Source organism: Petaurus breviceps, unplaced genomic scaffold, assembly GCF_028583685.1.
Source record: "Petaurus breviceps papuanus isolate PSGF00001 unplaced genomic scaffold, PetGlider_PUasm1.0 64, whole genome shotgun sequence".
Classification (NCBI taxonomy): domain Eukaryota; kingdom Metazoa; phylum Chordata; class Mammalia; order Diprotodontia; family Petauridae; genus Petaurus; species Petaurus breviceps.
The window spans coordinates 7,183,660-7,472,017 of NW_027186428.1; the positions used below are offsets into that span (position 1 = coordinate 7,183,660).

The 288,358-nt window shown below is 38.6% G+C and overlaps 2 protein-coding genes, 1 long non-coding RNA gene and 1 pseudogene across 6 annotated transcripts in view; 2 read left to right on the forward strand and 2 right to left on the reverse strand.

Annotated features, from left to right (window-relative positions):
- Nucleotides 1–53,273, reverse strand: part of RAD50 (RAD50 double strand break repair protein) — an 81,969-nt gene extending 28,696 nt beyond the window's left edge. The window contains exons 1-20 of one of the 4 annotated variants that reach the window (XM_069103859.1): nucleotides 53,122–53,273; nucleotides 52,314–52,486; nucleotides 49,012–49,095; nucleotides 45,312–45,463; nucleotides 38,551–38,736; nucleotides 38,167–38,371; nucleotides 31,834–31,962; nucleotides 31,404–31,569; nucleotides 29,566–29,759; nucleotides 29,064–29,270; nucleotides 26,157–26,339; nucleotides 25,583–25,740; nucleotides 21,260–21,435; nucleotides 20,594–20,831; nucleotides 17,492–17,681; nucleotides 11,120–11,246; nucleotides 5,623–5,816; nucleotides 4,526–4,636; nucleotides 3,263–3,355; nucleotides 3,067–3,180 (exon numbers count right to left, since the gene is read on the reverse strand). In XM_069103859.1, the coding sequence (XP_068959960.1) occupies nucleotides 3,067–3,180; nucleotides 3,263–3,355; nucleotides 4,526–4,636; nucleotides 5,623–5,816; nucleotides 11,120–11,246; nucleotides 17,492–17,681; nucleotides 20,594–20,831; nucleotides 21,260–21,435; nucleotides 25,583–25,740; nucleotides 26,157–26,339; nucleotides 29,064–29,270; nucleotides 29,566–29,759; nucleotides 31,404–31,569; nucleotides 31,834–31,962; nucleotides 38,167–38,371; nucleotides 38,551–38,736; nucleotides 45,312–45,463; nucleotides 49,012–49,095; nucleotides 52,314–52,442 (3,036 nt within the window). In that variant the 5' untranslated portion in view covers nucleotides 52,443–52,486; nucleotides 53,122–53,273. Of the gene's footprint in view, nucleotides 1–3,066; nucleotides 3,181–3,262; nucleotides 3,356–4,525; nucleotides 4,637–5,622; nucleotides 5,817–11,119; nucleotides 11,247–17,491; nucleotides 17,682–20,593; nucleotides 20,832–21,259; nucleotides 21,436–25,582; nucleotides 25,741–26,156; nucleotides 26,340–29,063; nucleotides 29,271–29,565; nucleotides 29,760–31,403; nucleotides 31,570–31,833; nucleotides 31,963–38,166; nucleotides 38,372–38,550; nucleotides 38,737–45,311; nucleotides 45,464–49,011; nucleotides 49,096–52,313; nucleotides 52,487–53,107 lie in introns of all 4 variants that reach the window. The other 3 variants (XM_069103861.1, XM_069103863.1, XM_069103860.1) reach the window with 3 other exon arrangements.
- A 10,185-nt stretch (nucleotides 53,274–63,458) lies between these two features.
- Nucleotides 63,459–66,339, forward strand: IL5 (interleukin 5). The gene is made up of 4 exons (XM_069103719.1): nucleotides 63,459–63,605; nucleotides 63,828–63,860; nucleotides 64,625–64,753; nucleotides 64,839–66,339. Exons 1-4 carry the CDS (start codon nucleotides 63,459–63,461, stop codon nucleotides 64,941–64,943), a joined length of 414 nt encoding a protein of 137 aa, XP_068959820.1. The 3' UTR covers nucleotides 64,944–66,339.
- A 33,305-nt stretch (nucleotides 66,340–99,644) lies between these two features.
- Nucleotides 99,645–106,579, reverse strand: LOC138173773 (uncharacterized). The gene is made up of 3 exons (XR_011171516.1): nucleotides 106,317–106,579; nucleotides 105,570–105,719; nucleotides 99,645–104,724 (listed from the first exon to the last, which is right to left on the reverse strand). It is a non-coding gene; the product is annotated as an uncharacterized lncRNA (long non-coding RNA).
- A 3,994-nt stretch (nucleotides 106,580–110,573) lies between these two features.
- LOC138173775 (solute carrier family 25 member 3 pseudogene) lies at nucleotides 110,574–226,021 on the forward strand (annotated as a pseudogene).
- The last annotated feature ends 62,337 nt before the right edge of the window (nucleotides 226,022–288,358 follow it).

Below are 288,358 nucleotides of genomic sequence, written 5' to 3' on the forward strand. Positions count from 1 at the left end.
TCAGAGAAGTGGGAGGAGGACCTGTATGTACAAAAATATTTATAGCAGCTCTTTTTGTGGGGGCAAAGAATTGGAAATCAAGGAGATGCCCATCTATTAGGGAATGGCTGAACAAGTTGTGGGATATGAGTGTAATGGAATACTACTATGCTATAAGAAATGAGGAGCAGACAGACTTCATAATAACCTGGAGAGACTTACATAAACTGATGCTGAGAGAGAAGAGCAGAACCAGGAGAAATTTGTACACAATCACAGACACAACATACGTGTGACAACTAACTTCAATAGATTGGGCTTCTCTCAGCAATGTAAGGTTATAAGACAACTCCAAAAGACTCATGGTAGAAAGAGATATCCACATCCAGAGAGAGAGATGCAGAGTCTGAATGTAGACTGAAACAAACTGCTTGCTGTGTTTCTTTTCTCTTTCCTACTGATCATCCCATCAGTTATAATCCTTCTTTACAACCTGACTAATGATTAATGTGAAGATATTTGTAGATCCTATATTTGAGTAAATGCTGCCATAACGCAGGGGGAAGGGCAGGGAGGGGGAGAAAATCTGAAACTCAAGGGACTGTAGAGCTGAATGTTGTAAACTAAAAGTAAATAAGCAAATCAATTTAATAAAGAAAAAAATAAAAAGTTGTCTACACTTGCTGCTTCCATGTCCTCATGTCAGCCTTTTATAACCTGGCTCCCTAGAACACTATGCTATTGAAATTGCTCTCTCCCAAGTTATTTATATTTTAACTGCTAATATAATGGCTTTTCTTAGTCCTCATTCTGCTTTATCTCTTTGCAGTCTCCACAGTCAAACATCCTTCCCTCGTGGTTACTTCTTTGGTTTCTGTGATACTGCTTCCTCTTGGTGTTCTCCCTTTACTAGATCATTTACTATCTTCAACTCACTAAGGCAGTCGAGCAACAAGGTTATGTTTGGGGACTATTTTCTCTTTACACTTACTCTCCTGGTGATCTCAGCTCTCAAGGGTCCAGTTATCATCTCAACACAGATGACTCCCTCTATCCTAAATTACATCTTGTCTTCACCAAGTGGGCATCTCCACTTGAATGTCCCTCAGCTAGGTGACACAGTAGGTATCACTTGTTTCCCTGCTCTCTCAATTGTAAAATAGGGATAATAACAGCACCTACCTCACAGGGCTGTTGTGAAGATCAAATACAGTAACACTTGTAAACTGCCTAGATCTATTATAATCATCGTCATCATCATTTCAAACTTAACATAACCAGATATCACATTCCAAACATATCTACTTTTGCTGAGGTATAAGGTATCACTTCACTATCTTTCCAGTTACCTGACCAGTTACCAGTTGACTGTGTAACCTCAGAGTAATTTTTGATTCTTCCCTCTCTTTCACTTCCCATACCCAAGCAGCTGCCAGATTTTTATCTATTCCACCTCTACAACACCTCTCACATTTATTTCCTCTCCGTTCACATGATCACTCCCCTAGTGCAGATTCCCATCATCTTTCACTTGGACTTTTATAATAGCCTCTTAATAGATCTCCTTCAAATCTTCCCTCTTTCCACATCAAACAGCTACTCATCAAATCTGTGCTCCAAAACCTTAAGTGGGTCCCTGTTCCCTTTAAATACAATACATATATACATACATGCATATGTATAAACATGTATACATATACATATATTCATACATATATATAGAGAGAGAGAAAATTGAGCAGCCTGGTATTTAAGGCTCTCCACGATCTGGCCCCTACGTCCATTCTCAGACTTAGTTTATATTATTCCCCTTCATGCACTACATGTTCTAGACAAACTGGCCGACTAGTTTTTCCCCCTAAGTTAACATTCCATCTCTTATTTCTGTACCTTTGCAAGACTGTTCTCCACACCTGAAATGCCCTCTTCATATCTGCCTCCTAAAATGATTAGCTTCCTTCAAGGTTTTTAGTTCAGGTGTCTCTTTTTGGATCAATCAAGCATTTAGTAAACATCTTTCTGTCAGGCACTGTTTTTCACAAAAACTGAAATGGTCCCTACTCTCGTGAAGACAGAAGTTTTGTCACCCAGCCACTGCTTAAAACCAGATTTAAACTCAGGTCTTCCTGCCTCTAGATGTTTTCTAAGGTCTCTTCCAGTTCCAAGATTTGGTGGGTCTAGCTATTGTCCAATTGTACCAATATCCTACCCAATTTTATATAATTTAGGGACCAACTCATAAAAGGTCAATGATTTGCAAATCGCACTGAGTTTCATATTTAGGTAAGCTAAAAAGGTAAGCAAAAGTTGTAAATATTTTTATACTTTTCATTGAAACCTATAATAATTAGGCATTCTGTTATACAGTTGACTTGATTAACCTTGAGCAAGTTACTTAACCCCAATTGCTTTAAAAAATAAAATAAATAAAATAAAAATAAAAATTACAGCAAGGATACTCTGTAAATTTGACATTTCATTCATATTCATAGAAATTCCTAGACTTACAGCAAAGGAAGGTGTAGACAAGCTTACTGGGACAGCTTTTATAGATATACTTACTTGTAGAAGCATTTCCAAAAGAAAGGATGATTTTAACAACTAATTAGCCAAATCAAGCATTAAAACATGATAAAACAACAAATTCAGAGTAGAAACAATAGAAGCAAGAGGCTAATGGTTGTGCACAAAAACTAGGCAGTTTTATTTAAAGAACACTAGCTCTGGAAACACTGGAGTTGGGCTCAAATCCTGGCTCTGACAGTATCTGTGTGGTCTTGGGAAGTCGTAACTTCCTTTGGTCCCAGTTTTCTCATCTATAAAGTAAGGGGGTTGGACTAGATAGCTTCCAGAACCCCTTCTATTTCTAGATCTATGATCCTATTTTCTGAGATTAGCCTTTTGTTCCTGTACTTTATTAACTGTAAATAAATGTCAACAGAAAAATGATTTGGCATAAAGAAATATTTACTTTACAGTAATTTTTAAGAACATATTTAATGTAGAGGGCTAGTTCAAACCTTCCCATCATTTAAATCACATGGCATATGCCTTACCATTAAGCCACAGGCAACAAAGAATACCTACCTTTTGCATATCAATGTCTTGTCTCATTGTCTCCCTTTCCTTACTTATCTTGTCTTTTTGTTTTTCACATTCATTTAATTGACTTATTACTTTATCGAGCTCAGCTTCTTTTTGCTACAAAAAAAGGGACAAATTTGTAAGTATACAAAAAATGTCATAAGCTTAATCAAATTAATTATTTTAGGCTTTAAATTACCATTTTGTAGCTGTCTTTTCCATCTTGAATATAGTTCTCAATGTCTTTCATACAACTAGAGATATTTTTAACCTTCTCTTTGATATCATTTAACTGTAGAAAGACATTAATTCGTTAGTTTAAACCATTTCTTAGCATTACATACAGACATGTACAAAGTATTTTAAAAAAGATTTTTTTTTTCTCACGAAATGCTTAACAGCATGTCTGGGTAAACAGAGCATCAAACTGTAGCCAAGCTAGGACTAGAAGCTAGGCTTCAACTTGCTGTATTGCTTTGCATTGGGTATGCCCCCACTCCCCAATCCCTCACCTCATAAAATGGAGGAATTCAACAAGTGATTTGAAGTCCTGTCAACTTTAGCATCTCACACTTCTATAAACTGCAAAATCTAATACAATGGGACTATGAGATAATGATTAAAACTGACATTATAACTTTGATCAACTTACAAGAAAATATTTTTTCTATGTTAAACATCAATTCTTCTCTGCTTTTGGGGACAATGCAGCACAAAATCATACATCAACTTTTTTAATGAGATTTTTATGAACAAGTTCATAGCCTAACTTGATGTTGTCTTTGTCAATAATTTTTCCATTTCTAGTTAAGTCAGATATTTGCTTGCTAGAAGCTTTATAGGTTCTTTTGAATATAAGTCCTTTAGGCCACCAGCAAACTGGGTAGATCCCCTGTGACAAACTTTAGAGGGACCATAGGTGAATTATATAGGATAGGCAGGCAAGATGGGTTGCCATCTGCATCAATGGAGGGAACTGAATCAATAAGATCAGATATCCATTACAGAATATGTATAAACAAGACCATTTTGTGATACACTGAAAGATCCATTATTTTAATAGTATGGCTACTCCTAGCCAACCTTTTGTGATGAGTCTAGTCTTTCCTAATCTTTTTACCCAGGCTGAACCTTAAACAATATACTTTTGACTTGTTTCCAGGGCTACGTTCAAAGCGTCTCTGCCTTGGGTGAGTTAGATCCAACAGAAACTGTTTGGCTGCAAAGGTCTTTTAAGAATCCAGGGCCACAAGAGTAGGACTCAGATAAAGAATGAAAGCCCTCAGGAAAAAAAAAATCTAAACATAACTACTAGAATCACAGAATGTTAAGTACCAAAAGCACGTCAGAGACCATCTAGCTCAAGACAGTCATTTGAAAGGGAAGAAACTGTTCATGAGTGTTCTAAAGTAAAAAGCAATTTCATGAAAAACATATACAATCTTTACAAGTGAAGTCTTACTTTTTCCTGTACTGCACTGTTACTTGTATTCTTTTTGTTAATTAATTCTTCTTTTTCTTGCTGCAATTTTACCAGAGTGGCTTCCAAAGGACACAGCTGCTCTTTTGAATCCTAAAATTAAAAAAAAGAAATGCATACACATTAAGGAAGAATGGCTTCATATTATCCCATGATCTGTACTATGACATGTCTCTAGGACAATTCTTAGGGCTATTTTAACATAGATTTTACAGGCAAAGCAGTTTGTGGGTGAGGTGGTGTTTTTATTTATGTTTTTTAAATTTATGTTTATTATTTATGTTTTTATTTATGTTTCTGCCTTGTTCTTGTTAATCTACGTATATAGAACTATAACGATATTCTGTCATACATTTATCAGGACTTAAGGAATATAAAAAATAACTCTGATAGTAAATCTAAAAGTTTAATTAAAATGGCTCCATTTCTCAAGTTGTAATACAACCCTAGAAGCTTAAGAGCTGGAAACAACCTTAGTCTGAGGGTTCTTAATTTGAGGTGCATGATACTATTTTATGAAATATTTTGATAAGTATATTGCAATGTAAGTGGTTTTCTTTGTAATCCTATGAATTTGTTTTATACATTTAAAAACATCATTCTAAGAAGAGGCCCAATAGACTTTACCAGATTGCCAAAGGCTGTTACATATCACATATAAAATCACACATAAAAATAGTTAAGGACCCTTGGTTCTAATCCAACCCAAGCAGGAATTCCTATCCCTAATAGGTAGTCATCCAGTCTTTACTTAAATAATGGGAATCTTACTGTCTAATAAAGAACCTGACCTCATTTTCAATAATTTAATTGTTAGGAAGTAATTCTTCATATTTAGCTAAAATTTGCCTCTCTTAAGTCACAGATACCGATCCTACTCCCAAATTCTCAAAACAAAATACACTTCTACCTTCTTTCCCATAATAGGCCTTCAAATATTGGAAGACATTTATGATGTCTCCCCCTAAATAATTTTGTTAACTGAAAGGATAAAACAGGGGGAAATCAAATAATAATAATCCCTTGTTATTTTCCAAACTGTTTTCACATATGGTGTATGTCAATTTATATATTCTTACTTTTATTTCTCGATGTAAAGACTGCACTTCTGTAGACAATTCTACTGTCTGTTCCTCCAGCTGCTGTCGACGTTGCAGATTACTAGATATCTGAAGTTTTTCTGATTTAAGTTCATTTACTGTACTTTTTAGGTGTTGGATTCTTTCTTGCTGGTCTTGTATAAGCTTACGATTCAACTCAATTTTACTGGAAACTACAATGAAAACACATGCCATCAAAGATGAAAATATTGTATCACTCAACATCTACCACTGTAAAACAAGAAAAAGTATTAGAAGTCCATTTTCAAGCAAAAAGTACTGTCAGACTGTACATTAATTAATCAATTTACAAGCATTTATTAATCAGTTAATATATGCTACGTATCCCTAGTATGACAGTCCCTATCCTCCAGAAACTTACATTTTATCAAGGATAGCTTGGTGTAGTGGAGAAGCAATGGGCCTGGAGTCAGAGAGACCTGAGTTCAAATCCAGTGATCCTGGACAAAACAATTAACCTCTGTTGTGAGGATCAAATGACATCATTTTTTAAAATGCTGGGAACATAGTAGGCACTATATAATTGTATGCTATTATTATTATTATTATTATTGTGAGAGACATCATGTATACATGATGAGAGGAGTAAATACATTCCAAGGAATGTTGCTATGTATGAGGCACATCAAGAAACCCAGTCAGTCTATTTACTCAACAGTGTGTGAAAGGGAGTCATATATAATGAACCCGAAACTGGAAATTGGAGTCAGATTGTAAGTGCAAAAAAGAAAAGTCTGTATTTGATCCTAAAGGTCCCCAAAGACAACCAGTGGAGTTTACTGAGCAGGGAAGAGTCGTGATTTGGAATGTCACTTTGGCATCCATAAAGGATGGACTGAAACAGTTCAGGTGAGAAGTAATGAGGATGTGAATTAGGGTGGTCATTATGTGAGGGGACTGATATGGAGGTCGATATAAGATTTAATAAGTCAGGGCAGCTAGGTGGTGCAGTGGGCAGAGCAGTCAGTAGGACCTGAGTTCAAATTCAGCCTCAGATACTTGGTACTTACTAGCTGTGTGACCCTGGGCATGTCACTTAACCTCAATTGTTTCACACACACACAAAAGACTTCATAAGTCTTTTATAAGTCGAATTTGGGGAATGAAGGTAAAGTGAGGAGTCAAAGATTCTCTCTTCTTTTACTCTAGTCTCTGAGAACATGTGTACCTTTCTCCTCATACCTAATCCTTCCACTTATATCCTTAATTCCCTCCCCTCCGGCAGAGTATCCCTACAATCTTTGCCTCTCTCTGTCAACCTCTCCCTATAAATTGGCTCATTTCCTGCTGCCTACAAATACATCCAGGTCTCTCCCATACTTAAAAGCCCTCATTTAACTAGACTGTCCTCAAGCTATCATCTTCTGTTTCTCCTCCCTTTCACAGCTAAATTCTTAGAGAAAGCAGTCTTCTTTTGTTGCCTTTACTTCCTCTCCTTCACTCACTTCTCAAATCCATGCACCCAACCATATCATTCACCTAAAAATGCTCTCTCAAAAGTTACTCATGATCTCTTAACTTCCCACTCAAATGGCTTTTTAAAAATTGACCTCTGTAGCATCTGACAATATTAACTGCTTTCTCCTCCTGGATACTTTCTTCTGTCTGGTTTTTGGACACATTCAGTCAGTCAATAAACAGTCATTAAGCACGGCTTTGTGCCAGGCACTGTGTCACATGCTGGGGATATAATATCTCTATATATATCTCTATTCTGTCTCAGCTACTTTGCTGGTTAGTCATCTATGTCATTTTCCCAACTGTGCATTGTACCCTAAGGCTTTGTCCTTGATGTCTTTTTTTCTTCTCCCCTCTATAATATCTTGCTTGGTGATATCACTTGATATTAGGGGTTCAATCACCATCCCTATGCAAATGATTCCCAAATAAACATATCTAACCCTAGTCTGTCATGAGCTCCATCACCAACCGCCTGTTAAGACACTGCAAATTAGATGTCCCACAGGCATTCTGAATGCCAATGTGCCTGAGACAGAACTCATTGTATTTTCCCTAGACGTTCTTCTCCCTGAAAACTTCCCTATTAATTTCAAGGGTATTTTCTTCCTTCCAATCATCATGTCCAACTTTAATATGTCTAAAGATGTTACAACTGCTATCTTCAAAAATAGCTGAGCCCACACTGAACAAGAGAACTAGAAGTCATCCACTGATAGTCACATTAACATTAATCAGTAAATAGAGACAGCTCCTTCCAAAAATTATCCTTGCCATTCAATCTAAAAGCATGACAATCAATGGACATTTCTAGTCCTCTACCCTTCCCATTTGCCATTCAGTATTACTATTAAGGCACAGACTCAGGACTATAAGGAAAAAGGTTTTAATTTAGAAGACACTTGGAAAAGATGGGAGATATGTTAAGATTAACTGTAGAGTAAGAAATACAGAACAACCCATAAAATCACTGGCCTTTTTCTATATTACCAATAAAACCCAGAAAGATGTTTCCCTATTAAAAACAGCAGAAAGATATTCCACTCAAAGAAGAATTCTTTGAGAACTGAGAAAAGATATTCTATTCAAAATTATGACAGAAATATGAGTAATGACCAATGGCCATTTCCCAAAAGACAAGTGGTTAAAGAATATTAACAAACATTTCTCAAAAGAAGAATTACAAAATATTCATAAGAAAGAATGCTCCAAATCACTAATAATAAGAGAAATGCAAATCAAAACAACTCTTGAGGTTTTACCTCACATGCTACAAATGGGCAAAATAACAAAAAATGGCAACACTCAATGTTGGAGGGATTATGGAATGATTGGCACACTAACATATTGTTGGTGGAGCTGTGAAATGGCACAACCATTCTGGAAAACAATTTGGAATTATACAAACAAAGTGACTAAGATATCTGTAATACCATTTGAACCAGAAATTTCATTATTAGGCTAAGGAATCCATCAATAAAAAGAAAGTTTCCATATACACCAATTATAGCAGCATTTTTTGTTTTTGTGAGAGCAAAAAACTAGAAACAAAGAAGATGCCCATTGACTGGGGAATGGTTCAACAAGTTCTGGTAAATGAATGTAATTGTATACTACTGTACTCTAAGAAATTATGTATGTAGTGAATATAGAGAAGCATGGGAAGATTTACATGAATATATGCAGAGTACAGTAAGAAGAGCCAACACAATAAACAGAAAGAAAATCATACACCAAAAAATTAAAAATGAATGTAACAAAATTATAAAGATGAAGTATAACTCAAATGATGAAATATGAGACAGACTTGATCCATGCCTTCATGGGGTGAGAAATACATAGGAATTACACACTGCACATGATTTTGGCCTTTTTTTAGCATATCAATCAATTTTGCTGATTTTTTTTTCCCCATTAAAAAAAATATGCTGTTTGTCATACAGGATGATTTTCTGGGCGAGGGAGGAAGAAGGATACTGGGGACAGCTGTGATGATGTAAGTTTAAAAAGGCAGAATATATAAAATATCTGAGAGTCCAGCTGCCAAGACACATACGGGGGAGACAAATTTGTCATGTGAAAGATTGAAAGCAGAAGGAGAAGAGAACGGCAGAGAAAGAGATGGATCGTGTCATGGACATAATGAACATGAGTATGAACAAACTTCGGGAGAAAGTGGAGAATGAAAGGGCCTGGTGTGCTATGGGGTCATGAAGAGTCGAAAGAGACTGAATGACTGAACAACAACAAAGCTTGTCACGCAGCCAAAGTGAGGGACGGACAACCTGACTATTGCTAGGCGTATGATGTTAAGAGAGCAAGAAGGCACTTAGAACACTTATAGAAGATTTATGAGAACGTGCGCAAGAGTCATCGAGAACAAGTGGGCATGGATGAGCAGCAATCTGCACCACTGTAGTAAACACTCCCTGCAATACATAAGAAACAATCCAGCAACTAACATCATTACCCCTCCCCCGAGTGTACACTGTCGTTGATTATTAATTTGATATATTTTATGTCTTATACACATTTTATGAAAATAGCCTGGCAATTAAGGCTTTCCACATGTAAGATCTAAGCTGCTTTTCTAGAATTACTGGCACGCCTCATTTCATAGCACTTCACAGATGCTGCACTTTTTACAAACTGAAGGCCTGTGTAAATCCTGTATTGAGGAAGTCTATCAGTGCCATTTTTTGAATAGCATGTGTTTACATCTTGTCTCTGTCACATTTTGGTAATTCTAGCAATATTTCAAACTTTTTCATTATTATTATATCTGTTATGGTGATCTGTGATTAATGATCTTTGATTTTACTATTTCGTAATTCTTCTGGAATGCCACAAACCACACCCACATAAGACCGCAGACTTAATAAATGTTGCATATGTTCTGACTGCTCCATCAACTGGACATTCCCTATCTCTCTCCCTCTCCTCTGGCCTCTCTATTCTCTGAGACAATACTGAAATTAGCCCAATTAATAACGCTACAATGGCCTCTAAGTGTTCAAGTGAAAAGAAGAGTCAATGTGGCAAATTTTGTTGCATTATTTTAAGAAACTGCCACAGTCACCCCCAACCTTTAGCAACTCACACCCTAATCAGTCAGCAGCCATCAGCACTGAAGCAAGACCTACCAGCAGATTACAACTTACTGAAGGTTCAAATATTGGTAGCATTTTTTAGAAATAAAGTCTTTTTAATTAAGGTATGTACTTTTTTTAGACAAAATACTACTGCACACTTCAAAAGACTACAATATAGTATAAATATAACTTTTAAATGCACTGGGAAACAAAAAAATTTGTGATTTGCTTTATTGTGATATTCACTTTGTTGCTGTGGTCTGGAACCAAGACCTATAGTATCTCCAAGATATGTCTATATTTTACTCTATTCCCCTTCATATGTATTCTACATTCTGGCCAAAAAGGATTACCAGCTGTTCTGTTTTCCTCCCTTTTCCATGAATTTGCACAGACCATCCCACATCCTTAGAACATATTATTTCCTTAACTTCACCTATTAAAATCCCATTCTTCCTTCAAGATTCAACTTGGGTACCATATCCTTTTTGAAGATTTGACAACTTCAGCTAAAGATAATCTCTTCCTTCTCATGTAGTTACATTCATACCTATCTGTCTATATAAATATATAAGAATACATCTGAAAGACTAATAAAAGTAATTATTTTAGACACCCATTCCTTTGCCCAGCTTATATCTTTTTATCATTCATTTGGGTGACATAAGGTAGAGTTTGATGTTATTTTTCATATTAGTATCCCATACATCTACCATAATGTAGGGGTATTTATCTAACCCCTACATTACCTCATTTAACTGAATGGCTGTTTAAGTTGATCTATCATTATCAATCTGAAGAAAGGTGACAAAAATTTCTATTGGGGCAACAAGGAAGAAGGGGTAAAAGAGGTGTTTTACATAATAAAAGTCATCATTTTGGAAAGATTGAATTTTCTATCTCACCTGTGTCCAATCTATGCTGTTTTTCTTGCTTTTCTTGGTTTACTTGTTGAACAGTTCGATCCAAATCTACGCCTTGTAGCTTAGCAGCTTGTTGTGCAATTTTTCGTTCAACATCTCTAAGTTCCATCTTAAAAATAAAAAAGTTATTTCATTAAAAAAATTTTGTACAATACAGTGAATGCATTCTGTTATTCAGAATCTTCAAACTGAATATAAATAGAACAGGTATTGTGCTAAGTGTAGGTACTAGAAGTAGGGTAACACTGAGAAATGCCTCTAGTAGAAGGTGGGATTTAAACTGAGTCTTGCAGAAAGCCGAGCAGCAGAGTTAGGAGAGGGAGGATTTCAGGCATGGGAGATAGAGAGTGAAAATGGATGGAGCGAGGAGACAGAGTGTCAAGTGCAAAGAATAGCAAGAAGGCCAGTGAAATTGGATGGTAAGAGTAGGAAGAAGGGAGTAATGAGTAAGACGACTAGAAAAATAGGAAGGGGCCAGGTTGTGAAAGGCTGTAAAAGTCAAGAAAAGTATTTTATAGGGAGCCACTGGAGGGTGATCTAGGGGGTGGGGAAACATGGTCAGACCTCCATTTTAGGAAAATCTAGCAGTTTAACAGAAAATGGATTAGAGTAAGGAGACACTTGAGGGAGACCAACCAGCAGGCTATTGTAATAGTCCAGCTTTGAGGAGATGATGGTCTACATCAGCGTGGCAGAGGCTGTGTGAGTAGGGAAGGGCCATAAATAAGAAATGTTGTGAAGGTAGAAATGACAAGATTTGACAGCAGACTGGATATGGGTGTTGACAGAGAATAAGGAACCTAGGATAACACTTAGGTTTCAAGCCCAGGTGACTGGGAGGATGATGGTACCCCAAAAGTAATAAAGGAATTAGGAAGAGGAGAGTGTTTGAGGAAAAAGATAATGTATTTGGATACATGAGTTTGAGATATCTACAGGATATCTGCTTCAAGATGTCCAAAAGGAAACTGATGATGTGAAATAGGAGCTCAGGAGCAAGAGCAGGCCTAAGATATAGAGATCTTAGAATCATTCACATAATAGACTGTGCTCATGGGAGCTGGTATGACTGCAAGCAAGTTGGCACTGAGGGGAGAAGACCCAGGACAGATCCTTGGGGTATCCCATATGACCATGACCTGGACAAAGACGTAGCAAAGAAGATTGAGAAGGAATAGACAGGTAGAAGAAAAACCAGGAAGAAGGAATGTCGCAAGTTGGTGGAGTAAAGGCAGGAAATTCCATGAGCTCCAGCCACAACCACCTCCAATGCCTGTAAAATATGACTCTAAACAAATTTTAGAGCTACAGAACCCACAAAGTGACAGAGAGAAACAAATCTCCCACTGAAGGCAGCCTGGAAGGTGGACAGGAAGGGTCTATCACACCAAGCTGGGAGCCAAGCACAGTCCCACATGAGTCACACAGTCCCAGACCCGGGGCGGCCCCGACCAGCAGAACAGACGGGCCAGAGCAGACTTCAGGAGAGTGAATCACCAGTAGCTGTGGAAGTTTCCAGACTTCGCAACCCATAAACACCAAAGAAAGAGTAAAAGGTCAGGGGGGAACTCTGTTTGAACTGGGTGAGAGAAGATATTGGTCCAGCCCCTGTGGCAGTGGAGGTGTGGTGGCTACAGCTGTTGCCATGTGGCTGTCTCCAGACTTCCTGGTCTTCAGACTGTAGGGGGACCAAGGGACCATTTAGAGGGCAACTGCTCTTGCTTTGACCTGCATGGATCTGGATTATGGCCTTGGGTGGTGGTCCAGGAGTGAGAAATGCCTGTGTGCCAGAGACTGTGGTGGCTATAGAGAGGGCACCCTCCTCAGACCTCTGACAGCATTTTTGAAAACCCCAGCAATTTGGGACAAAGCTCTCCCCACTCTGGAAGCAGAGTTCTACTGTGGCAAAGAGCTCACAAGTCAAACAATTGGCTGGCAAGATGAGCAGAGGAAGTGCAACCAGACCATAGAATCATTTTTTGGGGACAAAAAGGATCAAAACATGGAACCAGAAGAAGTCAATGAAGCCCAAACTCCTGCATCAAAAGCTTCCAAGAAAAATAGGAACTGGTTACCGGCCATGGAGGAGCTCAAGAAGGATTTTGAAAATCAAGTAAGAAAAGTGTTAGAAAAATTGGGAAGAGAAATGAGAATGATGCAAGAAAATCATGAAGAGCAAGTCAACAGCCTGCTAAAGGAAACCCAAAAAAATACTGAAGGAAATAACACTTTAAAAAATAGACCAACCCCAACAGCCCTCCAAAATAAAAAAAAGAAAAAAGAAAAAACAATCGGGGCAGCCAGGTGGCTCACTAAGCAGCGGCCCCAGAGTTGGGATAACCTGGGATCGAATCCAGGCTCAGATACTTACTACCACACCCAGAAATAACTGGCCGTGTAACCTTGAGCAAGTTACTTAACCCCAATTGCTTAAAATAAAAAAAATAAAAATAGACCAACTCAAAGAGCAAAAGAGGCCCAAAAAGCCAATGAGAAGAATGCCTTAAAAAGCCGAATTTTCCTGATGGAAAAAAGAATCTCAAAAGCTCACTGAAGAGAATCATTTTTTCAGAATTAGATTGGAGCAAATGGAAGCTAGTGACTTTATGAGAAATCAAGATACTGTTAAACAGATTCAAACAAATGAAAAAATAGAAGGCAATGTGAAATATCTCATGGGAAAACCACTGACCTGGAAAATAGATCCAGGAGAGATAATTTAAAAATTATTGGACTACCTGAAAGCCATGACCAAAAAAAGAAACTAGAAATCATCCTTCAAGAAATTCTCAAGGAAAATTGCCCTGATGTTTTAGAACCGGAGGACAAAATAGAGGTTGAAAGAATTCACCAATCACATCTTGAAAAAGATCCCCAAAAGAAAACTCCTAGGAATATTATAGCCAGATTCTGGACTTCCCAGATCAAGGAGAAAATATTACAAGCAGCCAAGAAGAAACAATTTGAATATTGTGGAAACACAGTCAGGATAACACAGGATCTGGCAGCTTCTACATGGAGGGACTGAAGGGCTTGGAATATGATATTCCGGAGGGCAAAGGAGCTGGGATTAAAACCAAGAATCACCTACCCAGCAAAACTGAGTATCATGTTTCAGGGGGAAATATATTCATTCAATGAAACAGAGGACTTTCAAGCATTCTTGATGAAAAAACCAGAGTTGAATAGAAAATTTGACATTTAGATACAAGAAGCAAGAGAAGCATGAAAAGGCAAACAGGGAAAAGAAATCATAAGGAACTTATCAAAGTTGAACTATTTCCATTCCTACGTGGAAAAACGATCATTGTAACTTATAAAACTTTTCTCAGTATAAGAATAGCTGAAGGGAAGATGAATGTGTGTGTGTGTGTATATATGTGTATATTTATATATATATATACATGTATACATATATATGTCTATATGGGAGGATATATGGGCATATGAATACATATGTGAGTGTGTGTATATATGTGTACAGGTATACATAGACAGAGGGCACAGGACCAATAGAATAGGAAGGGATGATACTTAAAAGGTGAAACTGACAGGTGAGAGAGGAGTATAATGAGAGGAGAAGGGGAGAGACAGAATGGGATAAATTATCTGACATAGAAGAGGCAAGGGAAAATGAGGGGAAGAAGAGGAAGGCAAAAGGGAATGGGTCAACCTTACTCTCACTGAATTGGGCTTAGGGAGGGAATGACATACACACTAAATAGGGTATCTCTCACCCTACAGGAGAGTAGGGGAGGAAGGGGATGAGAGGGAGGCTGATGGAGGGGAGGGGAGGTTGTAGGGGAGGGAAGTTAAAAGCACACACTTTTGAAAAGGGACAGGGTTAAAGTAGAGAATAGAACAAGTGGGAGGTGGGAGAGGATGGAGGGAAATATAGTCAGTCTTTCACAATATATCCACTATGGAAATGTTTTGCATAGCTACACATGTACAACCTATATTCAATTGCTTATCTTCCTAGTAAGGGTGGGTGACGAGGTAGGAAGGGAAAGAATCTGGAATTCAAAGTTATAAAATCAAATGTCTAAAAAAATAGTGTGTGTGTGTGTGTGTGTGTGTATATAAATTTTTTTTTTACATGCAACTGGGAAATAAGATATACAGGCACTGACAGAGGGCACAGGATCAGTTGAATAGGAAGGGATGATATCTAAAAAATAAAATTAAGAGGTAAGAGAGGAATATAATGAGAGAAGGAGAAAGGGAAAGATAGAATAGGGTAAATTATTTCATATAAAAGAGGCAAGAGAAAACTGTTACAATAGAGGGGAAGAGCAGGAAGGTGAAAGGGAATGGGTCAACCTTACTCTCATTGAATTCGGCTTAAGGAGAGAATAACATACACACTCATTTAGGTATCTTACCCTACAGGAAAGTAGAGGGGAAGGGGATAAGAGGGGGAATGACAGAAGGGAGGGCAGATTGGGGAAGAGGGTAGTTAGAAGTACATATTTTTGAAAAGGGACAGGGTCAAAGTAGAAAATAGAATGAGTGGGGGGCGGGACAGGATGGAGGGAAAAAGTTATTCTTTCACAATATAACTACTATGGAAACATTTTGTGTAACTACACATATACAACCTATACTGAATTGCTTATCTTCCCAGTGGGGGTAGGCAAGGAGGGAAGGGAAAGAATCCGGAAATCAAAGTTTTAAAAACAAATTTAAAAAAATTGTTTTTTACTTGCAACTGGGAAATAAGATATACAGGCACTGAGGTATAGAAATCCATGTTGCCCTACTAGAAAGTTAGAGGGGGGATGAAGGAAGATATAAAAGAAAGCAAATTGGGGGAAGGGGTGCTCAGTAGGTTAGTTATCTTGGAGTGGGGGGTAGGGGAAAGACAGGAAGAAAATTTGTAACTCAAAATCTTGTGGAAATGAATTTGGAAACTAAAAATAAATTTTAAAAATTAAAAAAAAAAGAAGGAATGTCATAAAAACCTAGAGAGGACAGAATAGATGGTGAACAATCATGTTAAAGACTGCTAGAAGGTCAAAAAGGATGAGGATTGAGAAAAGGCTATTAAATTTGGTAATTAAGAGATCACTGGAAACTACGGCAAGAGCAATTTCAGTGAATGAAAAGGCCAGAATGTAGGAGTTTTGTAGAGAGAGAGAAGAAAAAGTAAAGACACCAATGGTATATGACTTTCTCAGGGAGTGTTGCCACAAATAAGTAGAGAAACATAGGCTGGTTCTAGAATGACAGTCATGGTCAGTCTACTGCTAGGCTTTCCATGAAGCCTTTCAGTTTGGTAAAACCTGCCAGAGCGTATACTCTGATGTTATAACTCATAGACTCCTGGTTTACAAAGTTTAACTAATTTTGGGGAAATTAAGTTAATGAAACAATAAAAATGATAGTAAATATAAATGTTAGTAAATAAAAATGTAGTTAGGAAAGCAAATGACATACAAAGGAAAATACAGAAATGAAACGGAAGTTGACTAATATTTGTTAACAACTTGAAAGAATTTTCATTTTTATACAGTACAAAACGAAAGACTACAACAATGAAGTTCTCCTTTCTAATTCTGATTTTGATGTACTGCTCACCTTTCCTCTTTAATTTTAAGTTAACTCACCAAATACCCAAGTATTGTAAACCCCTTATTTTCTAGAAGATTCTTTTAAATTTGAAGATGTCATTTCTTCATCTATAACATTTCATCTTTCCTAAAAAAGATGCCTAATATCATGTGGAAACTATAAAGCAAAGGTTATGAGGATAAATAGCAAGTATTTTGCACTGTAAACCTTCTTATTGAACTCATGCTATGTGTAAGACTGTTGCAAGAAGAGGTTTCCAAGAAGACATTTTTATACAGTTATATGTAAGACTAAAAAGTCAAGAACAAGCTGCATTTAAGTATTTCCATTTAAAATCACACCATGTTGGCCACCTCTTCCTCATATAAAATCTATTTATAATCAGCTGCTGGAAAAGGTCAAAGGATTGGACAAGGGGACTGAAGAACAAAACGAAAAGTTGGTAAGAGCAAATCAAAAGGTTAACTTGAGGGACCAATGTGCCTGCAAGTTAATGGATGAAAACTGATGAGAATGATAAGGAATGATGACCAGGAAAGTAAACGATAAAAACCATGAAACTATAAAAAAATCCTTTTTTTTTTGGAGGAGGGAAGGTGGGACAATTGGGGCTAAGTGACTTGCCCAAGGTCACATGGCTAGTAACTGTTAAGTGTATGAGGCTAGATTTGAACTCAGGTCCTTCTGACTGCAGGATTGGTGCTCTATTCACTGCACCACCTAGCTGCCCCAAAAAAATTCTAAAGAAGTATTATGCCCTCCAAAAGCAACTCTACATACCTGTAACCTTTCCATGATAGTAACATCTGTTAAACATGCTTTAGCACTTTCCTCTTCAGGCATTATAGTACCTAAGAGAGTCTCTTGTTCTTCTATTTCACCCTTTAGATGCTGTATATCCCTGTTCACATTCTGTAGTTTATTCCTCAATTCTGGTATTTCTCTTTCCTTCAAATCAATTATGTTTTGTCTTGATAAAAAACAAACAAACACAAAACTCTAAGTAAAAGCTCAGTTCAACAATTATATTCAACATACACTTACTAAATTCTGTACTATATGCAAAGCATTGTGTCAAATTTCTATTTTTAATATTGAAAGTATATTTTAAGCTGTTATTGATGCCTGATTACTATGGTCATTTCCCAATATATAAAAAAGAAAATCAGTAAAGCAAAACCATCAAACACAACAACCACATCAAACCATATATGCAACATTCTTCACCTAGAGTCTCCCACCTTTCTAAAGAAAGGAGGGACAAGGTGTTCCATCATCTTTGGGACCAAGTGATCATTACAGTAAATCAGAATTTGCCTCTTTCAGCATGTGGTCACTGTGCATACTGTTCTTCTTTTCTGTTTACCTAGTTAAGATTTATTTTCAAGTAAAAGGTTTCTAATGAAGCCACGCACAGAAGACAGAGGAGTACCCCAAATGCTATATTTCAACCAAGTCAAACTTCTTTTATAATGAACAAAGTGGGATTACTCTATCACTCTCTCATGCACACTACAATAATTCATGTTTTTTGGGCATAGCCTGTTGTAACAAGCTATCTCTGCTCTCCATATGCTCCTCCATATCTATAATCTTTCATGACAGAATCTTCTATGCAGGAAACTTTTACCATGTGGGTATGAGTAGTCAAAGCCTGGTGACTCCTTGTCCATGACATCAGAGGCAGGAAACAAATCAGATGCCCTGAGCAAGCCTTCTCTCTATAAAACCCCTCGTCTTCCACTGTATAATAGCTCTGGAGATGGGAACCTAGCTGAACCACATCCATCAACTAAATTTGCTCCTTCATAACTTATACCCATGGTTCCTAATCCTACCTAAAAGAACAAATTAAAGCTTTCTTCCACATGACAGCCCTTCAAATACTTGAAACTGTGTCCTTCCTAATATGTCTTCAATCTAAACATTCTCACTTACTTCAACAAATACTAATATGGACATGATATCAAGGCCCTTTACTATCCTCATCATTACCCCCTGGACATCCTTTACTTATAAATGTCCTTCAGTAGACATTGACATAAACATAAAACATAGGAGTCAGAAAATAAAACTCTAGATGTGGTCTGACCATAGCAGAGTACAGAAGGGCTAGTCCTTGACACTGCCTCATTAAATGCAGTCTTAAGATTGAATTAGCTCTCTCTCATACTGACCTTACAGTTTTGATACTTAATACCTTCTCAACTAATCCTCAATTACCTGTCCCCTCTGAATGGAGGCCTAGAGGGCAGAGCTTAAACTTCTCCCAAAGCCTTTCTTCATAAAGGGCTTAACAAGTTTCCTGGTCACTCCATTTTCTATCAGCAGGTCTGCTTGGCTTCAACTACAGGGAGGACTATGACTCAGTGCCCAGTGTCCCAAGATGGATGTTTCCCCTACCTCCCAGCTTTTCAGCTTCTTTTTGTATGTTGTCTTCCCCCATTAGATTGTAAGGCCCTTGAAGGGAAGGACTGTCTTTTCTTATTTGTATCCCCAGCACTTAGCATAGTACCTTGCCCACAATAGATGTCTAATAAATATTTATTAAATTTAATAATAGTCTACTAAAAGTCACAAATCATTTTTAGATAAACTGCTATCTAGCCACTACTCTCCAAACTCATACTCACAAAGTTAAGTTTTTGAACCCAAGTAGAAAACTTTACATTTAAAAAGAAGCATGATTTAATAAATAGGGTGAAGGACTTGTACAAAAGACTTGGGTTGAAAGATGTGTGACCCTGGATGAGTCAAGTAACCTCTCCTAGCCTCAGGTTCCACATCTGTAACATGGAAGTCATTTTATCTGTTGCACTTATCTCTCAGAATTGTTGTGACACTAAAATGAGAAAATGTATGTAAAATGCTTCATTAAAATGCTTCATAAGTTTCCTTTCTTATTGTAATACACCAATTTAAAATTTGCCAAGTGTTATACACACAGTAGCTCATTTGAACTTTACAACAACCCTATGAGGTAGATACTATAGGTATTACAATCACAGAGCTGGAAAAAACCTCAGCAGTCATCTAGTTCAACTCACATTTGAAAAGGAACTTCTACTACAATATACCCAACCAGCCATAGCAAAATGACAATCCAGTCTCTGCCAGAAGAACTAGGTGATAAGTGACAACACTGCCTGTCCCCACTCCCTGTACAAGGCTGGAGTGCCACAGCATGGGTCTGAGACTGTTCCTTGCTCCTGAGCTCAGCCTCAGTACTCTTTCAGTCCCTGGGTTGGAATGGTCTCAGCTCAGTGACTACAGCATGCTTCTTGACAGACTCTGTTCCTAGTACCTATAAACCTCTGTCACCCCATGCTCACCTGGGTCAGAAACATGACTCTTTGTGACTTTCTCATGGACTTCCCAATCATGATTTGGTCTGGTGAACTTTCTACATTTGTTTGGAGCTTTTTGTTTCATTTTGTTTTGTGGTGGGTGCAGTCCGTGGGGGGAGACAGGAGGGGAACCTTGCTGTATTTCCTCCTGTTACTCTACCATAGTAAGCTCTTAATAAAAAGCTTGTTAACCTGACTTTCATTTTGCAAAAATGTACCCCCTAGAAACAACACTGAAGAATTCAGTATAAAAGTTTATCTGTTTCACGACTACTTTAAGAACTTTCCACTAAAAAGGGTTTACTTTTGAAAAAATAAATTTCTTTTAACAATAAAAATAACAGCATGAGGCAATCAATGCCAGTTGAATTCACTACAATACCTAATACTTTATTCTAGACCAAAAAAAAGATAATTTTTCATCTCAACTTTATTTTAGAAAGGACTAGCTAACAAACACTTGGTTTGGATGGGTGAATTTTGATACTTATAGTGCTACTATAAGAAAAATGTTTGGTTTTATTATTTTTTTTACCTTATTGGTTTAAGCCCCATCATTTCATCACGCCTTTTTTCCCTTCTCTTCAGCTCAGATTCTGTCGACTTGAGTTTGTCTGGAGCAAGGCGAAGTTTGGATTGCAAATCACTTATCACATCTTGTAGTTCAGCCTCTGTCTGAAAGACTCTTTGACATACAGGGCAACACGACTGGTTTTCATCAGTTAGCTGAGTAATAAACTGAGAGTAAACTGCGGTGGCTCCAGCAAGCATTGCTGTTTTTAAGAAAGGAAAATGAAATTTTCTAAATTTGGTATTTCATAAATCTGAAGAAGAGATATCAAAATTGTCCTCTTTTCTATAACAAGTACGATTGTTTATAATTCCTTGAATGAATACACTTAAAAGGCCTCAGTTTCCTCAACTATATAATACGGATGATAATAACTGCACTTATCTCTCATAGTTGTCATGAGGACCAAATGAAATACTTGTAAAAAAATTTAGCACAGTCCTGGAAACATACTAAGTACTATATAAATGCTTATTCCTTTCCCTTCCCCCAAAATTCACTTATTTAAATTTTTTTTATCAAAGATTCCTAAATATCATTTGTATAAATTACTTTTTTGATTTAAGGGAAAAGTATGATGAAGGGAATTCTGAGCACATTTTTAAATGGTCCAAAAATTATAAATTTAACCTCGTTGTTTAGAAGATTTTTCAATTTCATCCATTAGTTTGTCCAAATCACTTTCAAAATCTTGACTCCCACAAACATCAAATAATTTGTCTTCATATTTGGACAACTGTTCTTCCTTCTGCTTCAGTTCATTGTTGATGTGATTTTTATTTTGTTCTGCCGAAGCTAGTTCTTTACTGAAATAGAAATGGATCAGCTTTTAAAACATAAGCTGTGTTTTGTTTTGCTTTTTGGAGGGCAATTGGGGTTAAGTAACTTGCCCAAGGTCACAAGCTAGGTTTTTTTTTTTTGTATTATGTGTCTGAGGCCAGATCCCAACTCAGGTCCTCCTGACTCCAGGGCAGGCACTCTACTCACTGTACCACCTAGCTGCCCCAATGAGCTGTGTTCTTAAAACATGTAAAAGAGAAATAGAATAATTTAAGATATGTGGTTAAAAACTGAATCAAAATAATTCTCTTTCCACAAAAAATATATATACATATATCAAGGAAAATATGACAAAGAGCTAAAAGAATATAAAAATAACTAAGAGAACACTCATAGATAGCATGGAGGCTGAACAAGACAGGCAAAAATGTGTTACTAAGCATTATAAATAAAAATGAAGTGACTAAAGTTGGTACATAGCCAGGTAACTTCAACAAAGCTTGATAAGCACTTGGTCAGGTTAGCAAGAGGCATATTTAATACATAGGACAGAGCAAACAGATTTAGTGAATCAGTCAACTGACAAGCATTTATTGTCTACTACAGTGGTTTTTGTGTCATGGACCCTTCAGCGATCTGGTGAAGATTATGGACCCTTTCCCAGAATAATGTTTGTAAGCAACTGAAAGAAATGCTAGATTTTGGTTAGAGGCTAGTAAAATAAAGATGTAATTTTTTTTCCCCATCCAGGTTTAACCCTGTACTCTGTGACATGCACTGTGCTCAGTGCTAGAGATACAAAAACAAAAATGAAACGGTCCCTCTTCCTAAGGACAATATAGTCACACATAAATATATAAAGAGTAAATAACCCATCTATATCTCTTACTAGGCCTAGCTCAAGGAGACCAAAGGACAAAAAGCATCTACATGTAAAAAAAAATTGTAGCAGTTCTTTTTGTAGCAGTAAAGTGAAAATTAAGGAGGTATAATACATCTATTGGAGAATGTCGAAATAAGTTATGAGATATGAGTATAAAGGAGGATTAATACAGTGTAAGAAATTATTAAATGGATGGTTTCAGAGAAACCCCTAGGAAGACCTGTATTAACCAATACAGACTGAAGTGAGCAGAAGAGAACAATTTATACAATATCATTGTTTAAAACACTATCTTTCAAAGACTTGAGAAATCTGATCAATGCAAGGACCAACAATGAATCCAGAGGACTGATGATGAAGCTCCCTCTTAACAGATAGATTATAGATTCAAGATGTAGAATAAGACATACTTTTTCAGACACAGTGAATGTGGCGATTTGTTTTGCTTGACATGCATATTTTTCATAAGGGCTTTTTTTTTTTCCTTTTGGTTCCAAAAGAGAGGAGGGGAGGAAAGGTCACTGAGATATCTTTTTTTAAAAAACAGAGAACATAACAAAGGTCAGAAGTAAGAACAAAGATGCAAGACAACTTCAAAAGCAACAAGATAAATTTATTAAATACTTAAAAAGAAAAGTAATACATACATAATAGAGACCTGCAGTTTCCATGTACAATCCTCTTTTTCTGTCCTAGCATAGACAGAAATGCCCATTTTATTTGTTTTAGGTTTTTTTTGGGGGGGAGGGGTCAGATTAAGAGTAAAGATAAATTTTAAAAATAAATTAAAAATAAATACAAGGTGTTTCAAGAGGAAGCTATCAGCACCTTGGGGGTAAGGGATCAAGAAAGGCTTCATGTAAAAGGTAGTGCTTTAGCTGAGTTTTGAAAAGAGTAAGGGAATCAGGAGGGAGTATATTCCAGGTATACGGGGATAACCAGTGCAAAGGCACAGACAGGAGACATGGAGTACTATTTGAAAAGAAGGACGGTTTGGCTGGACTATAGAGTGTGTGCATCAGAGTAATATAAAATGAATTTGGAAAGGCAAATGGTGCAAGACTGTGAAAGGTCTTAAAAACCAAAAAAAAGAGTATATAATTTATCCTAAAAGCAATCAGAGGCCACTGGGGATGACATGGTCAGACCTACACTTAAGGAAAACACTCTGGCAGCTATGTGGAGGATGAACTGGAGTGAGTGAAATTGCAATCAGGCAGACTCATTAGCACTCAACTGCAACAGTCCAGGACAAAGGATTGAGGCACTAGCTATATGGGTAGGTAGAAATCATCAGGTACAAGAAATGTCGAGGGGGAATAAATATCAAGACTTGACAATTGATTGGATACGTAGGATGAGGAAATCTGAGGAGGCTATGAACCTGGGAGACTGGAATCATGATGATTCTTTCAATTAAAATAGGGAATTTCTGAATAGGGTCGCGTTTGCAGGTAAAGATAATTCTAATTTGGATATGTTGAGGTTAAGATGTCTATGGGACACCCAGTTTGAAATGCCCGATAAGCAACTCATGACGTGGGACTAGATGTCAGGAGAAAGACTGAGACTGAACCCACTGATCTATGAGTCATCTACACAGAGATGATAATTAAAATCATGGAAGTCAATGAGGTCAGTAAGGAAGAGAACATAGTAAGAAAGAAGTATAAAGGACAGAGCCTTGTGATATGCACACTTAGGGGATATGGTGTGGATGATTCAGAAGAGTGAGGAGAAGTCAGGTAGGAAGAGAACCAGGAGAAATGAGTTTCATGTCAAATCAGAGAGTATCCAGGAAGAAAGTATGGTCAGCAGTGTCAGACATGACAAAGATCAAGAAAGATAAGGACTGAGAAAAGACCATCAAATTAGGCAATTAGAAATCATTGTTAACCTTGGGAAAAAGCAGTTTCAGTGAAGTGACAAGACTGGAAACCAGACTGCAAAGTGTTGAGAAGTGAGAGAGAAGAAAGGAAGCAGAAGCAACATGTATAAACAGCCTTTTTCTAGGAGTGTGACTGAGAATTTGCTCAAGATACAGAATGAGAACTTGAAGGAATGGTAGCTCCAGTGAAGGTTTAACATCCTAACTTAGCCAAGTTAGGATGAGAGAAGTCAAGAAGCTGAAACAAGAAAGTGTCTGGCCCAGGGCAATTCAGGACTCTCAAGTTCAGATGCAGCAATGGGGATCTCAATTTTAAGAGGCCTAAGAGACTAGTGGAGCCTGGTTCCCCTTTTTTCCTTGACCCAGAGGTGGAATCCTCAAAGTATGAAGATGGCAGCAAGGAGGCAAGAAGTTCTATATCCTCTGCACATGGAGACTTGAAAGGGTATGAGATCCTTAGAGTTCTTGGGGCTCTTGGGTTTGCTGGAGGCCTCAGGTTAGATATAATATAAAAATAGCCTATCATAACAATGTTTTCTTAATTTACCAAAAATAAACAAATAAAACTCTTATGAGGGACCAGTCACCCATATACACCATAATATACAGCATTTATTAAAAAGTATCCCTTATTAAGGTCATAAAAGCTAATAATGAAAATATTATGAATCTGATTTTCTTGGTCTCAAACAGCTGTACAAGAATTCCTAGGGAAAATAGAACAAATCATCACTATTTGCCTATGCAACTCCATATATTCACATATATAGATATGAGTATATAGGGATAAGAACTAGACCTGTGATTTCATTGGCATAGATAACTTCCAGGTGAGGAAACTCCTTCTATCATTGCAAGTTGGCCCCCCTTTTGAAATATATAGTCTTTAAGAGACTGCCTCTAGTAGTAAGAAATTAAGGGACTTGCCCTGGGTCACACAACCAGTATGTGTCAGAGTCAGAGCCTCAAAGAAAGCCCTCTCTATCTACCTCACCTTACTGCCTGCTTCTCATTACATGAATATATACAATTTACAAAATACAAAAATATCCTATTGAATGTGTCAAAATAAGAGTCAACGTGGCGTAAGTGGGGAGATGATGCTACACTAGGAGTCAGGAAGAATTGGGTTCAAATACTGCCACAGGTACTAGCTAGCTGACTCTAGGAAAGTCACTTGACAACTCATCTCTAAAGTAGGAACAAGTACCTCACAGAGTTAGCCATAAGACGAAACAACATGATGTACCTCAAGCACTTGGCAAATCTTAAGATGCTATATGATGTCAACTATTAAAATATGCCATTTCACTGCGATAACTGATTTTAGGAACAATTTTTAAAAACTGGTCCAGTATAAAAAAGAGACTCTACAATAAGTATCAAATGAATAACTACTTACTTAAATTTGACAAGTCTGTCTCTTGTCTGATTAATTTCTTTAGATTTACTATGAAGCCAGTCTTCAAGTTGTTTTTTGTTGGGAAAATAGCCTAACAATGAAGTTAATTCATCACTGTGTCTAGATTTTATTTTTCTTATTTGTTCATCTTTGTCAGCCTATGGAAAAAAAATTAAGACTATTATTTTTAATGGAAATGCATCTGACAGTTTTGCTATGCCAATTATAACATTAAATGAAATATCATTATCTCAGTTACCAAGTGGATTAGACCTGTGATTTCACTGGTATAGGGACCTCCCAATTGAGGAAACTCAGCTCCCAACAGAGGACATCTTCTCTGCAGCTTATAGTCTCCAGAAAATTGCCTATAGTCCCCTGAGGCAGTAGTTTTGTTTTTGCCCATGGTCACAAGATCATACAGCCAGTATTTGTCAGAAGTGAGACATGAACCCAGGGATTCCTGGCTTTGATGCCATCTCTCTATCTACTACAATACACTGCCTCATCAGTTACTAATGCCAAACAAAAATTTCAATACTACATTAATATCACCAAAATTAAGATATAATACTTTGTCTCTGGTCAACATTTCCATTTGGGTTCTCGTTGTAGTGTGGAGGTTTAATTGTTCCATCTCCTGGTCTAATTTACGAAGGCTTCTGTCTAGGTCGCCTTTTTCCCGTAGCAGTGCTGGTACTTCTTCTTTCAGCGCTGCTATGTTACTGTTTTCCTCTGCCTTTCCAAGTTCAAGTTCCTAAGGAAAAAAAGCAGCATAAATGTACCTTCTGAGCAGCAGCAAATAACAAGAAGTTGGAAAATCCAATGGAAAGCTATTGAGCACCAAAAAAGAGGCAGAAACATCTAGGTTTGACCAAAAACATTCTCCATTCCAACTGAGGAGACTTTATGGACTCATAGGATGTGAACAACTGGCCAAACACATGTAAGGAACGTGCTGTATTTTGGTGACAATTTCATGAAGAATATTCCCACCAGAAAGACTACTAAGAAAAATAAACCAACAGGTCCAAAAGAGAGTGGAGAAAAAAAGAATATCCTTGACACCATCTCTCATCCTGCCCTTCTTTTGCCAGGCTCTGACAAAGAGGGACAAGGCCAGTCCTTCCTCCTGTGTCCTTGATACCACTCACTCCTATCCTCTGCAGCATACTACATCAGCAGTCTTCTCAAATTTTCATCCTCTCTCTAATTACTGGGTTTCTCACTAATCCCTTAAAACATGCCAAGATTATTAAAATAAATCTTCACTAGATGCCACCAATCCTCAAGCTATCATTTCATATCTCTCTTCCCTTTCTCAGCCAAACTCCTTTGAAAGAGTTGACTATACTTGCCTTCCTCACCTCCTTCTCTTCCTACTCACTCCTCAACCTTTTGCAATCTGGCTTCTGAGACTTCATCACTGAACTGAAACTACTTTCTCCAACAGTCTCTTAATTGCCAAAGAGGATCTTTTCTAAGCCCTCATCTTTCTCAGACTACTGGGCACATGGGATACTGTTGACCACTCTTTCCTCCTCGATGCTATCTTTTCTCAGGATTTTCAGGACACCACCCTCTCCGGGTTTTCCTCTTGCCTGTGTGACAGCTTTTCTGTCACTTTTGCCAGCTCATTATCTATACTACATCCCTTAATGGTATGTGTACACCAAGGTCTTATATAAGACCCTCTTTTCTTCTCTTTACAAGTCTCTCTCTCAGTAACTCCATCAGTTCCCATGGTTTAACTATCAACTCCATGCAGATGACTAAGAGATCTATATATCTAGTCCCAGTCTCTCCTTTGAGTTTTAGTCCCACATCACAAACTGCCTACTGGATATTTTAAACTGGAGGTCACAGAGACATTTCAAACTCAACATGTCCAGAACGGAATTCTCCATCTTTCTCCCTAAATCTTCTTCTCTCTAAAACTTCACTTTTTCTATCGAAGACATCACCATCCTTTTAGTCTTCCAGGTTTGTAACTTCAGCATTATCTTCAATTCATTATTCACCTTCACCCCATATCTAGCTAGCTGCCACAACTCTACAACATCTTTATTTCTTTCCTTCTCTCTACTCACACAGTCTCCACCTTGGTTGAGGCCCTCTTTTACCTCTCAGCTAGATTATTGCAAGAAATATTTCCTAATTGGTCTCCTTGATTCAAGTTTCTAATCACTTGAGTTTCTCCTATAAAATGCTACCAAAGGAATTCTCTTTAAGCACAGACCTGACTAATGAGACTCCCCTACTCAATCAATTCCAGGTGCTCCCTATTGCCTCCAGGATCAGCTCCTCTGTTTAGATTTTAAATCCTTCATAAATTGGTCCTAACCTATCTTTCTACCTTCACTGGCTATTACTTCCATGTCTGGGCTCACTGATCCAGGCAAACTGGCTTTCTTTCAGCACACAGCCAACACTCTACCTCCATTCTCCATGCCTTTGCACTGGCCATCCCTCATGCTTGGAATTCACTCTCTCCTCACTTCTACTGCACAGAGTCCCTCTCTTCCTTTCAAGATACAACTGAAGCACCACCTGCTGAAAATAATGTTTTCTTTTTTTTTTTTTTTTTAAACAATTGGGGTTAAGTAACTTGCTCGAGGTTACACGGCCAGTTATTATTTCTGGGTGTGGTGCTGAGCATCCGAGCCCAGATCTGATCCAGGTCATCCCGACACTGGAGCCGGTGCTCTTACTCGCTGAGCCACCTAGCCGCCCCTAAGCAATTGGGGTTAAGTAACTTGCTCAAGGTTACACGGCCAGGTGTTTCTGGGTGGGTGCTAAGTGTCTGAGCCCGGGATTCGATCTCCAGGTGTTCTCAACACTGGAGCCGGTGCTCTTACTTGCTGTGCTACCTGGCCGCCCCGAAAATAATGTTTTCTAATCTCCTTCCCACCAGCTGCTAACATGCTCCTCCCCTGAAACTATTTTGGATTTAACTACATTTATTCATTTTACATTTATTATGCATATACTCAAGTATGTATTTTTGTCTCCATCAGGATACAAGGTCACTTAGGATTGTTTCTTTTTTTGTACTGGCATACAGAACACCTATTCCCTAAAAAACAGCCTAACTGAAAACCATTTTTTAAAAAGACAAGAAATTAAAAGAAATGTGGGGGGAAAGGAGCTATGATCTCCAAACAGTCTGTCTCTATGTGCCTGTATTTTAATTTTTTGTTAAATGTTGAAAAACATTGAAAACATTTAAAAGTCCTATTACCATAGGCTGAAATTTCTATGTGTTCCTGGCAGGGGGGGTGGGGTTGGCTGAGTGGCAGGGAGGGCCTCTAGGATACTTTTCTACAAAGGTATACAAAGTAATGCTTGCTTACAATACCAGTTTGTATTGTCTACCACATTACCATGTTTGTGTGTCAATAAATATGATAAAATTTGAGTATGGAGGATGTTGAGTAAGTAATTAGGTCTATTCCTTAATTACATTAGACAAACATCTTACGGTTTTTCCAAGTTCTTGGTCCAGTTCCAGAATTCTGTCTGAAGATCCCTCTAGCTCTTGCAGTTCATATTTTACATTTTTCAGCTCAGTCTGTTTCTTATTTTGAATTTCTAATTTCAGTTCAAGTATTCGTTCCAGGCCAGTTTTCTTATCCCTTATTTCATCTATCTGTTTTTGTTTCATATTTTCTTTTCCTGCAAAGTCATTCTAAATACAAATATAAAAAAAGCATTAACAATTTTGTCATTATATACTTAGCTATATAAGGGAAATTCATTTGTGACTGTTAAAACATAAAGATTTCAATCTTTCTTTCCCTTTACAAAAAACAAGTTCCTTTAATGTATATCTCAGTAAGAGTTTTAAAATATCTTATAGCCAAGATACATATTATTTTCGAAGATCTCATATTAAATGCCACATAAAGATTAATACCTAGACTAGGCAAACCCATGCAAAAAGATGAAAAACACCACAGATCAATATATTACAAAATGTTTACCATCATTCGCCTATTAGCTTCTGTTTCTCTTTCTTCTATGTCCTTCACAAGCTTCTGAAAATTTTTAATTTGCCTTTCATTAAATGGTGCTCGCTCATAACCATCTAATTCTAAATGTGTTGCCAAAGACTGTATTAATGAATCTCTAGTTCGGATGTTCTGTTGATGGTGATCTGCTTGTAATTGTAGACGACCTTTACATAAAAAGAAGTACAAAGTCATTAACAATTCTATTTCTATAAAATTAAGACCTAAGACTTTAATTTTTTATATCTTATTCTTTCCAATTACATGTAAAAAACAATTTTTAACATTAGTTTTTCTAAAAAGTTGAGTTCTAACTTTTTAGAACTCAAAAAAAAAGTCATGTTGTACACAGACCAAAAAAACCCAAGAAATATAAAAAGTTTCAAAAAAGTAAGCTTCAATCTGCCTTCAGACTCCATCATTTCTTTCTCTGGAGGTGGATAGCATTTTTCTTCATAAGTCCTTCAGAATTGTCGAGTCACTGTCTTAGAGTAGTTAAATAAGACTAATTTTTAACATTTGATTCCAAAAATATATGATACTACGGAAAAATGCCATGGACAATTCTTTTCAAGACTGTATGTTCCAATAGTTATATTACTCAGACTTTTGGAAGATAAAAAGTATTTTACAAGCACCATCTAGAGGTAGTATATTATAATGGAGAGAGTGCTGGGCTTAGAATCTTGGACCTGGGTTCAATCAATTTCCATTCACGACATTTATTAGCTAGATGACCATGGGCAAATTACTTAACATCTCTGTGTTTCAAGCAAATTCCTATAACTTATGTTCTAAAGTCACTGAAAGGTTAGGATTTGGTTCAGTAAAAACAGTTCCCCACATCTAAGTCACAGATCTTTGGAACGTATCATCCTTTCACCTACATGCTTTAGTAGAATATTCTTAAGGAAAAGCATAGCACTTACATTACTGGTCTACATGTTCCTTAATTATTATTCATTAAACAACTTGGTAAGTGTCTTCTAGCATAGTATTTTATGAACATTCTTTTCCTATCTGTTGGCATAATTAAGAAGTTGATTTTAATGTACAGTTGTGTTGCTGTTTTTCAAATAGTCTCCTGATCTCAAATTGTCAAATAAAGTGTTTATACTCCCTTAAAATATATTTTTTAATTCCCAAGATGTGTGTTAACAGTAGATCGATTGTGATTTCATGAGTTTATTAGGGTAGGATGAGAACCCTCTCTTACCAACATAGACTGCAACCCTATATAGATTGAAATGTTTAGAAGTCTTAAGATACAGATTCTTAGCATGGGGCCTCTGAAAGTAGATTAAAATTTTTTTTGTAACCAAATTTTTTTTTTAAAGCAATTGGGGTTAAGTAACTTGCTCAAGGTTATACGGCCAGGTGTTTCTGGGTGGGTGCTAAGTGTGTGAGCCCAGATTCAATCCCAGGTCATCCCAACTCTGGGGCCGGTGCTCTTACTTGCTGTGCTACCTGGCCGCCCCTGTAACCACATTTTAATGTAATTTGTTTCCTTTCTAACCATATTTTATTTTATGCATTTAAAAGTATATTCTGAGGAGTCCCTAGGCTGTATCACACTGCCAAAGGAGTGCATGAGACAAAAAAAAAGATAAAGAACACCTGACTTAGAGAGCTGCTCAGAGAGGTTAAATGACCCACGTATGGTCACATGGCTAGGAGATATCAGAAGTATGATTTGAATCCAAGTCTTACTGGCTCCAGATCCAGTATTCTTCCCCCACAGTATCTCTCCAGTAATAACGCCTAGCCACACGGACTCTAGAAATGAATAAAGTTCAAACAGTCCATTCTACCCTGTTCCACAAGCAATTCTGATTTTTCATGATTCAGCAGCTTAGACTCTTTATCAGTTCTGTCCAGCTCTCGCTGACAGTCGTTCAGTCTCCTTTCCTTTTCTCTCACTGTTCTCTGGTGATTATGGTACAAATCATTTAGCTGTTCATCAGTCCCTTGAAATACCTAGGAAAAACCAGAATAAACAGCTTTAAAATAAAAATATGAAGGGATATTAGTATTATTTTAACTAGTAGTAACTTGTGTATATATGCCATTATTTGGGGAAGGGAAAAAACCTAAAGCTCCAAATCTCACTATTACTTACACAAAAAATATTAACATCAAAATAATGATTTTGCAAAAAGAACAGTGCAATGCCATGGTTTAACACAATAATCTCTTTTATACAACGTATATCCTAAGGTCGAATAAAATTTCAATACAAACCTTCTCCATTTTCTGCTCTAGTTCATTGTTGTCCTTTTCCATTTGCTTCTTTCTACTATCCAGAGCTTTAATGTCATTGTCAAGCCTCATTATTTTAGAAAGATTCTGTTCTATTTCCTTTAGATGAGTCTGAAAAATGAAATAAGGCTCTTCTTATATGAAACTCAAACTCAACACAGCTTAATTTGTTCATTTAAAACATTTTAAATGCTCATGGAATTTAATTTGACTGAACACACTTCATTTAAGGATAGCAGAGAGGTTTCTACGGTAGGAAATTTTTTTTTAAGGGGATCAAGGATTTTGAAGGAAATACCCCACAAAAGCAGAAACAAGCATCTCCAGCCCAGCACTAAGACTCAAGAGAAACTAAGAGAAAGAGAAATACCCTTTACAAAAACCATGAAATAAAAGTGAGCATTAACTTAACACGTAAGACATATAAGAGGTCTGTATAAAGACAGCTTCAAAATGATTCTGACAGAAATCGAGGCAGAGGAGATGAAATGAAAGGATAGGGCATAGACAAGAAGCAAGAGAAGCATGAGAAGGTAAACAGGGAAAAGAAATCCTAAGGAACTTATCAGAGTTGAACTATTCACATTCATACATGGAAAAACGATAATTGTAGCTGATGAAACTTTTCTCAGTATGAAAATAGTTGAAGGGAATAGAAATATATATATATGTCTATATATGAGGGTATGTGGGCATATGAATACAGATGTGAATGTGTGTATATATGTTTACAGGTATACAAAGATAAAGGGCACAGGACCAATTTAATAGGAAGGGATAATACTTAAAAGGTGAAATTAAGAGGTGAGAGAAGAATATAATGAAAGGAGATGGGGAGAAACAGAATGGGGTAAACTATCTCATATAGAAGAGGCAAGGGGAAATGGTTACAATTATGGAGGGGAAGAACAGGAAGGCAAAAGGGAATGGGTCAACCTTATTCTCATTGAATTTGGCTTAGGGAGGGAATGACATACACACTAAATAGGGTATCTCACCCTACAGAAGAGTAGGGGGGAAGGGGATGAGAGGGGGGATGATGGAAGGGAGGGCAGGCTGGGGAGAGGGAAGTTGGAAGCACCCACTTTTGAAAAGGGACAGGATCAAAGTAGAGAATAGAAGAAGTGGGAGGTGGGACAGGAGGGAGGGAAATAAAGTCAATCTTTTACAATATATCCACTTTAGAAATGTTTTGCATAGCTACACATATACAACCTATACTGAACTGCTTATCTTCCCAGTAAGGTTGGTTGACAAGGGAGGAAGGGAATGAATCTGGAATTCAAAGTTTTAAAATCAAATGTTAAAAAAAAAAAAAATATATATATATATATATATATATATATATAATTAATATTATTTTACATGTAACTGGGAAATAAGATACACAGGCACTGGGGCATAGACATCCACCATACCCTACTGGAAAGTTGAAGGGGGTTATGGGAGAAGAGATGGGAGAGAGCAGATTGGAGGAGGGGATATCCCGTGGGATCGCTATTTCGGGGCAGTGGGTAGGGGAAAAACGGAGAAAACTTGTAACTCAAAATCTGGTGGAAATACATGATATAAACCAGAAGTTAATAAAGCATTTGATTTTTAAAAAAAAAAGCATAGGGCAGATAGATGGTACAGTTAAGAGACCACTGGGCCTGGAGATGGGGAGACCTGAATTCAAATCCAACTTTTCAGATACTAGCTGTGTGACCCTAGGCAAGTCACTTAACATTTAGTTTGCCCCAGCTTCCTCATCTGTAAAATGGGGATAATAATATTATCTACCTCATAAGGTTGCTGTGAAGATCAAATGTGCTTAACACAGTGCCTGGCACATGGCAAGTATTATATAAATGCTAGCTATTATATTCCTATATATCATTGGTCAAGCAAATATTATACTTGTCTAACTTGTTGATTTAATGCAATACAAATCAAAATATTAACTAAGGTTATAGAATAGTGGTTTGGTTTGCAAGGATTAAGTTCCTTATGTATATCTGTCAAATAAGTAAATAAATTAACTGAATTATGGATAAGAATGATTATCAAGGTAACATTTTATCTAAAAATTCAAGGTATCTCAAAGCACTTTGCTCAGGAAATGAAGAAATATTTATTTACTGAACACTTACATATGCCAAACACTATGACAGGTACTGAGGACACAAATACAACTCCTGTCCTCAAGAAGCTTACATTCTAATGGAGGAAAGGGATATTTTGGTTTGGAAAATTACAGGGATGGGTTGAGGAAACCACAGAGGAGTTCATCTGTATAACATCATTCCAAAGTCACCCATCATCTCTTCGTTGCCAAATCTGATGTTTTTCTTTAGTCTTCATCTTCCTGGACCTCTCTATAGCATAAGAAATGGTTGACCACCCTCTACTCTTGCATATTCTCTCTTTTATGGATTACCTGTGCAATGGCTTCTTCTTAGCCTCCTTTGCTGATTCATAATCCAGATTACCCCTACTAACTGTAGGTATACTCCCAACACTCTCCCTGGTCCTCTTCTATTCTTTCTCTATAGTCTCTTGTTTATATATACCTCATTGGCTCCCATGGGTTTAATTATCATATCTGTGCAGCTGACTCCTCAAACTAGATATCACCCATCTCTAGTTTCTCTTCTGCACTCCAGTCGTGCATCTCCAACTGCCTGTTGGACAAATCAAACTGGATGTCACACACCTCAAACTCAACATGTCTAAAATGGAATTATTTTTCACTCCTAAACCATCTCTCTTTCTAAATTCTTCTGTTTATATTGGAAGTCCCCACCATAGTTCACCCAAGCTCATAATCATTCATTAAGTATTTATTAAGCACCTATGTGCCAGACACTTCAGATACAAGTACAAAGAATGAAACGATTCCTACTATCATTCTAATGGGAGAGACAAGAACGTTTAAAAGAAACATAAGATGTAAATAACAAGTTAATACTAAAACAAAATTAAATACAAGTGGTTTGGGAGGGAAGGCACTAGTTGCTGAGGGGTATAAAAAAGGTTTTGTGTAGAAGGTGGTGTCTAAACTACATCTTAAAGGAAAAGAAAACTCTATGAAGGGAAGGCAGACACAGAGTGGATTCCAGGCATGGAGGACAGCCGAAAAAGGCATAGAGACTTTAGGTAGAGAGACATAGATTATCTTGTTCAAGAAAAAAGAAAAGGCCAGTTTGGATGGATCAGAGTGAAAGAAGGGAAGTACTGTCCTATGAGATTGGGGTCAGTTTATGAAAGGCTGTAAAAGTCAAATAAATAAAGCTGGTATTTTATCCTAGAGGCAATAGGAAGCCAATGAAGTTAACTGAATAGGGGAGTCAAATGGTCAGACCTGCATTTTAGGAAAATTTTGGCAGCAAATCTGTAGGATGTACTGCAGTGCTAAAATACCTGAAGCAGAAGACCAATGCTATCACAATAATATAAGGGAGAGGTGATGAGACTCTGAACTAAGGTGCAAAATGTATAAAATGGAGAGAAGGGGTCAGATGTGAGAGATGTTGTGAAGGTAGAAATACCAAGATCAGGCAACTAACCCTTTATATGAAACAAGGGAGAGTGAAAGATAAAAGATAATGCTGACATTATAAACTTGGGAGACTTCAAGGATCTGTGGTTCCTTTGACAGAATGAAGGAGTTTAGAAGAGGGGAAGATTAGGAGAGAGACAGGGCTGGATATATAAGATCTGTGAGTTCTCTGCTTAGTCAATAGTTAAACCCATGGGAGCTTATTTGGGGGTGGGGAGGATAGCAAGAATGAGACAGAGAGAAGATATATAACAAAGAGAAGAGGACTTAGTACAGAATCCTGATGAATACTCACAGTAGTGAGGCATAATACGGTTGATGAAATAGCAAGAGACTGAGGTGCCAGCACAGGGAGAAGAACCAGGAAAAAGTAATATCACAAAACCCCACCCATAATCAGTGTCCAAGTCTTGTCATTACTATTTCCACAACATTTCCTGCATCCATCCCTTCTGATCTCTCATGCAGCCACCAGCCTAACTGAAGCTCTCATTACCTCCTGACTAAACAATCAGAAGAGCTCCTAATCAGTCTCCTACCACTCCCTACCTCCCTATCTATCTCATCCTCCACATAGCTGCCAAAGTGATTTTCATAAAATGCAGGTTTGACTATATCACTTACTTATTCACTAAACTGTTCCATTTTGCCTCTAGGATCAAATATGAACTCCTGTTTAGCTTTTGAAGTCCTTCACAGCTTGGTCCCAACCTATCTTTCCAATCTTATATAGAAAACTGTATCGTCCCCACACTCCACTGTGAAGTCAAATTGGCCTTCTTGCTCTTCCTCCCACCCAGGCCTGGGCCATGGCCTAGAATCCACTCTAGCCTCACTCTGGCTCTTGGAATCCCTGAGCAAGCCATGTCTTCCATGTGAAGCCTTGCCTAACACTTCAGCTGTTTTGGGTCCCCTCCCCCCAAAACTGCATCTTATGTATATTTTGTAGATATTCTGCATATCATCTTTACTAATGTACAAGATGTCTCCTTCATAATACATAAACTCTGCACAGCCAAAGACTTTGTCTTTGTACAACTGGCATCACACACCATGTCTGCCACATACTAAGCATTTAATAAATGCTCGCTGGTGGATTTTTAACACTGTATCCTAGTAGACAGGCAGAGTACTCAAGGATTAGGAAATGATGCAACCAACTGCAGTATACAAATATAACAATGGCATATTACTATACTATAAGGAATAATTTGAAAAATATAAAATTTGAATAAAAACAATACCCAAAACCCCTACTGTCTAAAAAGAGATTATGCTGATACTGGACTTTCAAAGCTGAAGTACATATTCTTCCTTTCCATTAATGAAATGGCTTTAGAAGACGACAGGAGTTAAGACAGAAGGAGGTCACTGTCAGCTAATGCAGTAAAAAACGGTTTCATGGAAGAGGACAGTTCAATGGATTTGGATGCCTACTGTGTTGTGATAGTAATGGCAATTAAAGATTCCCCTGTATTGGCTTGGTTTTCAAATTGATTGTGTTAAAACCCAGAGCTTGTTAATCCCACCTGTGGGATGGACTTGTTGATGTGAAAAGAAAGTCCTGAACTGGGAGGAACTGGTGACATAGATTTGGAGAGACAAGAGAGAGGCGGAGGACCTTTTTGGAAGCAGCACCCATGTGGAGGCAGAGAGAGAGAGACTAAGAGAATTGCTGGTGGCCACTTTGAATTGCCCTGGACTTTTGAGACCTGCCCCCTGAGCTGCCAAGGACTGAGGAGACATGGCTGTTTTGCTGGTACTTTGTCTGTCTGTTTTGATGTTGTTTTGCCAGATTTGTCCACTGGTGAAAGACAGTCCTGTTGTTGAAGAAGTCCTGGAACCTGGCTTTTGGCTAAGAAGCCCTGAGACTGTCCTGCAGACAGTGAATACTGTCCACTGGTGAAGGACAGTGCTGTTGTTGCAAGGGTCTGGAGACTGTCCTGCAGACAGAATGAATGCTGTCCACTGGTGAAGGACAGTGCTGTTGTTGCAGGGGTCTGGAGATTGTCCTGCAGACAGAATGAATACTGTCCACTGGTGAAGGACAGTGCTGTTGTTGCAGGGGTCTGGGAACCTTTCTGTTGGTTCAGAAGCCCTGAAGAAGGATTTTCTGGTTGTATGTTTACAGAAATCCTGGGAGAGGGTTTTGCTAATGTTTTCAGGGGTTCTAGGACTGTTCTACAGACAGAGGATGAATTGATGAAGGGACTGGCAATGTATCTTGTGGCCTTGCTGAGCCTTGTCTCCCCAGGAACTAAGATTGCTGAGAACTTGCCTGGTGTCAAGATGAAGAAAAGACCTCCATTTGGGTATTAAGTGCTGTGTTTAAACTTGATGTAACTCTGGGGTAGATTCAATTGTGATCCAGGGGTGGGGAACTTTTGACCTTTTTGTGTTCTATGGTTGAGCAAATGAAGGTATTTTACTTATGTTTGGAAACTAATCTCCATATGAGAAGAGGGGCTTTGTGGTGGACTAAATGAAGGTATAGCCTAGGGGTGGAGAAGTATTTAGACCAGGGACTTTGTAATTGATTGAATGATTGGAAGGTCCTGGGGTGGGGTAGTCCTTGGAGATTATTTAATCACATTTAGTAAATGCTGTATTTGGAATGATGTCATGTTTTGATCTTCTCTGTTCTTGGTTTGTCACTGAATAAAATGGAGAGCACCTATGCTGGTATTCTGAACCTTGGGAAGTTGCCTTTCCTTGGCATTACATTACATGTGTCCATCTACTTAGGCATTACCCTCATTCCATGAGTAGATTACCTTCAGTGGTCCAAGCTCATTGTCATAGGACTTAACAAATTCCTTAGAAGATGCTAATTGAGCTTCCTTGCTGACAATCTGATCTCGAATCTCACAAGCTTTTTCCTTATTCTGTTTCAGGTACTTTAGTTCAGTCTGACATTCTTTTACCCGAATACTTTGGTTGTGACGCACTGAACGAAGTGTCTCCAAGGCTTTAATATACCTGAAAAAAAGGAATAAAAATAGTAGTATTTTAACATTTTTCTGTTACAGTAGTTAACAGCAGCATAACTTAACTCGGATTCAAATGAAACATTTTAAAAGGGCTAACAAAATTATTTAAACAAATGCAATTTTACTAATAAACTAATTTATTTTATAGAGCTATAAAATGTTACAAACCTTGTTGCTGAAAAGATTTCATCAAATTTCTGTTTCAGGGCCTTCCCTTCACTTAAAGGCCAATTGGAATCTTCTTGATGGCAAAAAATGACATTATTGAGCACAGATTTGGAAACACCAAGGGAACTGATCATCTCTCGGTCAATTTCTGCACACTTAGAGCTGAGGCTCACCTTTTCACCATGCCTACAGATGATGATGATGATGAAGAATAACTTAGATTTGTATAATGAATTACAAATTATAATTTCACATGCATCATTTTATTTTATCCTCATAACAGCCTCATTACCTAGGTAGAGCATGTATTACTATCACCTTCATTTTACAGATGAGGAAATTGAGGCTCAATGAGGATAAGTTATCTGTCCATGATCAATAAATAAGTAAAAAGCCTGAATTTAAAAAAAAAACCCAACAACTTAAGTAAGAAGATGGAGACTGCAAACTACATACTGGTTAATTTTATTTCTACTTGTGACAAAATTTTGGACGATATTATTATGGTGATGTGAGAAAAGGAAGCGATGATCAAATATAATGAATCATGACAAGTTAATCTCATTTCCTTTTTTGACAGACTGTTAAAATAATAGAATATAGTAGACATAGTACTTAGATTTCAGCAAAGTATTAAACAAAATCCTCCAAATTATACTTACAGACAAGATGGAGGGAATGTGGATTAGATGAAAATAAAGTTAGGAATATCTAGAAATGCCTGAATTACTTGACCCAGAATGGATCAATATGAAGTGAGGTCCTCAATGAAGTACAATAGTCCTATGCTGCCTAACATTTCTATCAGTGACTTGGCTGAAGGGACAGAAGGTTTACTTATCAGATTTTCAGAAGATACAAAGCTAAGAGGCACAGATAACACAATGACATACTATGGATCCAAAAAGATCTCTACAGCTGGAACAGGGGTAGGGAACCTGTGGCCTGGAGGCTGGGCTAGAACTATGATCCAATAATATGACTTTTAATAGACAGAAAAATAAAATTCTACACTTGAGCTTAAAGAAGCAACTTCACAAATGCAAGTGGGAGAGAATAATTACCCTTACATAAAATAAATTCTAGCCAAACTTGACCACTATATGTTCCTAGAACTTAGTATGTTTCTTGCATCTGTGTACTTATACATACCGTCATCTGTATGCCTAGAATTCCTGTGTTCTTCCTCAATTCCGACTACAATTATCCCTTCCACATCACGACCTTCCACATTGCAACTTTCTTCATCACAGTTTCAATATGTTGTGGGTGGGCATAAAAAATTAAATGGGAATTTTGGGGGAGTTTTGCAGAAGCCACAGATGACACACAAAGGGCAGTAGATAACACAGAGTCTATGACCAAATACTTAACCCAAATTTAAAATAAGGTATTGTAAATACCCCATAAAAGAAAAAGAAAAAAATTCAGACTACTTCTCTGCTACAAAGGGAAGGCCAAAAAATTTTATACAGATTTTCTAGATCACAGGGGTGCTGAGCCCCTAACCCTATGATGTGGAAGGGATGACTGTAGAAGCCTTTGCTTTCTGCTTTTTTCTTCTACTATCTCCTCTATACAGCCTTCTTAATTTCCCGAAACTCAAAGTGTTCTTTTTCTTTCCATCCTCAATTTTTTCTAGGGTACTGCACCTAGATCTCTCCTGTCACCATGTCTCCCTACCTTATTTTATACTAACCTACCTACACATCTTGTAATCCCCCAAAACTTAGTTGTATGTTAGTGCCCTAAGGACAAAAACTACAACATATTTTATCTTTGTATCCTTAGGGTATACTGCATGGCTCAATGGTTACAGAGGTTAGGAAGATCTAGGTTCAAGTTGTGCCTCTAATATTGGTTGTGTGACCCTAGAAAAATAATTTCATAACCAACTCTTTAAAACTCTAAATTACACACTAATACACTGTTGGTGGAGTTGTGAACTGATCCAACCATTCTGGAGAGCAATTTGGAACTATGCCCAAAGGATTATAAAACTGTGCATTACCCTTTGACCCAGAAATACTACTTCTAGGTCTGTATCCCCAAAGAGACCACAAAAATAGGAAAAGGACCCACATGTACAAAAAATACTTATAGCAGCTCTTTTTGTGGTGGCCAAGAATTGGAAATTAAGGGGGTGCCAATCAATTGGAAAATGGCTGAACAAGTTGTGGTAATATGAATGTAATGAAATATTCTTATGCTACAAGAAATGGTGAGCATGTGGATTTCAGAGAAACCTGCAAAGACTTACATGAATTAATGCTGAGTGAAATGAGCAGAACCAGGAGGACATTGTACACAGTAATTTTAAGCCACACTGGGCAATGACTGACTTTGATAGACTTAGCTCTTCTTAGCAATGCAAGAATCTAGGGAAATGCCATCCACATCCAGAGAAAGCACTATGGAGCCTGAATGCAGACTGAAGCAGACTATCTGCTCTCTTTTTTTTTCTGCTTCTTCTTTCTTGTGGTTCCTCCTGTTGGTTCTAAGTCTTCTTACAATATAACTAACATGAAAATGTTTAATGTGAATGTATATGTAGAACCTATATCAGACTGCACACTGTCTTCGGGTGGGAGGAAAGGGAAGAAAATTCAGAACTCAAAATCTTATGGAAGTGAATACTGAAAACTAAAAATAAATAAATAAATATAATTTGTGTTTTTTTTTTAATTGAATTTGGAACTCAAAAGCTTATGGAAGTGAATGTTAAAAACTAAAAATAAATTAATTTTAAAATGTTAAAAGAAAACTGAAGATTAAAAATTGTCTTTACATGTAATTGGAAAAGAATAAAATGCTATTTTTAAAAATTAAAAAAAAAAACAACTTTAAATTACAGAGAACATGTCAACCTGTTGGGGGCCAGGAAGTAATGGTATATGGGCTAGTGCCTGCTTGCTTGATGTATGACCTTAAAAGGTAATGAATAGAGCTGTAGAAGATGATTGGCTATATGTACCTATAAGTTGCCCTGATGCGGAAGTTCAGGGCAGTCGCGATGTAGCTGAGCCTGAATAAACAACTCCTGCAAACCTCGGGTGCTCTGTCTGGTAATTCCTCCTAGGAGGCCGGTGACGACCGAAGACTTACCATGGGTAAGTAAGAGGACGGGATATCAATAGCCCCCCACATCAACCTGTTTTGAGAGAGGAATTTTCCTCATCCAGGAATTTTCTATTCAACTAAATCACAGGTCCAGTCTCTATCCATATTCTTTATCCCCAAAACTCAGTACTTTGCAAATAGTACATACTTCATGAAGATTTATAAAATCAAATTTAAGAGTGCTTTAAAAAAGCAACATAGCCTATTTTTACTTATTAATCAGCCATTTTTTTTGAGGTGAGGAAAAAATTTTCCTCCAAAATGTGTAAAACTTGCCTCTACTATCTAAAAATAATATTTTAATAAAGTCAAATAGTTATGTATGAGTTATGTGGCATAGCTTAGAATAATGCTTATACTCACTATGTTTCTTATGGTAAAGTATAAGAAGCAAGTTTTTAGACTGACCAGTGAAGTATGAGAATGTCTTCTGAAGTCAACATAAGACTTATTCTAATGGAAAGACAGAGGTTGAAATAGCTAAATTAATTTTCTCAAATGAGTGCCCATCACTCATGGCAATTACTTACTCTTCCCTAACTCCAAATTTACTCTCCAAAACTTTTCCTTTCTTCTCCAGACTCCTCCCCTACCTTTTTCCCCCATCCCTCTCAACAAAGAATCACATTTCCAACTTTACTAACAAAATGTAGACCACCCATCGATAACATAGCTGAACAAACTGTGGTACACAAATGTAACAGATTATCATTGCAACATAAGAAATGACAAATATGGAAAATTCAGAGAAACTTGAGAAGACTCGTATGACTTAAGGCAAAGTGAAGCAAGCAGAATCAGAAAAATTTACACAATGACCACAATAGGGGCAAACAACACTTAAAAACCACCAGAAAAACAATGATGAAGCATGCCTCTTGGGAGAGATAGCAGACCACATATATGTAATGATACATAATGGCCAACATGCTCATTTATTTTGCTTAACTGTACTTATTTGGTACAGGGGAGGGTTCTATTTGGGGAAAACAAAAAAAGAATCCATAAAACATTTTTTAAAAGGAAAATAGAAGTCCTCTATCGTTGACTCCCTTTGCAGATCTACTCAAACCCCTCCCTCACCTGAACCAGTGTGCTCCTCTGATGTACTCCAATCTCTTTGGAAAAAATGAACCTTTGGGGTGGCTAGGTGGTACAGTGAATAGAGCACCTGCCCTGGAGTCAGGAGGACCTGAGTTCAAATCCAGCCTCAGACACATAATACAAAAAAAGTAGCCGTGTAACCTTGGGCAAGTCACTTAACCCCAACTGCCCTACCTTCCCCCTCCAAAAAAGCAACAAGAAAAAAGTGAGGTCCAAAGCCAACCCTCGCAACTTGCACTTTGGACTCTAACCTTCTCCATCTTTCTCTAGAAGCATGTCTCTCAATTATTCCTGCTTCATACTTTATAATTTCTACTCCACTACTTGTTCCTTTCCCATCTATTGGATGTACAGCAGAAATATTAAACTCAACATATCTAAAATGGAACTCATCATTTCCCCCCCCTAAATCTTTCCTGTCCTCTAACTTCCTATTACTGTAGGATAGCACCATCCTTCCAGTCCCTCTGTCACACAACTTAAGAATCATCCTGGACTCCTCAATATCTCACCCTACCTCCACCCCCATATCCAATCTGTTGCCAAGGCCTGTCAATGCCATCTTTGCAAAATTACTCAAATACATCCCCTTCTCTCCTCTGACACTGACACTACTCTAGTGCAGCCCTCACCACCTCACACTTGGATTACTGAAATAAGCTGTCGGTGGATCTTCCTGCCTCAAGTTTCTCTCAACTCCAATCTATCTTCTATTCAGTCATTAAAGTGATTTTCCTAAAGTACAGGTCTAATCACATTACCCCCCTACTCAACAAACTCCAGTGGCTTCCTAAAGCCTCTCCCTCTCCTACCTTTCTAGGCTTCTTATACCTTACTCCCTTCCATGAACCCTCAAACCAGTGACACCAATTTCCTAGGGCCCATTCACAACTAAGTCACTCCATCTCTTGGGCCTAGGTAGTTTCTCTATCTTTCATGCCTGGAACACCCTCCCTCCCCCTCACTGTGATTACTGACCTCCCTGACTTCCTTTTAAGTCTCAACTAAAATAGCCTGTTTGTACATATTTGTTGCTTGTTGGTTCTCCCATTAGATTGTAAGCTCCTTGAGGGCAGGAACTATCTCTTGTCTCTTTTTGCATCCCCAGCACTTAGCACAGTGACCAGCACATAGTAGGTGCTTAATGAATGTTTTCTGACTGACTGATTTACTTATCTGTGTATATGTACTATTCCCCCCAGTTAAATGTAATCTCCAGGGTGGCAGAGAGAGCATTTTATGTGTGTCTTTGTATCCCTAATGCCTAAGTCAGTGTCTTACCCACAATAAAGAAAAAATAATGCTAACACAGCAGTTTAAGATTTGTAAAGCACTTTTCATACATGATCTTACTTGATCCTCATAATAATCCTGTAAGATTTTCTGATCAATCACATTTTACAGATGATGAAACCATGGTAGAAAAATTATTAGGAACTTTCCCACAGTCACACAGATGTTAAGTGACACTGTGGTATCCAAGGCAGGATTCAAACCCAGAGCCTGCTGAATCCAAGTCCAACACTGCAGGTACTACACCAGGAGGCCTAGCAGGTGCTTCAAATATCTGTTGACTTTAACTGAATTTCCTATTTGCCTTGTTTCTCACCTCAACTACTCGCACAATTCCCCAATTAATTTTTTTTTCAATTCAGCATATATTACTTTATGAATTATTTTATGAATTAAAACCTTTTAAAGGCACTATTCAGTTTACTACTGTTATATATTAAATGATGCCTGATCTGTATCCCTAAAAGATCATAAAAACAGGAAAAGGACCCACATGTACAAAAAATATTTATAGCAGCTCTTTTTGCGATGGTAAAGAATCAGAAACGGAGGGGATACCCATCAGATGAGGAATGGCTGAACAAGTTGTGGTATATGGATGTAACGGAATACTACTGTGCTGTAAGAAATGATGAGAAGGCAGACTTCAGAAAAACCTGGAAAGACTCATATGAACCAATGTTGAGTGAAATGAGCAGAGCCAGGAGGACATTGTACATAGTAATAGCCACATTGTGCAATGACCGACTTTGACAGACTTGGCTCTTCTCAGCAATGCAAGGATTTAAGACAACCCCAAAAGACTCATGATGGAAAATGCTGCGCACACCCAGAGAAAGAACTGTGGAGTCTGCACACAGACGGAAGCAGACTATTCGCTCTCCTTTTGCTGTTTTGTTTTGTTTCTTCTTTCTTGTGGCTCCTCTCATTCGTTCTAATTCTTCTTTACATCATGACTAATGTGAAAATACATTTAACATGAATGTGTAAGTAGAGCCTGAATCAGATTGCATGCCATCTTAGGGAGGGGGGAGGAGGAGGAATAAATTTAAAACTCAAAATTTTATGGAAGTAAATGTTGAAAACTAAAAGTAAATTATTAAAAAAAAAAGATACCTTAATGTCACAGAAGAATAAACTTCATTATTCATGGAAGAATAAAGTTCATGAATCTATGCAATGGAAAAATACTCTTCTTGTGAGCATAAAATGAAAAGGAAATGGAACATGAAACAATAACTTACTTTGTTCTAGTAATGACTCCTTCTAGCGTTTTAAATTCTGTCTTTTTGCTTTTCTGAGTACACACCATTGACCTCTGTACAGCTACAAGTTCCCCATTTACATCCCGAAACTGTAGACGAATCTGAGCTTTAACATCTGTTTCTTGAGCAATCTTTGATTCAAATAAAAGAAAATAATCAACTTTTCAGAAAATATCCATTTCACCCTTTATAATTTCTGTAATTATACAATATCAATTAAAAAATATGTGTACCAGGACAGACTATTTCACCTTTAGTTCCTCCCAAATCATAATTATTTAAGTACATACCCCACCTGGTGTCACTTTGCCTTTTCAGAATTTTCACACTGCTCCCTAGCACATAATTAATCTATGCTCCAGTTGAACCAAGCCCTTTCTTGTCTTTATGTATATTTGCTCCCATTGTTCCACATGCCTAGAATGTTTTTTCTTGTCTTTGTGCTGAATTTAAGCTCATCATTTAAAGTCCAATTCAAATGTCACTAACTCACCAAACCTTCCCTGTACTCTTTCCATGTACCAGTCCCCTCTCCCATTAAGTAAAGAATTTTTATCCCTTGGATTTCACAAGAGTACTTTGCCTATAACTCCCTTAGGCATTTATGAAATTTCTTGCATTATGGTTATCTATGAATAAATCATATCTACCTACTTCTAGACTCTAAGCTCTATGACAGCAGGAAACCATCTTGCCTAAAGTTTTTAGCTTCCCTAGCACTAGAATAGCTACTTGTTAAAATAGAACAAAAAGTATGACAAAAGCAAAGAGCTAGTTTCCTCTAAAGAGCATCTCCTATCCTTGAGGCCAAAGGCAGGAAATCTTTTTATCTACTTAGAGGCCACTAACCCAAAGAAACAAAAAATTTAATTGAAAGATACATAAATGAATTACAAGTTAACTTGGGCTTTCTTTTTTAAACTAGATATAAAACATCTCACTTCTTCACTTTTAAAATTAAGAACTAAGAAAAAAGTTATTACACTGACACAAAATCTTTAAGAAAAATCTAAGAGAAATGATTTCAGTGAGGACAAAGAGTCTAGACTTTTGGCAAGTCTTCTGACCTCTCTGGGCATCAGTTCTGCCACCTATAAATGAGGGAAGTAAACTAGATAAAGTCTCTTCCTGCTCTTTCTATGATGCTTTGAAAAGGGCACTTGATCTAAAGAAATCCCACAGAGACAAAGGAACTTGTCAAACAACTTAAAGTTTTAAAAAGACAAGTAGAGAAGATAGGAGCAAGGGCAGATAAAAAGGAAATCAATACAAAAGTCTGTAACTGTCCTGCAAAAGCACCAAAATTGCTAAAGCTCAGAATGAGCTGGGGTTCTCAAAGAAAAGTGAGGACAACAAAAAGAGAATTATTCCAGCTGTATTAGAGAAAGTAAAGGGCCAAGGAAGACATTCAACTACTGCTCTAAGATGGGGCAGTGTTTAAGGCAAAGACTGCTAACTTCTTATTTTCTTTTTCTTTACTTTGCTGAGGAAAATTACCTCTGGATTGAAAAGGACAGAATAAATATTTCTAAAGGGAGCTGCAACTAAGGATGAACAGGAATTAACAGGGAGCCTAACTGCTTCTGATGAGTTCAAGCCAACAAATCCAAAAAAATCACATTCATTCATTTACTTAGTAAGCATTTATTATATGCCCATTATGTGTCAAATAATAAGCTAAGTACTAAGTACACAAACATGAAACAGTTCTTGACCCAAAAAAACTTATGTTCTATTGAAAGCAATAATATATGCATAAGTTGATACAAAATAAGTACAAAGTTAATATAAGATAATTTTAGCTAAACTAGTGACTGATATGGGATAGGAGAGGGCACAGAGAAAAGGGAAAACAACTAGGAACTGAGAGTACAGAAACAAAAAATAGTCTCTGTCCTCAAGATGCTTATATCCCACGAATTAAAAGAATTGGCATAGTGACTGTTGAGCAACTAATTTGTAATCTTTAAAAAATTATGAAGCACAGAAGAGGTTCTATGAGAATGACATGCCCCAATCTGAAAGACAGAAGAGGACAGGATCTTCAAACTATAGGCCAGTGAGCTTGACTAATATTCTTGGCAAAATTCTAGACTGTATTATTAAGGTGAAAGAACATCTAGAAAAGAAGTGATGATCACAGAGTACCAGTGTGGATTCAATAACCACAGGTCCAGCCAGATTAGTATCACTTGGTTTCTGACAACGTGCCTAGGAGGGAAAGGCAGCAGACACAGTTTACCTATCTAAATTTCAGCCAAATATGCAATGAAATCTCTCATGCTATCCTTTTAGATGAGAGGCAAACAACTGTTAGGTGAATTTGGAAGTGGTTAACTAGCTAGACCCAAAGAGTTACTGATGGCTTGGTATCAGTTTGGATGGAGGTCTCCAGGGGATCGCCTGAGAAGATCCCTCCTCAACCTTGTGCTGGTTGACATTTTTATCAGACTTGAATAATGGCACAGATGACATGCTTATCAAAAATGTAGATGATATAAAGCTTGAAGGGATAGCTAACATTCTGGATGACATTCATAAACCAAAGACTAAAACTAGAAAGATGAAATTTAGCATGTTAATTTTATGCTTAACTCAAAACTCAACTTCATAATTACTACATGGTAAATAAACATAGTCTGAAAAAGATCTGAGGTTTTAGTGGACTGAAAATTCAATGAGTCAGGTGTTATGATATACAGCACCAAAAATGAATGGTCTCTGAGGATGCACTGAGCGAGGTCTAATGTTTAGGAAAAGAGAGGTGATAGTCTTATTATATTCTATCCTGGCCAGACCACAGATGGATTCTTAGGTTCAATTATGATGGAAGGACATTGTAGGACGGACACTGCTAAATAGGCAATCAGCCAAGCGAGGAACACTAAGTTAAAGGACTAGAGATCATGCCAACTGAGCAGTAGTTGAAAGAACTAGGGATGTGTAACCTAGAGAAGACAAATAAAGGAGAGTGTCATGATAGCTCTCTTTTTAGAACAAGGTCTTCCAAAAGTCTTAGTGCAATTTTAAGACTTTGGGAACACCCTGTTTATGAAGGGCTGCCACGTGGAAAAGGGAATAGATTCATCTTGCTTGTTCCCAGAAAACAGAATTAGGAATAACGGGCAGAATTTGCAAAGAATTAATACACGCGTACATACAAAAACCTAGCTGTGTGACCTTGGGCAAGTCACTTAACCCCAACTGCCCTCCAAAAAGCAAAAAAAAAAAGAATTTGCAAAGAAGCAGATTTAGGCTTGATATAAGAACAAGTTCTTAACAAGTACATCTGTCCAAAAGTGGAATGAGATATTTCAGGTTGATTTAAAGAACTCCCTTGACAAAAGTCTTCAAGCAAATGTAGGATAATTATTTGTCAAGTAAATTATGGAGGGGAGGGGGGGTTCATACACAGGTACAGGTTGAACTAAATGGTTTTAGGATCCCTGTCAACATGAAGATTTTTGTAATGGTATACCCTAGAAACATGAAGAGAGTGGCACAAGTAGTTGATTATGACATAAAAGGGATACAGTCTTACTATTTTCTTCAGAACATGTTATGTTTAAAAGCAACTCAAATTTCTCTGTTATATTACAACCTGTATTGTAAGTTTTATTATTTCTGTTAATGTTTTTTAACAAAAAAATACCAATTACCTTTGTATATATACTCTTACCTTTGGATCATAGACAAATGTATTTCCTTTGGTACCAGGAGGGAAATCTCCAGTAGAAATATACTTCAGACATTCAATAATAGTCTAAATACATTAAAATACATGAAAAATGACATATTACATAAGATGAGCTATTCAAAATTGACTTCAGTGTTTTCATCTGTAAAATGAGCATGTTGAAATAAATGACTTCTAAGATTCATTCTAGCTCTAAAGCTAATTCCATAATCAAGAGACATTTGCAAGCACTTACCATGTTTCCCCGATAATAAGACCTATCCCGAAAATAAGCCCTCCCCTTACTGTGTAAGATTCCTCTAAAATAAGCCCTCCCCCGAAAATAAGCCCTATTGAGATTGCTACTGTAGTGAAGGTGATCCCCTGCGCTACATGCTACATTATGCACTGTCCGCCCCCCCGTGAAACGCACGCCGCGCTCCGAGCTGCATCCAATCAGAGCTGCAGCAGTGAGCACGTCATCCTGTTCTTCCCCAGTGATTTGCTTATTGAATAAAGGTACATTTTTTGTTCACATTTACCTGTTTATTAAAATTGCTGTCAATGTTCATTGAAATAAGCCCTCCCCTGAAAATAAGCCCTCTGGTGTTTTTCTGTCCAAAAAAAATAATAAGGCAGTGTCTTATTATCGGGAAAACACGGTAGCACAATACCTGGAACATAGTAGGTACTTGTAAAAATGCTTGATCTCTCCCTTTTAATCCTGTGACAAAACATTACTCAAATTTGTTTATTCCAAATACTGAGAAGTCACTTAACAAATACCTACATCACAAATGTCTACTGCAAACATAACTTTGTACATGGGGCTATAAGGAATAGAAAGAATACAACATATGGTCCCTGTCACTGCATACAGAAGCCACTTAAAAGCTAAGTATTCTTTCAATTTACTTATGATTTAGTTCCTATATACAAAGTTTAATATCAAAGTTGTCTTGAAAAAGGCAATACAAGAAACATCACAAGATAGGTTAAATGTGCCAAGTGAATGGCCTAAGAAATAAATACAAGGACATAGTAATATATATTGTTTATGTTGTAGGTAGAGGATTAGTGAAAGATTGAGAAGGGAAAAAGTAGTCTGGGGTCAGTCTGTAGACAGTCTTATATGTGGTATATTTATTAATTTAAGTGTGAAAGACATGGTCTTTAATCATAATATGTAAACTATACTTTGAGTTTGGTTGATTCTATCATTATAACCTCTCAAAACCATTTCCTGTCCTTTTCACTCCCAGGTATCCAAACTCTACCTGAACTATTTTAACAACTCTTGATAGGTCTTTCTGCCTTTAGTCTCTCCCATAAAGTACCACTCTCATCATATCACTTTCCTGATCAAAGATTTGGCTCCCCACTGCCTACTTACTAGATTAAGTCCAAATTCCTTACTCTAGCATTCAAAGCCCTCTATAATCTACATCTGACCAATATTCCCAGTTTTACTTTATAATATTTCCTTTCATACATACTACATATTTCAATAAAAATTTAATTTGTATAATTACTTCTTTATGTCTTGTCTCCTCTTGTCTACCTATTAGATTATCAGCTACTTGAATTCAGGGACTATTTCTTATTCATCTCTGTATCCTGAGGGCCTAGTAGTCTTTGCAAATGGTAGGTACTTAATTTGCTGAACTAAATTGTTTGATGGAATAAGACTATTTTCAAAATCACACCAAGATTTTTCATTTAAACAAGCCCTATTCAATGCCACACAAGTTTAAAAGTTGCTAAACTGACATTTCACATTCAATTTGTCTACATTTTATTTTACTGTATGTTTTCCATATACATAAATGTATATATATGGATTTCTACTTATTTTTTTTAAACCATAAATTATATGAACCAAAAACACCAGGAGTGTGAATAAGGTAAAGAAAGAGCACAATGACTTAATATTAAATAAGCAAGTATCAGACCAAAGGAGAAACTGGTTATCTTAATAAATATTTTTCATTCATATATAATGACTTTTCTTCCTAATACCTTGTGACTCAGGTGGGATAAGATCATAGCTAGAGATGAAAGGCTCCTCAGAAGCTATCTAAATCCAATCCTTTTTACACATGAGGAAACTGAGGCCCAAGGAAGTTAAATGAGGGACTCAAGGTCATACAACTAGTTTTAGAGGCGGGATCTTAAACCAAAGTACTCTGACTAGAGTCAGTACTCTTTCCCTGTATCAAAGTACTTAGTATCTAAGTATTTAAAACTAAGATACTTAGATACTAAGTATAAAATAATCTAATCTACAAGAAAATCTTTCTAGTTTCTTAAATGAGTAGACATTATTAAGGGCCAAGAAAATACATCTTGGATGAATTTTATGTTTTAAAATAGTAAAACACTTTAAAAGGTTAATACTGCAGAATTAATTTTCATTTTGGGATGCTTTTTTCAGAATCTAAACCTTCAGCTTGGATTGAAAATATCTGAGGTGACTTATCAGGTCCTCCCCCACCCCCCCCCTTCAATAAACTCCAGTGGTTTCTTAATTGCCTACAGGAAGAAATACAAAATGATGTTTGGCCTTCAAAGCCCTTCATAATCCAGACCCCTCCTACGTTTCCAATCTTCTTATACCTTACTCCCAGACAAGTACTCTTCAATTAAGTGACACTGACCCACTGACACTACATCTGTCCACTCCCAGGAATCCTCAATGGCTGTTCCCCCATGCCTGAAACACTCTTCCTCCCTCCCCCCCCTCTGAATACTGACCTCCCTGGCTTCCTTTAAGTCCCACCCCCCTCCAAAATCCCACCCTTTACAAGAAGCCTTTCCCAATCCCTCTTAATTCTAGTGCCTTCCCTCTGTTAATTATTTCCCATTTATCCTTTATACAACTTGCTTTGTATATATATTTGCATGTTGTTGCCCTCATTAGATTTGAAGCTTCGTGACAGCAAGGATCATCTTTTGCCTCTTTTTTATCCCCAGCACTTAACACAGTCTGGCACACAGTAGGTGGTCAGTAAATGTTTTGTAAATAAATACACGAATGAATGAATAAACAAATAAATAAATAGGGGACAGCTAGGTGGCCCTGGAGTCAGAAGGGCCTGAGTCAGAAACCTGACACACTTACTAGCTGTGTGACCTTGGGCAAGTCACTTATCCCCAACTGCCCTGCCTTCCCCCCTCCAAAAATAAATAAATAAATGTTTGCTGATTTTTCAATCAATCTTGTCTGCAACATAGCACAGAACCAAAATTGTTAGGAACTTAAGTGAAAACTTGCCAGTTTCGTCCTGTAACCCGATAAGACTTACCGTCTTGCCTGCACCATTGGGTCCAACCAAAATTGTTAAAGGACTGAAGAAACTGATAACTTGCTTATCCTTGTCCTCTATTCCAAAACTCCTCACACCCATAATGCTCATCTTTTCAATCTTAGACATGTTTTCAATTTTTTTCTTTTTTCAATATCAAGAATTTTGATGACCTAAGGCAAAGAAGGTGCCGAAATGCATTAGTAGAGATAGTTTTGTTTTATTTTTGGAGCAAACTGCAGCCTCTAAGAATAATTTCTACTGTCCAACAGAGGGAACGGGTAATTAATTGTTCTGCTTTGCACTAAATTCTGCTAAGCTCCAGCACCTGTGATTTAAGGTCAAACCAATGGCAGAGGCTCCGTCTGGCCTTGGGGGTGGACACTGCTACATTTTACCACTCAGACCCAACAAGCTTACCCCTGAACCAGGAGCTCAGGCAGAGCTCACGCTGGGGATAACGGAAAGGGAATGAGGGAGAAGGGGGAGGGGATGGAGAAAGGGCGAGAAAGAACAGGCTGGGCCCAGTCTTTCAGGCTGGAGTTGAGGGTTGTGGGCCCTGGGGAGCAGAGGGGATGACGATGGGGAAGGGCTAAGGAAGGAAGGAAGGATGGATTAGGTGGTGGAGCCGAGATGGCGATGACGTAGTGGGGACATGACGGGCGCAGGGGTAAGGGGATGGAGAGAGGTGGGGAATGAGAGGTGAGGAGGGGACGTGAGGGAGCCCGGGGCCACGAAACAAGTGCCGGCGAGAGCGCAGCCCCCACAACTGAGGCCCAGCCAGGGACCCCCACCTCCTACCGGCTACCTTCTTAGGGCCTGAGGCGGGGTCGGGGTCCGAGTGGGCGCCCCCTCCACCAAGCTAACAATCCGACACCTCCACTGAGACACCCGCACTTCCCGCTCGCCTCTGCCCCACCCCTTCCGGCGCGCAGCCCGCCCTTCCGGGCTCGCGCGCGCGCTCCTTCCCCGCCTCTTCCGGGTCGTAGTCGCAGATCTGAAGTCCAAGCTTTTCCCCACCCCCCGGAGGAGGGAAGGACGCCGGAAGTGGAAGCAGCTTACTAAGCGATCTTGGGCGCCGCCTGGGCCGGAACTAGAACCGTTTGGTCGGGTGGTTTATGTGGCAGGGTCCCAGAGCTTGGCTTTAGTCGCTTTTGGGGGGATAAGGGGAGCCGGGAGGGACTTCGAGCACCGGTTTGCCCCGGAGCGGGAAGCGAAGTTGTGGGAGATAGTCAGCTGAAGCCAGATCGGAGTTTGGGGCCTGGCCTCCTCTGGAGGGGGCCGTGACCGAGCCTCGGATGACGCCTTCCCTCTCCAGGCACCGAGCTTAGGGAAGTGTACGAGACCAGGGTAAATAAACCTTGAGCCAGATTCAGAGCTGACAGGTCCCGGTGACCAACCCCCTTCTTACAGACGAGGAAACTGAGGCCGACGGCGTTGAGGTGGCTTGCCCAGAGTGTGTCTTACACTGCTAGTAAAAGCGCCGAGGCGGCCTGCGCAACCCAAATCCAGCCCTCTGCTCTCTGCAGTGAATGCTGCCTCCAGTTAAATACCCACGCTAGCGATTGATGTCTTGACATTTTGAGTAGCCAAGGAAAAGCTGCAAAATTAAACCCTCAAAAAGTTAAGAGCAAGTCGTTGATTCTCTTTTTGCTCAAGACGGATGGGACTTCATATATTGTTTTGCTTTCTACCTCTCCAAATACACCCCCCATGTGATATTAGGCATTATAATAATCTTCGTTTGTCAGTTATCTTCTAGTATCATCGTAAACAATGAGTTTCTATTTCTGTAGCATAAAACAGGTCAAATAGGCCTTTATTGTTTCTGACACAGGAAACGTCTTTGTGCATTGAGTGAGGTTATGGCCATCGTACAGAACATAAGATAAGGATAGGGGCTTTGATTTTATTGGTATAGGGAACTCCTGCTTGAGAAAACTATCTCTACTAATGCATTTTGGCACCTTCTTTGCAATTCTCTGAAGCCAGAGACTGCTCTGTCTAAACTTTGTCTCTCTCATCTTCTCTCAGGAGTTAGGTGTTTGAATGGAGTGGCAGATATTGGGGCCGATAGGTGGCGAGCACGGGCCCTGGAGTCAGGAGGACCTGCCTTCAGATCCAGCCTCAAACACTTAACACACACACACACACACACACACACACACACACAATAGCTGTGAGACTCTGGGCAAGTCAATTAACCCCAATTGCCCTCCAAAAAGAAAAAAAAAAAGAATGGCAGATATTTTTCAACTTCCCCAGGAAATTCCCAAGTCTGCCTTAACCATACAGCCTCAGTTTCCTCATCTGTAAAATAAGGTTGCTGAACTTGGTGGCCTTAGATGTCTTTTCTCATTTTAAAGTTATGATCTAAGATTACCTGAAAGATTGGACAATTGGTAAGATATCAATAATATAAGCTTTCCTACCTGTGCCAAAAACGATAGTTAATTTTTTTTTTTTTTTTACTGCTTTTGTGCCTGTTCCCAAAAGCTAATGGACAGAACGTTTAGGCTAGTTTAATTGGCATTAGTAATAATATTAGTAATGTAATTGAAAAATAATTCTTTATGTATGCTTAAAATCTGCCTTCCTTATGTTCCCATTTTAGTTTCTGCTTTATTCTGTATATGAAAGAGGCACCATGCATAGTAGATAGAGCCTTCCTCAGAACCAGGAAAACTTGGGTTCAAGTCCTGCCTCTGACAAATACCGGCCTCTCAGTGCTCTAGGTACCTCACTAAGACTCCAGTTGCTGAGAAAGTACCAACTCACATTAGTGGGGGGAGTTTTCTTATCTACAATTCTGTACACCAGTGAAATCACAGTCCTTATGCTTATCTGTATTCTCACTCAATGCATGAAAATGCTTCTTGTCAAAAGTCGTTTTGACCTGTTTTAAGATGAAGAAAAATAAATGTATTGTCAGGTGCAAAGTTAACACAACTAGCAGAACTGGTTTTCTGAGATACTTGAGGCTACTGATTTGTTCTTCCTCAGGCTGCTAAGGTAAGATGCTTCTTGTCAAAGAGATGGGACTCTCATCTACACATAGATAACTGTCTTACTGTCAGCTTCCATTGTACACACATTGTACACTTCCATTCTACACACGTACCCTTATCTTACTTAACCAGCAGGCTTATATAATTTCTATCCGAATCGATCTTTTCTTCTTCATGTTCCCTGGACTATACACCCTGATTTGAATACTAAAAGTAATTTTGGGACTTCTGTGGCTCCCTGCTCAGGATTTCACTAAAACCCCCAGCCCCTATCCCCTGGATCTGTGGATTGCATAAATGTAACCCATTATTGTTTAAAAATTCTACCCAAAGAAATGATGGGGGAGGTGGGGTGGTTTAGAAAAACATTGCAAAACCTAATCAAGTAAATTTAAAAAGTCAGGCTCCATTAGCTTTTAGAAATAAGTATTTGCTATGAAGGTATATTAGGGACAGTTGGTAAAAAACATCCCCCAAATGTTTGTTACACACTCTCCCACCAGTATATAAAGGGGAGTCCAGGGGAAGTGGGCAAAGGAAAATTGGAAATCCTTTTACTGAAGTCTTCATAGTGTTACCTTTAAGTATGGTGCAGCTTTTCTGCTGGGCTCCAAGGGATTTTTTCACTTTCTTTTGTCAACCCCACAGCACCAATTGCCTAATATACTTTTCAGACTGGATTTCCTAGAGATGCCAAAAACAGAATTATTTCTCCTTAAACCCTTCCCTTTTCCAAACTTCCCTATTTCTTTTGAAGGTACCACAATTCTTTTGAGTCTCCTAGGTTCATAAACTGCCATTATCCTCAACCCCTCACTCTCCCTTACCCCACATATCCAATCAGTGACCAAATCTTGCTGTGTCTTTGTTTATATCTCTCACATCTATCCTCTTCACACGCACACAGCCTAGGTTTCCTGTTGTACCTAGAACCAAATATAAACTCCTCTGTTAAACTTTTAAAGCCCTTCACATCCATGGCACAACCTATCTTTCTAGCATCATTGGACATTCCTGTCCCTCCCATACTCTTGTGATCCAGCCAAACTTTCCTTTCTGTTCCTTACTATCTCCTGACCCCTTTGCACGGCCATCTCTTATTCCCTCCCGTCTCTTGCATCAGATTCTTTTTCCTTAAAGTCACAGTTCAGTAATCTCATATATGAAGATTTTCTTGATCCCTTCAACTAGAAAGCTAGTACCCTACCTTTCAAATGACCTTGTATTTTAGCTAGTTTGTTTTTATTTGTATATCTATCCTTTATAAGGGCAGCTAAGTGACACAGTGGATAGAGTGCCAGCCATGGAATCAGGAGGGCTCGAGTTCAAATGTGGCCTCAGATACTTAGTAGCTGTGTGACTCTGGGCAAGTCACTTAACTCTGCCTCAGTTTCCTCTTCTTTAAAATGAGCTAGAGAAGGAAATGGCAAACCACTCTGGTATCTTTGCTAAAAAAAACCGCAAATGGCATCACAAAGGGTCAGACAGGACTAATCAATAAAAAAAATGCCTTTATATTTATTTTGTATATACTTATTTCTGTCTAACATATGTCCTTGTTGTTTCATTCCTCCTCCACCTCCCCACACCTGCATTAGAATGTCAGCTCCTTTTGAGTAAGGGATTATTTCATTTTATTTATATCTCCGTTTCTTAGAGTACCTGGCATGTATAAAATATTTAATAAATATTTGTTGATTTATTGATTGATTAGGACCAATCTCTCAAAGCATCAATCTAAGCCTTAATGTCTATATAATGGAGGCTTCTTCAGGGAACCCGTGATCAATTGAGTCCCCTCAACTCAGGCAGTGAAATTACAGATGAAAGGTACAGGCAGCTGAAACAATAAAATGTAAGGATTTACTTTTGAAGCTTGACTCTGTCTTTGAATTTGCTCCTTGTAAAGGGTTTTCCCCTTTCAGATTATAATTGACCATTAGGGGCAGCTAGGTGGCATAAAAGTCATTTTGGGGCAGCTAGGTGGCACAGTGAATAGAGCACCGGCCCTGAAGTCAGGAGGACCTGAGTTCAAATCCAGCCTCAGACACTTGACACATTTACTAGCTGTGTGACCTTGGGCAAGTCACTTAACCACAACTGCCCTGCCTTCTGCCCCCCCTATTAAAAAAATCTTTATGAGTTCAAATCTGACCTCAGATACTGACTTTGTGACCCTGGGCAGGTCACTTAAACCTGTTTGCCCCAGTTTCCTCATCTGTAAAACGAGCTGGAGAAGGAAATGGCAAACCACTCCAGAATTTTTGCCAAGAAAACCCCAAATGGGGTCATGAAGAGTCAGATGTGACTGAACAACAACACAACAAAAAAGGAAGCAAAAAGGAAAATTTCTACTTCCTTACTCTCTTTTAGAAAGTATGAAAGAAATTCATAAATCAATGTGATAAAATGCATGACTAGCTATTGGTTGATTGAAGAATCATCCACATCCCCAGTGACCTTTAAAAAACAAGTTTGAGGATGGAAAAGAGAACCATCTCTGGCTGTCAAGGAGGCGTTATAGAGAAAGAACCCAGCTCTTGAGAGGAACTCAATCCTCCACATTTTTCCTTGTACTTCACCTGGAGACTAGCAGGAAGAGGGGATTTCTCTCCTGTCTTCCCTCCTCTTGAATTGACATTGTCATCTTGCAGTAGAAATATTCCGCCAGGAGGAGATGTTGCATCCAGCAGAGAGCAGGCCTCTAGAGGGAAAGAGCAGGCTCAGAGAGCACAGTGGAGTGACCCATGCAGCCACTATACTGTGTCCAGGAATAGCAGTGTAAGGACAGCCATCAGAAAGAAAAAAAAACCTTTATAGTATTGATGCGTTGTCTTGATTACATTGTATTCCTTACATGTTTGCCTTTGTACTAGTGTACTTTGTGTGTCCATTTTTCCTACTCTGTGTGTTTGTGGGACACTGCACCCCTTGTTTATGGGAGGCATATGGTAATGACTGTTAGGAACTACAACTATGCCAATTCATCAAATGCTTTTGCTTTGAGTTAATTATGGATAACTAACTGTGTATGGCAATTGATATGCAGGAACCTTTTTAGCTATAGTTTTAGAAGTGTAGTACCATCTTTGATTCCTTTGGTATCCTGAACCTGGAGTAGTCATCCTTCAAGAGACCCATGAGTGAAAGCTGGGAGATAGATCAGAAAGGCCACTACATTTGCTTCATTAGTCCTGTTCATGATTTTTATCACTTTCATTGTGGAAGTTTAGTCACAGGACTTTTTTCCTCCAGTACTTTAAGGACTGTGTTAAAAGGCCACAGAAAGGAATTTACTCATTACAAACTTAATTTGAAAAACATACAGTCAAAATAGACTTGATTTCCAGGTACTTCATCTTCTCTCTTCCCTTTCCCCTAAGCCACCACAACACCTTCAGTCATTTCTCACCAGGAGTCATTTCTGGTAACAGTTCTTAGTAGATTGCCTTTTAAATTTTATTGTCACCCAAACAATGGAAGTTTGCCTGTAAATAAAAATGGAAGGGAGAGGAAAATGATCAGATTCTACATTAAATGTCTCTCTCTAATAGGTTATTATTTGGTTCTCAATGGGTAGCATTTTCTAAGCTCCCTTTCTCTTTATTTCATCTCTGTTGTTGTGGTACATATATTCAGTGAGCCCAGACTAAACATATATTTGAAGGATAATTAATATTTTAGGTGACAAAATCAGAATACAGAAACATCTTTATTAGCTGGAATGGTAGTCTGAAATTTATACCATGAATTTAAAAGAATAAAGTCCTCCACATTGATTTTTAAAAATCAGTTATAAAAGTACAGGATAGGAGAGGCATGTTTCATGTGTAAAATGCCTAGAAGTTTTTAGTGCATGCTTAATATGATTCAGCAATATAATATGGCAGCCAAAAAAACTAATAACTGTAATGGACAAATTTTTTTCTAATTATATGTGAAAACAGTTTTTAACATTTGTTTTTTCAAATTTTGAATTCCAAATTCTCTCCCTTTCAGGGACGAATACACTCCTCCAGACTAAGGGTGCCACCCTATAATTGACTCTTCTAAAAGAGAAATGCAAAAAGTGGTTGACAAGCTTTAGAATATGAACCCTATCTCTCTCCCAGGGACATGAACAATTCTCTAGATTTACAGTTACACTTTGTTCTTGAGACACCACCAGAAAGTAAATGTACTTGGGATTGCTAAAAAGCCAAACCCCTACATGTCATCAGATATCTCAGTGTGATGTTAATGCGTATGTCTCTACCTTCCATGGGAAATATCTTTAAAGATAAAACAAAGGTCTCATCCTGTGATTTCGTCAATTTAACCAACCTCTTTTAATCATATCCCCATAGAAGTATACTGTCTAAAGCTAGGGGAGGAGTAGTATGAAGTACAGATCCTTCATATTTTGCCAGGATGATACCACATCTGGAATATTAATATCTAATTCAAAATGGTCTATTATAGAAGAGACATTGACAAACTGGAAGGAAACCAGAGGAGGGCAACCAAGATTATGAGGGGACTCAGAAACCATCCCATGCTAAAATTAATTGAAGGTAGTCTAAAGGAGTAGGAGAGGAAGAGGAGGTATAAGAAAACTTTGAGGGGACTTCATATATTTGAAGGGCTGGCATATAGAAGAGAGATTGCCCATTGTATAATGGAAAGCATTCTGAACTTGTAGTTGTAAAAGACCTTGGTTGGATTCCCAAGTTTGACTATTAACTATGTGGCCATGGGGAAGCACAAAGGAAAGGAGCATCTTCCATCAAGTTCCCAAAGTGGGAAGGGAAAGCCCAGGTTGCTTCAGCCAATGGAACACAAATAATTGAAAGTTAGGTGATGCTTTCTCCTTGGGGTAGCTTCTTAAAACTCCAGCTGCCTAGGACTCTGAGATATTTGTGGCAGCCTACCCATCTGTCGAGGTGTGAGAATTGTGAGAATTTTGAATTTCTGAGCCCACAGGAATTATTGGCTTCCTTCTCAACTGCCCAGCACCAGACTGGGTCTTGAAGCCTCAAAATAATAACAAGCTCAATATTCACTTTGTTCCAGAACCTTTTCCTAGGCAAGAAATATGAGAACCTGAAATAGAAATCTCCCCATGGAGAAGAGAGGAATCTGAAACAAGTTAACTTCCTTTCCTAGCTAGAAGAGAAATAATCATTACTGTCACTAGCAAATACTAACTGGAGCTGGTCTGACCAAGTGGTCATTAGCAGACCCTACATGGAGAGTAAGAGCAGTTATCTAACTAATGGGGAAGGTGTATCCAGAAAAAAAGTTTGTGTGAGAAAGATCTGAGGGCTTTAGTGGGCTGCAAACTCAACATGTCAACAGGACAATATAATTCCCTTCCCACCACAAAAAAAGTTAATACTATGTATGCTAGGCCACATTGAGAGACCCAGTTTCCAGAACAAGGGATGTGATAGACCCACTGTACTCTGCCAAGATTAGACCACTAGAATATTGTAACATTTTAGGAAGGACATTGATAAATTGGGAAGTGTCCACAAGAAAGCAACCATATTAGTGAGAGGTCTTGAGACTCATAAAAAGATCCATAAAAGAATTGTAGATATTTGGCTTGGAGAACAAAAGAAATAGGGAGGCCTGCTGGCAATCTTCAAATGTTTCAAGGACTATCGAATGAAAAAAGAATTAGATTTTTTGTGCTGGGTCCCAACAGGTGGAAATTGCAGATGGGCAGATTCAGCTTCATTGTGAGGAAAAATTTTCTGACACTAAGAACTATCGAAAAGCAGAACGGGCCATCTTGGGGGATAATGGGTTCCCCCTCACAAAATGAAAATTTACAAAGGGAATCTGGGTGACCACTTGGGAATATTGTAGAGGAAATTCCTATACAAGCTATAGTAGATGGCTTCTGGGATCTCTTCCAACTCAGAGCTTCTGTAATTTTTTAATATCCTGGAGTTCAATAGGACCTTTCCTCCTTATAGGGTTATTGTGAGAACCAAATGAGATAACATTCTAAAAAGATACTATATTAATGTCATCTGTGACTATTCTGTTCGACTTCAGATGAAAGAACTAGGTCCAAGAGGTGGAGGATAAAATAGACTAACTCAAAATGAGGAAAATGTTCTAACATTTGGAGTATCTGATTGCATTGCTTGGGGTAGACAGTGAGTTCCTTGCCCCCAGAGGCCTTTCAAGCAGAGATGGGATAACTATTTTCCAGGAATGGTATAGACAAGAATCATGGTTTGAATATGAATTAGACTAGTTGTCATATGTAGAGCCTCCCATCTCTGTGGCTTCACACTATCTCCAAGCTTTCATATTCCTTCCAAACTCATTTTTTTAATGCATATAAAACCAAGCAAAACGAAAACTTGCAGGTGAAAAGTTCAGTGATACAAGATTTTGGTTCAAGATAATGCTGGCATCTTAGATAGCATCAATGCCAGTCAGTGCTAGTGTTATTACTAGTGTCATTTCTTAAATACAGAACCTAAACTAGATAAAGCAGTGGATAGTATGGTGGATTTGGAAAATCAAATTCAAAATCTGCCTGAGACATTTACTAGCTGTGTGACCCAGGGCAAGTCACTTGACCTCACCTACCTAATATAGCACCTACTTTGCAGATTTGTTGTGAGAGTAAAATGAGATCATATTTGTAAAGCATTTTAGAAACCTTAAGCCTTTTATAAGTGCTAGCTATTATTATTATTAATAACTTCAAGTTTAATAAAATTTTAAATTTAATAAAATTGCCATCTAACCAGTTTTCTCAAGTCTTGTCCTTTACTGTCTTGGTTGTACTTATCTCCCTTTTGGAATCTATTTGATTTCCTACATTGGTTGACGTTGCTTTTTGACTGTAGCACCACTTTAAGGGTGACAGAGGGCTGCAGAGAAAGTGGCTGTCTAAAAGGAACAGTCTACTCATCCTTTATCCTAAAGGAAAGGGGAAGAGCAGAAATATCTCAAGAAGCAAGACGCCAGCAAGCATTCTGAGGGGAGACTGTGAGGAACTCCAGCAGAACTCCCTTAATTGTCAGTCACCCTCAAAAAAAAAAGGTATTTAGGATACTACATTCCTAAGAGCTCACCATTCCCTTTAGACTAAAAACACAATCTCCTCTGTTGGCATGTAAAGTACTTCCTAATCTAGCTGCAGCCTACTTTGCCAAGTTGTTTACACATTTCTCCTTCTTATGTACATGGCTATAGCAACCCTTATTTGCTTGCTATTCCCCCATGTTCCATCTCCTGAGTCTTTACCTTTGCCCAGTCTCCACCTCATGCCTGGAATGCTTTCTCTCCTCCCTTCTGCCCTTGGGAACTCCAAGCTGCCTTCAAAATTCAGCCCAAATACTCAAATACTTTCCAGAGGCCTTTCCTAATTCCCTTACTTATTAATGTCAAACCACTCTTCCTCTCCCATCACTTTTTATGTTTGTTTGTTTTATCTAGGCTGTGTGTAATCTGTAAAATTTGCCTCTAGTAGATTATAAATTTCTTGAAGGGATTATCTCACTATAGTATCCTAAGGGCACAATACCCAGTCCATAGCAGATACTTCATAAAGGCTTATTGATCAGTTAGGTGGTTGAGATATTTCAAGTCATTCTAATGTGAAGGAGGCAAGCTTCTTATTTTAGGAAGCATAATCAGGGGACTAGGTGATATGAAAGAGGTGGTATGGAATAATGTACAGAGAGCTGTTCATGAAGAAGGCCTAGATTTAAGTAGTCTCCCCCCGCCCCCCATGATACATGCAGGCTATGAAGTCCTGGACAAGTTGCTCAACTTCTCAGTGTTCTAGGCAATGCTCTAAGACTGAGATACAGAGAAGGTACCAGCCTGTATTGGTAGAGGGAGTTTCCTAGATAATATTGAAATCACAGGTCTAGTCCCTTATCCCTATGAATCATTTTAGTAAAGTTAAGAAGGAGTTATAGCATTTTATGAGGAGATAAAAACAAAATAATTAGAGGAGAAATGGAAATACTAAGTTCCATTATGTGACCTATTCGAATTCCCTATCAGTAGCAAAGATCACTAGAAATTATTCATTTCCTCAAAGAGAGAGAATAAATTGGTTGGGGATATAGCCCAACAGTACACACTTTCATTGCTGGAGATTAACCTTGAGCAGTTCGGCATGATGAAAATGCTTGTGTGCCTTCCACTGCTGGCTCTCTGTGCAGGCAGTGCTTATGGGATCACAACAGGAAATCCAGTGAGCAGCCTGGTCACAGAAACTCTATCGCTAATCACAGCTCACCGAACCGTACTGATAGGCAATGGGGTAATTTTCAATTTATTTAACAGATTCTTTTTTAAACAGTGTCATGATTTTGGTATTTTACTTACCATTTATTGTTGATATTAATAATGAAGTAATGGAATATTTTAGAGAAAAGTTTTGACAATTACATCTAACAACTAATAAGTAGAGTCACTCTATTATTGTCAGGCACAAGTGCTAAAGAACTCAAAAAGTAATCCTTGTATTTGCTTTTATTTTTAGACTCTAAGGATTTCAATACCTGATCCACAAAATGTAAGTGAAAGTATGGTCATAGAATAATCATCTGTAAACAAATGTCATATTTTCTATAATGTAAAAAACAGCAATTACTATCTGGAGCTAAGTACTCTGGGCATCTTCTCTATGTTGGTTCTATGGTTTTAGGATTATGAAGAAGAACTTGCTAGGAATTCTTTGTAATTGAGAAGCAGCCGAGGTAGTGGAAAGATGGCTTCTCTTGGAGTCAGAAGGTTCAAGTTATGGTCGCAACTCTGATACCCACTAGCTGTGTGACCATGGGCGAATGACAACCTTTGAGCCTCAGTTTTCTCATGTATAAATAGAGATAATGTTTGTTTTGTCTGCCATGAGGGGTGTGTGTGTGTGTGTGTGTGTGTGTGTGTGACAGAGAAAGAGAGAGTGTTCCATGTGCATTTCTTTGTATCCTAGTGTTTGGCACAGTAGCATAAATGCTGACCAATTGACTCATATCTGGCCAAAGTACTTACCCATGTATTGATTTCTGACAGTCTTAGTGATTTAAAGCTACATGTATTATACATATATGTATGCATCTTAATGTAAATGATAACCTGATTAGATTCGCCATGTTTAAGTTTGTCATTATATAATTATATTAAAACTGTCAAACATATATTTCCATTAGGCTATGTGTTAGTTATAATGTGAGAAGTGGACCTAGCAAAACTTTGGGGAACTATAAGCACGTGGTCAGTACCAAACAAAGCGTTTATTTTAAAATAAGCCTCCCCCCCCCCTTTTTTTCTTCTTTCTAGCATCCACTGTGTGTTGAAGAAATCTTCCAGGGAATAGAAATACTGAAGAACCAAACTGCTAAAGAGAATGTGGTGGAAAAAATCTTTCAAAACTTGTCTTCTCTAAAAGAATACATAACTGCCAAAGAAGTGAGTTGTAAGGTTCAATGATATTTTATATGATTGTGGTCCGATAAGGGATAGCCTATAACAATACTGTTTGTTCTGTTTTCAGAAACAGTGTGGGGGAGAAAGAAGAAGAGTAGAGAAGTTCTTAGACTACCTGGAAGATTTTCTTCGGACAGTAAACACTGAGTGGACAGTAGAAAGTCAAGAGTGAAAAGGGAGGCCGTGATGGACTGATTTGGGGGACGTAAATGAGCCCTGCCTGGCCAGAATGGAGGGCACTTCCACAGCTCTTCCAAAACAAATGAAATCTTTTGGTTATTACAAATATTTTATGTGAAACAGAATATCTTTCCTTTTATTTTTATGATACTCTTTCTGATTTCTTCTCCATATGTTCAAATGTTAATTTTGTCCAACTAAATTTTTAGAAAATTCCAGAAATGAATTGATTCCTCTAAAAAATGCCAAGGCAAGTGGTACCCAAATGATACCTTCTGACCAGTGTGACTTACTGACTGGCAATTTTATCTGCTTCTTTTCTGCTCCCAAATGCATTTCCTATATTTCTATTTGGTGTTTTCCTCATTGCTTGTACATGCAATGACAGAAACCACCTTGGCTACAGATTTTGTGGCATTTGTGGCCTTGAGAAATTACATGGTCATACTTTATTTATTTGCTTTGATATATTTAAATGTAGGGCCACCTGGACCCTTCCTGTTTCCTTTGTGGGCTTGTTACTTTTGCTTCAGTGTCTTTATGTGTAAAAGAATGAGTTTATAATGTAAACTAACAGTAAAAAGCAATGCTATATACATAGTCACAGTGACTAATCTTCCAGATAAGAAAAGAAGAAAACTCTTCTCTTTCTTTAGAGAGACAAGGGACTGTAGGTGTGGTATTTCGAATACACTGTCAGAAGTGACCAATGTATTGGCTGTTTTTTGCTGCCCTTTATTACAAGAGAAGATTCACTTGGGGTGGCTAGGTGGCGCCGTGAATAGAGACCTGAAGTCAGAACACTTAACATTCACGAGCTGTGTGACCTTGGGCAAGTGACAACCCCAATTGCCCTGCTTTCTCCCCTCTAAAAAGAAAAAAAAAAGAGAAGATTCACTGGCCAAGTGTGAGGGTACCTGTGTGAATAAATATATCCCAGAATAAATGTGATGGAAAAAAAAACACCAATAAAACTTTTTTAAAATTAGAGGTTTAGATTAAGTAGAAACCACTAGGTAGTGGAAAGATGACTAGTCTTGGAGTCTCCGCCTTCTCCCCTGTTCTGCATATCAAAATCCCTTGATACCATCCCCTGTTTTCTCCTTCTATCTTCCAGTCTCTGATGGAGAATTGAACTTATTCCTCACCAAGGCCATCCCTTCTGCTTACTGTCTAGAGTTGAGTACTCTGAGCATCTTCTGTATTTTTCTTCTCCCTTTTTGGTTTTAGGATTATGAAGAAGCACTTACTAGTAATTCTTTTTTTTATTTATTTTTAATTTATGGAATAAAACAAGAATTTCTATGATATAGTATAATTTTTAAAAGAGGATTGCACTGAAACTGAAAAACTATTATGTACAATTTGCTATTCCTTTTAAATATATAATAAAGTTATCATGTAAATTTCTTTTTTATTTCCTTTTTTTATTCCCTCCCTCCTTGTTCTGCTTTAATTGAGAGGCCACCTGGTATAGTGGAAAGATCACTTGTCTTAGAGTGAGAAGGCTTAATCTCCAGCCCCAACTCTGGATCCTATCCTCTCTAATTTTCGATCTGTCCTTAGTTTCTGGTCTCTTCCCTCTTACCCACAAAACATATCTAAGTCCCTCTAGCTTCAAAACAAAAGCAAAACAAAAAACTGCCCTTCACCAGACCCTGTCATCCACTCTAGCTGTCATCCTGTATTTCTTCTTTCTTTCTCAGCCAGACTTCTAAAGAATCTGTCTGCGTTCTTTGCCTCCACTTTCTGTCTCTTCATTCCCTTCTTAGTCCTTTGCAATCTGTTCCTTATCACTCAAATCAAAATTACTCCCTCCAAAGTTAACAAAGATTTCTTACTGACCAAATATGATGTTTTCTCCCAGTCCTTGTCTTTCTTGACCGTCATCTCTTCTCTAAGTTTTGGTGATACTACCTTTTCCTGGGTCGCCTTCTGTCTGACTGCTCCTCTATATCATACTTGTAACTGGGCTTCGTGCATACCTAGATCACCTAAGATGAGGTTTCCATGTGAAAAGAGGCAGGAACTTGCTTCTGGGAGAGACATACTATGCTCCCCTACCACATAGGTGGAAGCAGTCTCTTTGCATTGGCTGCATAGCTGGAAGAAGGTGCATCTTTAAAACTACCAGACTGGGATAGTATCCTCTCTTTTCTGCAGTTTCCAGAGGGTAAAGGTCCTATTCACCTGAAGCTTAGGCAACGTGTATTGCACTGGGCATGGGGGAAGAATGATCTTACCCATCTCCTTTTTAGGTACTGTGACCCCAAAAATAAGACTCGGCATTCTTGTTGTTTGTCCTTTCCATTTCTAGGCTCAGGAAGTTCAAACCATGGTTGGAGGGAAGTTTTGCTCTACTGAATCAGTTCAGGATGTCCTCAATTCTCATCTTTGTTGAATATCTATCTCCTGCTGTGGTTAAGAAAATATCCTTTAGGTAACTTGTTGCCCCTAACTCTTTCTATGTGATCAGGCCATCTCTTTTTTCCCATCTCTACATTTCTTCAGTGATATTCTATACACTAATTCTGCATAATTCCTCATTTGTAATCATGTTCACACCTGTCATGTGCTTCTCTGTTGTCTTTTGGGAACTCCATTTCATCTCTGAGATAGAAGTACATGATTCAAAACCATATGATATCACTGGAAGTTCACTGGTGTTAAAAAGATGAGTCCATAATAAGTTGCTAATGTGTTATAAGAAGTGAAAAATATGGTTAATAGCATTGGAAAATTCATGAACTGATGCAAAGTGAAACAAGCAAAACCAGGAAAACAATATGCATAATTACAATTTAAATAAGGACAGCAAGAGCAAAATAATAAAACCTGAATGCTATGAGATTATAACGATCAAGCTAGACCCCATAGAAGAGATATGTATGAGAAGGCACCTTCTCCTACTCTTTTTTGCAGAGCTAAGAGAAAATGGGTATGGAATACCACAGATGACATATTTCTTTGATATGTTAATTGGTTTTAAGGTGGATTTTTCCAATTTTTTCCTCTTTGTTTTAAGTACATGGTATTTTTAGAGGGATACTGGGAAATGTAGGGGATGGAAAAACAAAATATATCAGTCAAGAATTTTTTTTTCTTTTTAAAGATAGGTCATTGTTTCATGGAGAACCTTGGAGTCTTAAAAAACAGCACAATTTTCCAGGGGCAATCTAGGCCACACTTTTCCAATTGTTGAATTCTGAGCTCAGCTTATTCTTTATCTGCAGTGTCTAAGGTACTGATTATCCAACTCTATATTTGCATGAGCAATGGACATTATTTATCCACTTTAGCCCTCACTGATGCATATCCACCTTTTTACTCTTCCCTGATTCATTCTCTATCAGTTTATTCACTGACTATGCCAAACTTTTTTCTCTTCTTTCAAGCTTCCTATACCATAATGTCCCCCTCTTATCAGAGGATCTTATAGTTCATTGAAAAGTTGAGGTTATCCTTCAAGAGCTCCCTTTCCTCACTAATTCTACACTTTGAATCATCTTATTATATCTTCCCTCACACCCCCACCCCCCATCTTCTTTTTCTTTGCTCTAGGCTTGGAGGAATATGTGGACCTTACCCTTGTGACTGCCAACTCTTCTCAAATCTTCTAGATGCTGGTCTTTGATGACTTGGGAGGAGAAAGTGAGGCTGACAGTTTTGTGCAATGCCTCATTTAAATCTAATTCATGAGTAAGTCAAGACATTACCTTTGTGATGTCACTGGTCCTCTTCTGGCAGCTTACTCCTATGATCATCTCTCTTCTCTTCCAAATATTCAACCTCTCCTTATCTACTTCCTTCATTGTAGCCTTTAAATGTGCACAGATCTTCCCTATCTTTAAAAAACCTTCAGCTAATATATCATCCTATATTTTTTCTTCCCTTTCTTAACCAAACTCCTAGGCAAAACTGTATGCTTTGACTCTATTTTTTCCTTCTTCCACTCACTTCTCTCCACCTCTTGTGATATAAATTCTGTCCCCACTACTACGTCAAAACTTTTGTTGTTCAGTGGTATCTGACTCTTCATGACCCTATCTGGTGTTTTCTTGGCAAAGATACTAGAGTGGTTTGCTGTTTCCTTCTCCAGCTCATTTGACAGATGAGGAAACTGAGGCAAACAGTGTTAAATGATTTGCCCAGGGCCACACAGCTAATAAGATCATATCTGAACTCAGGTCTTCCTGACTCCAGGCCTGGCACTCTATCCACTGCACCACCTACCTGCCAGGTTAAAACTACTCTTGGCAAAGTCACTAATTATCTGTTAATTGCTAACGTCAATGACCTTTTTAGATCTTGTCCTTCTTGATCTTTCTATAGCATTTGATACTATTGACTATCCCCTCTTAATAGAAACTCTCCTCTCTGGGCTTTTGTTACATTGCTCTGTCTCTATTCAATATTTTTCTTCCTGTATGTAAGATTGATTCTTCTCATTTTCCTTTGCAGGATTATAATTTATGTGTCCTCCACTATGTACAAGTGTAAGCCAAAGCTCTGTCCTAGTCTTATTTTCTCTAAATATACCCTCTGTCTTATTATTATAATCAATTCTCTTAGATTCGTTTATTGTTTCTATGAAGATAGTTCTCACTCTACATATCCAGGCTTTGACTCATTTCTCTCCTGAGCTCCAGCCCTATAGTTCCAACAGTCTCCTTGATATTTCCATCTGGATATGCCCATAAGCATTTCAAAATCAACATGTCCAAAACAAAAGTATTTATTCTCTTAAGTACAGCATTCCTCTTAACTTCCTTATTTCTACTAAAGAAACACTCCTCTAATCTCTCAGTTTCACAATTTAAGAACCATGTTTAACCTCTCCCTTACTCACTGTCCTCATATCCAGTTTTCTGCTTTTGTTGATCCCACTGCCTCAATATCTTTCACATGTGTCCCCTTTCCTTCACTCACACCACAACCACGCTAGTCTATTCCATCATTTCCTCTTGTTAATTCTATTGAAATAGACTCCTAATTGGTCTTCCTCCCCTAGTCCCTCCCATTCCCAATCCATTCTCATACAGACACTAAATTGACATTTCTAAAAGATAGATTTGACTGTGCAATATTTACTTGAGTGAAAAGCTTCAGTGGTTCCCCATTAGTAAGAGGACAGGAGTTCTTTTTTTTTTTTTTTTTTTTTGCTTTTGGAGGGGGGAAGGTAGGGTGACTTGCCCAATGTCACATGGCTAGTTTTTGTGTTAAGTGTCTGAGGCTGGATCTGAACTCAGGTCCTCCTGACTCCAGGGCCAGTGCTCTATTCACCACACTACCAAGACGCCCCAAGGACAGGGCAGGAGTTCTTAACTTGGAGTTTGTGAACTTTAAAAAAAAATGCTATTTCTTTCTTTTTTAATGAAAAATCATTTATTAAGCCTTTACTATGTACCAGGAGCTATGCCAACCATTGGCGATACAAATATGAACAAGGAAAATACATTTCTTTTGTATTATTACTCATTTCTAATTATTACTAATTATTGCTAATACATTACTATTTCGATATATTTAGTTTCTTTTGTAATCCTATACATTTTACATTATGTATTTAAAAACATTATTCTGAGGAGTCTATAGGCTTCACAGTCTGCCAAGAATGTCCATACACCAAAAATGGCAAAGAACCTCTGCTGTAGGATAAAATAAAAACTCTTCTATTGGGCATTTTAAGACCACATTCTGGCTCCAGTCTATCTTTCCAGGTTGTTTACATAGCACTCCTCATCTACTCTACCCTTTAGTCAAATGACCTATGATATTCTTCATAGTCTTCATTTTATTTTCTGCCTCCATATCTTTGTACAAGCTGTTCCAAACGCCTGGAATAGTCCTTTCAAGACTCAGCTCAAGTTGCATCTCCTTCAAGAGGTCTTTTCTGACTTCTCTAGTTGTAATTGCCCCACCCTAATCACTTCGTGTTACAAATACATAAATAGCCACTGCGTCACAAAAGTCCATGAAGTTATATGCTATAATAACTTCAGAAATATAAAGGCTATAAACTTAACAAAAACACTTTTAAATTGACATAGTTTCATGAATTTTGAATAATATATTTTAAATTTTAATAAAATGGGCCAACCTGTCATAATGTATTACATGAGTAAGTTTTTGGATGATACTTTCTCAGACTGGTAGACCAGTAGAGGAAGTCCTAGACTTCTGGTATATTTTTTTACTCTTGGAAGCTCAAAAGCTTATGGCTTGGTCCTTCCGGTCTCCAGTACTCCACCTAAGAGCAGGAAATAATAGAAGTGGTAAAGATAGAAAAGCTTTTTGTGTTTTGCTTACAGCGATTGGCAGGCTCATGGGGAAAGCAACCACTGGTGCTACCTCTTTCTTCCCACCCAGAGGCACTCTTCCTCTTAATTACCACTAGGAAAGAGATAGACTGATTGGACCAATTAAAGTCTTTTGTATGTGTACTCAGCTCAAGCTCAGTTGCCAATCAAAAGGCTTTTCTTCTCTAAGCAGTAAGTGCACAGAAAGTAATCATAAACCATGTTCTGAAATAGATAACACTCTCAAAACCAGGAAAGCATATTACTATTGAAGACTGGATGCATAGCGACAATTTAAGGATTCTAAGTCTCCCAGAAGAACGTAACAGTTTCAAAATTAATAAATAAATAAATGAACTGAACATCATAATGCAAGAAGTAATAAAAGAAAACTACCTGGAATTTTTCAACATCAAAAACAAAGTGTGAATCAAAAGAATCTCAAGATTTCCTCCAGGAAAACATAACAAGCTTATGCTACAATCTCTAAGACACATAGTAAAATGTAACAGTTTCAATGATGAACAACATATTCTGGAGTGACTTTGAGAGAAGATCTTCAAATATAAGGGAAAGGAAATTTGAATAACAGAAGACTATTTTTCAACTGCCAGAAGCCACAGGAGGGAAATGCACAAAATACTCAGAAGAGAAAAGAAGCTCCAAATGTAACCTGAGAAAATGTATTCTGAAAATCTGAACTTGATGACAAATGAAAAGGATTTTTGAAGCATTTTGAAAAGAAAACCAGATGTGAACAAATTATTTGCTTTGAAAACACTTCAAATAAATAAACAAGAAAACAAATACAGCAGATAACGACAACAAAATAATGAGAGATCATGATGTGATTTCTTTCTGAATGCACATGAGAAGACAGTTAAAACCACAAGTCAAATAGAAGTGTTGCTGCAGACACAGGCCTGATATGTTATAGACTAATCCTGACAACACACCACATACAAGTGAATTAAGGTTTAATGCAGGATTAAATTACAGGATAGGAAAGTGCATAAAAGATGGGGCAGGGAAGAAGAAAATAGAGAGGAATATATGATTTACCCTAATTAAGTTAAAGGCTAAAAATGAAGAGAAGATAATTTCTGTGGTCTCTCAAGAAGAAGAGAGTTTACAAGAGAATGGGAAAAGAAGCAAATAGAGGAATTGAAAAGAAGGCAGTGAAATGGGAAGATATTGTCTTAGGAAAGAGGTGCCACTGACGAATGCTCCCCTGGGACAAGAGAAATAGTCTATAAAGGGTGGCTGGGACTTTCAATGGATGTAATTTGCAAAGATTTGGTGCTTAGAAAAACCATTTATCCTATGTGAGCAGAGGGGAATCAGTGCCCCGGGAGCAGCTCAGAAAAGTAGGAGATTTGAATGGGGAAAAAATGGCCAAGAGGAGGGCAAAAGTTAATAGTGAATTGTAAAAACAGGGGCATAAGAAAATTTATACAATGAATTGCATACAATTATTTGCAGAAATTGTATTTCTAAGAGTAAAGCATAACAGAAAAAAGGTAGTGTAGGGTAATATGCACAAGGCAATAACATAAAACTGCTTTGGGGGCAGCTAGGTGGGAGTTGGGGCAGCCAGGTAGTGCAGTGAGTAGAGCATCGGTCCTAGCATCAGGAGAACCTGAGTTCAAATCCAACCCCAGACACTTGATGCTTACTTTGTGACCTTGGGCAAGTCACTTAATCCTAATTACCTTGCCTTCCCCTCTCAAAAAAAAACTGCTTAGAAGGAAGTTGATGGGAATGGGATCTTAGTAGTTTTGCTTCCATGAGAAGTATAGAGACTAAAGGACTACACGAGTATAAAGACCAGGAATCAAAGGATAAAAGCACAAAATAAAAAGAAGATAAATTATGAAAATAATGAGTAGAAGAAATACTTTTTAGAAAAAGTCACAGAAGTTCTAAAAACTAATAAGTAAAACAAGTTGAAGGGGAGTTTTACCTGGATATTTAACTGAGAGGAAAAAGAAAGGAAGAATTAATAAGATAAGAGCAAAAAAGAAAAAGGATGTAATAAGTTAAACAAAGCTCCAAAACTAGGGAAAGGGGTAACAAATAAGAGGTAGGATGCAAAGCTTGAAAGTGAGAGGGAACCAATGGGAAGAGAGTTGCCTTAAAATAGATTAAGATATCTAATACGGTGTTTACCTGAGGAGAAAAAAAAATCCTAATGTGGAAAAAAACACCACAGTGTCAGTGACATTGAGAGGAATATATAAATCTAATTCTCATGACTTAAAGTATAAATGGATTAAACAATCTAATAAAATAAAAAAGAACAACAGAATGAATAAGAAAACAAAACCCCACAATCTGTTGCTCATAAGAGACTATATATATATGTGTGTGTGTGTACATATATATATAATAAAAATGAGGGGATGTGAAATAGTACAATGTATCAGATAAATTTAAAAAAGAAGTTGCAATTATACTATTAGATGAAACAAAAACATTCAAAACAAAGAAAGAAATAAACAAGGAGACTACATTATTCTAAAAGGTGCCATAAAACTACTGCTCTTTGAAGATATGTTTACTTGAAGAATCCCAGAGAATCAACTAAAAAACTAGTTGAAATAATTAACAACTTTAGCAAAACCACAAGATATCCACATAAACTATCAGCATTTCCATATATTACTAACAAAGGCCAGCAGCATGAGATACTGACCTAAAAGATACTATACTAAAAGAAAAACTGAAAAAAATAGGAATAAAACTAAAAGTCGGTTCTTTGATGAAAGCAATAAAATCAATAAACCTTCAACCAATCTTAAAAATAAGAAGGAAAAAAATCACCAAAATATCAAAACCTGAAGAAATAAAAAGAATAATTAGAACCTATTTAACACAGCATATTAGCGAAACAGAGAACACAAAAGAAATAAATATCTTAAAAAATAAAAAATACTCAAACTGACAGATGGCCAAATAGAGATCTTAATAACCCAGTCCCAGAAAATAAAATACAAAAAAATCCTAGTCCTAATGAATTTACAAGAGAATTATATCAAACTTTACAGTTAGAGCAATACTACACAAATTATTCTCTAAAATATAGAAATAATGCACTGTCAGACTCCTTTTATGAGACAAATAAAGTTTTAATATCTAAACCAAGGAAGGATAAAGCATAGAAGGAAAACTATAGTCCAATATTATTCATGGATATGTGATGTGGATACAAATGTACCCTAAGGATTAAAAAGAATATTAAGGGTTGCTTTTTCCAGTACTTTATGAAGGCCCTCCTAAGGTGGGGGGCAGGGGTTGGGGCTCATTCTGTAGTTTATCCTGTAACTTGAGGGTATCCTAAAGTACTTTTCCTACCATAAAGCTTCTCTTTCTCTTGTAAGACCAAAAGAATTGCTTTCCCCCCCTTATCCTGTGTCTCCCTGACCTAATCTTTAATTCCCATAAAAACTTCTAAAACTACATCATATTCTGAAACTTCTATATATGCACAATTCCCCCAAATGTTGGGGTCTTAATTTGCTTTCTTGCTAAGGAGGCCTGTGCTGCTTACAGGTTAAATAAAGCTCCTAATGGATGGCTAAGAAAAAAATTCTTTTGATCTTACAAGATAAGAAGTTTTATGGCATTTCAATATAAGGGTAAAAGGACTTTAGGACACCCTCAAGTTACAGGACAAGCTACAGAATGAGCCCCAACTCCCCTCAGGAAGGGCTTCACAAAGTACTAGAAAAAGTCTTACTTAGAAAAACCTTACTATTCTTTTTAATCCTTAGGGTACCATTTGTATCCACATCACTATTATTTTTATAGTCCTAAAAATGCTAAAAATATCAATAAGACAAGAAAAATAAATTAAAGACATAAAGATAGGTCAAGAGGAAATAAAACTACTATTTGCTGATGATATGATAGCTTACATCAAAATTCTAGGAAATCAGCAAAGATACCAATTGAGTCAATTAATACAGCAAAGTTGCAGGCTACAATAGAAACCCTCAAATTTCTAAAACATTCCTGTATAATAATGACAAAATTCCGGAAGCAATAATAGAAAGGGGAATCCTATTCCAAATTAACTATAAAATATATAGAATATCTGGGGTCAATATAACAAAGCATATTCTATTCTGTTAAAAGCATTCTATTAGATTCTATTACAAAGTGTTCCTTAAAGAAAAAAAGAATAATTTCAATAGCTAGAGGAATATTTGCTCATGATGGTTGGTCTCTGCTAATTAATAAAAATGGCAATACTACCAAAGTTTTAGTGCTGTACCAATAAAATTACTAAAAGGATACTTTCCGGGACTTGATGAGGATGATGATGATGATGATGATGATGATGATGATGACAATACTTCATTTGGAAAAATAAAATGTCTAGAATATCAAGGGAAATAATGAAAAGAGGTATGGATAAAGGAGAAATAGTACTTCTAGACCTCATCTTGTATCATAAAGCATCAGTCATCAAAGCCACTTGGTACTGGTTAAAAATAGAGAGGTAGATCAATGATACAGACTAGACAAGGAAGAATCAGATACAATGGAACTCAATAATCCAGTGTTTGGTAAACCAGAAAGCATAAATTACTTGGGACAGAATTCCCTATTTGTTGGAAGCACTGAAAATTAGTGTCACAGAAATTAAGTTTAGACTAATTGTATATTACAATATTCCACAAGACATTCTAAATGAATAAGTGACCTTAATACCATTATTTTTGGCTCCTGAAAAATATTGTTTATTTTGGTCATATTTTTATTTTAGAATTGAGTTCCAAATTCTCTCCCTCCCTCCCACCATCTCCCATTCACTGAGAAAGCAAGAAAAATGATATTGATCATACAAGGGACATAATGAAAAACATATTTCCATATTAGTCACATCACCAAAAAAAGAAAGAAAATTATATTTCAATTTGCACTCTCAGAATTCATCAGCTCTTTCTGGAGTTGAATAACATTTTTTTTATCAATAGTCCCTGAGAATTGTCTTGGATCATTGTATTGATAAGAGTAGCCAAGTCTTTCATAGTTGATCATCATTACAACATTGTCCTTACTGTGCATAATAATCTCCCAGTTCTTCTCACTTCACTTTGCATCTATTCATTCAAGTCTTGTTATGTGTTTTTTTCTGAAACCGTCCCCTTATCATTTCTTATAGTACAATAGTACACTATCACAATCATTTGCTATGACTTGTTGAGTCATTCCCCAATTTGATGATCAATTTCCAATTCTTTGCCACCACAAAAAGAGCTACTATAAATATTTTTGTACACATAGGCTCTTTTCCTTTTTCTTTGATCTCTCTGGAGTACAGACATACTAGTGGTATTGCTAGGTCAAAGTGTATGCATACTTTTATTGCCTTTTGGGTATATGTCCAAATTGTTCTCCAGCATGTTTGGAAAAATTTGCAACTCCAATATCATTATTAATCTCCAGATCATTCTACAAAAAAATTAGAAAAGAAGCATATCATATAACTCTCACAAAATGGGTAAGAGATGCATTCTTAATCAAACAAAAAATAGAGGAAATTATAGAATATAAAATAAATAATTTTGATCACATGAAACTAAAAAGCTGTACAAACCAAATTAATACATCTAGGATAAGAAGGGAAGTGCTCAAATGGAAAAAAAGTATTTTTGACAAATTTCTCAGTTAAGGGTTTGGCATCCAAGATACATAAATAATTAATATATCTTATATATATGCATATATAGACACATAAGTTATATATCACACATGCATTTATATATACATATCTGCATATCCACATATATTGCATAATATATATTATATGTGTGCTTATATGTATAGGTCTGTATATACATGTCTATATACTTATGTATGTATGTGTGTGCATATAGGTAGTCAGAGAATATGAATAGTTTTAAACGAAGAATTTCAATCTATTAACTACAAGAATACTCTAAATAATTAAAGAAATGCAAATCAAAACAACTCTGAGATTTCACTTTATACCCTGAAAATTGTACAAGATAGCAACAGTCAATGTTGGAAGGGCTGTGGGGAGACAGGGACATGCATTGTTGATGGATCTATGATTTAGTACAACCATTTTGGAAAACAATTTAGAATTATGCAACTAAAGTGACTAAAATGTTCATACTCTTTGACCTGGAGATTTTGTTACAGGAATTATACCTAAGGAGGCCACTGATGAGAAGAAAGTCTTCATATATACTAAAATATTTCTATTTAACTTTTTTTTTTGGAGGGGGAAGGCAAGGCAATTGGGGTTAAGTGACTTGCCCAAGGTCGCACAGCTAGTTAATTGTAAAGTGTTTGAGGTAGGATTTGAAGTCAGGTCTTCCTGACCTCAGGGCTGGTATTCTATTCACTGAGCCACCTAGTTGCCCCAACTAAAACATTTCTAGCAGCACTTTTTGTGATAGCAAAGAATAAGAAACCAAGTCAAGGCCCATCCTTTGAAAATGGTTATGATCTATGAACATCATGGAATATTACTGTGCTAGAAGAAATGAATGATAAATGTGATGAATACAGAGAAGAGTGGAAAGATCTACATGAAATGACACAAAGTGAAGTCAACAAAGACAAGAAAACAATACACTTAACGACAACTACAATGTAAATGGAAGGAACAACCACAAAAAAATCAAAAGTGAATATTGAAAAATTATAAAGAATATGCTTAGCTTGAAAGAAGATATGAGAACATGTTCTCACCCTACCCCTTTGCAGAGGTGAGAGTTCTACAAGTGTTATATATTGTACATATTCCCATATTTTTTTCATGTACCGATCAGTTATGCTCATTTTCCTCTTTTTTTCCTTTACTTTTTTTTTTGTCTTTAAAAAATACTATTTGAGGAGTGGCTAGGCCCTGGAGTAAGGAGGACCTCAGTTCAAATCTGGCCTCAGACACTTAACACTTACTAGCCATGTGATCTTGGGCATGTCACTTAACCCCAATTGCTCAGCCTTCTGCCTCCAAAAAAAAAAAAAAAAACATTTGTTATATGGTATGGTTTTCTGAGGGAGGGAAATGGAGGGATACTGGGGAAAACTATGGTGACAAAAAAAAGAGATCAATAAAGCTTATTTTTTAAAGGAACAATTAGTTGTTTCTTTACACTGGGGTAATATTTGATGAGAAGAAAGTAGTAAATACAAAATTTTTCAGAAGAAGTTGAAAGAAGGTTTGAAAGCCAAATTTCCCAAATCTTCAAAGTATCTTGTTAGAACTGAAAGAGATCTGAGAGATTATCTAGTCCATCTTCTTGGAGCAGGAAAATGAGGTTCCAGATAGTGAACCCAAAGATTTACCCAAGGTCACAGAGAAAGGTCATTAATCTTCTATTGAGATTGAGCCTGAGCTGAAACAAAGAGAAATGGAGCACAAATCTTTGGAACTGAAAGGGACTTCAGAGACCACCTCATTCAACCTCTTCATTAAAAAGAAAAGGGAGATAGCCCCTGAGTGTTTGTCTCCTTAGCCAAACTCCTTTTAAAGACTAGTTAGGAAGGGATCTACCTAAAACTTTTTTTCCATCTGAATTTAGAGAGCTGAAGTGTTGACTGCCCTTTATTTTACTGGGACATTTCTGTTCTTTTTATTTTTCTATTTTTAACTTGGTCCTCCTACCTCCCCCCAAAAAAACATTAGCCTCTAAGGCCTCTGGAAAGTTTGGGAGGGCAAACTATTTGGAAAAGAAAAGTTTACCAGGATCTCCTCCTCCACATCATGGCCAAAGTGATTTTCCCAAAGCACAAATCTGACTATGTCACTGCCCAACTCAACAAACTACAGTGACTCCATATCACCTCTAGGATCAGGGGGTGAGAAGGGAATAAGCATTTATATAGCACCTACTATGTGTTGGCCATTGTGCTAAGCAGTTTACAAAAGTTTCATTTCATCCTCACAACAACCCTGGCAGGCAGGTGCTATTATTATCCTCATTTTACAGTTGAGAAAACTGAGGCAAACAGAGCTAAGTGACTTTCCCAGGGTCACACGGTTAGTGAGTGAGGCCAAATTTGAACTCAGGTCTTTCTGACTCTAGGCCTAGAGCTCCATTATAGCCCTAGCTGATTCTAAGTACAGACTCCTCTGTTTGGCATTTAAAGATTTTCATAATTTGGCTCCAACTACCTTTTCAAACTTATTATACATTACTTTCCTTCAACTATCCTACAGCCCCATCAAACTTGCTGTTCATTATACCTACCATTCCATCTCTCTGCTCCTTGCTTTTGCACTGGCTCTGCCCCTTACCTAGAACATATTCCTTCCTTACCTCTGCCTCCTAGAATCCTTCATTTTCTTAAAAGCTCAGTTCAAATCACCTTCTACATGAAGCTTCTCCCAATTTTCCCAAAAGCTAGTGCCTTCTCTCCCAATAAAAATTATTTTATATTTATATATACGTCATCTTCCTCACAGAATAACGTAAGCTAATTGAGGGCTGAAATCCATCCATTTCTTCTCTCTTCTTTCTCTCTCCACCCTCTACAGATTGAATGTGGGTCGGGGAATGATATGATGTGATGCCTCTGGTCTCCAGTCTTCTCCCTCTCCCCAGGTGACTGGATGTGGTATGTGAGGTGATCCCTAAAGAGCTACGCACTGTCTGCCCTAAAGGGACCAGGGTATTGGGCAACGGTTGGGCCTTTCTTTCAACCTCTAGATGGGGCCAGAGCTTAGGCCCCACCAGGCTCTGCCTTTGCCTAAGGAATACTTCTAGACAATCATTCAATCTGCTTCCCTATCAAGAAGTTCTTCCAGCCTCTGCTCTTAAGACCCCATCACTGGCTTCCTCTGGTTTCGAGGAGGCTCCTCATCTCCACTTTCCACTCTCATGCTACCATGAGGCTCTACCCCTGCCCTGCAACCAAACCAGACTCTTTTTACTTAGAGGGATATAATTGAGTATCTGTGACCCTTTCCGTTTCCCACCCTGGGGCGAATTTGAGGGGAAAGTCCCAGGGACCCACTCTAGCTCAAACCCAAGGTGACTCCTCTACTCTTCTCCCCCCCCTCCCCCCTGCTTGGTTCTGCCCCTGGATTTCCTGAACGTTCTGGAAAAGTAACCTAAATGGAGAAAGAAGCTAATTCTGTCTTGATTCACAGGAAACAATTATTTTCAATTTTTTTCCCTTCTAAGAAGTTTACTTTGCCCTCAGTTTCACCCTGGGAATCCCCACCAAAGGGAGAGAGAGAAATTTATTTTCTCCTCCTCCCTCACCCCTCCACCTCCCACCCACCTCCTTCCTCCTCTGCCCCACACCTTTTATGTCACCATCCCTTGGGGAAAATAGCCTCTGAACTGCTTCTGACTTCTGACCCAAGCATCTGATACTCCTGGAGGAAGTACAACTCCCGCATCCCTTCTAGCATCAGTTGTTCCTGTCCAGCTCACCCAAGCAGGGTGAGGGTAATTACTACAGACTTAGTGAGGCTTGAGAGGAAGTGGCCATCGTATCCCTCCTCTCTGTTCATCCTAAGCTTAGGCTGAGAGCCAAGGGAAGAACAAGGCCCAAGCCTGGGGGTTGTGCTCTGTCTATGTGATTTAGCATTTTCTACATGAAAAATCCTAATGTTTCTCTCCTTTTTTCTGAATCTGGCAAGGTTTGAAAAGGGGAAATAAAGATGTAATTTTTGTTCATAATCCCAGCTTTATCACTTGCTATCTGTGTAACTTTGGACTGGGTACTTCACCTTTCTAGGTCTAAGTTTCTTTATCTGTGAAATGAAGGGGTCAGTCTAGAATTGACATCTAGGTTGAACATCTGAGGTCAGTTTCAGCTCAAGACCTATGTATGATTCCATGCGTGAAGATTCCAGCAATTGCAGCAATCAGCTTAGCTTCTCCCAGTTGGGCCAAACAAACCACTCACAGAAGCTACTCTGAGAAACCACCCAAGATAGCCTGAGTTCAGCAGTAAAAAAAAAAAAATTGAAAATAATTGTTTCCAGTGAATCAAGGCAGAATTAGCTTCTTTCTCCATTTAGGTTACTTTTCCAGAACGTTCAGGAAATCAAGGGGCAGAACCAAGCGGGGTGTGAAGAGTAAAGGAATCACCTTGGGTTTGAGCTAGACTGGGTCCTTGGGACTTTCCCCTCAAATTCGCCCCAGGGTGGGAAATGTAAAGGGTCACAGATACTCAATTATATTCCTCTAAGTAAAAAGTAAACAAAAGGAAAACAGTAAAAAGGAAAAGCAGTAAAAAGACTCTTATCCCAGAGCACTGGTTCTCAATGTGTGGTCCCCAGACCTTTTCCGGGGGTCCATGAGGTCAAAACTATTTTTATCATAATAAGATGTTTTAATCTCTAATATGGTAAATATCCATAGACCTAGTCCACACAAACAAAAGCTCTTTGGGGAGTCCTCAATAATTTGTAAGAGTACCAAAGAGTCCTGAGACCAAACTGCTTGAGAATCTCTGCTCTGGAGTTTCTGCTGACCCAGAGAGCATTTTATCATCCCCTTTGGCCCCTGTTTATGGTTAACCTGCAAAAACCGACAGGTAAAACATAGCAACTCAACACCTGAGATCACAACCCTGGAAACACTACAGATACTTATGTGACTCTGGGCAAGTCACTTAACCCTGTTTACCTCAGTTTCCTCATCTATAAAATGAGCTGGAGAAAGAAATGACAAATCACTCCAGTATCTTTGCCAAGAAAACCCCAAATGGGGTCATGAAGAGTTGGACGTGACTCAGCAACAACAAACATGTGAGGAACAGTGTTAAGCACTGGGGATAAAATTGTTTTTTAAAAAGACATAGGTACTTGGTGTCTGAATATCAGCAGTACCAAGATGTCACTGCTGATGAACAGGGGGAATTTGAGGAGGAAGAAGGGGAGGATGAGGCTTAGGGATATCTGGATACATCATGTATCTCAAATGGACTGTACACTGTTGTGCTTACACATGGTCTTTCTACTTGTATACTACATGGAACTCAGTTTTGCCACTGTCAGAAGGTAATTACTGATGTAATAACATGGAACACTTTAAAATTATGGTAACATCTATGTTAAAATACCTGTGCTCATAAAAGGCATGTACCTAAAAAAAAAACCATCGGTACTGCCCTCAAGGAATTTATTATCTATGAGTGGACATTGGTTGCAATCACACAATTAGAACTAGAGGTGCCTTCCAAAGGCTTTATTCAGTCTCAGCCCTCTCTTTTACTTAGATCTCTACCCCTGGTTTCACTCCTTTGTTGATGGTACCTGGTAAGTGATAATGTAAGGGGAGAGACCTTCAACCCTCTCCTCTATGAGGCCAATATGTGACCCTGTTGAACATGGGCCTTGATTTTTTTGTTGTTTACATTAGTGTTAATTCTTTTGTTTTAGGTTAAGGTGAGTTGTAAATAGTCAGAAGATTTAGCTGTCCAGGCATCTAGGTATCTGGGAGTCAAGGTGTCTGGAAGTTTTGGAGCTTTGAGAGTCAAATCCATGCTGGGTTTTACAACCAGCCTATTCTCAATGCACCATGGAACAGCCTTTGGAATCCATCCCAGCAAGTAACTGAGTCAAGGATTCAGCTGGAAATGATATCACATTTAGACATGAATTTGGTAAAACTAATACTATGGAGAAACTGCGTCAAATTTCAAGGCACTCTCCCCAGAGAGCAAGGATGTACCTGGGGTGTTGGGGGGAAATGTTTCTGCTTTTGATGCTATATCTTTGAAGTAAATCTCCCTTTGTAAAAGTTAGTTAATATTAAATGGAACTAGGATTCTTGTAGTCACTGGTGGACAAAGAAGTCAGTTACCTAGAACTCTGAAGGGAAGATGTAGCATCCCGGCTCTGAGATTATGAGATATGCCAGAGCATAGTCACTACATATACAGCAATAACTGCTGGTGCCCTCCCTTCCAAACTATCTTTTAAAAATTTTATTCAGTCGTTTCAATCACGTCTAACTCTCTGTGACCCCATTTGGAATTTTCTTGGAAAAGATACTGGAATAGTTTGCCATTTCCTTCTCCAACTCATTTTATAGATTAGGGACTGAGACAAACAAGGTTAAGTGACTTGCCCAGGGTCACACAGCTACTAAAGTGTTCAGATTAAACACAGGAAGATAAGTCTTCCTGATTCCAAGCCCAGTGCTCTACCCACTTTGCCACCTACCTACTCTTTATTTAGCTACTTTTTGTAGCTAAATGTGTGTGTGTGTGTGTGTATAGAACACAGTATAGAAAGTAATGTACAATAAATCTGGAAATACAGAATAGAGTTATGTTGTGAAAGGCTTTAAAAGCTAAACAGAATTTATATTTTATCCTAGAGGAAATAGCCAACAGATTTTATTGAGAAGGGGAATAGTGTGGTTAGACCTGCACTGAAGGGAAATTGCTTTGACAGCATTTTGTGGAACTTGGACTGGAGTGTGTAGAATGCACTGGAGTGGGGAGAGACTTGACACAAGGAATCCAGCCATGAGGTTGTTGTAATATTCTAGGGGAGAAGTGATGAGATTGTGTGAGTGGAGAGAAGGGGTTGGTAGGAAGATGTCTTCAAGGTGTTGAGCCCAAGTGACCAGGAATGTAGTGGTACCATCAAGTAATAGGGGACTTGGATCTCTTACTGATTTCTATAAGGTATGGCTGCTAAATGGTGCAGAGGATAGAGCACTGGCCTTGTAGTCAGGAGGACCTGAGTTCAAATCTAGCCTCAGACACTTACTGTGTGACCTTGAGCAAATCCCTCAACTCCAATTGTCTCCCCTTTCCCCAATTGGTTTTTTTTTTGGATGAGATGAGTTCAAACTCATTTTGTTTGATAATGGGATCTGAAGCTGGTTAGATATCTAGGTTCAGGAACATGGAGACAGGGGACAAGAGTCCAGGGGAGAGCCGTTATATGATTTCTAATCAGAGCTTCACAGTCTGCTTCAATTATATAATTTCCTATCAAAATCTCTAATGACTCCCCAGTGTCTACAGAATAAGGTCCAATTATTTTAGCCTGGGTTTCAAGGATCTCCAAAGTCTGCCTACATTCTTACTTTCAAACCTGGTCCCCTATTCCATTCCTACATGTCCTCTTACTACAGTTTGGAGAGCCTCCAGGCTTCTCATCCTTTAATCTCATTCCATCTCTACATCTTTGCTCCCAATGTTCTCTTCACTTGAGAAAACTTTCATACACTTCCTACCTATTAAATCTCTATCTATCTTTCAAAATTCCCCTCCTCCTTGAAGACCTCCTCCAGATTTCATTGATCTTAATTCTCTTGTAGGGCTCACAGTTTTAACTTCAAGGTAGCATTTGTTTACATGCTATCATGCATTGTCCTTTAGCTCTTTTTTGTGTATATTAAGGTGTCTTCTCAACCATTGTGTGAGTTCCTTCAGAGCAGAAGCTGTGGCTTCTCCTTCTCTTGCAAACTTCATAACATGGAGGAAAAGATATGATTTCTTGTTGACTCATCATGGAAGGTGGTGAGTAGAGCCTCATTGCAGAAGCAGATAGAAAGAAGAGGAAAGGGGGGCAGCCAGGTGGCTCAGCGAGTAAGAGCACCGGCTCCAGTGTCGGGATGACCTGGAGATCAAATCTGGGCTCCGATACTCAGCACCACACCCAGAAAGAACTGGCCGTGTAGCCTTGAGCAAGTTACTTAACCCCGATTGCTTTAAAAAAAAAAAAAGAAGAAGAAGAGGAGAGGGAAGAGTGGCTAAAGGTTAGTCAGGGGCTAGAGCTGGGGTGGCTGACATAATAGCAGTTGAATTTCCAGTCAAGGCTGAGGGCAAAAGAAGACAACAGTTTCTGAGTTACTGACTATTTGCTTCCAAGAAGACAAATGTGAACTCAAGATCTACTTAAGAGTTATGGAAACTCAAGGAAAGAAATGTCATTGTTCAATCTCTCTTAATAACAGTCTGCTAAAAAAAAGTTGGTTTCTTCACCAACAAAGACAATTTTTTTCTGTTTTCCTCACACATTGAAACAGGGTCTAGTTCAAGGAATGATCCTCAAAAGGCAGCAAAGAACAGTTCTTCAGTCACAATTGAAATGAACTTGATAGTATATCTTATCACCTTCTACAAATCCAGTCATATATAATAGTATTTCCTGTTTCTCAGGAGCAGAAGCCTAAGCAGATATCTTTTAAAGAAAAGAACTGAGAATACTTACCCCCAGGGACCTGCCTTGTTTATCGAGGCTAACTCATAATTCCAAACCACATGAACATCCCCAGTTTCTAAGCTCCCTGGGTTGGGTCTCCCATCCAGTTTCCATACAGTGAGAAAGAGACAGGAAAACCAATAGATAGGGAATAAAGATGTAAGCTAAATAAGGTTCCTGATGGTGAGATATTGTGCAGGCTCCTACAAACACAAAGAGATACCACAGTGATAGGAAATGCAAACTCAGGCATTTTCAAAATAGGTCATTTTACTAAATAAATAAATCAGCATTGCAAAGTGAGAAAACTCAAGTTGCCGCTGTCTCACTGCTTCCTCCCCTAGCCTCTTCCTCTTGAGCTTCTCCCTGCATACTATATATAGCTTGCTCATGATGTTCATTTGTGATCAGGATCTGGTCTTTCCTTTATTCAACAACTATTCTTTTAACATCGTCTACGTACAAAACCCCTACTAGGTTCCTAGTCCCTGCCTTCAGGTGGTTTACAATCAAATAAGGAAGAATAGTTATAGGGTAGAATAAAAATAGAATGAAAGAAAGACACATAGCAGGTGCTATACGAATTCATATGAGAGAGATATAGTATCTGAGTGGGTAGGGGAGGGAATCAAGGAAGGAAGCCTTCATGGAAGAAGCATTTGAGGTGAAACTTGAAGGATGGGTGGGAATTCAATAAATAGCAATAGGGAAAAGGCCATTTTATCAGTCTGTTAATATTTACTAAGCACCTACTATGTGTCAGATGGGGTGGATGGGATGCTCAGAAAGCACTAGTATCTTTGACACGAGGACTTGCTAAGCTCTTTTCAGGGTTTCTCACCCATCTTCTCAATTCTCACCTCTGGTTCCAAAAAAACTATATAGCATGTGCAGTGGCCACACTGCAGTAAAACCCTGTCAGCAGACAGGCTAAACTAGGTTGAGGGTAACAGACAGGCCTCAAATCTGTCAATGAGTTAAGGGGATATCTACCCCAAGAATGTGATGACTTCTCTAGCAGAATGGGCAGTTGAGAACAATTTGTTCCAACCACCATAAAGGTAGCTGAAGCAGGTGCTGTGGAGTGCTCAGAGCTTGGTCAGACATCAAAGATCCCAAGGTCTTCCACTTCCTCCTGGGCTATCACCAGTCATCTTGACTTTTGTCTCGCCACTGGACTCCAATGACTCTGGAAGAGGAGTAAGGCTGATGACTTTGTGGGACTCTCCTCACTTAAATCTCATTCACAAACAAAACAAGACATCACTAATTCATGATATCACTGGTCTTTTTTAAAAGAAGGATGAGCTATATGTTGGGATGCAAATATGAAAAAGAAAAACCAACTTAAAGAGCTTATTATCTAATAGGGGACAAATAAGGCAAAAGAAAGATAAATAGGAAGGGAAAGCTTAGTGGAGGAAATGGAACCTGAACTGTACTTTGAAGTAAGACAAGATTTCTTTTTTTTTTTAATTATTTCCCCCAATTACATGTAAAAACCATTTTTAACATTTATTTTTTTTTAAATGTTGAGTTCCAAATTTTCTCCCTTCTTTCCTGTCCTTCTCTCCATTGAAAAGGGAAGCAATTTGATAGAGGATATACATGTACAGTCATGCAAAACATATTTCAGTGTTTGTTGTGAAAGAAAACACAGACCAAAAAAACCCCAAGAAAAATAATGAAAAACTATGCTTCAATGTTCATTGAGATTCCATTAGTTCTTTCTCTGGAGAAGGACAGCATTTTTCATCATTAGTCCTTCAGAATTGTCTTGGATCATTGTATTGCTGAGAATAGCTAAGTCATTCACAGCTGACCATCATACAATATTGCTATTACTATATACAATGTTCTCCTGATTCGGCTCATTTCACTTTGCATCAGCTCATGTAAGTCTTTCTAGGTTTTTCTGAGAGCATCCTGCTTGCCATTTCTTATAGCACAATAGTATTCCATTATATCCATATAATTTGTTCAGCCGTTTCCCAATTGATGGGGCATTCCCTCAATTTCCAATTCTTTGCCACGACTAAAAGAGCAGCTATAAATATTTTTCCACACATAGGTCCTTTTCCTTTTTGTTTTTTATGTATTTGGGATATAAACCTACTAGTGGTATCACGTCAAAGGGTATATATGTTTGTCTGTTTGTTTGAAGCCTTTTGGGCATAGTTTGAAATTGCTCTACATAATCAATATACCATTCTGACAATAGTGCATTAGTACTTCAATTTTCTCACATCCCCCTCAACATTTGTCATATTAACCATTCTGATAGCTGTGGGATGTTAGCTCAGCATTGTTTAATTTTTATTTCTCTAATCAATAGTGATTAAGGGCATTTTTTCATATGGCTGTAGATAGGTTTGATTACTTCATCTGAATATTGCCTATTCATATTCTTTGACTATTTACCAATTGAGGAATGGCTCTTATTTTTATAAATTTGACTCAGTAGTTCTCTATATATTTGAGAAATAATGTTTTTATCAGAAAACACTGTAAAATTTTTCACAGTTATGATTACTCTGTATTTCCCTCCATCATATTTTCCCCCTGTTTATCCTACTCTTTCTTTCTCTTTTCACTCTGTCCATTCTCAAAAGTGCTTTGCTTCTGACTTTTACCCATCCCCCAAATCTGCCCTCACTTCTATCAGCCCCTCCCCCTTTTATTCTCCTTACTCTCCTACTTTACTCTGTGGTAAGATAGATATATATACCCAACTGAATGTATATGTTATTCCCTCTTTGAGCCAATTCTGATGAGAATAAGGTTCTTGTGCTTTCCTTCCCTACCTCCCCCATCTCCTCTTACACTGTAAAAGCTCTTTTGCACCTTTTTTATGTAAGATAATTTATCCCATTCTATCTCTATCTTTCCTGTTCTCCCAGTGCATCCCTCTTTCTTACCCTTCAATTTTATTTTTTTAGATAATTGTCCCATCATTCAACTCACAACCATGTCCTCTGTCTATGTATACTACTTTTTTTTTTTTTTAAAGCAATCGGGGTTAAGTAACTTGCTCAAGGTTACACGGCCAGGTGTTTCTGGGTGGGTGTTAAGTGTCTGAGCCCAGGATTTAATCTCCAGGTCATTCTGGTGCTCTTACTCACTGTGCTACCTGGCCGCCCCTATGTATACTACTTCTAACTGCTCTAATAATGAGGAAGTTTTTAGGAGTTACAAGTATCATTTTCCCATGTAGGAATGTAAATAGTTTAGCCTTATTGAATATTCTATTTGGCTCTGGTCTTTTCATCAGGAATGCTTGAAAGTCCCCCATTTCATTGAATATCCACTTTCCCCCTAAATGATTATACTCAATTTTGCTGGGTAAATGATTCTTGCTTTAAATGCTAGTTCCTTTGCCCTCTGGAATATCATATTTCAATTTCTCTCATCCTTTAAGGTAGAAATTGCTAAATCTTGTGATATTCTGAATGTGACTTCACATAATTTCTTTTTGGCTGCTTGCAATATTTTCTCTTTGACCTGGAAGTTCTGGGATTTGACTATAATATCCTTGGGAGTTTTCATTTGGGGATCTCTTTCAAGAGATGATCAGTGGATTTTTTCAATTTCTATTGTACTCTCTGGTTCAAGAACATCAGAGAATTTTCCTTGCTAATTTCTTGGAAGATGATGTCCAGTCTCTTTTTTTTTATTGTGACTTTCAGTTAGTCCAATAATTCTTAAATTATCTCTCCTGGATCTATTTCCCAGGTTAGTTGTTTTTCCAATGAGATATTTTACATTTTCTTATATTTTTTATTAGTTTGATTTTTTTATTGTTTCTTGATGTCTCATAAAGTCATTAGCTTCCAGTTGCTCAATTCTAATTTTTAAAGAATTATTTTCTTCAATGAACTTTGGTGACTCCTTTTCCATTTGGCTGGTTCTGCTCTTTAAGTCATTCTCTTCATTGAACTATTGTACATCTTCTATTTGGCCAATTCTGCTTTTCAAGGAATTCTTTTCTTCATTGGATTCTTGTGCCTCTTTTACCATTTAGACTATTATACTTTTGAAGTTATTTTCTTCAGTATTTTTTGTGCCTCCTTAACCAAATTGTTGACTCCTTTTTCATTATTTTCTTGCATCACTCTCATATCTTTCCCCAATTTCCCCAATTCCTCTCTTACTTGATTTTCAAAATACTTTTTGAGTTCTTCCATGGCCTGAGACCAATCCATATTTTTCTTTGAGGCTTCTGATGTAGCAGTTTTGACTTCTTCTGAATTAGCAATTTGGTCTTCCCTGTCGCCATAGTAACTTTCTATAGCCAGGATCTTTTTCTACTGTTTGCTCATTTTTCCAACCTGTTCCTTAACCTTTAACTCTATGCTAAAATATGGCTCTACTTCTGGAGTGAAGGGGCACTGTTTTCAATTTTTTCAAGGTGGTATAATCTAGGGCAAGATGTATTTACTACTCTCCTGGTTTGTGCTCTGGTCTGTGAGCAACCATAAGCACTCTTTTCAACCCTGGAAATGTGACCAGGGTCCCAGCTCCCCTCTGGCGTCAAGTTCTGGTATGCTAGTGCTTCTCCTCACCTTGGAACCGAGACCCAGGACTGTGACCCGAATCCAAGTATGGGCAAAGCAACAGATTCCTACCTCTGGTGCCAGCAAAAGGACCCCTGTAATCTTCTTATTACCAGTTGTCTGATTCCCTTACTGTGGGTTGAGAGGTCTGGCAACTGTCATTGCTACCACTAATTCAGTAGCCCCTAAAGCCTACTGCTGATTTGCTAGGACACGACTTGCCCTGGACTGTATTCCACTCTCATCCTGGTACAACAGACCTTTTCTGCTGACCTTCTAAGTTGTCTTAGTTTCACCCTGTCCTTTTATGGGTTCTGCTGCTCCAGAATTTGTTTTGAGTCATTATTTTTTTTTGCTTTATTTATTTATTTCTGGAGGGGGAGAGGTAGGGCAATTGGGGTTAAGTGACTTGCCCAAGGTCACATGGTTAGTTTTTTGTGTGTGTGTTAACTGTCTGAGGTCAGATTTGAACTCAGGTCCTCCTGACTCCAGTGTTGGCACTCTATTCACTGTGCCACCTAGCCTCCCCTTGAGTCATTGTTTAAGTTGTTTGGAGGGGTTTTGGGGAGAGCTCAGATAAGCTCTTGCCTTTTCTCTGCCATCTTGGCTCTGAAGACAAGATTTTTAAGAGATAAAGATAAAGAGGGAAAGTCCAGGCATGAGAAATGGATTGTGTAAATGCATAATTGTGCAAAAGCACAATGCACAGAGGCAAGAGATAGGATATCAAATTTGGGACACAGTTCAATTTGACTGGAACATTGAGTTTGTGAAGGAGAGTAATACAAAATAAGGCTGGAAAGGCTGATGAAAGTTGTTTGTTCTTCATTTTTAAAGAAGACCAATGACATCACAGGATGATGTCATGACTAATTTAAGTGAGGCAGAGTCCCACAAAGTCATCAGCCTCACTCTCTTCCAGAGTCATTGGAGTCCAGCGGAAAGACAAAAGATGACTTGTGATGGCCCAGGATGCAGTGGATGACCTTAGATCTTCAATATTTGACCAATCTTTAAGTACTCCATAGCATCTGCTTCAGCCAGCTTCATGGTGATTGGGAATAAATTGTTCTCATCTGCCTATTCCACCAGAGAAAGTTTACAAATGCTTGAAGTAGACATCCCCTTAATTCACTGACAGATTTGAGGCCTGTCTGTTATTCTTAACCTGATTTAACCCATCTTCCCAGACAGTTTGCTGGGATGTGACTGCTGCACATGCAACAGCTTCTTGGAACCATGTTATGGGAATGGTAATCTGAAGATCTTCCCTGCCCCTTGACTAGGCTTAAGTGACTCTGAGTGCCTTCCCTGATTTGAAAATATACTCTGCCCCCTAATAGGTTGAATATTGTCACATGGAGCCTGTGGAGGGAGGCTTGTTTTTCAGGAATGCCCACACCTTGCTGCTTTGTGATTGGGCAGTGGGTCAAGAGGGTTGTTATATTCTGCGAACCAGGAGAAGGTTATATATATACCCTGATGTGAGATTTTGTTTTGGGGCTCCCTTTGAGAAGAGTTGTGTGATTTGACCAGACAAGACTCTGGGCAGACGTTGAGCCCCCTGGTTTTGAAAACCCAGATGTTGGTGCTTTCCTTTCTGGTAACTGACTAGGTATGGATGTAATGGTCAGACAGCTAGAAGCCTCTCTGCTGATCTGTTTCTCTGTGTACTTGTAACTTCTGTTTGTAACTTGTTTGTATTCTCTGAAGTTCAGGGTGCTGACCTTTTTCTCCTGAACTAGGTAAATGACATATGTTTGATTAAAGCAAGATTGTTAACCCATTTTAGTTGGTTTCCTTTAGAAAAGTAGATCTAAGAACCTGTGTTGGCAGCCATGCTGGGTATGATAGGGTGCTTGCTGTTACAAACCAGAGGTAAGAATTGAGTGAAGGTGGGCACCAAAAGTGGATGAGCATCCCTGAAAAGAGCTCAGCAAGCCCTCATCCCAGAGGTACTGGTCCTCCCTGAACACTATGGCGATGGTGGAGACCCAGTGCACTCCAGGTCAAAGAGATAGTGATGTTCTAATGTTCTAATTCCTGCTAATAGTGATGTTCTCTAGCTGTTCCTGGTTGTAGATAATATTGTATTTATTGTCTCTAGCTTCAGAACAATGCTGAGCCTTCTGGAAGAGATCTGGAATTATTCATAGGAGTGTGGTGTGTCCATCCACACAGAAGAGATTAAAAAGATGAATAATTTCTATTGCCCAGATTTCAATTTGCATCTTTTTTGTTTTCTTTTCTTTTTTTAAATTAAATTTTATGTTTATATCATTCATTTCCTCAAGTTTTTGAGTGACAAATTTTCTCCCCATCTTTCCCCTACCCACAACCCCAAAACAGTGATCCCACTGTATACCCCTTCCCCAATCTTCTCTCTCCTATATCCTCCCCAATTCCCCCTCCAAATTTCCAGTAGGGCAAGATGGATCTCTATACCCTAGCGCCTGTATGTCTTATTTCCCAATTGCCTGTAAAAATAAAATAATAATAATATATATTTAAAACATTTTATTTTAAAACTTTGAATTCTAGATTCCTTCCCTTCCTCCCTTGTCACCCACCCTTACTGGGAAGATAAGCAATTCAATATAAATTGTACAAATGTAGCTGCACAAAACATTTCCATAGTGGATATATTGTAAAAGATTGACTATATTTCCCTCCATTTTATCCTGCCCTCTACTTGTTCTATTCTGTACTTTTACCCTGTCCTTTTTCAAAAGTGGGTGCTTCCAACTTCCCTCCCCCCTCACCTGCCCTCCCCTCCATCATCCCCCCTCTCATACCCTTCTCCCCTACTTTCTTTTTTTTTTTTTATAAGCAATCGGAGTTAAGTAACTTGCTCAAGGTTACACAGCCAGGTGTTTCTGGGTGGGTGCTTCCCCTCCTTTCTTGTAGGGTGAGATACCCTATTTAGTGTGTATGTCATTCCCTTCCTAAGCCAAATTCAATGAGAGTAAGGTTGACCCATTCCCTTTTGCCTTCCTGTTCTTTCCCTCCATTGTAACAGTTTTCCCTTGCCTCTTCTATATGGGATAATTTACCCCATTCTGTTTCTCCCCATCTCCTCTCATTGTATTCCTCTCTCATCTCTCAATTTCACTTTTTAAGTATCATCCCTTCCTATTCAACTGGTCCTGTGCCCTTGGCTCCTCCCCCTCAATATGCGTCTTAATGTAGGACAGACAACTACAGATAGACTGTGATCTGGCCCACAGTTGAAAAGGAGCTGGAGAGCAGATTGGATGATCACTTCAGGAAGAAAGAAAATGCTAGGCTGTGGAGTTTGAATTTTTTCCTAAAGGGAACAGGGAGTCACTGAAGGTTTTTGAGCAGAGGAGGCTTGAATCTTAGGAAGATGATTTTGGCAGCTGTTCATGTTAAATGCAATGGGATGGACTTGAACATCTCTCACATCTATCCCTTTTCTCCACATAGCCACCAACTCAGTTCAGACCCTTGTCACACCTCACTTCCTAATTGGTCTCCCTGCTTCCAAGATCTTCCCTCTTGAATATATTATCCACAGAGCTGTGAGTGACTTGGACCAGTGATCTCAGATTTCAGCTCTAAGTCTATGATTCAGAATAGTTTAAGGAACAATGAATATTGTACCATGAAGATACAATATTTAGAGCAATCAGAAATGAGGATGTAACATTTCTGAAATGGTGATGCAGACTGGTGGAAAAATAGCATCTAATTTATAAAGAACTACCTGATCCACTCACAATTTTACAGAAATACACTAACTAGATCAAGTAAGGTGAGCTATACAGCATTATCTTTTAAAAAAAATTGTAAATTCATTTTGAACTTGAGTATAAAAAGACAAAATAAACTATTTCCATGTTAACAGCACAACATAGAGAATTCAATATAAAATCATGAATTTCCATTTCGGATTGTTTACTTTTTAAAAAAATTATGTAATAAAACTATGACTATAAGTTATATTAAAAATATAAACTATATATAACTATAATATACTATGTAACAAACTATCATATATGTACACACATATATGTAATACCATGCTATACATACTTCTGTTTATCATTCTTTTTCTGGATTTGGGTAGCATCTTCCTTCATAGGTCCTTTGCAATTGATTTGAGTACTTAGGATACTCAAGATTAATTAATTATTCAAAGTTTTTCTTAGGACAATATTTCTGTTCCTATGTACAGCATTCTCCTGGTACTTCTCATTTGACTTTTCATTATTTCGTGAAAATTTTTCTAAACTCAACCAGCTCATTATTTCTTATAGTACAGTAGTATTCCATCACAAGCATATACCACCACTTATTTAGCCATTCCCCAACTGAAAGGCATGTATCATTTTCACCAATCTGATAGGTTAAGATGATATCTCAAAGTTGTTTTAATTTGCACTTCTCTAATCAATAATGATTTAGAGAATTTTTCATATAACTATAAATAATTTTTATTTCTTAATCAGAAAACTGCCTGTTCAAATCCTTTGACCATTTATCAATTGGGAAATAACTTGTATTCTTATAAATTTGACAAAGTTCTTCATATATTTAAGATATAAGAACTTTATCTGAGACACTGTCTATAAAATTTTCCTCCAATTTTCTTCTTTCTTTCTAATATTGGCTACATTGGTTTTATTTGTGCAAAAACTTTTAAATTTAATGTAATTGAAATTATCCAATTTCCACCTCATGATGCTTTTTATCTCTTGTTTATTCACAAGTTGTTCTCCTATCCAGAAGTTTCATGGGTAATATGTTTCATGTTCTTCTAATTTTCTTATGATATCTAGGTCATATATCCATTTTGAAGTTGTCTTGGTAAATTATATAAAATATTGGTCTATATTCAATTTCTGCCAGCCTATTTTCCAGATTTCCCAACAATTTTTACCGAATAATGAATTTTTATCCCCCAAATTTAAATCTTTACATTTGTCAAATACAAGGTTACTATAATAATTTACTACTGTGTATTTTATGTTTACTCTGTTCCACTAATCTACCTTTCTATTTCTTAGTCAGTACAAGATAGTTTTGATAATCACTGCCTTATAATATAGTTTACAATCTTGAAGTGCTAAAGCTCCTTCCTTTACTTTTTTTTTTTAAAGCAATCGGGGTTAAGTAACTTGCTCAAGGTTACACGGCCAGTTATTTCTGGGTGTGGTGCTAAGTATCTGAGCCCAGATTTGATCCCCAGGTCATCCCAACACTGGAGCTGGTGCTCTTATTCGCTGTGCTACCTGGCTGCCCCTCTTTCCTTTACTTTTTAAAAATTAGTTTCTTTGAAATTCTTGACCTTTTGTTCTTCCACATGAATTTTGTCAATATTTTTTCTAATGCAATAAAATAATTTTTTGATAATTTAATTGGGATGGCATTGAATAAGTAGATTAGCTAGGTAAATTGTCATTTTTTATTATATTGGTTTTGCCTATCCATGAACAAATAATATTTCTCCAAATTTCTCTATTGTTATTTTCAATGGAGTATCCTTCACTATCTCTTCTTTTTTTTTTTTTTAAGCAATCAGGGTTAAGTAACTTGCTCAAGGTTACACGGCCAGTTATTTCTGGGTGTGGTGCTGAGTATCGGAGCCCAGATTTGATCCCCACGTCATCCTGACACTGGAGCCAGTTCTCTTACTCGCTGAGCCACCCGGCCACCCCTAAGCAATTGGGGTTAAGTAACTTGCTCAAGGTTACACAGCCAGGTGTTTCTGGGTGGGTGCTAAGTGTCTGAGCCTGGGATTTGGTCTCCAGGTCATCCCGACACTGGAGCCTGGTGCTCTTACTTGCTGTGCTACCTGGCTGCCTCACTATCTCTTCTTGTAGGATTTTGTTGGTGATATATCAAAATGCTAGTGATGTATGTGGTTTTATTTTGTATCCTACTACTTTGTTAAAATTATTACTTGTTTCAACTAACTTTTTAGTTTAATCATTAGGATTTTCCAAATATATTATCAAATTATCTGCAAAAAGTCATTACCTCATTTCCCATTCTGAATCTTTCCATTTGTTTTGTTTGTTTGTTTTTCTTTTGCAGGGGGGAAGGTAGGACAATTGGGGTTAAGTGACTTGCCCAAGGTCACACAGCTATTAAGTGTGAGGCTGAATTTGAACTCAGGTCCTCCTGACTCCAGAGCTGCTATATCTTTTTGTTCTTATTGCTATCACTAGCATTTCTTAAACAATGTTGGATAGTATTGGTGATACATAGAATAGTTTCACTGTTTATCTCTTAATTAAATCTACTTTAGCTTTAACTGAGATTATGATTGCAATCCCTGCTTTTTTTTTTGTAGGGGGGGAAAGGCAAGGCAATTGGGGTTAAATGACTTGCCCAAGGTCACACAGTTAAGTGTCAAGTATCTGAGGCTGTATTTGAACCCAGGTCCTCCTGACTCCAGGGGTAGTGCTCTATTCACTGTGCAACCTAGCTGTCCCTCCTGCTTTTTTTTTTAACATCAGCTGTGGCATAATAAATTCTATTTCAGCCCTTTATTTTAATTCTGTGTATATCTCTTATTTTTAATGTAATTGTAATCTACATTTTGTGGAATTTTTATTTTTAATCCATTCTGCTATCTGTTTCCCTTTTATGGGTGAGTTCATTCCATTCATATTTGAAGTTATAATTACTAGTTGTGTATTTCCCTCCATTCTATTTTTCCTCACTGTTCATCCTTCTTGACCTATTTAGCCTATCTCTTTTCAGACATTTAATTTGCTTTTAACCACTACCTGGACTTTCTATCCCTTAATACCCACCCCTCTAAAAATACCTCCATTATACTTTCTCCCTACCCTCCTACTTCTTGATTTACATACCCTTCTAAAAGTCCCTCCCTTTTCCTATCCTCTTGCCCTCCTTTTTCTTTATAAATTTAGAAGAATTTTATACCCTTCTAGATGTATATGTTATCCCCTTTTAAACCCAGTTCCTATATGAATAAGATTCCAGCACAACCAGCCCACCAAACACACCTGCTTCTACTATTAACAGTTCTTCCATTCATGCCTTATTTGTACAATTACTACATTTTACTTCTCCCTGAACAACTTTATTTTTAACAATCATACCATCATACTCAATCCCAAGCTTTTTATCTATGTATGATTTTTCAAATTATTCAAATAATGGTAACAATCTTATAAGTACAGATAACATTTTTCCATATAAGAAGTAAACAGTTTGGGGCAGCTAGGTGGTGCAGTGAATAGAGCACCAGCCCTGGAGTCAGGAGAACCTGAGTTCAAATGCGGCTTCAGACACTTAACACTTACTGACCTTGGGCAAGTCACTTAACCCCAATTGCCCTGCCTTCCCTCCTTCAAAAAAAAAAAAAGAAAAAAAAGAAGTAAACAGTTCAACCTATTGAATCCCTTATAATTGGTCTTTAATATATGTAGCATTCACTATCTGCAACAACCCACCTAGTCATTTGGAGAATCAGTGATCAGATCCAGTGTTATATACAACAATAGCTCCCTCTTCTGACAGACCAACGTAAGTTTAGAATTTGGTTCCTTACAACATAAGCAGTAAAGGAAACTCAAGTATTCCAGAGTTTTTTGTCCATTTTGTGGGTACTCCAGGAATTGTTCTCCCCTTTTTCTCTCTGATAGCATGTTAGTGTAGTCTTCCAAGTCACATTCAGGTTCATGGAATCTATTTGTATCCAAATTCTATTCCTCATAAACCTTCTCTTCCTCTCTGAATCTCATGACTAAAGTGATGCCCTCACAACAGGATATTTACTTAAAATAGAAATGTTCAAGGTAAATAATAATTATCATAAGCTGCAAATATAGTTGGCACTCCTACTCTGACCCCTTCAAACTTCTCTGAGGACTCTTGCTTTCTACTGAAGCTCCCACTGTTCATGCAACCTAGTGGGTACAGGATATAAGCCAGCTAACTCATGGCCCAAGTGTTATTGGTCAGTAATGGCTGCAGTCCCTCACTGAGGTATTTCCCATCTCATGTTGTGTGGCTGCGTCAGGTTGTATGGAACAGCAAGCACTAGAATTTTGTGGTATGGCAGGCTTAAAAATATTCTCTTTCTTCTGCCACACCTGGAATTCTTTCTGGTCATGCCTAAGGTCCTTTGTTTCACTTTGTCCAAAGATTGACATTTCTTTCTGTCTCCTTCATCTCTCTCCCTACTCGCTTCTGGCTTCTTTAGTCATTTCAAAATCTCTTCCCTCAGATATGGTTTCACATTGTATGTTTACACATAGCCCTCTCCGAGAGCCAGTTCAGGACTCTCCCCAATGAAAGAATCTCACTTGGACCCAAAGAATTGTGGGAATATGACCATTTTTCAGAAAGACTCCTTACATCAACAGCAATCCTGATTAGAAAGGAGGACATGCAAGGCATACTTCTTGGGGGGAGTTCTGTCACACTGGAGGAGATTAAGTAAGCTAAAGAGATTTAAGAATTATCTGCAGATCAAATTTATTTATATTTATATTATTTATTTATGTATATCCTTGTTTATATTATTTACTTACATCCATAAATACTTGTTAACTGATTATCTATTTCCTTTTCCTTCCCTTTCTAGGATAACTTAGAATCACCATAATCTTCTAGGTGTGGGGCTGTAAGACTGTTGATGTCAAGATTAATGCTATACTACATGTAGTTGGCAGTGATGATATGTGTCAATTCAGCCCTTATTTTCCTTCCCTTAAACCTCCCTAGGAGGAGCAGCTGGGAATACCATTTGGGAGAGGGACAGGTGTCTAGTACAGACTACCAGTACTGTACCATGAGAGTACAGGACATAGCCAGTGCTGGAGGACATGAATGAGAATGATGGAGAGAACTCCTGTGATCTGCTATAGCCATGAAGACTCATCAGAGGCAGGCTGAAGAGAAGTTAGAAACATTGCAACAGCCTTGGGACCCATGATTCCACTTAAAATGTAGGGACTTCATTTTTTTTTAGTTAGGGGGACTATGGATGAACCTTTCAGAGAGAGAAATGGAGCTCAGGGGGAGAGGCTTTCTACTGCTTTTATTCTGAAGGTATATCTAGTTCTTCTGTGCTCGTGACTGAGCTTAACTAAACCTGTTCTATGATTACTGCCTTTAGAGAGTCTGGAAATAGACTCTGAGGCTTCTAGGGAAGATCTCTTTGTAGCAGCATAAGCTACTGAGATTATCATTAGAGAGAAGCTCCTGGTATTGAACCCAGTCTGTTACCTCAGAAATCAAAGTAGACAACACATGGGTTACATATAGACATGGAAAGGGCACTAAATTTTATTTGTTAATTTATTAAATTATTTCCTGTTGATAGTCATCCCCCCCAAGCCCCTTTGCCCCCAATGTCATCCTCCCTCCAACCCTTTTTGCCTCTAATGTTAAGCCCTGGAGTCCTGGATTTGGAGTCAGAAGGCTTGAGTTTGAGCCTTGGTTCTGTCATTTACTAGCTATCTGTCTTCAGACAAGGCACTTTATCTTTCTGGGTCTCAATTTTCTCATCTACAGTTTGAAGGTAACACTTGCTCTACCTCCTTTACAAGTCAGTTGTGAGAATTAAATGAGTTCATGAATGTGAAATGTTTTCCAAACTGTATGTATAGACTTGGCACACATATTTTAGTATTAATATGACATTAAATGATGTTAATTACATTTTATTATAATAAATAAAATCAACAATTAACTTAATAAATTAAATAGTTAATCATTACATTAAAATCACGAGCTGAGATGAGAATCATAGAATCTTGGTGTCGGGCTTGGATTGGAAGAACTCCAAGCACTGGTTGAGCACAGATGGCTTTTGTGGTAAATATATCAAGTAAGGCAAAAAACAAGGATACCCTGTCTTCCCTGCCATTTAATCTTAAATTAAAAAAATAAACTTTTTATCATTTTTAAATTTTATATTACCTTCATTTTTTTGGAATGTACCTTCTTCCAAGTCATCCCTTATAAAAAAATAAAAGCTAATAAAAAGCAGTTCAACAAGATAGGTCACATATCAACTGTGTTTGATACTATGTATGCATATCCAATGTTTCATACACATAGCCTCCTACCTCTGAAGAGGAGGAAGGTGCATTTTCTTAATTCTTCTCTGAGGCCAAGCTTTATCATTATAATTGCATGACATTGATTTTTTTTTGGGAGGGGGTGAGTTCTTACCATTTGTGATTGTCAGTGTGTATATGGTTTCCATGGTTCTTCTTACTTTAACTTTGTATCAATTCATGTCTTAATTGTGAAAATAATTTTTTTTTTCACTTTTGATACAACCTTGGGTAAGTTACAAAACCTTCCTATTTCTTTGTAAAGGAATCTGGGCTCTAAACTAGGGGCCAGGTCATAGGTGGATCCTGAGTGGAGGAAAAAGATGAAGGGATACCTGCTTGGGAGTGTTGTTCAATGTCACATAGGTTTCTTCAAGAATGAACAGTTGATGATTTTTTGAAAGTCGGGTGGGATATACATTAGGTGTCAAATAAAGTTGTAGCAAAAGCTTCCTCCTAGGAACAAGACCTATGGGTAGAAGGAACTGGCCAATAGGGTCTCAGTCCTTGGAGCACCTGCCACAAATCCATAAAGAGGCTTCTGAGACTGCCTCCAGATACATGAATGAAGTGATTGATTCTGCCCATCATTCAGAGTATGCACAGATTATTCTGCAATCATTTTCTTTCCACTTAACTGTGTGGTGAAGAAAAATTTTTAATTCACTGCAGAGCTAGAACTGAGTGTGCCTGCAAAAGACCTGAACAAGAAAAATCACCCTTTCTTCTCTGGTGGTTTTTAAATGATGAGAAAAAACTGCCATTAAGTCTCCTGAGAGGGTGAGGGGCACTGTTTCAGAAGGTTTTATCTCTCCCCTGGGTCACCAGGTGGCCATGAATGCATGGTTCTCTCTCTTTTATCTCTTGTTTCTTCTTACCTGATCTTACCTGAATGAGTATTAGAGATATAATGGACTAGGAGCTTTGAAAGGTGGAAAGAGCCATCAGAGGTAAAAGAACTGGAGTCCATAGCAGAGTTTACCAGCAGCCAAGCCTAGTGAGGAGATGACCCTGGAAAATGCACTGCTCAACCCATTCTAACAGTGAAATGGAGTGGTAAATGAGATACTACGTGCTGCAAGTAAGGGAGTAACTTGTACAGTGGCTAGGTTGCACCTAGAAGTGAATTTGGCGAGAGGAATGCAACCTTTAAGTTTGAATCCCCTACTCCCCATGGAGGGAGATGGTAGAGGAGAGTATGCTCTGGGTTTTAGAGGTTTTTGTACTTTAATCTTGCTATTTCTGATCCTCTCTACTGCTAGTATTTTTTTTTCCGAGATTATGTCCTATTTACATTGTATATATCTTGTATGTACATAGTTATTTGAATGATATCTCCTTTAGAATGTGAGTTCCCTGAGGGTAGGGACCATTGTAGGTGCTTGTTGACTGATTAAATATCCTGATAAATTTATTTTAATTGATTAATAGTGATACAGAGGAGATTGAGCAATTTGATCACTGGGGTTGATCAATCAAAATTATATTGGTGCAGTAATCACTGGTTAGATGATATCAAGGAAATACTAATTGGTTGATATTGGGGAGATATTAATTCATGATTGATATTGGCAAGGTGCGGGGTGAGCATTGGCATAGCTTATATAAGTTCTAGAGCTACTCTCATAATATCTACTTAGACTAGAAGATCAGGTCCCCAGAGAAAGAATAGGAATTCTCCCTCAGGGTTCTACTGATAACTTTGAGGAATTTGGTGTATCTTTTTCTAACACCAGACCCTTACCAAAAAGCTTACCAGCTCCTATCTGGTACATTCCCCTAAATGTCAATCACTCATTCACCTAAAATCAAGAAAGAAGAAACACAATTAAGACAGAAAAAAACAGCAGTGATGCATGCATTCATAGACTTATGGTAGCCTGGGTAAGAAGATAAAGTAGGTAAGGGTCAGTGAAGCTGCTTTTGAACTCCCTACCTAGAAGCTTATAGAAGTTTTTTTTTTTCCACATTTAAAAGCCACCTGGGAAGATAATTCAATTTTGCTCATTCTTGTCTTTTATAAGTACACTAGGTTCCAACTCAGCAGCCAATTAAAAAGATTTTATTCCCACATAGTAAGTGAACAGGAAACAGTCACATATTACCTGTGTATCCTCTGAATTGAGAGCAGGGTCCCTCTGTTATACATCATCAAACATTTCCAGAAGTAAATGCAAAAGCTTCCATTTGGATCCTCACTGGTTAAAGAATACTAACTATGATAATACTAATATTAACTAACTCCAAGACCTGGGCCCCTATTTCAATACAGTTGTATAGAACTTCAAGGTTTAAAAGTGCTTTGCATATATTATCTCATTTTCATAGTTCTATATATAATTATTGTTATTATGCTGTGAGGACAGGAGAAGAAAAGTTAAAAACAAAACAGGAGTTTGAAGGACCTGGTCTAAACTTCCAAAATGCCATTTTCCTCATGATATATGGCCAAACCAGAAGGATAAGGATGTGGGAATAGGCAGAAAGCTTGACAAAACCCTACACACATCTGTGTATACTGGGTAGCCCTGGACATATGGTAACTATGTCAGATGTGTTTCAGCAGGGCTGGAAGAGACAGGTTGGAGCTCAAACAACCCAGAGTCAGAGTTTAGCCTCTATTCTCCCTTACCCCCCAAATTCCCTGGTGCTCTGAGATGCTTAGGTTTCCTGTAGAGAGAGGTCAAAGCCCATTTCTTATGATCCCTCCGGTGGCCCCTAGAGGGCAGCGTTCAATGGCTTTTCGAAAACATCAGCCATTACAATTCATACATTGTTAACGTCTATCAGATATTTGATAGGACTGATCTAGCTCTCCCTAAAATGCATTGAAATTGAATAGGAATCTGCTGGCAAAAACATCCCCCCATCTTGTGCTCCAGGGGGCATCTGAGGTGCATTCCAGGAACTGGGGTTGGCTCTGAAGTTTCTCCAACTACCTGCCTGAGCCCATGCAGACACAAGTAGATAGCAGACAGAAGTGGCAAATAGGTATAGTGAATTAGTGATTGGAATGCTCTGTGGTTGCAGCACCAACAGATTCATCACAGGCCAAAATTTAGCGACTCTCAGTGGGCCACAGTTTCCTCCCATTGTGAGGTCATAGTTTTTCCCAAATCAAAAGATTACAAATTTAGAGCTGGAAGAGACACTAGAGCCCATCGAGTTTAACCCCTTCATTTTACAGATGAGGAAACCGAGTCCCAGAAAGGTGAAGTAATTTGCCTAAGTGGCCGAGCCAAGATTTGAACCTAGGCCTGTTGACTCTCTATACTATACCACTACAGTCTGACCTGACTCAGTTCTCTGAGGTTAAGTATTGTGTGTGTGTTTGTCAACTTTCTGAACATGATAAGTACTTAATTAATAACTGCTGAATTGAATGAACTCTGCCAGTTTCAGAGCAAAACGAAATGATAGGCATTAACTTCTCGGAGGGCAGCGTGTCCCCAGGACAAGAAGTGCCGATATGATCTGACTCTGACTCCTGCTGCAGACACATTCCTGTTGGTATTTTTCAAGAAGAGATATTTAAAATAGACACCAGGTTGGAGCATCAGAATCCTTGAAAGGCTCTGGAATGAGGCAAGTACCTTGAGGGTACTATATCCCCAATATTTAGCAAAGCTCCTGGCACATGTAAGCCCTTAATATATATTTGTTGACTTAACAGATCCCATGAGGCATACCTCTGGGCCCAAGTCCAGAGACAGGATTAGGATCTTGTCTTTTTATCTCTTAGACTCAAATGCTCATAGGGGGAAGGCTATTTGCATATTGAGGAACCTCTTTTCTCTCCTTCCCCAATATCAGTCACAGAATCACAGAATAAATGGAACAAGTTACAAAGCCTGTTTTAAGAAACAAGAAAAAAGACTGAAGGGGTTGTTGAAATGCAGCTGGTCATGGGACCTACTTCCTGCTTCATTTTTATACTTGGGGTGAATCCTTATTTCAAATGCAGCCACATGGAGATTCCCAGGGTGTAAGTCACCAGCCAGCTGGGGAGGGAGCACTAGCCATGCTTTGTGATACGTGAGGAGCACCTGCTTCACTATTACCACATCTGGAGTTTCCCTGGACACTTTCCAGTCTCTCTGGGCCAAATATCAGTCATAGTTTGCCATGACATCACCCTGACCACTGGAGCTCAAGATTTCTTGGCAATCCTGGTGAAGGCTGGGTCTGGGCACATGTCTTCATGCAACTTTGCTTGGTTATTTCGCTTATTCATTTATAATGCTTCCTATTGTCATCTCTAATTTCAGTAACTTAATCACCTGGCTCCAACTTCAAGTCTAGGCAGGAGGAGACTCTTTCCAGTTATTGCTAAGAGTACCTCACCATTTAGGGATTTTTTTAAAACAAACTCTTTGTGATAGGCAACATGAAAGTCCAATGTAGCCCTAGAAAGCAGACCCCTAAGATGGCCAATATGGGATTTCCTTAAGTCAAATATTTAGGACCAGTAAATCTATTGAAAATTTCCCAAATATGATGGATGCCATCTATGTCATTATACAAGTCACTGATGAAAATTCAAGAATCCCAAGGATAAAGATAGATCCCTGAGGCATTCCTTGAAAGAGACCTTCCAAGTGGATATGGGCCCATTAATGATTGACTCAACATCTCTCTTGTTCTTTAGCATTTTCTTCTCTCTGCAGAGCCAATGGGCTTCAGTTGCCTGATTAGAACAGAGACATTAGAGGAAAAGCCATGAGATGCAGCTGCCAAAAAGGGGGAGGCAAAAACTGAGAGAGCCTGAAGGGATAAGAGCTAACTCCTGGCCATTAGAGACTCCAGCTGAAGGGCTCAGGGTCAGAGACACTAGGGTGGAATGGAGGCAGTAGACTCTCCTTGCTGCAGCCTATTATTGAGTTCTACATCTGACTTGGTCATGGACAATGAGCCATGGTAAGAAGGACATGGTAAGAAGCCATCAGCAGGCTCTGCTGGTAACAGGACACTGAATGGGGAGAAACACAGGTATACCCTTCAGAAATCATTATAAAGAAAAGGATCTGGGGGCAGCTAGGTGACTCAGTGAATAGAGTACCAGCCCTGGAGTCAGGAAGACCTGAGTTCAAATCTAGCCTTAGATACTTAACACTTAATAGCTGTGTGACATTGGGCAAGTCACTTAACCCCAATTGGCCCTGCATTACCCCTGCATTACCCTACCAAAAAGAAAAAAAAAGAATAAACTTTCATTAAGTTAAAAAAAAAAGAAAAAGATCACTTGTTCTGGGAGGAATTAATGGGTATTTCATTTCATTCATTTAACAAACACTTAGGTGATATAATGGATAGAGCACTAGGCCTGGAGCCAAGAAGACCTGAACTTAAATCCAATATTAGACAATTATTAGCTGACCCTGGATGAGTCAATTAACCTCTTTTTGCCTCTGATTCCTCATCTACAAAATGGGGACAATAATAGCACCTACACAAATGAGATAGTAATCATAAAGCACTTGGCCCATAGTAAGGGCTGTATAAATATTAGCTATTATTATAAACATACTCTACCTTGGTGTTGGAGACTACAAAAATGTCCTAGTTGCTGCCCTTCGAGAGCTCAAAATCTGTTATCCTGGTCCACATACTTCCATTGTGTGATTCACATTTTCTCTCTGTCCCTTCGCCCTTTAACAACAATTGAGTTTGATCATGAGAGACCTAAGAAAGAAAAAACCACACCTGTATGTTTCCAAGAGGCCACTAGACTAGGACGAATGAATAAATCAGTGAATGAAAAAAATGTATGAAATAATTGCTATGTGCAAAACACTAGAGATACAAATAGAAAATTAAGAGTCTGTACTCTCCAGAAACTCACATTTTAGTAGGAGAGGGACAATACATTTGGATGAAACAAGGTTCAGTTGGACGTTAGGCAATTCTGGGAAAAAATATTGTTTTACCTTGGGTTAGCCTTCTCATTTTCAAACTTGAACAGAGAACTCAGTCAAAAATCATAGTAAATGGGCATGTAGTTTACCAACAGCTTCAAGTAACATAAGAAATGAGCATTAAAAAGAATAAGGCCTCCCAATGCAGGGTGTGATGGCTGCAAGGGGAGCAGAGGTGGGGAATGAATATCTTCACACACACACACACACACACACACACACACACACTCCTTCATTAGTCAGAGGAGAAATGAGAAGTGAGGTAAACAGGGTCAGGGGTACTGGATTCTTTAGGCAGCATTCTAGGGAAGGGGGGCAGGAAAGCAAGGAGAGCTAGAGAAAAAACTCTGAGTGATATACCAACCATTCATCTGATGTTTTGATGTTTAGACCCATCTCTCATCTGTTCCTCTGGCTAGTCCCAGTCCTTCTGGTCTCTCCTGTGTCTAGTCAGTACCCCAATTCCAGTCTCCTCACCTCTGTTAATGGTCAGTAGGTGAGCGTCAGGTGCCATCAATTACTCTGCTCTCTGTGCCTGTGTCTGGGCAAGTGAGGGGAGCCTGGCCCTCTTGGAACAGGGCTCCTTCCTCCTTCTCTGTTGGTTTGCATGCCTGGCTTCTCAGAAACTGGAAGGACCTGGCTTTTCTGGTGTGACCTGTACACTGCTGGCCTTTGGTCCTCCTAGTACCAGCTGACAACATCTCTGGAGGAGGGGTTACATTTATTTAAATGGAAACCTCCCTCTGAGGTTTCTGATAAAGTAAAATCATGACTGCTGGGGCTATATCCCTGAAGAATATTTTTCTTCCTGTCGAAGAGGTGTTTCTACCTACGGTGTTTCTACATGTTAGTGGCAAGAGAACTAGATTTAGAGACAGAGAACTTGACTTCTAATTCTGGTTATTAAACTTTCACCTTGTGAAAGGTGAAAGATGTGCGGGTGACGTTCGGGGCAGCTACTACTACTCACAGGTTGTTAAAAAGGCCAGAGTTTCCCACTGCATCCAGGGCCATCTCTAGTTGTCCTCACCTATATTTTGCCGCTGGACCCAGATGGATCTGGAGGAGAAAATGAGGCTGGTGACTTTAAACAGCCCCTCTTTTCCTTGGTTAAATTTCTAGCAAACTCCAAACATGTACTTCCTTCCTTTGATCTTTCTTACAGTCTACAGTTTGGGAGAAGGTGTGCGAGGGATGATGAGTGGAAAAACTTCTTTAATTTTATTTTATTCCACCCAATAAATTGTGTGTATCATGATAACAAATACAGAGGATCATGTATGAGATACCCAGAAACTTGGATGAGGGCTTGAAAACAGAGAAGGGAGGAAGCATTGGGGTAATTTTGGAGTGTATGCTGTATTATACCCTAGAATTCAGAACCTGGGCCAATGGGGACTTTCTTCTTGCCTAGTCATTTCAAGTTAAGTTAAGGTCTTTCCCAGGCCTCAGTTTGACTGAGGCAACACCCATTTAGTGATTAAGGCTAGGTAAAAAATGATGCAAAGAACAGCCTCTTTTACCTAGTTAAAAAAAAAAAATTAATCTGAGAGGGGAAAAACCTTGGAGTTTCTGGTCAAAACAGAAACAATTGCTATTTACACTCACTCTGAGCCACCAGGGACCAAACAATGACCAAGTGAGGCTTGGGCTGGAACCTATTGTTGGCCAGAGTGATATGGGTTGAAGGCATGGTCCTTAAGAAAAAAATCTAGCCCATAAACTCCAAGATACCTTCCAAAGTTTGAGCAATCAAAATGTATATATTCCTTTGGGTAGAGCACCCGCAGTAAGGGTATGATACTCTATGTGGACAGGGTGGGGGGGAGGGAGAAAATAGAAGGGGGGGAATGAGGGAAGGAAGGAAGGAAAGAAGGAAGGAAGGAAGGAAGGAAGGAAGGAAGGAAGGAAGGAAGGAAGGAAGAAAGGAAGGAAGGAAGGAAGGAAGGAAGGAAGGAAGGAAGGAAGGAAGGAAGGGAGTTGTGTTTGCCAACTGGAATTGGCTAGCTGGGTCCCCAATGGGGCAGCTACTACTACTCACAGGTTGCTAAAAAAGCCAAAGTTTCCTACTGAATCCAGGGCCATCTCTAGTTGTCCTGATCTATATTTTGCCGCCAGACCCAGATGGCTCTGGAGGAGAAAATGAGGTGGGTGACTGCAGCGCCAATGCAATATCTACAGCACCCACGATCACAATAAAGACCATTACTATACATGTCGAATGACTTTTGATTGCAAAAAATGCCAAACTTTCCAGATGGAGGATAGCACTAAAGGATTTATTTAGATACCAGAAAACCGAATCCCCAAACCAGTAAGCCGATTCCATCATAATACCAAAGATATTCAGAAGCCATAATAATGCTGAGACCCATAGCATCCTTTAGCCTTCCCACAAACCAACACAAGATCAATATTTACTCACAAAACTCTCTATCTCCTTGCCTGAGCTCCTCTGTCCCCAGTTATCTCCAACTGTCTGGCTAGCTCTCTACCAGCTTCCTGTGGGCTCAGCTTCTCCTCAGTAAACTCCGCCCACCACCGGCTTCGTGTGACCACATTCAGCCTATCAGGGGGAAGAGTTTATCTTCACAGCAGGGGGGCGGGCCTTCAAACTCCTCCCTAGTCTATTAAGGGGCAGGGAAGATCTTCAAATTCCCATTCCCATTACAATGACTTTACATAGTCCCTGCCTCTCTTAAATCCAGTTCACTAGCAAGTCAGGCATATCATGGTCCTCTTTGAGAATGAAAACAGCAGTCATTTCAAGACAGATCTGATGGGTTTGAATAATTCACAGAGAAGATTTCCTTCACTGGTTAATTAATGTGTGCGATACCTTATAGAATTATGGGAAAGAGAAATAAGCTTGGTGAAGACTGTCGTTTCTCCAGTAGTATCTCAAGTGTCATGTTTGAGAGGGAAAATCTCCCCAAGTCACACCAAGCCTGCACCCTAACATTACTTCTATTTTGGGCAGACACTCCAAATGGACAGTAAGTTGGGCCCAGAACTGAAAAGGAAGGCTGGGTGGGATTGCTATTAGGAAATTACAAAATCTCCTCATGTTTCTTTTGGAACCAAAGGTCTGCATTTCTAATATTGATATTCTGAGGGAGGTTCTTATATGGTTGCATTTATTAGAATTGGAGATTACCTCAAAGACCTCTGTTTGGCATTGAAAACCCATCATAATCTGGTTCCAGCTTGTTTTCCTTTCTTTTTATATATGATTGTAACTTTCCAATGATGCTCCCTCCTCAGTAGAATATTCCTTTATAACAGGAAAGTACAATCCTGTAAAATGGCCATCTATGAAAATGTAAGTTTCATCATGAACATATTATCTACTACCTCTGGGCTAAGTAGTGGGAAACGTGATTTGCCTTCAAATGCTATTAAGTCTAATTTGTTACTTCATTGATGAGTTTTGATGTATATTTTTCTCTTGGTTCTGCTTACATTACCCTGCATCAATTCTTATATGTGTAAAAGGTCATGCTCAGATCACCTAATATGGAGGAACCCTTATGTCCCCACCACAGGCCATTGTGTCTTTAATACTGGCCATCCTGGGACAATCTTTCTCTTTTCTGGATCACTCTTTCCTTTGAGCTTTACCTTGGCTCCAAGAAATGGGTCTGGCATTTTTGTGATGATGTTGTCTGTCCTTCTGTTTCAGGTATTGTGGTAATACCCACCAGACCCAGGAATTGAGAGTAACCAAGGCCTTGTAGCTAGGATTACTGGTAGGATGTTGTGGCCAGCTGGCCTAGAGAAGCCAGGATGCCTGGGACTTACTTATGCCCCCAGACATGTCTCCTTTCTGGGTGAGAGCTAATAATAGCTAGCATTTATTTAACAGTTATTATGTGCCAGGTATTTTACTAAGCACTTCCCAAATATATCTCATTTGAGCCTCACAACCACTCTAGGAGGTAGGTACTATTATTATCCCCATTCTACAGATGGGGAAACTAAAACTACAGAGGTAAAGTGACTTCAGTGGCATCCAGCTTTTCTTGACCCCATTTGGGGTTTTCTTGGCAAAGATACTGGCTGGAGTAGTTTGCAATTTCCTTCTTCAGCTCATTTTACAGATAGGAAATTAGGGTAAAGAGGGTTAAGTGACTTGCCTAGGATCACACAGCTAGTCTGAGGCTGAATTTGAACTTGGGTCTTCTGTGAAACCTGGCTGCCCTCAAACTCTCCACTGGTCCAGGGCCACAGCCCTGGTCCCAGCTCAGGGTCTCAGAACCTCAGGAGAGCCAGCACTGTGCAGGGCATCCTGGAGATGAAGCTGTTCCCGCTACCCTCCACCTCCTAAGCCTCCCCACTCTGGATACTGCACCCTGCGCGCCCCAAAACTTCTCCTGGTAACTTCTGCAGTTTGCGCACTAAGTCCAGCGCAGGGCGTGAGGATACTACCCACTAAGAGACCTGGGAGGTCGCGCAGCGTTCCAAGCCCCACTCTCATGCCAGCGCCTGCCGCGGGTCCCAGGCTTAATCCCCATCCCACCCCCACACCTCCCGCCATGCGCCTGCGCAGCAAGGTGCGCGGAGGAGGGGGGGGGGCGGGGAACCCTAGCCCCAGGCTCCTCCTCCTCTCGCTTTCGCTTTCACTTTCCCAATTGCTGATGATCTTCTGGCTGGTCTGGGCATTGATGGAAAATGAAAGGGGAGGCTTTCTGCTTTCCCCTGACCGCTGCAAGCTGGATTTTAAGGGTCGCAACTGGCCGAGCCTCGCGAGGTAGCCAGGTGAGTACTTTCATCCGTGGTGGGAGGGCGGGGAGGGGTCTTGGGGAAGGGAGAGGGAGGAGAGTTTCTGGGGCGGGGAGGATGGGGGAGGGAATTGAGGGGAGACACGGCTCTGGGGGAGGGATTTTCTGCAGGGGAGGGCAAGGAATTGAATGAAGGTTGGGGTAGGTATGTGAAGGACCTTGGCTGGTGGGAGACCCCTCGCCACCCCCCAGGAGTGTGTGCTGAGGGCCAAGGAGCAGAGTTAGGGTTATGAATGTTTAGGATTTAATTAGGGTTAAGACTCTGCTGAGTGTCTGGTCCCATTGCCTCTGCATTCCGCTGCGTCTGCATTGCAGCTCTGACTTAGACCTGCAGTCAGTCCCACTCAGCCTCGTGAGGGATTTGCTTTAATAACTGACCGTTAGTGGAAAGAAAAAACAAACAAACCCTTTTCATTTGATAGCTGGTTTTGTCCTGAATTTTAAAATTACAATTGTTCTCCACTTCACCTCATTCCTGGGTTTACTGAACCTAAAAAACACAAAATGAAGAGTTTGGTGTTTTTTTGTTTTTGTTTTGTTTTTTACTGTAAGTGGAATGGACTTTTTCATCCCTAACTTTTTGACTTTTCTGGTCTCTGCCATCACTAACAACATGGACTTGTAACCCTTTCTGCTCTTTTATAGTAAAAATGAAGGAACTAAGTCTAGAAGCAAGGTTTTCCATACCCCCTCTCCCCCCTTTTTTAATTCCTTGAATATGCACACTGATAATGAAACTTATAATAAGCTTTGTTCAGATATCACTTGGTGAGATATTACATTGCTACATTGGGATAGTGCATTTCTGTGATTCCACTAGGGGAGTGGGTTTCTAACTTAGATCTTTACTGCACTAAAATATGGGAGAAAAAGGAAAAGGGGACGATGCAGTTTTCTTTTAAAAGGACTCCTTTTCCCCTTTGGAAAAAAAAAAAAGGAAATTTATTATTTAGAACTGACTGCTCACTCAAATTATTGGGAAGGGGGGATGGGGGGATGTGGGAAGAATGTATTGTTCTTTTTCAAACAAATGTATTTCTGAACAAGCTATTGATGTTAAAGACCTCTCTCTCACAGAATCTTCCTTCTGCTGACTCTCTGGAATTGCCCTTGTTGGGTTTCTTCGTTCATAATTACTCTTTGCTGAAGTCATTAGGTTCCTTGCCATAGATCTTTAAAAAACTCTTCTGTAGTTAAAATGTATTTTTCAGAGTTTTGGTGTTTATAGCATTTAAAATTGATTTAACTAAAAAAACTTTGCAGTTCGATAATGAAGTATTTGAGTGCAGAGCATGTTGCATTTCTTTCATTATACAATACTAATTTCCTATCTCTGTGATTTCAGCTGCCTGTCCCCCTTGTCTTATATGGTTTTCCTCTTCACCTCCCCCTTATGGCAGCCCTGGTTTTCTTCAGTGTTTCGCTAAGGGACCATTTTCTGCATGAAGCCTTTCTTGGTCTCTCCCTCAGGGGTGGGTGTGACCTCAAGGCCACATGTGGCCTTATTCTCTGAAGTTTGGATTCAAACAAAGAGCCTCACTTGAGGACCTAGAGGGCCACATGGGTCCTCAAGACCACAGGCTCCTCACCCCTTTTAGATATTAGTATCCTCTTTCCTAAGGTTACTCTTGTATGTGTTTTATATATTTACATGGTCTCTTCTGTGAGAAGGTAAGCTCTTTAAAGGCAGGAACTTTTTCATTTTTGTCTTTGTATCCCCCATGCCCGATACATAATAGGTGCTTATCATCTTCTTCAGCAGATAGCTAGCCCCCATTCTCCCTCTCCTCACCCCTGGCCAATTTTCACTCTCTACTGGTTCCTTCCCTGCTGCCTAAACACACATTTAGCCATTTAGGTTTTTACTTACTGCTCCTCCTTCTCAACAATATGCTGCACTTGGTACTGCTGACCATCCTCTCCTGCTGAATATTGTGTCAGCACGCATTTAATAAGCTCTTACTGTGAACCAGGCACTATGCTAAGTGTTGGCAATACAAATCCCAACAAAAAGATCATCTCTGCTCTCAAGAAACATTTTCTAATGGGGAAAAGAGGAAGCTGAAAAGGGAGGGGCCGGAGGGGAAGAATTGAAGGTACCTGGACCTGGGGCCTGGTAGAGAAAGTCCTGGAGAGTCAGGAATAGAGCCTGGAAGAGACTGAAGGCATGGTGAACTTGGGCACCCTCCTTCAAATGAAAGTGGCAGATTCTCCCATAGTGTGAACTCCAGGGCTGGAGTGAGCTTCTGAACGAAGAGGTGTCTGGGGCATGGTAGAGAAAGTTTACAAGAGTCTAGACTAGATTCTGAAGAGAAATGAATATTTTTTTTCTGGCTTTTCCAGTCACTCATCTTTTTTTGTTCTCACTGTCTTGTTTCTTTTTCCTTTCCTTTGACTGTGCTGGTGTCCCCCTGGGGGCGTGCAAAATCTGTAAAACTGGTTCTGTAAAGTTTACATTCAAAGGCCTGACTTGAGGACCTAAGGGCCACTTGCAGGTCTCTAGACTGCTGGTTCCCTACCCCTGCCAGAGACTCTGTCCCAGGCTCTCTTTTGTTTTTTCTCCACACTTTCTCAGTGACCTCATCAACTTTAATAGATTTAATTATCATCTCTAAGCAGATGAGTCACAAATCTGTTTCCAGCCTCAGGCCCTCCACTGAACTTCCGTCCCTTTACCTATAGCTTCTTGGACTTTTCAGATCAGATGTATCTGCAGCTTTCCAAATCCATCTAAAGCAGAGCTCATAATCTTTGCTTCTAAATCCATCTTTCCTCCAAAGTCCCCTATTTCTATGAAAGCTACCACTAATCTTCCAAAATCCCAAACTAGAAATCTCAGTCTCTCTCTCTTCCTCACCGCACATCTAATCAGCTTCCAAATCTTTGCTGTTTCTGCTCCTATAGTATCTTTCACCTCCAGCTCCTTCTTTCTGCTCATGCAGCCAGCCACCTTTTTGCCTAGATAATTGCAGTGGCCATTCCTGTCCATTCTCTACACTATTGCCTGCCAAAGTGATTTTCTTAAGTGCAGATCTGATCATGTCACTCCCCTAATAAACCCCCGTGATTTTCTATTACTTCTAGGATGAAATATAAATTCCTCTGTTTAGTTTTTAAAGCTCTTCACAATCTGGCCCCATCTTATCTTTCTAGACCCATTTAATATTATTTACTTCCTGTCCTGTTATCTGTGCTTCAGCCAAACTGGCCTTCTCTCTCTGTTCCTCAATCATAACATTTCATCTCACATCTCTCTGCTTTTGGATTGATTGTCCTTGTGCTTTCTTTCCTTTGAATCAGAGTCTCTCTGGTCCTTCGTGCTTCAACTCAGATATCAGCCTCATGAAAGCCTTTCCTGATCCTGCCTGCTGCTAGTGCCTCCTTCCCAAACTTTATTCTTTATATATATATTTATATTGAAATAAATAAAATAAAATAAATATATTTATATTTATTCTGCATACGCTCATCTGTTTTGTTCTCTTACCCTTAGAATGCATACTCCTTGAGAGTAGAATGTTCCATTTATTGCATTTGTATTCCCAATACAGGGCCTGGCACATAGAAAATACTTGACAAGTAAATGTTTGTTGTTTAATTGGGATCATTCACATTTTGTTCTTTATGGATGTCGTTTTCTCTGCGTTCCCCACTTCCCTACCCCCTTGTTTTGCATCTCCTATACCTTTATGGAATTAGAGCGCTGGGTCAGAGATATATTGGGAGGCGGAGAATAGAGCAAAAAGAACTCTAAAATATAACCCTTTCTGAGAAAGCAGTAGTAACATTTTTGGTTGTATTCACAACCTGTGATTTCATCCGTGTTGGGAGCTCTCTAGTGAGAAAACTCCTCCCAGCACAGAGCTGCTTCTGTTGTGCAGTTTGCTTAGAGAATTGTCTGGGGGCATCCAGTAACCTTTCCAGGTCTTGATGTAGAGGAAGTAATTATGTAACTTGCCCTGTTTTATGAAGGTGGTAGTAGTGCCAGAGGTGAGACATGAACTTGGTCTCCCTGACTGAAGCCAACTGCGAACTCTCAATGCCAGTCTTAGTAAGATTATTAAATAAAAAATTGCCTGGGAGTAGATATGATCATAACTGCATGAATTCAGGTAGCCATTGGGACAGCACCTTGTGCTAACGTAAATGTTTCCCCCCCACTTCAGTTGTTTTTACCTGCAGGTGGCACCATTTTCTAGATTTGCCTGCTCCTCTAAGGCAAGAAATGGTGCCCATTATCTTTTCGAGGATGTTTGTTTGTTATTTCCATGTAATTTGAGAATCTGATCTGAAGTTTTCTTACAATTATTTTAGTATAGGAGTTAATGTAAATCAAGGGTGTTCATATTTTCAGCACCTAATTGGTTTTTGACCTTTTCTTCATGATACAGATAAAACCAAAAAATATTACAAGGTAGGATGGTGCTGCACATGTTACTTTCCTCTTCTTTCCTCCATTTAGACCCTTGATTTAATCACCGTAGAGAGTATATTTTGTCAAAGGATATGAAAAGGCAGTTTTCTGATGAAGGAAAAAAAGTTTATGAAAAAATGCTCCAAATCATTATTGATTAGAGAAAGGCAAATTAAAACAACTTTGAGTTATCATTTTACATCTGTCAGATTGGCTAGAATGATAGAAGGGGAAAGAGACAAATGTTGGAGGGGATGTAGAAAAATTGAGACCTTAATTCATTGTTGGTGGATCTGTGAGCTGATCCAACCATTTTGAAGAGAGATTTGGAAATATTTCCAGAGTTATTAAACTACCTATACTCTTTAATCTAACAATACCACTATTATGTCTGTTTCCCAAGGTGATTAGGGAAAAAGAAAAAAACCTATGTGTTCTCAAATATTTATAGCAGCTTTTTTTTTTTTGCGGTGGTAAAGAACTGGAAATCACTGGGATGCCTGTTAGTTGGAGAATGACTAAACAAATTTTGGTATATGTTCATGATGGAATATTACTCTCCTATCAGAAATGATGAGCTCAGTGATTTTTAGAAAACATGGAGAGGCCTCCATGAAATAATGAAGAGTGAAATGAGAAGAATCAAGAGAATGTGGCATATAGTAACAACAATATGGTTTTAAGAACTTTTGAGTGACCAAGTCATTCCATTATAAATACCCAAATTAACTGCAAAAATCCTATGAAGGAAGAAGCTGTTTGTATCCACAAAAAGAACTCACATACACATATTTGTGTCTAATGGTAGCCATTTTGAAGTTTGTTGTAGATTTGAAAGGACTAGCAAGTTGTAAATAATGGATCTACAATTTCAGGTGTAATCCTCATTTTCTATTTTTCTTTTTTTAATGAAAATTCATGTTTTATTTCTTAAGTTAAGAATACAATTTAAAATTATTTTTTTAAAAAAGAAAAAAGCGAGCATATTTTGTACTCAGTGTAATTTATCAATTCAGTAAATATATATTTAATTATGCATAGCACTGTGCTAAGAAGAAAGCAAACAGGATTAATGCTGCCTCTGCTGAGCAGATTAGATATATATTCCAAACTTGAAAGTCCTTGAGTTTTGATTGAATTTGAGTCTCATTTTGGTGAACTTAAGACAGAGGACTTTCTCTCATAGCCCTAGCACAAAGATAATGTCATAATCATCTTACATACTACCTGTATCTGTTCTAGTGTATAGGAATGAGAGGCAATTGACAGTTGTTCATTGTTAGGATACTGTAAACATTAAGGTTTACTGTAAGGATACATCGGATCAGAAGATAACTATGCTAACTAAGAAGCCACTCTGGGCCCCTGTACTCATGACCCTAGGGGTATGCATAGTGGGCTGTGCCAACCTCCAGAATACTTGGTGTTGGCTTAGATCAGTGACTGAGAACTAGGGGATCCAATGGTCCTTTACTTAATGGGAGTTTTTATTCTGTATTGCGGAGAAAGGACTGAAACTCTCTAGCAAGTTGTATGGGTAATGAGCACTTCCCTATATTCTTGAACTGAGTTCTTTCTATGATCAGCTTGTTACAGATGGCCTCTAAAAAACATTGTCATTATATAATAAAAATAATAGAATCAGCTGACGACAGTTATGACGGTGTGGAGGTAATGTGTTGTCTTGAATATAGTGCTAGGCTTAGAGTCAGGAAAAGCTACTTTCATATCCTTCCCTTAGGTTGCTGGTGCAAGGAGTTTTCTACCCTGGTAGTATTCCATACTTAGAGAAATCCCCAGTCCTCCTGTATTCACATTATTATAATAGTAATAATACCTGACAAAAATGTTTTGTAGTTTATAAAGCATTTCACTTTAGTGACCTTATTTTGCAGAGGCAACAGAACAGAACAGGTTGGGTGTTTATTAGAAGAATTATAGAAATCCCAGCTTTGACACCAGTCCTATGACTGTGGGCAAGTCTACTTTTCGGAGGTCCAGGTAGCTTCCTAAGTCTGATCAGTCTGCGCGGGTGGAGTAGAGTCCTCACAGACAAGGTGACATATTGACCCTTACAGGCTCCTGGGAAAGTGGAAAAGGCAGGTATTAGAGAGACACCATGGTATATGTAGTCTGTAGGGAGCTAGTCTTGCATTCAGAAAGACCTGGATTTGAATTTCACTTCTCGTATTTATTATGTGACTGTGAGTAAGTAGTATAACCTCTCTTAGCCTCAGTTTCCTCATCTGTAAATGTGGATCCACCTCTGAAGGTTGTTCAGATAGGATAATATATGTCAAAGGCCTTGAAAAAAAAGGCCACATGTGTACATCAGACAGTCAATAGGCCTTCATGAAACACCTATTATTATGTGACAAGCACTGTGCGAGGTGCTAGGGACACAAATACAAAAACTGAAAAGAGACATACTCCCAAGGAGCTTATCCTCCAGTGAGGTGGAAAATGCATGTGTAGATATGTACGCACATACACACAAAATAAAAACAGTGTAGGGAAGATGGGCACCAAGCAGCTGAGAGAATCTGAGGAAAGATGTTGAGGAATGGCTATGTGTGGAAAGTGCTGTTGGAGCTGCATCTTAAAGGAAGAGAGCACATTTCAGACATGAGAGACAGTATAAAGACAAAGGGGTGTAAGGAAGAGAGAGAAGACCAATTTGGCGAAGACTGTAGGAAAAGGAGTGAAATGTAACGACTCTCTAAAAGTCATATAGGACCAGGTAGTGAAAGACTTTAAAAATCAAATAGAAGACTTTTATATTATCTCTTATAATAAAGTTTTTTTTTTTCCAAATGTAGATCTGTCTTATCTCTACCTTTTTCCCACCCCACAATCAGATACCAAAAAATAAATAAGGCTCCTGTTACAAACATGTGTAGCCAGGCAAAACAAATTCCTCAGTTGACTATGTTCAAAAAAATTGTCTCGATCTGCACTCTGACTTTCTTACTTCTATGTTAGGGAGTAGGTAGCCTGTTTTTTTAATGAATCCTCTGGAACTGTGGTGATGTTCAGATGCTCCCCACTATGATGATCAGGGTTCCTAAGTCTTTCCAAGTTGATTGTCTTTACAATAATGTTGTCATTGCATACTTTGTTCTCCTGGTTCTTCTGTATTTTTTATACAAAGTTTTTCTTGGATTTTCTTTGATTGTTAATTATAGAATAGTGTAGTATTCCATTACATTCATATAACTTATTCAGCCATTTCCCAATTGATAGGTACCCCCTCAGTTTCTAATTCTTTGTCACCACAAATAGAGTTTCTAGAAATATTTTGGTACCTGTGGGTTCTTTTTATCTTCCTTTGGTGTCTTTGGGGTATAGACCTAGTAGTGATTTTGCTGGGTCAAAGAGTGTGTCTTATGTGGTCCTCTCCACCTCTTGTTTGGTCATGAACTCTTCCCCAATCTGTAGATCTGAAAGGTGATTTGCTCCTTGCTCCTTTAATTTGTTTTTGGTATCACCCTTTATGTCTAAGTCATGTCCTTGTTTGGAGTTTATTTTGGTATATGGTAAATTGATATTTTATCATAGAAGGAATAGGAAGTCACTGGAGTTTATTACATAAGGGATTGACATGGTTAGGTCTTCACTTAGGAAAGTCACTTTGGCAGGCAGTGGTGTGGAAGATGTAAAGGAATAGGGAGAGATCTGAGACAAAGAGACCAAATAAGAAGCCATTTCAGTAGTCTAGGCAAGAAGTGATGAGAACCTGGATTTGGGTGGTGACTGGCTGTATAAACAAAGAGAAGGAACTAGATGAGATATTGTGGAGGTAGAAACAGCAAGATTTGGCAGCTGATTGGATATGTGGTGAGGGAGTTGGACAGACCTACTACAAGACTGGGAGACTGGAATACTGGTGGGGTCTCTGATAAAAGTAGTAAAGTTTGGAAGTAAGGTAGATTTGGGAGCAAAAATAATGCATACTCTTTTAGGCCAGATGAATTTGGGATGCCTTTGTCCAGTTTTAAATGCCCAAGAGGCAGTTGGTGTTATGAGACTAAAACACTGGATATATACATCTGTGAATCATCTGTTTAGAGATGATAAGTAAATTCATGAAAGTTAATGAGATTACTTAGAGAAAGAATATAAAGAGGGCAAAAGAGAGCTCTGGACAGAACCTTGGGGAACACCTACAGTTGGGGGTCTGATGTCCATAAAGTTGCTTTTAAGTGAGTAGGAGAACCAAGAAAGAATAATAAGACAATCTAGAAAGGAGAATATTAGGAGGAGGGGGTGCTGAACAGTGTCAGTAGATTGTTGAGAGGAATAAGTACCGATGAAAGACCATCAGATTTGGAATTGCAAGGTCATTGGTAACTTTCGAGAAAGAAGTTTCAGTTGAGTATTGAGGTTGCAAGTCAGATTTTTAAGGGTGGAAGACTGTGTGAGGGAAGGGGAAGTAATTTGTTACTGTCATTCTCATTCTCATTTCATGTCATTCTCATTCTCATTTCGTAGATAAGGAAACTGAAGTCTACAGATGTTGTGGTTTTTTTCAAGATCACTGTAGCAGTAAGGACCATAATATTACCCTAGTATTTTTTCTGACTGTATGCTGGACATATTTGTAATGGTTAAATCTTAAGCCCTGTTTAAAAAAAATGCTGGTTTCATGCTGAAGGAAATAAAAAGGGCCTGATTTCCCCCCCACCCCTTTTTCATGGCAGGGTTTTGTCTCAAGGGAGGATGCTTCCAAGATTGAGAGATTAAAACTCAGAAGGAATTAGATTTACCTCTTCCCCAGGACAGTTAGATTTTCTAAGCCATTCTTCCATTGTTTAAAAAAAAAGACATTAACTTTATGATCTACATATACTCTTCCATTGATGTCTTCCTTTTATTTTTTACTCCCTAATTGTTATGAATTTTTTTACAACTTAATTTATTAATTTTAGTTTTCAATATTCACTTCCGTAAGTTTTAAATTTTCTCTGCCTCCCCCCTCCTCTCCCCTCCCCAATACAGCATGGAATCCAATATAGGCTCTACACACACTTTCTTATTAAACACATTTTTACATTTGTCATGTTGTATAGAAGAATTAGAATGAATGAGAGGAGCCATGCATCTCTTCCTTTTAACAGTGACAATAACATTGACCAAAAGAGAAGGGGAAGTTCTTGGTCTTGAGGATCTATTATAGTGAATTTGACATAGCCTCAAATTAGGTTTTATGGAAATAGTACAAAGATTTTTCATGCCATTTCAGCAAGGTGACCCTCATGTCTGGTAGCCTGAGAAAGGAATGAGAGCTGTTATGTTCACGTATGGAACAGAGGAGACTGAAAGGATTTAGCAGAATCAGCTTCCTTTTGGAGTTATTAGGCTAAGCTGCTTTCCCAGATTACATCAAGAGACTGGGACAGACCTGTCTTATTCTGTGTTGTTTGCTCTTTCACTTTCTAAAGGTTGTGACCTGTAGTAGTCACATGCAGCAGCATTCCATTGGCTTCTATTTCACCCTGGACCTGATTCCTTGAGTGCCACTGTCATTCTTTGGGTTTTTAGCAGGTGTGGTGTAGAGCCGTTTTAAAAGAAGACTAAGCCTCTGCAGAACCTTTGAAAGATACAGTTCTAAAAAACATTTCCGGACTATTTAAAAATACCAGTTAACATTTTACAGTTAACTGTGTTTTCCTTCCTGAAATCTAGTGTGTGAAGGTAATTCTTATGATTTATTCATAGATATTTCTTCTGCTGAGTTTGACTCAGGGAAATAGAAGGTTGTTTACATGGATTACTTAGCATTAAATGGCATCTTGTTGCCATTAAGGAGTTCAAGTCACCGGGCCTGTACAAACTATATCCTAGGTTACTGAAAGAAATGTCAGGTGTGATTGTAAAACTGCTGTCAGTTATCTTTGAAAGATCTTGGACGATAGAATATGTGCTTCTGGGTTGAACAAGGGTGATTTCATCAACTCCCATTGATTTAATTACCATCTCTCTTCTGATGAGTCTTAAATTTACCTATCCTGCCCCAATTATTCTGCTGACCTGTAATCTCTCATCACCAACTGCCTTTCAGACATCTCAAACTGTATGTCATGTAGACATTTTAAATTTAACATGTCTAAAATGGCACTCATTATCTTTTTCCCCTCCCTTCCACCTTCTCTATTGCTGTAGAGGGGAATACCATCCTGTCATCTTTGACTTGTCAATATCTCTTACTCTCTCCCCACCCCATGTCCAATCTGTTGCTAAGGGCTATTCTATTGCTCCCACCTTTGCAACATCTTTTGAATATTCCCCTTTCTTTTCTGATACTGCCATCATTTTGGTGATGTGGCCTTCACTGCCTCACATCTGGTCTTTTGCAATAGCCTGCTGGTAGATCTGCCTTCCTTAAGTCTCTTTCCACTCCAGTCCATCCTCCATTCAGCCACTAAATTGATTTTCCTAAAGTGTGGGTTCAACTGTCGCCTTCTTACTCGATAAACTATCTCTTCCAGGATCAAGTGGAAAATCCTCTATTTAGCACTCAAAGTCCTTTGTAATCTAGCTCCCTTCTACCTTTTTGAATTTTTTATAGCTTATTCTTGATCATGTACTTTTCAATCTAGTGACACAGTTCTTCTGGTGACCCACAAAAAAAGACTCTCCCTCTCTTGGCTTTGGGCATTGACTCTGGCTATCTGCCCATGCCTAGAGTGTTTTCCCTCCTCATCTCTGCCGACTAGATTCCCTGGCTTCCTTTAAGTTCAAGCTGCCCCTGTAAGTTTGTGTATATATACCTACACCCACAGCCTTGTGTATATACATACATATATATACATATACATATACACATCATTTATATGTCCTATATACACATATACATATATACTGTATATTTTACATATCACATGTATAACTTATTTGTAACTATTTGTTTTCTTCCCAATTGGATTGTGAGCTCCTTGAGAGCAAACAGTCTTTTGCCCCCTGGGGATATTCCCAGTGCTCAGCACAGTACACAATGCCTGGCACATAGTAGGCACTTAATGTTTATTGATTGATTTTCAAAAAAGGGGAAAGGATTGAATCTCCCAGCTATAGGCCAATGAGCCTAACTTTTATATCTGGCAAAATTTACAATGTTTTGTGAACATTTAGAAAGTGAAGCCTTTAGTGAAAATGTTTGTGAAGCCATGATCAAATAAAAAAGCTAGTATGACTTCATCAAGACCAGGTCATACCAGATTTATTTCATTTTCTTTCTTGATATGTTATACTGCTTCATTTTGGTGTTCTTTTCATGGAGATGACCCTGGGTTCTTAAAGGCTATGTCAGAGGAGTACAGGTTCTACCATGCTGAAAAATCTCCAAATGTGATGCAGTCGTCACATTGGAGGTGTTGGGAGGGTGTGTTACTTTACTCCCCTGTGGCTTCACTTCTAGCCAAACTCATAGCCATCATCCAGGAGGGTAAACCTCCTGGAGAAGGGTATCCTCCATCCCTCCCCCACCATCACCACTACCTGCTGAATGTCTGCAGTTGGTGGGAGAGGCAAGCCACCCTAGTTGAAGAAGTAAGGTATCCTGAGGGAGAAAAAGAAAGCATAATGTGTCAGTCAAGTCAAACCACCAACACCACCTCCCTTCAAACCGCAGTGGAAACAGTTCAGGACGCAGAACCCAGGATCCTCAAGAACTGCAGTGCCTCCCAGACCACTGCTCCTGTTTCCAGTCTAGCCATTATCAGTGAAAATAATCATAATGGAGAAGGGGCCCACTCTCCCTGTTACCAGCAATACCAGCTGCTGACCAGCTGTTGACAGGTAAGTAAACCCCAGAGCCAAAGGAATAGCAGGGCCCTCAGATCACAGCCCCCACAGCCACTGTTCAGTGGAGCAGCCCTTGTGGAGAAGCTACCTGTCAGTTTATTTTATAGGTGCTATAGTAACCATGTTCTTAGCAGCTGTAGTTAACTGAAGACTTGGAAAAGTTCTCATCACCAGTGTCTTTGGCACCTTCAGATGGTTTATCCTCAGAAACAGATGAGGTTTTATCAATGGAAACGATATTAAAGGAGATACATTAGCATCTCCTTGCCACTGCATTTTAAAAAATACTAAGCTTTCCACCTGACTTGTAGCTAAAACTTCCTATATGTGTTGTCTCCAGTTACTGGAATGTGAATTTCTTAAGAACAAAGATTGTCTTGCTTTTCTGTTTGTATTCCCAGCACTTAGGACAGTGTTTCACATATGGTGAATACTTAACAATTTTTTTTTTCATTCATTCATTTGTTCACTTACAGTTCTTGTAACTTTACAGACCAAAATACCTATCTCTGGTCACCACTTCCTTCTGTGTGTTGTCTCTTCCTATTGAAATATAAGGTCCTAGAGAGCAAGGACAATTTTTGTGGTTGTTTGTATCCTTCAGTACTTTGTGTCTACTAAATGCTTAACAAATTATTTTTCATTCATAGCTTCGCTTGATATGGAGGGACTCCATCACCAGTAAGGTGGCCACATGATAGTGAATTAGTGCTTTGACCATAGCACCCCATAAAACAAAGAAAAAAGCAAGATCACTCTCAGTACTCTGTGGCTCTTAGCTTCTGGAGTGAAAGTTGCAGAGTGGTGGGAAAGGGAACATAGCTTGTTGTTGGGACCATACTTGAAGTCTTTCTAGCATGGTAGAATGTATGCTCCCTTGGTATAACCTTGTATAGCCTTGAAGAACCAGGGTTACCTCAATGCTATGAACTTACAAAGGAGCATAATTTTGTCAAATTACTCTATCAAATACTAAACTTGGAGCTTTTAAACTATCTAGGAGTGTTAATTATTGGTATTCGGAACATGACATCCTTGCCCAGTAAGCAATGGATGAACTTATTACTGGAGGAACTGAATCTTATGCATTTTGACATTATCATTACATGAATACAGAAGATAAGAGGATGTTTCAGCCAAATGGAAGGATAGTTCACAGGTTTTCTTTGAGAGGCAAATAGAGGAGTTGATGGAATTAGTTTCAGAATATCTTTCATGAGACATTTAGTCATGTTTGATTGCATTGCTCATTTGCAAAAAGACAACCACAAAGTTAATTGCAGCTTGTGTTCCAACAGCTGTTGAAAAACATGATGTGATAGAGAGTATATAGATATTTAATGTAACTCTCCAAATTAAATCAACATATACCTTGATACTCTTTTGACTTTAGTACAAGGTAGGTATAGAAGAGGACAGTGAAAAGTATTTTGGAAAACATGAGTTGGGAATGAGAAATGAGAGAGAACCCTAGTTTGTAGAACATAGAATCATAGAATTTGAGAGTAAGAATAGGCCTCAGTGGCCAGCTAGTCCAAACCATACATAAGAGAAGCACTTGCTACAGTGACTTGTGGTTATCCAGCCTGTGCTTGAGGGCCATCAAAGAGGAATCCAATACCTTTCGTGTGTGTGTGTGTGTGTGTGTGTGTGTGTGTGTGTGTGTGTAAAATCTTTGCTTCCATCTTTCGTGTATTTCTTTTTAATGTAAATCTGTTGGTAAGTTCCTTGTTTATCTACAGTAATCTCTTTAGACAAGTTCCTGACCCTGGGTCTCCCTATCTCATTCAGACTGAAAGTACAGTAGCCACTCTTGGGTCTGAACCTGATATTGCTAACACAGAAGCTCTAACCTGCCCCCCCCCCCCCTTTTTAATGACCTGGACCAGTTTACCCCTCCTTAGGCAATATGGCTATCCTTTGCTCCCAGAGGCTCACCATATTAGTACAGAACTTAGCATAGATACCCAGTGAGCTTTAGGTCAAAGCTCCCAACCTCAAGGGATCACCAGTCTTAGCCTTTCCTAGTAGCAGACATTATAGGTGCATGCAACCACACTTGACCTAGAATTTCATTCTTGAGCATCTCCCAACCCGCTTGGGCTAACTTCCTCTGAAGTATTTACTCCATGGAATCTTATCTTTCTTTTGAATCTTTTGAAATCCACTTTTCCAAAACCTGGTTTTGCTTGTCAGCTTATTTCCTAATTTGCCCTTCTCTTTCACAAACTTTAGGACAGATTGGCCACTTCCCTTCAGTTTTCCCACCTCCCTGCAAATGGTTTCTCCTTTTTAATGACAATCAGATTCAAAATAGGATTTCCCTTTATTAGTTTCTTCACCTTTTAAAGGATGAAATTCTAACTAGGGCATATTAAGAAGTTCTTAGCCTTGCTTTGGGAATAAAGAGAGCTCTAGCAAATGTTTTCATAGAAACTTCCTGTGTGTATGTATATGTGTGTGTATATATATACATATATATATATATAACCAATAACTTCACAAAAAATAGAATTGTATTTTAATAGAAAACTACTACTTCTTCAGACATGGGAGTAATTTTTTTTATCTAAGCTGCCTATGCATAGTCAGACTTTCAACTTTCTAGAAGAAATAAAATCAATATCGAATTAGAAGGAAGAACTAAAAGTGAAAAAAAATATGGTGTACAATTGAGACAACTCCAGCCTGCCCTATTTTGGCAAGCTTTTGACATTGAAAGATGGAGAAATAAAGGAATGGTCAGGAACACAGACCACTGCCATTTCCCCTGGAAGTTTGACCTGTGTAAATCCATTGTAATATTTGAGTAATGGGGGTGAAGAGGGTATAGAACGAGTTTTATAGTTACAGTTTTATAGTGCATGTATGTCAGACAAATATTGTGAAAGAACAAGGAATTGAACCAAGAATTAGATAGAAGAAAGAGAGTGAACAAATTGTCCTGGAAATTATACAGTTATTTTGATGAGTTTGGGTTTCTCCCTGAAACAAAGGCCTAATTTTTAATAGCTATATTCTTTTAGCAATACTTTATTACTGAATCATGGAATGTAATCTCCAAAGAATTGAAGTTATGGTTTACCCAAGGTTCAGTGGAAGGAGTGTTAGTAAGTAGATTGTATCTTGTTATCCACAAAGAATTGGACTTGAGAAGTGGGTCAGTATCATCAGAGGGATGTATTACCAGAAAGGGAAGTAATCTGGTTACATAGTAAGAGCAAGGGATAGCCCAGCGGATAGCTCACATACTTCACCAGTGTCCACATAATGTCAGGAACACTGAAGGATGGTCCTAGCATGTCCAATAGATCCTTTATGGGAGGATATGGACACGATTCACACAGAATGGGAAAGTCTTCACACATACACATGTGCTGCTAAACAAAGTTGAAGAAAAGCATGCAACTGTTCTGATTAGGTCCACTACAAATATGTGTTGCGCAGCCTCAGTAGGGCTCGCGCACAGGGCAATCCCACTCTGCCTGCCATATCACTTGTGATCCCACTCCCCAGAACAGATCTTCCAGACCTTTTCATCCCTCCTCAAATCTCCCATGCCTCCTCTTACCCTCATTTTCCCAGCTGAGAACCTTGTCTTGAATTTTGCTGAAAAAATTGAGGTCATTCATTGTAAGCTCTCTCTTCTTCCTTCTTCCTCATTTCCTATCACTCAGGTGCTTTCTGTCACTTTCTCCTCCTTTTAGATGTTTTTTTTTTTTCGAGGTGATACATCACCCTGTAAGTCCATCTTGAATTTTCACTAAGAGCCTCAATTCTTTTTTCACATGAACACAGATCTAGTACTCGAGAAATGCAAGGGAAGCAATAATCATGATCCTTTTTTGGAGAATGAGTATGGCACAGTGGGTAAAGTGAAGTCATGAAGACCTTGGGGGTAAATGGAAAGGCAAGTCTTGGAGACAGCAAATAGTCCAGGTTAGCCTGAATATAAAGTGTATGAAGATGAGTAATGTGACTGTGGTAAGTCATTTAACTACCACAAGCCTTAGTTTCTTCATCTGTAAAATAGGAACAACTATGATACCTAACTAAGAAAGTTATTGTGAGGATCAAATGTAAAGCACTTCCAAAAGTTATAGCTTATAAATGCCAACTGTTGTTATTTTATCTTATTTCAAAGTGGAGGTCAGTCAGCACACATCCAGGAAGCTTCAATTGTGTCCCCATCACTGTGCTGTATATTCTGGGGGTCGGAGGGAGGTAGGAGGAAAGATAAATAAAAATAAAAACTTTACCCTTAAGGAATCATCTGAGGGCTGGCTAGGTGGTGCAGTGAATAGAGCACTGGCCCTGAAGTTAGGAGGACCTGAGTTCAAATCCAGACTGAGACACTTACCACACACAAAAACTAGCCATGTGACCTTGGGCAAGTCACTTAACCCCAATTGCTCTACCTTCCCCCCTCCAAAAAAAAATTAAAAAAAAGAAATCATCTGGTGGTTATTCTGAACTAATACAAATGAAACAGATACTGATAGAAGACTTATAAACAAGTGAGAGTGTGTAATTTAGGATGTATAGTGTGGTTCAGAATATATAGCTGCTATAGGTATGCAGACAGAGAGAAAAGGTGAGGGATTCTTTCCTTGGGTATTCAGGGAAGCCTTTGTGGAGACTATTTGTGTTTGACCTGATTCTTTAAGGATGGATCGGATTTGTATATATGAGTGAGCAGCAGGGGAAAGGGGATTTTAGGGCACAGAATGGAGAATATATGCATATATTTGGGACAGGTGAGAGGCTAGCCTGGATAAAGCATATTTTTTGAAAATTAGTTTAAGTGGAATTTGGATTTATTGCCATCAGAAATGGGACTAGGCTGAGAGTGAGAAGACCTGGATTGTAGTCCTGCCTCTAGCAATAGTTTGCTCTGTACGACCTTGGCTAAGTCACTTGACTTCTCTCTGCTGTGGTATCCACATGAATGAAATGAGGGGGTTGGACTCATAATCTCTAACCTGTCGAGCTCTAAAATCTGTGATTTTGTTTTTCTGTAAAAATTATATAGCAGTGTTATTGGTCAGTAAGCAGCTGTTATTGAACATTTACTAGGTACAAGGCCCTTTGGGGTACTGGCGGGAAACCCAAAGTGAAATGAGTCAGGTCATTCAGTAAGCATTTTTTCATATTCAAGTGAGTCTCCTTTGTGCCAGGCACTGGGCCAAACACTGGAGATAAAAACAGTTTTCAAGGAACTTACAGTCCAATGGGGAAAACACCATTCAAGTAACTACCGTGTTTCCCCGATAATAAGACCTATCCTGAAAATAAGCCCTCCCCTTACTGTGTAAGATTCCTCTAAAATAAGCCCTCCCCCGAAAATAAGCCCTATTGAGATTGCTACTGTAGTGAAGGTGATCCCCTGCGCTACACGCTACATTATGGTACCCTCTGTATGCACCGTCCCCCCCCACCCCATGAAACGCACGCCGCACTCCGAGCTGCATCCAATCAGAGCTGCAGCAGTGAGCGTGTCATCCTGTTCTTTATTGAATTCATTATTGAATAAAGGTACATTTTTTTGTTCACATTTACCTGTTTATTAAAATTGCTGTCAATGTTCATTAAAATAAGCCCTCTCCTGAAAATAAGCCCTCTGGTGTTTTTCTGTCCAAAAAATATAATAAGACAGTGTCTTATTATCGGGGAAACACGATAGATACAGACCAGATAAATTTGAGATAATCTCAAAGAGAAGGCACTAAGATTAGGGGAGGACTGGGAAAGGCTTCTTGCAGAAGGTAGAACTTTAGTTGATACTTGAAGGGAGCCAGAGAAGCCAGGAGGTGGAGATGAGGAGGGAGAGTACCCCAGGCATTGGTGACAGCTAACAGAAATGCTGGGATTAGAAGATGGAATGTTGCATGGTAGAAGCAGCAAGGAGGCCAGTGTCATTCAATTGCAGAGTATATGGAGGGGTGGGGGAGTGTGGTGTGTTGGTAAGGAGTGGGATATGTGGTAAGACTGGAAAGGTGGGAAAAGGCCAGGTTATGAAGGCCTCTGAATTCTGAAAGGGACTTTATATTTGTTACAGGAGGGAGATACTGGAGTTCATTGGGCGGTGATATATGTGACAGGGTCAGACTTGCCCTTTAGGAAGGTCACTTTTACAGTTAAGGAGAAGATGGACTAGAGTGGGGAGAGACCTGAGTCAGGGAGACCAGCCAATAGGCTATTGGCAGTAGTTTAGATGTGAGGTTCTGAGGGCCTGCACCAAGGTGGTGGCAGTGTTTGGAAAAGTGAAAGGAGCCTATAGGAAAGAGGTTGTGAATATAAAAAAACGACAAGCTTTGGTCACTGACTAGATAGGAGGAGTGAGAGAGTATGAGAGGAGTCAAGATGACACCTGGGTTTCAGACTTAGGCAGCTGGGAGGATGGTGGTATCCTTGAAAGTAATAGGGAAATTGGGGTTTGGGGGAAAATGATGTGCTCCATTTTGGACGTGCTAAGTTTAAGGTGTTTACTGAACATCCAGTTTGGGATGTCTAAAAGTTGAACTGTTGGAGCTTCAAGATTGGAGTTTGAGAGAGAGAGGTTAGGGCTGGACAAATAGATGTGAAAATCATCTTCATAGGTAGAATGACTGAATTCATAGGAACTGAGACTGTAAACCCCCTGCCCTTAAGGAATTTATGGGTCAGATGGTATATTTTCAAGATTTGGCTTCTTTCTACCCTTACCCCTTTTTTAAATGGTTATTTCTTCTCTTATTGACATTTTCCTTGATCTCAATCATAGATAATCCCAGAGTTGGATGGGACCTCAGAGACCATCTAGTGCTACCCATACCTGAACAGAAATTACCGGTACAACACCCCCAGAATGTGACCTTTCAGCCTTTGATCAAAGACCTCTACGAAGAGGGAAAACACTACTCTCTGAAGAACGACATTCTACCTTGGGATACTTCTAATTATTAGAAAACAAAAAGCAGTCCATATTCTATTTCAGGGATAGGAGAGTATAAATAGAGTATATACCTATGTAGACTAGGAAAGGCTTCCTAGAGGAGTTTGTGTATGAATTGAATCTTGAAGAGAGCTCAGGATTCAGAAATAAGGAGGGATAGGTATAAGAAACTGTCTTTGCAAAAGCTTGGAGGTTGAAAATGGAATGGAAATTTTTGGGAACACCAAATAGTCCAGTTTAGCCTGAATGTAAAGTGTATTAAGATGAGTAATATACAATAAGCTTGAAAAAGTAGTCTGGAAGTCAGATAGTGAAGGGCTTTAAATATCAAGATCAAGATTTTGTATTTTATTCCAGATGCAAAAAGAAACCTGTGAAGGTTCACAAAGTGATTAGTGCTTTAGGGAGGTTATTTTTGGCAAGTGTGTTGAGTATGGTTTGAAGAGAAGAAAGACTGGAAGCAGAGAAGGCAGTTAGGAGGTGAGAGGTGATGGGGTGGTGCCTGTCAGAGAGAATGTAGAGTACTGATTATTTATGTAGGCAGAAGGGTCACAGATGATTATTCAGAAGTGGAGTGGATTGCCTCAGGAGGTAGTGAGCTCCTCCAGTCATGTCCAGCAGTTTGGGCCATCACTTTGCTGGGTACATTGATCAGAGATTCTTTTTTGGTTATTAATTGGACTAGATCACTGGTGATGTCTCCTTGAACTCCAAGACTAATTCTGGATCTGATGTGATTGGAAAGATAGTGGTACCCCCTGCAGGGTTAATATCTGCTGCCACTTAGAATGATCCTTACATTGCATGATTTTGAAGTCCTTTGCCATTCTTATCGCCGTTCTTTGGGCATTCAGCAAAAGCTGCCATTCCTAAAGTGTGGTCCCAGAAGTGAACACTGTGTTCCTGATGAAGTCTGGCTAGGGTGGAGTGAGTGGAACTACCACCCCTCTTATTCTTGATACTAGGCCTTAATGCAGCTGAAGATTGCATTACATTTGGGTTTTTTTGGTATTTTTCACATGAATTGTTGTAACACCCCATCCCCACCCTTTGTACTTTTGATGCTGATTTTTAAAAACTCAAACATAGGAGTTTACATTTAAAGGAGACAACCTGGTATAGAGGAAAGAATATAGGCCTTGGAGTTACAGAGTCCTTTGTTTTACTACTAGTAAGATCATGGACGGATTACAAAACTGCTTTGGACCTATTTTCTCCCACATACATTCAGAACATGGGACTTGATCTTGAAGGTCTTTTCTTGCTCTAATATTAGATAAGTATGATTCTTTTATGCCAGCAACTCCAGGAGGGTAAAGATGAGTAGACGAAGAAGTTTCTGTTTAGGTGTTATCTGCAACCATTGCTGGTTGGGAAAGAGCAACCGAAGCAAGCTATGACAGCATCCCAGGAGACTGCCCAAACAAGTCAAGAGGTCCTAGCTCTGTCTGTTAGATCCTTGGAGCCTGCTTCTATTTTTCCTCCCTTCTTGGGTTTTGCAAGGGGTTTGATCTTCATAAAACAGAATGACTGTATTGCTTAGAGCCATAGCACAAGTCACCTCATGTTCTTTACCAAACCTTCCAGGTTTTAGGCCAATGAACAGCGTGTGAAAATTTGGTTGAGGCTAAACCCCTATGGGTCCTGGATAAATAAACATTCTGGTCCATATTCTCCATTGTGCCATAGCTTCAGGGAGGAAAAGGAATGTTTACTGGACCTTTCTCCCTTACTGACATACTGACCTTTGTTTTAAGGGAGAGGGCAATGCATTTAAAAGTTCCAGTCAGTCCAAGTGTTTTCCTTGCAAGAAGTCAGCTTTGGGGTGGGTTATTTCACCCCCATCTTTTGATCTCTTTGTTTAGTTTGATTTTAAAGTTTTTATTGACAATCCCTTTTATACATAATTCCTGATGTTTTTATCCCCTCCCCCAGCATTTCACTGTCACAAAGAAAAAATTAATATCAGTGATACAAATAGTGAGGTTAAGGGGTGCTGGGATGCCAAAATAGCGACATGCAGGTCCTGCCCAAATGAATTCAACCCAAGCCTTCTCTGAGCCAAAGAAAAATGTTTTTTAAAGATCCACCATATTCGGTAGACATTTAAGAATCTGAACGTTTGTAACACTAATGTACGTGGGGCAGATTGAGTCTGAGCACCTTAATAGAGGCCGAGGCGGATCTTATATACAGGAAGACTGTGAGAGGGCTCTAAGATTGGCCAGGTGGTCTGGGGTAACTGGAGGAAAGGTCTAGGGAGGATCTTGATGGGAGTGGCTTAGGCTGGGGCGACTTGATGTCTGAGGCCAGGAACCAAGAGAAAGGGATTTTGATAGAATGGTGGTTGGCAAGTAGCAGAAGACAATCCAGAAATAACAAGCCATGGAGGGCTTGGCTAGGTCAAGGGTAACAGATAATTGGGCATAGCAATAATGAAAGGCTTATAACCTCAGGCGAACTCCAGATCAAGTAGAAAGATTCAAGGAAAGAGTCCAAGGGGGTTCCCAGAGCCTGTACCCTTTCACAATCACTGAGTGATTGTTCATGACAGTTATTCATATTCCTTTACTTTTCTGAAGAAATGTTTCATAAACTGCCCTTTAGAATCTTTATTAGTCATTGTTTTGAATCTAATTTGAGTTGCCTATTAGCATTGTTTTAAAAAAATTTTTTTGTCTTTTTTTTTTGGAGGGGGGGAAGACACGGCAAGTCTCAATTAAGTGACTTGCCCAAGGTCACACAGCTAGAAAGTGTTCCATGTCAGAGGTCGGATTTGAACTCAGGTCCTCCTGACTCCAGGGCAGGTGCTCTATTCACTGTGCCACCTAGCTGTCCCAACATTGCTTTTAATTTATATTTTTGTAGTCATTGTATATGTTGTTTTTCATGATTTTTCTTGCTTGCTCTGCCTCAGTTCAAAAAATCTTGCCATGTTTCTTCAAATTTCTCATTATTTTTTGTATTGTAGCATTATCCCATCATATTCATATACCTGTTTTTTCAATCTGTCCCCAATTGATGAGCATTTAGATGTGTTGTTTTGGGTTTTTGTTACTACAGAGTGCCTTGTGACTATGAGCAAGTCACTTAATCTCTCTGGGCCTTAGTTTCTTCATCTGCAAAATGGGGATAATAACATCTGTATTATTGGGCTTTTATTGGAAAGATTTGATTCAAATATTTTTTTTCCTCTTTCAGCCATTTATTCTAAACATTTTCTTTTTTTAATGTTGAATTTTTTTTAGTTTTTTAATTTTTAATTTAAGAAATAAAACAAGCATTTCCATAATATGGTAGAATAGAAAAAAAGATGATTACACATGAAACTGCAAATTTATTATGTATAACTTGCTATTCCTTTTAAATATATAATAAAGTTATCATATAACTCCTTTTCCCCCCTTCCCTCCCTTTCCCTATCTCTTATGCTAGAGATAGCTATCATTAAACAGAAGAGAGAGAGTTGTGTGTGTGTGTGTGTGTGTGTGTAAAACCATTCTGTACATACTTATATTTATCATTTCTTTCTCTGGATACAGATAGCATCATCCTTCATTAGTTCCTTTTAGTTAATTTGGATATTTATAATAGTCAAAATGACTCAGTTGCTCAAAGTTGTTCTTTTTTTAAAAAATTATTTATTTTTAGTTTTCAACATTTGCTTCCATAAGTTTTAAATTTTCTCTCCCTCCCTCCCCAAGATGGCCTGCAATATGATATGGCTCTACACATACATTCCTATTCAACACATTTTCACATTAGTCACGTTGCATAGAAGAATTATAATGAATGGGAGAGACCACGAGAAAGAAAAAAACAAAACAAAAAAAGAAAATAGTCTGCTTTGCTCTGCATTCAGACTCCATAGTTTTTTGTCTGGATGTGGATAGCATTTACCATCATGAGTGCTTTGGAATTGTTTTGGGTCCTTGCATTGCTGAGAAGGCCTAAGTTTGTCAAAATCAGTCATCACACACTGTGGCTCTTACTGTGTACAATGTTCTCCTGGTTCTACTCATGTGTGAAGTCTGCCTGTTCATCATTTCTTATAGCACAGTAGTATTCCATTACATTCATATACCACAACTTGTTCAGCCATTCTCCAGTTGATGGACATCCCCTCAATTTCCAATTCTCAACCACCACAAAAAGAGCTGCTATAAATACTTTTGTACACATGGGTCCTATTTCCATTTGTATGATCTCTTGGGGCTGGGTCAAAGGGTATGCACAGTTTTATAGCCCTTTGGGCATAGTTCCAGATTGTTCTCCAGAATGGTTGGATCAGCTCACAGCTCCACCAACAGGGAATCAGTGTTCCAACTTTCCCAGTCCTCTGCAACATTGATCACTTTCCTGTTTTGTTATGTTAACCAATCTGATAGGTGTGATGTGGTACCTCGAAGTTGTTTTGATTTGCATCTCTCTAATAAATAGTGATTTAGAGCATTTTGTCATATGACTATAGATAGCTTTAATCAAAGTTGTTCTTAAAACAGTATTGCTGTTGTTGTATATATTGTTCTCTTGGTGCTGCTCATTTTGCTCTTCATTATTTTGTACAAGTCTGTCCATGTTTTTCTAAGACCATTGAGTTCATCATTTCCTGTAGCACAATAGTATTCCATCATGATCATGCCACAACTTGTTCAGTAATTCCCCAATTGATGAGTCTCCCCACAATTTTCAATTCTTTGTCACCTTGAAGAGAGCTTTTATAAATATTTTAGAACGTATAGGTCCTTTTTTTTCCCCCCTAATCGTCTTGGGAAACAGACCTAATAGTGGTATTGCTTGACCAAAGGGTATAGATAGTTTAATAACTCTTTGGGCATAATTCAGATTGCTCTCTAAAATGTCTGGATTAGTTTACAATTCTACCAACAGTGAATTAGTGTCCCAATTTTTCCACATCCCTTCCAACATTTGTCTCTCCCCTTCTGTCATTTTAGCCAATCTGATAGGTGTAAAATGGTATCTGAAGGTTGTTTTAATTTGCATTTCTCTAACCAATAATGATTTAGAGCATTTTTTCACATGACTATAAGTTACTTTGATTTCTTCATCAAAAAACTGCCTTTTCATATCCTTTGACCATTTATTTATTGGGGAATGACTTATATTCTTTTAGATTTGACAACATTCTTTACATATTTGTGATATGATACCTTTATCCGAGAAATGCCATAAAAATTTTTTCCCTAATTTTCTTCTTTCATTCTCATCTTGGCTACATTGGTTTCATTTGTACAAACTCTTTTAAATTTAATGTAATGGAAAGTATCCATTTTACACCTCACACTGCTCTCATATCTCTTATTTATCCATAAGTTCTTTTCCTATCCATAAGTATGATAGGTAATATATTCTCTGTTCCTCAAAGTTTCTTATAATATCTCCCTTTATATCTAGGTCATGTATCCATTTTGACCTTATCTTGGTAAATGATGTAAGATAGTGGTCTATGACTAGTTTCTGATAGATTGCTTTTTAGCTTTCTGAATAATTTTTTACCAACCAATGATTCTTATCCCCAAAACTTAAGTCTTTACACTTGTCAAACAGAAGGTTATTAGAGTCATTTGCTGCTGTAAATTGTACGTCTACGCTGTTCCACTGTTCTACATTTCTTTTTCTTATTACAAGTCTTAAAAAATTCTATGTATTTGAAATCACCTGTTTTTATTTTTTTGTAATTTCTTCTCCCTTTTTTGTTATAAATGTATTAAATTATTTCCCTAAAATCCTTTAGGTACTTCCTTCCATTCTAGTTTTTAAAAATGATATGACCTTTTATATTTAGGTTGCTTATCCATTTGGAACTTATTGTGGTAGATATTATATAAGATGCAACTCTATGTGTGTACTCTGGCAGATTAGTTTACAATTTTCACATCAGTTTTTATTCAATAAAGATTCTTTCCCTAGTAGTTTGTGTTTTATTTTATTGCACTACATTTATTTGCTTCTAGAATTTGCCTGTCTCTTCTAATCTCATGATCTACTTTGCTATTTTCTGATTTAGTAGTTTTGATGACAGCTATTTTTAATATAGTTTGTGATATGGTAATACTAGGTCCCCTTCATTCTTTCACACTTTCATTATGAAACAGAATCTCTATTAAATATGTAGCTAGTTTCAAAAAGTATATATTGAATTTAACACTGATATTAGCATGCTTCTCTGTCATCCTCTGATTTTCATTCTTTCTTCTCTTCTTAGATTTCTTGTAATACTTTGACTGTACCTTCCGGTCTATTTATTTCACTGTGTATTTCTCTTTGTGTTCTTCACACCAAACCCAGCTTCACACATAGTAGTCATTTAATAACCAGTTCATTCTAGTCAGTCATTAGACATTTAAGTGCTTCATGTGTGCCAGGCACTGTGCTAAGTGGTAGAGATACAAAGAAAGTTAAAAAATAAAACAAAACAAGAAAAACAAGGTCCCTACACTCAAGGAGTTCATATTCTAATGAAAGAGATTACATGCAAAAAAATTGTACTTGGAAAGTTATCTCAGAAGGGACGGGGCCTAAGGAAGGGGAACAGGGTGTCCTGCAGTATTTGAACTGAGTCCTGAAAGGACCTAGGGAAGCCAAGATAGAGCATTCTGGGAAACCAAGGCATGTATGCAGGGCAAAGAAAAGGATCCAGTTTTCCAAATTCTATACTTCTTTCCTCTGAGTTCAGTTTGGTGTCCAGGGCACCAGTGTCTCTCTTAGCCATTTCTCTTTTCTTCTTGTAACCTGTACCTGTTGTCTTCTGCTAAAGAATGTAAGCTTCTTGGGGCTAGGGTCTTCCCTTTTTGTGTTTGTATCCTTGGCATCCAGCTAGAGACAGTGTCTGGCACTTCAGTATATGTTAGTTGATTGATTTTAGGTTGGGGAGAGCTGAAGATATGTGTCCCTAAATACTAGGGATTGGGACTTACCTGAGGGGGGAAGGGGGAAGGGCTTAGTCCATGCTTATCTTCATTTTGTCAAAATCTTCCCCCATATCTGGCCAGCTTTCATTCTTCTTTCTCCTGCACTGTGGGTATGTATGTTGGTGTTTCCCTCTCATGTATAAGTAAGATTATTAGTAGTGTTGGGTCTTGTTACTCTATAGTCTTTTTTGTAGACCTTTAAGCTGGGAAAGCTGGCCGTCACCCTTTAAGATTGTAGATGATAAGGAAGAGGGAGACAGGGCATAGAGAGCAGTGCATGTCTCCGTGCAAGTGACTGAGGTCTAGAGAGACACGAGAGGATAGAGAATTTGTCCCAGCACAAAGGCACTTTCTTCCTGTGACTGAAAAGCTGTTTCAATGACCCCTCGAGGCCATTTCTTGGAAGAACCATAACTTCTCTGCTAGATATTTTTTCTGCCACATGCTGAAGAGCAGAAGGAAATCACTTTTGCCTTGGCCTGAAATCAGTTTCCCTCCCTTGAAGCTGAGAAAGTTCTGGTTACTACATTTCCTCAGGCTGCTGCTGCTACTCCTTTTAACTGAGCATACATTTACCAGAGCAGTCCCCTTCCAGAAGCAGAGGACACTTAGGGAGACTTGGGGCTACACTTCAGGCATGTCAGTGGGTGGCCCCCCAATTTGGAAGTAAAAGGAGTCTCATATGGCATGATCCGTAGATGCTTCTGTTTTTGCTTTGGTAAAGAACTACAGAATTTTGAGCTGGAATTATGCTATTATTTAGAAGCATCTCTTAGTTATATTAGGATCTCTGCCAGTTTGTGGATCACCCAGGCTCATTTGCTTCACTTTCCTTTTTGTCACCCTTTAGGGAAAGAATGATGGAAAAGAACCAGTTTCCTGGAATCCTAGAATTAGATTTTGAAAGATCTATCTTATTGCCTGAAGAAAAGGATCTGCATGTTATATATGTATGTATTAATAGATATGTAGATAGATAGTATATTTTGATCTCTGACAGAAATTACAACATGGGAATTTAAAGTTTTGTTAACCTTTTAGGAACTTGCCTGTTTTCTAGAGTCATCTGCTAGCCTCACCCTGCTCTGTGGCTTCGTTTACCAGTTGGATTTCAGTTTCTCCATCTTCTATCCCCAGGCTTCTGTTGCAGAATCATTCTGGTCTTGGAAAGAAGTTTGGAGAAGAGAAGTTTGGAGGCCGTTGAAATCTCTGGGTGTGGAGTCAGTGATACCTGTTTGAACATACAGACTTGAGTTAGGAGATGGGCTTTCTATGAATTCCACCTCTTGGGGTGACTTTGTAGTCCCTAGTACTGATTCAGACCAGTATAGGACATAAACTTACTCTGGATATTAACAAATAGGAGTGACTGCATTCAAACTTCCCATATAACTCCAAGGCCTATGAAGTTTAGTGAAGTGAGTTCTCCCCCCATGCCCATCCCTGATGAATTCATGCCATTTAGTCTACCAAATTGTGTGTTTGTATGTGTGTGTGTTCACCCTATCTGTGTCAGAGACTGTTGCTACTAATGCCTTTAGAACTTCCTCACCTGCACATAGCAGCTCTGCAACATGGGGCCCTGAAAGTCTTTGTGGTTTGTCCAGGGCTATACTTTTAGTTTGTGGTGAGACTTCACCCCAGTCTTTCTGACTCAGAGACCAGCTCTCCATTCTTTGTGCTCATGGTGCTTCTCCCACAAAGCATTTCTTAAGAGCTTTCTGTGTGTAAGATAATAGCGGGAGGCTAGGTGGCACAGTGAATAGAGCATCGGCCCTGGAGTCAGGAGGACCTGAATTCAAATCCGGCTTCAGACATTTCACACACACACACACACACACAAATCTTAGCCGTGTGACCTTGGGCAAGACACTTAGCCCCAATTGCTCTCCAAAAAAAAAAGATACTGTCCTAGGCATTAAACATAAAAAATATGAAGGACAGTTTCTGCTCTCTATAGAAGACTTGCAGTTTAGTAACTGTGATACACCCAATTAATCAGTTCATAAACATTAAGAACCTTCTATGTTCTAGTCATTGGGTACCCAATCTATTCTACTGAATGACTACTCTCTTCCTCAGCCAGTACCAAGTAGTTTTGAGGACTGCTGCTTTATAATAGAGATTAAAATCTGGTAGAGCTAGTCCTCCTTCCCTAGCATTTCTTTTCATTAATTCCCTTGATATTCTGGGCCTTTTGTTCTTCCAAATGAATTTTGTTACTATTTTTTTCTAGCTCTATAAAGTAGTTTTTTGGTAAACTGATTGGTATGGCATTAAATATATAATTTAGGTAACATTGTCATTTTTATTATATTAGCTTGACCCGGCCACAAGCAATTGATGTTTTTCCAATTAGTTGGATCTGACTTTATTTGTGTGAAAAGTGTTTTGTAGTTGTGGTCATATAGGTCCTGGGATTTTTTGGTAGGTAGATTCCCAAATATTTTATAATGTCTACAGTAACTTTAAATGGGATTTCTCTTTCTATCTATTGCTGTTGAATTTCATTAGAAATACAGAGGAATGCCAAGGATTTACGTGGGTTTATTTTATATCCTGCAACTTTGCCAAACTTATTTATTGTCTCAAGTAGTTTTTTACTTGAGTCTCTAGAATTCTCTAAGTATGTCATCATATCATCTGCAGAGAGTGATAGCTTGGCCTCTTCTTTGCCTAATTTGATTCCTTTGATTTCTTTTTCTTCTCTAATTGCTACTGCTAACATTTCTAGTACCAGACTGAATAAGAGGGGTGATAGTAGACACCCTTGTTTCACCCCTGATCTTATGGGAAATGCTTCTAGCTTCTCCCCATTACATATAATTCTTGCTGATGGTTTTAAATAGATGCTACCTGTTATTTTAAGGAAGACTCCATTTATTCCTATACTTTCTAGAGTTTCTAATAAGAATGGATATTATATTTTGTCAAAAGCCTTTTCTGCATCTATTAAGATAATCATGTGGTTTTTGCTAGTTTTATTGTTGATATGATCAATTATACTGATGGTTTTCCTAATATTAAATCATCCTTGCATTCCTGGAATAAATCCTACCTGATCAAAGTGTATTATTCTTGTGATAAGTTGCTGTAGTCTTTTTGTTAATATTTTATTTAAAATTTTTGCATCTATATTCATGAGGGAGATTGGTCTATAATTTTCTCTGTTTTTATCTCTTCCTGATTTAGATATCAGTACCATATTTGTGTCATTAAAAGAATTTGGTAGAACTTCTTTAGTAATTTTATCAAATAGTTTGTAGAGTATTGGAATCAATTTTTCTTTAAATGTTTGATCGAATTCACTAGTAAATATATCTGGCCCTCCTGGAGGGTTTTTTTCTACGGAGTTCACTGATGACTTATTTGATTTCTTTTTCTGAGATGGGGTTATTTAAGTAATTTACTTCCTCTTCAGTTAATCTGGTCAACTTATATTTTTTAAATATTCATCCATTCACTAAGATTGTCAAATTTATGTGCATACAATTGGGCAAAATAATTCCTAATTATTGTTTTTATTTCCTCTTCATGGGAGGTAGATTCACCCTTTTCATTTTTGATACTCATAATTTGGTTTTCTTCTTTCTTTTTTTTTATCATATTGGCTAAGGGTCTATCAATTTATTGGTTTTTTCATAAAACCAGCTCTTAGTTTTATTTGTTAAATCAATAGTTTTCTTAATTTTGATCTTATTAATCTCTCCTTTGGTTTTCAGTATTTCTAATTTAGTATTTAATTGGAGATTTTCAATTTGTTCTTTTTCTAGCTTTTTCAACTGCATACCCAGTTCATTACCCTTCATTTTCTCTAATTTATTCATGTATGTACTCAGGAATATAAAACTTCCCCTAAGAACTGCCTTTGCTGCATCCCACAAATTTTGGTATGTTGTCTCACTATTGTCATTCTCTTGAATGAAGTTACTGATTGTTTCTATAATTTCTTGTTTGATCCACTCATTCTTTAGGATTAAATTGTTTAATTTCCAATTAGTTTTTAGTCTGTCTTTCCATGGCCCTTTATTGCATATGATTTTTTATTGCATCTTGATCTGAGAAGGATGCATTTAATATTTCTGCCTTTCTGCACTGAATTGTGAAGTTTTTATGCCCTAGAACATGGTCAGTTTTTGAGTATGTGCCATGAACCACTGAGAGGAAAGTATATTTCTTTTTATCCCCATTCATTTTCCTCCAGAGATCTATCATATCTAGCCTCTCTAAAATTCTATTTGCCTCCTTCATTTCTTTCTTGTTTATTTTGAGGTTAGATTTATCAAGTTCAGAGAGGGGGAGATTAAGGTCCCCCACTAGTATAGTTTTGCTGTCTATTTCTTCCTCTAATTCCCTTACCTTCTCCTCTAGGAATTTGGATGCTGTACCACTTTGTACATATATATGTTAAGTGATGATATTGCTTCATTTTTGATGGTGCCTTTTAGCAGGATATAGTTTCCTTCCTTATCTCTTTTAATTAGATCTATTTTTGCTTTTGCTTTATGTGAGATAAGGATTGCTATCCCTGCTTTTTTTACTTTAGCTGAAGCATAATATATTCTACTCCAGCCTTTTACCTTTACTCTGTGGGTATCCCTTTGTTTCAAATGTGTTTCTTGTAGAAGCATATTGTAGAATTGTGGTGTTTAGTCCATTCTGCTATCCTCCTCTGTTTTATGGGAGAATTTATCCCATTCACACTCACCGTAAGGATTACTGTCTGTCTCTTTCCCTCCATCCTGTTCCCTCCCCTGCTTATGTTTTTGTTTCTTCCTTCTCCCTTCCCCTCCTTAAGGGTTTACCTTTTGACCACTGCCTCCCTCAGTGTTCCCTCCCTGTGACCCCCACCCCTTCTTTACATACCCTCTTTCCTACTGATATTTTCCTCCTTTCTAATCCCCCTCCTTCTATCCCTTCCTTACCCTCCTACTGCCTATAGGACACAATAGATTTTTATACTTATCAGAGTATGTTATTCCCCCTTTGACCCCAAACCAATTAGGGTGAATTTCATACAGTGCTCCTCTCCCTCCCTCCTTTCCCTCTATCTAATGAGTTTTTGTGTCTTTTCATGTTAGAGTCTTACACTTAACTGATTATGTTGATCCCTCTTTGAACCAGAACCAGTGAGAATAATGTTCAAATGATGTTCCTCTCCCTTTTTCCTTCCCCTCTACTATAGTATGTTTTTATATCTCTTTGTATGGCATAATTTACCTTTTTCTGTCTAATCCTTTCCTCTTATTCCATTACAGTTCCTTTGGACCCCTTAATAAGGTTTTTTTTTTTTAATTATCAGATCAGTTCATTTATACCCACACCCTCTATCTATGTATATCCTTTTTAAAGGTCATGATAATCATATAAATTTCAATATTGGCAGTTATCAGCATCTCATATAGGGATGTAAACAGTTTGCTCTTATTGCATCCCAAGTTATGTGCATGTGTGTGTGAGCGTGCGTGTGTGCATGTGTGTATATGTGAGTATGTGTTTTCCTTGTTTACCTTTTTATGTCTTTCTCGAGTCTTGTAATTGGAGATCAGATTTTCCATTGAGCTCTGGCTTTTTCATCAGGAAAGTCTAGACATCCCTTATTTCATTAAATGACCATCTGCTTGCTTGAAAGATTATGTTCAGTTTTGCCGCGTAGTTAATCCTTGGTTGCAGTCCTAGCTCTTTTGCCTGAGGAAATATCAAATTCCAATCCCTCTAATCTTTTAATGTGGAAGCTGCTAGGTCCTGTGTAATCCTGACTGTAGTTCCACGATATTTGAATTGTTTCTTTTTGAATGCTTACAATATTTTCTCCTTAATCTTGTAATTCTGGAATTTGGCTACTCTATTTCTTGGAGTTTTCTATTTGGGATCTCTTTCAGTAGGAGACCGCTGAATTCTTTTGATAACTATTTTATCTTCTGATTCTAAGACTTCAGGACAGTTTTCTTTGACAATCTCTTGGAGAATGTTGTCCAGGCTGCTTTTTTCGTCATGGCTTTCCGGTTGACCAGTAATTCTTAAGTTATCTCTCCTGGATCTGTTCTCCAGGTCAGTTGTTTTTCCAGTGAGATATTTTACACTTTCTTCCAATTTTTCAATCTTCGTGTTTTGTTTGATTGACTCTTGGTGCAACATAGAGTCCTGATCTTCGATTTGACTGATTCTAATTTTTAATAAATTATTTTCTTCGGTTAGTTCTTGAAGGTCCTTTTTTCGGGAGATATTTTCTCCAACTAGTTCACAAATTTTACTTTTTAAGGATTTGTTTTCTTCAGTGAGAATTTTTTTCCAATTTGGTCACTGTAGATTTAAATTTATCTTCTACCTCCCTAATTTGGCTTTTAAAATCTTTCTTGAGCTCCTCCAAGAATGCTTTTTGGGCTTGAGACCAGTTCCTATTTCCATCTGTGATCTCAGGTGTGAACACAGAGTCCATGGTGTCTCCTGAAAGTGATTCTTCTCATTCAGAATAATAGGACTCTCTTGTCCTTGGTCTTGCCTTTGCAAGTTGCTTCTGGCTCATTGTAATTGCCTATTTCCTGTCCTTTAAAGTGTATTTCTGCTCCTGGGGTACAGAGGACTCTGACCCGAGCTTCTCAGACAGGGAGCTAGGTGCCTGGTTGTTGGCTTTGTGTGCTGTAGCTTCTGGGTGTCTAGATTGAGGCCAAGACTAGGACTCTCAGTGTTTCTGCTGAGTTACCCTGAGGCTCACAGAGTAATCTGTGGGGGAGGGGTGGTCTGGCCCCTTCAAATTTCTGCCTCTATATCCCTGGGCTACAGTTCAGGCAGGCTTTTGCTGTGAGGTTGTTGGGACCCCTCCTGCTCTTCTCTTCAGACTCACTGCCTCAGTTACACCCTTTCTCAGTGACTCCTAAGCCTGAGACTCTTTCTGCTATTTCAGGATTTTAAGCTGGGTGGGACATTTATCTCTGGGTTTTCTTGGTCAGAGAGGGGGAATTGGAGCAGCCAGAGTTTACTTTGCCATCTTGGCCCCTGGAAAATCAGGCAGGTGATTTTAAACTTCCAGGCTGGGGGCTGATAGCCCCAGGAGAAGCTGCTGTCTCTGCTGCAGGCCCTGAACTTTCTCTTACCCAGCTCCAATGGCTGGTGAGACAGCTTCGAATCGCCCTTGGGGTGGGTGAGTCTGCTGGCTGGGGCTCCTTCTCACTCTGCTGTAGTCCACTCTCTAGTCTGGGCTGGTGCAGCCCCCGCATGCTTCACGCTTCCCCTGCCCCGACCCATGTGGGCACATTCCTGGGCTGGATTCTGCCATGCTGTGTTTCCCAGTGGATTCTGACACTCTAAAATCCGTTCAGATTCCCTTTTTAAAGTTTGGTGATGGGATTCACTGAAAAGCTTAGAAAAGTTACTGCTTTTGGTCTGCCATATTGACTCCACCAGGGAAATCCCATTCTTAATAGCTAGAAAATTCATGAAGTGTCTGGGAATAGATCTAACAAAGCACACAAAATGCTAGTATAGATTTAATTATAAAAGTACAGATTGAAGATATTAAAAAATAACAAGTATCTAGAGAAATATTCAGTGCTCATGACTGGGCCATATTAATATAATAAAAATAATGATACTACCAAGGTTAATTTATCGTTTTCATGCTTACACCAATCAAGTTATAAAAGGCATACTTTATTGTTGCTGTTCAGTTCTTTTTCAGTTGTGTTCTTCTCTTCATGACCACATTTGTGGTTTTCTTGGCAGACACTGGAATGATTTGCCATTTCCTTCTCCTGCTCATTTTACAGGCATGGAAATGGAGGCAAGCAGAGTTAAGTGACTTGCCCAGGGTCATATATCTAGTAAACGTCAAAGGCCAGATTTGAACGGAGGATGATGAGTCTTGACTCTACACCCAGCATGCTATCTAGTGTGCCACCTAGTTACCCCTACTTTATATAATCCTTGATAATAATAAAAATTATTATAATATAATTATATTATAATTATAATATATATTTTATATAATATAAGTATGTAATTACATATAATATATAAATATAATATAAATATCTAATTATTATAAAATAATAAATATTAATTTGTTAAAAAACCAAAAGATCCAGAATATCAAGGGAAATAATGAAAAGAGGTAGGAATGAGTGGGGAATAGCACTTCCAGATGTCAAACTGTATTAAAAAAAAAAAAAGAGCAGTCACCAAAGCCAACTGGTTTTGGTCAAAAAATGAAGATGATTACCTGTAGTGTAATAGATTAGACAAGGGAGAATGGAGGCAGGCCCAGAAGGGGCCTGATCAACTCGGAGGGCAAGTCATCTGACCAACCACAAGGACCACTACCAGGCCTATCACCAAAGAGCTGGGACTGGAAAGAGCAGGGTAAGAAGCAAATACAGTGGCCCCTGTCCTGGACAGCAAATACTCCTGGGGCTACCACTTCATAGCCCAGAAATTAAAAAAAAAAAAAAAAGCCCCTATCAGGACCTCCAAAGACCAGGATGACAGAGTGAATCTCACCAACTCCAAACCCCCCCTCGGCCCCCCCCCCCAAAACATAGTAACTCTTGCCCCAGGGCAAACCCCTCTACAGAAAAGGCTTGGGAATCCCTAAAGGAAGGGCGTGGCTAGGGCCCTGCCTCAAAATGGGTAGAAAGCAGACTACAAAGACAAAGACTCTGGAGTCCTACTGCCCTTAGAGGGGGAGGAACCAAACTCAGAGGGAGACAATGTGGATTCCATACCCACAGCTGAAACATCAACAGGGAATGGGTCCCAAGCACAGAAGGCTCTCCTAGATGAGATCAAAAGGAACTTCGAATACTGAATGAGAGAGATAGAAGACAAAATGAATAATTCTCTCAAAACCAAAATAGCAGAATTAGAAAAACATTATAATGAAGAAAACATCTCTCTAAAAAGAAAAGTGTATGATATGGAAAAGGAGCTCCAAAAATTAACCAAGAAAAATGATTTGCTAAAAACTAGAATCAGCCAAATTGAAACAAATAACTCTATGAGGAACCAAGAATTAGTCAAACAGAACAACAAGAATGGAAAATTAGAAAAAGAGGTAAAATACCTCAAAAAAAAAATAACTGACCTGGAAAACAGATCCAGGAGAGATAATCTGAGAATCATAGGCCTACCAGAAAATCGTGATGAAAATATGAGCCTGGACAACATTCTCCAAGAGCTCGTTAAGGAAAACTGCCCTGAGATACTAGAACCTGAAGGTAAAATAGAAATCGAGAGAATCCACCGGAAACCTGCTGAAAGGGATCCCAAACTGAAAAGTCCTCGAAATGTTGTGGCCAAACTCCAGAACTACCAGATAAAAGAGAAAATACTTCAAGCAGCCAGAAAGAAACAATTCAAATATCAAGGGTCCACAGTGAGGAATGCACAGGATTTGGCAGCCTCTACACTGAAAGATCGGAGGCAGTGGAATACAATTTTCCGGAAGGCAAAAGCTCAGGTTACAACCAAGGATCACATACCCAGCAAGACTGAGCATATTCTTCCAGGCAAAGAGATGGTCATTCAATGATATAACAGAGTTCCAGACCTTCTTGATAAAAAAGCCAGAACTCAATGGAAAATTCAACCTCCAATTATGAGATGCAACAGTAATGTAGAAAGGTAAACAAGGAAAACACACACACACCCTGCTATTTGATAAGAGCAAACTGGTTATAGACAAGTAGAGGGTATGAGTATAAAATACACAAAATGATGATTAAAAAAAATCTTATTAAGGGCTACGAAGGGACTGCAATGGAAGAAAGGGAATGAATGAAGTGGAAAAGGGTAAGTTATGCCACACAAAGAGGCATAAAAACTGTATAGCAGAGGAAAAGAAGGGAGGGAGATGGGAATCATATGAGCTTTTCCCTCATTGGTTCTGGTGCAAGGAGGGAATAACAACCAGTTAAGCATAGGACTCTATGGAGAAGAAACGCAAAAAGTATCATTTCAGAGGGAAAGAGGGGAGGGAGAGGAGCTTCTCATGAGATTTGTTCCTGTCACTCTTGGTGCGAAGAAGAAATAACATACTTCATTAAGTATAAAAATATCCTACAGACAGTAGGAGGGGGAAAGGGCTACTAAAGAGGGGGGGGGGGTTAGTAGGGAGGGAAGAAGTAAGGGGAAAGGGAAGGAAAAGGGAGGGGGGTTGATAAGGGAATACTGAGGAAGGCGGTGGTCAAAAGGAAAACCATTAAGGGGGAGAAGGGACAAGGGGGGAAAATATGAACATTAACAGGGGAGGGAATAGGATGGAGGGAAAGAAACAGATAACAATCATAACTGTAAATGGGAATGGAATGAACTCTCCCATAAAATGGAGATGGATAGCAGAATGGATTAGAAATCATAATCCTGCAATATGCTGTTTACAAGAAACACATCTGAAACAGAGGGATACACACAGGGTAAAGGTAAAAGGCTGGAGTAAAATATATCATGCCTCAGCTAAAGTAAAAAAAATCAGGGGTAGCAATCCTTATCTCAGATAAAGTAAAAGCAAAAATTGACCTAATTAAAGGAGATAAGGAAGGAAACTATTTCCTGTTAAAAGGCACCATCTAGAATGAAGCAATATCATTACTTAACATATATGCACCAAGTGATATAGCATCCAAATTCCTAGAGGAGAAGGTAAAAGAATTAGAGGAAGAAATAGATAGCAAAACTATACTAGTGGGAGACCTTAATCTCCCTCTCTCTGAGCTTGATAAATCTAAACTCAAAATAAACAAGAAAGAAGCTAAGGAGGTGAATAGGCTTTTAGAGAGGATAGGTATGATAGATCTCTGGAGAAAACTGAATGGGGATAAAAAGGAATATACTTTCCTCTCCGCGGTTCATGGCACATACTCAAAAACTGACCGTGTCCTAGGGCATAAAAACCTCACAATTCTATGCAGTAAGGCAGAAATATTAAATGCATCCTTCTCGGATCATGCTGCAGTAAAAATTATATGCAATAAAGGGCCATCGAAAGACAGACCAAAAACTAATTGGAAATTAAACAATTTAATCCTAAAGAATGAGTGGGTCAAACAAGAAATTATAGAAACAATCAGTAACTTCATTCAAGAGAATGATAATAATGAGACAACATACCAAAATTTGTGGGATGCATTAAAGGCAGTTCTTAGGGGAAGTTTTATATCCCTGAGTGCATACATGATTAAATTAGAGAAAACGAATTGGGCATGCAATTGAAAAACCTAGAAAAAGAACAAATTCAAAATCCCCAGTTAAATACTAAATTAGAAATATTGAAAACTAAAGGAGCGATTAATAAAATTGAAATTAAGAAAACTATTGAATTAATAAATAAAACTAAGAGCTGGTTTTATGAAAAAAACAACAAAATTGATAGACCCTTAGTCAATATGATAAAAAAAAGAAAGAAGAAAACCAAATTATGAGTATCAAAAATGAAAAGGGTGAATCTACCTCCCATGAAGAGGAAATAAAAACAATAATTAGGAATTCTTTTGCCCAATTGTATGCACATAAATTCGACAATCTTAGGAAAATGGATGAATATTTACAAAAATATAACTTGCCCAAATTAACTGAAGAGGAAGTAAATTACTTAAATAACCCCATCTCAGAAAAAGAAATTGAGCAAGCCATCAGTCAACTCCCTAGGAAAAAATGTCCAGGGCCAGATGGATTTACTAATGAATTCTATCAAATATTTAAAGAACAATTGATTCTAATACTCTACAAAGTATTTGGGAAAATTAGTGAAGGAGTCCTACCAAATTCTTTTTATGACACAAATATGGTACTGATACCTAAATCAGGAAGAGGTAAAACAGAGAAAGAAAATTATAGACCAGTCTCCCTCATGAATATAGATGCAAAAATTCTAAATAAAATACTAGCAAAAAGACTACAGCTACTTATCTCAAAAATAATACACTATGATCAGGTAGGATTTATTCCAGGAATGCAAGGATGGTTTAATATTAGTAAAACCATCAGTATAATTGATCATATCAACAATAAAACTAGCAGAAACCACATGATCATCTCAATAGATGCAGAAAAGGCTTTTGACAAAATGCATCTATTAAAAACATTAGAAAGTATAGTAATAAATGGAGCCTTCCTTAGAATAATAGGTAGCATCTATTTAAAGCCATCAGCAAGAATTATATGTAATGGGGAGAAGCTAGAAGCATTTCCCATAAGATCAGGGGTGAAACAAGGGTGTCCACTATCACCCCTCTTATTCAATCTGGTACTAGAAATGTTAGCAGTAGCAATTAGAGAAGAAAAAGAAATCAAAGGAATCAAATTAGGCAAAGAAGAGACCAAGCTATCACTCTTTGCAGATAATATGATGATATACTTAGAGAATCCTAGAGAATCAAGTAAAAAACCACTTGAACAATAAATAAATTTGGCAAAGTGGCAGGATATAAAATAAACCTACATAAATCCTCAGCATTCCTATATGTTTCCAATGAAATGCAACAGCAAGAGATAGAAAGAGAAATCCCATTTAAAGTTACTGTAGACATTATAAAATATTTCAGAATCTACCTGCCAAAACAAACCCAGGACCTATATGACCACAACTACAAAACACTTTTCACACAAATAAAGTCAGATTTAACTAATTGGAAAAATATCAATTGCTCGTGGCTGTGTCGAGCTAATCTAATAAAAATGACAATTTTACCTAGATTAAATTCTATATTTAGTGCCATACCAATTAATTTACCAAAAAACTACTTTATAGAGCTAGAAAAAAATAGTAACAAAATTCATTTGGAAGAATAAACGGTCCAGAATATCAAGGGAATTAATGAAAAGAAATGCTAGGGAAGGTGGACTAGCTATACCAGATTTCAATCTGTATTATAAAGCAGCAGTCATCAAAACTACTTGGTAGTGGCTGAGAAATAGAGGAGTGGATCAATGGAATAGATTAGGCACACGAGATTCAGAAGTCAACAACTATAGTAATCTATTGTTTGATAAACCCCAAGACCCTGGTTTTTGGGATAAGAACTCACTATTTGACAAAAACTGCAGGGAAAACTGGAATATAGTATGGCAGAAACTGGGCATAGACCATTATGTAACACCATATACCAAAATCAAGTCTAAATGGGTGCATGATCTAGGTATAAAGGTTGATACTGTAAGCAGTCTCGTAAAACAAGGAATAGTTTACATGTCAGTCTTGTGGAGAGGGAAAGACTTTATGACTAAACAAGAATTAGAGAACATTATAAAATGTAAAATGGATAATTTTGACTACATGAAATTGTAAAGCTTCTGTACAAACAAAGCCAACGTAACCAAGATTAAGAGGGAGGTGGGAAATTGGGAAAGAATCTTTACAACCTATGTCTCTGACAAAGGACTCATTTCTAAAATATACAGAAAATTGAATCAAATTTATAAGAATATAAGTCATTCCCCAATTGATAAATGGTCAAAGGATATGAACAGGCAATTTTCAGAGAAAGAAATGAAAGATATCATAAGCACATGACGAAATGCTCTAAATCACTATTGATTAGAGAAATGCAAATCAAAACAACTCTGAGGTACCACATGTCACCAGTCAGATTGGCTAAGATGACAAAACAGGAAAATGACAAATACTGGACAGGATGTGGGCAAATTGGAACACAAATGCATTGCTGGTGGAGTTGTGAACTGATCCAGCCTTTCTGGAGAACAATCTGGAATTATGCCCAAAGGGCTATAAATATTTTCATATCCTTTGACCCAGTAATACCACTCCTAGGGTTATATCCCAAAGAGATCATAGAAGTGGGAGGAAGACCCATATATATATATAAATGTTTGTAGCAGCTCTTTTTGTGTTGGCAAAAAAGAAATTAAGAGGGTGCCCATCAGTTGGGGAATGGCTGAACAAGTGGTATATGCATGTTATGGAATACTATTGTGCTATAAGAAACTAGGAGCAGATGGTCTTCATATTTACCTGGAGAGGCTTACACAAACTGATGCTGAGTGAGAAGAGTAGAACCAGGAGAAATTTGTACACCATTACAGACTCAACATATGTGTGATGACCAACTTTGATAGACTGGACTCTTCTCAGCAATGCAGTGATATAAGTCAATCCCAAAAGACTCATGATGGAGAGAAATATGTGCATCCAGAGAAAAAACTAGAAAGAACTGAGTTTATATCCAGGTGGAAGCAAAATGCCTAATCTTTTTCCTTCTCTTGTTTGGTTTTATGTCCTCTTTACCATTTTTCATTCCATCTGATACAATCTGTCTTTATAACCTGAAAGAAAAATAAGAGGTGAGCAGAAAAATAAAAGTGATTATAATTAAATAGGAAAAAAAGAATATAGCAACTCTACATGGCAGCAAAAAACTGGAAACTAAAGTTGATGTTCATTAATTAAGGAATAGCTGAATAATTCATGGTATATGAATGTGATAAAATGCTATTAAGCTATAAGAAATAAGGAAATAAATTATTTCTGAAAAGTATGGAAAGATTTACATGAACTAAAGTGAAGTATAACAAGCAGGCTAAGAACATTACATAATATTCTAAAATTAAAATTACAAAAACAATTTTAAAGACTAATAAACTAAGAAAGGCTGAAAAGAGCAAAACCAAGGGAACAATCATACAATAACAACTTTGAAAGCAAGCTATATGTAGATATAGAAAGATATATGGACATAGAGAGAGATACATGCATGTATTTTGTTATTGTTTTTGTTGTTCAATTGTGCCCAACTCTTAGTGACCTCATGGACCATAAGATTTTCTTAGCAATGATACTGGAGTGGTCTGTCATTTCCTTCTCCAGTGGATTCAGGCAAACAGAGGTTAAATTACTTGCCCAGGGTCACACAGCTTATAAGTATCTGAGGTTCGATTTGGGTTCAGGTCTTCCTGAGTCTAGGCCCAGCAATCCACTGAGTCACCTAGAAGCTTTGTATGTGCATATTAACTATGTATATTTTTATAAGCAATTTGTTTTTCTTCTGTTTTCCCCCACAGTGGGTTAAGGAGTAGGATAGAGAGGAAATATGCTTCTGTCAATTAAAAAAACAAAAATAAGTTGGGGTACTTCTTAAATGCAATAGAGTCATATGGAAATGTTTCTGATATAAAAACAAAACACATCAATAAGATGTTAAAAGAGAGACAAAGTCTTTGTTACAGTAGCAAATTTAATTCTGTTTAATTCAACAAACATTTATTGAAGATTTACTCTATCCAATGAACAAAAAGCTCCTGAATGACTGGGAGAGACACATGCGTTAAAAAGAAAAGCTGACTGCTGCAGAAAGCAGACATTTTATATGCCCTGCATATACACTCACAAACAATAACTCTTTCTGGGGGCTTTCCTCTGCAGGAGCTTGGGGGTAGGGGGATGTTTGGTACTGACTGCCTCTCTTACGGGCAGAAGTCATACCATTCCCAATATTTTATTAGGGAAAATGTAAAAAGCTTTGAATAAACAACATTAAAGAAAAAAAAAAGACAAGGGAGAATCAGAAGCAGTGAAATTCAGTAACAAAGTATTTGATAAGGTGCAAAGCACAAATTACTTAGGAAAGCTCCCTATTTGATGAAGACTGATAAAACCAGAAAGCAGTCTGGTGAAAATTAGGCTTAGCTCATCTCTTTACACTATACTTAATAATACATGCTAAATGGATACATAGCCTTAATATTAAAGAAGGAACCAGTAGAGAAAATTAGAAGAGAAATAGATCATATACCTATCACAGCAATGAGTAGGAGATCTATTCTTAACCAAACAAGGTTAGAGGCAATTACAGAATATAAAATTGATAACATTCCATTCTTATACTCTTCCCATTTGACTACATTAAACTAAAAAAGTTTCTGCACAGATAAAATTAATGCATAAGACAAGGGAAGTGGTTGAATGGTAAAAAAAAATTTTTCTGTCACATTTCTGCATTTGTGGTAGAACTGTGAATTTGGAACCATTTGGAAAGCAATTTGGAGCTTTATAAATAAAATGACTAAAATGTTCATTACTTGTGACCCAGAGATTCCATTACTAGGCTTATACCCCAAGAAGATTGTTGGTAAGAAGAAAGTCCCAATATATAACAAAATATAGCAATACTTTTTTGTGATAGTAAAGAATTGAAGGGGAAAAAAAAGTAACTGCTCATCAATTTGGGAATGGCTAAATAAATTGTGGTATAGGACTGTCATGAAATATTATTGTGCTGTAAGAAATAATAAATTTGATAAGTACAGAGAACCATGGAAAGATATTTGTAAAATAATGCAAAATAAAGTAAGCATAACCAAGAAAAAAAAACTTTACACATTGACTACAACACTGTAAATAGAACCACCAAAAAATAAATCAAAAGTCAACATTGCAAAATTTTAAAGAATAAGCACAAAGAGACATCCTGATTCCACCTCTTTGCAGGTGTAGGAGGTCCACAAGCATTGTATATTGCACATATTTTCAAACTTTTTTTCATTTGTTGGTCAGTTGTGCTGACTTTCTCTTTTTCTTTTAAAAATAGTTGTTATATGAGGTGGTTGGGAAGGGGAAGGAATAATGGAGAAAATTATGGTAATGTAAAGAAAGAGACATCAATAACAAATTTTTAAAAAGAGTCTGTTAAGGAGGATTAGGAATGTCTTGATATAGTGAGGGCCCCCTTGAGATTAGAGAACATAAATTTGCAATGGCTCTAGTTGGTATGGTTTATATTTTACAGCTCCATTCAGCAGAACATGAATAGTAGGAGTAGAGGAAGAGGTTGAGAGTAATCTGGGGTTGGGGTTTGACAGGTTGTGAGCTGTGAGAGGACAGAGGTTGGCATGGAATTTTAGAGTAGAACGTAATGTAGAGTTGAACTTGTTTTCCAGGGGATGAACATGTACATGTACAGTATACATGTGTAGTATGTGATTATTCTATAGTTAAATAATTGTGAGAGGTCAGATAGTAACCCAAGAGGTTTAAGGCAAATGAGGGATTGCTTCATAAATTGGGAGGAGGTGGGAGGAAGTGGGGTAGGTAACTGGATCTTGAAGGAGAAGAATTTCAGTAGTAAGGTGGGGTGGGAGTTTGATTTAGGCACAGGGAATCTGTATGCAGATATATGAAGTTAGAAAAGGGGGTTGTGCAAAGCCTATTAAACTGATTTCTGGGATTCATTTCATGGTGTCTAGTTTTTGTGACCCTTCTCTATGATGGATATAAGAATATGTCTGCTTAGAATATTTTAACTGCAAGTTCCATCGTTCCCATCTCTGTGGAATGCAAATGAATTCATATTACTTCCTTCTACTCTTGTCTATATATATATATATATATTTTTTTTTTTTTTCTTTGCTTTTTTGGAGGGCAGAAGGTAGGGCAATTGGGGTTAAGTGACTGTGTTAAGTGTCTGAGGCCAAATTTGAACTCAGGGCCTTTTGACTCCAGTGCTGGTGCTCTATTCACTGCGCCACCTAGCTGCCCCTCTTGCCTGTATTTAAAAAAGGTCTTTTATTGACATTCTTTTCCTTTCTAAAATTGTGGGTATGGTGTTGGAAAGGAGAGAAAACAAATTTTTGTTAATTGAAAAAAAATTGTTGTAATAAAATTTGCATTTTTCTTGTTACTAATGATTTGAGGCATTTTTTTTTCATATGTTTCAGACCTTTATCAGAGAAAAATGATGCATAGGTTTTCCTGGTTAACTCACTTCTAATTCTCAGTTTCCAATCTTTAGCCATCACAGAAAGGAGCTGTAAGTATTTTTTTCTTTATTTTGCCTTCTCCTCTAAAATCAGCCCCAAAGGTCTCATCTTATTTTTCCAAAATAACTTTGTAGGTAAGTTTCTTTCTAGGCTCAAATGGCCCAATATAACTTGACATCTTTGACAGGACCTTCCATGTCACTGTCCAGAGGCATATGGTGGCACATTGCCTAGAGCACTGGACCTGGAATCAGGAAGATCTGAGTTCACATTTTATCTCTGACACTGTGTGACCTTGGATAAGTCACTTAGTGTCTCTCAGACTTAATTTTCTCATCTGTAAAATGGGGGTGTTGATAATAGCACCTACCTTGCAGGGTTGTTGTGAGGGTCAAATGAAATAATATTTGTAAAAGCACTTAGCCTTTTGCCTAACACATAGTGTGATATAAATGCTTATTCCTTTATTTCCCATCATTGCATAACTCTGGAAACATTCCATTCTTGTACTCTTCTTCCCATTAGCCTTTTACTATGCTTAAAAATCTCATTGTGAATAGATCTTGAAACAAAGGTAGCTGATAGCCTTGTTCCCCATTATTCACCATTATGGAATGTCTTTCCTCACCTGCTTTCCCAACTACTTTTGGGGGGGGGTGCATTTCTGATCCACATAAGAGATGGGACTTTTCCTGTGTAAAAGGGAAACTGAGGAAACCGTCTTTGAGGGAACTGCTACATATTTGGGGTATATGGGGTATTCAGGGAGGTATGAAGATTTGTCAGGCCCTTTTCAGAACTGCTTATCCGCCTTTGGTGTCTACTTGGCACTCAACTTTTCCCATGTGGTTCCAAGAAGCTGAAACATGTGTAACAGCCACACTCCAGTAAACTGTCTCGGCAGACAGGTGAAATCAGATTGAGGTTAACCAATGGGCCACAAACCACTTTGTGAGTTAGTGGGGGGCGTCTATCATAAGCTTGAAAAGACTTCTCTTGTAGAATGGGCAGATGAGAACAATTTGTTCCAGTGACCATGAATGAGGCTGAAGCAGGTGCTGTGGAGTGCTTAGAGCTTGGTCAGACATCGAAGATGCCAAGACATCCCCTGCATCCTGAGTCATTGGACTTAGATGCCTGGAAAAGACAGTGAAGTTGCATGTGAGTTGAGACATCACCCTATGATGTCATTGGTCCTCTTCAAAAATGAAGGAAAAACAACAATGTATTTGCCCAGATCTGGATACAGATTTGGAAGCCCATAGCATTCCACTTCCATCTTCAGCTGGCTCTACAAAATATTCTTTAAGAAATCTTTTTTTGTACACATAATTCTTGTGCTTCCTTCTCCTCTTTCTAGTACCGATGTTGGAAAACTGTGTGATCATTCATTTGGAGAGGCATTTACTCTCACCTGAAGAAATTGGAGATAGGAAAAACTGATCCAATTTCCTTCTAATTTTAAACTCCTTCAACCCAGAGATGCCTCATTACATTTGCTCTAGTGAGTGACTCTAATTCAAAGGGCATGATGAGATCTAGAAACAGTGAGTTAATTAATTTTGGCTTGAACTGTCAGTGAAGGGAAATACTGTGAAATAAGGTGGAAAGGTAGATTGAAGCCAGTTTGAGAACTTTAAGTGATAATCTGAGGAGTGTGTATTCCATTTGAAACTGGATATTTTTTTAAATAAATTTTTGTTGATAACTTAGTTTTCTATCATTTACATTTCTCTCTGTAGCCTTCCCTTCAGAATTCCATAGAGTCATTCTTTAAAATAAAGAATTTTTAAGAGAGGAAGAAAAAAAAGTTAACCAACCTATCAAAAAAAGTCTGGCATTATATGCAATATTCCATACAGATGGTCCTTCACTTCCACAGGAGAAGCAGGAGGAACTTGTCATTTCTATCCTGTGAGACTGGGCTTTGTCATTATAATTTGCTTAGTGTCTCTCGTTTTTTTCCTTCTTCTAGTTCCGTTTATATGATTTCATATTAATTCACAGAAGTCTTTGCGAACTGCTCTGTAGTCATCACATTGCTTGTTTCTTATAACACAGTATTATTCTACTACATCCATGTATTCCGATCTGACAGCCATTTTCCAGGCAATGGACATTTATTTAGTTACTAGTTGTTGGTTTTTTTTTTTTTGTCTTTTTTGGAGGGGGGAAAGTAGAGCAATTGGGGTTAAGTGACTTGCCCAAGGTTACACAGCTAGTAAGTGTTAAGTGTCTGAGGCTAAATTTGAACTCAGGTCCTCCTGACTCCAGGGCCCGGGCTCTATTGTGCTACCTAGCTGCCCCTGAGGTGTCTTTTTCTGGATATTCTTTTACAACATTTATTTTCATATTTTGTGGTGGTGGTTCTTTTCATTTGCATTGCTGTAGTCATGTGTGTGTTGTGTGCACATGCTTGCTAGCCTGTGCATATATTTTCTTGGTTCTGCTTTTCCTCAGTTCATGTATTTCTGTGCTTTTCTGTTTTTTTTTAATCATGTTGTTTTTTATAGCACAGAAAGATTACATTTTATTCATATATCATAGTTTCTTTAGCCTTTCCCCACTTGTTGGGCATCTGCTTTGTTTCTAGTTCTTTACTACCTCCAGAAGTGCTGTTCTAAATATTTTGGTGTACCATACACAGAATCTTTCTTTTATCAATGACTCATTTGACTTATATGCCTAGCTTTGAATCTCTGAGACAAGGGGTATATTTTAGTCACTTTATTTGTGTAATTCCAAATTGCTTTCCAAGATGGTTGGAAAATTGCTTTCCAAGATGGTTGGACCAATTCAAAGTTCTACCTACAGTACATTAAAAGTCATCTTTCCACATTCCCTGAAACTCTTCCTGCCTTTTGTGACCTTTTTTTCCCCCAATTTCCTGGAACCTCAGGGTTGTTACTGGTTTGCATTTATTTTGAGAACAGTTTGTTCATGTCCTTTGGGCACTTACTTATTGAGGAATAGCTTTTTGTCTTATGTATTTCTGTTAGTTGTCTTCATAAATTGACTATTGAACCTCTAGCAGAGATATTTATATTTGTTACAGGGATTTTTCTCCAGGCAACCACTTCCTTTCGTATCCTAATTGTATTAACTTAATTGATTTTGAATTTCATGGAATTTAAATGATCTATTTATCTTTTATAATTTTTTAAATTTTCTTATTTTTTTAAAGGTATGAAATAGTAAGAAAAAAATTTAAGTAGCACTGTGCTAAATGCTTAGTATATGACAGCAGACTAAACATACTCCCTATCTTCAAGGAACTTACATTCTAATGGAGGAGAAACTGTGCAAGAAATTGTATATATGTGTGTATATGTATGTATACACATAGTGGAAGAGGTGTGTGTGTGTGTGTGTGTGTGTGTGTGTGTGTGTGTGTGTGTGTGTATCTCATAATGGCAATTCCTTCCTGGCACAGGTTGGACTGCATGGTCTCTGAGGGCTCTTTTAACTCTAAGTTTCATGAGTCTGTGGATAGGAGTAAGATGTGTTTATATTTCTTTATTAGGAAATTTGTTTTAGTAGTTGTGTGAAAAGTGGATACTAATTATAACAACAGTTACATCATTTATAGAATGCTTTACTCCAGGAGTGTTATGAGACTCAAATGGGGACACACACCTACATAATACACATACATATATATATATATATCACATATATATGTTAAAATTCTATATTAATGTCAGATAATATACTTATTGAAGTGTTACAAAATATCTGTGAAGAGGTAAAATAGGTGTTATTCACATTATAGATAAAAAAACTGAGACTTGGGTTAAGTGACTTGTCCCCGTGCACATAGCTATTAAGTGTTAGAGACAGGATTTGAATCCGTGTCTAGCACTTTACCAACCAAAAAGGATGTCCCAAAAGTCTTACTGCAGTTTTAAGCTTTAATAACGTACTATACTGTCTCTCATGACAGTATAGTATGCTACTGGATTAGAAAGAATTCATTTACCAAGCATTCTTTGTGCCCAGGACTGGGGTCCTGGGGGTGGACCAGTGAGAGGAGCAGTGGTAGACTCAGTTCTAATACATTCTTTGATTCTATTCTATTGAGTAGGGCTGGACTGTGGCCACTAGAGAGCTCCAGTGTTTTCTAAGAGATCATGGACTTGGAACTCTCAAGCAGAGCTTTCCAGGTCAAGTTTACTGCTTTGTCTGATCTGCTTCCATGACAATTAGGAGATATCTGTCCCGGAGGTTAAGCGTATCTCTGGCCTGGCTTCTATTTAGGTTAATCTTGAATGACTCTAGGTACCAGGAATGTTTAAGGTTTCTAGACTGTTCATTCTATAGGTGGCAGGAAGAAGCTCAAGAATTGATGAGGGGACAGAGGCATGAGCATTAGCCCCACATACATACCTGGAGGCCCACAGGAAGCTCCATTATGCAGGCCCCCTAATCCACCCGATGAAGTGTGTGACACTAGTGCTAGAAAAGAGAAAATATGCACACATAATATTTGTGCATACAAATAGAAGAAACATATAGGTGGCCAGGAGCTGGGCTGTTACTTGAGTGCTCACAAGGAGAAGGCTCACAATCTGATGGGAAACTAAAGCAAAATATAGTACCACAGAAGAAGACGACAACATGAAAACAGCTACAATCAAAACCTCAAAGGAAAAATGCTAATCAGATAAAAGCCCACTAAGAATTCCTGGAAGCTTAAAGAGCTAAGAGTGATAGGAGAATGAAAATGATGAAAAGAGAATTAGCACCTTGGTTAAAAAAAAAGGCACAAAAAATACTGAAGAAAGTAACACTGAAAAACAGAACTGACCTAATGGCAAGAGAGACAAAAATATACTGAAGAAAAGAACTCTTTAAAAAGCAGAAAAGGTCAAATGGAAAAGGTGATGCAAAAATTCACTGAAGAAAAGAATTCCTTAAAAATTCTAATTGGGCAAATGGAAGCTAATGACTTCATGAGACATCAAGAAAATAAAATCAAAAGAATGAAAAAATAGTAGAAAATGTGAGATTTCATCAGGAAAACAAGTGACCGGGAAAATAGATCAAGGAGAGAGAACGTAAGAATGATTAGATTGCCTGAAAGCCACAATTAAAAAAAACAACTTGGATATCATTTTTCAAGACATTTATAAAAGAAAACTTCCCTGATATCTTAGATTCAGAGGGCAAAATAGAAATGTAAAGAATCCATTGCTCACCTTCCCTCTTTTCCCTTTGCATCCATCTTTCTTACCCTTTAATTTTTTGGGAGGGTGGTGGTATCATCCTATCATAATCAACTCATACCCATGCCCACTGTCTATATATATATATATATATATATATATATATATATATATATGCTAACTACCTGATGATGACAAAATTCTTAGGAGTTAACACATATCAGTTTCCCATGTAAAATGAGAACAGTTTAATCTTATCAGATACCTTATGGTTTCTCTTTCTTGTTTATACCTTTTCATGTTTGTCTTTAAAGTAGACACTGCTAAATTTTATATTATCCTGACTATGGCTGCACAGTTTTTGAATTGTTTCTTTCTGGTGGCTTACACTATTTTCTCCTTGACCTGAGAGCTCTGGAATTTAGCTATAATATTTCTGGGAGTTTTCATTTTGAAATCTCTTCTAGGCCCTTATTTTGATCATGGCTTTCAGGCAGTCTAATTCTAATTTTTGTTAAAAAAATATTATTTTCTTCTCTGAGTTTATATCTCTTCTTTTCCATTTGGCCAGTAATGCTTTTTAAGTTGTTTTCTTCAGTGAATTTTTGTATATCCCTTTCCATTTGGCCAAATATGCTTTTTAAAGAGTTATTCTTTTTAATGGATTTTTGTGCCTCTTTTACCATTTGTCATATTCTGTTTTTCAAGGTGTTATTTTCTTCTTGGATCACTCTCATGTCTTTTCCCATTTTTTCCTCTACCTCTCATTAGATTTTTAAAATCTCTTTCAAGCTCTTCCATGAATTTTTTGGGGACCTGAGGCCAATTCATTTTTCTTTGGGGAGGCTTTGCATGTAGACATTTTGACATATTGTCCTTTTCTGAGTTTGTTTTGATCTTTCCTCCCACCATAGTGACTTTCTATGGTCAGGTTATTTTTTTGTTGTTTGCTTATTTTTTCTGCCTATTTCTTGACTTCTAACTTTATGTTAAAGTTGGGCTTTGCTCCTGGGGTGGAGGAGGTGCTATTCAATATTTAAGGCTTTTTGATCTGTTGGTTTTAGAACTAGTTGGTGGGTAGGAAGGATGGGAGGTTCTGCAAATTTTCAACTCTTCCAAGGTGGTATGATCTAAGGAGAGGCATGGTTATTGCTCTCCTGGCCTGTCCACTGATCTTTCCGTGACCACAAGTACTCTTTTCTTCCCTGGAAATATTACGGGTCCCACTCTCCAGTGCTTGGGAGTGTGCTAGTGTTCCTCTTTACTCTGGACTGTGACCAGGAACAGAGTATGGGCAATGCAACAGAGACACGCACCCCGTGCCAGCAAAGGGTCCCTTATAATTTTCTTCTGAACATTTGTCTGACTCCTTTACTATCTATGGACTGAGAGCTCCAGAAGTCACTGGTGCAGATTCAGTTACGGCCAGGGCCTGCTGTTGGCTTGTGCCAGGGCTCAGGGCCTTGCTGTCGATTACTGGGCAGGACATGTATTGGACCACACTCTCTTCTTATCCCTCTGAGACAGACCTTTCCTGCTGACCTTCTAACAGTCTTGAGGTAAAATATTTTTTTCACTCTGTCCTTTTGTTGCTTTTGCCACTCGAGAATTTGTTTTGAGGTATTATTTTTTCTTTTTTTTTCACTTTTCAAATGCTTTATTAACTTCTGATTTACATCATTCATTTTCGCCAGATTTTGAGTTATAAATTTTCTCGCCATCTTTCCCCTACCCACCACCCCAAAATAGCAGTCCCACAGGATATCCCCTCCTCCAGTCTGCTCTCTCCCATATTTTCTCCCATACCCCTTTCGACTTTTCCAGTGGATCTCTATGCCCCAGTGCCTGTATATCTTATTTCCCAATTACATGTAAAATAATACTAATAATAGTATATATGTGTGTGTATATATATTTAAACATTTTTTTTAAAACTTTGAATTCCAGTTTCATTCCCTTCCTCCCTTGTCATCCACTCTTACTGGGAAGATAAGCAGTTCAGTATAGGTTGTACATGTGTAGCTAATGCAAAACATTAACAGAGTAGATATATTGTAAAAGACTGACTATATTTCCCTCCCTCCTATTCCACCTCCCACTTGTTCTATTCTCTATTTTGATCCCATCCCTTTTCAAAAGTGGGTGCTTCCAACTTCCCAGCCTGCCCTCCCTTCCATCATCCACCCTCTTATCCCCTTCCCCCCTACTCTCCTGTAGAGTGAGATACCCTATTTAGTGTGTCTTTCATTCCCTCCCCAAATCAAATTCAATGAGAATAAGATTGACCCATTCCCTTTTGCCTTCCTATTCTTCTCCTCTATTGTAACCATTTCCCCTTGCCTCTTCTATATGAGATAGTTTACCCCATTCTGTCTCTCCTCATCTCCTCATTATATTCCTCTCTCACCTCTTAATTTCACCTTTTAAGTATCATCCCTTCCTATTAAATTGGTCCTGTGCCCTTTATCTTTGTATACCTGTAAACATATATATACACTTTCACATATGTATGTAGATAAACCCACATATATATGTATATATATATATATGTATTTCTATTCCCTTCAACTATTTTCATACTGAGAAAAGTTTCATCAGTTACAATTATAGTTTTCCCATGTAGGAATGTTAATAATTAGTTCAACTTTGATAAGTTCCTTATGATTTCTTTTCCCTGTTTACCTTCTCATACTTCTCTTGCTTCTTGTATCTGAATGTCAAATTTTCTATTCAACTCTGGTTTTTTCATCAAGAATGCTTGAAAAGTCCTCTATTTCACTGAATGGCCATATTTTCCCCTGAAACATGATACTCAGTTTTGCTGGGTAGGTGACTCTTGGTTTTAATCCCAGCTCCTTTGCCCTCTGGAATATCATATTCCAAGCCCTTTGATCCCTTAGTGTAGAAGCTTCCAGATCCTGGGTTATCCTGATTGTGTTTCCACAATATTCAAATTGTTTCTTCCTGGTTGCTTTTAATTATTCTCTCCTTGATCTGGGAATTCCGGAACCTGGCTATAATATTCCTAGGAGTTTTCTTTTTGGGATCTTTTTCAGGAGGTGATCGGTGGATTCTTTCAACCTCTATTTTGGCCTCTGGTTCTAAAATATCAGGGTAGTTTTCCTTGAGAATTTCTTGGAGGATGATTTCTAGGTTCTTTCTTTGATCATGGCTTTCAGGTAGTCCAATAATTTTTAAATTATCTCTCCTGGATCTATTTTCCAGGTCAATGATTTTTCCCATGAGATATTTCACATTGCCTTCTATTATTTCATTTGTTTGGATCTGTTTAACAGCATCTTGATTTCTTATAAAGTCATTAGCTTCCATTTGCTCCAATCTAATTCTGAAGGAATGGTTTTCCTCATTGAGCTTTTGAGATTCTTTTTCCATCTGGCAAATTCAGCTTTTTAAGCCATTCTTCTCCTCATTGCCTTTTTGAGCCTCTTTTGCCATTTGAGTTAGTCTATTTTTTAAGGTATGATTTTCCTCAGTCAGGCTGTTGACTCCCATTTCATAATTTTCTTGCATAGTTCTCATTCCTCGACTTCTCTCATCTGCTTCTTAAGGTCCTCTATGGCCTGTAACCAGTTCGTATTTTTCTTGGAAGCTTTTGTTGCAGGAGTTCTGACTTCACTGTCTTCCTCCTGTTCCATGCTTTGATCCTTTTTGTCCCCAAAATAGGAGTCTAATGTTGGATTTCTTTTCTTGGTTTGCTTCCTTTGCCTGGTCATGTTGCCACTCAATTACTTGACTTTTGGGCTTTTTGCCACTGTAGGACTCTGCCACCCGACAGGGGAGTTTCGTTCCAAATGCTGGGGTTTTATCAGCTGCTGGAGGTATTAGTTGGGTGCCCTCTCTGAAGCCTCCATACACTCTGGCAAGCTGAGCACACACCCCAGGAGCTCCACCCTAGACTGCAATCCAGATCCAAGCAGGTTAAAGCAAGAGCAATTAAGCCTAAGACTGGTTGCTTGGTCCCTCTACATTCTGCAGGCCAGGAGCTGAAGCTGCCATGTGGCAGCAGCTGTGCCATAGCCCTCAGCGGCTTTTTGTGCCGGGGGCAAAAGCCAACACACTCCCAACTATTGGGTCCCAAAGTCCACACTACACTGACCTCTCACTTTGTCCTTAACATCTATGTGTTGATAATTCTGGATCACCACAGCTGCTGGTGATCTGGAGTTCCTCCAGCTGGCGGCTGGTCAGACCCTCCCTGGGGCTTAAACCTCAGGGTGGGGCTGGGCTCAACTCCCAGAACATTGTACTGGCCTATTCCTGCCGACCTGCTGGGCTGGCCTTAGTGGGAAGTTAACTTCTCTGTGTCATTTTATGGGTACTGTAGCTCCAAAGTTTGTTCAGAGTTCCCTTTTACATGAATTGGAGGTGGTGGAAGCCTGAGCGTGCAGAGGTCCTGTTTCTACTCTGCCATCTTGACTCTGCCCCCTTGAGGTATTATTTTAAAGTTGTTTGGAGGGTAGTTTGGGAGTGATCAGGTGAGTCCCTGCCTTTATTCCACCATCTTGGCTCCAGTTCTTATAGTTTCCTGAAAAGAATACCAAAATGAAAACTCCCAGGAATATTATAGGCAAATTGATGGTGGGGATGAGAGATAATAGGTATACTAATGAATTGATGGTAGAGTTGAGAACTGATTCAGCCATTCTGGAACTATGCCCAAAGGGCTATATAACTGTGCATACCTTTTGACAATACTACTACTAGGCCTGTACTCCAAAGAGATCAAAGAAAAATGAAATATGTACAAAATATTTATAACAGCTTATGTTGTGAAAGATGAAAGCTTATGATGTGAAATAATTGTAAATTGATGGAATGCCCCTCAATTGGAAAATGACTGAACAAGTTGTGGCATACGATTATAATGTAGTAGTATTATGCTATAAAAAAATGAAGGGGATGGTTTCAGAAAAACTGAAAAGACTTATGTGAACTGATGAAAAGTGAAATGAGCAGAACTGGAGATTACACTGTAATAATTAACTGTTATAATTACTGTTACACAGTGACAGAAATATTATAAGGATGATCATCTATAAAAGACTTAGCTGCTTTGATTGATGCAGTGATTCAAAACGATTCTGAAGGACTTGTGATGAAAAACACTAGAGAGAGAACTGATGAATTTTGAGTGCAAATTGAAGCATAATTTTTTCACTATTTTTCTTGCTTTTTTTGCAGTATGGCTAATGTGAAAATGGTTTTTTGATTTCACATGTATATTTGATATATTGTGAAGAGCCTTACATTTCATACCAAACATCTTGTATTTTGTCAATAGAGAACTACTGAATGTTTTAAAGCAAGGGAGTGATGGGGTTGGACATAAACATAAAGCTTGAATTGAAAGTGTGAGACACTGAAGGGCGTTAGGAATCCATGGCAATAGACCATCTAAATAGTGTTAAGGGCCTGCAAATGTGGTGATAAGGAGTACGAGTAGAGAGGAAGGGGATGAATTTGAGAGAGATTATAAAAAATAGAATGGAAAGGACTTGGAAAGTCTGGTTGTAGGGGAATAATGGAAAAGGAAAAAACTCAAAGATAAATCTCACAGTCTGAAACCAGGAATGGGCAGAGGCCTCTCCCCAGAAAGTTGTCTTGGCAGACAGGCTAAACCAGGTTGAGGGTAACTGTTGGGCCTCAAACCAGTTGGTGAATGGGGGGGGGTGTCTACACCAAGCATTAGAAGACTCCCCCTTGAAGAATGGGCATATGAGAACAGTTTGTTCCAATGGCCATGAAGGAGGCTGAAGCAGGTGCTGTGGTCATTGATAACCAAGGTCATCCACTGCATCTTGTGCCATTGCCAGTTTTCTTGACTTTTGTCTTGCCATTGGACTTTGATGACTCTGGAAGAGAGAGTGAGGCTGATAACTTTTTGCAAACTCTGTCTCACTTCAGTTCATTTCACATGTGAGTCAGGTTATTACCCATGATGCCATTGTGCTGCTTTGAAAACTAAGGGCAAACAACAACCACTGTGTCCAAGTAATATAGTGAAGTTGAAAGGTTTGAGAAAAATTTTCTTTTTATATATTTTATTTGAGATGCCAATAAAACATTCGGATGGAGATACCCAACAGGAAATTGGAAATATAGGTTTGGAGTTCTAGGGAGAGATTGGGGTTAAATACATGAATTTGGCTGTCTTTTGCATAAAGATGGTAATTGAAACCAAATGAGTAGATGAGATTACTTAGGGAAAGTATTTTAGAGGAAGAAAAGGAGGCCTAGACTAGAACTTTGAGGGACACCTACATCTAGGATGCTGTAGGAAAAAGATGAACTAGACCAAGAAGGAACTTGTACAGGTGGTAGATGAGCCAAGAGAATGATGTCATAGAAGCCAGGAAGAGACAGTGTAAAGGAAGAGGGTATGGTCAGGCTTGTCAAATGTGGCAAAGAGATCAAATAGGATGAGGACTGAGAAAGGGCCATTGGGTTTGCCACCTTAGAGAAAGATCATTGGTGACCCTGAAGATGGGAGTTTCAGTAGAGTGGAGGAGACAAATGCCTGGTTTTTAAAGTTAAGGAGAGTGAACAGAGTATAGAATGTTCTTTATAGAAGTTTAGAGTGAAAGGAGAAGAGAGATGATAATGATTTGAGGGGATTACAGGGCAAAAGGGAGGTTTTTTAGGATGTGGACGCCAGAGTATGTCAGAACACACACAGCTAGTTGGAACAGTGGTTAGTCCTGGAGTCAGAAGGACTTGAGTTCAAATTTGGCTTTAGATATTTACTAGCTCTGTGACTCCTGGCAAGTCACTTAACTGTATTTGTCTGTTTTCTGATCTGTAAAATGGGGATAATAATAGCACCTATCTTATAGAGTTGTTGTGAGGATCAAGTGAGATAATAAACAGCTTTTAGCACAATGTCTGACACATAGTAAACTCTGTATAAATGTTAGTTATTATTATTATGAAAAACTTTGACTTCCTACCCAAGGATATACAACTAGATCCCTTAGGCACCTGCCTCCAAGGACAAAGTGCACTTTTTTTTTTTTTGGAGGGGGGAAGGCAGGGCAATTGGGGTTATAAGTGACTTGCCCAAGGTCACATGGCTAGTAAGTGTTAAGTATCTGAGTTCACATTTGAACTCAGGTCCTCCTGACTCCAGGGTCAGTGCTCTATTCACTGTGCCACTTAGCCGCCCCCAAGTGCACTTTTAAAAAGCAGGAATCTATGTGTATGTGTGCATGAGTGCATGTGCACTTTATATTGTGTACTTTGCTTTATGCAATAATAGTGTTTCTGAAATACTCAATATAAAGCAGCTTTTTGGTAACTCATTCTTTGTGCACTAAAACAGTGTCACTACATAAAAAAGCATGCAATAAATCTTTCTGTAAACCAGACGATCATTTTGCAGTGTCAGTAGTGACTCCTTAATTTATCTTTATTTAATTTCATTTATTTATTTTTATTTAATTAAAAAATAAGATTTTCATATCCATATAGACAGATATATCAGTGTTATATTTTATTGTAGAGACTTTTAATCCGGCCTCAGACACTTAACACAAAAAAAACTAGTCTTATGGCCTTGGGCAAGTCACGTAACCCCAATTGCCCTCCAGAAAGCAAAAAAAAAAAAAAGAGGCTAAAGACTTTTATATTTCCCAACCTGTGATTAATTGTGGTTTTTCTGCATTCAAGTAACAGTGAGCCATGTTAACAAGTTTCTGCTGGTTGGGCTCAGCTGTATACAAAAAGGGTGGTTGTTTTTTGTTTTGTTTTGTTTTGTTTTTTAAGATTTGAACACTTAAATTTTCCCCATCTCAGCTGTTTAACTAAGGAGATTATCCCCGTTGATGACCTGGCTTTCTGACTTCTGATCTCAGGTCTCCTTAATCTGTGTGCTTTGCCCCCTTTCCCCAAAATGACAAGGATTTGATTCTTCCTTCTGGGTCCCAAATTTCTTACCCTATTTAGCATAATTCTTCCTCAGTTATTTATGTGTGGCTTATTCATGACAATTCAGGTCCCCCTTCCAAGTACTGACCAGTCGTCTCAAGGCTTCCAGCAGTAAGAATTAAGTCAAATAAGGGGTCAGAAGTTCCACACAGAAGAAAATTAGTTTTTCTCTGAGTTTATGACTTATATGTATGCAAATCCAAACGTAGGTTATCTGAAATTACCTACCCTTATGTATTAAACATAACTTGCCTTTGTAGGCATGGTTGACAGTTTAGGAAAATATAGGCTCATTCTTCAGCCTAATATTTCTCCATGTAAGTGAAGGAAGGCAAGTGTGGAATGAAAATAATAGCAGTGTTTATGTCTATAGGGCCAAAACAGAAGCAGTCCTAAAGATTCTGGTAACTAATCCCAGAGAAGAGTCTCAGTTGTCCAGAAACTGAACCCAATTGAAAGCCCCCCTTTATCCCTCTAGATTCATGTCACCAGATGTTTACTTCTTAGGCCCCTTGGCCCCGATACCTTGTCTAAGGTAGATCATGTGACTTCAGAGAATCAGACCTGCCCTTAATTATCAGGTGCAGCATCAGTAACTGCAGTGACTAGGAGGCCAGAGTCTCTTAATTCAAACCATGGGATTAAATATTAATCTTAATTATAAGAAGACTTAAGTATCCCGAAGGCAGGGGTTGTTTCTCAGTTTATTGCTTCCAGTAAGTCAGAAGTTTTCAGGAAAGAACCGGATGGCAAATCAGCTTGCAGATTCCAAGCCCAAAGCCAGGATGAGCTGGCAGAACTGGTTCACCTTTGGAAGGAGGTGAAGCTTTGAGTCATCCAACACTGAAGCCAGTTTCTTTGGAACTCTCATTTCTTGGAGCTTCGCCAATGAGCCTCAATACACCCACCCCTATGATAAAGGGAAAGAATATCCTAAATGTCTGCTGGCTACTGTGTATAGCCAGGTGTGTTCACCTTCTGGCTTATCGCCAGCCCTAGCATCTCTTTGGTACATTTCTCACATCTACCTGGGTATTTAGATTTTTCCCAAGACTTAAGGGCCAAGTGTCTGAAACTGATGTTAGGGATTGCTGAGAGAGACTGAGTCATTATTTCTCTGTATTTGCTTGAGGAACCCCAGGTTTTCCCTGCCCTTCTAGCTGAATAGTGCCAGAGATCAGTATTTAGCACAGGGCATATTGAATAGAATCAGTAGTGACAACAGGAACTCCTACCACACTTTCATCCTTAGGGTTAGTCTTTGGTGATGGTGTTCAAAGAGAAAGGATATTTTATCCAAGCTTACAAAGCAGCTCCAGTTCATATCAGATACACGTGAATAACTGCATAGCTGGTTCTGCCATGTACGTGAGTGCTAAAAGGGAGATAGATGTGTTGGAGTGAGCCAAGGGGCTCATTAGTGTAGAGGTTCAAAAGTAGGGGTTGCTTGCTCAATCCATTGGTTTATATAAAATTCATTTTTATATTTCTTTCTCTGACTGGGATCACCAAGAATAATGGTGATTCACACCTTTTCAGGTTCATTTTCCTTTGCCTTCTGCAGGAAGAGTGTGAAAGTAGAAGTAGTGTTATTTTTGTAGTTCTTTTCGACTCTGTTTCTCCCAGTTTCTAACAGAATTACCTGGGTAAGGGTCTGATCCCATATGGACTTGGTGAGATATGCTCAGCTGCAATCAGGGGAAACTTAAGTGTTGAATAATATTGTAGAAATTTGCATGAAAGATTAAAGATTTCTAGAAGTGGTTAAGCGAAAAATTCAACAAAGAGTTCAACCTCAGGACCCAAACCAGCCAGTCTTCTTGGTTGGGATTTGCCTCAGTGTCAGCACTTGGAAGATCCTGGGTTTCCCAGGGGCTTATTGAGAACAACCTCATATTCCATATTGTACCCTATCACCCCTCCTTACATCCCCACTTTACATAGGATTTCTGATGTCATCAGGTTAAATATTATAGAAAGGCTTGCATTCTTCACAATTTCTAAGTGTCTCACATGCAGAGGGTAACCATAAATGATATTAATAATAGATATCCTAAGCTCCAAGCAGTAGCTATAGCTCAAGGCAGACCTCTCTCAGTTTTACCATGTGCAAGAGAGGACCCATCAAACAGGCAGTTCTCAGACTGCCCAGTTGATTTGACCAAAGAGTCTGCAGCATCCTGGATGGAATGACATGAGGGCCAGGTTTTCCATTCATTTGAGGAGTTGTACAAACAAGTTTCACTATTTTTTCATGTTAGAATTTGATTGATTCTTAAACTACAAGGTTTCCAGTTTAGGTCAGAAAGTTTGTCTTTGTAAAACTCTAGTTAGACAAGCTGTAGTTGGAAACTTTTAACATTATTTGTTGCAGTATTACCTTTGTTATCTAGAGTCTTGTACAAAATTGTGAACCAGAGCACAATATTATGCTCATGGCATCATGGTTGTGCCTGAACACAGGTCATTTGTGAAAAGAAGAGGTCCATATGCAGTACAAAAAAAATATTCATAGAAACCCTTATAGGGTAACAAAGAACTAGAAACAAAGATATCCATTGGGAAATGGCTAAACAAATTGTGGCAAATGAGTGTCATGTTTCTTACAGGCATGGCTGCAAGAAACAATAAATGTGAATTCAGAGAAGTGTGGAAAGACTTCGATGAACTGTTGAAAAACCAAGTAAGTGAAGCCAAGGAAACAGTAAATATCATGTCCACATTATAACCACAACCCCTCAAAATTGAAAATTAATGTTACCATATTACAGAGAACAAGCTTAGTCCCCAAAAAGGAGATAAGAAGTACCTCCCTCCCTACCATCCTTTGAAGAGGTGAGGAAGTCTTGATTGTAATTTTTTTAATGTATTAGTTTTGCTGATTTTTTTTTCATCTTCCCCTTTAAAAAATATTTTTTGTTACAAGGGATGACTCTGGGGGAGGAAGAGGAAGGGAGGGAAGGTTGCAGAGGAAAATTTAGGTGATGAATAAACAAAAGATACCAATAAAAATTTATTTGGAAAAAAAAAAGAACTTGCCATTAGGGAACTGATGATCTGATGATGGCATTGATTTTGGCTAATACAGGTTACACTGGTGACTAGGAAGGGTAATAAATGAATAGAAATTCAGTTAAATAGTTGGGTCTCTGGTGCCTACTATGTGCAAGACTGTTATAGCACTGAGGCAGAAGGAGGACCGGAGAGGAAGAGATGCATAAGATGTGGTTCCTGTCCTTAAGGAGTCTGTTGCGTAGGGAAGAATAAGACATGTATACAAATGCGCAGGCACACGCACACAGACACAGAGACACACATACTACAGTGTAGTGAGAGAGGAACAAAAATGGTGACATGAGACCTCAGAAAAAAGGGATTTCTTTTAGTTTATAGAGGGGAGCCTCAAAGAATGATTCATGGAGATGGTATTTATTGGGCCTTAAAATGATGAATATATGAAGATGAGGTTGAGGGAATTCTAGGCATTGGGAACAAACGTGGAGGTGAGAGATTGTTGGATATGGTCATAGAATGGTAAGAAGTCCAGTTTGGCTAGAGTATAGAGAAGTATGATTTCTTTGTTATGGATCTGTGATTTCATCTCTGTGAGGTACTTCTGGCAAAGAAACTTCTTCCACTAATGTAGCTCCACACCTCATCTGTCACTTAAGAGTCTTACTGTTGTCTGGGGCGTTGAGAAGTTAAGTGACTTTACTTATGGTCACACACAGCCAGTATAGGTCAGAGGCAGGATTTGAAACCAGGTCTACCAGACTCCAAGGCTGACCCTCTACTCCATCATGCTGTGTTATGTATGATGTGAAGTTGGAATTGGAGCAGAATTTTAGAGGGTCTTGAGTGTGAGGTCAAGTTTGAATTTTAAGCTGTTGGCAGCAGAGAATGGCTAAGATTTTTTAAATAGGAATGTGATGTGACCAGAGCTAAACAGATTAAGAAGATCTTTATTGTAGCAGTATCAAGACTGGTGAGTAGTGTCAGAGATTTAGGTTATTTCAGCAGAGCAGGCAGGAAGCTATGAGGCCACTAAAAGTATTTTAGTTGTGGATGAAGAAGAGATATTTTGAACCCTAGGGACCATCTGGTCTAACTCATACCTAACTGAGAATACTCTCTACAATGCCCCAAAGCCTTACTTGAAGACCTCCAGTGAGACAAACGAATCCTACTTTTGGATAGCTCTAACGGTAAGGAAATATTTCTTACTTTGAACTTAATTTGCCTCTCTCTTGCTTCTTCCTGGTCCTAGTTCTGCTCTCTGGAGTGAAACAGGACAAGTTTAATCTCTCTTATCTATGACAACCATTCAAATATTTGAAGACAATTATGTTTCTCCAAGTCTTTTCTCCTAGTTACTTCAACAAGCCCTAAGTGGTATGATCTGGCCCTTTATAACCATGATTATTTTACTTTTAGCACTTATCATCATCCTTAAAATATGGTGCCAAGAACTAAACATAGCACTCTAGATATTTCCCAACCAGGGCAAAATATCACTGTCCTTCCTACTCCTGCCATGGTTTTGTTCTTTTCTTTTCACCACTCCCTCCCTCTTCTCTTCCCTCAAAATCTCACTTACTCATTCTTTCTCTTTCTCCCTATCTTAAAGGGAAATATGGCAGGTAAAAAAGCTCTGACTTCTAAAATCCTATGTATGGCCCTTAGTCATTAAATTGAATTCATCAAATGCTTGCTAAGAGCTTTTTGTTATTGTTGTTAGTCATTTTTAAATTGTGTCTGACCCTTTGTGACCTCATGTGAGGTTTTCTTGGCAAAAGATACTACTAGAGTGGTTTGCCATTTCTTTCAACTCATTTTGCAGGTGCGGAACTGAGGCAGAGTTGAGTGATTTGCCCAGGGTCACACAGCGAGTGTCTGAGACCAGAAAAACTCATAAAGATGAGTCTTCCTAATTCCAAGCCCAGTACTTATTCACTGTACCACTTAGCTATCCCCCATGTACAAAACACATGGGAGCACAACAAGAACCAGGCAGTCCCCTGGCTTCAGGGAGCTTACTGTTGAGTGTGGGGATATGATTTACAATGGGAGTACAAAATTACAAGCAAGATATACAAGGTGCTTTCTTGGACCACAGGAGATCCCAACAGAATGAGGAAAGCCTTAATGGAAAAATTGGTTTTGAAGGGTTGATAAGATACCTACACAGTGTAGATTTTGGAGAATGGCTTAATCTGAGAATTACTTTCTGGTTCAGTATGGGTAGTTTCTAACCCCACAGAAGTTGAAAGAAGAGTAAAGCAATTGAAAGATTTATTTCAGGATTGCCTAACAGAAGCCACAACCCTTTTCTTTCTGGTTTTCATAATTGACTTTAACATTTCAATCACAGGATAAGAGTTTCTTACTTTAGATCTCAAACAGCTGAGTCAGTTTTCACAACATATTTCTTGCCCCTCAAAAAAAGAAAAAGGAACTTTCGAAAACACCTAAAATTTCTTTCTAGCAACAGTTTTGTTTAGAGGATTCTTGGATACAAACTTTTTCTGCATGTCTAAGCAATTGCATAATCTGGCATAATTGTTCAGATATAGGTGGTGGGAAGACAGGAAATGCTAGAGAAACTCATTTTATCTTAGAGGGATCCATGAGACAGAAACCACCCTTCATCCCGGGGCAGCCCTTAGGTGAGTGGCTATATCAGGAGATGGAATTAAAAAGTCATCTTTCATTTAGCTGCAAGTGTATGAATATAAACTCCTTTGGATTGTTTACAGTATGACAGGGTCACCATCAGGGTCTTATCAGGCAAAGATGATGGAAGAATTTTAACAGAATGGAGACTTGAGAAGAACCCCAGGAGTCATTCATTCAGTACTGAATATTTGTTTATTGTTCTTGGTTCACATCTAAAATTAATTTTATTATGCACATTACCAAAATGAATATGAACATATATTCAGAATTTTTTATGATAAAGAATATTACTTGGGGCAGCTAGGTGGCACAGTGGATATAGAGTACCAGGCCTAGAGTCAGGAAGACCTGAGTTAAAATTTTTAGCCTCATATACTTACTAGCAGTATGACTCTGGACAACCCACTTAACCTCTTTCAACTTCAGTTTCCTCCATCTGCAAAATAAAGATTATAATAATAGTACCTACCTCCCAGGGTTGTATTTGTAAAAGTATTTAGCATAGTTCCTGGCATATAGTAGGCACTATATAAATATTAGCCATTATTATTATATAACTTAATATTAACAGCTTACAAATTATTATATATCACCTTCACATTCCTTTGTCAATTCACATTTTAACAAACACTAAGCTCTTAATGTAGGCTTCAGTTTCCTAAGTGTAGAATGAGGGTTACTAGATGACCTCCAAGGTCCCTTCCAACTCTAAATCTAAAATGTTACTATCTTTTTTCTCATTACCGTAGGAGACATAAAGATAAAGAAGACCATTTGTCTGTTTGTTTGTTTGTTTGTTTGTTTAGGAGCTCACAGTGAAAAGGTATTTAGACTGATAAATTACTGTACAAGAAATTAAAGGAAAAATGGCAAGAAAGTCCTACATGGCTATGTTGTTGTTCAGAGGGGAAATACCCTAGGCATAGGGAGTGGCATGAGCTAACATGTGAAGACAGGAGAGTAGAAGGCATGTTTAGGCAGTCCTGAGGAATCTAATTTGACTGTAATCAAGAGTGCATGTAAGGAGTAGTTTTAGATAAGACTAGAAAGGTAGGGTGGAGCCCAGCTAAGGAGTTATTCTGTAGGCAGTGGAGGATTATGGAAGATTTTTGAGTGGGGAGTGGGTGATATGATTAGAACAGTGATTCAGAATGTTTAAGATGGAAGTGATTTTTAGGATGGCGTGAAAATTACAAGACCAGAGGAAGGAAGATCAGCTAGGAGGCTGTTTTATTTTGTTAAAGATAATTTGAGTGGGGTGGGGAGCTTTGTGGTGTACATGTGAAATATGTTGTCTAGTCAGACAAATCTGTTGAGTATATTTTGCCCTAGAGAAGAAGTAAAATCATGGTTTTTAATTGTTTAACTGAGGATATCCTACATACTGGTGGATCGTGGAGGACTAGAGGACAGAAGATTCACCTATGGTGAAGTGCTTTTAACTTTTTTTTAAATAAACTTTTATTGCAATTTTTTGTTTATTTTATAAATCACAAAAATTTCTTCCAGTAGCTCTCTTCTTCTTCCCATTCCAGAGAGCCATATCACATAATAAATAATATTTTTAAAAGAAAAGGAAGAAGACGGAAAAATAATCAACAAAACTAATCAGTGAAAATTCTGAAAATATATGCAGTGTACCACACCCATGAATCACTCATTCATTGGGGGTGACTTCTCATTTCTTTAGGGCAGTTGTGCTGTTGACTTTTAAGACTTTTTTGAAACTGATGAGGGGATTTTGTGATTTTGTTTGTTTCTGGGGAATACCTGTCACTGAATGCAAAGTCATGGCTTCTTTTCAGTCTAGGAGGAGTCTGACTCTGTTTATATTTTCCTTGCCATCTTGGAAAAACCCCAGGTTTTTTTTTTTTTTTTGTAATTAAAAAAAGCTGGCCTCTGGTCAGGAGATGGGAAACTTTGGGGACTTCCCTTTCTTGACCACATCTTCATTTGCCTGGGGTTTTAGAATTCTTGCATTGCACATTTTCCTTGTGAGTATAAGAGGGATATCAAGGCTATGAGGGAAGGGAAGAGAGTAAAGCTATCCTTGGGCCTCTGAGCTAGATTCCTCAGACATTGTGTTGCAATCTGAGTTATAGGAATCTCAGTGTGGTCATTTAAAAAGAAAAAAAAACATACTGCAAAAAACCCCTACCTCTGATACAGTTCTAATTCTAGGACAAGTTCTAGTCATTATTTCATGGAACCAATTCTCAAGATCTCAAAATTGAATCATTAATTTATTTCCCTTCAAATATTTTATTTTTTCCAATTACATGTAAAAAAATTTTAACATTCGTCTAAAAAAAATTAGTTCCAAATTCTTTCCTTCCCTCCCCCCTCACTGAGAAGGCAAGCAATTTTATATAGGTTATATATGTGTAATCATCAAAACACATTAGTCATGTCACAAAAGAAAATACAGACAAAAAAAAATCAACCCAAGAAAAATAAAGTTTAAAATAGTATGTTTCAATCTCCATTTTTCATCATTAGTCCTTCAGAATTTTTTTAGATCATTGTATTGCTGAGAATAGTTGTCATTCACTGTTTATCATTATACAATCTTGCTATTACTTCATAGAATGTTTTTTGCTCACTTCACTTTGCATCAGTTCATGTAAGTCTTTCCAGGTTTTTCTGAAAGTATCCTTGTCATTTCTTATAGCACAGTAGTATTTCATCACAATCATACACCAAAACTTCTTTAGACATTCCAATGGAATCTTTCCACAGCATAACCCTCACGTCACCTCATTGGACTGCTTTTTGTCAGATTATTAGGAATCCTTCCCAAAACAAGAAAATATTGTGATGTCCCCTAAATGGGACTTTAAAAAAAAACCCAAAATGTTTAGACTTTTAAAATTATATTATAGTTGGCAAAGCACACATCATGGTAATGCTTGCTCCAGACCCTAGAAAGAAAGGAGAGATGTGTGTGTGTGTGTGTGTGTGTGTGTGTGTGTGTGTGTGTGTGTGTAGAGCAGGGGCAGAAAAGGATGCTATGAGAAACAATAAGTGTGTCAGTGTTTTTAAAGTACCTACTATGTGACTGATTTTATGCTGTTCACTAGGAATGCAAATATAAAAACAAGACAGTTCCTGCCCTATTATTGAGGGGATGGACCATCTTTACAGATAAGTAAATAAGAATAACTTACAAAATTAATGTAAAGTGGCACTTGAGCTGAAGCTTGAAAAGGAGCTAGAGGTTCCAAGAGATGAAGGAGATAGGGGATATAGCAAAGACATGGAGAAGGTCAGTGGAGTGTCATTGATAATGAACAGCAGTAGTATATGTGAAGGAGAGTGGTATGTACCATCCTGGAAAAAAATAGACTAGAACCAGACTGTGAAATGCTTTTAATGACGAGCAGAGGAGTTTGCACTTTGTCTCGGTGTTTTAGGAATATCAGTTTGTTGGCTGTGTGAAAGATGGATTAGAATGGGTGGAAACTAGATGCAGGAACTATTTCAGTAATCCAGATGAAGCATGATACTGGCTTCAGCTTTCTGGCCATTCTCAAACTGTGCCACTTACATTCTAGTCTTCCTCCTTCCTTCAGAATTCAAATTATGTCTCTGAAAACTTGGGCTCTGAGACATGAGCTTTTTTGCCTTATCTTGCCTAGAACTAGGCCCCCATTTCATGTCCCTGCCATTTCCAGAACATGCAATTGCACATACATATCCCTCCTCAGGGACTGTCTGGTTTGTACTTATATCCTCAGCAGTTAGTGTGGCACCTGGCATTTCATAAGCACTTTTCTTTCATTCTTTAGCTAAGAGGATTGTGGTGTAAGTGGAGGAGAGGTGATGAATGTGAAAGATGTTGTAGAGGTAGAGTCAGCAAGATGAATGAGAGTGAAGAATCCAGAATGACCCTTAGGTCATGAACTTGAGTGATTGGGAAAATGGTGGTGCCCTTAACAGAAAGAAGGAAATAATGATGATGGACAGGTTTGGGGGAAAGAAAATGAGTTGTGTTTTGGACACATTGAGTTTTGAGACGCCTGTGGAACACTCATCTTGATGTGTTTAACAGATATTTAGAAATGCAGAACTGAAGGTCACAGTAGAGACAGGGATGATGTGGAGATTTGGCGGGCATTTGCGTAGTGCTGGTAGTTGAATGCATAGGGGCTGATGTGTTAGTGTCAACGACCTATACTGAATCTACTGCTCGTATACCTATAAATATGTTTTTTGATTGTGTTGGCCTCTAACTGTAGACAGGCACATTGCCTATTCTCAGTTCACTCTGATCAGAATTAGCTTCAGTTACCAAAAACTTCTTTTCCCATCTAAACACAAAAGCAAGCTCACAAATTCAAGATGAGGTCATTCATAGTAAGATGCCTTCTATCATGTTTCTTTTAGACTCCAATGTTTTCTGGCCTATATTTTAGTCTCTGGTAAGAGATCAGCAAATGTGTACCATTTTCTCACTGTATTTTTGCAGAATACACTTAATCTTTTCACCATCTTGGAGACGTAGTACTAATAGTTTGGATCTGTCATATTGTTTGCTTCCTTATCCCTTTGGCACATTATGAAATCCTAAATGTACATGTGGTATCTTTCATTAGATTATAGAAAACCCTTGCATATGACATCCTTGTTAAGTAGCTCTCACATGAAATCATTCTTTTATTGTCATCATCATTATCAGCATCATTGTCATCTCCATCATCATCATCAACAAAAGTATTTTAAAAAATTAGTTTGTTTATTTTTAGTTTTCAACATTCACTAACAAGAATTTATTAAGCCTTTATTAAATGTGTCAGGCATCATTTTAAGGGCTAAGGATACAAAGAAAGGAGAAAATAGGATCTCTTCCCTCAAGGAGCTCACATTTTAATGGGAGAAACAACATGCAAGAAATTGTACAAGGTGTATACAAAGTAGATGGAAGGTAATCTCAGAGGGATGCTCTGTCAGTGGGAGGGACCAAGAAGGTTCTCTTATGGAAGGTTGGGATTTAAGTTGAGTCTTGAAGGAAGCCAGAGGAGTTAGGAAATGGAAATGAGGAGGGAGAACATTCCAGACATGGGAGACAGGAGCTGGAGTGCAGTGTGGGAGGAACAGCAAGAAGACCACTGTCATTTGATGGTGAGTACACGGAGGGGAGTAAAGTTTAAGAAACTGGAAAAGTGGGGAAGGGCCGGGTTGCGAAGGGATTTAGAAACCAAAGAGGATTTTATATTTGATCCCTGAGGTAATGGAGAGCGGCTGGAATTGAAGTAATAGGATGACATGATTAGATCTGTACTTTCAGGAGGTTACTTTTACATCTGAGCAGAGAGGTAGGGAGTCCAACCAGAAGGCTGTTGCAGTAGTCCAGAGCGAGATGACGAGAGCTTATGCCAGAGTGTTGGCAGTGTTAGAGGAGGGAAGAGAGCACACAGGTGGCAGTAGATAGGGCAGGTGTTGTAAAAGTGGAAACAGCAAGACCTGGTGAAAGAATGGATCTGTGGGTTGAATGTGAGTCACAAATTAAGTATGAGACTGAAATTGTGAGCCTGCATGACTGGGAGAATATTGGTGCCCTTGACAATAATAGGAGAGTTTGGAAGAGGGGAAGTTTTGGGGGGAAAGTTAGTAAGTTTTGTTTTGGTCGTGTTGAATTTGAGATGTCTATGGGACATCCAGGTCAAAATGTCCAAGATGTAGTTGGTGGTTGGAGATTTGGGCTCAGGAAAGATATTAGGACTGGACAAATGGATTTGAGAATCTAATGCGAAGAAATGATAGTTGCATCTATGATAGCAAATGAAATTAGCAAGCAAGATAGTAAAGAAAAGGTGAGAAATGAAAATTTTTTTATAAAAAAATTTCAGATTAGAATAAAAAAACTTAATTAAATCCCTTTGCTTTATAATTTTCCTAAAGTACAGTTGTGACTCTCACATGCTTACTCACACACACCCAGACACACACCCACTCAGTAAACTCCAGTGGTTCCTTGTTGCTTCTACTACCAAAAATAAACTCTTCATTTAAAATGTCACAACCTGGCCCCTTCCTGCTATGGCAATTTAATTTTAAGAAAAGAGTTAAGGCAGATCTCTGAGCAAGATAATATTATTAGCAGTAGCATGCTACCTATCAATAAATGGGTTGGTGGTTTGCCTCCATTAATACCAAAGACCCTGAGCAAGAGGACAGTTCCATGAAAGGTTTTGGGGAGTACAGAACAAAAAACAGCAGTGCAGATGGTATCATAGAATTAATGGCAACACGATTGGTCATAGAGTTGAGGCACAGGGAACATGATTGATTGGAAGCTTGGTAATGGGGGCTAGCAATGGACCCCCCCCCTTTTTCTCACATGAGACTAAAAAGTGCTGTTTAAGTCTGAACACCTAGGTGGCTCAGTGGATAGAGTGCTGGGCCTGAGGTCAGGAAAACTCACCTTCCTAAGTTCAAATTTAGCCTCAGACCAGCTTTTTGACCATGGGCAAGTCACTTGACTCTGTTTACCTCAATTTCCTCACATGTAAAATGACCTGGAGAAGGAAATGGCAAACTACTCCAGTATCTCTGACAAGAAAACTATGTGCCAGGTGCTGGGGATGCAAAGACAAAAGTGAAATGGTCCCTGTCTTCAAGTTTACATTCTAATGGGGGAGAGATTATTAGAGAATATTTGTCTATAGGCATCTATAATGCATTGATCATATACAAACCAACCTGAGATAAGTTTGCAGAGAAAGACACTATAAACTGGGGGTGGGGGGTGCAAACACAGTCACTGAGAGTCGGACACAACTGACAGAACAATTGTTTAATAGTGTCCCACACTTTTGGATAGCAAACCAGACATCCTGGAAGGACAGTTTGGTGGAATAAGGATATAGACCCAAACTCCTTTGATTTCTCACACATTCTCCAAGGTCAGTTAAATTCCTTGAGGCAGGAGAACTGGGTTTTTAAACTTAGCCCATTACAGGCCAATTGAACTCTGCACTAAGTTCAGAGACAAATAACCCATGACTTTAGCAGTTTATAGGGCAGAATCAATTACTTATAAATAGAATCAATAAGGAAATTATTCAGAATCAATTTTCTCACTACCTTTCCAGGCTGCTTAATACATCACTCCCTTAAACGCTCTATGTGGTCTGGTTATCTGACCTACTTGCTTCTCCTTACACATGATGCTCTACTCCCCCTCTCTGCATCTTTGACTCCTTTTCCTCCCTCCGTCCATACTGGGAATGTTCTCCCTACATGCCTCAGCCTCCTGGGATTCCTGAATCTCTTCTTAACACAGTGACACCTTGTGCACAAAGCTCCTTCTCCCTCTTCCACCCCCCAGTTTATAGTGTCTTTCTCTGCAAACTTATCTCAGGTTGGTTTGTATATGATCAATGTCTTGTAGATGCCTATACATACATATTCTCTAATAATCTCTCCCCCATTAGAATGTAAACTCCTTGAAGAAAGGGACCACTTCACTTTTGCCTTTGCATCCCCAGCACCTGGCACATAGTAATAATAAGCACTTAATTCTTGATCGATTTCATGTCTAGAACTATAACATGACAGCTTCTCAAATTTATTTATTACTTCTGACCATGTTTATAAATATGGAATCACACATTCCTGTAGCATTTGAGGAGCTGCATAAATGATTCAGTTTTTTAAAAGTTTCTTTAAGCATAGTTTCTGGAAACATAGAAGAAATCCCATTTATTTAGCTGCCTTGGTATCTGAACCAACCATGGTAGGTTCCCTGAGGAACTATGTAAAATCACTTCCTTCTGAATATGCTGTGGGAGGACAGCATCATGAGGGAACATCAAGAAGGAAGGAGCCAAGCATAGAGAATAAAAAACCTTCACCTTTCCTTTCCTGTTGGAGGCAGGAAGGTTTGGAATAGTGCATCATATAAACTGGTTAGAGGAAGTCAAATCCACAGTGCTTTGTTAGGAAAGATTCAGTTGAACAAGTACTTACCAAGTGTCTGCCACCTGAAAGAGGCATATAGATGTCTGCCAACCATTTCTTTTGTAGGAGCTAGCTCTGGTTTGGTTTTTTTTTTTTTTTTTCCCTCGGCTCTGGGCATTTTCTTTTTTTTAAAAAGTGGTATTTTATTTTTTCCCCACTACAGGTAAAGAGAATTTTTAACATTCATATGAAAAAAATTTGATTCTTAATCTTTTCCTTTCTTCTCTCACCTCTTTACTTCCTAAGATGGTAATTTGATATAGGTTATATATCTGCAATCATGTAAAAACTTTTATGTATTAGTCGTGTTGTGAATGAAGAAACAGAACCAAAAAAATGGAAAAAAATAAAGTAAGAAATAATACACTTCAGCCTGCATTTAGACTCTATCAGCTCTTTCTTTGAATGTGATTAGCTTTAGGAGCTAGTTATGTTAAGCTCTTTCTAGCAGTTTGTGCTTTCAGATGGTGACATAGCATGTTTTCTGAACTGAGTTGGGGAGACTACCTTTCATTTTGAATAGCAGTATTCTTTTGGACCAGAATCCTGCAGTAATCATCCTTTTTTCCTAAGCTCTTGGCAGCCTCTGATGGCCTCGGAACTTTTCTCAAGTACAAATGGACTTAATGGAATGTCAGAATGAGAAAAGACCCTAGAGGACTTCTATAACACATCTTACAAGTGGTTGCCCAGACTTTGCTTGAAAATCTGAAGTGATCTCTAGTAACGAAGTACCTACCGTCTTGCCCTTTGGGATAACTAATTAGTAGAGAGGTTTGTCTTAAATTGACCCTTCTGGAAATACTGCTTTTCAACATCAGCTATCCATCTTAATTTTATTTCTTGGAGTAAAGCAGAAAAAATCTAATGATGCTTCAACTTGATTGCCCTTTAAATATTTGAAGCAAACACAATCATGTGTCCCCTATATCTTCTTCCTCCGGTTAAGCATTCTGAGTTATTTCAGCTGACACTCCTATGGCATGTTTTTTTGTCCTCTCACCACCTTGGTCATTTCGTATGGACTCTGCCTACTTTGTCACTGCCCTTAATAAAATAAGGTGCTCAAGCAGAACAAAATATTTTAGATGTGGTCTCACCAGAGCAGATAATAGCAGAACATCTTCCTTTTTTCTGAACACTGCTTTTCCTTATTAAAAAAAAAACAAACATTTTTTGAAGTAGAAAATCAAAAACATGACTATTTCAAAATATATACAGAGAAGGCCAGAACATGAGGATTATATGTGAAATAGTAAATCCATTACATGCAACTTATTTTCTAAAATATATATTAAGTTCATCATTATAGTACCAGCATTGTCCTGCTTGTATGTATTCCCTTCCAGACTTCCTTCTGCACTCTCCTGTGTTATTTAAAAAATGTTTTATTGTTATTTTTTTCTTTTTGGATATCCTTATGACTACACTCCTTAACCTAATCCCCCCAACCCTCCACCCCCCTAAAAAAAAAGCCCTTCATTTTAACAAGTGTATATCTAGTTTTGGATTTACGATCCATTACTTTCCTACCAAGCGATAGGAGGCAGGCATGCTTCCTCATCTGGAGTAGTGATTGATTATTTTCTTGTATATGTTGTAGACATTGTATGAATAGTTCTTCTTAATTCATTCTGCATCAGTTTGTACAAGTCTTCTCAAATTGCTCTGAATCCTTTTCATAATTTCTTATGACATGACATTGTTTTTCATATACAGTAATTGTTCAGCCATTACCCAGATTGTTTTTTGCTGTAACAAAAAGTGGTACTATAAATGTTTTTTCATATGGGTCATTTCCCTCTTTCAAGGTATCTCCTTTCATTCTCCTGTAATTTTTTATAAAGTCTTTTATAACTGGCTCATATATCTATTTGGAGCTTTATTGTGGTACATAATTTCCCTTGACATCCTTGACCTTTTGTTTGTACAGATAATTTTATTATTATTTTCTAAGCTCAACAAAGTAATTCTTTGGTAGATTTGATGGGTATGGCACTGAATCTGCATATTAATTTAAGTAGTATTGCCATTTTTATTATATTATCATAGTACAAACCATGAGAAATTAATTTCTCTCCAATTATTTATCTTTATTTCTGTAAAAAAATGTTTTGTAGTTGTATTCATATAGCTTCTGTGTTTGTCTTGGTTAATTAATTTAGTAGTGATTTTGAATGGAATTTTCTTTTTTGTAATTTTCTGATGGATTTTTTGCATTATTTTGTGGGTTTATTTTATTTCTTGCTCCTTTATTTTTCAATTAATTTTGAGTTAAATCTTCTCTAAGTGAACCATTGTACCATTTGCAAAAGCAAACATTTTGTTTCTTTGCCTGTGCTCAATTTTAATTTTTCCTTTTGGTGTCTTACAATTATATCTAGTATTTTTAGAACTGGATCAAAACAATGGACAACCATTGCTTTACTTCTGAGCTTATTGGAAAGGCCTTCATTATGAATAATGCTTTCAGTTTTAGACAGATATTTGTTTACCATGTTAAGAAAAAATTTGTTTATTAAAGTGCTTTATAAATTGACATAGTTATTACATTTTACTAATAGCTTTTTCTGCATCTATTGATATCGAGATTTTTATTATTTTTCTTTTAATATGATCTATTTGTAATTTTTCTAATAATGAATCAACCCTGTACTCCTTGTATAAATCTAACCTATTCATAGAAGATACTTTAAAAATATTTTATGTATTCTTTGCTAATATTTTATTTGCTATTTTTACACTGATATTCATTAGAGATATGGTTCTATAGTCTTTTTTTTTTCTTTGCCTCTGGTTTAGGTATCAGAACTATATTTTTCTCATAAAAGGAGTTTGGTGGGATTTCTTTTTTCCCTGTTTTTGCAAACAGTTTATATAAAGTTTGAGTTAATTGTTCTTTGAATGTTTGAGAGAATTCAATTTTAAATTCACCTGGTCCTGAGTTTTTTATCTTTGATAGTTCATTTATGACTTGTTCAGTTTCTTTTACTGAGATGTGATTATTTAAATTCTCTATTACTTGTTCTAGGTTGTTTATTTATTTATTTTGCTTTTGGGAAGGTGGAAGACAGGGCAATTGGGGTTAAGTGGCTTGCCCAAGGTCACGCAACTAGTAAGTGTTAAGTGTCAGAGGCCGGATTTAAACTCAGGTCCTCCTGACTCCAGAGCCAGCACTCTATTTACTGCACCACCTACCCACCTGTTCTTTATATTTTTTAAACATAATTTATTTTATTTAAATTATTTTTGCTAATATATAATTTGGCAAAAGGTTTTTTTTTTAAATAATTTTCTGTGTTTCTTTTTCAACTAAATGGTTCAGTGGTTAGAGTACTAGATCTGGAGTTGGGAAAATCTGAGTTCAAATCCAGTTTTACACACTTAACTGTATGCCCTTGGGAAAGTCACTTAACCTCTGTCTGCTTTAATTTCCCTATCTGTAAAATGAGGACAATAATCGCATCTACCTCCCAAGGTTTTAAGGATAAAATGAGATAATAATTTTAAAGTGCTTTGTAAACCTTAAAGCACTATATAAATGCTAGCCAGTATGATTGTCATTGTGAGTTCTTCACTTTTGATATTGGCAGTTTTGTTTTCCACCTTTTTGATGATTAGATGATGTCTGTTTTAATTTATATTTTTTCCTTTGTCAAAACAGCTCCAGGTTTTATTTATCATTTTAATACAGTTGGTTTTTCTTCTATTTTTGTTGTCATTTTCTTTTTTAGAATTGTTATTTTTGTGTGATTGAGGTTTTTTGCTTTGTTGCTTTTTATTTTTATGCTTAATCCATTAATCTATTCTTTGTATTCTTTGTTTTTTTTTCAAATGCTTTAACTTCTGATGTACATCATTCATTTCTGCAAGATTTTGAGTTACAAATTTTCTCCCCGTTTTTCCCCTAACCACCACCCCAAAATTGCAGTCCCACAGGATATCCCCTCCTCCAATCTGCTCTCTCCCATATTTTCTCCCATACCCCTTTTGACTTTTCCAGTGGATCTCTATGCCCCAGTGCCTGTATATCTTATTTCCCAATTACGTGTAAAATAATATTAATAATAGTGTGTATATATATATACATACATACATACACATATATATTTAAACATTTGATTTTAAAACTTTGAATTCCAGATTCATTCCCTTCCTCCCTTGTCACCCACCCTTACTGGGAAGATAAGCAGTTCAGTATAGGTTGTACATGTGTGGCTAATGCAAAACAATAACATAGTAGATATATTGTAAAAGACTAACTATATTTCCCTCCCTCCTATCCCCCCTTCCACTTGTTCTATTCTCTACTTTGATCCTGTACCTTTTCAAAAGTGGGTGCTTCCAACTTCCCTCCCCCCAAGCCTGCCCTCCCTTCCATCATTCCCCCTCTCATTCCCTTCCCCCCCACTCTCCTGTAGGGTGAGATACCCTATTTAGTGTGTATTTCATTCCCTCCTCAAGCCAAATTCAATGGGAATAAGGTGGATCCATTCCCTTTTGCCTTCCTATTCTTCCCCTCCATTGTAACCATTTTCCCTTGCCTCTTCTATATGAGATCGTTTACCCCCATTCTGTCTCTCCCCATCTCCTCTCATTATATTCCTCTCTCACCTCTTTATTTCACCTTTTAAGTGTCATCCCTTCCTGTTAAATTGGTCCTGTGCCCTCTATCTATGTATACCTGTAAACATATATACACATATTCACATATGTATTCATATGCCCATATACTATCAGATATAGACATATATATATATATATATATATATATATATATATATATTTCTATTCCCTTCAACTACTGAGAAAAGTTTCATCAGTTACAATTATTGTTTTTCCATGTAGGAATGTTAATAGTTCAACTTTGATAAGTTCCTTATGATTTCTTTTCCCTGTTTACCTTCTCATGCTTCTCTTGCTTCTTGTATCTGAATGTCAAATTTTCTATTCAACTCTGGTTTTTTCAGCAAGAATGCTTGAAAGTCCTCTATTCCACTGAATGACCATACTTTCCCCTGAAACATGATATTCAGTTTTGCTGGGTAGGTGACTCTTGGTTTTAATCCCATCTCCTTTGACCTCCAGAATATCATATTCCAAGCCCTTTGATCCCTCAGTGTAGAAGCTGCCAGATCCTGGGTTATCCTGATTGTGTTTCCACAATATTCAAATTGTTTCTTCCTGGCTGCTTGTAATATTCTCTCCTTAAGCTGGGAATTCTGGAACCTGGCTATAATATTCCTAGGAGTTTTCTTTTTGGGATCTTTTTCAGGAAGTGATCCGTGGATTCTTTCAACCTCTCTTTTGCCCTCTCATTCTAAAACATCAGGGCAGTTTTCTTTGAGAACTTCCTGGAGGATGATTTCTAGGTTCTTACTTTGATCATGGCTTTCAGGTAGTCCAATAATTTTTAAATTCTCTCTCCTGGATCTATTTTCCAGGTCAGTGGTTTTTCCAATGAGATATTTCACATTGCCTTCTATTCTTTCATTTTTTCGGATCTGTTTAACAGCATCTTGATTTCTCATCAAGTCATTAGCTTCCATTTACTCCAATCTAATTTTGAAGCAATGATTCTCCTCAGTGAGCTTTTGAGATTCTTTTTCCATCTGGCAAATTCGGCTTTTTAAGGCATTCTTCTCCTCTTTGCTTTTTTGAGCCTCTTTTGCCATTTGAGTTATTCTATTTTTTAAGGTAGTGTTTTCCTCAGTCAGGCTGTTGACTCTCATTTCGTAATTTTCTTGCATTGTTCTCATTTCTCTTCCTAATTTTTCCTCCACTTCTCTTATCTGCTTCTTAAGGTCCTCTATGGCCTGTAACCAGTTCGTATTTTTCTTGGAAGCTTTTGTTGCAGGAGTTCTGACTTCACTGTATTCCTCCTGTTCCATGCTTTGCTCCTTTTTGTCCCCAAAATAGGAGTCTGATGTTGGAATCTTCTGTCTGCTTTGTTTCCTTTGCCTGGTCATGTCGCCGCTCAGTCACTTGACCTCTGGGCTTTTTGCCACAGTAGGACTCTGCCATCTATTCTTTGTTAAAGAAAATATTTAGAAATATAAATTTTTCCATACGTATTTAATTGTTTGGCTACATCCTAAAAGCTTTTAGTATGATCTTTCATTATTGTTGTTTTCTTTAGTGAAATAACCCCTGTTCTGTTCATTGACCCACCAATTTTTTAAGATTGAATTACTTAGTCTTCATTTAAGTTTGAATCATTTTTTCAGAGGCCCTTTACTAATTGTAATTTTTATTGTATTGACATTTACACTTGATTATCGTACAATATTGCTTTTACTGTGTGGAGAGTTCACTTGGTTCAGCTCACTTTACTTTACATTAGTTTTTGTAAGTCTTTCCAGGTATTTCTGAAATCATCCTGCTCATCATGTCTTATAGTACAATAATATTACATTAGAATAATATACCACAACTTATTCAGCCATTCCCCAATTTACAGACATCCCCTCCATGGAAGGATTGTTTGAGACTAGATTGTGGTTAGCTTTAATTGTCAAAGAGAGGCATTTATATCGGATTTTAGATTGTAGGTAATGAGAACCTAAACTTGGGTGGTGGTAGGTGCAAGAAATGCTGTGGAGGTAGAACTAAGAACATCTGACAACTGATTAGATGGATAGGATAAAAGAAAGGAAGAATTATAAGCTAACTCCAAGGTTGTAAATATGTGTTTGTATTTGAAAGTAAAATTTTCTATTCAGCTCTTTTCATTAGGAATGCTTGAAAGTCCTCTGTTTCATTAGTTGATTATTTTTTCACCTAAAGGATTATACTCAGCTTTGCTGGCTAAGTGATTCTTGGTTGTAATCCTAGCTTCTTAACCCTCTAGAATATTTTATTCTAAGCCCTTTGATTCTTTAATGTAGAAGATGCAAAATCTTGTGTTATCCTGAAAATGATTCTATGATATTTGAATTGTTTTCTTTGTGGATGCTTGCAATGTTTTCTCTTTGACCTGAGAACTCTGGAATTTGGTCATAATATTCCTGGGAGTTTTTATTTTGGGATTTCTTTCAGATGATCAGTGGGTTCTTTCAAATTCTCTTCTACCCTCTGGTTCTAGGACAGGGTTAGAGAACCTGTGGCCTTGAGGCCACATGTGACCCTCTAGGTACTCAAGTATAACCCTTTGACTAAATCCAAATTTGGCAGAACAAATTCCCTTAATAAGAGGATTTGTTCTGTAAAACTTGAATTTAGTCAAAAGACTGCACCTGGGGTCTTAGAGGGCCACATGTGGCCTTGAGGTCAGAGGTTCCCTATCACTGTTATAAGACATCAGGGTGATTTTCCTTGATAAAATCTTGGAAGATGTTGGCTCTTTTGTTGGTTATGGCTTTTATGGAGTCCAATAATTGTTAAATTATCTCTCCTAGATTTATTTTCCAGGTCAGTTGTTTTTCCAGTATTTCTCATTTTCTTCTTTTTAAAAATTCTCTTTATTTCGTTTGTTTTTTGATGTCTTATGGAGTTAACTTCTATCCTTCCAATTCTACTTTTTAAGGAGTTCTTTTCTTCAGTGAATTTTTGTACATATTTTACCATTTGGCCTTTCTGTTTTTTAAGGCATTATTTTCTTCTGTGTTTTTTTTTCATGATTTTCTTGCATCACTCAAATTTCCTTTCCAAATTTTTCCTCTGTCTCTCTTATTTTATTTTTAATATCCTTTTTGAGCTCTTCCAGGAAATATTTTGGGGCCTGAGACCAATTTACATGTTTCTTTGAGGCTTTACATATAGCTGCTTTGATTTTGTTGTCCTTTGAGTTTGTGCATTGATCTTCCTGGTCACCATAACAACTATCTATGTTCAGGTTCTTTTTTTGTTGTTTGCTCATTTTTTTACTTTTACCTTTATGTTAAAGTTCGATTCTGCTCCTGGGGAGGAAGGGTCACTGTCCCAAGCTTCAGGTTTTTCATGCTGCTGTTTTCAGAGCTAGTTCGTGGGTGGGAGGAGGACTGGAAAGGAATGAGTCTTTAAGTTTTCAGTTTTTCCAAGGTGGTATGATCCAAGGAGAGGTATATTCACTGTTCTCTTGGCCTATGCTCTGTTCTGTGAGTAACCACAAACACTTTTTTACATCCTGGAGCTGTGACCGGGATCACTACTTCTGCTAGTGCTTTCTGCGCCCTGACATTGAAACCTAGAACCATGTATGGGCAATGCAGCAGAGTCCTGCTTCCAGTGCCTGCAAAGAATCCACTATTCACTCCTTCTGACTCCCTTACCATCTGTGGGCTGACATGTTGTTCTGGAAAGTGCTACTATCAATTCAGTTGTCCTGCTTGTGGATCAGGGTCTGCATTTTCAACCTTTTAAGTTGCCTAGGGCTGAAAAATAGTTTTTCTCCATCCTTTTTGTTAATTCTGCCATTCCAGAATTCACTTTGAGGCATTATTTTAATGTTGTTTGGAGAAGAATTTGGTAGTGTTTGGGAGAGGCCCTGCTTTACTCTGCTATCTTGGCTCTGTCCCCCTATCCCCATCTATCCCAAGCAAAGGTCCTATGCCTTCTTTGATCTCCTTTTCTTCTTCCATGTAGCTTTTTTTAAGTCCTTATTGTACTTTACTTCTTTTGCTAATCTCAGTTCATGCTGAGCTTTAGCATTCTGGATGCTATTTTACAATGAACGTGCCATCTTTTTAACAGTCATCTTCTTTAACCTGACCTTGCTTCTATTTTCAGCATATTTCTTTTTAAAGTATAAGTTGGTTGGTTCATTCCCTATACATCCATATGGATTTCTTCAGACAAATTCCATTTTTTCTTGTTATTGGAATTATTTTCCTTTATGTCTTCAGAATTTCATCTTTGTTCATCTTCCATACCTTCAGGGTTGATTTCCCCTGAAGTATTTTATCCCAGTGAGTCCTACGCACCTTTGCTCTGAACCATTTGAAGTCTGACCTCTCAGAATCTGTAGTGCATGTCCAACTGTGCACAGATTTCCTCCCCTCTATCACAGACCACAAAGGAGTGGTCATTTCCCCCAGGATTTTCATCATTTCCACTCCAACAAACAATTCTTTGCTGTTAGTGAGAATCAGATACAGAAGAGGATTTTCTTTTTAAAGATGAAATGATCACTAAGAAAAGTGAAGAATTTACTAATTGCTCTGTTTTTGGTAGAAACAAGTAAGATTCCTATCAAATGTTTGAAAAATTTAGGTCCCCCATGCTTATTATATCACACCTCTGTGCTGTTTGTTATCTGTTTCCCACACTCCAGTAGTCAGAGCCCTCAGGTTAGAATACACTATATTACTGTGTTTGATGGCATCTGGGTTTATGTCTCTAATCTGTTCCACTGATCAGTTTTTCTGTTTTAACCAATGGTTAAATAGTTGATTGCAGCTTTCTAGCATATTTTGAATTTTAGTATTACTAGTTTGCCTTCCTCTTAAGAGAAAAACTCTTAGTCAAACAGGGGACAGTGGAGATCATAAAAAAGAAGTTTTGAATACAAAAAATTAAAAAGTTTTTGCAGGAATAAACCAGTAAAGACAGAGTGAGAAATTAAATAATAGAGTGGGAAAAACATTTGCATCAGATATTATGGAAAAAACTCCAATTGCAAAATATACATGGAGTCATCCCATGAACAGTTTTCAAAAATATTTCAAATTATAAGTCACAACATGAAAACATGTTCCAAATTACTAATAGCAATAGAAACCCAGATTAAAACAATTCTGTAGTTAACAGACAGATTGACAAAGATGACAGTGGTCACAGTTGAAGAGACAAGAGGATAGGAAGAGAGTAAAATTGTTCTACTATAAATGGAACTATTTTATAGACCAATTAATTATTCTGGACTTGAATTTGGAATTCTGTAATAAAAATGACAAATACAGCAACATCCTCTGGGCCAGATGGCCATCCTGGGCAGATACCTCAAGTAAGTCTAAGACAGAAACAAAAAAGTAAACCAAAAAATTTATAGCAGCATTCTTTTTATCAAACGTATAAACTAGGTCCCCAGTAATTGAGGAATGGCTGAAAAAAATGGCATATCAATGTAATAGAATTTATATTCCATTGTACAGTAAGAAATGACAAGTCAGGAACCCAGGGAAATATGGAAAGATTTGTATGAATTGATGCAGAGTGAAATAAGCTAAACCAAGAGAACAGTATACACGGTGACTACAACATAGTAAATTTTAAAAGATTACTAAAAGGAAATCAAACTATGCATAGCTAAAAAGCCAACAAAGATCTCAAGGAACAGATAATGAAATATACTATCTCCCTTACTGCAGAGTGGTGGAGGATTATTAGGACTGAATACTGCATTTGTCAGCTATTTGCCTCCAAGAAGCTGTAGCATGTGCAGTGGCCACATCCCCAGTAAACCATTTCAGCAAATGGACTAAACCAGGTTGAAGGTAACCAACAGGCCTTCAGCCTGGTGAATTAGGGGGGATGTCTACTCAAACATGTGAAGACTTGCCCCAGCAGAATGGGCAAAAGAGAACAATTTGTTCCAATGGCCATGAAGGTGACTGAAGCAGGCACTGTGGAGTGCTTAGAGCTTGGTCAGACATCAGAGACACCAAGGTTATCTACTGCATCCTGGGCCATTACCACCAGTTGGCCAGACTTTTGTCTTGCCACTAGACTCAGATGATTCTGAAAGAGAGAATGAGGCTACCAATTTTGCATAACTCTGCATTTAAATCCAATTCATATGCAAGTCAAGACATCACCCATGATGTTATTGTCCCTCTTTGAAAAAAAGGATAAACAGCAACAACAGTCTTTGCAAGAGGGGTAGGTTTTGTGGGAAAAAAACAACAATGAATTTTGTTTAGGGAATAAGATGCCTGTCATGTCTGAAATATCCTCTAGGCAGCTGGAGATGTACTGGAGCTCAGAAGAGACTAAGGCTGAATATATAGGTCTGGGCATCATCTTATAGAGATAATCATTAAACTTCTGGGAGTTGTTAATGTCGCCAAGGAGGACTTTAGAAACAGGAGAGAAAAGAGCCTAGGAAAGAGATTTGTGATGTACCCCTGGTCATTGGGGAGGCATGATGCAAATGACGCCTTAGCACAAGTGACTGGAAAGGGGTGGTCAGAGAGGCACAAGAACCAGAAGAGAGTGAGTGATGGCTCAGAAACCTAGAGGAGAGAGAGTATGTCGGAGAAGGCGGCTGCTGGCAGCACAGAGAAGTCAGGAAGGATGAGGAAGGAGAAACTGGCAGCACAGAGAAGTCGGGAAGGATGAGGAAGGAGAAACTGGCAGCAGGGAGAAGTCGGGAAGGATGAGGAAGGAGAAAAGGCCGTTGGATTTGTTAGTTAAAAGACCATTGGAAACTTCTCAGAGACTAGTTTGAATTGAGTGTTGAGGTGAGAAAACAAAGGACTGAGAAGTGAGAGGAAGAGGAAGTGGAGGCAAGGAGTATAGATGGGCTTTTCCAGTTTGGTTGTGAAAGGGATGAGACACATAGGACAATAATTGGAGGGTATGGTTGGGTCTGGCAAAGTTTGAAGATGGAGAGTCTTTGTGTTGTTTGTAAACATTAGAGAAAGAACTGATAGATAAGGAGAGACTGATGATTTCGGGAGAGGAATTTATTATAGAAGCAATCTTAAGGGGAAGACAGGAAGGAATGTGATCAATGTGTTAAGGAGTTGGCCTTGACAAGGAGACTGATAATAAAGGAGGAGAATGGGGAGAGATGTCAAGGGGTTTTGAGAACAGAGAAATTGATTTCCTTTTTCCTAGTCAGAGAACACAGCCCAAAACAAGGGCATTTAGTGAAGTAGCATAGTAAGAAAAAGTAGCAATAGAATATTTTTCTTTCCATGAAATTGAGCACACTCTTCCACAAAAACACACACCTTCATGGGAAGAAGGGGATCATGTGGAGGGAGACTCATAGAGAACTTCTATGTCTAGAGCAGATTTAAGGAGAGAACATGTGTGGCAGGGACTCCTACAGTCATGCCTCTGATGTTGTAGAGCTGCTGATGTCATTGTGCTGATGCCCTCTTTCGCTTTCCTACTAGCCACTTCTCTAGGTTGGACTTACACCTGACCATTGTATGTCTGGTGCGCTTTGTTGGGCATTGCTTATCGACTACTGCTTGCTTCTCTTTTTCTACTGAAATTCAACTGGAATCCTCAGCAAAGATGCTATTTCCTCCCCATAAGCCAAAGAATGAACTTTACTGTCTCTCTAGTAGTTGACTCCCCCCCCCCCCAGAGTCTTCTTTTAAAAAGTCAGGGTCCCATAAAGCCTGTCCCCTGACTAGGATGAAAGAAAACCTCAGTTTCTTCTTAAAGGAAGCTCTTAGAACGAAGCTCCTTTGGGAACAGAAACTAACCAGTCAGTTAATTTGAGCTATCAGTCATTGAGACTGTCTTTGAACTACTTGCTTCCTTTTGCTGAGGGTATCAGCAGAATTAATGTTTCTGTCTCAGGCTTCTTTCTGACTTAGAAAGTCCTGTTTAATTTCAGTTAGTTCCTGATCACCAACTTGTATCTTGTTCAAGTCATTTCCAAGTCTGCCTTCTAATTCACCACAAAGGACTTTTTAAATCAGGGCTACTAAACCCTTTGGATCCCGCCATACAAATGATTCTGAATAAGCACAAAAGCGCTAAGCTAAGAGGGTAGTGTAATTGACTGGCATTATAATACCGGCTCATATTCCTGGTTTTATTATGTACATGTGAATATAAGCCTCCCAGACTTTGAGATTCCATACAGCTGGATGCACAGGAGACTGACTACTCCTGGAGACTGGGAGGAGGGAGCCCTCAAAGCTCAATTTTTACTCTAAGATTAATTGTTTGGGTGGGATGTGAGGGGTATGTATGTTAGTTTGTTGTGTGTTCATTTAGGGTGTATATGGCTGAAATGAATGACATGTTGCTTCTTAACAGTCAGAATTTTTAAATTGGTTTCTGAACTGCAAATTTTAAACTTGAGGTGAAGCCTCTTGTATTCCTTCTGGGCCAGCATTTTTAAGAAAGCGTTTTGTGTGTGATTACCAGTGCAGAAGGGGAAACATAGGGAAAGTTTTTAGAACTAGAGTGGTTTTAAAAGCAATGTAGGGGATTTTGGAAAATGATGCAATCTTGGTTTGTTTTATTTATTGTAGCAATTGTTTTTGGGTCAGCTTCTGTTATACAAAACTCCTCTAGTTCATTTTGGTGACTCAGGTATTGGAGAATTTTTCTGTCTTGAGCCAAAATTAACAAGTAATGTTACTGTTATTCTTTAGTTTGATCTCAGAGTTTGAGCCTGGCTGCTGGGCAGTTCCATAGGGCAGCAGAGTCAGTGATTAGAATTTGATAGCAAATAAGAGAATGTGAAACAAAACACTGTATCTCCAAGTCAGCTCATGGAGACCTTTGTGAATAGTGTTTGTCTAAACCTCAAATCCTTCTTCCATTTATGTCATGGAAATGAGGCTTGTGATTCAAATGGGATCCATAAATGCAGTTACATATCAAATATACCATTTTCTAAACCTTGAAGCAGATTATTGTAATCACATTGTAATTTTGTTTTTTGGGGGTTTTTTTGGGTTTTTTTTTTTTTGGTTTTTATTAATTTGTTTACTTTTAATTTACAAGTTTCAGTTCCACAATTCCTTGAGTTTCAAATTTTTTCTCCCTTCCTCCTTACCACCCCCCCCCCCCCATGGTAGCATACAATCAAGTATAGGATCTGCAAATACTTTCACGTTAGACATTAGTCAGGTTATAAAGAAGGAATGTATCAAATGGAATGAACAATGGTAAAGAGAAAACAAAACCAAACAAGAAAAAGAAAAAGGGCAGGTAGTTTGCTTCAATCTGGAATCAAACTCAGTTCTTTCTCTGTATGTAAATATCTCTCCATCATGAGACTTTTGGGGTTGACTTATAACTCTGAATTGCCGAGAAGAGTCCAGTCTATCAAAGTTAGTCGTCACACATATGTTGAGTCTGTAACTGTGTACAAATTTCTCCTGGCTCCACTCTTCTCACTCAGCATCAGTTCATATAAGCCTCTCCAAGTAAATATGAAGTCCATCTGCTCCTCGTTTCTTATAGCACAATAGTATTCCGTTACATGCATATACCACAACTTGTTCAGCCATTCCCCAATTGATGGGCACCCCCTTAATTTCCAATTCATTGCCACTACAAAAAGAGCTGCTACAAATATTTTTGTACATATGGGTCTTCCTCCCACTTCTATGATCTCTTTGGGATACAACCCTAGAAGTGGTATTGTTGGGTCAAAGGGTATGCAATTATTTATAGCCCTTTGGGCATAATTCCAGATTGCTCTCCAGAATGGTTGGATCAGTTCACAACTCCACCAGTAATGCATTAGTGTTCCAATTTGTCCACATCCTCTCCGGTATTTGTCATTTTCCTGTTTTGTCATCTTAGCCAATCTGACTGGTGAGATGTGGTACCTCAGAGTTGTTTTGATTTGCATTTCTCTAATCAATAGTTGATTTTGAGCATTTTTTTCATAATTTCTTCCTCTGAAAACTGCCTGTTCATATCCTTTGACCATTTATCAATTGGGGAATGACTTGTATTCCTATAGATTTGACTCAATTCTCTGTATATTTTAGAAACTAGTCCTTTATCAGAGACATAGGTTATAAAAATTCTTTCCCAATTTTCCATTTCCCTCCTAATCATGGTTACATTGGCTTTGTTTGTACAGAAGCTTTTCAATTTAATGTAATCAGAATTATCCATTTTGCATTTTATAATGCTCTCTAATTCTTGTTTGGTCATAAAGTCTTCCCCTTTCCACAAATATGACAGGCAAACTATTCCTTGCTTTCCCAGTTTAATCACAATTCTTTTTTTTTTTTAAGCAATCAGGGTTAAGTAACTTGCTCAAGGTTACATGGCCAGTTATTTCTGGGTGTGGTGCTGAGTGTCTGAGCCTGGGATTCGATCTCCAGGTCATCCCAACACTGGAGCCGGTGATCTAACTCGTTGAGCCACCTGGCCGCCCCTAATCACAATTCTTATGCTACATGGAGGTAACCCTTTCATGCCACACAGGAATACTTTTCTTTTATTTCAGCCCAGCCACTCATCTGGGTCTGAAAGTCAGTCTCTGGAAGACAAGAGCTCGTTGTATTTTTGTTAGAGTGATTTGCACAGGTCAAGTGTCAACCTGGCTGATTTCCCCTGCCCCTAATAGTGCCTGTGTGTTTGAATTAGCTTTATTAAGATGCTAAAATTTTTTTTATTATTGCTTTGAACAATTATCCTGAGTTCCTGTACTCCAAGCTAAAAGACTTTCCTCCCCTTGTACCCTGCTTCAACAGGGCCAAGTCTGAGGGACGAGTGGTGTTATGCAGTTTCTTAGTACCCTTACTGCCGAATATTCTGATTTCATGCATGTTTTGGGAAGCTTTTTCAGTGCTAATGATTCATATCCAGGTGAGTGTGTTCTGCTGTGGAAAAGTAGTCACTATCCCGTGTGACCTTGGGCAAGTTGCTTAACCCTAACTGGCCTCCAAAAAGCAAAAAAAAAAAAAAAGTAGTCACTATCTTGATCTCTGAGAGATAGCCCTTATTGGTCTTTGAAGGCAGTTCTTTGTCCATGGCAGTATTTGGTTCAAAAAGTCTTGATTAATATGCCATTCTTGAAATTGTACAGATTGAATTAGACAGTTGCTCCCTTACAGAACTTGCAGAGAGTGTTAGCAAATAGATAACCATTGAATAGTGTGATATTAGCATGATATACAAGGTGTGGGGTTTTTGAGTAATGATAGGGAAAGGAAGTTGGAACCTTGGGATTTAGCCTTAAACTCAGTAAAATAAATCTCCCAGTATCTCCCAGACTAGCACCTGAACCAGATTAAGATGTAATTGGGAAATGTTTAACAAAATAAATACAATGTAGATAATATTAATTTGTGGTTTTCTAAGTCAGTATGTAGCCAGTAGAGAGCAATTCCTATTTGAGTTTGATACCATGGATTTAAATAATCTTTTTTTTGTGTCCTCTGACTTTTCTAAATCCAAGGAGACTACCTTACATCTTGCTCAGGCCTAGCTTAGTTGAAAGCACAGAGGACTGGAAACCAGATGAGCCTACCATTGTCCTGTCACTATTTTTGTGGTCTCTGAAACTCAACATGTCCAAAATAACTATCTTCTCACCTTCTGCCCTCCCTGCCCAACCCAACACTCTCTAAAACTTCCTTTTTACTGAGGATACTATAATCCTTCAGGTTTTTATATGCTCCCAACCTTGGTGTCATCCTTGACCTCTCATTCTCACCCCACATATTCAGTCAGTTGCTATACCTTCTTTCTCATATGTATCCCATCCTGTCTTCCATATAGTGAGCACCACCATACTTTAGGCTCTCCTCACTTATCTGGACTATTGCAGTAAGCCTCCTGATTGGTCTCCTTGCCTCAGGTCTCTCTCCACTTGAATCCATTCCCTTCTTATAACCATGTAAATCCTCCATTCAGTAAACTTCAGTGGCTCCCTTTTACCTCTAGGATCAAATATAAGTTCTTCTTTCTGATGTTTAAAGCTGTTTGCATCCTGGTCACCAACTCCCTTTCCAGTCATTTTACACATTAATCCCTTTCATGCATCCTGCAGTCCATCTAGGCTGGCCCTCTTGCTGTACTTTACACATGGCACTCTATTTTCCATCTTATTACCAACTGTTCCTCCTTCCTACAAAGCACTCTGTGTCTTAGATTCTCTAGTTTACTTTTAGACCCAACTCAAACACCACCTTCTACATGAAGCCTTTCTTCATCCCCAGAGCTGCTAGCAACCCCCTGCCCCCAAGAAAAAAAAACTGTCTTATCTGTTTTATATATACCTATTCCTGTTTATGTTTTCTGCCCCTTGTTAGGTTGTAAGTTTGTCAACACTAGGGGTTATTTAAATTTTGCTTTTTGTATCTTTAGTGTCTGCTACACGAGATGCAGATGCTTAGTAAATGCCTGTTGGTTGATTCTATGACTTTGGACAAATCCTTTCTTATCTCTAGGCCTCTGCTTATCTGTAAAATGAGGGGGTTATACTAGATCTCTAGTACTGACATTCTTAGATCTAGGAAGGAGACTGGCTCTGGTTCTTTCTCTTCTACTCACCAGTCCTGTGGTTGTAAGCAAGGCACTTAGATGTCTGTTAAATGGGAAATATTTCATTTACCTGCTTCACTCAGCTGTTGTTATGATCAAATGAGGTAATGTACATGGAAACCCTTTATGAAGAACCGCTAAGTTTTATTAAGTACTGCAGAAATGTGAGGTGATAGGGTGGTTAGGTGGTGCAGTGAATAAAGCACCGGCCCTGGAGTCAAGAGGACCTGAGTTCAAATCTGGCCTTAGACACTTAACACAAAACCAGCTGTGTGACCTTGGGCAAGTCACTTAACCTCAATTGCCCTGCCTTCCCCCTCCAAAAAAGAAAAAAGAAAGAAATGTGAGGTTATGATGTTTTTCTTCTCACCTGTAAATTATTCATAGGATAAATAGTAGGCATTTAATAAATGTTTATTGATAGACATAGAGTTGGAATGGACCTTAGATGTAATCTAGCTTGACTCCCTCATTTTATAGAGGAAGAAATTGAGGGCCTTAGAGATTAAATGACTTACCTGAGTTCCCTTAAATAGTAAGTAGCTGAGCTAAGGTTGGACTTCATGTCTTCTAGATCCAAGGCCAGTACTCTCTTTCTGTTTTACCACCCTTTACTTATGCTCAACAGTTCCCCTACCTCCCAACTCTGTGCTTTCTACAAACAACTTGACTCTGTTGCAAGGTGAACATCTTGTATTATGTATGTGACTGAACTGCAGAGATACCTGCTTCATACCTGCCAGGAGTTAGTATTGGCTGTCAGGTGACTGACTGTATTACCAGTTAATTTGTGATTATAAAGTCAGGGATCCTGGCTAACTGAATAATGATTCATGGAATTCATTCTTCTTTTGATGAAGTTGGGTTCCAGTGACAGTGCTTCGTTGTTATAAGCTTATTGACCCGAGTTAGAAACAATATAGGAAGCTTTCTTTATTTCATACCTACCATACCTGGTAACAAATTCCCTTCTTTCTAGGTGGTAGTTCCCAATACAGTCCCTTGGGTTTATGGAGCAGGCTGGAGCATTCTGCCTAGCTTGTAGGATTATGGCCCTCATGGCTCTTCTCCTGTTCCCAGGTGACCAGGTCATTGAAGTCCTTCTGCTGCCTTTCCTCCAACTGCCAGCACTCTGAAGCAGAAGTGACCCGGCTTCCTCCCAGAGGAGCTTTTTTTTTTTTTTTCCTGAGGATTTGTTACTGGGAAGCATCTCTGTATTTACTTAGGATTGCTCCAAGCCAAACCTCAGATCTCTGGGCCAGAGGGTGATGGGCAGGGTTGTTGTTGCATGTTGCTGGGTAACCAGAGATGAAGTGCTACCAGTGTGTTCTCTAAGGCATTCTGCTCCTGCCCTCTCCTTAGAACTTTCCTTCTTTTTTTCCTCTGCCTGCCCACCTTCCTTGGCATGTGTTTTTGAAGGGCCAGAACTTCTCATCCTCTTTGTTCCTATGTGTGAAAGTGCCTGGCAGACGCAGTCATAACTTGCATGACTATCAAGGACATAATGGTTCAAGAGGAGGTTAAGCAGCATAGCTACAGCTACTGCTTCCCTGATGGATGGAAGGAAGAAGAAAACCTAGGAGTATACCAGGGGAAGAACAGAGGGAGTTCTCTGCTAAGGACACTGAAAATGACGCTTCTTCCTTTTTGGCTAATGTGGTGAATCCTCCCCAAGCTTTCCCTGGATGAGGAGGAGTCATTCGATTTTTTCTGGTGCTGGGAAGGAAAGATCAGTCTGAGTGAATCAATAAATCAAATAAGCCTCCATGGCATTAGAATAAACCCCAGGGCACACTCTCACCTTCCATTTTTATACCAAATTTATTACTATTTTTGTTTTTTACTTGCACACAAGAGCCCTTAATTGAATTGAAACTATCTTTAGCTCTTTACTCTTCCTCTATGGTAGAGGGGAACTCCTGCCCTCTTTACCTTCAAACTGCTTTCTTTTTGCTCTGATCCACATATGGTTTAGTGAGTAGAAAGTTATCTTTGTGTAAAAGATAACTACTGTGGGAAAAGGTAGTCTAGGGCATCCTAGCATCATCTATCTTAAGAAAGTTTTAGAGCTAGAAAAGGTACTGTTCCAGTCACTGGGTTTTCCATTTCACAGAATCACAGAATTTCAGAGTTGGAAGGAACCGCAGGGGCCATCTAGTGCAACTCAAACCTAAAAGAAATCCTTACTATTACCTACACATGACCCTACAAGTTTTGCTTCAGTGAAGTTATCTTAATGAACTCATCAGCTCTCATGGGTTTAATTATCATCTCTGTAAAACACTCTCAGATCTATGTATCTACTCTTGATCTCTCTCCTGAGTTCCAGTCCCACATAACCATTTTCTTATAAGATCATCAAACTAAATGTCCTATATAGGCATTTCAAACTCAGTATGTGCAAAACAGAACTCATTATCTTTTCTTCAAAAATGTACCCCTTTGTACCCCTTTTCCAAATTTCCCTATTTTAATGGAGCTTTACCATGCTTCCAATCACCCAGGTTCTCAAATTTGATATAATAATGGTGACAATGTTGATAATGATATCTAGTACTTATATCATGCTTTAAACTTTACAAAGTACATATATATATAATCTCACTTTATCCTTCCAGCATCTCTGAGAGAAAGGTGCTATTGTTATTCTCATTTTATAGATGAGGAAACTCAGAAGTTAAGTGACCTGCCCAGGGTCACACAGTTAGTAAACATCTGAGGTCAGATTTGAATGCGAATTTTCCTGACTCTAAGTTCTTCATTTGGTCCACCATACCACCTAGCTGCCTCTGTTATTTTCAACTCCTCACTCACACTCACACTACATATTCCTTCAGTTGCTAGATCTTGTTGATTCTGTATCCACAGTACCTCATGTATACATCCCCATCTCTATATTCACACAACCATGACCCTAATTCAGGTCCTAATTCATCTGACCTAGACTATTGCAGTAGTTTATTAGTTAGTCTCCTTCCCTCAAGTCTTTTCCTGCCCCATTCTAGTCTCTACAATGTTGCCAAAGTGAGTTTCCTAAAGTATAAGTCTGACTGTCTCTTTCAATAAACTCCATATTACCTTAAGTTTTCTGGGCTTCAGTTTCCTCATCTGGAAAATGAGGAACACTAAATGTTTGCTAAGATTCCTTCTTAAACCTGTCAACCTCCAGAGGCAGGTGAATACGACTGGCGTTTAAAGTCCTTCACAGCCTTGCTACATGCTGCCTTTCCACCCATGTTACATGTTACTCTCCTTCATGCAGTCTACAGTTCAGCCAAACTATTCTCTTATCGACCTACATGACACTCTTATCTCCCATCTCCTTGCCTTTCCTCTGGCTGCCACTTAATTCTGGAATGTTACAGAAGCTTTTCTTTCCAAAACAGAAATACCTAAAAACAGCTCACCTGTGAGCAAAAAAAAAAAAAAAAAAAGGCCCGGGTAAAAGGGAAAAAAGGGAAAAGATGAAAAAGAAAAGTGGGTAAATGGGAGTGGCAGAGTATGAGCAAATATTGACCTCAAGCCGCTTGATGTCACTTCAGTAACATATCAATGAAGCCAGCAATGGGAGTGCTGGGAAAGAAAGGGAAACTAGAAAGCAGCATATTTATTGAACCATTGTTAGTCTATTATTTGAAAAGTGTGATGAAGAAATGGGAAAGCTACCACAGGTTTGGAAAAAGCAACTGTATCAATTTTGCAAAAAAGGGAGGGGAATGGTTTCTGCAAACTGTAGGCCAGTGAGTTTGACTTCAATTTTGGCAGAATTCTATATTAGATTATTAGAAAGATGGTAAGTGAATGTTTGGAAAAGAACGAGTGTTCACCAACAGCCAATGTTGAGAGCCAACATGGTTTCATCAAAAACAGGCCATGCAAAGAATTGGAAATTGTGGGGATGCCCATCAATTGGGACATGGCTGAGCAAGTTGTGGTATATGAATGTAATGGAATAGTTTTGTTCTATAAGAAATGATGAGCAGGCAGATTTCGGAAAAACCTAGAAAGACTTACATGAACTGATGTTGAGTGAAATGAGCAGAGCCAAGAGAACATTGCACATAGTAACAGCAACATTGTGCAATGATCAGCTATGATAGACTTAGCTCTTTTCAGCAATACAACGATCTAAGACAGCTCCAAAAGACTCATAATGGGAAATGCTATCCATATCCAGAGAAAGAACTATGGAGTTTGAATGCAGATCAAAGCATACTATTTTCACTTTTTTGTTTTTTCTTTTTCATGGTTTTTCCCTTTTGTTCTGATTCTTCTTTCACAATGTGACTAATTGGGAAATATGTTTAATATGATTGTACATGTGTAGCTTATATCATATTGCATGCTGTCTTGGGGAGGATTGAGGTAGGGGGAAAATCAGGGACTCAAAATCTTACAAAAATGAATTTTGAAAGCTATTTTTACATGTAACTGGAAAAAAATACTACTACATGCAAAAAAAAGACATATACTAACTTCCTCTTTTTTTTAATAGAGTTACTAAACTAGTAGATCAAGGAAGTGCTATAGATACAATGTACGTAGTTTTATTGAAGCATTTGATGAAATATCTCATGTGATTTGCTAAAATATCTGCAGCCACACTGGCCTACTTGTTTATTCCCCAAACACATGGGCATTCCATCTTGTGCTTCTGTCCTTTTGCACAGGTTCTCCTCCACACCTGAGGTACTCACGCTCCTCTCCGCCTTCAAGGCTCAGCCTGGGTACATACATGACATACATGACACTTTTTCTGGTTCTTCTAAATGTTTGTGCTCTTGCCCGACAATGTCCCCTCCCCTCAATTAATTTATAATTACTTACTTGTTTCTATGTTTTCCCTCCACTAAAATATGTTAAGCTCTTTCTGGGCGGGTTTTTTTGTATCACTAGTACTTAGCACTTAGTACTTGTTTGAATCCTGAGTCAGTTTGTTCACTGCCTTCAGGGAACCTCTAGTTGACTGGGCTGTAAAAACCAAAGCTCTGTCTGCTCTAGTCTGAGGAGGCTTTGCTTTAAAATTCTCCTTTTGAGGAGAAAATAGAGTAAATTGGGGCGGGATAGATGGAGGGAAATATAGCTAGTCTTTCACAACATGACTACTATGGAAATGTTTTGCATAACTACATATGTATAACCTACATTGAATTGCTTGTTTTCCCATTGGGGGTGGGTGAGGAAAGAAGGGAGAGAATCTGGAACTCAAAGTTTCAAAAACAAATGTTAAAAAATTGTTGTTACATGAAACCGGAAAATAAGATATAGAGGCAGTGGGGTATAGAAATCCATCTTGCCCTACAAGAAAGTAAGGGGCAAGAGGGTAAGGAAAGGGATGGGGGGAGGGAGTGATATGAGAGGTCAGACTAGGTGAAGGAGTAATCAGTATGATTGCCATCTTGGGGTGGGGAGTAGGAGAGAGATGGGGAGAATATTTGGAACTCAAAATCTTGTGGAAATGAATGTTGCAAACTAAAAATAAATAAATTCTGAAAAAAATTCTTTTTATTATTATGAATTTGACAGCATCAACAAACATGAACATTTCTGTATGCAGAGAACAACCGAAAACATAGGGCTGCATATGAAAACACAAATCACAATTTATTTAGGCAGCTTAGGTTTTTTTAATATTTAAAATTTAGCACGATAGTTCTAACACTAACTTGTCTGTGTCACCTTTTGTGAATTCACTTTTGCTTACTTTGTATTTCTTAAATAATTCATTGATGCTCTTCTGTTTTGTTTCTTTTTAGTTCACTGTCACTATCCCAACCCTTCCCCTCCTCCCAAAAGCTCTCCTTTATAAGAAATGAATATAGTCATGCAAAACAAATCTGCACATTGTTCCTGCCTCAAAATTTATGCCTCATTCTTTACCTCTGGTCAGTCACCTCTGCCAAGAAGGTGGGGTTGTTGGGGGAAACATAATTCATCATCAGTCTCTTGGTGTTTTGATCAGTTTGTGGATCATAGTTCTTAGGTCTTTCATGTTTATTTTCCTTTACAGCATTGTACTCATTGTATAAATTGTTCTGTTTCTACTTACTTCACTCTGTATCAGTTCATACAGGTCCTCCCGGAATTCTCTGAGTTCATTAATTTCCTCATTTCTTTTAGGGCATAATATACCATTACATTTATAGTAACTGCAGTAGCTTCTAATTTTTTCTTTATCCTCTCTCTCCCTTATCAAAATCATCCTTCACAGTGTGCCAAATTGATTTTTTTTTTTTTGGCTTTTTGGAGTGGAGGAAGGCAGGGCAATTGGGGTTAAGTGACTTGCCCAAGGTCACACAGCTAATAAGTATTAAGTGTCTGAGGCCGGATTTGAACTCAGGTCCTCCTGACTCCAGGGCCAATGCTCTATTCACTGTGCCACCTAGCCACCCTCCAAATTGATATTCTTAAAGCAGAGGTCTGACCATGCTATTCCCTTTACCAAGAACCTCTAAGCAACACCTTATTGCTTTGAAGATAAAATATATTTTCTTCATATTAGTGTTTAAAGCCCTTCAAAATCTGACTCCAACCTTTCTTTGAAGGCTGAGTACACATCATTCACCATCAGTCTACACCTCAGTCAACTAGCCTACTTGTATGTATTGTTTCCTTCCACCAGATATATAAACTCCTTGAAGGTAGGAACTTCTGTTTTGACTTTGCATCCACAGAGCAAAGCACTGTAGGATGGGATTTTCTCAGCTGATTTACTCTCTCAACCTGCCAACAGGTCCCTTAATTTTCAATCAGTGGTAGAGCCTTCACTCTGGGTCTCAAAGACACTTCTTACTTTATCCTAACTGCTTTAGTATGACCTAAATTTGGGCACAGCTGCAGAGACCAGGGTAATACCAGTGTAACATAGTTGAAGGCCTTTTTCAAATGACTCCTTCAGTGACGAGATTGGAATAAGTAATGTCTGAGAAGTCTTCCTAGCTCTAGATCAATCTTCCTGTAACTCAGTTGACTTATCTTATCTCCCACCCCCCTCCACCTGTATGTGCTACTGCTCCCATGGACACTTAACCCTTAAATAATTAGCGCCCTCCAAACCACAAGCCATTTGTCAGACTTATAGAACCAAGGATAGGCTCCTGAAACAAACATAATTCATTTCAGGGACAGAAGAATTGTTGCTCTAAGGGAAAGTTAGACCAGACCAGAGTAAAATAGAGCAACCCTTCATTAATCAGCATTGAAAGAAATGAGTCATTACATATAAGTGAAATCTCCAGATAACTTAAATGGATCTTTACATGCCCAAACATCTTTATTTTTAATAATTCCTCTTGGAAATCTTTTCAAAAAACAGTTGAAGAATTTCCTGCATTAATTTTTATTAGGGACTTAGACATCATTTTGAATGTACTTTGTAATCTTCTGTGATACTGTAGCTATTGAGGTAAAAATGCTAATGCCTCCAGTTCCTGTGTCTATTATAGGGTAGTGTTTCTGTATGTATAACCTCACTGTCTGCTGTCACCTATTGCCTGTTCAGTGTCTCTCCCTTGCATTTCCACCTCATTCTAAAGGGTTGCTTCTAATCCCTTGTGGTTATGAACCTAGATAAAGGAGTTTATCTAAAATAAAAGTAAAGTGATTCTGAATGAGGGCCTCGGAGGGCTCTCCTGAGTCAGGTATCTGTACACGGGTTTTGTAGCATCTCTTTTGGCTGCATAAAGGTCTTTGGGGTTTTTTCCCTGGTTCTTGGGTATATTCCAAGGGAGTGAGATGAATAGATAAGGGGTCTTTGAAGAAGTGAGGTTTTTTTTTATTAAAGTTATTCAAAGGGCAGATGTATAGATAAAAGGGAACCAGCTCTTGACAAAATTTCACCAGACATCGGTTGAAAACATCAGTAATTTCAGGAAAATAATTACTTTTTTAAAAATAACATAAACAGTAGGAAAAAGAGCACCCACTAATTCTGGAGACAAAGGATTTGAGTTCAAATGTCGACCCTGACATTTACTATAAGATCCTGGGACAAGTAACTTGACGTGTCTGAACATGGATTTCCTTAACCATATAATGAGAATAACACTTGCAGAGGTTTTGAGCAAACCTTAAAATACTATATAAACATGAGATAATAATTTTATTGTAATGGACTTTTTGGAGGAAATAACAGTGTTTTTTAAATAATGATAACAAACATGTACTTTAAAGTTTGTAAAGCTCTATTATATGTGTCATCACATAATCCTCATAAGAACCCTGGGAGGCAGGTGCTATTATTATTGTCATTTTACAGATGGGAAAACTGAGGCAAACAGGGTTAAGTGACTTGCCCACAGTCATGTAGCTAGTAAGTATCTGAGTTTGAATTTGAACTCAGGTTTTCCTGATTAAAGGCCTAGTGTTTTATTGACTCTACTACTTTGAGCATATCTCTAAATTCTGAAGTTGATATTCGGAAGGACAGTCATGACTCATAGAGTATTCCTTAGCACCTCATTAGAGGCAGAATCTGTGGTCATGTAGAGAACGTTTCTGACTCACCATAATAGTTTTAATGCTTTCATGATACCTTTTGGACTATAGTACCGGTACTGTTTTTCCCATTTAAAAAACATCTTTTAGGCATACAGAGCATCTTTTCTCTTAAGAAGGCAACGTGCTATACTATTTTCTTTTTGCCAGGCAGGTATGATTACCATCGAGTGAAGTGTCTTGCCTGAGGGTCATTCAGGTCAATGAAAGAACCAGTAATAGAGCTGGGTGCCCTGATTCCCATGCCTACTCACTCAGTGATGATTCCTGACCTTTAGCAGGTTTCTCTCCCTTACTCATCCTAGTTAGTTCTTTGCCTTTGCTTAATCTGTTGTGGCTTCAAAGTATACATGTCTTAAGGGGGAAAGATGCAAATCTTAGAAACTTCTGCTTTATTCAGCATAGCTAAGAGGTATATTATTTGCCTGGCTGTTGAGATTTCTGAAGCTATAGAAGTTAACATGATCTTGGGAAGATATTGGGAAGAGGTAATGTTATTGAACAATTTATTTGTGTAACATGATCCTTGAGCCTTTGTTTATCTCTGTGTCATTGGCCTATTGTAAAGTCCAAAAGTGAGAGTGCACTGAAAAAGGGAGGCCAAGATCAGAGAGAGAATGCACAGGCCATTGATGTTAGTGTGCATGAAGATAGTATAGCAGCAGAGTTCTGGTATCACAGTAGCTCATGTTTCCCCACAATCTGTGAACAGGAAGGGGTTTCCACACTTGTCCCACACATCACAGAAGAGAAGACTAAGAGGATGAACCAAGTACCTTTGCCCAAAACAGCTATAACCATGTAACATTTAATGCCAGAGGTGGGCCTTGATTCCCAGTCTCTCTTGTCCTAGTATTTTTGCTTCCACATCTTTCTTTGGGGAATGGAAGGCTCAAGATTTATTTTGTGTGTTTAATAATTAATGCATAGCCAAAGCTATAGATTACCTGTTTCAGTTTGTGTTGTTTCTTAAGAACTCTACCCTCATTTGCTCTGAGTTGAAGTTGACTCAAGAGGAAACAGTTTTGCAAATCAGATCAGAAGTATTTTAAACTGAAATTAATGGGTAAGGGAGAAAAACATGCCCAAATATACACAAAAAAAAATCTCTTGGAGAGGAAGAATCAGTAGAGAGGACCAGTAAGTCACTGGACACAATATACAAAAATAGAACCAGCAGTAATACTCATGGCCTCAAATGTGCCTTTACTCAGAAGCCCAAAGTTTAGATAATAAAGTGAACTAACTATCCTAATGTAAGAAATTAAATTTGAGCTCATATGATAACTTGGTGGGATTGAATTAATGACTTGGAATATGGGTATGGAAGGGTTTAACTTATTTAAGAAAAAAACAACAGGAAAGGTCAGTGTGTTTTGAGAAGATTTACTTGTGAGGAAATCTAGAAATTGAATGGAGAAGCATGATAGAGTGGTGAAGAGAAATTGAAATTATATTCTTGAGGGCATATGTTATAGACCCCTTGAATAGGAGGACAAAAATTGATGAAATGTTCAGGAAACACATTACAAACCCGATAAGGAGGCCTGGTGTAGAAAGTGTTTGAATATATGTTGTAGCTTCCTCTGTCAAAAGCAAATGAGCTAATAAATTTTTTACTTCCTTTAATGATAATTTTATTATCCCGAAGGTGAAAAAAACAACTAAGGGAACTATTCTTTTACGTCTTATTCTAGACCAACAGGGAAGAATTGACTACTGAAATAGAAATGATGGGAATCTTGGGGGGAAATGGTCACTCCATCTTAGAGTTTATAATTAATAAAGAGAGGAAAACCAAACATATTCTCCTAGAATTTGGAAAGCAGATTTCAGAATGTTCAGAGAAATGGAATCAGGTGGGATTTCATGGCCTAAAATTTGACAGGGGAAATTGGAACAAGAGGGATGAGAAACTCTCAAAAACGAAATTCTGAGAACACAAGCACAGAGACCATGATGTGGAAGTAAAGGGGTAGCCAACTCAAGAGACTCACATAGCTTCTCAGGGAACCAATTGATTTTTCAAGTTAGTGTTTTAAAAAAAAAACATATAAAAGACGGAAGCTAAGCCAGTAAACAGGAAAGGAGTACTGAAGAAAGGCATGGTTCTGTAAGAATGCTGCTAAGATCGCTCAGGCTCACAACTGTGGAGGTTTGACTCTGAGTGTAAAGAACAGAAAGGTTTTCTTGATCTGTGTTGGGAGCAAGAGGAGGATTATAGAAAGCAGAGGACCACTGCTTGGGACCAATGGGATGAGAACAGATGATGGACAGAAAGAATTGTACACTTCCTGGTTTCCTTGCTAATTTTCTTTCAAGGAGATTTTTCTCTTCTGATGGAAGAAAGACAAGTGATTGCCAGGGTTGAAACGTAAACGAATAAATCTGCAGATGATTACTGAGTAGCTGTCAGTCATATTTGAAAAGTCATGGAGATCAGGAACAATGTCCCAGCCCTGGAGAAGGGCAGATATACTGATTCTCACTCCTCTCCCCCTAGACACGGGACCCCCGTCCAAAAAAGGGGGAACAAAGGAAGCGTGGAGCCTGTAAATTACCAATGAGATTGACTTTCTCTCATGACAAAGTTCTGTAATATATTAGGAGATCGTTTGGAGAGTGGAAACCAGATCCTAAGGTAGATTCTAAGACCATTTGCAGTTTCACACTGAGTTTGAGCTGGTATAATGGTCAGTAATAAAGCTCTGTATTTTTGTTAGCTATTACAGTAATTTAAATGAGGCCATACACATATAGATGACATTACCTGACTGACTGAAAAATAAGTCATTATTCACCAGGCCTTTGGGTTTCCCTGTTGACTCACAGTTTATGATGTGAGAAGGAATGATTGAGGTTGCTGTTTCTTGACCCAGTTTCAGCCCTTTCTTCTGATTTTCACCTGAGAGGTCTCTCAACCAGCTTCTCTGCAAAATCTGTGCACATAATTAAGATATTTGACTCCCAAGAGAGCTTCCAGACACATTTATAAGCCAGTAGCTTCCTTGCTTTTTCCTCTTCCATCTTTTGAGGAGCTATGTGGTAAGGAATAATCAAAGTGCAGGAGTGAGAAGGCAAAGTGAGAGCTCAGAGCTAGCTTTGGGAGTGAAGGGGGGACTGGGGAAAAGCTGCCAGGTATCATTCAGTAAAGATGTTGATAACAAAAGAAACCAAGTCTGATAAAATACCTTCGATGCTGACAGCACAACCAAGTCTCTTGGGCACATTTCTCCTATCAGTCCCTGCTTTTAACATTCTAGTCACTTCTTTGTCAGTTTTTAGGCCTTTGCTGGGGCTAGGATCCTTCAAATCCCAACCACCCTCTAAAACAGGTTCTTAACTTTTCTTGTGTCATAGACTCCTTTGGCAAATCCTGTGAATGATTTAAATACATAGAATGTTTTAAAATACATAGAATAAACTATATAGGATTACAGAGGAAGTTGATTATATTGAAATAAAGATGTATTTTTTTTTTTCATTTCAGCTTTAGGTTTAAGAACCTCTACCCTAAAGAGAAGAAAGGATTATTACTAGTGATTAATTTCTAGACAAATATATCTATGGAATGCTCTCTTTGCCCTTAAAGCAATCCTTTTGATCTGTTGACTCCCCCTCATGCCTTGCCCTCGTCCCATGACAGATCATGTTACTGTGGGTCAAAGGAAGCCCTATGAGTCCTTATATGTCTGTGACAACCAGATTGAAACATGTCCTCTTAAAAGCTCTTGCTTTGAAATTTCCTTTCAGGGTCCAACTGATGGTACAGATGAACGTGTAAACAGATGTTGACTCAAATACACCCAGACGGCATCACTGAGTGCAGACTTGATTGGTCTGTCCTTTCACTGACCACCATACAGCATAGCATGGCAGCCTGTACCCTGACAAGATGGTTCTATCTCACTTCCTAGGCAGATGGATAAATGGCTTTCCTCTCCCATTCTTTGGACCTGATTGACTTGGACCTTGAACATCAGAAGAACTGTTGCTCTCCAGCTTTCAATTAGGTGGAACTATTTATGTTCTAAACCATGCTTAAGTTGGGGTGAATGCAGCCATGCTTATGAATCGCTTCAGAAGTGAATTTTAACATCTGCTTGAGAGGGACCATACTTTTGTTTCCGTCAGAACTGGACCTAATAAACTTGTGTTTGTTTCTGTGCTCTGAGGCTATCCTAAAGAAGGGTTTATTTAAAGTTTTAGCTTGGACCTTTACAGCCAAGTTCTGAACACATTATCTTTTTATGGTGTATTTGATTAATGATTTATCAAAAGTCTGATAACAGCCATGTAGAAGAGCAAATTTGCACTAGATTAGCATGTTGCTACACCTGCTGGTCTCCAGGGGACGTTGGGTAGACACAAGTTCCCCACCCAACCATTTCTCAGGCTGATTGCTGACTATAAACTGTGGCAAGAGCTATCTGTAGAGACCTTTCCCTGATGATCCCCTCCTCTCCAAAGTTGTTGTTAATGGGACTTTTTTCTTCTTCTGACTTTTTCACAACCTTTGGAGCACATGTTGGCTTTTTCAAATTAAAATGTTATTGATATCTTTTCTTTTTTTTTTTTTTTTGCATCACCTTAAATTTTCACATATCCAGTGTCACCTGCTTCCTGGAGAGCCTTCCCTTGTAGCAGAGACTTAAAAAAAAAAAAGGAAGGAAAGCAACTCAGCCAGACTAATCAGTGCATCTGCCCAGTCTGGCAGTGTATGTACTGTTTCACACTTACAGTCCCTGACCTGTGCAAAAAAAAAGGGAAGGAGGTACATTTTCTCCCATCTTCTTGAAGGCCAAGTTTGATCATTATCATTACACAGAAAAACACATTTCCATGTTAAAGGAAAACCAGAAGAGGTGTGACAGCATCTCATATGATAGCATCCTGCGATTTCTCTAGAATTCATGCCTCAGAGTTGATGATGATCCGAGACCAATATACTCATTCGTTTAGCGATAGAACATGCTAACAGATATTTGTTTTCTTCCATACTTAACACTGGGGCCTTGTGTTGGGATATATTCTAGACTGGGCTTGATAATAAGCCAGTGACTGGGGCCCAGACTAATTTAGGGGCTGAAGAGCTCCCGAGGCCAAGAAGTCTGTCTGTGGCTGATGAATTTTCTTGGTTAGTCCAACCCCTTGGTGCCTCCCCTGGCACCTTGGATGAGATGTTGTTAGATCTTGGAAACTGAAACTGGAAACTGAAACAGGAAACAGCTCTGTACTAACAGAAGGTTGAATTGATTTTCTTCTGGGATTTTCCCAGTCAGAAGCGAGAGAGGGGAAGAAGGCCCTAAACATTCTCTCTGACCTGAATGGTAGGACCTTCCCACATCCTTCGGCTGAGAAACCTCAGACTTTACTGCAGCTCATACTCTCCAAAACTCTTAATAAACACAAGGAGAGGCTGAGGATAATAACTTTCCTTTAAGCCCTTTTGATTAACTTCCTTTTTTCCTGAGCCTGATTTCTTTTAGATATTGGCTCTTCGAGACTGATTTGTATGAGTTGGCTTAAATGTTTTCCATTTAAGATTAGTTTGGACTTGGTATAACTATAAGTAATCTATCCCAAATTAAATTCAATTAACATTAATTACATCACAGTTAATCTATATCACATTAATTTACATCACAATACAGGGACTTTTAGAAGGAGTTTTTTCCTACTTCCCACTATGGTTGCCTCTTTGACCCTGAGTCCATTATCTACCCACATATCTTCTCAGCTGGGGTCTCTCCTCAAGCTAGAGTCCCTCTTGGCCCACTCCCCATACACACTATTCTCTGACACGTTTGTTACTTTGAATATTTGATTTCCACACACAGCTTGGACCTAGCTGAGAATTCTGGGCCACCAAATGCCCCAGACTTTCCTCTTGCCAGGGGTATCAGCAGCTAGCAAGTAAGACTGCCCCAATATGCAAGACAGCAGCAGCATGTTTTCTTTCTTTTGTTAAATTTTTTTTGTTTTGTTAAATATTTCCCAGTTACATGTAAAAACATTTTTTAAACATTCATTTTTAAAAATATTGAGTTCTAAATTGTTTTCTTCTCACCCGACCCTATCCCCTTGAGAAGGCAAGTAATATGATATTGATTATACATGTGAAGTCATGCAAAACATATTTCCATATTAACCATGTTGCAAAAGAAAACACACACATACAAAAGAAAAATAAAGTTGAAAAAGTATACTTCAACCTGTCTTCAGAGTTCATCAGTTCTCTCTTTGGAGGGGGATAGCATTTTTCATCATGAGTCCTTTGGAATTGTCTTGGATCATTGTCTTGATCAGAGTAACTAAGTCTTTTGAAGTTTATTATCCTTAAAATATTGAGCAGCATGTTTTCTTAGAAGCGTGAATGGGGGGTGGAGAAATGAGATGTGCAGTTTAATGGCAAGGAAAGTCAGTCTGGAGAAGGGTGACCAAAGAAGTCAGCTACATTATTGCCTCTGTTCCCCATGAACCTCCCCTGCCTCCTGTTACCTGAATCAGGCCAGGCTGTTGGGAATGGCAGCCATGGGGAGTAGGATCATAGTAGAAGGAACCTTAAAGGTCATGTAAGCCAGTCCTTTTCTCTTCCCCCCCCCCCCAATTTTACAGATGAAGCAAGCCCAGATAGGTTGTCAGAATTTGAAATCTTGACCCTTAACTCCCAAGGCCAGCACTCCGGAAACACTACATGAAGCTGCTTCCCATGGAGATGGGAATGAAAGAAAAGTAGGGAGAAAGACTAGGTCACCCATCTGGCACAGCTGTGACAATGAGCCTTTCAGTATGGGAGCTACTGGCTAATATGCCCATGTCCAGACTGGGTGTCTAGAGAAGCTCACAGTCAGTGACCTTGGATTTGAGATAACAGGAGTAATTAGGATGGGCAGAACCTAGACCATGGGTCCTTTCAAGAAGCTCTGTCCCTCCTTGATTTGCTTGGGGAAGGTTGAGGGATAGACCTTTCAGCCTCTTGGGTTAAAGATAAGCCAGAGTCAGTAAAAGCAGAAAAAGTGACTTTGAAACTGAGCACAAAACAAGGTGACTGGAGGCCCAGCAGGGAAGCTTGCCCCAGTGTCCTCCCGGTCCCGCCCCCATGAGGAGGCACCACTTCCTTCCCACCTTGGTCGTCATCTCACATCCCTGGCCCTGCCTCTGCAGGAAGTGGGGCCCAGGAGTGGGCATTATAGTGGTGTGTGGGTCTTGGGAGGGGAAGCTTAGGTAAGGCCTAACAGCTGCAGATGTGAAAGGGGCCCAGGAGGCTAGGCTAGAAGATATCAGGGCTGCGCTGCCAGCAGGGCAACTTCTGCCTTAGTTTACCCAGTTGTTTGGCTTTGCACAAATGACATCTCCAGGTTTTGGGGTTCTCTTTGAGCTGGGGCCAGGCTATGAACTGGTTCTGAAATGGTCCCAGCTAAAAGGCCAAATTAGAGTACAGAGGAGCTGAGCCTTGTGTCAAAAGGAAATGCACTTGTGGTTTTGAGATGTTAATTTCACATCTGTGGTTGATGTTTCCCAGGGTGCTGGGAGGTGAATGTAGGGTCAGAGAGAAGCGGCCAAAACAGGCTTTGGAGTGACCGTAGCAACAGGCTCAGGGCACTTACCGAATGGGCTCTGTCCTCTGAACTTGCATCCTGAACACTCTGTCTGTGGCTTTGAAGCTGTAATTGAACTTGGGATTTAGTTTTATCTCAAACTTGGAGGTTTCCAAAGACAAAGAAACAGTCCCCACCCCAAATCACTGTACTTTGCAGCTGTCAGCAGATACCAAAAGGCTGGCCTCCTTGAAACAGATTAGGAGTGGTGTTCAGGGGACAGTATCATAAATTTTCTCTAATTTATAAGTAAATCCAGCCAGATTCTTAAGGACCAAAGTCCTAAACCACAAATCAGCTGTTTTGTGCTTCTGCTGTTCTGTCCAAGGGTGCCCATAAGCCTTGAAATTCAGGTTAATGGGGGTTGGGAAAGGAAATGGAAGAGGCATAATCAGGCAGAGGAAATCAGTTGCTCTTAGAATGTAAGCTTCTTGTGAGCAGAGTCTCTATTTCCAGCCCCTAGCACATAATAGGTATTTAACAAGTGTGTTAAATGGAAGTTATTCCCAGGGACTGCTAGTTCATGCAGTTTTAATGTTTCTTATGATAGTGTTAATTAGGAATTGAGACAAGGACAGAAATGGAAGTGATACCCTCCTTTATCTCCAGACCACGACATAGGATACTTCCCAAGGACCCTGCCCCTCCCCCCCAAAAAAAGAACTGATTGGTCTGAGTAAAAGCTGAGAGACACTGTAATTTAGTTATAGGTTGCTATACTATGCATGTCTACCCTGCCACCCTCCCAACCCCCACCCCAAGGAAAGGGGGAAGGGAATGGGGCCAAGTTCCTCATGAGCTTCCCACAGATGTTGCTGCAACTCTGTGGTTTGGTGACCAAGACCACCTTCCAGCCCTTACATTCAGTCTCAGTTTCCCCTTTCCCTGTTGGAGTTCCCTGTTGGAGTTGAGGGAGGCCAGAGTGGATAAGACTCTCAACTGAGGCCCTTTAATACAAGGACTGAACGGTAAGAAAACTGTTGCAGAGCCGAGGGACTGCTAGAAAGGAGCCAAAGGTGTAAGTGAGGACATAAATCCAACCCATTATTCATCATGTTTTTACTGAGTCCCCGCCACAGGCCTAGCAGTGAACTAACATGGAACCTGCACTTGCCTTAAGTGGTTTCCACAGAATAAAAGAACCTCTCTAATCTAAGGGCAGAAATCACTGCCCTTATTAGCTCTGGGCAGACAAAGCTCCCCAGAGGCAAACTGGAAACTATAAATGCACTCAATAAATGGTTACTGAACAAGACCCCTCGGTTTGGCTCAGAGCGCCGGGCCACCTTGAGCGAGTCACTCCTCTGGGACTTATACCTGAAGTATAGTACCTCGTTGAATAGTTGAGAGGAGAGTCCTAGAGAAATATGGCTGCTGCTGTGTACCCATCCTTGTAATCCAGGAAGGGTGAGATGGGACATTTGGAGAGATAAACAATCCAAGGCAGCATATGCTTAAGGTCAGAAGAATAGTGCACTGGGTCAGTGCTAATTAGAACACTGGTGAACTGGCTCACCCTCTACACGAAGACAGACCTGAGGAGGGGAGAAGGGAACAAGCTTTTTTTAGGCCCCTACTATGTGCTAGGCATATGCCAAGTGCTTTTCAAATAGGATCTTAGGGACAGCTAGGTGGTGCAGTGAATAGAGCACCAGCCCTGGAGTCAGGAGGACCTGAGTTCAAATTCGACCTCAGACACTTGACACCCTTACTAGCTGTGTGACCTTGGGCAAGTCATTTAACCCCAACTGCCTTGCCTTCCCACCTCCAATTAAGTTGACTGTTTCATAAATGTATATTACATTAAATTGAATTAAAGATGAGGGTGGCCCTATGAATGAGACACATCCAGTGAAAAGAGTTGAGTCTTGAGGTTTGTACAAGGGAAGTTTCATTATGTTGAGCTCCTAGGTGCTCTGCTCTGTTGTTTGGCTTAGAGACACTCCTGGCTGTCCCCTAGGAAGTAAAGGTTGAGGCAGGGACTAGAGAAGAGAGATCTTAGCTGCTGGAGGTACCTAGGTAGAACCAGATAGAGAGTCTACCTTTGTATGCCAGGGATTTCTTACTTTCCCTGTCCCCCTAAAAGATAAAAAAAAGCCATGATCAGAGTGAGGAGAACAACCTAGTCTAAGGTCACAGTGTGTAGCAGAAGTGCCCAACTTAATGATTGTTTGACACACGTTGCACAGAGTATACAACTTGGAGCAGAAGTAAGAAACCTCTTCCTGTCAGTGGCATATAAAACCCTATTCACAAGCCTCTTGAGGACTTGTCTCCAGCCTCTGGCCCCTGCCCCTGTTCTAGGCCCTTCCTTCCCGACTCAGCACTTCCGTTCTCACAGTCCTGGTCATACTGTCTACCACCCCGCCTCTATCTTCCTCCACCCTTTCAGCACCCCAGCTGACAATGAGATTACCACCATATTGCCATGGCTTTGTGAAAAGCCAGAAATCAAACTAAAAGATCTTTGAAGTCCCTTTCAATTTTGAGTTTTGGATTATATCTCTTTGCATTTGATTGGAGGAGAGAGAAAGGGAGAAGACACAGACTACAGCCCTGGGGATTCTCCCAGATGCCTAGATCAAAACCAGTATAGTGGTTGTGTTTTTTCTACAATAGGGACAGAGCAGCAATGGCCTGAACACTAGGTCCTTTGTGTTAGTATCATGGTAACACAAACTTGTGGACCCTCATTCTTCCTTCTGCTCTCTGACAGTGTATCCATAGTACCCCTCCCAAACCCTAGGCCCTGTCTGTGCAATCTCCTATTTAGTGGCAAGGAAAGAACAATAAATGAACTCTTAATCATGGTGAGAATATGTAGCAGCAAGTACCCCAAGCGTCCTAAGGGTTTGCAGCCACCACAGGTTCTTGGATCTGCTTTGATAAAGGAAAGCAACTCAAAATGGGTTAACAAGCTTACTTTAATCAGTCATTCATATATCGTTTACCTTGTTCAGGGGAAAAAGGTCAGCACCCCAAACTTCAAAATATACAGACAGTATTATCAAGACATTAACAGATCAAGTAGACAGCTTTCCAAACTGTCCAACCATTACACCCATACCCAGTCAACATCTGAGTTTCCACATCTGGGTTTTTCAAAGCCGGGGGACTCTCAACAACGGCTTCCCAGAATTTAATCAAATCACAGAACACTTCTCAAAGTGAGTCCCAAAACAAAGCTACACATCAGGGCTTATATAGCCTTCTCCTGGCTCAGAGAATGTAACAACCTTATTGACTCACTGGCCAATCAAGAAGTATCTACTGAAAAACAAGCCTCCCACCCCAGGCTTCAGGTGCACTTTAGCCTAGGGGCAGGGAAGATCTTCCAAATTTGCATTCCCATTACAGAATAACAGCCCCAAGAAATGTAGGTAGAAGGACCCCTGTCCTCTCTATAGGATCCCCTGTACATATACCCCATCCTTGACACTCTCTTTTTTTCTTGAATTACTGTACTTAAGGCAGTCAAAAAACAAAATCCATATGATTCTCTTTCAATATCTAACCATTTTCCTGTCTCCTTTGCTGGCTTCGCATCTCTTTCTTGCCCCTTAAGCATGGATGCCTCAAGATTCTATAACAGGTCTTGTTTTCTCACTCAACACTGCTTCCATCGCCATGGCATCCCTCATCCATCCCCATGGCATCTCTTCTATACAGACGACTCCCAAATCCTTATCTTTGGTTTCTCAAGAACTAAGAGCTCCTGTCCTATATCTCCATAGGCCTACTGAATATCTTCCCCTGAATATCCTGATAGCACATCACACTCAAAAATACCCCCAAATGAACTTGGAACACCCTGCAAAAACAAAAATTTGCCCTTCCTCTGTTAGCTCTTTCTATTCCTTCATCTTCCTCACCTACCTGGTGCTAACATCTCTCCCTTCCTTTTAGCTAATGCCCCCATCCCTATTCTGATGAGGTGAAAGTGATCTTTCCTCTGGTTTCTCTTTCCTTTGCATTGTTTTCATTTAACATACTTCTCCCCCTTTTCAATTTGATTATAAACTCCTTGAGAGCAGGGACTCTGTCTTATCTATTTGTAGCTCTGCACCTAATATGGTGTTTTATATATAGTAGGCCTTTAATGAATATTTTATAGGAATGTAGATTCAGAAAGTGGAAGGGACCTTAGAGGTCTTCCACTTCAACTCCCTCATTTTACAGATGAGAAACTGAGGCCCAGAGAAGTTACATCACATAAGGTATCAAGTTAGAGTATCAGGATTCAAAACCTTAGAATTCCAAATCCAACATTCTTTCCCTGTGCCACATTTGTTTAATTCCTTTCTCCTGGGCTTTCACTTTGGTGTATTTTTCACCAGGCACTTGAAGGCAAGAGCCCAAGTATTCACCTCTCTCTAAGGCTAATGCTAAATTGTCTGTTCTTTGAATTTTATCTAATAAGTGTTTGTTGAATCAGATTGAAATGAAATAGAAGAGATACATTCTTTGGATTTTAGTGTTAGAAGAAAACTGATATAATTTAATCTAACCTACACTCTATGTAGTAAGTTCTGCCTAGGAATACTTGATTTTTTCTGTATCAAGGACCCCTTTGGCAGTCTGGGGAAGCCTTTGGACACCTTCCTTCTCAGAATCATGTTTTTAAATGCACAAGATGAAATACATACAATTACAAAGGAAACAATTTTTTAAAAATAGTTAAGAAAATATTTAAAACAACAAGATCACAGACCCCAGGTTAAGAAGCCCTGCTCTATATCATCCCCAAAGGATAACATGTAACATCTATATGAAAACTTCCAGTGACAGGAACTGAGGTGCATGTTTCCATTACTGGGCAGCTTTTACAGTTATAAAGTTCTTCTTTATGTTTAGCTAAATTGTTCTTTTATCCAGTAGGCTCAGGTCTCCCCTCTGGAGCCACTCAGAGGCTATATCAGCTTCCTCTGCCCTGTGCTAGTCCTTCAAATACTTGAAAATGGTGATCAAGTCACTCCTAGGTCTTCTTCAGGATGAACACTACAATTCCTATTAGCCTTTCCCTCCCAATGTGACATAATTTTCAATGTCTTCAGTACAGGGGCTGCCCTCCAGACATGTTCCAATCTGTCAATGTCTCTTCACAAGTGTAAGGTACAGAAGAGAAGTCACTATTCCAGGCCCTCTGTCCATTTTTGCTCTGATCACATTAATCTTTCTGTTAAACCATCCCTTTCATCCATTCTGTAGTATAGTTACTTGTTAGTCTTGCTGTTTGTTACACAGGGCATCCCATCTCCCATCTCCATGCCTTTGTATAGACTCTCCCCTAGTCTGGCATGCACTTTCTCCTTCCTTTGGCCTTTTAGAGTTTCGAGCTTCCTTGAAGACTCAACTCCTACATGAAGTCTTCCCTGATTCACTCCCACCTCCACCCCATTACTGGTGCCTTTCCCCTAAAATTATCTTGTATAAGATAGAGGGCAAAATCTTTACTTAAAAGAAATAGAGGCAATTATAGAAGATAAAGGAGATAATTTTCATGCATTAACTAAAGTGGAGTATCTGCGATAAGATGGGAAGTATTTGGCTGGGATCAAATCTTTGTATCATATGTCTGTGAGAAGGGCCTGACGTAGGCAACTAACAGAAACATAAGACCAAGAGCTATTCCCAATAGAATAAGTAAGTGGTCAAAGGATATGAACAAACAGCTCTGGAAAGAATTGTGAATTACTAATAATTGTAAGAAAAAATTGCCAAATCACTAATAATAAGAGGAATTCAAACTAAAATATATCTGAGGTTTTACCTCACAACCAGCAAATTGGAAAATACATAGCAAAAGATGGGAATAAGCAATGTTGAAGGGTGGGGTTTATGGAAAGACAGGCATACTAGTGCACTGTTATTGGAGCTATAAATTAATGATAATTATGCAAAGAAAGTGACTAAAGTATGCATACCCTTTGGCCCAGAGATTTAGTTGCTAGGCATATATCTCGGGTAGGTCAATGACAAAACAAATGGCTATATTACCCAAAATATTTCTAGTAGCACTTTTTGTGGTAGCAAAGAACTAGAAAAAAAAGAGTAAGTACTTATCAGTTGGGAAATGGCTAAATAAATTATAGTACATGCATGTCATAGAATGTTATTGTGCTGTAAGAAAATAATGAACATGTTGAATATGGAGAAGAGTAGAAAGACTAAAGAAATGAATAACCAAGAAAACAATATACGCAATTGCAACATTATAAATGAAAAGAAAAATAAAACAGTAGAAACCCAATGTGTCTAGAATGAACTCATTCTCTACCCTTCCCCCCTTCCCCCCCTTTCCCCCCCCCCCCCCCCCCCGCCCCAAACTCTCCTGTCTTTCTACCTTCCCTGTTACTGTTGAGGACACCACCATCTTCCCAATCCTTCAGGCTCACAACCTAAAAGTCATCCTTAACTGCTGTATCTCTCTCATCCCCTACATTCAAGTCATTGCCAAGGCTTGCCAATTTTACCTTTGTAAAATCTCTTGAATCTGTGTCTTCCTCTCCTCTGACACTACCACCACTCTGGTGTAGGCCCCCTCACCTCACACCTGCATTATTCAGTAGCTGACTAGGGGTCTGTCTGCCTCAAGTCTCTCCCCACTCAGCTGTCAAAGTGATCTTCCTAAAGCACAGATCCAATCACATCACTCTCCCTGTTCAGGAAACTCCATAGTTTCCTTATCACCTTTAGGATCAGATATAAAAGTCTGTTTGGCATTCAGAGATCCCATTTCCCTGAACTTCCTAGTCTTTTTACACTTTTCACTCCACCCCTCTCCCTGCCTCCACGCTCTGCAATCTAGTGAATTGGCCTTCTTCCTGTCAACAAAACACTCCATCTCCTGGCTCTGGGAATTTTCATTGGCATCCTTACTTCCCTGACTTCCTTCAAATCCCAGCTAAAATTCTGTTGTTGTTTGTCCTTTGTTGTCCAAGAGGACCATGAATCAGGAAGATGATGCCATGACTTGCAAGTGAATTGGATTTAAGTGAGGAAGTCAGTCACCAGCCTCATTTCTCCTCCAGAGCCATCTGGGTCCAGTGGCAAGATATAGATCAGGATGACTGAAGATGGCCCCCAGATAAAATTCTTCCTTTTGCTGGAAGACTTTCTGATCTCCTTTAAATTTAATTAATTAATTAACTAACTAATTCTAGTGCGTTTTCTGTGAGCTATTTCCTATTTATCTTGTGTATAGCTTGTTTGTACCTAGTTTTGGGCATGATGTTCCTCTCTCCTTTCCTCTCCCTCTCTTCTCATGCCATTAGACTTTGGGCTCCTTGGGAGCAGGGATTGTCTGTTGCCTTTGTTTCCCCAGTGCTTAGCACAGTATCTGGCATATAGTAGGCACTTCATATTTTTTGACTGACTGGCTGCAAAATTATAATGACCAGGTTTGACTCCAAAGAATAGAAAAATAAAGACCCTTCACTTCTTCTTTGCAGAGATGGAGGGGTAAAATATTACATGAAACATCAGACTTTTTTTAGTATATTGATTAGTTTTACTGAACTTTTTTTCTTTTCTATAAGGCCTGACTTTCTGAAAGAAGGTATGAGGGAGAGGTACAGTGATGGAAACTATGGAGAGGGAAATAATAAGTAATGTAAAAATAGAGTATATCACTAAAACATATTTTAAAAAAAACAAAGGAAGGACACATGGCTCCTATTCTTAGGAATTACAGAGTAGGGCTAGTTAAGATAACATTTTAATTCATCTTCAATTAAACATTTTTTAAGTGCCTACTTTGTTGAATACACCATGTTGAACCCCAGAGATAACAAAAATAAAATTTTTGACTGACAGTTGTTGCTTTCAAGGAACTTACTGTCTTTTCTCCCCCCCCACTTAATAGTATTTTATTTTTTCCTATTATGTGTAAAGATAGCTTTCAACATTCACCTTTATAAGATTTTGAATTCTAAATTTTTTTCTTCCTCCTTCCCCTCCCCAGGAGCAAGCAATCTGATATAGGCTATACATGTACAGTCGTATTAAACATATTTCCACATTAGTCATGTTGTGAAAGAAAGATCAGAACAAAAGGGAAAAGCCACAAAAAGAAAAGGAGCTTACTTTCTACTGGGAGATAGGCATGGAGAGAAAACAGCATGTTCAGAGATAAACATAACAAGAGTATTGGGGAGCAAAGGAGAGATCTAGACAAAGTCTCTAAGAAAAATTTGAAAAGCAAGATATTAGTTTCAGCTGGGAGAAATGGGGAGGCTTCATGAGAGGTGGCTTCTCAACTGAGCCTTGAAATATTCGGAATATCAGGAATAAATAAATGAATTTAAAATATTTATTAAGTGCTTATTTCGTGTCATAGACTGTGCTAAGTGTTGGGGATACACATACAAAAGCAAAAACAGCCCCTACTCTCAAAGATTTTGCTTTCTAATGGAGAAAAAAAAAACGTGGTGAAGGAAAGGGGTACTTTGGTTTGGAAAGTTAAGGGGTTGGAGAGTAGGGCCATAGGAGAGGAAATTGATATGCTTTTTCCAGGGGTGATAATAGAGTTGATTTGATTATGGTTCCAGAACTGGCAGGAGCATGAGGGGGAAGGAAAGGAAAAGTTGGCAAGACAGATGATGAGAAGGTGGCCAGGGAGAGGAGCATAAAGCAAAGTATGATTGGGGCCTGCCTGAAGCAGTGGGCCTAATGAGGTTTTCATCAGTTAAGGCAGTAGAGTCTCAAAGCAAGGTCTCGAGATGTATGAGTGTCAAAGTGACTAGTAAGAAGATGACTAAGGAATAAAGTGAGTTGAGAAGGAAGCTCATTTCAGGCATAGGTAAGTGATAGCCTACACAAAATACCAAATTGGGCAATGGTAAGTAGAATCCTAGAAATAGAAAGTAGTCAAGTTTGGCTGAAACAGTAAAGAATAATAATGAGACTTTAAAGGTATATTACAACCAGATTGTGGAGGGCGGTACATGTCAAGCTGAGGGGTTTGCATTGCATCTTGTAGGCAATGGGGAGCTAGTAAAGGATTCTGAACAGAGAAGTGAGTTGGTCAGAGTTGTGCATTAGGAAGGTTAATGTAGTAGGTATGTGAAATATGGTTGGGAGAGAAGATACTGAAGTCAGGGAAATGGTCTGAATATGACAGTGGGTCCGGAGAGAAAGGGATGTTGGGGAGAATTTATAGTGTTTGGCAATTGATCAAGTGGGAAAAAAAGAGTCAAAGATAATGAACTTGGCTGATTGAAGGATAGTATTTGCATCTATAGCATTTAAGAGAAATAAGTTTTGAAGAAGAGGTTTTGAGGAAAGATATAGTATTCAGTTTGGAATATGATGAGTTCTGGTGATACAAAATGGTGAAAATCTCCAGCAAGAAGTTGGAAATGTAGGCCTGGAAAAAGATGAACTTTCTATGATGAAAGATGAAGGTTCAGGAGAAAGATTAGGACTGGGTATACAGGTTATAATTAAATCCATGTGAACAGAGGATATCACCAATTGGGGAGTGTAGAGAAAAAAGACAGCCAAAGAGAAAATGCTGGGGCATGCCTAAGCTTATCGTATGATGATATTATAACAAGGAGACTTAAGGAGAAGTCTGACAAGTGATAAGAGAGTTGAATTGAATTGACAATAATAACAGGAGTCCAAGGAAAGAGAGTTCCAATAAGATCCAGGTAGTCGACAGCATCAAAAACTCTTCATAACCCTATTTGGGGTTTTCTTGGCAAAGATGCTGGAGTGGTTTGCCCTTTCCTTCTCATTTTACAGATAAAGAAACTGAGGTAAAAAGGGTTAAGTAACTTGCCTGAAGTCTTACACAGCTAGTAAGGATCTGAGGCCAGATTTTAACTCAAGATGATGTCTTCCTCCTGTATCCACTATGCTACCTAGCTGCTTGGGATTAGACTGGAGCATGAATGATGGAAGGACAAGGAGGCAAGGAATGGAAGGGTGGAACTGGTCAAAGCTAGGAAGTGAAGAAATGAGAACAGAACAGACTGGAGGAAGAAGGGGAGGAATTTAAGAACTAGAGGTTGTGGTGAGGAAGAAGCTTGTGGTCATGGAGTTAGTTGGGCTAGAACCAGAACCAGAACCCAAGGTTTTCCACTCCTCTCCTCCTCTATCACAGTGGGTACAAGATCACATTTTGACCTCTTCTCTTCAGCATGAATTTCTCATGTTTTCTGGAGTACGGGGTGTGAGTGACTGTTTCTGGTACAGAACTCTTAAAAGATTCCTCTTCCTTTAAAAAAAAATTTTAGGTTTGTCTCCACCATCTTAAGTAAGCGGGCGACGCCGAAGCGGAGGCCAGGGTGGAGGATGTACTCGTCCGTGGCACACTTGGCGCACGCCAACCCCTTCCACGCGCCGCATCTGCAGCTCATGCAGTATGAGGCCGACTCCAGCCCCGCAGGGCCCCTGGGCGTGCCCCACCGCCGTGGAAGAACACAGTTGTGAATATGGCTCTATGAAGTTTTATGCGCTCTGTGGCATTGGTGGGGTCTTAAGTTGTGGCCTGACACACACTGCTGTTGTACCCCTCAACTTAGTGAAATGCAGGATGCAGGTGGACCCCCAGAAATACAAGGGCATCTTTAATGGATTCTCCATCACACTTCGAGAAGATGGTGTTCGTGGTCTGGCTAAAGGATGGCCTCCAACATTCATTGGGTACTCAATGCAGGGACTTGGCAAGTTTGGTTTTTATGCAGTCTTCAAAGTGTTGTATAGTAACCTTCTTGCTGAGGAAAATGCTTAACTCTGGCGCACATCCCTGTATTTGGCTGCCTCAGCCAGTGCTGAATTCTTTGCTGATATTGCCCTGGCTCCTATGGAAGCTGCCAAGGTCAGAATTCAGACCCAGCCAGGCTGCGCCAACACCCTGAGGGAGGCTGCTCCAAAAATGTTTAAAGAAGAGGGCCTCTTTGCATTCTACAAGGGTATGCACCTTTGTGGATGAGACAGATCCCATACACCATGATGAAGTTTGCTTGCTTTGAGCGAACAGTTGAGGCCCTGTACAAGTACGTTGTTCTGAAGCCCCAAAGTGAGTGCTCAAAGGGAGAACAGCTGGTGGTGACCTTCGTGGCAGGTTACATAGCTGGTGTCTTCTGTGCCATCGTGTCTCACCCTGCTGACTCTGTGGTATCTGTGCTGAACAAGGAGAAGGGCAGCTCAGCTTCACAAGTCCTTCAAAGGCTTGGATTCAAAGGTGTATGGAAGGGGTTCTTTGCCCGTATCATCATGATTGGTATCCTGACTGCACTACAGTGGTTCATCTATGACTCCGTGAAAGTCTATTTCAGACTTCCCCATCCTTCTCCACCTGAGATGCCAGAGTCTCTGAAGAAGAAGCTTGGGTTGACACAGTAGATGAATCAACTATGAACTGAATCTGCTTGCTGACCAGCGTTGAGCAAATATAAAAGAAACTTTTATATATTTGACTGTGTAGATGGTCTATTCTTGATGTAATTACTGGTTGTGCCCTTGCCTGATACAAGGGTTTCAAAATGTAACTGTTGCAATAAACTAACTATTCGTGAAAAAAAAAATTTTAATGCAAAGAGCAGAGCCCATCTGCTCACACATCCTGAATGGCAGATGGGTGGGGGTCTCTTGAATCCTGTTTGAGATTCCTGGAAGGGCAGCTTGTGGATGTTCTCCCATAGTCCCATCCCTGCATGGGAGTTAGAGCTAAAGGAGAATTTTGAGAACCTCTAATCTAGTGCCCTCATTTTAAACGTAAGGAAAATGAGACCCAGAGGGATTGTGTGACCATGGTGCTATGAGTGAGACAAACTGGCAGAGTTAGAGGACCCAAGTTTAAATTCTTTTTCTGTCACTCATTCTTTGTGTGACCTTGGGCAAGTAATTTACCTTCCTAAAAAAAAAGTTTCCTTTTCTGTAAAATGACAGACCAGTTGGCCTCTGAGGTCCCTTCCAGTTCTTAATCTTTGACCCTATATTGTGAATTTAGTGGTAAAGCTGGAACTAGAGCTCAGATCCCCTCACTCTCTTTCTAGGACTTGTTTCAAAGTCCCACATAATTTGCCCCAGTCTTACTTCTGGTACTCCTTAAAAAGGTGTCTCCTGTTCCTCCTTAAAACAGAGCTCTCCAGTTTGGGCCCTTCATTGTCCCCAGGGTGTGCCACTTATATTCTCATACTTTGTCTTTGCTCTTGCCTGTAATAACTTCCCCTCTGTTCTCCACCCTTCAAGGACCTGCCCCAGTGTCTTGTTCCTGGAAGCTTTCCTAGCTGTTCAAGATCTCACTGACCTCTCCCCACCCTGAATTCCTATAGCACATATCTAGAATGTATCATATATGTTAACACTCATTATACTATGTATTGTTTATCAGCCATTCCCCACCCCCCCACACACACTAAATTAGAAGTTCCTCAAACACAAGGACTTGTCCCTGTCCTTATTTTGTCCCCTACACATGTACATTTTCTGTTTGTTTGTGAATGTGTGTGGGAAGATGGGTCATGCAAGAAAGAAAAACGAGAAAAGAGGGGAAGGGAAGCACGGGAGACTTCCACCCCTCCCCCCTCTTTGTGAGCTTTATCTCCATCTATACCAAAGTAACCTTGGGAGTCAGACCTGAGTTGCTGCCCCTGTCAGACAGTATCCCAGAGTTATCCAATGATGATTGATAGGTTCTGGATGTCAAGTGTAAAATCAAAACAAAAAACCTGGGAAAGGAAGAAATACAACACAATGCCTCCATTTGGGATGATTCCTATTGAAAACCCAGTGCCCAGACTCCATCCTAGGATATTAGACCTAGTCTCCTTTGTTGACTCAACATCCACTTCATACCCCCTAACTGTAGGTATCTCGGGGATATATCCCGAGCTCTCTTGAATCTCTGTACTTTCTCTCTCATTGACCTCATTAACTCCCAAAGCTCTAATTATCATCTCTATGTAGATGACTCAGATCTACATATCCAGCTCCAGTTTTTCCCCTGAGCTTCAGCCTTCCCCAACTCTCATCATTAATTATCTATTGGATATTTCACATTAGATGTCTTCACTTCAAGTTTCTCTCCCCTCCAGTCTATCCTACTTATCACTACCAAAGCAGTGCAGTTTTGACCATGTCCTTCCCCTACTCAATAAACTCCAGTGGTTTCCTGTTGCCTTTACAATAAAATAGAACCTCCACTGTTTATCTTTTAAAGCCCTTGACAGCCTGGTCCCAGCCTATCTTTCTGCCTCATTGTACATGGCTCTTCCTTCTACACAACTGGGCTTCTCTCTGTTCTTCACCCTGGGCTGTGCTGCACTGGCCATCCTGCAAGCCTGGAATGCTATCCTTCTTTCCCTCCAGCTCACAGAGTCCTTCTTTTCTCTCAAGACTCAGTTCAAGCACCAGCCTCTCCATGAAACCTTCCCTGATCTCCCCAATTACTGACTTTCTCCTTCCCAAACTATCTTGTAGTTGACTACTTTTTACTTATTTTCTTTGTATTTATTTTTATATACTTGTCTACATCATTAGAGCGTAAGCTCATTGTGAATAGGGATTGTTTTACACTTTCTATCTGTGAGTGCCTAGCACAATGTCTGGCACATAGCAGGCAACTAATAAATGCTGGTTGATTGATTGTTTCGGCTAGTGAAATCCTGTGATTCTTTCTAGGAGAGGACTGCTCAAGATTGCCAGGCTGGAAGGGATGTTTATGCTGAGAAAAAGTGCATCAACTCTAACCTCTGCTCTCCTTGATGAAATATCACCCCACTCTTACTTCTCTTTCCTCTTAGGCTTAGGGAAGGGAATATCCTACTGTCTTGAGTCTTTGGAGGGTAATGGCTTAGCGACTATAGCAAGGATACAAGAACTGTGAGAATCAGAATCAGGATTGTAATGTGAGATTCTCCTCTACGAACAGTATGTATCTTCCTTACTACTTATACTCCAGATTGGGCTACTAGGGACTAGTTGGTTGCTGAAAGGGGCAGTCTAGCCCGTTATGCCCCACTTCAACCTCTTGACCCTCCTCAGAAGCCCAATCCAACCTATCCTGTGGAGGGAGCAGCATGGTTGATAGAACTCCAATCATGTGAGAGTTTGTTTTGTTGTAGTTGAAGTTAGAGATCATAGCTCCTAAACATTACTAGTGGGTCAGAAGTGTGAATTGGTGGGGATTTGGATGATGTTTATTGAATGTAACTGGAACAAGAAGCTAGTTAAACATTTTGTATTCTCCTTGGCTAGGCCTGCATAACAGCCCAAGTCCTAAGGGTCTCTTGGAGCCCTTCCAAGCCCTTCTTTGGAGTTCACCAATCTGAGGAATAGGACTTTGATGTGTGTGGATATACAGAGTGAAGTCCTGGGACAGAGGTAATGACAATGCAGATTTGAAAACACGGTAGATGTCCCATAGCCAGGGTCAGGAAAGAGTGGGCCCTCTCTTCACTGGCTTTCTCTGGAGGCTTCCAGATTATAACATGATGTTTTAGGATAGACCTAATTCAGGCCAGTCCCGTGGTAGTTTGGGTTTGATATTGGAACAAAATGAGATATTCCATATTGTTTAGTAGTTAACAAAAGGGGCTTTACTTAGCAATAGCAAGAAAAGGATATTCAACAAGGATATAGACATTGAGACCCCTTGAGTTGACTCAGCTGAGTGAAGATTCCATCATCAAATTCACCAGCCAGTCATCCAGAATCACTCCACCTCTTCATGGCTCATTTGTACTCAGATAATGAGCAAGTGATGTCAACTGTCTGAGACCTTAGTCCCTTGAGCCAATTAAGTGTTGAGAAATGTTTCATTACCTTTTAAGAAAAAAACTAGGCTAAACTTCTTGGGGAGGATGTTGCTGTTACCGTACTCCACCCTTCGGTGGTATTCTAGAGCAGAGGTGTCAAATTTGGGGCCTCTGCTGCAAACTCCTGCAAAACTCCTGACAGCAAGCCTGAACCAGATTAAAATGTAATTGAGAAATATTTAATAAAAGACATAAAAATGCAGCAGATAATCTTAATTTGTAGTATTCTGAATCAGTAAATGGGGATGTAGTATCCATTTCTCTTTGAGTTTGATACCATTGTTCTAAGGAAGCTTCCACCACTTAAAATTACTTTAGCTCCAGAATTTTAAGAAGATTGCTATAGGCATCACTAAAAGATGAAGAGAAATACTAAAACAGAAACATAGGAAAAAATGTAACTCTTTTTTGAGGGAGTGATTGAATTTGGGAGAATCTTAGGAAGGACTAAACTATTAGGTCCTCGTGTTCAGTGATGCTAAATCTTTGCAGTTCATAGTGGGTTTCCTGAGGTAAAGCAGTGACAGTGACCAGGAAGAGCACCAGGAACGTCAGGTTTACAGCAGAGACGATGGTATTTCCTGCAAAGCCGCCAATCTTCATCACAGGACAGGGAAAGTTGCACTGTTCCACCACCCATATCGTGTTCATTCTCTGGTCCCCTTCCACTTAGAGTACCCCGGGGGAGCTCCCAGGGCGGGAATACAAACCCCTACCTTAGAAAAACCTCTGAAGAGCTGCTCCTCCTTCTGTGAGGGCTGATTAGACACTTTGACCTCCACTTTCTCACCTTCAAGCAAGCTCTCTGCCAACAATGTCGCCACCTGGTCCTCCATGTCCTCCCTGGGGAGGGGCTGTACAAAGATCCCTGGCAGCAATGTATAGAGGCCAATATATCTTACATTACAATAAGGAGTGGATTGTCGTGGGCTTGCCCTGTGACACTTCAATGGCAGTATCCCCTCTCCTGACACTGGGCTGCCTCTGTGGCTGAGAGCTGATCTACTGCCTGCTGCCCTTGAAGCCTGAGTCTTTGCCCGGTGCTTGTTCATCTAGGATCTGCTGCTCTGCCATGGACCAAAGCATGACGACTGCTACTGCTATGATTTATGCTAGGACAGTGTTGTTTTAGATTTGATTATTGCTGCCTTTGCTGGGACCCGACTCTGCCCCAGTATAATAAATAATAATAATAGTATTTATATAGCACCTATCACTATGTTCCAGAAGCTGCTAAGCACTTTAGAAATATCTCATTTGATCCTCCAACAACCTTGGATGTTTTTATTATCCCCATTTTACAGTTGAGGAGAATAAGGCAGACAGAAGTTAAGTGACTGGCCCAGGATCAAAAAGCTAGTATCTGAGGTCAGATTTGAACTCAGGTCTTTCTGATTCCTGGCACAAGACTCTTAACTACTGTATCCCTTGACTATTCCTGTTGACAATCTTGACAGTTCCCATCTTAAGAAGATTGCTGGGGGCCTGCACTGCCACTGCTCTGCAGTCTAGCAGCTGTACTGTGGTGTTGCTACTGCTGCTTCCTGACTGCCTTCCTGTACTAGGAGAAAGATAGCAGCACAAAAAGCAACCATTCAGAGGCAGGCAGGTCCATGGGTTCTATCTCCTCTGTCAAGCAGTAGCTATTTCTACTGGACTTAAATGCTCCTGGGGCCTGAGTTCTGTGCTCCTCAGGGGCCCCTCAGTGGATGCTCCAGAGAGAGAATGACAGTTCATAGTTTGGTTTTGTGTGGAAGCTTTTTAAACCGATGAAGTAACCCTGCCTATCCTCAGCTAATTAAATAAGTACAGTTGGCACATTTGTCCATATCTCCAATTCCAGACGTGTCTTTGGGCTCCTGGGGAGAGCTTTAACATTGTCCTTTCAAGTGCTGCCCCCAATGGCTTGCACCATAGAATAACAAAATCATTGTGGTTGATCCATCAAATTCCACATTTTAAGAAACAAAACAAAACAAAAAACCCAAATATTTTTGTGACCACAGTTGTTAAACTGTCTTAAAATTCCAAGGGTCCACTTGGTTTGTATTCTCACTGTTTGAGTCCCTCATTCCATGTCCATATACAGTTGTAAGACTGAGGATTGCTAATTCAGTTGCATCCTCATTTCCAAAAAGTCATTCAAAGTCAAACAGTTTATACAACTACAACCCCTTAAAGTGGGTAAAACCCTTCTTTTCGGAGGCCTCCCCAGAGGCAACTGGGTGGTGGTAGCAATTGCAATAGAAAGGGATCCAGTTCTAACAACAAATTCTTCTGAATTTGTCCTTTTTTAATGAGAGGAAAATCTATCACCATTTCCAAAATATCCCTATGGGATGCTTTGAAGATAAACTGAATTCTGAAGAGGTTTCCTGGTAGAACATGGAGGAGGTTTAACCTATCAGGCTGGAAGATAAAACTGGAGAGCCTATAAGACAATACAGGGAAGTAGTGTCAAACTCAAATAGAAACAAACCCACACAAAGATCCCTGCAGCAGCATATTGACTTAGAAAACTATGTATTAACATCTGTGTTATATTGTATTTTATTTATTTTGTCAAATATTTCCCAATTACAGTTAAATTTGGTTTTGCTTCACTGAGGCATGTTTAAAACCTCAAAAAAAGAGCAATTATATTGCATTGTTGGTGGAGTTATGAACTGATCCAACCATTCTGGAGAGCAATTTGGAACTATGCCCAAAGGCCTATAAAACTGCATACCCTTTGATCCAGCAATGCCAGTACTAGGTCTGTATCCCAAAGAGATCATAAAAAGGGAAAATGAACAACATGTACAAAAATATCTATAAAAGTTCTTTTTGTGATGGCCAAGAATTGGAAATTGAAGGGATGCCCATCAATTGAGGAATGGATGAACAAGTTGTGTTATATGAATGTAATGGAATACTATTGTCCCATAAGAAATGATAAGCAGGCAGATTTCGGAAAAACCTAGAAAGACAAGAACTGATGTTGAGTGAAATGAGCAGAGCCAAGAGAACATTGTACATAGTAACAGCAACATTGTGCAATGATCAGCTATGATAGACTTAGCTCTTCTCAGCAATACAATGATCCAAGATAATTCCAAAAGACTTATGATGGAAAATGCTATCCACACCCAGAGAAAGAACTATGGAGTCTTGAATGAAGATCAAAGCATACTGTTTTCACATTTTTTTCCTTTCTCATGGTTTTCTCCTTTTGTTCTGATTCTTCTTTCACAACATGACTAGTGTGGAAATATGTTTAACATGATCGTACAAGTATAACTATATCAAATTGTTTTTTGTCTTTGGGAGGGGGGAGGGAAAGAAGGGGAGGAGAAAAATTTAAAACTCAAAATCTTATAAAAGTGGATGTTGAAAACTATCTTTACACGTAATTGGAAAAAATAAAATATTACTAAGAGGAAACCAAGAAAGTATTTTTTTTTAAGAGAAAGAACCTATGAAGACAGAGTGTACTCACATTATTCATGTCTTGTTGAATGGCCAATTTATTTTCCAGCTTCCTAGGAGGAGATGCTTTACAGTAAGGAACCACCATTTCTAGAAGCATCATCAAAAACACCACCAGAAAAGCATCAAGGCCAGTCACCATCTTCTGAGCTGCCTGCTTCCAGTATCAGTGAGGTCATTATATTCCAGTACTACAAGACTACGCCAATGGCTCTGGGCTGGTTCTGGCTCAATCCAGTCCCCTCTTGGCTTAGGCTTTTTTATTGTAACAAAATGATACCCTCCATAGGCCATTCAAAGGCATATTCTCTTAGCCACAGCAAGAGAAAGATATTCAACAGGGATAGATATTGAGAATCCCTTGAGTTGGTTCAGTGGAGTGAAGCATCATCATAACCAATTCATTGGTCAGGCAGCTGAGAGGCCTTCTAGCTCCTTATGATTCCTTTGTCCTCCATAATGAGGGAGCAATGTCAACAGTGTATGCCCTTAGTCTCAACCATGTGTTGAGAAATATCTTAGTACTTTTTAAGGAAAAAGTAAGCTAAAGTTGCTTGGAGGAAGAGGTTAGGATATACATAGGCCAAGGAAAGGAGAACATAGGTAGTGGTCATAACAGAAATGTGCTAGGCTTCCTTCCCCCAGGGCTGGGCTCAGTTAGGGATAGCTATAAGAAAGAGTGTCTGATAGGTTCATTCTCTAGGTTTCTATTCCTTCCTTTATTCTTCTCTGTGCTGTTACCAGCATCTATGTGAGGGTTGTAGGATGTCTTTTAGCAGTGATGCCCTTTGAGACTGGATTGCTTTTGTTTATAGAAAGAAGAGATCTACTACTGTCACTTCTTATCAATAAGGCCCTTGTTCTAAAAGTGTTCTTGAAGATTTGAGAGCACTAATTGGTCAGAACACAGATCCCTCAACTCATGGACAGTCTTTGATGAGTGATAATGAACCAAGACATACATACCTAGCTTGTGGGCAGGTTTTCAGTGACTGTAATTGGTCTTTAAGGCAACTTAGCCTTGACACACAGTTAAGGCCCTCAGCATTCTGAAGGACCTGTTATCTGGGGCATTATCTAGAGTGATCAGTCCTCATAAACAACCCAAGGATGATGAATAGTCAATGACATTGGAAGATGGGACAGAGAAAGCATCATCTCAGGGTGGGTAGTCTGAGTAAGTTGGGAATTAATAATTTGCTAAGAATATCTTCAAGAAAAACGATTCTTATCTTAGGGTTGGAGTAAGGACTTTTGCAAAGTTACATGGAGGAAAAGTAAAATCTGTCAAACTTTTGGCAAGAAACCTTATACAGCTACAAGCATCTATACTTCAAAGAAAAGTACTAAATCAACATACCATCAGTGATAGAACAGGCATTACTCTGACACAGTTTGTTTTCTTCCAACCACAACATGGGGAGGTTTTACCTAAAGAAAAAAAAAGACAAAACTGCCCCCATAGGACCTGATTAACCCCATTTGCAGCTTGCTGATCATCTATGGGCATAAAAAGTCCCAGCCATATGATTTCTGCCTATCAGATTTGATAGGTCTGAGACCACACAACTTACGCTGCTCTCCTGACTACATGAATTTACCTATGGAGATAAGGGAGATTGCTTCCAGAGAAGCTAAGAGCCTCTCCTTGTTGTGTGTCATTGGCAACACAAACTTCCTATGTAAAATAAAGTTCAATGACTGTCAAGTGCCTCATTTTGTTTATTTTTTATTTTATTTTCAGATTTGCATCCTCTCCATCCCACTTCCTTTAATTCCCATCCTACTGAGATGGGAATTACAAAAAAATGTTACAAATAGGTATAATCAAGCAAAACAAATTCATTTGTTGGCTATGTCCAAGAAGAAAAGAAAGAAAACATATGCTTCAGTTGCACTCCAAGTCATTCATATGCCATAATTTGTTCAGATGTGAATATGATATGATATAATACTATCATGCTGTAAAAGGTGAGCAAATACACCATATACAGAGGTAAGGCCAAAATGGGTACATGATGTAGACATAAAGGGTGATACCATAAGCATATTAGGAGAGTATGGAATATTTTACATCTCAGATTTATGGATGAGGGAAGAATTTAGGACCAAATAAGAGATAGACAGTCTTACTGGATATAAAATAGATAATTTTGATTACATTAAATTCAAAAGTTTTTGCACAAACAAAACCAGTGCAGCCAAGATTAGAAGGAAAGAGGGAAACAGGAAAAAAATTTTTACAGCAGATTCCTCTGACAAAGGCCTCATTTCTCAAATATATAAAGAACTAAGTAAAATTTATAAGAATACAAGTCATTTTCCGATTGATAAAGGCTCAAAGGATATGAAAGGGCAGTTCTCAGACAAAGAAATCAAAGCTATCTATAGTCATGTGAAAAAAGTTCTCTAAATCTCTATTGATTAGAGAAATGTAAGCTAAAATAACTCTGAAATTCCACCTCACACCTATCAGATTGGCTAATATGACAGAAAAGGAAAATGACAAATGTTGGAGGGGATATAGAAAAATAGTGATACTAATGCACTAATAGTGGAGTTGTGAACTGATCTGACCCATTCTGGAAAGTAATTTGGAACTATGTCCAAAAGGCTATATGCCTGTGTATGCCCGTTGACACAGCAATACTACTACTAGGTTTGTATACAAAAGAGATTTATAAAAAAAAAAAAAAAGGAAAAAGACCTATATTGTAAAAATGTTTATAGCAGCTCTTTTTGTGGTAGCAAAGAATTGGAAATTGAGGGGATGCCCATCAGTTGGGGAATGACTGAACATGTTTCAGTTTATGATTGTAATGAAATACTATTGGGTCATAACAAATGATGAGGAGGATGCTTTCAAAAAAACCTGGAAAGACTTACATGAACTGATGCAAAGTGAAATGAACAGAAACAGGAGAACATTGTACACAGTAATAGCAATATTGTATGATAATTAACTGTGAATGACAGCTGTTTTCAGCAATACAGTAATCTGAAGGACTTATGATAAAAAATGCTATCTACCTCCAGAGAAAGAAATTGAGTCTAAATGCAGATTGAAGCATACTTTTTAAAAAAATTATTATGCTTGACTTTTTTTTTGGACTGTACTTTCTGTTGCAACATGGCTAATGTGGAAATGTCTTGCATGACTTCACATGTATCATCCATATTAAATTGCTTGCCTTCTCAAGGTGGGGGAAAAGAAGAAAAGAGGGAAAGAATTTGGAACTCAATTTTTTATTAAATGAATGTTAATAGGTGGCACAGTGAGTAAGAGAGCCGGCCCCAGAGTCAGGAGGACCTGGGATTGGTTCCAGCCTCAGATACTTAACACCCACACAAAATAACTGGCCGTGTAACCTTGGGCAAGTTACTTAACCCCAATTGCTTTAAAAAAATAAATAAATGAATGTTAATTTTTTGTTGCATGTAATTGAGAAAAAATAAAAATAAACAACATAAAAAAGAAGATAAAAGAAAAATGATGAAGAGGATGGTTTCAGAGAAACCCTGGGAAGACTTATATGAACTGATGCGAAATAAAATGAACAGAACTAGAACAATTTATAAATTAATAGCAGTATTGTCAAAATAATCAACTATGAAAGACTTAGTAACTCTAATCAACACAATACTCCACTACAATTCCTAAAGACTCATCATGAAAAATGTTATTTACCTCCAAATAGAGAACTGATGGACTCAGAGCGCAAATAGAAGCATATTTTCTCTCTGTGTCTGTTTCTCTGTCTTTGTCTGTCTGTCTGTCTCTCTCTGTTTCTGTATGTGTGCGTGTGTGTGCCTCCCCCTCTCTTGGACTGGTTAATGCAGATTAGCTTTGCATTACTTCATATCTGTAATGACTTTGTATTTCTTGCCTTCTAAGGGGAGGGAGAGAATATGGAACTGGAAATCAAATAAATTTGATTTAAAGAAATAAGCATCAATTTGAAATCACAAGCTTATTCAGCAGTGACTAAAAAATAAAAGAAATGACTTAGTATGTAATATATATTGAAAATCAAGAGAAAGTAACCTGAACCCAAAGATTACCTAAATCTTACAAAATAGAGTTGACTATACCATGGGAAAAGACGGCTCTTTAATGGAGCAAAACAACTCTTACTACTATCACTGTTAGACATTCACGTACCATAAATTGTTTAGCTATTTCCCATTTGGTGAGTACCTACTTTGTTTCCAATTCTTTATTTCTACAAAATGTGCTGCTATGGCTATTTTGGTATATATAAAACTTCTATTTCTGTTTTTGACCTCCTTTGGTCATTTTGATTTTAGCATAATTTCAAATTGCTTTCCAAAATGATTGGACCATTTCACAGCCTAACCAATAGGAATGTGCTTATCTTCACCTATTTCCATCACTATTGATTATTTTCATTTTTTGGCCATCTTTACCAGTTCTTTCTGTGTGAGATAAAACCTCAAAGTTGTTTTGATTGATATTTCTCTTGTCATTAGTTTGGAGTCATCTTTCATATAGTTGGTATTAGTTTGAAATTCTTTTGAGAATTGTTTATTCATATCCATTGACCATGTGTCTGTTAAAGAATAATATATGTGTGTATATATATATATATATATATATAGCCTCATACATATATAAATATATACATATATATACCTATGGTTCTTATATATTTACATCTTGGATATTAGAGATATTTGTTGCAAAAATTTTTTTCAATGATCAATACTTTCCTTTCTTATCCTAGCTGCACTGATTTGTTTGTATATAACTGGGACCTGGCCAGTGGAGCTCCATCCTCTGGAATATACACAGTATGCTCTGTCTGCTGACAGCCCACTTAGAAGAGGCTGGGGAACCTGCTCCAGAAGAGCAAATGATGTGCAATAGAAATTTTTTTATTTCTCTATTTGGAACATGAATAGCATTCTATAACTGGCTCTGGTCTGCTAACCATGTGGTAAAGAGATAGACTATTGTTTGGTTTCTGAGCTAGAAGAAAGATGCATTCAGATAACACTAAATGACAAAAGTGAAACCTCTTCCTTTTTCCTGCCTAGCTGTGAGTGTAGAAGTAAGAAATGCCTTTGAGGGGGGAGAGAGGCTTCAGGCATTTTTTTTCCCTACCTGGGTCTCTGTCTTGAGGCCCATGAATTCATATATTTGTTGCTTCTGTCTTTGTTGTTTCTATTCTTCATTATTTTACTTAAAGGAATACTGAAGATGGCTACAACCTTTTTAGGTTTCAAAAGGTCAGAATATCAAGTATCAGAAGTCTCAAAGGTAGAGTTCGTTCCAGGATTTGTAGGCCAAACACAGGTGAGGCATTAGCCAAGCCCCTATTTAGTGACCACTTTGACCCAGCCCAGCAAAAGCAGAGATGCACAATCATCCATATATTCATTAGCTATATTAAATTTGAAAGTAAATTTAAGGGGTGGCTAGGTGGTGCAGTGAATAAAGCACCAGCCCTGGAGTCAAGAGGACCTGAGTTCAAATCTGGCCTCAGACACTTGACACATACTTATTAGCTGTGTGACATTGGTCAATTGCCCTGCCCTCTCCCCTCCAAAAAAAAAAAGCAAAAAATAAAATAAAAAAGGAGAGTAAATTTAGTGCAGTGAATGCTATGTAGAAACTGCCTTAAGTTTGAGCCCATTCTTTCCAAGGATCAAGGCAGTATAGGTATTATGTCCACAAGTACTGGGGGCAATGTTTTATTACTTCTGCTCTTGCTATATCTTTGTAGTAAGTATCCCTTTGTAAAAGCTAATTGATATGAATTGCTTAAATGAAATTGGGGCACTAATCATTGATGGCTGGGATTGGGGAAAAGCACATTGAATCCTGAGGGCTTAAGTCAATGGCTTTAGAAAAAGACATCCCCAATACTTCAAGGATGCCCCTAGGGCTTTGGGTGGGGGATGCAGTTCACCTGGTTCTGAGTACCTATCTTGTCTGTGAGATTGGGAATTAGCATAAGGATCTCCTGGGTCTTGCTATACATATAAAAGCTTTTCAATTTCAGGTAAATGAAATTATATATTTTATTCTTTTGCGATCTTATTTGGTTAAAAATCACACCTGGTCATAGTTGTGTAAAGTACTTAATCTTGTTCTCTTCTTATTTTTTTATGGTGTGAGCTTTAATATTCATGTTGCTTATCTATTTTGAGATTATTGTGGTATGCTAGCATTGTTTAGAATGGAAACTCAGTCAATTGACAGTCATCTATTAAGTACCTTTTCTGTGCCAAGTACTGTGGTGGACTCTGAGTATACAAAGACAAAAATGAAACAGTTCTTATCCTCAAAGAACTTAGATTCTACCAATATATCTATGTTAAATACAACATAAACTTGGGGGGGAGAGAGGGAAAAGGCAGAGAAGTGTGCAAACAACTGCAATGACTTCAAGTAGAAGGTGGCACTTGATATGAGTTTTTAAGGAAGCAGGGTATTCTAAGAGGTAGGGAGTAAGGGAAGGAGAGAGGGAGGAATGATATTCCAGGCCTGAAGGACAGCCAGTGCAAAAGCACTGAGATGGAAGGTGGAATGTTATGTGTGAGGATCTGTAAGAAAGCCAATTTAACTGAACTGTGAAGTGCAAGAAGAAATGTAAGGTACAATAAAGTTGGAATAGTAAGCTAGATCATAATGAGCTTTAAAAGGCAAACAGAATTTGTTTTTTGTCTTAGAGGCAGTAGAACTGAGTGACATGGTCATATCTGCAATTTAGGAAAGTCAGTTTGGCAGCAGTATGAAGAATAGATTGGAGAGGGTAGAGTTGTGAGATGGGAAATCCAATTTGGAAGCTATTACAGTATTCCAGGTGAGAGGTAACAAGGGCCTACACTAGGAAAATGACCAAGTAGAGAAAAAGGGTCTAAGATACTGTGGATATGGAAACAACAAAACTTGAGAATTGACTGGACTTGTTAAATGAAGAAAAATGAATCAAGAATAACACCGAGATTACAAACCTTGGAAACTAGAAGAATGGTGATGATGCAAGTTCATAAGAAGAATGAGGATGAATGGAAAAATAATAAATTCAGTTATGGACACGTTGAGTTTGAGATGTCTATGGGATACTTAGTTTGAAATGTCCAGCGGAAAATCATTTTACTATGATGCTAGCCAGAGATGTCTTTGATGGTATATCCTAGTATCCTTGGCCTCATGTTGTTCAAAATTTTTATCAGTGACTGGATGTAGTGCCAATGAAATATTTATAGTGCCCACAATCACGATAAAGACTGTGACTATAAATATCGCATGACGTTCAATCGCAAAATATAACAAACTCTCCATATAAAGGACAGAACTGACGCATTTATTTAGACACTAGAAAACTGAATCCCAAAACCTGTAAGCCAATTCCATCATAGTAGTAATAAAGTTAACAAGCCATAACAACAGAGAGAGGCACACCATCCTTTAGCCTTCCCACAAACCAATATAAGATCAATATTTACTCATAAACCTCTCTAACTCCTTGCCTAATCTCCTCTGTCTCCCACCATCTCATTAGCTCTGGCTCCCAGCTTCCTGTGGCTCTGCTCTACCCATCAGCAAACTCCTCCCACCACAGGCTCCATGTGACTACATTCAGCCTATCAGGGAGCAGAGTTTATCTTTAAAGCAGGGAAGCTTCCTGTGGGTTCTGCTCTACCCTTTAGCAAATTTCTCCCATCACAGGTTCCATGTGATTACATTCAGACTATCTTGGGACAGAGTTTTCTTTCAAAGCAGGGAAGGTCTTCAAACTCCACCCCACCTCTATTAAGGGGCAGGGAAGATCTTCAAATTCTCATTCCCATTACACTGGGATAAAAGCATATATAACCTGCTCTCCAAATTTGTAGAGGGCATAAAGCTCAGCATTTTTTTCCTCATTTTTCAAATACTCTATTAACTTCTGATTTACATCATTCATTTCCACCAGATTTTGAGTTATGAATTTTCTCCCCGTTTTTCCCCTACCCATCACTCCAAAATAGCAAGCCCACAGGATATCCCCTCCTCCAATCTGCTCTCTCCTACATTTTCTCCCATACACCTTTTGACTTTTCCAGTAGGGCATGGTGGATCTCTATGCCCCAGTGCCTGTATATCTTATTTCCCAATTACATGTAAAATAGTATTAATAATACTACATATACATATACATATACATATATATATATACTATTTAAGCATTTGATTTTAAAACTTTGAATTCCAGATTCATTTCCTTCCTCCCTTGTCACCCACCCTTACTGGGAAGATAAGCAGTTCAGTATAAGTTGTATATGTGTGGCTAATGCAAAACAATAACATAGTAGATATATTGTAAAAGACTGACTATATTTCCCTCCCTCCTATCCCACCTCCCACTTGTTCTATTCTTTACTTTGATCCCGTCCCTTTTCAAAAGTGGGTGCTTCCAACTTCCCTCTCCCCCAGCCTGCCCTCCCTTCCATCATCCCCCCTCTCATCCCCTTTCCCCCCTACTCTCCTGTAGGGTGAGATACCCTACTTAGTGTGTATGTCATTCCTTCTCCAAGCCAAATTCAATGAGAATAAGTTTGACCCATTCCCTTTTGCCTTCCTATTCTTCCCCTCCATTGTAACCATTTTCCCTTGCCTCTTCTATATGAAATAGTTTACCCCATTCTGTCTCTCCCCATCTCCTCTCATTATATTCCCTTCTCACCTCTTAATTTCACCTTTTAAGTATCATCCCTTCCTATTAATTTGGTCCTGTGCCCTTTATCTATGTATACCTGTAAACACATATACACACATTCACATATGAATTCATATGCCCATATACCCTCCTATATAGACATATATATATTTCTATTCTCTTCAACTATTTTCATACTGAGAAAAGTTTCATCAGTTACAATTATAGTTTTCCCATGTAGGAATGTTAATAGCTCAACTTTGATAAGTTCCTTATGATTTCTTTTCCCTGTTTACCTTCTCATGCTTCTCTTGCTTCTTGTGTCTGAATGTCAAAATTTCTATTCAACTCTGGTTTTTTCATCAAGAATGCTTGAAAGTCCTCTATTTCACTGAATGACCATATTTTCCCCTGAAACATAATACTCAGTTTTGCTGGGTAGGTGATTCTTGGTTTTAATCCCAGCTCCTTTGACTCCCAGAATATCATATTCCAAGCCCTTCTATCCCTCAGCATAGAATTTGCCAGATCCTGGGTTATCCTGATTGTATTTCCACTATATTCAAATTGTTTCTTCCTGGCTTCTTGTAATATTCTCTCCTTAATCTGGGAATTCTAGAACCTGGCTATAATATTCCTAGGAGTTTTCTTTTTGGGATCTTTTTCAGGAGGTGATTGGTTGGGTTCTTTCAACCTCTATTTTGCTCTCTGGTTCTAAAACATCAGGGTAGTTTTCCTTGAGAACTTCCTAGAGGATGATTTCTAGGTTCTTACTTTGATCATGGCTTTCAGGTAGTCCAATAATTTTTAAATTGTCTCTCCTGGATCTATTTTCCAGGTCAGTGGAATATTTCATGAGATATTTCACATTGCCTTCTATTCTTTCATTTGTTTGGATCTGTTTTAACAGCATCTTGATTTCTCATAAAGTCATTAGCTTCCATTTGCTCCAATCTAATTCTGAAGCAATGATTCTCCTAAGTGAGCTTTTGAGATTCTTTTTCCATCTGGCAAATTCGGCTTTTTAAGGCATTCTTCTCCTCATTGCCTTTTTGAGCCTCCTTTGCCATTTAGTCAGTCTGTTTTTTAAGGTATTATTTTCCTCAGTCAGGCTGTTGACTCTCATTTCATAATTTTCTTGCATCATTCTCATTTTTCTTCCCAATTTTTCCTCCACTTCTCTTATCTGCTTCTTAAGGTCCTCTATGGCCTATAACCAGCTTGTATTTTCCTTTGAAGCTTTTGGTGCAGGAGTTCTGACTTCACTGTCTTCCTCCTGTTCCATGCTTTGATCCTTTTTTTGTCCCCAAAATGGAGTCTAATGTTGGAATCTTCTGTTTGCTTTGCTTCCTTTCCTGGTCATGTCACCCCTCAGTCACTTGACCCCTGGGCTTTTTGCCACAGTAGGACTCTGCCACCAGACAGGGGAGCTTTCTTCTCAAATGCTGGGGTTTTCTCAGCTGCCAGAGGTATTAGTTGGGTGCCCTCTTGGAAGCCTCCACACACTCTGGCAAGCTGGTCACGCACCCCAGGACCTCCACCCTAGACCGCAATCCAGATCCAAGCAGGTTAAAGCAAGAGCGATTACTCCTCAGGCTGGTTGCTTGGTCCCCCTACACTCTGCAGGCCAGGAGCTGAAGCTGCTACGTGGCACTGGCTGGCGGCTCAGTGACTTCTCGCCCCGGGGCCAAAAGCCACACACTCCCACTTACTGGGTCCCAAAGTCCAGACTGCACTGACCTCTCACTTTGTTTTTCACATTTATGTGTTGATAATTCTGGATCGCCACAGCTGCTGGTGATCTGGGGTACCTCCGGCTGGCGGCTGGTCAGGCCCGCCCTGGGGCTCGACTCCCAGAGCACTGCACTGACTGATTCCTGCCGGCCTGCTGGGCTGTTCTCAGAGGGAGGTTAGCTTCTCTGTGTCATTTTGTGGGTTCTGCAGCTCCAAAGTTTGTTCAGAGTCCCCTTTTTACATTGATTGGGGAAGATGGAAGCTGGAGCCACTCAGGGGTCCTGCTTTTACTCTGCCATCTTGACTCTGCCCCTCAACATCAGCACTTTTAATGACAGAATCAGGATCCCCAAAGGTTTCAGCAGGCTAGAATGACAAGTCAAATTAATGACAAGACAAGTTAATGGAGATGAACATTTGAAAAGGAGGTAAGTGTAAAGTTCTGGTGTGTACAGGTTTTCAGGGAAGACTAGTCCCTCTGGTGTGAAGGCTGACAAGCCCTTTTTCAGACTGCTTTCCACCTTTTGTGTCCATCTGATTCATCCAGCCCTCATCTGTGGCTCCAAGAAGCTCTAGCAGGTGTAGTGGCCACAATCTGGTAAACCTTTTTGGCTGACAGGCTAAACCAGGATGAGGGAGAGCAAGAGGCTTCAAATCAGCCAGTGAGTTAGGAGGTGTCTACCCCAGGCATGTGAAGATTTCCCTGGCAGAATAGGCAGATGTGAACAGCTTGTCCCAATGGGCCAAGAAGGTAAGGAAGCAGCACTATAGAGTGCTTAGAGTTTGGTTAGACATTGGAGACACCAAGGTCATCCACTACATCCCAAGCCATTGCCAGTTGTGTTGGCTTTTGTCTTGCGACTGGACTTTAATGACTCTGGAAGAGAAAGTGAGGCCAATGACTTCAAATAGCTCTGCTTTACTTAAATCCATTTTATTTGTGAATCAAAAAAATGTCACCCATGCCATGTTTACCTACCTAAAAGTCCTGTGGTGACAGACAAGTAATGAAACATCAGGTTAGGATACACTGGGATTTGTGATCACAATCCTGTCAACAGATGGCCCAAACTACAGGGTTGTTTTCTCATTAGGCTAAAGCAGCAGTGAGATTAAATAGCCCTTGGATGTGTTAGAAGCCTTTTTAAGGGACTGCACCGCTCATTTCCTGGCCTGAGGTGCCCTTAAAATTGTCTGCTTTACTTATCCCAACCCTGGTCTATTTACTGTGGCAGGTGGGGACTTTACTCTGTGGTCAAAACACAAAAAATGATTGTACTCACCATTGGTACGTGGAATGTATGCACATTTATGGACAACAAGAAATCCAGAAGACCTGAAAGACAAACAGCTTTTTGTTGCCAGAGAACTCAGCAGGTATTGCATCCAAAAGCAGCCCTCAGCAAAACAAGGCTAGCATATGAAGGTCAGTTTAATGAAGTCAGAGCTGGATACACGTTTTTCTTGAGTGGTTGCCATGATGAGAAGCACCCTGAACCTGCATAGGCTTCATAATCAAATCTCATCTAGTCAACAAACTTCTATTCCTCCTAAAAGAAGTGAGCAGCAGGCTCAAGACGATATGGTTGCCATTTGCAAGAAAGTGCCATGCCACCATCATCAGTGCATATGCTCCCACCAGGACAAATTCTGAAGAAGTCAAAGAAAAAATCTTATGAAGACCTGGAGATCCTCATCATCATTATGACAAGAAGACAATTTGTAATTCTGGATGACATTAATACCAGAGTAAGCACAGACTATGAAACATGGTAGGGAGTCCTTGGGAGGAATGGAGTCAGAAATAGCAACAGCAATGGTCACTTACTACTGAAGACTTGTACATCTCATGACCTTCTCATCACTACCACTGTCTTCCATTTACCTGAACACAATAAAACTTTGTGGATGCCCCTCGAAGCAAACATTGGCATTTAATAGACCATGTCATTGTAAGGAGAAGAGACAGACAGGATATGAGAGTGCAGAAGGTGTTATGTGGCACAGAGTGCTGGACTGATCATAGACTTATGCTCTCCATGCTAAACATTCAAATTCAATAAAAGAAGAGGCTTCAAAAGCAAGATGACTGCCAGAAGACTAAATTTCAACAGATTAGAGTGCTTCTACATGTGTGAACAGTTTGTTACTGACTTGAAGGGAAAGTTTTCAGAGATTTGGTGTAAAACTACATTTACTCATTTGGACCGGAACACTCACAGACATCACATTTGATTTGATAAAAATGTTGGAGAAATTCAGAAGTAGATAAATGAAAAATGAGAATTCCACAGGGTTCACCAGCAGGATATTTCATCTGTTTAACTCTATCAAAAGTAAAGTGCAAGCACAGCTTGGAGAGATTCAGAGTCCTTGACTCAGTAAGAAGGCAGATGAAATTCAATTTTTCACTGATGGCAGCAGTTCAAAGCACTTTTATGATGCCTTGAAGACTATTTATGGGCCAAAGATCTATGGTGCATCTCTACTACTCAGTGCTGATGTAACCACATTAATTAGTGACAAGGACATGATCCTGGAGAGGGGTATTGAACACTTCTCAACAAAATATCATTAACTGATGCTGAAGCCATTGATTGTTTATCTCAGGTTAAAGTCAGTTCTTTTATAGCTAAACTTTAGACTGAAAAAAAGATTTTGAATGCCATCAGACTCCTCTCCTGTGGCAAAGTACTTGATGCTGATTCTATTCCAGTTGAGATTTACAAGGCAGGGGGTCCACTGCACATACAAAAGCTGACTGATCTTCCACGTTAAATGGTAAGAGGAGGTTATCCCCTCCACTCCCTGTCAGGAGTTCAAAGAGGCTTCTGTTGTCCATCTCTATAAAGGAAAAGGAAATAGTTCAATCTGTGACAATTACAGGGGAATCTCTTAGTCATTGCTGGCAGGATTGTTACCAGAGTCCTCCTTAATAGGCCAATCCTTCAACTGGAAGATGGTCATCTTCCCAAGTGGCTTCAGAAAGGGCTGAGAAATGGGGTACATATGGTGATTGTTGCCCAACAACTCCAGGAGAAATGCTTGGAGCAGAACAGAGGTCTGTACAAAGCATTTGTTAATCTGACTAAGACCTTTGATACTGTCAGTTGTGAGGGGATGGGAAAGATTAATGCAAAATTTGGTTGCCCAGAGAAGTTCGTCAGTATTGTACACTAGTTTCGTGATAGCATGCTTGCGTGATTCTGTATAATGGACAATGCTCTCCCCCTTTCCCAGTCACCAGTGAAATAAATCAGGGCTGTGTACTTGCTCCCATGTTTTTTTAGTTTTCATTGATGTCAGAATCTTCAATGGGGATGAAAACAGCGTCAAGGCCAGTTACCACACTGACAGTAAATTATTTAACTTGAAAAGGCTACAAGTCAAGACTAAAGTGGAAGGGGAGTTGGTGCATAACTTTTTGTTTGCAAATTATTATGCACTCAGTGCAGCCTGAAAGGCTGAGATGCAATAGAGTATGATGGATTCTCTGCATCTTGTGTCAGTTTTGACCTGACAACACACACACACACACACACACACACACACACACACAAACATAGGTTCTCTACCAGTCAGCACCACACCATCCATATGTAGAACCATTGTTTACAGCAAATGGAGAAATTTTGCATGCTGTAAATAAGGTCACTTCCCTTGGCAGTTGATGAGGTTGACTCACCCATTACCAGAGCTAGCTCAGTATTTGGAAGGTTTGAAAGAAAGTATTGAAGAAATGGGGTATTAGCTGGCCTGACAAACTGAAGGTCTACAAAACTGTTGTGCTGACCTCATTGTTGTATGCCTGTGAAACCAGGACAGTCTACCAGCACCATGAAAGGAAACTGAATCACTTCTATTTGAATTGTCTTAGGAGGATTCTGAAGATCACCTGGAAAGGTAAGACATCAGATACTGAGGACATTTTTTGAACTGTCAAGCATTCAGACTCTGCTGCAGAGTACAACTCTGATGGACTGGTCATATTGTTTGAATGCTAAACATTGATTTGCCTAAAAGACTATTTCGCAGAGAACTCACACAAGGCAAGGACTCACACATGGAGGTAGAAGAAGTGACACAAGGACACCTTCAAGGTCTTTCTGAAGAACTTTGGAGTTGATTTGAGGTATACGAGATACTGGCACAGGACTATTCAGCATGGCATACTTGCATCCAAGAAGGCGCTATGCTCTATGAGCAAAGCAGAATTGAAGTAGCTCAAAAGAAACATAAAATATGAAAATTTAGATATCTCCACTCCACATTTTCATATGGGCTATTTGTGTCTGACCTGTGGAAGAGCCTTCCAAACTCATATTGGTCTGATCAGTCACAGTGGAACATGTTGTACCTTGACCCTGACATAGTGATATCATTTGGTCGTCTGAAGGACAACAAACAACCAAATGTAAAGTTCTACTCTTGGATTTAAAAGAATCTGCTTCACAACTACAGGATGTGGAGGTGAGCTCTGGCAAGAATTGAAGCAAAAACATCCTGGGCATTTTAGTCACTAGCAAGGAAACGGATGTGATGACACTGCAGAAAGCAAATCAATGCCATCCTAGATTCTATTAAGAGAGGTATATTGTCCAAATCAAAAAACATAATATTTTAATTATTCTATGTCCTAGTCAGGCTTCATCTGGACCTGTGCATTCAGTTCTGGGTACCATGTTTTAGTAAAGATACTAAAAAGCTGGAAAGAGTACAGAAGAGGGTGACAATAATGGTGAGAGGTCTAGAATATGTACCATATGAAGATCAGTTGAAGAAGTTAGTGATTATCTTGGAGAAAAGAAGACTTGGAAGAAAGAGAGAATGACAATTACTGTCTTCAGATACTTGAAGGGCTGTCATGGGGAAGAAGGTTTAAACTTGTTCTGCTTGGCCTCAGGAGGCAGAACTGGGATGATCAGCTGGAATTTTCTTTCTTTCTTTTTTATTAAATTTATTAATTTATTTTTTAGTTTTCAACATTCATTTCCACAAGATTTTGAGTTACAAGTTTTCTCCCTGTCTCTCCCCTTCCCTCCACCCCAATATAGCAAGCATACTGAATACTCCCTCCCCCAATCTGTTCTCTCTTCTCTCCCACCCACCCCCCCTTACTTTCTTGTAGGGCAAGATGGATTTCTATACCCCAGTACCTGTATATCTTATTTCCCAATTGCATGTAAAAAACTATTTTTAACATTTGTTTTTAAAACTTTGATTTCTAGATTCTTTTCCTTCTTCCCTCCTCACCCACCCCCTCTGGGAAGACAAGCAATTCAATATAGTCTGTACATGTGTAGTAACACAAAATATTTCCATAGTAGTTATATTGTGAAAGACTAACTATATTTCCCTCCATCCTATCCTGCCCCCCACTTATTCTATTTTCTACTTTGACCCTGTCCCTTTTCAAAAGTGTTTGCTTCTAACTACCCTCTCCCCCAATCTGCCCTCCCTTCTATCATCCCCCTTCTTATCTCCTTCCCCCTACTTTCCTGTAGGGTAAAATACACAATTGAGTATGTATGTTATTCCCTCCTTAAGCTAAATCCAATGAGAGTAAGGTTAACCCATTACCTTTCACCTTTCTGCTCTTCCCCTCCATTGTAACAGGTTTCTCTTGCCTCTTTTATATGAAATAATTTACCCTATTCTATCTCTCCCTCTCTCCTTCTCCCAATATATTCCTCTCTTACCTCTTAATTTTATTTTTTAGATATCATCCCTTTATATTCAACTCATCCTGTGCCCTCTGTCTATGTATACATGTACACACATACACACACATATATGTACATACCTATACCCACCTATAAATGTATATATATATATGTATACATATATATATACACATATATAATCCCTGCAACTATCCTCATACTGAGAAAAGTCTCATAAGTTACAATTATCATTTTTCCATGCAGGAATGTAAGTAGTTGATCTTTAATAAATTCCTTATGATTTCTTTTTCCTGTTTATCTTCTCATGCTTCTCTTGCTTCTTGTATTTGAAAGTCAAATTTTCTGTTCAGCTATGGTCTTTTCATCAAAAATGCTTGAAAGTCCTCTATTTCATTTAATATCCATATTTTCTCCTGAAGTATTGCACTCAGTTTTGCTGGGTAGGTAATTCTTGGTTTTAATCCTAGCTCCTTTGATCTCCAGAATATCATATTCCAAGTCCTTCAGTCCCTTAATGTAGAAGCTGCTAGATCTTGTGTTATCCTGATTGTGTTTCCACAATACTCAAATTGTTTCTTCCTGAATGCTTGTAATATTTTCTCCTTGACCTGGGAACTCTGGAATTTGACTATGATATTCCTAGGAGTTTTCTTTTGGGGATCTTTTTCAAGAGGTAATCAGTGAGTTCTTTCAATTTCTATTTTGCCCTATGGTTCTAGAATATCAGGGCAATTTTCCTTGAGAATTTCTTTAAGATGATGTCTAGGCTCTTTCTTTGGTTATGGCTTTCAGGTAGTCTAATAATTTTTTACTTTTTTTTTTGCCTTTTTTTAGGGCAGTTGGGGTTAAGTGACTTGCCCAAGGTCACATGACTAGTTTTTGTGTTAAGTGTTTGAGGCCAGATTTGAAGTCACATCCTTCTCACTCCAGGGCCGGATACAGTAGAACTCTGCTTCCAGAGTTGAGAGAGCTGTGTCCCAAATTGCTGGGGTTTTGCATAGCTGTTGTCAGAGTTTTTTCCAGGCATCTGCCTCAGAACTGTGAGGAGACTTTCTCTCCACAGCCTCAACAGACTCTGCCACCAGTGCTCCTCACCCCAGGACCACCACCCAAGACTGTGACCCAGATCCAGGCAGGGAAGAGCAGGAGAATCATGCCTCAGTGTCAGCAGAGGGACTCCTGGACAGTCACTTGGTCCTTCTACAATCTGTAGGCCAGGAGTTGAAAGCAGCGGCAGTGTCAGGCCGCACCTCTCCCTTCCACTGCCCTGGGGGCAGGGTCCGGACCATGCTCTTCTCTCGCCCTGAATGAATAGGGTTCCCCACTGACCTTTTACTTTCTCTTTGGTGTTTATGGGTTGACAAGTGTAGAAACCACCACAACACCCAGTGATTCACTCTCCTGAAGTGTGTTCCAGTCAGGGCTGCCCCAGGCCTGGACCCTCACAGCTCACACGGGACTGCACTTGGCTTCCAGTTCAGTGTGATAGACCCTTCCTGTCAGGCTGCCAGGCTGCCTTCATTGGGGGATTTGTTTCTCTCTGTCACTTTGTGGGTTCTGTAGCCCTAAAATTTGTTTAGAGTCATATTTTACAGGTACTGGAGATGGTTGGAGCAGGAGCTCAAGCAAGTTTCTGTTTATACTCGGCCATCTTGGCTCTGCTCCCTGGAATTTTCAAAGAAGCAAATTCAGGCTTATATGTAAAAGGCCAGAGACTGTAGAAAGTCTGGAAGTGGTACCTCCATACCTCAGCATCACTGCTAAGGTCTCTGTAGATTGCATCCAGAATGCATTTGCCAAGTTTGCCCTTTCTGCCACTGCTCACCCTTAGTACTGATAATGGTTTAAGAAAAGTTGTGCTGTAACAAAGAAATTTTATGCTATTAAAGATTCAAGCAATAGAATTACCATAGAAAAGGAAAACAACCATGAAAGATTGAAGAACTCTTATCAATACAATTATCAGAAACAATTCTTGAAGACTGATGATGAAATATACAACCTACTTGTTAGAAAAAATAATGAACTACGGTGCAGATTGAGACATTCGTTTTCAGACATAACCAATGGGTGAATTAATTTTACTTGACCATGTTTATTTGTTGCAAGAGATTATTTTTATTCAGGGATAGGGAGTAATGAGAGTGATGCAAAAAAAAAAGGAAAAGAAAGGATTGAATGCCAAAGAAACATTTTCACATATCCATGGGAGCAGAAGGAAGCTCAAAAGGGGTCTCACAGAAACAGGGTAATGTTGGTCCTATTGTGTCCAATCTAATATATACTTTAAAAACTGAGATTCATGGTTTCATATACAATCCTCTTTTTCTGTTCTTTGTATGTGGAAATGTTTGTGTTAAGTTCGTATTTTTTTTAATGTTTAAAACTTGTGAAAGTTATCTTCAGAAACACAAAGTAAAGCATTTTGGGATGAAATGTAGGAATTGATGAATGAATGATAAAGCATTTATTAAATGCTTATTATATTCCAAGCATGGTGGTAAGTACTGAGGACACAAATTGTAAAGCAAGATAGTCTGTGATGTCAAAGGACTGACTCTCTACAGGAGGTAGAACTGAGAGTATCAGGTGGAATTTTCAAAGAAGCATATTCATATGTAAATTTTGGCCAGAGGCTGTAGAAAGTTTGGAAGTGGTACCTCCACACCTTAGCATCACTGCTAAGGTCTCTGTAGATCTCATCCAGAATGTCTCCTACAAGACACAATCAATCAATCAATCAATGAATAAATAAATAAACAAACAAGCAAATACATATATACATATATACATACATATACATATATATATATATATATATGAAGATTCAGTTGCAGGGCTGATGGAAAGTCCTAGAACTCCTAATAGTAGCAGCAGAGTGAACTGCAAGGATCAGTATATAAAAATATATATAGTGTCCAAGAGTTTAGGCAAAATCACCTTACTGTAGGGGTGAAGTTGGCAATTAATTCCCAGCTATCCAAGTGGTTTGAGCAGCTATGTCTGCTTTGCAGGGTAGTGGACCTGGAGGGACCTTACTCACCATCCTGGGGATTAGGAAATGGGCCTGAGTGTCCCAATGGAGTGTGCATTCTATTTTAAATATTTTATTTTTTCCAATTACATGTAAAAACAATTTTTAGCATTCATTTAAAAAATTTTTGATTTCCAAATTCTCTCCTTCCCTTCCTGGAGAAGGCAAGCAATTTGATATAGATTATAGATATGTAATCATTCAAAACATATTTCCATGTTGGTCATGTTGTGAAGGAAAAAACTGACCAAAAACCCAAGAAAAATAGTTTAAAAACTATGCTCTGCACTCAGACTCCATCAATTCTTTCTCTGAAGGTGGATAGCATTTTTCATCATAAGTCTTTTGGAATTGTCTTGGATCATTGTATTGCTGAGAATAGTTAAGTAATTCACATTTGATCATTGTACAATATTGCTGTTACTGTGTTCACTGTTCTCTTGGTCCTGTTCACCTCTCTTTGTATCGGTTCATGTAAGTCTTTCCAGGTTTTTCTGAAAGCATCCTGCTTGTCATTTCTTATAGCACAATAGTATTCCATCACAATTATATACTACAACTTGTTCAGCCATTTCCCAGTTGAGAGCATCTCCTCAATTTCCAATTCTTTGACACTACCAAAAGTTGCTATAAATATTTTTGTACATATAGGTGCTTTTCCTATTTTTAAAAAATCTCTTTAAGATACAGACCTAGTAATAGTATTGCACAATGCACAGTGTTATAGCCCTTTGAGCATATTTTCAAGTTGCCCTCCAGAATGGTTGGATCAGTTCACAACTCCATCAACAATGTCCCAATTTTCCCACATCCCCTCCAATATTTGTCATTTTCCTTTTCTGTCTTATTATCCAATCTGATAGGTGGGAGGTGGTACATTTTTTCCATATATATGATTGTAGGTAGCTTTGATTTCTTAATATGAAAATCTGTTCATATCCTCTGATCACTCATCAACTGGGGAATGACTGTTATCATAAATTTGACTCAGTTCTCTATCTATTTAAGAAATTAGACCTTTATCAGAGAAAAATGCTGTAAAATATTTTTCACAGTTATGATTATTAACTGTGTATTTTTCTTCATCCTGTTTTTTCCTCTTTATCCTCCCCTCCAACCTGTCCCTCTGTAGGGTATGATAGTTTTCTATGCTCAACTAAGTGTGTTTGTTATTCCCTCTTTGAGCCAATTCTGATGAGAGTAAGAGTCAAACATTGTCCACAACCCTCCCATCTTCCCCTCCATCTTTCATGCCTCTTTCATGTGAGATCATTTATCCCATTCTACCTCTCCCTTCCTCCTTCTTCCAGTGCATTCCTCTTTCTTACCCCTTAATTTTATTTTTTGGATATCATCCTATCATATTCAACTCATACCCAAGCCCTGTGTCTATGTATATGGAATGTGAATAGTGAATTTTCTCTCACATGGATATTATAGAATACTATTATGCTATGTGATTAAGGGGATGCTTTCAGATTAAGTGATGCAGAATGAGGAGAGTAGAACCAGGAGAATGAGTTTCACAGTAACAATTGAAAGACTTAGGAACTCAGATCAATGTTATTAGTGAATTAATCACCATAATTCCACAGAACATATGATGAAATACAACTCGCCCACCCTTCATTTTTGTTTATATAAACTTACTACTTGCACACTCCAATTATGTGAAAAAAAAGTCTTCATCCTTTTTTCTCCCTCCTGCAAAGTATATTCCTTTTCCTATTTTAGATCTTGACAGACTCAATCTCAAGCTTCCATTTGATTAGATTCATCTGATTACCCTTTATGATGACAAGATTCTGAGGGGACACATGTGTCCTCTCTCTATATGAAAATATAAATAATTCTTTATACCTTAAATTGTTCTTTCATGTTTGCCTTTTTATATTTCTCTTGATATCTGTATTTGAATCTTAAAGTTTCTCCATTGCTCTGATCTTTTCATCAGAAAAGCTTGGAAGTCCTCTGTTTCATTAAAGATCCATTTTTTCCCCTCTGTAGGATTATACTCAGATTTGCTGGATACATTATTCTTGGCTGTAATCTTGTATCTTTTGCCTTCTAAGCTCTCCATTCCTTTATACTTGTGTCTGCTAAATCATGTGTGATCCTTACTGTAGTTTCTCAGTACTTAAAATCTTTCTCTTTTTTTCCCTAAATGCTTGTAGTATTTTTTCTTTGATGTGGAAGTTCTGGAATTTGGATATATTGTTCCTGGAAGTTTTCATTTTGGTATTTCTTTCAGGAGGTCACCAGTGTATTCCTTCTATTTCTACTTTGCTTTCTGGTTTTAAGAGATCTGGGTAGTTTTATTTTATGATTTTAATGGTCATGGTTTTCAGATAGCCCAATGTCTTAAATTTTTTCTCCTTTATCTGTTTCCCAAGTCAGTTGTTTTTGCTATTAAATACCATACATTTTATTTTATTTTATTTTATTTATTCTTTTGACTTTGTTTTAATATATCTTCTTGTCTCATGGAATCATGGGTTTCTGTTTGCCACATTCTAGTTTTCAGGAAGTTTGTTGATTAGGCAAAGTTTTATGCCTCTTGTGCCAAACTGTTAATTTCCTTTCCAATTCTTTCTTCCAAAGCTCTCATTTCTTTTCAAGTTTTTCCCTCTAACTCCCTCATTTCATTTATTTAAAAAACATCATTTAATAATTCTTGCTTTTCTCCCAGGATTTCTAGTTGAACTTGTGCATAAGCTCTCATTTTGTTTTAGGTCTTTGTTTATAAATGTTTGGAATCATTCTCTTCTTCTGGGTTAGAGTTTTGAGCATCTTTGACACCATGATAGCTTTTTATAGGAATTCTTTTTTTTAATTGCTCATTTTTCCAGTCTGCTTCTTGACTTCAGACTTTATGTCCGGTCTGGTTTCTACAAACTTCTGAAGGCATTGTCTGTGCTGAGCTTGTGCTCTCTAGAGTCTTGTTGCTGCTTTTTATGGGGGTATTGAGTATTATGTTATTCCAGGATCTCCTGCATAGCTCAGAATAAGGTCCTACAAACTTTCAATGGTCCCTGAGTAGTCTTATCTAAAAAAAAGGTCAGATCACTGCCCTGCTAGTCTAAGGTCTACAAGTTTATGCCTAAACAACACATCTGCGGGTTGGAAAAATAACTCACTCTGATTCTTTTTCTTGGATTTCCTGATCAGGATTTGGTTTGGTGTGTTTTCTAGATCTTTGGGGAAATGTGGGGTAGAGCTTGGCTGTCCTATTTTCTCCTCTGACACCTTATCTTTACCAGAGCTTATCTTCTAATGGTGGAAATAACCCATACAGAGGAATAGAGGCTAGGGAGGGAACTTTTAAAATGTTACAATGATGTTGGGTGACGATCAATAGATTGAAAGGAATAATGATAGAATTGATTGGATTATAATTCCATAACTATAAAAAGGGAGATGGGCTGGTGATAAGAGTATAGGGCATAGGGGAAGCTAGGTGGAGCAGTGAATAGAGCACTGGCCCTGTAGTCAGGAGGACCTGCATTCAAATCTGTCCTCAGACACTTAACACTTACTAGCCATGTGACCTTGGGCAAGTCACTTAACCCCAATTTCTCAGCCTTCCCCCTCCAAAAAGCAAAAAAAAAATGTCTAGGGCATACAGAAAGTTGAAGAGGTGGCTGAAGAGTGAAGTAAATTGTTGTGAGAACCAAGTTTAGATATAACGGGCAGCTGAGGTAATCGTTGCAGGCAGAGGGGACCTAGAGTGGGAGCTCTAGACATGAAAGGGTTAAGCCACTGAAGATTGGTTTCTGGTCTGGGAGGCTAGAATAAAGGCCAGGAATGAAATGGAGCTGGATCTACATGCACTTATGGTCTGGAATAATGGTTCTCCTGATCAACCCTCTACAGAAAGTCCTAGGCAGGTCTTTGTGACTTTGCCCCTCAATGTAAAATACCTTGGGATTTTTGTTGATGAAAACAACCCTATTATTGTTTTGCCACTCATCTCATTATAGAATGTATATTGAGGCAAGGCTGTGGTTTTACTTGCACTGGAAAGTATCCAGAGGAGTTGAGTCAAATCCTGATTAACTGTGAGTTTGAACATGCTGAGTAATCTCTCTGGAACTGTTTCCACTTTAAAATGAAGGAGTTGGACTACATAATCTCTAATGTTCAAATTAGCTCTAGATCTATGATCCTGTGGACATATGCATCTGATCTGACTTATGCATCCAAAGCCCTGAAAAAACTTGCTTTGTCTTGTAGACATTCTTGGCATGGTTACAGAATGCCACATATTCATTCTTCTCCCTTCCCTCAGTCTAGCTAGGTTGTAATCTTGAGCTGAATCCCAGTTTTCCTTGATTTTCAATATTTCATTTCAACTTTTTCTGTTGTGTCCCATAGCAAGTGCAGTTCAGATTCTCTGTGGTTCAAATTGTTGTTCCTTTGTATGGAAATCAGTGAGACATAGTGGACAGACGATTAAGTCAAGAAGACTTGGTTTAAATATTGCCTCAGATACTTAAAGGCTTTGTTAGCTGTTGCTATATAATGTTTTTCTTTTTAGCTGCTTGTCTTCGTTGTTGCTTTGAACTTAATAGTAGGGCGGGTGTCGTTGACCTGAGTTCAGGATCCATCCCTGTTCCTATCCAGTGGACTCTGTCAATCTGCTGAGTCTACTTTGATGTGTGTTTAAATCTGATTCAAATAATACTCGGAAATTTTATTGTGTGATTTCCTGGAATATAGTTGACACTGTACATATTTCTTAAGGAGTCCAATTAATTTCAAATGGTCTTTCTGAGCTCTGACTTCTAATTGTTAAGCTTTATAAAAGTTTTCAATCCTCCTAGTTGAGTTGCACTTTGATCTTATTTTACCACTTATTTTGTTTTCCAGGAAAATAATCTTACATCATAGTTGATATTTTTATTTATATTTTCACTATTACCTCAAAACTTTTGAGTTTTGTTTTGTCTCTTAACTTCTTTACTTAGGTCAGATCTCCATTTACTAATGTCAAATTCTGTTTTGCTTAAAGTACTTCTTCCCTTATTTGTCTCAGTATTTATTATCCAATTTAGTGTGTCTTATGATAGTTTTAGTCTTGTTTCTAAAGCTATTGTTGATGTTCATTTGTTATTTTTTCATTATGGTGTGGTTCCTAGAGACAACTCTTTTTCTTTTTCAAAATTTTATTTTAGACTCAAATACCAGAACACAAATACATAATAGAGAAAAGGAACAAAATAATATGACAAACTTAAATATTGGAACTTAAATACAAAGTTAGAAAGAAAAAAGCATGTCGTGTGCATCGCAGAACATGAGAGGATTTAAAATTTGTAACAATAGATTTTCATTTCAAGAAAGCCTGTATGATAATAATACTCATTGTATTGAGAATCGTCCAACTTTTCTTTGCTTCCTTGTGAGTTTTCTTTTGTTCTCTACTGTGCACTTTTTTACTTTGTTCTTTTTTTCCCTCCCTATCCCCCCCTCTCCCCCCCCCCCCCCCCAGGGCCCAGAAGGCTACGATAAAGTTTAGATATGTTTCCTAGAGGGAACTCTTAGGCAGTTGCCCTACTCCAGAGAGCTACTCCACATTAAAGGTACCCTATGGGAATGTAATCCCTAAAACTATTCCTTGTCTCAGCTACTGCTGAGCTGGGTCCCGAAGGTCATTCTTCAAGACCTTGCAGCTGGACTGGCTAGCTGGCTGACTGTAAAATTCAGAATAGATGCCAGCCCCCAGACTTATGGTTGCTTCTTCTCTTTAACAGTAACATTGTGTTTACTTTAACATTTATTCTTTGGTCTATTTTATATACTGGAAGGAAGAGAAATGAAAGCAATTTAGATAATCCAGGACAGACCTTTGAAAGTTCACAAGGTCATAGCTATTTCCAATATTCACCTAAAATCAGAAAAAAATAGACGTGAGAGGTAGAAGCAACAAGGGGGCCTTGCAGCCACAGGCCTCATGATCACAGTGTCAGACAAAGACCTGAGGCCTCTTCTCCTGCTGAAGGCTTAGGCCTTGCCTCCTTGCTTGTATATAGCCAGGCAGGGATAAAGGAAGAGGCAGGTTCACTTTGGCCTTTTGATTCCAGCTTAGCAATCAAAAAAGACTTCTTCATGTGATAAAGTGAGCAGAAACAATACTGGGGCATACTTAAGTCCATGTGAGAGCACTCTATATCATCACTATATCTTTCCATGCTCTTATCATGTCATAATATTCACTGCATTCATGTACCACAATTTATCTAGTTATTTCCTAATTGATAGGTATCTAACTATATTTCCAATTATTTGCTATCACAAAAAAAAATGCTGCTATAAATAATTTGGTGTATATGGGACTTTCCTCTTATCAATGGCCTCCTTGGGGGTGTAAGCCTACTGATGGAATCTCTGAGTTAAAGGATGTGGACATTTCAGTCTCTTAATTTGCATAATTCCAAATTGTTTTCCAAAATGATAATACAGGTTCATAACTCCACTAACGATGCACTAATGTGCCTGTTTTCCCACAATCCTTCCGAAATTGACTATTCCCAGCTTTTGTCATCTTCTGCCAATTTTTAGGTTTGCCACCTCAGGGTTTTGTGTTTCTCTTATTGCTAGTGTTTTTGAGTATTCTTTCATATGGTTGCTAATAGTTTACAATTCTTTTGGGAACTTTGTTCTTGATCATTCATCTATTAGGGAATGACTTTTGGTAATCTACATTTAATATATATGTATACGCACATATTTGTTCATTGTTTATATATTTTGGATACTAACCCCTTATCAGAGAAATTTGATACAAAGATTTTTTTCCCCTATTTGAACATTTACCTTCTTGTCCTAGTTGCATTAACTTTATATATCAGCTTTTCAGTTAAATATAATCCAAGCTATGTTTTATATTCTGTGATTACTTCTCTCCTTTGTTTGACTGAGAATGCCCTCTAACTCAGAGCTATTAGAAGTATATGACCTATTTCTCTTCTAATTTTTTATAATATGATCTTTAATATTAAGTTCATGTATTCATTTAGAATGTATTATAGAATATGGTATAGGTTCTGGTCTAAGCCTAATTTCTGACAAACTGATTTCTACTTGTTTCAGCATTTTTTGTTAGATAGGGAGTTATTTCCGAAGTAATTTATATTTTCTACTTTATCAAGAGTTATTATATAGCACTTAAACTATAAATTAATTTTGGTAGTATTGTCATTTTTATTATATTGACACATGCCAATCATAAGCAGTGAATATTTCTCTAGCTATTTAAATTATTCTTTATTTCTTTAAGGATCACTTTGTAATTGAGTCTATATAAGTATTTTGTGTGCTTTGGTAGATTGATCCACAAGGACTTTATACATTTTGTAGTTATTTGGAATGAAATTTTTCTTTCTATTATTGCTTTTATTATTTAGAAATACTATTGATTTTTAAGGATTTATTTTGTATTCTGAAACTTTGCCAAAGCTATTAATAATCTCAATTAATATCTTTGGTGATTTCCTAGGATTTTCTAAGTAAGCATCATATTGAAAAAAATAGGAAGAGTTTTATCTTCTCTTTAATCTATCTTTAATTTCTTTCTCTAATTTTACTGATATTTCTAGCATTTCCAGAACTATATTAGTAGGAAATATATATAGCAGGGAGAATATATATATATATATATATATATATATATATATATATATATATATATATATATATATATATATATATAGCAGAGTTTTTATTTGGAAACGTTCTAGTACATTCCCATTGTATATGATGTTGCTTTTGGTTTTACTTTAAAATCATATTTTAAGAAGGCATACGAATACGTACATATCTGACTATATAAAGTATGTATAACTACATAAAGGGTATGTGATTATATAAAGTATATAACTATATATATAAAGTATATAACTATGCTTCATAGAGGTTTTTTTTAATCATAAATAAATTTTGTACTTTATCAAAGGGTTTTTTCCAGCTATTGAAATAACCATGTGGATTTAGATGTTTTTATTTTGAACGTGATTGTTTAACTTGATTGTTTTCCTAATTTTGAACCATCCTTGTATCTCCAGTCTAAATAATATTTGTACATTATTAATAATTTCTTAGATGAATTGCTTCAGTCTGTTTGACAGGATTTTATTTAACATTTTTTAATCTATGTTCATTAAGTGATCCATAGTTCTCCTGTGCTTTTATCCTTTCCTGGTTTAGTTATTAGGATTACATTAGTTTCATAAAAGAAATCTGGTAGTTTTAAAAATAATTTGTGAAGTATTTGTACTAATTGTTCTTTTATAGATTGCTAAAATTTTCTTGTGAACTTCTGTTTTTATTAATGGTTGTTAGACTCCTATTTGCAGGGTAAATCACCTTGGGGTGCATTTTGACCTTCTTTGCTCTCCAATACACATTATTTCATTGTCTTCAGAAGTTTCTGTAGGATGCAGAATAGTCTTGTGTCATTTGATTTCCTTTCTTTTATATTTGAGGTTCTTTCTTCTGGTCACTTTCAGAATTTGTCAGGGAAAATTTTCAATCTAACCCTTATGTATGTGCCTTGGAGTTTACAACATAGGGCTTTTTTTTTCTGGAGGTGATCTATGGGTTCTTTCAGCTGACACTTTATTTTCTGTGTTCAGAAGTTTGGGGACAATTGTATTATTTCTTATATAATCGTAGTTGGGTGTTTTTTTCTTGTCATGTTATTCTTGAAATCCTACAATGCTTAAGTTGTCACTGTGCGTCCTGTCTTTGAAATCGATATATTTTGCTTATATGGAAATTACATTTTGTTTTAATGTTATTGTTTTGTGCTCCCAGATTGTCCTTCAGTTCTGTGTGTTCACATTCACAATCATTTATTCTCTCCTTTATTTCTTTGGTGAAATTTGCCACAATGTATTCAAGTGTTTGTATTTTGTTGATAATTTTTGCTGTGCAGGCCACTAAGTTCTGCTTTCACAATTCATATTTTTCTTTTAAAACTCTCTTTTTAGATAAGTATTTTGATTATTACTGCTTTGTGGTATAGTTTGAGAACTAATACTGGTAGCCTTTCTTCTGTCCCACTTTTTTCATTAATCTCCTTGAGACTTTTGACCTTTTGTTCCTCTGGATGAATTTCATTGTTATTTTCACTATTCCTGTGAAGTAATCTTTTGGTAGTCTGATTGGTATGGGATGGAATAAGTAAATTAATTTAGGTAGTATTGCCATTTTGTTATATTGGCTTGGTAACCATGAGTAATCATACAGTCACGTTCACATAGTTCCTGTATACATAGGTACATTTCCAAGTATTTTATTGTTATTATAAATAAATTTTCCTATTTATTCCTACTGGGTTTTGTTTCTAATACCCATAAATGCTTATCATTTATTTGGATTTATTTTATTTCCTACAACTTTGAGGATGTTGTTGTTTCAGTTAATTTTTAGTTTACACTCTAGAGTTCTCTAAGTCATGTAAAAAAATCAATTTTTGTAGCCTATGTTTATTCCTTTATTTTCTTTTTCTTGTCTTATTACTATACCTAGAATTTCTACTTGTGTACAGATTTGCTGGTTGGTTGTTGTCCTTCATTCTTGAAGAGGACAAAAATGGTATCATTATGTTGGAATCAAGCTAACTGTGCCCAACTGTGACTGATAAAACCAATATAAGCTCAGAAGACTCTCCTCAGGTACAAATAGTCCATATGAATGTCTGGAATGGAAATGTCTCTAAATTTGTGCATCCTACGTTTCTTTTGAGCTACTTCAGTTGTACCTTACTCAGAGCACAGCACCTTCTTCTTTGAGGGCAGGGCATGCTGAGTGATCCACTGCTAGTGTCTCCCATGTCTCACAATCAAATCCAAAGTTCTTCAGAGAGACCTTGGGAGCATCCTTGTATTACTTCTTCTGACCACCATGTGAACGAATACCTGCCTTGTGTGGATTCTCTGTGAAATAGTCTTAAGCAAAAGTACATGTGATATTTGAAAAACATGACCAACTCATCAGAATTGTGCTCTCTGCAGCAGAGTTTGAATGCTTGGCAGTTTAGTTTGAGTAAGAACCTCTGTGTCTGTTACCTTATCCAGGTGATCTTTAGAATCTTCCTAAGAGGTGTGGCTAGGTGGCACAGTGAATAGAGCACCGACCCTAGAGTCAGGAGGACCTGGGTTTGGATCCGGCCTCAGACACTTAACACAAAAAATAGCCGTGTGACCTTGGGCAAGTCACTTAACCCCAATTGCCCTCCAAAAAGCAAAAAAAAAAAAAAAAGAATCTCCCTAAGACAATTGAAATGGAAGTGATTCAGTTTCCTGGCATGACACTGGTAGACTGTCTAGATGTACATACAACAATAAGGCCAGCACATCGTCTCTGTAGACCTTCGGTTTGGTAGGCAACCTAATACCTCTTCTCTTACACACTTTCCATCAGAGCCTCCCAAACACTGAGCTAGCTCAGGCAATGCATGCATCAACTTCATCATCTATATGTACATCTCTGGAAAGTGTATACTGCCACGGTTTAAGGCTTGGTCTTTGAAAAAAAAAAAAAAACCAATTCACTCCGGATCTCATGAATCCACGCACCACTTAATGGATTTTGTTTTTATTTGAGGGGGTCCCTCCTGGCTCAGAGTGAATGTATATAGTAACTGTTTCTTTTTTGGCCAACAACCCCTGGTCTTCCCCTTCCAGTTGGATTTTTTTTTATTAAAGGAGTTATCCCTTGACTCACTTCTTAAAGAGGCCTATTCACTGAATGGGCATTGCCTCACTCAAAGTGAGAACCTAAAAGGGCCAAGGTCTCTCTCTGCATCCTGGACCATCTCCAGTGGTCCTGATCTATATCTGGTCCCTGGACCCAGATATGTCTGGAGGAGAAAGTGAGGTTGGTGATCTTGGACCACCCTCCCTCACTCGAATCAAAGTGAATTTCAAGTTATGTCATCATCTCTCTGATATTGTGGTCTTCGAGAAGGAAGAACACACCACAACAAAAGCCAAGGTAAGTGAACTTATCCACAACATTCAGAATTTCTCCATTTGTTGTAACTGATGGTTTCATGTATAGATGGTATAGTTCTGACTGGTGGAGAACCTGTGTTTCTTTGGTATTAATTGTTAGGCCAAAATTAGTGCAAACAGCAGAGAATCTATCCATATCTTGTTGCATCTCAGCTTCAGAGGTTTCATTGAGTGCACAATCATCTACAAACAAAAAGTCATGCATTGGCCCTCCCTCCACTTTGGTCTTGGCTTATGGCCTTTTCAAGTTAAATAGTTTGCCACCAGTGCAGTACTTGACCTTGATGCCATTTTCATCCTTGTTGAAGGTTTCTGACAGCATTGCTGAAAATATCATGCTAAAAAGCATGGGAGCAAGAATACAGCCTGGCTTCACTCCACTGGTGACTGGGAAAGTTTGAAAGCATTGTTCATTATCTAGGACCCGCGCAAGCATGCCATAGTGAAACTAGTATACAATGCTGATGAACTTCTCTGGAAACCAAATGTTGACATCATTTTCCACAAGTCCTCAACCTGTTTTAGCCTATCTGTCAAAATGGTTATATATCAGGTGTGGCCACTGCACATGCTACAGCTTCTTGGAGCCACAGATGGGAGTTGGGTGAATCAAGAGGACACCAAAGGACACTATGAGCAACCCTAAAAAGGACTCAACAGCCCTCATATAAGAGGTACTAGCCCTTCCAGAATATACCCTGTATCCCTTCTGCAAATTAGTAGTGATGATAATGGACAATAATTATAATGAATATTCTCGCTTTACCCCTAATCTTATTGAAAAGGTCACTAGTTTATCCCTACTACATATAATGCTGACTCTTGGTTTTATAAAGATGTTGTTTACTAAATTAAGGACAGATTAATTTATTCCCATGACTTTTTAATGTTTTTTAAGTAGAAATGGGTATTGTAGTTTTGTCAAAAGCCTTTTCTATATCTGTTAATAAAATCATATGATTTTTATTGCTCTTATTAACAATGTAGTCTATTTTAATTTTCTGTGTCCTCCTAATATCAAATCAACATTGTATTCCCGGTATAGATCCAATATGGGCATAATGTATAATAGTTTTGATATGTTGCTGTAGTGTCTTTGCTAATATTTTGTGGAGATATGCATTAGACTTGTTGGTATATAGTTTTCTTTCTCTGGATTGACTCTGGTTTAGGTATCAAGATCATATTTGTACTATAGGAAAAAATTGGTAAAATTCCATCTTTCCCTATTTTTACAAATAATCTCTGTTATATTGGGATTTATTTTCCTTAAATGCTTGATAGAATTTGCTTGTAAATCCATCTGGTCCTGGGTTTTTTTCTTCTCTGGGAATTCATTCATTGCTTGTTCAATTATTTTTCTGAGATTGGGTTATTTAAATTTTCCATTTCTTGTTCTGTTAACATTTCATATTAGTTGTTGGTTTTGTTAACATTTGCTTGGGTAAAATAATTTCTAATAACTTCCTTCATTTCTTTATTATTTTGTTGAGTGAATTCTCCTTTTTCATTTTGATTCTGATAATTTGGTTTTACTCTTCCATTGTAAAGTCAAAGTAATCAAGAGTTTTGTCTATTTTGTTGTTTTTCTTTCCCTTTCCCTACATTCAGCCCCTGATTTTATTGATTAGTTTAATGTTTTAGGGTTTGATTTTTTGCTTTCAATTTTATTATTTTCTTATTTGATTTGATTTCTATTTTAGTGTTTAGTTGGAGTTAAAAATTTTTTTGTTTTCTAGCTTTTTTATTTGCATGCTCAGTTCATTAATCTGTTCTTACTAGTCAAGATGAAGGAGTTGAAATACTCCTTGCTCCTCATTGCCACTTCCAAGATGTCCCTCTACCATCATCATTCAGTAAGCTCTCCTCCTTTGAGGTTCTCTCAGTCTATATCTGTCATCCAATCAAAATTATGTTAGCTGTTGTCTTTTGACCTCCAGGACATTCTCTCCTTTTTCCAGGGTGAAGAGGCTGCTGTGACATACTAGAAAACATTCAGAGAGTCAGGAGTGGAGCCGTCTACCCAGGCCTGAGGAGAGAGATTAGAAATAATGAGTTAAGGGTAAGGCGGCAGCATGAAGCTAGACCTGAAGAGAGATATTTGCCGAGGGAAGGAGGGAGATCTTGGTGCTTACAGATTAAAGTATCTAATTGCCCCCCCAAAAAAAAGTTAGGCAGCAAAGGATCACATAGGGATCCTTCCAGTCCTATGTTTTTTCATATTTTTAGTAAATGCTACCCATGAGCTTCCTCCTCTCTCCCCATGAACTCTGGAAAACTTTAGAATTGGGAGCTCTAAAACTGAGGATTCTTCATGAGAAAACCTTTAAGACTGGAAGCATCCATTATGAAGATCACTATTCTCTGACCTCTGTTCACAAACAGGAAGGCAGAAAGTGGCAGCCAGGAATTGGAGGTCCAGAAACTCCCCTCTCAGGCTTCATGCTCTGTACTTCTCCTGTAACTCACCTTTTATATAGCCTTGATTCTGGCCTCATTCTCCCAAAGTGAGGCAGGCTACATCTCCCCGTCAAGATTCTTGGGGAATCCCTGGGAGTTGGGGTACCTTTTTTCTAATGGTATCATCTCAAGCCCCCATTGGATATACTTTCCCCAACTGTTACCTATGGTGATTAACACACTAGTTCTATTTAACCAGCTGATAAGCTTTTCCAAAGGAGTATTTACTTAGAAGATATAGAAACAAGAAAAGTACACAAATTTCCCCCAGTACCTGAGAGGCACACTTTCTCTTCTACCTCCTCTGTTGCTTGGGAAAGTGAACTTAAACAGTTTCCATATAGCATTGTTCCCACCAAATTTGTATCCAAAAGCAATATAGCTGCTAGCTGAATCTGCATTTTAGCTCCCACTGAGCTAGATCCCAAAGGCAGGCTGGTAAAGAGTAATGGAGAATACTTTGGGTTTCAGTGCTGGAGTGGCGGGCTACAGAACTCCATGGACTCCACTCCTAGACCTCAGATGGTTCACTGTCTTGATCTTTTGAAGCTTGCAATGTTGTAGTCATCTCCAGTCTATTTCACCTATAATCAGGAAAAATAAATGCACGGAAGCAAAGAGCAGAGACCCATATTCCCAGGCTACACATTACCTCAGGTAAGGAGGCCCTGAGGCCCCTCCCCTTTCAGCATCATCTCTTATCTCACCAGAATTCAGCCAAGCAGAAAGAGTCAGACCAAAAAATAGGCCTGGGCTGACTAGTTAGGAATGAGCTCCAGTTCCATCTCCAGAGCCTGTCAAAAGGCTCCTCTTCACCACACGGTTAATGTACCAGAACCAGTTACAGAATTATCTAAACATGTTCCACAGACCATATGGGGACTTTATCAATGGAGCTTGTTCCTAGTCTCTGTTACTGTTTTTGTTTGTTTCTGTCAGAGGGAAGATAAATCTTCCTCTCTCCTCTTGCACTCTTATCTGGAAATCCAAGGAAGAGAAAGTCTAATAAAATAGGGGTTAACTATGCCATAACTCTTTTATAGACTTTGAGGAAGAGTTTCCTCTATCCTTTCAGCAAGGGTATAGAACACATGTCTACCTCCATAACAATAGCTAGCATTTATATAGCTCTTTAAAAATATTACCTCAAGGGGCGACTAGGTGGTGCAATGAATAGAGCACCTTCCCTGTAGTCAGGAGGACCTGAGTTCAAATCTGACCTCAGACACTTAACCCTTACTAGTACTGTGACCTTGGGCAAATCACTTAACCCCAATTGCCCTGCCTTTCCCCCTCCAAAAAACAAATAATAATAATAATAATAATAATAACCTCATTTGATCCTCATAACAACTCGAGGCAGTGGGATGCTATTATTATCATCCCCATTTTCCAGATGAAGAAACTGAGGCAAACAGAGTTAAAAGTGACTTACTCAGTGTCACACAGCTAATAAGTGTCTAGATCCAAATTTGAACTTAGCCCTACTCTAGGTTGAAAGCTCTATCCACTGGGCTACCTAGCTACCTCATGTGAGGACTCTACATATAGGTCAATACCTTGGAATTTCAACAAGTTGATTAAGGGAACTAATCAAATTTATCAGGGCCTTTTGGATCAAATCCCTCCATATATAAATTTTAGAGAGGTAAATTTCCTAAGCACTATTCCAAAAATTGTCAGCTTCAAGATACAGTAGAGTCTCTCTCTGAAGGTTTTCAAGCTGACACTAACCTCTTATTGGAAATGTTGTAAGGGGAGTCTTAAAGGCTATTTTCATAATGTCTATTTGCATGATACCTCAGGTCCCTTTCAAGTAGAAAATTCTGTGAATATACTCACAGTAGAGACAATGCATTATACTACATGATATACTATAATGTATTATATTATGTAATATATTGTAAGGTTCTATAATTAAATTAGGATTCTGTGCTTCTTTTTCTATGCCCAGATTGTTCCTTACCAAGGGAAGACATACAATGAGATATATATGAGTGTGTATATGTATGTAAGGGTAGGATATCAGTTGAGTAAATAAGTCAGGTCACCCCACCCACCTAAAGTAAGTGATAAGATGCTTTGCATATCTTAGCCATAAGAGAATGAGTATTAGTCAATCAACTACCCTCAATCATAGGTTTTACAATTATCCCTTCCACATCCAGACTTTCCACATTGCAGTTTCAATATATAGAGGGTTGATATGAGAAATTAAATGGGAATTTGGGGGGAGTTTTGCGAAAGATTCAGATGACAACACAGAAAAAAGTTTAGAAACTCAGAAATGTATAATCTATATGATTAGTATTGTATAATATCAACCCAAATTTTATAACAAGGTACTATAAACACCTAAAAGAAAAATTTTCAGACTTCCTCTATGGTACAAAGGTAGGGTCAAGAAAATTTATATCCAGATCATAGGGGCCCTGTGCCCCTAAACTCCCCAAGACGTGGAAGGGATAACTGTAGTTTCAGTGAATCAGTCATAAACTTTAGACCAAGTCCTTGGGGTTAGAGTGAAGTTGCCCAAGAATATTGTATACATAGGTTCAAAAAACTTGGTCGGGACTTCAGTAAATTATCAAGCTAATTGAACATCTGGAGTTACTCAAGATATTGGTGTGACTACAGTATTCTGATAAAACTCTGTAGGAGGAACTTAGAGAGCTGGGGAAGAAGAAAGCTTTGGCCTTGGCCTCAGCTTAGACTTCCTCCTTCTGCCTTTACTTTGTCTGGAGGAAGACCTGCAAGCTTCGAATGGTCCAGAGAATTTTCAACTACCCATCTTCCCATCAGTGTCCCAGTGGTACTCCTGGATTAGCTGGTGATTGGAAGCCTAGCAAAGAAACTGCACCATGCTTATGGGGAGTATTCCAGGTCCACCACCTCCCTATCTGGAGGTGAGCAGCATGCTTCATCTTATGCCTTTGTGAGATGTCTCTTTTGGCTATGACAGTCATTAGAAGTGAGTCTCAAAATATGCTGAACTTAAGACAAGACCTTCACATTACTGCATCACAAAGTGTTAAACCAAGATTTTAAAAAATAATTAAATATATTCAATCACATTACTCTCATTAAAAATTCAAAAAAGTGGGGGTAGCTAGGTGGCGCAGTGAATAGAGCACTGGCCCTGGAGTCAGGAGGACCTGAGTTCAAATTCAGACTCAGACATTTAACAGTTACTAGTCGTGTGACCTTGAGCAAGTCATTTACAAAACCCCAATTGCCTTGCCCTCCCCCCTCCAAAAAGCAAAAAGAAAAAAAAAGAAAAGGAAAATTCAAAAAAGGTGTTCATACTATTAATAAATAAAAAGTCTTTTAAAAATATTATTTATTTCATCTTTATCTCATCCCCCTTGATATCTACTTTATGTATGTTTTATGATGTGTGTCATATATTAGTACAGTAATTCATATATATAATTTATGGCTAGGAACTAGACCTAGGATTTCTTAGGCACAGGGAGCCCCTTCTGAGTCAGGAATTTCCCTCTACCAGGGTAGATCAACACCATCTCTGAAAATTTATATGCTTAGAGAGTTCCCTATGGGCCCTGAGAAAGCTACTTTAGAGGCAAGTAAATGGTGCTGTGCTTAGAGCACTGGGCCTGGGGTCAGGAAGACCAGAGTTCAAATGTAGTCTCAAATACTTCCTAGGTGTGTCACCCTGGGCAAGTCACTTAATCTCTGCTTGTCTCAGTTTCCTCATCTGTAAAATGGGGAAAAGCACCTAGCCCACATCCCCCTCCCAGTTCTTATGGGGATCAAATAAGATAATGCATCTGGCACATAGTAGGTGCTTAATAAATGTTTGGGTTTTTTTTCCCCCTAAGAAATTAAGTGACTTGCCCAATATCATAGTCAGTATCTAGTGGTAGGGGAGAGAAGGAGCTAGAACACAGGATCTCTCTCTGGCTCCAAAGCTGGAGCATGGGCTTGAGTAGTTGGGTTTACATGTAGTTTCTGGCTGCCCTTTGCCCCTCTTTTGTGTTTTCTTCCTTTAACATTGACCTTATGAGCTTGCGTGGTCCTGAAAGGCCACAAGTGCTGTGAAGAAGCAGCTATATCAGCCAAACCAGTGGCATCTGCAGCAAGCCTCACAGGCCACACTGGACCTTTCTAGGGATACCCAGTGCTAATGCTACTGGAAGGTTGCACACAAGGAGCCAAGGGCAGCCAGGGGCCCTAGAAGAAGCCTGGTGGCTGGAATACTCAGTCTGATCTGTGGGAGGAGGCCCCACTGCCACTATTTTGTGGTAGAAAAGGGCTGTTCTCTACCCCTCATTGGAATCCCTCTTGTCATGTGGGAAGCACTAGTCAAAGGGAGACACCAGCCTCCCTTAATGGACACAACACTCAACTCCTTTCCTGCTTTCATGGGAAGGGGGAAAATCAAGGGGACTACTCAGGATCTATCGCATCAGGTCATTCAGAAATACTACATCATTCTTTCAGCACTGGGCCACCACATGACTGGGGAGCAACCTGGAGATTCTGAATATCCAAAAGCCCAAAGAATGAATGGTTTTGTCCTTGAAGTTTCCAAAGGATCTCTGAGCACCCCCTGGAATAGCCTCTCTACTCTTATTCAGCCTCACTACAAGTTTGTTGGGTCCAACTGAGTTCATGGTTAGACAGGTCCTCTCTGTCTCTGTCCCTGTGTACATGGGATTCCTTGAGGAGCTTTGATTCAGTGTCCACCCCACCCTTGGAGTGGCCAGGGAAAGGGCTCCTCAGTGACAGATTCAGGCTCCAACTCCATCCCAGCTGTTCTCTTGGCAACATGATTCAGCTGCTGCATGAGAACCAGTTTAGATGGGCCCTGGGAGGAGAAAAGAGATGAGTCACTTGGCTAATCTCTTCCATAGAACTGCTCTAGGAATGTTTGTGTCTAGAAAACTGGGCAGCTCTCACATATATTGGAGTTTTCCAATGTCCCTAAAACTGGAGGGAAGCAATATACTCAGAAATTTATGACAAACTGCAGAATGCTAAAATAAAGTGGTGTTATTGCCTCATTGTTCATTCCCCAGCCACCCACTGACTGAATTATGTCTAAAGGATCCCAGAAGCATTTGGGGTGGAGGGCAAAGGTCCAGGAGGAGTCCCTTTCCTCTCTTACTCCCTCATACTTCTGACAGCTCAGTCTCTGCTACTCATTCCATGATCAGCCCAAAGCTGCTGCTTCACAATGTCAGAATCAGTTCCTCTGGCTAGATTTACTTTCAATTAAGTTACAACATTCCCCTTAATATTTGTATTCAGTGAACTCAGGGCCAGGCTGACCACTTGTAGAATAGTGCTGGGAATATCACTTAGAACCAGGACCATGCTCCCCTTCCCAAGTTTCCATATTTCTGTGTCCTTAGAGGAACCTGGGGCAAGAATGGGTATATCTAGGAAATCACCAAGTGTCCTGGGATAGCTCAGTGCTTCTTAAACTGTTTAAGAAGTGCTAAAGGGGTTGTGGGTGGAAAAAGTTTAAGAAGCTGTGGTATAGATTTTCCAATTTGAATATAAGCAGTCTCCTGCTATGTGCTTCTGACATTTACCTTAACCTGTCTGATCAGGGTAGGGATACATATAAGTTGTTAAAGTGCTATGGAAAGAGTCTGTAGCACCTTTACAGCAGTCTCTAGTTCAAAAATGATCATCTATGTGGATAGGAGGAAGACGCATAATTGAGCTTCTAACTTATACTTTGAAACACAAAAAGTTAGAAGAGTGGAGGATAATTCTGATCTTGATGTCCCAGACCTGGGATGGGGAACCTGTGGCCTCGAGGCCACATGTGGTTCTCAGGTGACCTTTTGACTGAGTCCGAGTTTTACAGAACAAATCCTCTTATTAAGGGGATTTGTTCTGTGAAGTTGGATTCAGTCAAAAGGCTGCACTTGAGGCCCTAGAGGACCACATGTGACACGAAGGCCACAGGTTCCCTACCCCTGTCCTAGACACTGGGATGATAGAAACTGGAGCAAAATTCCCTAAAAGTTGGTGGTTGTTGTCCTTTGTTCTTGAAGAGGACCAAAATGACCCCACTATGGTGGAGTCTAGGTACAGTGTGTCTAACTGTGACTGATCAGACCAAGACAAGTTTGGAATGCTCTACCACAAATCAGACAAAATAGTGCATATGAGCACTTGGGGTGGAGATATCTCTAAATCTGTGCATTTCACATTCCTTCTGAGCTACTGCAATTCTGCTTTGCTCATAGAGCACAGCATCTTCTTCGATGCAGGCATGCCATGTTGGACAATCCTTTGCCAGGTAGGACATTTCTGTCCAGCCATACATCACATGGAAGAATGACCTAGTGAGGTTGTTGTTGTGTTGAAGTTGTGTGGAGGACCTCCTTATATATCCTGAACTATAGGTGAAAGATCAGTGGACAGAATGGGAGTGCTGGGGGAGCATCTGGGGAGCATGGTCTTTTGGGAATTAAATTGCCTCCAATCAAATCCAAACCAAAAATATTTGTTAAACATCTTGTATATAAAGGTTTGCTGCTGGGCACTGTTGTTCTTTCAGTTTATAAAATGTAGTGAATAGGAAACCACAATGACCACAGCCTTGAGGTTTGATATTTGTCTTTTGCTGGGGCCTATGACTAAGAATGCAAGGATGAACCCAATGGGGCTGGGGAATTCACTGGCATCAGGCATGGAGGCTAGTAGGAGAGGGCCTAGTGCTCTATGCTGGAAAGAGGAAGAATGGCTCTAATAACCAACCAACTGGAATATTCTGGAAGGTTGAGGGGGAAAAAGTACATATAGGCTTGAAAATATAAATCAAGCTACTGCCATGGTTGCCCTCCCCTTCAGGAAGCATTGCGAAGATTATGGCCAGCTTCTTTGCCCTGTTTCATCCCACTCATTACTTAAAAATAAACTTTATCTGGAGTTCATAAGCTACTAAGTGAGTAACTTGTATAGGACTCGAGTGATGGAAGCTCAGTGGGAATGATTTCAGAGGAGGTACACCATCTCCTTTTTTTTTTGTTCATTCCCAGCCCCAAGAAGGATGGCCAGAGCTCTGAGTTGTGCTTTTAGTAATGAAGATGGGTGTTCATTGGGCCATCCACACTTGTTCCATCCCCCTTGGGACTAACATCATGAATAGAAGGGATGGCTATAGCTGGCCTTGCTGATCAGGGGTCAGGGTCAAGTCAGGGGCATACTGGAGCCAATACAAACTAGCTTAGGAGAGCTGATTATTAAAATTTCTATGTGAGCATTTACGCTTGAGAAATTGACAAATTTCTCACAAACACTACAAATGAGGGCTTAATTTATTTTGTGAGTTGTCTAGATTTAAGAAAGTGATAGAGAAAATATTAATAATACAGATTAAACTTTAATTATTATTTTAATTTTTTTTTCTCTTTTCTCCCTGGAAATCTTGGAATTCCAGCCTACAATTTGATGTTTGTCTTTCCTGTTGGGATTTTGCCTCTGGACTAAACCAGTTGGGTCCAGATATATAGTGCTTTGTGTCCTTGGTTCAGATAGTACTGACTGCTGTTTATTAACTACTGCTTGGAGGTATATATTACTGATTACATCACTAGTTATTTGTATGTGCCATTGAATTGATTGGCATTGCTTGTCTTACATATGCTGAATATTGATGTATTTTGTTCAGTTATTGTTGTTTGCATTTGTATATCAGTTTTGCTGCTTGGACCTGCATGTATGGTTATTTGCTTTTGCATTATTGATTTGCTGAATACAGTTTGAACTAAAATTTGAATTAAATGGGAGTCAGTCCGTTTTATAAAAATGGTAAAGAGCAATGGTTATAAAAACACGACTAGGTTTTTAGTCTTAGATGCAGATCATAACTGCAAAAACAAGGATGTTATTAGGGGTGGCTAGGTGGTGCAGTGAATAGAGCACAGGCCCTGGAGGCAGGAGGACCTGAGTCCAAATCCAGCCCCAGACACCTGACACACTTACTAGCAGTATGACCTTGGGCAAGTCACTTAACCTCAATTTCCCTGCCTTCCCCCCCTCCAAAAAGCCAAAAAAAAAAAGGACATTATAGAAACATTCATAAAAGCTAGATGAGATTCAAGGAGTTGTGTGGTGATCACAAACCAGCAATCAATCAATCAACAATCATTTATCAAATACATATTGTGTGCAAGTCCCTGTGCAAATCACTGGGGGATATAAAACAAAAACATCAATGTAACCAAGATTAAGAGGAAAGTGGGAAATTGGGAAAGAATTTTTACAACCAGTGTCTCTGATAAAGTCCTCATTTCTAAAATATACAGAGAACTGCATCAAATCTATAAGAATACAAGTCATTCCCCAATTGATAAATGGTCAAAGGATATGAACAGGAAGTTTTCAGAGGATGAAATTAAAGATATCTATAAGCATATGAAAAAAATGCTCTAGGTCACTAGTGATAAGAGAAATGCAAATCAAAACAACTCTGAGGCACCACATCTCACCAGTCAGGTTGGCTAAGATGACAAAACAGGAAAATGACAAATGCTGGAGAGGATATGGGAAAATTGGAACACTAATGCATTGTTGGTGGAGTTGTGAACTGATTCAACCATTCTGGAGAGCAATCTGGAACTATGCCCAACGGGTTATAAATAATTGCATACCCTTTGACCCAGTAATACCACTTCTAGGGTTGTATCCCAAAGAGATCATGGAAGTGGGAGGAAGACCTGTATGTACAAAAATATGTTTAGCAGCTCTTTTTGTGGTAGCAAAGAACTGGAAATTAAGGGGATGCCCATCAATCGGGGAATGGCTAAACAAGTTGTGGTATATGAATATAATGGAATACTATTGTGCTATAAGAAATGAGGAGCAGATGGAGTTCACATTTACCTGGAGGGACTTACACAAACTGATGCGGAGTGAGAAGAGTAGAACCAGGAGAAATCTGTACACAATTACAGACACAACATGTGTGTAATGACCAACCTTGACAGACTGGACTCTTCTCAGCAATGCAAGGCTATAAGACAACTCCAAAAGACTCATGATGGAAAAAGATGTGTACATTCAGAGAAAGAACTAGAAATAACTAGAGAAAACAGAGTCTGAATACAGACTGAAGCAAAATACCTGCTCTCTCTCTTTTTCTTGCTTGGCTTTGCTCCCTCTTTCCCATTGTTCATCCCGTCGGTTATAATCCTTTTTCACAACCTGACTAATGTCTAATGTGAAAGTATTTGCAGATGCTATACTTGATTTCATGCTGCCCTGGGGGGGGGGGGAAATGCGGGGCGGCAGGAGGAAGGAGAGGGAGGGGGATAAAATGTGAAACTCAAGGGAATGTGGAGCTGAATGTTGTAAACTAAAGGTAAATAAACAAATTAATAAAGATTTTTATAAAAACTAAAACAGTCCCTGACCTCAAGTGGCTTATATTCTATTGAGAAAGAAAGACCACATAAATAAAAATACAGCTAGGTGATACAGTGAATAGAGATCTGGGCCTGGAGTCAGGACAAATTTGAGTTAAAATCTAGCTTCGTATACTTACAAGCTTTGTGACCCTGTACAAGTCATTCAATTTCTGTTTGCTGCAGTTTCCTCATTTATAAAAAGGGAATAATAATAATAGCACCTCCCTCCCAGGGTTGTTGTAAAGATGAAATGAGATAATATTTATAAAGGGTACAATGCCTGGCAATTTTATGTGTGTGTATGTGTGTGTGTGTGTGTGTGTGTGTGTGTGTGTGTGTGTGTGTACGTATAGAATATAAGGAAAGTAATCTGAAAGGGAGAAGGTTCTGCCACCTGGGGGAACCAAGAAAGGCCTTCTTCAGAGTGTGACATTTGAGCTGAGTTTTGAAGGAATCCATAGATTCTAAGAGGTGTAGGTGAAGAAAGATAGTCTTCCAGGACTGAAGGTCAGCTCATTAAAGGCATGGAAATAGAGATAGAGCATTGTAGGCCAGAATGACTAGACCATAGAGTGGGTAAAGGAAAATACTGTGTAAGAAGACTGAACTGTAGGAAGGAACAGGGTTAGAGAGAGCTTTAAATGCCAAATATAGTTTATATTTTATTGTAGAGGAAATAGGGAGATACAGGAATTTTTTGATAGGGGTGACATGGGCATATATTCACTTTAGAAAAATCACTTTGTGGGGTGGAGCCAAGATGGCGGAGTAGAAGCATGACCTTCCCACAGCTCCAGCTTCCACCTTCCCCAATCCATGTAAAAAGGGGACTCTAAACAAACTTTGGAGCTGCAGAACCCACAAAATGACACAGAGAAGCTAACCTCCCACTGAGGACACCCCAGCAGGCCGGCAGGAATCCAGCACAGTGCTCTGGGAGCCCAGCCCAGCCCCACACCTAGGCTTTAGCCCCAGGGCAGGCCTGACCAGCTGCCGGCCAGAGGGACTCCAGATCAGCAGCAGCAGTGGCAGTTTCCAGATTTATCAACACATAGATGCGAAGGACAAAGTGAGAGGCCAGTGCAGTCTGGACTTTGGGACCAGTAAGTGGGAGTGCATGGCTTTTACCCCCAGGTCGAGAAGCCGCTGAGATGCCAGCACAGCCTGCCAGCGCCACGTGGAAGCTTCAGCTCCTGGCCTGCAGAGTGTAGGGGGACCAAGCACTAGTCTGAGGGGTAATTGTTCCTGCTTTAACCTGTTTGGATCTGGATTGCAGTCTAGATTGGAGGTCCTGGGGTGTGTGTCCAGCTTGTCAGAGAGTGTGGAGACCTCAGAGAGGGCACCCATCTAATACCTCCGGCAGCTAAGAAAATCCCAGCGTTTGGGACGAAAACTCCCCTGTCTGGTGGCAGAGTCCTACTGTGGCAAAAAGACCAGAGGTCAAGTGACTGAGGGGTGACATGACCAGTCAAAGGAAACAAAGCAGACAGAAGATTCCAACATTACACTTCTATTTTGGGGACAAAAAGGAGCAAAGCATGGAACAGGAAGAAAACAGTGAAGTCAGAACTCCTGTACCAAAAGCTTCAAAGGAAAATACAAGCTGGTTACAGGCCATAAAGGACCTTAAGAAGCAGATAAGAGAAGTGGAGGAAAAATTGGGAAGAGAAATGAGAACAATGCAAGAAAATTATGAAATGAGAGTCAACAGCCTGACTGAGGAAAATAATACCTTAAAAAACAGACTGACTCAAATGGCAAAGGAGGCTCGAAAAGGCAATGAGGAGAAGAATGCCTTAAAAAGCCGAATTTGCCAGATGGAAAAAGAATCTCAAAAGCTGACTAAGGAGAATCATTGCTTCAGAATTAGATTGGAGCAAATGGAAGTTAATGACTTTATGAGAAATCAAGATTCTGTTAAACAGATCCAAATAAATGAAAGAATAGAAGGCAATGTGAAATATCTCATGGGAAAAAACACTGACCTGGAAAATAGATCCAGGATAGATAATTTTAAAATTATTGGACTACCTGAAAGCCATGACCAAAGTAAGAACCTAGAAATCATCCTCCAGGAAGTTCTCAAAGAAAACTGCCCTGATGTTTTAGAACCAGAGGGCAAAATAGAGGTTGAAAGAATCCACTGATCACCTCCTGAAAAAGATCCCAAAAGAAAACTCCTAGGAATATTATAGCCAGGTTCCAGAATTCCCAGATTAAGGAAAGAATATTACAAGCAGTCAGGAAGAAACAGTTTGAATATTGTGGAAACACAATCAGGATAACCCAAGACCTAGCAGATTCTACATTAAGGGCTTGGAATATGATATTCCAGAGAGCAAAGGAGCTGGGATTAAAACCAAGAGTCACCTACCCAGCAAAACTGAGTATCATGTTTCAGGGGAAAATATGGTCATTCAGTGGAATAGAGGACTTTAAAGCAGTCTTGCTGAAAAAACCAGAGTTGAATAGAAAATTTGACATTCAGATACAAGAAGCAAGAGAAGCATGAGAAGGTAAACAGGGAAAAGAAATCATAAGGAACTTATCAAAGTTGAACTATTAACATTCCTACATGGAAAAACAATAATTGTAACTAATGAAACTTTTCTCAGTAGTTGAAGGGATTAGAAATATATCTATATATGAGAGTATATGGGCATATGAATACATATGTGAATGTGTGTATATATGTTTACAGGTATACATAGATAGAGGGCACAGGACCAATTTAACAGGAAGGGACAATACTTAAATGGTGAAATTAAAAGGTGAGAGGAATATAATGAGAGGAGATGGGGAGAGACAGATTGGGGTAAACTATCTCTTACAGAAGAGGCAAGAGAAAATGGTTACAATGGAGGGGAAGAATAAGAAGGTAAAAGGGAATGAGTCAAACTTATTCCCATTGAATCTGGTTTGAGGAGGGAGTGAAATACACACTAAATAGGGTATCTCACTGTCCAGGAGAATAGGGGGGGAAGGGGATGAGAGGGGGAATGATGGAAGGGAGGGCAGGCTTGGGGAGAGGGAAGTTGGAAGCACCTGCTTTTGAAAAGGGACGGGATCAAAGTAGAGAACAGAACAAGTGGTAGGTGCGATAGGAGGGAGGAAAATACAGTCAATCTTTACAATATATCTACTATGTTATTGTTTTGCATTAGCCACACATGTACAACCTATACTGAACTGCTTATCTTCCCAGTAAGGGTGGGTGACAAGGAAGGAAGGTAATGAATCTGGAATTGAAAGTTTTAAAATCAAATATTCAAATATATATATATATGTATATAAAAAATCACTTTGTGAAGTGAGCAGAACCAGGAGAACATTGTAAAAAGTAATAACGATATTGTAACAATAATCAACTATGAAAAACTTAGCTACTCCGATTAAAACAATGATCCAAGACAATTCCAAAAGGACTCATGATGAAAAATATTATCTGAGAAAGAACTGATGAAATCTAAATGTAGATTGAAGAATCTTGTTTTTCACTTTCTTAATTTTCCTTGCTTTTTTTTTGCAACATGTTTAATGTAGAAATATTTTGCATCACTTCATGTGTACAATGGGTATCATAATTCTTGCCTTCTCAATGTGTGGGGGAGGGGCCAGAGGGAAAGAGAGAATTTGAAACTCAAAAAAGAATGTTAAAAATAAATACTTTTTAAAGAAAGAAAAATTAAAAGAAAGAAAAAAATTATCTCTTTTAGAGATACATAAAGGATGGATTAAAATGAGAAGAGAATTGAGTTAGGGAGACTAACTGGCTGTTGCACTAATCCAAATTAGAGATGATGAGTTCCTGAGCTAGGGTGGTGCTCGTGTGAGAAAGGAGCATGTATAATTTTATGATTTTTGAAATTAGAAATCACAAGATTCAGAAATTTGAAATTTATGATTTTATGAAATTAGAAATGACAAGATTTAGCAACTGCTTGGATATATGGGATCCTTGGGAGTGAAGAATTGAGGATATCACTTGGGTGCCTGAGAGGATAATGACATCTTTGATAGCATTTCAGACATTCAGAAGAGGGATGGATTTGAGTGGAAAGATAATAAGGTCAATTTTGGACATGCTTAGTTTAAGATGCCTGTGATCCAATAGGAAGTTGGTGATGTAGGACTGGGGGTATGAAGAGAGACTAAGCTTGGAAATATATCTGGATATGTATCTATACATACACACACATATATACGCACACACACTCATACATACATACATATACACACACATATATATTTGGGAATCATCAGCACAGAGTTAATTGAATCTATGAGAACTGATGAGATCACCAAGTGAGAAAGTATAGAGGGAAAAGAGAAGAGGGCCCAGAGGAAAGCATTGGGGAACACCTGTAGTTGGACATAACATGGATCCAGATCCAGCAAAAGAGACTTAGAATGAGTAGGCATAGAGACAGGTATGGAGAAGAATCAAAAGAAAGATTTTATCTTTGTTGGAAGAAAAGAAAAGCTGGGAAGGAGAGGTGATAGCAAGAGTGCTAAAAAACACCAGCTGAAGACAGGTGAAGAGACAGAGTTTTCCTTTGCCACAAAAGTGTCCTACAAGGCAACAAATACACTGGTTGCATTTGACAGGCTAATTCAAGTTTGCTTCTACAGAGGCTGATTTCCACTGGACTGACTTCTGCAAACAGGAATAGGGTCAGGTACAGAGGTCACCCAGACCCTGAAAATGTTCCTCTTGATTGCTCCAGCATTTATTTATGGACCCATTCCACTTGGACTATTACATATATTGCTTGATACAGCTCATGTGTTGGGGGGTTTTCTTTTCTTTTTTGCTTTTTGGAGGGGCAGTTGGGGTTAAGTGACTTGCCCAAGGTCACACAACTAGTAAGTGTTAAGTGTCTGAGGCCAGATTTGAACTCAAGTCCTCCTGACTCCAGGGTCAGTGCTCTATTCACTGTGCCACCTAGCCACTACCAAGGGTTTTTTTTTTCCTAAATTGCTTTGTTCCTTTTTTTTTGCTCTCAATGGTGTCATCATAAATGCTGTTATTCTGTGTGAGTTGCCTATAGTGGTAATATAGAAGAACAGGAAAATGTAAATGTGTATAGAGTCCTGGGCTTTGAATTTTGAATAAGAAAATTGTTTGCAAGACTGCCAGTGGTTTTCAGTGTTGAGTTTCCATAAGGGATACTAGCATATTTCTGTGACAGAGAAAGACAAAGAGAAGACAATTTTTGTCAGCCCAATTGTATTTTTGCTAGTTTACGTGTATATCCCAAGGTTAAAGCACCTGTCACTTTTCACTTTATAGTAGAAAGTAGTTGGAAACAAAGCATATAGAAGAGTTGGTGTATCTCAGAGACCTCACTGTCTTTGGAAAGGTGCTGGAATAACATGACAAAAGATCAAAGATGTTGGATCATCCAGAGGATGCTGATCTGAAGTTATCAGTTGAGAAATGCTATTTCTGTTAGAGCTTCTCTCGAGTGAGTCACATAGCATCTTAACAAGGAGTAAGCAGTGATCCAGAGAACAAAAAAAATTTTCTCAATTGGCCTCATCCAAAGAACATTGAAGACTTAAGGGGTACTAGATGGCACAGTGGATAAAGCACCTGCCCTGTAGTCAGGAGGACCTGAGTTCAAATTCGACCTCAAACACTAGCTGTCTGACCCTAGGCAAGTCACTTAACCCCCATTGCCTCAATGAAACAAAGACTTAGGGTCTCCTCCAGGATTTACTGGCTGTTATTGCAAATGTGTAAAGAAGCAAAATAAGAAACAGTGAATATAAAGAATTCAGAGAAGCCCGGGAAGAATTATGTGAACCAATGAAGAACAAAATAAGCAGAATCAGGAAAATAAAATATGCAGTAACTCTAACTATGGAAATGGAAAGAAGGAAAAAACCTCAATTGAACACTGTAGTTAATTATAATGACCTCATAAAACAGTTAAATAAAATACACCTCCCTTTCTTTGCAGAGGTAGGGGGAATATGGATGCAGAATATTTCATATACTATCAGATAGAGTTGGCTTTTCAAAACTTTTTTTTCTTTTATACTCTCTTTTTACAAGGCATGATTCACTGGGTAGGGAAGGGGGGATAAATTTGGAAATAAAAGGGACAAGAAAAGAAGATATCAATAAAATTAAAATGAGAGAATGATATTGCTAATACTAAACTAGTGAATGTCACATAGTAGATTCTTAACAATTCCTCAAACAAGACACTTGATCTCTTGGCTCCAGGAATTTTCACTGGCTGTCTCTCATGCCTGGAATGTGCTGCCTCTTCATTTTCACCTCCTGGCTTATTTCCTTGAAGTCCCAACTAAAAATTTTCACCCTCTGTGGAAGGCTTTTCCTAATCCTTCTTAATTATAGTGCCTTGCCTCTGTTGATTACTTCCTAATTATCCTGTATATAGCTGATTTGTACATAGTTGTTTGCATGTTGTCTCTCTCATTAAATAGTGAGGATAATACTCAATTACTTTGTCAGAATGAAAGTCTTGCAGAGCTGTATTTATCAAGTAATGCACTTCTGTAGCATTTTTTCAGGCAGCTTACTGAGGAATCAGTAGAAGGAATTGGAACTGGACAATGAAGTTCTGTAGCAAACTATAATTGTTCCCATATGCATGTAGCAGCAAACATCCTAGCATACCCAGGGTGGCTGCCAACACAAGTTCTTAGATCTGCTTTTCTAAAGGAAAGCAACTCAAAATGGGTTAACAATCTTGCTATAATCAATCAAACATATATACCTGGTTCGGGGGATAAAGCCAGCACCTTGAACTTCAGAGTATACAGACAGGTTACAAGCAGAAGTTACAAGAAGACAGAGAAACATCAGCAGACAGGGCTTCCAGCTGTCTGACCATTACATCCATACCTAGTCACAGTTACCAGAGAGGGAAGCACCAGCATTGGGGTTTTCAAAGCTTGGGGGCTCAACGGCTGCCCAGAGTCTCATCTGGTCAAATCACACAACACTTCTCAAAGTGAGCCCCAAAGCAAAGCCTCACATCAGGGTTTATATAGCCTTCTCCTGGCTCAGAGAATGTCACAACCCTCTTGAACCACTGCCCAATCACAAAGTATCTCCTGAAAAACAAGCCTCCTGCCACAGGCTCCAGGTGCACTTAAACCTATCAAAGAGCCTAGGGGCAGGGAAGATCTTAAATTTCCATTCCCATAATTGTTGTGACATTCCGTAATTTAGGTGAAGGGCCCATACAGATTCGTAAAAATGATAGGATAGTTCAAATGATTATCGTTCCTTGTAAAACAATACCACTTGTAAAAACTGACCCTCCTTCCAAAATAACTGTCAGAGGAACTGAAGGATTTGGTTCTACTGATAGAATAAAATTGGGAGCTAAATTATGGGTAAAATGGAAACCAGAAGATATTCCAAAGGCTGTGGAGATTATAGCACATGGGAGGGATCACACTGTAAGTATTGTTTATTCCAGAGAAGATGATTACAAAATTGTACCCTTAACTCATATATTCTACCTTGAGTGAGGCTACAATAGTGTACTCATGGACTCCAGTAGAATGGCTGATCCTGTATCTACCTTGTTTCTGGTTATTTCTCTTTCCTTCTTCTTAGCTTTTTGTTTGTTCACCTTGTTTGCTAGATTTGTTTCCACAGGCTTGGTACCCTCCACCTGTAGATTCCTGATAGCTTAAACTGGATGTCACCCCCTGTCTGCAACTGTGATGTGTCACCCCTGGACCTGGCATCAAGCGCATTAAGAATTAACCTCTCAAATGGGACCCCTTGCAACAGGGACAGCTCTACGTCCAATTTCAACAGCAAGTAGCCATGGAAGAAGAGACCTTTGCCCCTTAACACCAAGATTTTGGGGCTCTATTTGTTTGGGAGGGAATGATGGGGAGCTTGTGCTCAATCCCCATCCTAAAATATTGTTTTCTGTGTTTATCATGTGCTATCCTTCTTATATTGTTGTGAAATTCTGTTGACACCAGTTACTCCTAAAACTCCTATTAATCTATGTAATGAAATGTATTGTTAATGAATTTTTGCCAAGTAAGGGACATGAAAGATCTTAGGGCTGAAAGTTATGATTATGGGATTTAGAGCTCTTCCATGTCCCTTGAACTTGCTGACATAGCAGGAAGGGGTGGGACAATAGGAAGTGAAGCCAAACTTGAGAGTGTGTGACGACTGGAGGCCCTGTGGCAGCAGCAGCAGTGGTGACAGTAGTGGCACCTCGAACTCTTGTTTTTGAGCCAGCCAAAATTTCTTCTAAGGACTCCTGCTGAGGACTGCCAGGGACGGGAACTGCAGGGGGCTGGAGCTGCTGGGAGCAAACTTCATGGACGCTGAGCAGTTGCCGTGAGTGGGGAGAGGAGGGTCTTTGCCTGAGGTAGCCTGTTCTGTTTTGAAGGCTTGAGAATGTGGGTATTTACTACATTAACTATGTGTACTAACTTCATTAACTACTGTGATGGCTTTGACTTTCTGGTTTGGGGACTCCGTTTTCTGGTATTTGAATAAATGTCCTAGCTTTATTCCCCATGTACAGAGCTTGGTATATTTTGTGTTTAATAACCATATCAGGGGGCAGCTAGGTGGCGCAGTGAATAGAGCACCGGCCCTAGAGTCAGGAGGACCTGGGTTTGGATCCGGTCTGACACTTAACACAAAAATTAGCTGTGTGACCTTGGGCAAGTCACTTAACCCCAATTGCCCTCCAAAAAGCAAAAAAAACAAACAAACCATATCAGCATATTTATAGTTACTGTAGGCATTGTGAATACTGCATTGTTGATATAACACGGTACCAGGAAGTTGTTAGTACTATGCTATATGGTCATGAAGGCATTACATGATGACTTTGGAGTATGGGTCAAGAGAGAACCCTAGAGTTAGTAAGAAACTGAACTTCCTGGCTCAAGTCAGCAGCATACAACATTAAAAAGGAAGAGACTTGTTTTCAAAGAAAAGTACTATGAAATCATGCTTCAGACTTAGGGTAAAATAAAAGGAAGTCTTTGGAGCTGGTATAAATTAATTTTTTAAAAATTAATCTTTTATTTGTTTATTTTAGTTTTTAATATTCATTTCCACAAGATTTTGAGCTATAAATTTTTTCCTCTTCTTTCCTCTAGCCCTCACCCCAAGATAGCAAGCCTACTGAATACCCCTTCCCCCAATCTTTTCCCTCTTATATCCTCCCCCTGCCCCCCAACTTTCTAGTAGGGCAAGATAGATTTCTATATCCTGGTGCCTGTATATCTTATTCCCCAGTTGCATGTAAAAAAACTTAAAAAAAATTTTTTTTTTAAACTTTGATTTCCAAATTCTTTCCCTTATTTCCTCCTCACCCACCTCCACTGGGAAGACAAGCAATTCAATATAGGTTGTACATGTGTAGTTACACAAACATTTCCATAGTAGTTATATTTGAAAGACTAACTATATTTCCCTCCATCCTATCCTGCCCCCCCACTTATTCTATTTGCTACTTTGACCCTGTCCCTTTTCAAAGGTGTTTGCTTCTAACTAACCTCTCCCCCATTCTGCCCTCCCTTCTATCATGCCCCCTCTTATCCCCTTGCCCCCTATTTTCCTGTAGAGTAAGATACTCAATTGAGCGTGTGTTATTCCCTCCTTATGCCAAATTCAATGAGAGTAAGGTTGACCCATTCCCTTTCACCTTCCTGCTCTTCCCCTCCATTGTAACAGTGTTCTCTTGCCTCTTTTATATGAGATAATTTACCCTATTTTATCTCTCTCTTTCTCCTTCTCCCATTATATTCCTCTCTTACCTCTTAATTTTATTTTTTAGATATCATCCCTTCCTATTCAACTGACCCTGTGCCCTCTGTCTATACTCTATACACATATACACACACTCACATATTCCTTTCAACTATCCTCATACTGAGAAAAGTCTCATGAGTTACAATTATTGTTTTTCCATGTAGGAATGTAAATAGTTCAACTTTAATAAGTTCCTTATTTTTTTTCCTGTTTACCTTCTCATATTTCTCTTGCTTCTTGTATTTGAAAGTCAAATTTTCTGTTCAGCTGTGGTTTTTTCATCAAGGATACTTGAAAGTCCTCTATTTCATTGAATGACCATATTTTCCCCTGAAGCATTATTCTCAGTTTTGCTGGGTAAGTGATTCTTGGTTTTAATCCCAGCTTCTTTGCCCTCCGGAATATCATATTCCAAGTCTTTTGATCCCTTAATGTAGAAGATGCTAGATCTTGTGTTATCCTGATTATATTTCCACAACACTCAAATTATTTCTTCCTGACAGCTTGTAATATTTTCTCCTTGACCTGGGAACTCTGGAATTTGACTATGATATTCCTAGGAGTTTGTTTTTTGGGATCTTTTACAAGACGTGATTGGTGAATTCTTTCAACTTCTAATTTGCCTGCTGGTTCTAGAATATCAGGGCAATTTTCCTTGAGAATTTCTTGAAGGATGATTTCTAGGCTCTTTTTTTGATCATGGCTTTCAGGTAGTCCAAAAATTTTTAAATTATCTCTCCTTGATCTATTTTCCAGGTCAGTGGTTTTTCCAATGAGATGTTTCACATTGCCTTCTATTTTTTCATTTGTTTGGATCTGTTTTATAGTATCTTGATTTCTCATAAAGTCATTAGCTTCCATTTGCTCCAATCTAATTTTGAAGGAATTATTGTCTTCAGTGAGTTTTTGAAATTCCTTTTTCATCTGGCTAATTAGATTTTTGAGGCATTCTTCTCTTCATTGGCTTTTTTAGCCTCTTTTGCCATTTAAGTTAGTCTATTTTTTAAGGTGTTATTTTCTTCAGTATTTTCTTGGATCTCCTTTAGCAGGCTCTTGACTCACTTTTCATGATTTTCTTGCATCATTCTCATTTCTCTTCCCAATTTTTCCTCCACTTCTCTTATTTGCTTTTCAAAATCCTTCTTGAGCTCCTCTGTGGCCTATAATCAGTTCATATTTTTCTTGGAAGCTTTTGATGCAGGAGTTTTGACTTTGTTGTCTTCTTCTGGCTCCATGTTTTGATCCTTTTTGTCCCCAAAAAAGGATTCTATTGTCTGATTGTACTTCCTCTGCTTGCTCATCTTGCTAGCCAATTATTTGACTTTTGAGCTCTTTGCCATGGTATACCTCTGCTTCCAGAGTGGAGAGCTGTGTACCAAATTGCTGGGGTTTTCGCAAATGTTGTCAAAGCTATGAGGAGGGCACCCTCTCTACAGCCACCACAAGCTCTGGCACACTGGTGTTTCTCACCCCAGGACCACCACCCAAGACTGTGACCCAGATCCAAGCAGGTCAAAGCAAGCATGATTGCGCTCTTAGTGCTTTCTTGGTCCCCTTAAGATCTGCAGGCCAGGAGCTCTGGAGGCAGCCACACTTCCACCACCTCCTGCCCTGGGGGGTAGGGACCCGACTTGTACTTCTGTCTCCCAGTTCCAATAGAGTTCCCTACTGACCTTTTACTTTCTCTTTGGCATTTATGGGTTGACAAGTCTGGAAACCACTAAATGCCAGTGATTCACTCTCCTGAAGTCTGCTCTGTGCTGCTGGTTGGGGTTGCTTGGGTCTGGGCTGGCGCAATTCATGTGGGACTGCGCTTGTCTCCCACCTTGGTGCAATAAACCCTTCCTGTTGGCCTTCCAGGCTGCCTTCAGTGGGAAATTTGTTTTTCTCTGTCACTTTGTGGGTTCTGTAGCTCTAAAATTTGTTTAGTCATATTTTACAGGTATTGGAGGTGGTTAGAGCGGTAGCTTAAGTAAATTCCTGCTTTTACTCTGCCATCTCGGCCCCGCCCCTGCATTAATTTTTTTTTTAAAGCAATTGGGGTTAAGTAACTTGCTCAAGGTTACATGGCCAGTTATTTCTGGGTGTGGTGCTAAGTATCTGAGCCCGGATTAGATCCCCAGGTCATCCCGACACTGAGGCCGGTGCTCCTACTCGCTGAGCCACCTGGCTGCCCCTCCTGCATTAATTTTTTTAATCTCTGGAAGAAAATTTATTAGGAAGCCAGAAAAACTTCTGCAATTGCCAAAGTATTATGGAAGAAGTACTTCTTTGTACATGGCTTCACTGCTAAATTCACTATCATAAACGTAGAGAATTTGAAAACAAACTACTCAAAGAAATGTTAATGGTGGAAGAAATAGTCTAAATACAATATAATAATATAATATAATGTAATGTAATATAATATAATATAACATAAGATAATATTCTGGAACTATACTTTTACTATCCCCAAGGTGACCTCACAGCTTAAGCATTTTAATCATGCATTGATGAACATGCTGACAATATTGAGACCTGAGTAGAAACCTCAGTGGATTTAATCAATACATGCCAGGAATTTACATCCATACTTACTGATATTCTTGATGAGTCCTTGGCCTACCTATGGACTTGTGCTTTAGAGTCTTAGAAAATGTAGAGGATATAAATACTCATAACTAATATAGTTCTCAGATGAAAGAATCCTGCCATCTAACTATGACTTCAGTTTAAAAGGGCTCTAACAGAGGACAATGCTCAAGTTCTTTGTCAAAATCAAAGTCTCTATTCATCAGGTGATGCAAAGGATAACTACAGATAGAAAGCTAGCCTATATTAATTAGTTGGGAGACTGAGCAACTTTTATCTTTTTATAAAAAGGCCTTAAAGGGTGAGGTCATTTTTGTAAGTTGAATTGTAGAAAGAAGGCCCTGCAATTCATTTTAACTACCTGTTGTCTATAGGGGAGTTAGTTAGCCTTCCTAGTAAGTAGGAAGAAAGAAATGATAAATGGTATCTGAAGAGAAGTATACATTTTTGGTGCTATAGACTATTTTGACTACATAATAGCTTAGAAGGTAATGATTTAGATTGAGAAGACACTGTGTACTATGTCTCTGCCTTAGCCTGAGAAGGGCTTCAAATCTAGGTGACTGGAAAATATTGAACCCAGAGGCAGCTCATTTTAGTTGTGAAGACCCTTAAAGTACGGAAACATTCCATAGTATTTGTGCCATCTATCTTAAGCTCAGGTTTGAAGTCAATATAGGGTCCTCTAAGTCCTCAAGTTCGTCTCTTTGACTGAATCCAAATTTCAAAGAACAAATCCCCTTAATAAAAGGATTTGTTCTGTAAAATTTTAACTGTCAAAAGACTACACCTGAGGTCCTAGAAGGCCATAGGTTCCCCACCCCTAGCCTAGATTTACTACTTTCTCAGGTAGTAATTTTTTTTTTATTTTGCTTGGATCTGGGTCACAGTCTTGGGTGGTGGTGGTCCTGGGGTGAGAAACGCCAGTGTGCCAGAGCTTGTGGTGACTGTAGAGAGGGTGCCCTCCTCATAGCTTTGACAACATTCGTGAAAACCCAAAAAAATTTGCTCAGGATTGCAGAAAGATCAACAAGTCACAGAAGACCTAAAGCTGTTACATCAATAACCAAACTAACATAATGTTGCAGCAGATGTAGGAAAAGCGACTACATAGGAAGCTAGCTGACTACTGATAGACAGCAAAGTCCTACTATCATGTGACATGCCATGAAGGGGTTACCTTGTATGGCAGCAGTTTCTCTATTTTCTCCTTGGCCATCTGTGGGGTTGGAGTCCTGACTACCCAGAATGCTAGGGAAATGGGCAATAGTACAGACAGAGGAATT

Excerpts from the sequence above, each read along its gene's own strand:
- IL5 (XM_069103719.1), top strand. The coding sequence starts at position 63,459 with ATGATGAAAATGCTTGTGTGCCTTCCACTGCTGGCTCTCTGTGCAGGC. Across the intron at positions 63,606-63,827 it reads CCGTACTGATAGGCAATGGG|ACTCTAAGGATTTCAATACC; the intron begins GTAATTTTCAAT and ends TTTTATTTTTAG. Across the intron at positions 64,754-64,838 it reads AATACATAACTGCCAAAGAA|AAACAGTGTGGGGGAGAAAG; the intron begins GTGAGTTGTAAG and ends TTCTGTTTTCAG.